The 257,080-nt window shown below is 44.1% G+C and overlaps 4 protein-coding genes and 3 long non-coding RNA genes across 24 annotated transcripts; 5 read left to right on the top strand and 2 right to left on the bottom strand.

The window, feature by feature from the left end:
• Positions 1-14,836: 14,836 nt before the first annotated feature.
• LOC149523855 (serine palmitoyltransferase small subunit B-like) lies at positions 14,837-21,778 on the top strand. The gene is made up of 2 exons (XM_089780788.1): positions 14,837-15,130; positions 21,462-21,778. Exon 2 carries the CDS (start codon positions 21,487-21,489, stop codon positions 21,733-21,735), a length of 249 nt encoding a protein of 82 aa, XP_089636914.1. The 5' UTR covers positions 14,837-15,130; positions 21,462-21,486; the 3' UTR covers positions 21,736-21,778.
• Positions 21,779-35,369: 13,591 nt separating this feature from the next.
• On the bottom strand, positions 35,370-58,736 carry NMD3 (NMD3 ribosome export adaptor). Its single transcript, XM_006123433.5, has 16 exons — positions 58,551-58,736; positions 58,252-58,313; positions 57,443-57,577; positions 55,836-55,932; positions 54,195-54,275; positions 53,453-53,581; positions 49,313-49,403; positions 49,013-49,091; positions 48,560-48,656; positions 46,497-46,614; positions 44,736-44,881; positions 43,808-43,920; positions 42,644-42,716; positions 41,130-41,236; positions 37,615-37,685; positions 35,370-36,161 (listed from the first exon to the last, which is right to left on the bottom strand). The coding sequence occupies exons 2-16, from the start codon at positions 58,293-58,295 to the stop codon at positions 36,028-36,030; spliced, it is 1,515 nt and encodes a 504-aa protein (XP_006123495.1). The 5' UTR covers positions 58,296-58,313; positions 58,551-58,736; the 3' UTR covers positions 35,370-36,027.
• A 150-nt stretch (positions 58,737-58,886) lies between these two features.
• LOC149523854 (uncharacterized) lies at positions 58,887-73,315 on the top strand. The gene is made up of 3 exons (XR_016350350.1): positions 58,887-60,595; positions 61,175-65,451; positions 71,726-73,315. It is a non-coding gene; the product is annotated as an uncharacterized LOC149523854 (long non-coding RNA).
• A 738-nt stretch (positions 73,316-74,053) lies between these two features.
• Positions 74,054-87,686, top strand: LOC149523853 (uncharacterized). 3 transcript variants are annotated; one of them, XR_016350353.1, is made up of 4 exons: positions 74,054-76,580; positions 77,436-77,495; positions 86,217-86,318; positions 87,540-87,686. It is a non-coding gene; the product is annotated as an uncharacterized LOC149523853 (long non-coding RNA). The 3 variants fall into 3 exon arrangements; XR_016350352.1 differs by lacking the exon at positions 87,540-87,686 and having other exon boundaries at positions 74,054-75,473; positions 76,356-76,580; positions 86,217-87,291; XR_016350351.1 differs by lacking the exon at positions 87,540-87,686 and having other exon boundaries at positions 86,217-87,291.
• A 228-nt stretch (positions 87,687-87,914) lies between these two features.
• On the bottom strand, positions 87,915-113,022 carry SPTSSB (serine palmitoyltransferase small subunit B). Of its 12 annotated transcripts, XR_016350349.1 has the most exons (5): positions 112,554-113,022; positions 111,778-112,227; positions 111,599-111,669; positions 109,219-109,340; positions 89,417-89,442 (listed from the first exon to the last, which is right to left on the bottom strand). XR_016350349.1 is itself a non-coding variant. In XM_075937861.2 (4 exons), exon 4 carries the CDS (start codon positions 89,408-89,410, stop codon positions 89,168-89,170), a length of 243 nt encoding a protein of 80 aa, XP_075793976.1. In that variant the 5' UTR covers positions 89,411-89,442; positions 109,219-109,340; positions 111,599-111,669; positions 112,554-112,804; the 3' UTR covers positions 87,915-89,167. The 12 variants fall into 12 exon arrangements, 10 of the variants coding, with proteins under 10 accessions (XP_075793976.1, XP_075793981.1, XP_075793979.1 ...); XM_075937861.2 differs by lacking the exon at positions 111,778-112,227 and having other exon boundaries at positions 87,915-89,442; positions 112,554-112,804; XM_075937866.2 differs by lacking the exons at positions 109,219-109,340; positions 111,778-112,227 and adding an exon at positions 101,875-101,940 and having other exon boundaries at positions 87,915-89,442; positions 112,554-112,804.
• Positions 113,023-120,898: 7,876 nt separating this feature from the next.
• On the top strand, positions 120,899-184,650 carry OTOL1 (otolin 1). 5 transcript variants are annotated; one of them, XM_089780782.1, is made up of 9 exons: positions 120,899-121,206; positions 132,201-132,306; positions 132,536-132,811; positions 152,954-153,192; positions 153,484-153,565; positions 158,516-158,650; positions 180,061-180,150; positions 182,373-182,444; positions 183,215-184,650. In XM_089780782.1, exons 4-9 carry the CDS (start codon positions 152,977-152,979, stop codon positions 184,111-184,113), a joined length of 1,494 nt encoding a protein of 497 aa, XP_089636908.1. In that variant the 5' UTR covers positions 120,899-121,206; positions 132,201-132,306; positions 132,536-132,811; positions 152,954-152,976; the 3' UTR covers positions 184,114-184,650. The 5 variants fall into 5 exon arrangements, with proteins under 5 accessions (XP_089636908.1, XP_089636907.1, XP_089636909.1 ...); XM_089780781.1 differs by lacking the exon at positions 120,899-121,206 and adding an exon at positions 131,824-132,060; XM_089780783.1 differs by lacking the exons at positions 120,899-121,206; positions 132,201-132,306; positions 132,536-132,811; ... (1 more) ...; positions 153,484-153,565; positions 158,516-158,650 and adding exons at positions 169,975-170,108; positions 175,592-175,963.
• Positions 184,651-191,481: 6,831 nt separating this feature from the next.
• On the top strand, positions 191,482-195,662 carry LOC142830864 (uncharacterized). Its single transcript, XR_012906395.2, has 4 exons — positions 191,482-191,832; positions 192,233-192,273; positions 194,056-194,105; positions 195,265-195,662. It is a non-coding gene; the product is annotated as an uncharacterized LOC142830864 (long non-coding RNA).
• The last annotated feature ends 61,418 nt before the right edge of the window (positions 195,663-257,080 follow it).

Raw genomic sequence — 257,080 nt, 5'->3', positions numbered from 1 at the left:
CAGGTGCTGTCAGACAAGCACAGACTGGTGGGACTGCATTGTGATGCAGATATAGGATGACCATCAGTGACTGCAAAACTTTCGTATGTTCAAGGTCACTTTCATGGAAGTTTGCAAATTACTTTCCCCTCCATTGAATGCAAAAATACCAGAATGAGACCTGCTCTTAATGGAGATGAGTGTGGCAAATGCCTTGTTGAAGCTTGCAACACCAGACAGCTACCAGTCAGTTGGGAAACAATTTGGAGTGGGGAATCTACAGTGGGGGTTGTTGTGATACAAGTAGCCAAGGCAATCAGTAGCCCTTTGCTACAGAGGGTAGTGACTGTGGGAAACAGGTAGAGAGAGGGCTTTGCCGTAATGGAGTTCCCTAACCGTAGTGGGGTGATAGATGGAATGCGCATCCCCATGTTGGCACCTGGCCACCTTGCCAAAGAATACACAAACTGCAAGGGGTTTAGGGAACACCGCAGGGACAAAAAAGGAGTGCAGGGTGGAAGCCTTGGGCATGCGTGCATGTGATCCCAATTGCAAGGACAGTCTTTTGCTTCGTGATGCATCCCTGGGGGTTGAGTGTGAGCCTGCCTTTGATTTTTCCTCTTCCCCAAGAGCTCTAGGGCCCCTCGGAAAGGAGGCTATGGAACTTGGTGAGGAGAGAATTTTGGTCCACAAAGGCTGGAGGGGGTGCCTGTGCATGTAGGCATCCTGGAAAGCCACCAAGCGATCCATCACATCTGCTGTGGATGACAAAACTCTCTCCTGGTTTCCCATTTCCAGATCCCTGCATGCTCTCCAGCAAGTTGCCTCCAAAATGGGAATTTTTCATTCACTGAGGTCTAACCTCATGCTCCATGCACATCTCCTCTGGCAGTGTATTCCTCCACTTGCTTAAGTGCTCTTTGTCAAAGTGCTCCTTGTATTTTCTCCTTGAACAGGTCATCCCTAGTCCTTTTTTGCCTGTGGATTTGTGCCACCTAGACAGCTGGCCAAGTCAGAGGAGTGCGCAGCAGGCTCACTGCTATTCCCGCAGTAATGAAAAGTGAAGGGCAGACTTTACAGCAGATATATGTTAGAGTGTAAAACCTAATCTGTTAGGATAAAAGGAAGGTTTGTCTAAAGTCAATAGGGATGTGTTATGTACAAGGCCACAGTTATGCTTTTAAATGGCCACTGTGCCGCAGGTACACCTCAGAGTTCTTAGGGGAGCAGCTGGACTTGGTTTAGTGGCAGACAGGCATGATAAGGGACAGGCTTTGCTTTTGCATTGTTTTGCTGGTTTTCTCTACACAGCCATAAGATCCAGGATCTTCTGCATGCTCCATGCTGGTGCTTGTCTATGACCCTTGGAATTCATGGATCTCATGGTCACATGTGCTGCTCCAGTGTGCTGCCTGCTCTCAGGTCTGCTATCCATGTAAGCCACACAGGAAATGAAATTCAGATTTTCCCAAGGCTTTTCCTGTTCACCTGGAGAGCAGTAGAGTTGAAATTCCTGTTTGAAGCAGTCACTGCGGGCAGTGTGGGACACCTCCTCAAGGACAAGAATGTGGATTTTTACACACTGCTTCTGCACTACTGTAAAGTCAATCACATAGGGTCGAATTTAGTGTTATTCCTTGTGAAAGCAGGAGTACAGAAATTGACTGTAACAGTCCTTAAAATCAACAGAACGGGGTTGATGGTATGAACTTATTTAGAAATTGGCCTAATGCAGCTACGTTTGACCTAAACTCCCAGTGTAGACCAGGCATGACTCAGTGGTGCAGCTGGCTTCAAAGGTACAAAGGGTTTGAACCAGACAGAAGCTTTAAGACCAGTTAAAACCTCTAAGCCATGTCTACACTAGGAAACTATTTCAAAATTACTAAATTTGACTTAAGAACTCCTGATTAACAAATTTGAACTAGTGTGCCCTCCCTCCGGCAAGCACTAAAATTAATCCGAGGCAGGCTCTGTTAATGTGGGCGAGATACCTCGGACTTAGAGCTCCAGGAAGCACTCTGAGGAGCTGTGGAAGGCCTCCCAGGATATGTCTACATATCAAAGCTATTTCAGGATGCAAGAGGCCTAGAGACCATTTCAAATAGGACAAAGCACAAGCACCTAAATCTGAGAAGAATATTTAGTCATAAGTTGCATTTCATATTGGTTTTGGAATTGCTATTTTGTTAATCTATCAGGCTGCAGGAGGGAGGAAATTTAGTTTGCAGTGACGCCGAGATTCCATCCATTACATATAAAAAAGATGTAATGAGGTCTGCATATGGATAGTGGAAATATTATACTCTGCAAAAGAGCATGCTATAACCAGATTTCATCTCTAATTTAGGAAACTAGTGAGGGTGTGTCTACACAGCAGGGCTTAACTCAAAATAAGCTATGCAAATTGAGCTACATCAATTGTGTAGCTTTTCAAAATTGGGAGTGTCTACAAAGCACTTATTTTGAAATAGAGCACTCTTCCTCTGACTTCCCTTACTCCTCGTACAATGAGGGTTACAGGAGTCAGAGTAAAAAATCCTCAAGCTTGACAGTATTTTGACCTTTATTTTTAGAGCAAATGTTTAAACAATCAAAGAACTTTTTTTTTTTCAAGTATCATGACATTATTGCTCTAATAAGCAGGGAGCATAAAGAAACATGATGGAAGACAGCATAAAGAAGAGCAACTATATGCAGTCCTCTTGTGAACAGTTTCAGAGATTTGTGTGCTTACTCTTCCCACTAGTTGTGGGAATGGTTCATACCAAAGACTGATTACAGAAAAAAAAATTACTGATTGAAGAGTTCTTTATGTTTGCTGCTATATTATGATTGAGGGCTTTGGATTTCCTTTATCAGCGGTGACAGGTCAAACAGCAGAGGAATCTTTTTGGAAAAATTCTGACGGTGATCAGGCACTAATGATACACAGAAGAACTGCAGCCACTGTCTCTTTGAACCTATACATATAGGCTGTGTCTACATTGGCATCACTTCCGGAAAAGGGATGCTAATGTAGGGTACGTCTAGACTACATGCCTCTGTCGCCAGAGGCATGTAGATTAGGCTACCAGACATAGTAAAATGAAGCGGCGATTTAAATAGTCGCCGCTTCATTTAAATTTACATGGCTGCCGCGCTGAGCTGACAAACAGTTTCATTTTACTATGTCTTCATTTTACTATGTCTGGTAGCCTAATCTACATGCCTCTGCCGACAGAGGCATGTAGTCTAGACGTACCCGTAGACTTTGGAAGAGGCAAATCCGCGGGGGATTTAAATATCCCCTGTGGCATTTGCATTAACATGGCTGCCGCTTTTTTCCGGCTTGGAGATAAGCCGGAGAAAAGCGCCAGTCTGGACGCGATCCTCCGGAAAATAAGCTCTTTTCCGGAGGATCTCTTTTTCCTACTTTCAAGGAGGAATAAGAGATCCTCTGGAAAAGAGCTTATTTTCCGGAGGATCGAGTCCAGACTGGCGCTTTTCTCCGGCTTATCTCCAAGCCGGAAAAAAGCGGCAGCCATGTTAGTGCAAATGCCGCGGGGGATATTTAAATCCCCCGCGGATTTGCGTCTTCCAAAGTGCTACATTAGCATCCCTTTTCCGGAAGTGGTGCCAGTGTAGACACAGCCATATTGTCTCAACTACACACATTACGTATAAGAGAGAAAACTGCCTGAAGTCTGCATTAGTTATCTTGCCTTGTTTATAAAACTATGAGAGTGAGGAAGAGTGAGCTATGTCAGAAAATCTTGAATTTACTCTATTTTATTTCACTGATACATAGTTATAGAGTAGATTCAGTTCAGTGTTTTATTCACTGAAAGTTTTATGTTAAAGCACCCCTTATTTGCAGATTCTGCAAAGCCCTTAAGGGTGACTCATTGAAATCGGTTGCAAGAGTCTGTCTAGCAATGTTTACTCAAGTTATCCACTGTAGTGCAGGTTTTTTTAGGGTATTGCATTTGTGTAGCTAATAAGAATCCACCATCACTATCAAAACATGTTAATGACACTATAATGAAGATTTAAGCATAATTGAACATTAAAAGTAATCTTTTGTCTCACAATTGCACGTATTATTTCTCTTAACTTGCTTTAAAAGGTCTGCACTAATAAATAATTCCATAGCAGAAGATAGAACCATGAGACTCATTGTGTGCATAATGTACAAATTGGATGTGTGTGTTTAAGGAAGAAAATCTAGGATAAAGTGAAAACAGAGGGAAAAATATTCCTGTCCTCAGCTAATCCATTGGCAGCTCCTCCTCCTGTTCCAGTATGCTTTTTGCAAGTGATGTGGTACTGTGCCAGATAACTTCATAACAAGTTACCATGGTTCAAAAAGGAAACTAGAGAAATTCGGATTGAAAATAAGGTGCATATTAATAACAGAGAGACAAACTACATCTCGGAATAATGTAACAATGGCTATGGTAGTTTTTCTCTCACTGCCAATTTTCTAAGTCAGCATTGGATGTTTGTCTAAAAGACAGTCTAGTTTAAACAGTAATTAATTTATGGAAGTCCTCTGGCCTATGTTATACAGAAGGTCAGATTAGCCTGTCACTGTGGGCCCTTTTGTCTTTGTAATCATTGCAAACTGAATGGTAGCAAATATGGTAGTTATTTTAAAACAAGCTGAAGGGGTTTTTGGGGGGGCGGGGAGGGGAATTACAGATGCGTGTGCCAGGACAGTTGGTTGAAATAATAATTAAAGATAAAATTGTGAAACATTAAGACTAATTGAAAAGTACTGATGAGGGCTAGCAAAGAGACAAAGAACAATAAATAGGGATAAATGGTTAATATTCAGGTTGGCAAAACGGAAACAGTGGACTGCTCCAAAGTTCTGTACCACACACAGAATAATAGCTAATCATATGCAATTTGAGTTCTAATTTGTTCTTATCTTCCACAATACTACACTGCTGAGATGCTGGTTTGTAATCTAAGGCAGCTTCTTCTTGCACGCAGTATTGCTCTGTGGCATTCAGTGTAAGTACTTGAGACAGAGCCTCTCTATTTAAAAAGAGTGGCAACAATAAGTAGGATAAATGGTTTTTCTGTGAGGGGTTCTTTGTTTTAGAATTCACTTTATATCTGTACTCTGCCAGAGCCCGAGTTATTTAACCATCTGGGCAGAGTAAAAAGCTTGCCTCTTATTTCCCCATATGAGGAACCGATGTGTTCAGGCATCATCATTGTAAAGAAGACTTGACTAGTGACAATATGGCAGAAGCTTGGGCAAACCATAGAGAAGATTACATGCTGACAGTGAAAGTTTAAAAATAAAATGAGAAGATCTGTATATCAGTAATCATATGGCATGAATACAGGACATTCAGACTATGTCTAGACTCCAAGCCTCTTTCAAAAGAGGCTTTTTTGAAAGATACTTTAAAAAAAGCCTCTTTCGAAAAAGAGCATCTAGACTACAACCAGTATTTTTGAAAAAGCAAGCCGCCTTTTTGAAAGAGCATCCAGACTTCCTTCGAAAAAGCACAGTTGCATTACATAGCGCCTTTTTTTGAAAGAGCACTTTCGAAAAAAGGTGTTATTCCTCGTAAAATGAGGTTTTCCATGGTTGAAAAAACTGCCGCTTCTTTTGATTTACTGTCGAGAGAATGCAGCAGCAATCTAGACGCAGGGGAAGTTTTTTCAAAAAAAGGCCACTTTTTAAAAAAAAATCTGGAGTTTAGGCACACCCTCAAAGGTTCATGCTGAAAGGGTGTTAATCTTGGTAAGCTACTTGTTCCTTTCTGACTTGCAGTAGGTTCTATCTTTGAACATACACTAAAACAAGTGACAAATTAAGCCCTTTTATTTGAAAGACAAAACGTTGACAGTGTTAATGCTGTGCTTACAGCACTCTGATGATCTAATACAGATCTCTTTTTCATATAGGTATCTGTGCCTGAAGTGAATCAGGAAGATCTATAGTTCCTGACCTTCAGAATCAGATAAGTCTTTCAATATGTAACTTGTTCTCTTCTGTTCTCTAGGGGTGTTCTTTCTGCACCCTATTTTTGAGTCTTTAAAGGCCATGCTCTTTTTGCGATTTCCAGGCTGCAGCTGACGACTCACAGGATAAATGCTCAGACGAATACTGTAGCCATAGGTAAAACTCATGAGCCACTGAACATGTTTCTGTGCCTCTTTCCTCATGGTTTGATACTCTATGTTTGCTTCCCATCAGTCATGAACTTCAGAAGTCACTGGAGAATTTTGGGGTCAGCCATCAGGTCTTGATTTCTATGGTTAGAAATTCAGCTGAATGAAGTAAGGCTAAGGCCTAGAATCTTGTGCTTCTTTGGCAACCACCGTATCCTTCACCCAATGCTTTCCCAGAACTAAGTACTTCTGCTTAATCTGCTATCACTAATTGCCTCAGGCATTCCATTCTCTTATATGATCATTATTCATGGTGTCTTATCTGTCTGTTTTCCCTTGTAAGCGCCCCAGGGCAGGGCCTTTCTCTTCTTTACTTTCGTGCTCAACTTCCTCATAACTTTTTGTCTGTTTCTTTCTTTTTAGGGTCCATAAAAAGTTAATTCTCAGTGCTCACTACCTGTAATTCCACCCTTAGAATCCTAAGGCTAAATAAACATTCTTAGCATTTGATTTATCCATTAGTTTTCTGAGAAATTTGGTTCCAGTTTCTCTTTTCTTTATTCTCTTTCTGCATTCACCATACCCCTTACAGTCCAGTCCTAAAGAATCAAAATTCTATACCCCATCCCCCTAGTGAGGAGGGAAATTCATGCTCCTTTTTTGCCTTACTTCCTTGCCAAGATACCTATATCATGGAGCTGCTTCTGAGCTCTGTGCCTGTTCTATTGGCTGCTAATACTACTTTTAGCAACCTCCCTTTAGTTGTGAGTATCATGAGATAAATATGTGGGATCAGGTAGGAGGATGGAACTGAAGCAGTTCTCACAGTCAATTCAAAGCGAGGAGGGGGATCTCTGACATTGGGAAGTGTCTCAAACTGGCTTTTCTTGTCCACCCATGTCTTCCCCCAATTATGGGCTGCATCTACACAGCACCCTAAACTCGAAATAAAATACTCAATTTGCATAACGCAAATTGTGTATTTTATTTCAATTGTATTTCGAAATACTTATTTGAAATAACATGCACGGCACCAGATTTTGAAATAAACACACTATTTTGACACATCCCTGTAACCCTCTTGGAATGAGGGTTGCAAGGATGCCAAAATAGTGTGCCCGTTATTTCGAAAAATATTTCAAAATAATGGGCATGTTTAAAAAAAAAGGAGTAGCAGCTATTTCGGGATACGTCTGGTATTTCAAAATAGCCCTGCTATCTAGACGTACCCTTAATGTCCTTAACATCGGGGTTCTCAACCTTTTTCTTTTTGAGACCCTCCAGTATAGCCATGTAGCATAACTGTTATACTCCAGTGTTTGTATAAGAATATAATAAACCTTATACAATGCAATGTGCTTCAGTGAACCCTGCCAACCACCCTTTCTGACTAGCAGAAAGGATCAGCTTAGTTCATAAGACAGGCTGCCTTTGTCTGTTACTGATGTCAAGACAGGAAAAGACCAAAAAATCCTACTGACTGATTATAGTCACCATAGATTACAGGTTTAGTTGATGTAAGTCAGGGCTACTCAACACGTGGCCCATAGCCCTTTTGTTTGCAGCCCATATATGGGAGCTAAGACAAAAAAGTAGTCAATATAATGGTCTTCTGTTGATATGTGTTTTAGTAGTTAAATTCCTAGGCTGTCATTGCTCATTAAAAGTGCTGTCCTATGGGTGGAAACTGGGTAAATATTGCATTTTATTAATATAATCAGAACTGACTTAAATGGGGCCTGTGTGCTGTGCAGTCCTACTTTAATATTTGTATTCATGCCTATCAGTGTGAAAGAAGCTTTTTGCATATATCTGTAACCACACTTAAGTTGTGGCCCTTGGCATGTGCTGTGAGTATCATTGTGTTCTCTGGGCTTCCAAAGAGAAGTAGCCCTGCAGTAAGTGATAGATGTTTAGAATTTTGTGATTTGTGGTTACAAATAGTTCTGTGTTTTATAGTGATGGTGGTTTGGTATGAATGGAGAATATTTGTGTTAATTAGATAAGTTTGAGGGGGTTTTTTTTGTTTTTTTTTTTTAAGAAGCAGATGTACCAAAGGGGGGAGCCAAGATCACAGAAGCACTGGAAGGTCACGTGAACATTCCCATCATGATTACAGCAGATTGATGACCCTGAAGCTAAAGCAATCACCCCCAGAGGAAAAGATAATAAGATCCAACCAAAAATGTAATGGGACAACACCCAGAAAGTGCCATCAAGATGCCAATGCAGAATGACAATGAAAGCAATCTTGAGATAAAACATGATGCAACAAAACTCCAAGTTGTATGAGAAGGAACTCCTCTAAAAGCTAGGGTTTCTTGCCATGAGACTTTGGGTTTATCCTGCCAAGTAGCAACTTCGGAGCTCTGCAACTGCAACTGACAGAACAGAGTTCCCCTACTCAGACCTAATCTAACTGGCCATTAGATTGATCCAAACCACAGACTGGCAATTATAATAATGTTGGCAGGACTCAGCATATTGCCTTTTATGCTGAAAAAAATCCCATGTGCTTCTTATAATCATGCTATAAGAAACAACAACATGCTATAAAACAGCATGCTATAAAAACTCCACAAACGACCAGTGGCACAGCTACTGTTTTCTTACATATTAAAAGCCAGGGCCAGGGGATAGCAATCAGGCCAGATGCTCAGGACCCCATGCCACAGGGGGTCTTGCAAAGCTAAGTTGTTAGGCTTTGGCAGAGTTTGGAGCCCCAGGCTTCCTTTCCCTCCCCTGCCCCACTCAGTGAGGCTTCAGCTTTCTGCCTTGGGCCCCATTAAATCTAAAGTCAGTCCTGCTTGTGCCCCCTTAGGGGCTCCCAAATCTTGGTTGAGAACCACTGCTCTACAGGATCCTAGAAGCACCAGGAAATGGACTAGCTCAGATGAGTAAAAGTAGACATCTCAGAATGCTAGGAACCATTAGGAATTACTTGTAGGGAGGGGAAAGACCTAAATAATTTAATTGCATAGATGCCTCTTAGGAAGCATTATGTTATTTTTGTGAAACATAAGTGAGTAATCATCAGTGTGTTAGCATGTAGGTCAGATGTATTGGAGATTCATGTACTTATATAATAGAACTGTTGGTGTGGAGACGAAACTTCAGGTAATCATGACAAGATATGATTCCCCTCATCAGTGGGCCTCAAAAGTTTGGGGATCACTGGCCTGGATATAACCAACACAAAATTCATCTGCTAATAACTGCAATTGTCATTCTTGTCATGATTACCTGAAATTTCATCTACAAACCAACAGTTCTATTATATAAGTATAATAAAGGGTCTGTGTCTGTAAGAGGTCAAAGGCTGAGGATGAAGGGATGAGACCGGGGCTCCCAAAAGGTCCAATGGTGCACCCTCACTTTGGGAACCTCAGATTAAGGCCATGGCCCATTTTTTAGTTGTGTAGGATGTTCCATCTGCAAAAAATAAAATTATGTGATTGCTTAAGACACATTTTATAGGTAAGTCACTAACCACATACAAAATAAATAAGCAGGATATAAAAATCCACAACATCTAAAGCAGTTTGAGCAGACTAAAGTGTAAAACTCCTCTCAGAAGGGTGATTTGTACTAATCTTTGGTGTTTGTGCTGCTCTGTTGTTTAATAAACTGATTAAGTCTAGGTATCTAATGTCTGGTTAATAATCAAACCCTTTTATAAATGCTACATTTATGATCTTTGATGATTTAAATTTCCCAAGAAGCTGTAAAGTAAAATGAGACATTTTCTTGTAACAAGGAATAATATAATACAGGAGTGGGGAACCTTTTTGGATCGGGGGACTGCTGACCCACAGAAAAATCCATTGGGGAACAAGTGAGAATCCATCAGCGTGTGGATTTTTTCCATCCACATGTGGAATAATTTTTTTCATGTGATTGAGGCATATGTGAATGTGCACCCCCACTGGAAACAAACAAAAACAAAATCTAGCTGTGGGCACTCTGCTAATCAGCTGGAAGGCATCTGAATCTCTCCTGAGTGGCTGCACAAGCACACAGCTTACAGGGAACACTTGTCACAAGTGATGAGCTATATTAAGCTGTACTGTGGCACTTGTTGGGTTGAGGCTCAAGTTAGATCTAACAAATATTTTTAAGGCAAGACCTTGAGTAATGATTAATTACTTAAAAGTGGGAAGCTTATTAGGACAATTTCACCACAGTCACCTCCAGGACCTGACATTGCAATATCAACATCCCTTTGTTACACAAACTTATAACTTTTTGTTATCTTTCATTATCTTATGTGTTAGTATCTCATTTTTATGTAATTCTCACCACCCTCGTCAGCACAGGGTTGGTATTGGTTCAGATTGGTCTTTTCTAGCTTTTTAGTTACTGACTTTTCTTGTTCTCACAGACATTATTCATGTGCAATTTCTTACACATACACAGTTCTACTTATACTTACAGGCTTTGGTGTTATCAGAACATACTTAAAAATCCACAGAAGGCTTCTGAACAGGCCTAACTATGCCTTCACAGCTGCATAGTTGGTTTGATGTATTTTAGTTATGTGAATGGCACTTAAATAAATATGTTTTAAGGTGGGCAGGAAAGTGGCCTGGACTAAAGAGATAGATGGGAGTTGTTTCTATAGAGGATCCAGAACAATTTTTAAATCTTTTTATAACTTAAGGAAACTCCCACACTGAAGAGTTCTTGCTGTATTGATCTTTCTTTCCTGGTCTTAGCAGGCATCCTCTGTTACTATTGCATACTTACTTACTCATGAATGACATCAGACTCCACCCTTCTTACTCACTTGATTACCTTTCGTTATGTAATATAGAAATGGGATTCTTTTTCTTGCAAGTATTTAGTCAGAGATGAATAAACATGCTGTGTAGTCAAGTGTCTTGTGTAGGTGATGACAAAATATGATAATGAAATGCCTTGGCTTGCCACACAGACCACATTATCAAATTCTAGGGAGCATTTCCCTGCTCCCTAGAATGATTTCCCTGCTTCTGATAGTGTCATCCTCTCTATTTCATGTCAGAGATTTAAAAAACAAACAAAAAAAACCCTGGCTCATAAATGTGTCAAAATTGCCTTTGATGTGCACTTGGGGTAGGGTTTTTCTAACAGATGTCAGTTCTCAACAAGTTGGGAACTACTTTTTATTGTGGAAGAAGAAAACATGAGAAGTCTGTGAATCTGAAGGAGGAAGGCAATTTTGAATAATTGATTTCATGAATCCGAGGAAAGGAAGGAATCCAAACAACAGAATAAAGTCAATGGATGTCTAAAAAGCAGAGTTTAGCAAACTCGGAGAACTGATAAGTAAGGTAAGAAAATATAAGGGATGAAGGCATTAAGGAGAGCAGGTAGTTTGTCAAAGTGACAATATTCAAAGTACAGTTATAGACTATCCTGATGCTAAGGAAAGATAGAAAGAACAGAACACTACACTACAGAGAAGATTAAAGCTGTTGCTGTCGATCTTCCAGCGTTCAAATTAGTGAGACTAGTGAAGTCATGCTAATTCAAACAGAGGGGCACTCCGGTCGATGCTGGTAGTCCTGCTTTCATGAGGCATAAGGGAAGTCAAAGGGAGAGTGTTCTCCCTTTTGACTTCCTGCAGTGTGGACAGTGCCAAAAGTCGTGATAAGGTACTTCGACTTCCTCTATGCACTTAATGTAGCTGAAGTTGTGTATCTAAATTTGACTTCATCCCATAGAATAGACGTACCAAAGGGTCCAATATGGCTCTTTAATGACCTGATTCAAAAAGGAATCCTACAAAAAGTGGCAACAGGGACAAATTGCTAAGGAGGAGTTCAAAAGACTAGCACAAGCATGTAGGGACAAATTCAGACAGGCTAAGCTGAACTAGCCAAGTGAATTTGGAACCATTAATAATTACATTCAAGAACTCATGAAGGAGTGGTGAGATTCTAGAGGCCTGGAGAAGGGTGAAAATCATACCTATTCTCAATAAAGGGAACAAGGAGGACCTGAGAAATTATTAACTAGTCAAACTAACTTTGAAACGTGGAAAGATTCTGGAACAAATTATTAAACAGTCAGTTTGTAAGCACCTAGAGGATAATAGGTTTATAAGGAGTAGTACATTTTATATGGTGCCCCACACTAGATAACCAAAATCATCCTCTTCTAGCCAAATGGAATTTTGATTAGCAACTAGCATTCTACATACTGAAGTGAGGAATTGATACGTACAGAAAGTGAAAAGCCACACAATGAGAGCTTAGGTATACCACAATGGCTTGTCTGAACTACAGGTGCTACAGTGGCACACTATGGCACCATAGCTGTCACTGTAGTGCCATAATTCCTATAGCAATGGAAGGAATTTTTCATAGTTAAATGCCTTAACTATGTATTTCCATACCTTTTAATTTTAGGTACAAACTAGCAGTAAACTTCAAAATTTATCACAGTGTGGATTTTTAAATATGCATTGTAATGCTTTTTTGCAGGCATCATTTTTTCAGGGACTGTTCCTGAATCCCATATGTGTAGGAAACTTCCTGTTCCTCCATTTGACTTAAGTAGGAGGTGGGGGCCAGTCAGGAACATTGGTATTCCACCCATCAGGGCTAAGAATGAAGCTTTCTATCTGAGCAGGACTTTAAGGAGTCCCAGTTCTAGCTGATGTCAGTAGTCTTGGATGAATTGTGATGACCCTTACTTACCTACCCCAAGAAAGTTTGAGGTCCACGCAAGGGTCTTGACAAGGACATAACAGCCTGTGCATAGGAATCCTGTGTTCCTCTCACAGGGATGTTGGACTGATGGAACAATAATGGTTGATCATGCGACTTCTGGGCACTTTGGGGAAAGTTTCTCCTTGGAAACTGCAATGCATCCAATAAGAATATCATGCCATTGGCATTGTTTTGACTAAGTTCTATGTAACTTCAGGGATGCACGATTCAAGGTTGTTACTTTCACACTTCCTTGTGTGTCTCTTCATCTCATCATGCTTTTTATTTCCTATCCTTCATTGTCAAATTTTGTTAAACTTGGAATTAGACTCCATGGCTACGTCTATACTGGCATGATTTTGCGCAAGAACTCTTTTGTGGAAGAGTTCTTGTGCAAAAGCTCTTCCAGAAGAGAGCATCTACACTGGCATGTGCCTTTGCGCAAGAGATGTGCTTTTGCGCAAGAGCATCCTTGCCAGTGTAGACGCTCTCTTGTGCAAGAAAGCTCTGATGGGCATTTTAACCATAGGGCTTTCTTGCACAAGTAATTCATGTTAGTAGATGTGCAGCAGTGCAGGGAGGGGCAGCTGAAGTGCGGGCACTTGATAGCCTCCCTGCCAAACCAGTCAGGATCACCTGTCAGTGGTTCCAAGATCTACCAGTAGATCCCCATCTACTGGTTGGTAACCACTGTTTTAGACCATAGTGGGGCAAACAGCAGCCCTTCCCTTCTTGCGCCATCTTCCCCAGGTGTTATCCTGGAACTGTCCAATGTTATCCTCGCTGCTCAGCTGTTCCCCTGGAACTGTCTTTACAGAGCCCTCCTCTCCCTATCACAACACAGGCATCTCTCTCACCACACCTTGGTTACATCTGTTATAGAGCCTCCCCCATGCTATACCCTTTAGGCTGTGTCTACACTGTCACGTGCTTACATGAAAACAGCCACTCTTGCACAAAAACAGGCCGCCTGTCTACACTGGCTGCGCATTCTTGCACAAGTAAACTGACGTTGTACTGTAGAAAATCAGGGCTTCTTGCGCAAGAACTCTGACGCTCCCTCTCAGGAAGAAGCCCTCCTGTGCAAGAGCTCTTCCAGAAGAGGCTAGTGTAGACAGGCAACATGAATTTCTTGCGCAAGAAGCCCCTATGGTTAAAATGGCCATCAGAGCTTTCTTGTGGAAGAGTGCGTCTACACTGCCATGGATGCTCTTGTACAAAAGCACCTCTCTTGTGCTAAAGCACATGCCAGTGTAGACGCTCTCTTGTGGAAGAGTTTTTGCACAAGAAGCTGCCAGTGTAGACATAGCCTTAGAGTCCTCTCCTCACCTCACTAACATCCACATTCATAGGTCTCCATACCATTTATCTAGCCACTGTTTTAGGTGAGCGAGGACCTCAGATGTTCAGGTGAACTTTTTAATGTAACCAATCTGTGTGGAATTTGTCCCTTATACACAGTTCTACCATCTGCCAAATCTTAATCTTGTCAATATTTTATTTCAAGTACTTGTTCCCAACTTAGAATCTCTGCATCAGGGTGGATACGGTAGACAAGAGGACAGAGTGACAGAAGGGCTTGAAATACTGCCTGAAAAAGTGGCATGGGCTTCCACCTGGGGCTTTGTAGCAGTGCAGCAATTTTAGTCTTGATTAACTGGTTGAAAATAAAAAATCATGGACTTGAAAATGCTGCTCTAGTGTCAATGGCTCTTCAGGTGCTGTACAGTTCCTAAACTCTGCATTGCGAATGCATTATTTGAGTTGAACAGCATGGGAGCACACTTGGCAAATATAACTCTGAAGTCTTTACAGGAGCAGAGCTTGGAACATTAAGTCTCAAAGTTGGGAAGAAGCATGGCTTGCGGCAAACCTCCACTTCTTTGTTTTTCAGTTGCAGTGATTTTCAACCCTTGGCCTGTGGATCCTCTGGGGGCTGCAGACGATTTCTATGCTTTCCAATGTGGTCCATGCCTCCATTTGAAATGTAATAAACTGCAAATGAAAATAAGGTTGAAAGCCACTGCTCTAAGGCAAAATATCAATTTGTTTTATCTCAGCTTGGCTGTGGTTCCCTAATTTTGGAAACTCATCACAAACCCGGGGATTAAAATTGTTGCAGAACTTGTCATGCAAATTAGGTTTTTTGGTTGCATAAGTTATATTGAAATTAATGTTGCCTAATATATGGCATCTTGGTCAGAGGTGAGCCTTTAGCCATAATGAGGAGTGGAGCAGTTGAAACACCTCTTGTAATTCAGTAACCAACTTTCGTATTCACAGGAGCATTAAGGAATACAACTTGTTCAGATTTAGTATCTTACACCATAACAAGAGGGGTGAGTTTTCTTGGCTTTGTATGGAATGTGCTCTAATTTTTTTGTGATGTAGAAGAAAAATTGAGAACTTCCGTTCTTAAAAGTAGTTTATGGCAACTAAGTTGCTTTGATATGGGATATTAGTATAAACTGTATGTAAGGTACAGCAAAATGAATATTACATTAATGCTAGTACTGAGTAATTGTATATCTTTGTACATGGTGAATGCACTCTACATACACTAATAAAACCTGAATGAGAGGTAGGCAAGTGGTCTATACCTTCTTCATTTCATAAAATAGAAAACTGAGGCAAAAGTTTTAAGTGGATGAGCTGGTGTTCCCGTCTAGCCTTTAACTTTATGACTACGAGTGATTGTCCAAATCCACAAAGGGTATTAGGCTTAATTACACTGTTCAATTTCTGTTTTAATAACTCATAAGTTCCTGGAGGGGGGAGAAATGTTTTAATATTTTTAAAATAGTGTGGGGGAGAGAGGGTTCAAAATCCTGGCCCATTAATATCAGTGGGGCCAGGATTCTCCCCCACATATTTATATTTCAGAACATTATCAAAGTTCCAACTGAAAACAAAATAAATTAATATACTTTATCATCTTCTGTCTTCCTTCTAAGGGTATGTCTACACTACAGAGTTAGTTCGAACTAACGGACGTTAGTTCGAACTAACTTTCATAGGCGCTACACTAGCGCTCCGTTAGTTCGAACTTAATTCGAACTAGTGGAGCGCTTAGTTCGAACTAGGTAAACCTCATTTTACGAGGATTAAGCCTAGTTCGAACTAGCTAGTTCGAATTAAGGGGTGTGTAGTCCCTTAACTCGAACTAGTGGGAGGCTAAGGCTTCCCAGGTTTCCCTGGTGGCCACTCTGGCCAACACCAGGGAAACTCTACTGCCCCCCTTCCGGCCCCAGACCTCTTAAAGGGGCACGGGCTGGCTACAGTGCCCGTGTCAGGTGCAAGCCTGCCAGCACCCAGCCAGCAGACTCTGCACCTGGCACGGCTCGAGCCAGCCACCCGATGCCCCCCAGCCCTCCCTCTCTTCCCAGGACCAGGCTGGCGGCTCCTGGGAGCTTGCCCGGGACCGCAAGAGGCGGGCACCCGCCTGGGCTAGAGCGGCCATCGTGGACCTCGTCCATGATCTCCGCACTAGGCACAGGAAAGTGGCCGGCTAGGGCAGGAGAGCTGCCAGCCTGGCCACCCAGGAGCAGGTGTGCATGAAAATCAAGGGGGTCCACTGAGACCCCCGACCCTGAGCCCTGAGCTTACAATGGCCGTCCTGGGTCAGACCAAAGGTCCATCTAGCCCAGTAGCCTGTCTGCCGACAGCGGCCAACCCTAGGGACCCTGGAGGGGATGGACCGAAGACAGTGACCAAGCCATTTGTCTCGTGCCATCCCTCTCCAGCCTTCCACAAACCTTGGGCAGGGACACCACTCCTACCCCCTGGCTAATACCACTCCATGGACCCAACCTCCATGACTTGAGCTCATGTCCCTTTAAACTCTGTTCTAGTTCTAGCCTTCACAGCCTCCTGCAGCAAGGAGTTCCACAGGTTGACTCTTTGCTTTGTGAAGAAGAACTTTCTGTTACTAGTTTGAAGCCTGCTACCCTTTCCTTTCCTTTGGTGTCCTCTAGTCCTTCTTTATGGGAACTAATGAAGAACTTTTCTGTATGCACCCTCTCCACCCAACTCCTGCTTTTAGAGACCTCTATCCTGTCCCCCCTCCATCTCCTCTTTTCTAAGCTGAGAAGTCCCAGTCTCTTTAGCCTCTCTTCATATGGGACCTGTTCCCAACCCCTGATCATTGTAGTTGCCCTCCCCTCTCCCACCCTCTCTCTTCCCCTCTCCCACCTCCTTTTCCCAGTCTCCCCCAGTTTTGTTCAATAAAGACAGATTCCATTTTTGGACACAATTGTCCTTTATTTTGTACATAAAGAAGAGGGGCTAGGGGAGGATAAGTGGAAGGAGGTGAGGGAGGAATGGGGTACGAGCCCCCTATGGGGAGGACTGGGCTGGCTCTGCGGGCTTCTGGGGATGGAAGCTCTCCTGCAGCCCCCCAATTGCCCCCTCTCCCCAGATGGCAGCCTGCGGCAAGTGCAGCCGGGCTGATGGCCGAGTGCTGTGATGTGCCCAGTGTGGGCACTCCGGGCACTCCAAGCCAGGACTGCATTGCAAGCAGGCAACCCCTGAGAACTGTCTGTCCGGGGTGGGGGTCGGGACCCTTTAAGCGCAGCCCTCGGCTAGCCTGAGACAGCATCTCCACGCTCTAAGTCCTCCTTTGATGCCCTGTTGGCACTGCTTCCGGCCATCCTTAAGCCCGGTTCAGGGTCCACTTAATGTGGACATGCTAGTTTGAATTAGTAAAACGCTAATTCGAACTAGTTTTTAGTTCTAGACGCGTTAGTTCGAACTAAGCTAATTCGAACTAAGTTAGTTCGAATTAACGTTGTAGTGTAGACGTACCCTAAGTTATTTTTGTGGGTAACATGATGTATCTATATGAATGGGGTTAGTGGTGTACTTATCTATAAGAGATGGCTGTGAGAACTGAATGGTTACACTTTTATTCAAACCCCTCTGGTGAGCCTCATATGAAGATAAATAATTCAGCATGCTGTGTCATGTGTTCCAGAAAGAGCACAGAATGGATGAAAACAAATGTACAATACTTCTCCAAAAAAAACCCCTACTTTTGCAGTGTTCATCGCATCTGAGGATATGTCTACACTACAGCACTAATTCGAACTAAGCTAATTCGAACTAGTGCATCTAGCCCTAAAAACTAGTTTGAATTAGCATTTTGCTACTTCAAACTAGCATGTCCACATCGAGTGGACCCTGAACCGAGGTTAAGGCTGGCCGGAAGCAGTGCCGGCAGGGCATCAGATTAGGACTTAGAGCATGGAGCTGCTGCCTCAGGCTAGCCGAGGGCTGTGCTTAAAGGGACCCAACCCCCACCCCGGACAGACAGTTCTCAGGGGTTCCCCGCTTGCTTGTCTAACTCGATGAGGGACAGCAAAGCAGTCCTGGCTTGGAGTGCCCTGAATGCCCCCACACGGCCCATCACAGCACTCGGCCATCAGCCCGGCTGCACTTGCCACAGGCTGCCATCCGGTGGGTGGGGGGGGGGGGTCAATCGGAGGGCTGCAGGAGGGCTTCCATCCCGAGGAGCCTGCAGAGCCACCCCAGTCCTCCCCATCGGGGGCTCATACCCCGTTCCTCCCTCACCTCCTTCCACTTATCCCTCCCTAACCCCCCTTCCTGATGTACAAAATAAAGGACACGTGTGTTCAAAAATAGAAACTCTTTATTGAACAAAACTCGGGGAGACTGGGAAAAGGAGGTGGGAGAGGGGAAGAGAGAGAGTGGGAGAGGGGAGGAGGAAACCTGGGAGGAAGGAGCTGGAAGGAGGAAGCCAGGGGAAGAAGGAGGAGGGGAAGTATCAAACAATGGTACACCATATCTTCAGTACTGTGTACAGATGTGATCTCCTCACCCCAGAAAAGATGTTTTGGCCTTGGAAAAGGTTCAGAAAAGGGCAACTAAAATGATCAGAGGTTTGGAACAGGTCCCATATGAAGAGAGGCTAAAGAGACTGGGACTTCTCAGCTCAGAAAAGAGGAGACTGAGGGGGGATATGATAGAGGTCTATAAAAGCATGAGTGGTGAGGAGAGGGTGCATAAAGAAAAGTTCTTCATTAGTTTCCATAATAGAAGGACACCAAATGAAATTAACGGGTATCAGGCTTCAAACTAATAACAGAAAGTTCTTCTTCACAAAGCAAATAGTCAACCTGTGGAACTCCTTGCTGCAGGAGGCTGTGAAGGCTAGAACTATAACAGTTTAAAGAGTAGTTAGATAAATTCATGGAGGTTGGGTCCATGGAGCGGTATTAACCAGGGGATAGAAATGGTGTCCCTGGCCTCTGCTTGTGGAAGGCTGGAGATGGATGGCACAAGACAAATGGCTTGGTCATTGTCTTCAGTCCATCCCCTCCAGGGTACCTAGTGATGGCCGCTGTTGGCAGACAGGCTACTGGGCTAGATGGACCTTTGGTCTGACCCAGTACGGCCATTCTTAAGTTTTTATGTTCTAAGCTCAGGGTCAGGGTCTCACTTGACCACCTTGATTTTCATGCAAACCTGCTCCTGGGTAGCCAGGCTGGCAGCTATCCTGCCCTAGACGGCCACTTTCCTGTGCCTAGTGCAGAGGTCGTGGACGTTGGAGGCTTCCCCCCAAACCTCGATTAGGTCCCCGATGTCTGCACTAGACCCAGCAGGCGCCCGCCTCTTGCAGCCCTGGGCAGGCTCCTGGGAGCTGCCAGCCTGGTTCCGGAAAGAGGCAGAGAACTGGGTGGCAGCACGTGGCTGGCTCATGCCGTGCCAGGTGCAGGGTCTGCTGGCTGGGTGCTGGCAGGTTTGCACCTGCCCCGGGCACCGTAGCCATACCGTGCCCCTTTAAGGGCTCCGGGGCCGGGAGGGGCAGACGAGTTTCCCTGGTGGTGCCCAGAGTGGCCACCAAGGCAAGCTGGGGAGGGCAAGCCTCCCACTAGTTCGAATTAAGGGGCTACACAGCCCTTAATTCAAGCTACTTAATTCGAACTAGGCGTTAGTCCTCGTAGAATGAGGTTTACCTAGTTCGAATTAAGCACTCCGCTAATTTGAATTAAGTTCAAACTAGCGGTTTGCCTGTGTAGGGCCTATGAAAGTTAATTCGAACTAACGGCTGTTAGTTAAAATTAACTTTGTAGTGTAGACATACCCTGACAGTGCCCACAGGTATTTGGGGTTAGTGTCTGATTTCCCTACTCAGAGTATTAGTGTTTCTTTCAACAGTGTTGTGTTTGTGTAAATTACTCTGGATTTTTTAATCACTTTAGTCTCATTGGTTTCTGTATAAACAATTATCCAGTCGTATGCCAGCAATGAAGTTACTCTGCTCTAATCTGCTTCCAAAATTCACATGCAAGAAGAGAGGTGAGGGAGGAAATTGTTCAGTGCAACAAAACTGAAGAAAAACCCACCCCATAGCTGTGAAATTCCCTTGGTTTCGATCTACTGTAGGATCAAACATAAACAACAAGTGACTGGGGCAGGCAGGCAAAGCTCCTAATTTGACTGGATTAGATTGAGAACTTGCTTTCCTTTAGGACCACGCAAAGGGACAAACATGAATGGAAACTTAATTCCTCCTGCACGCTTCTTAGATCTCCTTGGTGACTGTATGTAGCCCACTGGGGTACACCCGGGGGATGAGGGGTATCCCCCTTAGGGTCAGTGGGTGGCCACTCCAACCCACTACGCGTAGTCCAAGTCTTAGCCCCGGGTTAGAGTGGGGTTGCCGCACTAGAAGTCCACAGCCCAGCCCTAGCATATGGGAGGGCTGCTGTAATCAAGTAGTTATCAGTTTGTAGCCCAGGCCTTATGCAGGGGAAGGCCACAGGAATTAAGCAGCTTATAGCCCAGTCCTAGCACAGGGCAGCAGTTTATAAGTCCAGCCCAGGGGCAGGGCTGCAGCAAATAAACTAATTCACAGCATGTATGCATGGGTATAGTCTAGGTCCTTGTTTAGGAGGGGTTCAGGCAGCTTGCCTGCGGTAGCAGAGAGAGCGGGGCAGATTGTCACCTGCTTAGTCGATGGCAGAGGGGAATACAGGCCCTCTCTACACCACCGCGTCCCAGCCCAGGGCCCTAACAGCAGCCAAGCAGTGGGCTGCTGGGTCAGCAGGGGTCCCGGTCCAAAACACACTGACCTCTTGTTGCTGGGCCAGCAGGGGTCCATACTGCAGCCCACTGACCAAGGTCCATTTCTTCTCCCGCTGCCCCCCAAGATATACCTGGCTCCTGGGCAGGTCCTCAGTGTAGCGAGGGTTGAAGTCCTCCGGCCAGATACGCAAACCTTCTAGATAGTCCTCCAGCAGTGGGCCCCACGGCCCAGGCCAATCAGCTTCCACCGGGTCTGGTTCCTCGTGGGGTTCAGCTGAGCAGGCTTCTGACTAGCTGGGAGCTCACTGGTCTTTCAGGCAGACCTTTTATATCCCTGGCCCTGCCCCCTGGCTTCCTTCCAGGTGAATCATTAGCATCTGGTATCCACATTCATATCTGCAAAAATGAGCTGCAGCTGTGGATACCTGCAAATATCTGCAGATTTGAAGTGGTCTACTTAGCTCCCAGAATTCCTCTTTCAGTCTTTACAGTGGTATGAAACAATTACAACGCACAAATCTATGCATGGAATGGCTTTTCACTGAATCATACATCTTTTTTGCTTTATCCAAAACTTCTTACGTTGTTTCTTCCCCTGTTAAATGTCCTTTTTTGTTCTAATAGGTCAAACTTCCTGAAGCTGGAAAAAATGAAGACAGCTATTAAACGTGTGATGACCTATCTCTACTGGTTATACTATCAGTATAAACTGATCACCTGTAGCGACCTCATGGTACCCTGTGAAAAATTTGTCTTCTACACAGTTATGGTTCCTACGATGGCTGCAGTTATGTACATTATTTACATCTTTATCACTATGCAGATCAATCTGGCTTTTCAGGTTTTCTTATTTTTATTTGGAAGTCTGCTTGAAAGTGTTGTTTCTATTATGAAATAATCTAGCCACCAAAATAATAGCTTTTTGATCTTGCATGCTCTTCTCCTAAACCTATGTATTTGTTTGGAAACAATTTGAGTTTTATGAAACACTGTTTTTTTTAAGTCTGCTTAAACAGTAATTGTACAAAAATATAAAATCAGCCATTACTCTGTAATGGACTTCATCTAAGCTGTATTACTTGTCTACCTTAAGTATATTCAACTTGTCTACTTTAAGACTAGTGTTCATAATTTAGATATTTAATTTCCCCTATTTCAGTACCTCTAATCCTTATACATCAGAGCTGGTAAAAACATTCAAAATTTAGTGGAAAAATTGTGGGAAAAAGCCTTATATTTTCATGAATCCTTTTTGACCAGTTTTATTAAACATTCAGGCTACATCTACACTTCAGGCTTCTTGTGCAAGAAGCTTTTTGCAGAAGAGATCTTCCGTAAAAACTTCTTGCACAATAGCGCGTCCATACTGCAAAAGCGCATTGGAAAAGCGATGCACTTTTGTGCAAGAAAGCATCCAGACTGCATGGCTACGTCTAGACTACATCCCTTTTCGTAAAAGGGATGTAAATTAGACATATCGCAATTGCTAATGAAGCGGGGATTTAAATCTCCCCCGCTTCATTAGTATAAAAATGGCTGCCGCTTTTTTTCGGCACGGAGCTTTGCTGGAAAAAAGCGCCAGTCTAGACGCTGATCTTGCGGAAAATAAAGCCTTTTCCAGAAGATCCCTTATCCCTCTATGAAATAAGAAAGCGCTGATTGCCATTAACAGAATGGCCACCAGGGCACCTGTACTTCTTTCGATAAGGGTTTTTTGCACAAAAAATGCCTGTTTCCCATCCACACACAGCTCTTGCACAAAAAGAAGTTATTCCTCGTAGAAAGAGGAATACCTATGCCACAAAAACCCTTCTGTTCTGTCGATTCACTGTAAATTTTCTTGTGCAAAAATGCGCTTGAGGTGTGGATGCTATGCAAGTTTTTGAACAAAAACAGTTGTTTTTGTGAAAAAACTCTGTAGTGTAGATATAGCCACAGACAGCTTGTTCTTTATCATTGTGGATAATACCAAATGACTTATTCTTCCCTAGTTAAAACTTACTACTTTATACTTTTGTTATAAAAATGTTTGGAAAAAACGGCATAAAGATATTTATCAACAGTGTAAGATAAGAAGAAAATTGTAAGGTAATATTTCAAGGCAGGACATTAACTTGCTATATATTACTTCTGCTTCTGTAGAGAATATAACAGTTACTACCTGTTACTACTTCACAAGCCTTTCACAATACTTGTATGATTTATAATGTTTCTTCCGTAGTCCTGGCTAATAGTATATCAGAAGTGTGACTCCAATGAAACCTGACCTGAACACTGCCAGTAAAATCCTGACCTCACTGAAGCTGGGCAGCAGAGACCCAGCACCCTCAACAACTAGCTAAGGTGAAAGGGGGGAGGGGGGGAGGAAGCCACCTACAAAAGGCAGGTGGAAAAAGGGGGCTTGGCCCAGAATGTAGGGATAGCCAGGGTCAACCAATCACAAAAGCAGCAGCCTCCTCCACAGGCACCTCCTCCCAAAAAGGAAGAAGAAAGGGGTGCAGGAGAAAGTGCAGCATCCTGAGGACAGGGGGCTGCCAAAGCCCCATAGATGACAGAGCTATAGGGCACTGGATTTCTCTTTCCAGAGAAAACTACTAAAGCTTGCTGCAATAAAAAAAATGAAGGCAGGAAAACACCTGGGCCTAATTAACTAGCTTGCTCCCTCAGGCAAGTCACTCAAAATCTGCAGCCAATTACAGCCAGTGGAGGTACTTTAAAAGGCCTCCCTCAGGTAAGGAGATGGGGGAAAGATAGAATGATAGAGTAGCAGTTGTGGGAGACATTTTGGAGGGAGTGGTCCAGGGAAAAAGCTGCCAAGTTGGAAGGAAAAGCAATCTTGATTCTGCTGCTGTGAGGGGTCCTGGGCTGGAGCCTGGAGTAGAGGGTGGGTCCAGGTTCCCCCCAACCTTCCTCCACACTGTCCTGAGAATCACAGGTCCAATGATGCATACCCAAGAGGGGAAGGACAGAACCAGGTGGACAGTTTTAGCAAATAAAGGATATTTATTTATGACAGTGATGAATTTATAGTATTTATTCTAAGATTTTTAATAGACTGTGTTAATGAATTTACAGTTTATTATATTTATTCTATGATTTCTAGTTAAATGTGTCAGATATAACGATGGGAATGGCAAGGGGAATAGTCTCTAGTCTAAAAATATTCAGCTACACTAATTAAATAAGTGATAACTACAAACTCTATGTATTACTCAAAACAACTACAACACTAAGCTTATACAACAAAGAAAATCAAATCATACATACTAACTTACACAGCACACGGAACATTTCAAAGATATCGGTTCAGTTGCGAAGGCCTTGGTTAAGCCCGAGAGTCGGGGGAGGTGGAAGGTTGGTTGATCAGGCCGGCAGCGCTTTGAAGTATATGAGAAGGCACACGCATGATGGTACGTGTGTTGCGAAGACCTCCTAGAGTGAACTGTGTAATGGGTATTTATCCCCAAATCTGCACATCACTTTCCCGCGCTTACATATTACCATATATGGCCCAATGGTCACCAAGTGGGGGGGTCTGTGTCCCAGGGGTTGGGCCGAAACTGTGCAGGTTTCATGCGACCAGGTAAGCCCCACAGTTCTCACGCCAAGGTGACGGGTGGGAGAGTCTGAGGCTATTTTCCCCTTTTCACACCTTCCCTTTTTCTAAAGGCAATGGTATGCAGGAAGGGTGCGGCCGGTTTCTCCCAAGGAGTACTGCAGCCCACTATAGCAAGAGCAGCCTGGCCAAACTTTTCTACTGGGGGGGCAGTTTCTTTTCTCTAACACACACCAACACAGAGCCTGTTCCAAGAAGGGAGACCAGGACTCCCAGGAGGTTTTTACCCCAAAACCATGGACTAGCCTGTGATGATTATGGCTCACTAAGCTGTGGACCCTGCTTCCCGTAAAGAGAAAGGGGTTGTGTATAGAACCACAATGAGTCTCTGAGGCTAATATTATCTACAGTAGCATGAGACCCATGGGGCATAGCTAGAGCTCTGCCACAAGTGGTACAAATATAAAGAATAGGGCTCTGTCAGGCTCCTCAAATGGGCCTAATCCCTTTGAAGATCTTAAAAAAAAAAAAGTATGAGACTTGATTGCAGTGATCCTCGTGCGTGCAGCAACTGAGTAATATTCATTTTAAGTACAATTTCAAGTACCCTGCTTTCTTTGGATGCACAATTTACAAGCTTAGCAACAAAATGTATTAGATTGCCTGTGCTTGCAGTGTGTTGGGTGAAATCCACAAAAGTATCTGGGCATCAAATTGCCTCTCTAGGTTGGGGACCAGTGTATGGTTCGGTTCCAGGGCAGACTAAAGGTTTTGTCCAGTTTGTGGCTCTCAGTAAAAGGTTGGATTTAGGGCTGATTGGCAGTCCCAGGCTATGGATGGTGCCAGTTGGTGGCCCCAGCTAGGAGCAGGCTGTTGCTGATTAGGGGCTCCAGTCTAGGGCTAGGGATGGTAATAAGATTAGCTGTTTTAGTCCAAGCCTGTCTGACACACCACTTCCCCCACCCCATGCAGGTTGGGTGGCTAGCTCTAGCTGCCAATGAGCCTTTCCCAGATGGTAGGGAGGGGATGTGTCCCTACGGGCTGGGAGAGACTCGCTGTTCTGTCCTCAGCAGGGAGCTGCTGCTGTAGCTGAGGGAGAAGTGCCCCTCCTCCAGCCAGGCAGCTCAGTGTAGGGCAGCCCTGAGCCGGGCTCATTAAGCAGCTGCCACACAGCTTAGAGGGAACCTTGGTTAAGGTGTATGACTGGTTTTGGCCCTATGCTAAGGAAGGGTTAAGCCTGGGGTTTGTTGATGATCCTCAGGAAGGTTTAGAGTAGGGCTCAGTTGATGGTTCATGGTAAGCATTATGATAAGGGTGAATTGGTCACTCTGGGTTAAGATTAGGGTTGCAGACAACTGTTAGTCCAGGCCTAGTGTTTGTGCTGGGACCATTAAGTGGACTACTGCTTGAGTTGAGGTTTGTTGTTCCAGGCTAGAGCTAGTGTTGAGGCCCTGGGTTAAAGTTAGCATTTGGCCAGTCCAAGGCTAGCATTAGGATGGAGGCTGGGTGGTGGCCTCAAGTAGGGATGTTAAGGACTAGTCGACTATCTGATAAGTAAATGCTTATTGGATAGTTGACAGGATAATCGCTCCCCTGCCTTGCTGCCTCTAATAGAGGCAGCAAGTGGGGAAGGGGAAGAAGGAGGTACTTTAAAGCGGCAGCACCGCATGGAACCCGGGATCAGCTGGGGACTGGTGGACCCTGGGTTCCGTGCAGCACTGCCACTTTGAAATGCCGCAGTAGTGTTTCAAAGGGACAGTGCTGCCCTATCGACTATTTAATTAGTCGATGCAAAAATGCATTGACTATTGGATTATTCAGTTACACGATGCTTAACATCCTTAGCCTCAAGCTAGTGTTGGGGGTTTGCCCTGTCTGTGCATCTAGGCTATTTTATCTGTGTGAAAGTATCTTAGTACCAGTTTGAGTGTGAATGCATAGTATCAGAGACACAAACATCACAATTGTCCACAGCCCTTATAACATTCCTTAATCCTGTTACTTGTATCACCAATTGCCACTGAATGGAATGTGCAGCTCTTGGAGAAGAGGTACTATTGCTAGGAGATCCCCAGAGGCATATGTGAGCAGGAAATATTACTTTTGCACCAGCTCCACAAAATTGCTGTCTATTAGTTTTCTTTAACTTTAATTTTGATTTATTCAAGGAAAAAAATGGGGGAATACAAGGTCCTAGGTACCTGTAGCAAACGACATAAAGAAAATTAAACTGCCTACAGAACAGCAAATTTTCATCCTCTTACAAATCTGATGGTCTTTAAAAGCTCTCCACTGCTGCAACCCTTGTAAATAGACGTGCTTTGCACTGAGCCATAAAGGGCAATACACTTAGGCTATTCTGGACTGGATGTGGGGGAACCTGGGTTAGAGTTGAGAGGCAATCACAGAGAAAACCCTGCTGCCAGCCCTTTCTTATTTAAATAAAAAAGGATCTAGTTCACGTGCCCGATTGATGCCAAAAGATTTCTCAGCAACAGAAAATTTGTCTCTTTAGTTATAAGAAAATTAGATTCTATTGCATGCTAAAAGGTGTATGGCAAACAGCTATAGCCACCATTTCAAATAACTTTGATCAAGACTACATGCTTGTTTACCTGTGAGAACTCTGCAGTGAGCCTATATCAAATAGTGCCTGTATGTAAAAACACCAGTTTGTTTATTGGTGTTGCTCTGATTAAGTACCTACTTGGTGATAGGGATATATTCTGGAGCTGTGCAACTGCCAAGAAAACTCTGCAACTCAGGTTCATAATTTTACTCTCCTTGTTAATGATTCCAGTGCTCTGGTGGAACATTAGTGGCCTTTGCTGTGGGGAGAGAGAGAGAGGAGTTTTGAATCCCACACAAGGATAACTGCCTTCCTTTTGCCAGGGCTTAGGTGCCTATGTCCTGTTGCGGGGCAGTTTGAAAGACCCCTCTCATCAGTACTTCCTAGGTGCTTAACTCACAGCTGTGGATTATGTTGGGTTACAAGGTGCATAAAAGTTATACCAGAACACCCAGGTCTCTTGTGTTTTAAGGGCTGATCAGTTTTGATAGGGGACGTGGCCCTTATTCTCTTGTTGACTGATTTCTATTGATGCCATTTACACTGGGGAATACTGACATCAGGTGGTCTATTAAATTAATCACAGGGATGCTTCTCTTGTGAATTCCCCATTCTCCTCTTGTCTTGGTTTAAAAATGTCAATGAAATAAAGCTGTTGGCAACCAGCTGCCCTGGATAATGTATTTTTGACTGCTTGATTGTATCTTTCAAGTAAAGCACTCAGCCTTTCAAGCAAAACATACACAACTATGTACTGAAGTCCATTGTGTTTTCTATATGTGCTGTAATCTCAATATTCCACTCTATAGCATAACTTTCTTAGAAACAAAAGAAGAGCCTTGTATGAATTCAGGCTTGTGTCTCACCAACAGAAGTTGTTCCAATAAAAGATATGGTCTCACCCACCTTTTCTCTTTCAAAAGAAAAAAGTATTTAAGGAAACCAAAAATCGTACCTATTGATTACCCCTGCAGAAACAATCCTTGCCAAGAAGCATTCTCAAAATGAACCCGCTCTAATAGTCTTGCTAATTAGAGCCCTGGATGCTAGTCTTCACAGGGCCCAATCCTGTGCCTTTTATGGAAGTGGGGGAAGGAACAGATCCATAATTTCCATTGAACTTTCTTGGACACTGAGGGGCAATATTCTAAATTATGCACTGAGCTATCCTGTTCAGGTAGTTCAAAATTCTTCTCTGGGCTTTCATGTTCACCCTTTAACTGTATCAGTCTGTATGCACTGAATGTATGAACCTCACATCACAACATAAGCAATTTTTTAGTAGTCACATAAAAGACCAGTTTGCCCACTGTGGTAAAGAGATATATAAGGCTATGTCTATATTGTACTGTTTTGTGCAAGAAATATGCAAATGAGGTGAAGCATGGAATATTGCCATGCCTCTTTTGCATAATTAATGAGTGTCTGCTTTTTGTGCAATGTCTTCACTGAGACATTGACTTCTGCCTCTGATATGCTAATGTTGTCAGCTTCCTTCCCTGCTTTCTGCTATGCCACCCTTTAGGCTTCAGAGAAGCATCTTGTTAACCTCTGCAGTTTCCTCAAGTGGTTATTCTCCTTTGCTGTCCTGTCTACCAAATCTGGACAATGGGTAAGCTATTGGTGTGCGGAGTGCTTAGTCTAATACTTGTTTCCTTGTACTCCCCCATTCATCTTAGCCATTGGTTGTCTCTGGTGTTATACTTTGTGGCACAGACTTACTTTGTGTTGGTACATAACCTACCACAGCAGGGTCCAGGCCAATGAACAGGACTCCTACATGCCATGTTAATATAAATAGATAAGTTAAAAGTATATTTCAAAGGGTGGATATCATTTAGTCACTTTGGACAGACCTAGTTTATTGACACTAATATATTGGACATGTCATTATTTTGTGTTTGACCTATGTGTTCTACCATAGTATAGTGTTACAGGCATAAAGGCATATGAAGACACTATTAATGCCTCAAAAGCTTATGGGAAATTTTCCTTTAATTCCTCCAATTTAAGATTCATCCAAATCAGTACTGAGTCAAATCTTTCAGTGATTAACTTTAAATCGACTTCTGTAGAAGGAGAGGATGGCCATCTCAGTGAGCTGTATCTCTGCTCCTACAAATATGGTGTTTTTAAAAAGTAGCTCTAGAAACAATTAACATATAAACAGGTCTAGCAGGCTGTTGTGTGGGCAGTAAATGTCAGTCTCTTATCGGGTGCAAACTAAGTACTTATCAAATTACAAGCAGCTATTAGCGTAATCAAGAACGGTACATGTAATGTAACAGCCAGTGCAGTATCTGCTGAACCGCTTTTGGCTCTTGGCTTCTTTTGAACACTAAAGGAAAATTGTCAAGGCTGGAGGGTCTAAAATTAGACTAGCTTTGCTTGAATTCAAATAGGTACAGTACACTACCAATCTGCTCTGTCAGCTGGTCTTGTGAAGGTTACCACTGGCAGATAAATGCACAAACAGCCAGCAGTTCTTGTTTATTATATTTCTCTAGCATGTCTGGAATGAATGGCACCTTCTGGATAAGACCCTTGCTGTGAGTTGCTTACAATCTAATGTAGCCTGATGGTAATAAGAAATAGTAGTAAGCAAAAACAGAAAACTGCTCTTGGAAGAGCACTAGACACACAATTCAGGTTATTTCACTTTGTATTTTTTTGGAGGGTGGGCTTTCAAATGGGAAATTCTAGTATATTTCTGGTGATGGAGCAAATGAAAACAGATAGAGGTTGTTGAGGAAGAAAGTAAATGTCAGAGGGGAAGGAAAGGTGCAAGCATAGGAGTTGGTGTGTAGTTGAGGGGTATGTCTACACTACAGGACAAAGTTGAAATTAAAATACGCAACTTTAGTTACGTAAATTGCATTGCTGTAGTCGAAATAGCTTAATGTGGTTTTTGGTGCTGTCCACACTGCAGGAAGTTGAAGAGCATTCTTCCTTCGACTTCCCTTACTCCTCATGAAAGCAGTGTTACCAGCATTGAGCGGCGTGCCTCTCTCACTTTGAGTTAGCTGTCTTAACTAGACCACTAATTCAAACCCTGGAAGATGGACTGTAGCAGCTTTGATCTTCCTCTGAAGTGTCGACGTACCCTAGCTGAAAAGCTGGGACAATTTTTTAGCACCACTCTCTCCTATATTTCTCAACATCCGGAATCATGTGAGACAGATTGGGTCACAAAGGTCCCTTTGGGGCTGTCACCCAGTGTGCTGATCAAGCCACTGCGCCTGCTTACCTGCCTTCTAGGGTTCCCTATCACTCTCTCCTGCTAGGCCAGAATCTCTGGTCTCCCCTAGCCAAAGCACATCTAAGAAAGTTAGTTAATAACCTCCCCAGCAGAGCAATACCGTGCTGAACCATCTTAACTCGGGGGGCTCAGATACAGTGGTTGACAACACCCAGGAACACAACCCTCAAGAGACTAAAATCCAAATAAATTCATCTTACCCTGAAAAGGGTTTACACCAAGAACTCATAAATTCATCTTCTTTATCAATGAAAAAGAGAGATGCACAATGGTTGCTTTCTTCCACACCTCTTGGCCCTGTAATATTTATACTCAATTATTAATATTGGGCTTATAATAAAAGTGTTTTCATAAAATATAAACAGTAGGATTTAAGTGATTGCAAATGAAAACTCGTGGCTTCTTGCGCAAGTAATATGCAAATGAGGCTAAGCGTGGAATATCGCTGAGCCTCATTTACATACCGAATGAGCCACCATTTTTTCCAAAAGAGGCTCTTGTGCAAGGAGGAGCGTCTACACTGCCCCTTCTTGTGCAAGAAAAACCCTCTTGCGCAACGCCGTTCTATCCTGAAAAGTAATAGGTGTAACGGCATTGTGCAAGAGGGTTTTCTTGTGTAAGAAGGGGCAGTGTAGACACTCCTTCTTGCGCAAGAGCCTCTTCTGAAAAAATGGTAGCTCATTGGGTATGCAAATGAGGCTCGGCGATATTCCACGCTTAGCCTCATTTGCATATTACTTGCGCAAGAAGCCGCAAGTGTAGACATAGCCTTAGAGTTTGTCAGCATTGTTTTTAGGTTTCTTCTGTGAATCCTCTTCATGCAGAGAGGCAATTTCAAAAGACAATTGCTGATTGCTATCCATCTCTTAAATAGAATTGCCTCAAGGGAGGAATCCTTCATTTTATCTCTCCATCCTCATGGAAACATACCAGTTTCAAGGTCAATTCACCCACTAGGTGACATGGTGTGGCATAGTGGGGGTGCTATCTGCTCTGTAACCCGGGGTCCCCCTGCGCTGTGATGTGAGATTCTCACTGACTCTCCCAAATGTATATGAACCCAGACACCTAGGCTTAGTCTACCAGGGAGAGAGACAAAGGGAGGAAGGCGGAGACCAGCACCTGGCTGGGAGGAAGGGTCAGTTGCTGTCTGGGAAGCATGGAGAGAAGAGGCTAAGCTGGGGTTCTAGGGGCAATGGACCCCTAACTCTAGGGTCCTGAGGCATCCTGGCCCTGGGCCCTGTAGCCACATCACATATGTGCTGTATCCTGAAGGAACAATAAGCCCCTCTCTATTCTATGACTGGCGGAGTCTGTTCTTGCTGCTACGGGGGAACCCTGACTGCGTCGTCACACATGGTCACATGTCTTTGTAAAACCAACCACAGTTCGGGCTTACAGGAAAAACAAATCAATTTACAGATCATTGTCTTCAGCACTGGGCCATTAAGTTTCCTTAAAGTACTACTAAGGGCTTTCACTTGAAGACTTTGATTAATAAAACAGGTTTACATTTCATATTTCTAACTTCACATACAAGAATGATACATGCACAAAACTAGTATATACACATTAAGCAGATCGTAACTTTAAAAATATTTCATGATGCATTTTGCTTAAGGCACCTTCAAATTATGCATATTCATATTTATAAGGCTATTTTCATAAAGCATGGAGGGGGTGTTCAAAAGTTAACTTTTAAGGAAGGTTAGATTTTTGGGCATGTAAGGATTTTTAATATGAGAGCACAGCATATTGCAGGGCTAGATAATAGTCCCTATCCACAGATTTGATTTAGAGTTCTAAATTAAAGTTTTCTGTAGAAAATTTCCAAAGGAATGTTTATGGCCAAATTTATTCAAGCTACCCCATTCTTACTCTTTATGGCAAGTACAGCTACAATACAATATTTATTATAAAATCCATGTTTATTACAGTGAAGAGTCACTTTGGATACAGAGCTGAATTGTCATAAGAGGTTTTTAAAAGTCTTGATTTTATTTTCTACTAGCATGTGAGGACCATTGTTGACCAGGCAAAGTCATTTTGCATAGATTATACTTATAGGAAGGTTCGAGAAATTAAATATATGTAATAGAATTTTTTTATTAATGTGCTTGCAAAAGAGAAGTTAAAGAACAGTTTTAAATGTGTAGGATTTCAACTTCAAACATTATTCATTTTACTGAATAATTACCATACATAGTAAATTTGAATTAGAAAGTCATAGCCTGTGTCTAGACTGGCAAGTTTTTCCGAAAAACTTGCCAGCAGTCTACACTGGCCGCTTGAATTTCCGCAAGAACACTGACTTCCTACTATCTGAAATCAGTGCTTCTTGCGGAAATACTATGCTGCTCCCGTTCGGGCAAAAGTTCCTTTTGTGCAAAGCTTTTGTGCAAAAGGGCCAGTGTAGACAGCTCAGATTTGTTTTGCGCAAAAAAGCCCTGATCGCAAAAATGATGATCGGGGCTTTTTTGTGCAAAAGCGCGTCTAGATTGGCACGGACGCTCTTCCGCAAAAAGTGCTTTTGCGGAAAAGCGTCCGTGCCAATCTAGACGCTCTTTTCCACAAATGCTTTTAAGGGAAAAGTTTTCCGTTAAAAGCATTTGCGGAAAATCATACCAGTCTAGACGTAGCCCCTCGGCTTCCATCACCCTTTCCATAACTAATTTGAATTATTTTGTGAATTGTGACAGTAAAAATTTTCTTTGTACTAAAATGACAATTGAATAGGTGACTCAATTTTAATTTCGTTAACAATTTTTATGAACTCTAATCATAAGTCATGACTCTTTTCTGATGAAAAACAAAAATAATTATTGAAGCCTTTCACCCATCATATTCCAATGTAAATAGTAGTGCATTCAGTTGAGTGGCAGAATTATTTATGCAAAATTTGGTATTTGTAGCTAATCATGAAGTATGACTTTATTGTGCACAAACAAACTCACTCTTCAAAATATTTAGTAGATACTAGAAGTGAACTACTGAGCTGGAATAAAGTATATAAAACTTAAATGCTCAACATTTCAGAGGGGTTTTTTACTGCTACTTGATATAGTGAAAACTTTTACAAGTTCCTGGGACTGGATGCAGAACAGCTCAATGTAACACAAATACTCAATGATAAGCAACCATATCTAAGAACAGCAGTTATACACAATGCCAAATCTGCTACGTAAAAAGACCTGCCAAATCTGCAGGTTTTCTGTACAAATGAGAATACTGAGCCACAGGGTCTTTTTTAAAAATAAAGTTACAAAATTATGAAGAATCATCCAGGCCAACTGAGCCTAATTCCATTTGAATCAAAACATGACTCCCATTGACCTCAAGAAAATTGATTTGAGCCCTTATGGTATGTCTACACTGTACAGTAAGTAGCCTGTGGGACTTGTGTTTGTAGACCTGGTGTTTTGCAAGCCTACACTTGTGCATCCATGTTGCATTAGAAACCCATACCTTTGAACTGTGTTGATGTGCCCGTACTATGTGACAGATGTGAGACAGGCTGTTGGTGGAGGCATATCTGCCAGAGTACCTAGTACCTATGTTTGATACAACCACTCTTGTACTTGGTTCAAGGGGATTTTTTAATTTGGCCATGCTATATGAATTATGTGGAAGTGGAGCCAGCTGCTATATCCAACTAAGCCATTTTTGAATTTGTACAATTCCAGCAGCCAAAGTTGTTAAAATGGAGCCTAGCCTGGTGGAAGAACTTCTCCAGCTCACTTGGTGAGTCCTGCCTCAGAGCATCTGAGACACACTGGTGGATGCTTTTGTGGCAATATTTGAACTGTTGAAAGCACCTTTCAAAGGGGGCCACAGCATGACAGCTATGACTCCCCAGGATGCTGCTCATGTCTCTTGCCATAGCTGTGTATTCCCTTTATGTAGATCAACACTACTGGAGCAGGGCTACAAGCAGAGACTGGGCTCACAAGGACCTGGATCTCTAGCAGTGCTCTATAACCTTGTTACATAAAGAAGCAGCTCTAAAAGCATGCATGAGGGAGACTGTGTTGAGTCAGATGGTCACAGTAGTCATCTGATATGGGTCTGTTGCCAACCAATTTGGAGTTGGCAAGACAAGGCTGGAGATCATTGTGGGAGGTTTGTAGTGTACCGAAAGTGGTTGGTATTGCAACAATTCCTGAAATAAGTGCTGGCTTTCAGAGAAAACTGAGCCAGGGCTCATGTGCCCAATAGTCTGCCCTCTATAAGGAGCACTAGTACATAATTGGCTGGGGTACTACATCATTATGCAACCCTGGCCAACCATAAAAGCAGATTCGTGGACAAGAACATGGGATGCAGTGGCGGAATGCATGCCAGGGTTTCACAGAGATCAGAACTTTACCTTTATTGACAAGCTCAGACATTATTCTTCCCTGAGTGACACTGTATAAATGGAGTTATTGTTCTCATGTTATTCTAGTGGATCAATGCTCACCCTGTATTGCCATGGCTAGCACTATACATTTATTCTGGTGGGCACAAAAGGTCACATGTCAATTTTTCTATTATTTTCCCCAGAGATTTTTCTAAAGAGTGAGTCATAGTCTCAGTGTAGAGGGGAGGCCTGAGAGCTGGGGGTCTGAAGAACTAGGCAGTGCAGGGTAGATTTTGTTGCAGCACCACTTGCGTTCGCCCTGACCACTTCCCTCTTGTGGCAAGGGTGAGAAGGTCTTAACACCAAATAGGGGGCTGAGCCCAGCCCTGGGGGAAGTGCTACTGGAGCAGTCTTATGCTCCACTATGCATCCCCAGCCTCCCCTTTGCTTGAGGTGTGGTTAGTTATAGGACTGTGGATGGTTGGTGTCCCCTCTCTGAGAAAAGAGGGAATTAAAAAAAAAAAAAAGTAAGACTAATTTGCTGCATTGTTTGTGTTTATCCTTTCTAGTCAATAAAATTATACATCTGTTAAACATGAAAGCTCTCATGCAATTCAGTAAAACTTCTTTTCCACCAACCCTTCTGCAATAAAACAAAAACTGAAGAATGTCAATATTTAAGTCTGCTAACCCAAAATTACATATCTTGACAGTGCTCCCTTTGGAGTGAAAACTTAAGCTATTATTGTTCAGCTGTTATTTAATTGTTTTAACATATTGAGTTACTAAGAGGTTCAGAATTCTAATGATTTCAAATGTATATTGGACATTTATTCATGTTAAATGTACGCACTGATATTGGCAATTAGAATAGTGCAGTATATCCTGCAATGAGTAAGGGTGGCAAGCATTGCGAGTGAGAGGGCTCTACAGGCATACACTTGTATATTAGAGGAACAACCTGTGTACTTGTATTTATCAGAAATATTGTTTGTAATACAAATTTATTCAACATCTTTTACTCAAGAACCTCAATGTACTTTTCAAGCATATCTAGCCTAATAACTCCTGTGAAGAAGATAAATGACTTTTACAGGAGAGAAAACTACAGAACATCTGACAGTCAAGAACAGAACCCTTTGCTCTTGACTCATCTTGCATCTTAACTTCAAAACAATCCTGTGGATTCACCTGATGCTTGCATTCACATTGCAGAAGTTAGAGAGAAAGCAGCATGAGAATATCAAGAATATGCAGGTCTTACATTGTGACATTCATCGTGAGTTTTAATTTTACCGATTCTGATCCCCATCAGCAGTTTGTGTAACACAATCTTATTTATGGGTAAAATAGGTTTTTATGCATAGCCTTCCATATTCATGAGACTACATGAATAGCTACAATTAGTTTAACAGTTCACATGAGTTATACTCTCGAGAAACTGAGTGCATTAACTAATGCATATCCTTATTCTGTCATCATATCAGAACCTTCCCCCCCAGTTGCATCCTGGGATATATGGAGATCCTCTAACATGTCAGTCAGACTGATTCGTGGAGCATCTTCATCATCTGTGTCACTCTCCACTGGAATTTTTGAATCTATGGAATTAAAGAAAAACCTAATAAGGAAACATCTCCAAGAAATGTCATTCCTTAAAGCTATTACATCACTACGTGTGTCACTTTCATGCAGGCTTCTGCATTACAGAATACTAGAACTCGAAGGGACCTTGAAAAATCATCAAGTCCAGTCCCCTGCCCTCATAGCAGGAACAAGCATCATCCTCCCTAGGTAATTGATTCCAGTGTTTAACCACCCTGAATTTTTTCCTAATGTCCAACCTAAACCTCCTTTGCTGCAATTTAAGCCCACTGCTTCTTGTCCCATTGTCAGAGGCCAAGGAGAACAATTTTTCTCCTTCCTCCGTGTAACACCCTTTTAGATCCTTGAAAACTGGTATCATGTCCCCTCTGTCTTCTCTTTTCTAAATTAAACAAGCCCAATTCTTTGTCTTCCTTCATAGCTCATGTTTCCTAGACTTTAAATCATTTTTATTGCTCTTCTCAGGACCTTCTCAAATTTCTCTACATTTCTTGAAATGTGGTACCCAGAACTGGACACACTACTCCAGCTGAGGCCTAATCAGTGCAGAGTAGATCAAAAGAATGATCTCTCATGTCTTGCTCACAACAGTGTCACACTGATAAATATTTAGCTTGTGATCCACTATGACCCCTAGATCCCTTTCTGTAGTACTCTTTCCTAGACAACTGCTTCCCATTCTGTGGAGTACTTTGCATTTGTTCTTATTAAACTTTATCCTATTTGCTTCAAACCATTTCTCTAGTTTGTCCGGATTTTGAATTATGACCCTATCCTCCAAAACAGTTGCAACTTCTCCCAGCTTGGTGGTATCTGCAAACTTAATAAGCATATCCTCTGCCAATATGTAAATTATTGTTGGGATTGGTTCTGTTCCAAATCTTCAACATACCTCTGTGGAATCCCACTTGTTATGCCCTTCCGCCCTGGAGAGCGCTCTCATTTGTCTCTGTATTCAGTCCACTAATGAACAGTTTCCCAGGATGATCCTCTTCAACCTTTTTGATTCTGTTAGGAGCCGATGAATCCACAGCCCGGGCTGTTTGGCACTACACCAAGGCTGTGGATTTGTGGGGTCCTACTAGAATCAAAATGGTTGAAGCAGATGATCCTGGGAAATGGTTCATTGGTGGACTAAATAGAGACCAATGAGAAAGCTCTCATGGCTGTATTTGGCAAATATGGGTGCATTATAGACCAAACCTTCTCACAATAGAGTTCCCCCTCCCAAATTAGACTTCCAATCCTACTTTCACTGCAGATACAAACATGAACACACAGTAATCAAAGACTGAAAAATATCTACTGATGTTATAACTAAGTAATATGCATTCTTTTAAGTGTGTATCACTTTACCCTGAGCATTCAAATCCTTCTCAATTACCAGAAGCTAAACTAAAATTCGAGTCACAAGTGTTGTGTGTGGTTACACTGTTGAGGAAGATTTACCTTTATAAATATTGACATTTTTTCTAATAGCCTCGTCTTCTTCAAGATCTTCAAGGAAGTCCTGGTACTGCCTAAAAAGCAACACACACAGCTGAATACATTACCCCATCTCTTTTCCTTTAAACTTATGCAAACGCTGGAGTCTGGCAGGCTAATAGCCCCATGGAATCTAAACTCAGTCATGCCAGGTAACTAGTTAGGACCATTCTGATAGGTCAAACACTACTACAGGCTAAACTCTCATAGGAATGGAGGAGAGAGACACTCTCAGATAATTCCTGACATTAATAAGTACTCTTTTTTCATTATACACTGAGAATACTTACACTTTATAAAAGCTGCAGCTATGTGCTTCAAACACATATTACATATTAAAAAATTTGCTTATATTTCTATAGGTTCTGTGATAATCAGTGCACAAATAGCAGAGTCCTAGCTTCATCCCTCATATCCCAAGATACCTGAATACGTTAAAGACAAACAACTTTAGGATTGGGGAAGAAGGGTAGGTGTAACTCTGGCTATGTCTAGACTACATTCCTCTTTCGAAAGAGGAATGTAAATGAGGCAAATCGAAAGGGCAAATGAAGTGCAGATTTAAATATCGCACATTTCATTTGCATATTTGTGGCCGAGCGCTTTTTCAAAAAAGGTTTTTTTTTTTTTTGAAAATGCAGCCTAGACAGTTATTTGACCCTCCCCCCCTTTTCGAAAGAACCCATACTCCTGAAAAAATGAGGTGTACTGGTTTTCGAAAAAGGGTCCCCCCCCGAAAGGGCCACGTCTATACTATGCTTTCACTTTCGAAAAAGTGCTCAGACACAAATATGCAAATGAAGCATGGAGTATTTAAATCTGCGCTTCATTTGCACTTTCAATTTGCCTCATCTACATTCCTCTTTCAACAAAGGAATGTAGTTTAGCCATGCCCTCACTGACCACAACCCTGCTACTTGCATGGATTTAAGGCACTTATTTATTTCTTGGGCATGCGGTCAGCAATTCAGTAACTGCTCTACATCTCACTTCTTTGCTCCCCTCAAGGCCCAGAAAGCATCGTGCATGAAGAAATGATTACAGAATTTGCTTCCTTAGACACAAGCTCTTGTAACATCCCCTTTTTGTGTAGCCTATAGGGCTAACCTGCTTGCTTATATATACAATTTATTATTTCCTGTGGTTTTAATGATGTTTATTATAATAAAGTTATAGTAGATTTATATTGGCAATGTGGATGTAAAACAATGGACTTATAGGCCATACCCTGTGACCTTTCATCCAGATAGCAAAATCAATGCACATATATTCAAGGCCTTTCACCTAGATCAGGGGTGTCCAAACTTTTTTCAAAGAGGGCCAGATTTGATGAAGTGAACATGCCTGAGGGCCGACCATTTTGCCTGACATTCTTTGAACCATTAAAATTAAATGCAAATTAACTATTTCATGCAAAGTTTATTGCAAACGGCATACTTTTCATTTCGTCACATGGATGACAAATCTAAACAGGTGTTAAATCACTCTGCCTTTCATATCTGAAGGCCAGATGAAAAAAAAATCCAGGAAGCTGAAATATATGTTAGGAACATTGTAAAGTACATTACATATTATTGGTAATAAAGGTTGTTTGTCAACTTTTAAGTTAAAAAAATATGAACAGGAACATAACACCAAGTATACATGTTGTGTCCAAATATATTTATAACTGATTTAGACCAACTGACATTAACTGAGATTTTACAATGTATTCATCTCAATACATATGGATTCGTTGGGGGCCAAAAAAGATAGATATTGCCAAATTACCTGTGGGGCCGTATTAAACCAGAACACGGGCCGCAATTGGCCCGCGGGCCGGACTTTGGACATGCCTGACCTAGATAAAGCAACCTTCAATTGCATCGGGGCTTCCATGAATACCCTCAAATGTAGCAGGTACATCATTGCTTGGAAAAACCTGAAATAACTGGTTAAGATCGGACTGAATAATGGGTAGGACAGAAACAACAAATATGATAACTACAAAAGGACCACTGGTAATGAATTGACATATATGAGAAGTTGAGATCAATGACATCCTAACTTATAGGAAAAAGACACTTTACCATTAATAAGGGGAAGAAACATAAGCAAGGAGAAAAGGAAATGTCCCCTACTCAATATGTATCAAATGTAACATACTATAAAAGTGCATCTCCCAGCCTAGAGGCAGTACAGACTGGATCTCCCTGGTCTGGCATCCTCGGGACCTGACTGGTCCCAGATCAGAGATTTTATCTATACCCCTGCCCTGCTGGCTCCAACTGCTGCCCTGCCCCCCAAGCAGGCTTCCCTGCCTCCTCCCCCCTGCCCGTAGCCCAACTGAGCTGCACACCCAGCTTCCTGGCTCCACCACTCCCACAGCACTGGGACGCTCTCATCCTAGAACATCTGTGGTCCTGCCACACCACGGAGGTTGCCAGACCAGAGAGCTCTGGTTTATAGAGGTGGAACCGTAGAAGACGTCCTTGCGAGGTTGTCAGAATGATGGCCACTAGTGATTATGGGGAATGCAAAGGTGATGAGGAAGACGACGACTAATGCCTCAGGTTGCTCTAGAAGGAATGGCGTGAGTATTATGGAACGGAAACATAGATGTGCAGTCTCTATCTTGTGAAGCTGTGGTGTTTGTGACTGTGCTAAGTGTAATATTAAACTATATTTGTAAATATATAAGAGTTCCTAGAGTGTAAGTGTTGTAACTGTGTACATCAGGATTCCCAATCATAGAATAATTAAAATACTGAGCCTGATTCTGGGACAAAGGACCTGTCAACCGTAAAGGCAGTAACAGGAAATTCCTAAGTAATCTAAGATTGAGCAGCATTTATAAGTCACTCTTTGTGTAATGTATAGTTATAGTACGTCACTATTATTCAGTAGCTTTTACATCCAATTTAACTCTAATATTTTGCTTCCATTTTCCAGTCATTTATGTTAGTCAGCTGTCATAATTTACAGTTGAACATACCAATGACAAATACTTTTTCTGCCTTGCAGATATCTCTTCAGACAACTTAATGTATAATTGGTTGCCCCACAGACAGGTGGTCAGTGACCCTACTCAAATCATTCCAGCTTTTATTTTTAAGTCTTTGAAGTCACTGTTTATACTGTGTAACTCTGTCCTTTAGTAATGGCTGTCAAAGAGGGATGAGATTTCACTCTAAGCATTCAGAGCTAAATTGTGCCTTTGCAGTAGGGAGCAGGGAAGAACGCCGGGAGACCAGACCTGATCAACTATCCTAATACAGTGAGCATGCACTCTCCTAATGCAGTGCCACTTGTACCTGCCTGTGTTGAAAAAGGAGAGGAGTGGTGGGTGACTCCACTTTCTCTGGATACCCTGGAGCTCTGCTAATTGGTACTGAATCTAGTTCATGCTCAGAAGAGATTAAGAAATGCTACCATTACTAGACCCTACACAAAGGGTTCAAGGGGAGGAGTGAGGAAAACGTTATTGAGCAGAAACCAACCTTTCATCATCTGTATCCATGCCTTCTCTGTCCCTTTCCAGTGCTTTCAGTTTCCAGTTCCTGCGACGCTGTCGTTTAGTACGGTCATAACTCTTCTTTATTAACACCTACACAAAAGATACCATGTTAGACAAGCTTTCTGTAAAACAGGGACATTCTTTAAAAATATTTGGAGTCTGAATTTATGTCTATGATATGAACTGAAGTAATATGTGATTCACTAGATCAGCGATAGACAAACTAGGCTAGTGAGTGGGCTTCATGAGGGGCCCGGCCCTTCTTCATCTCAGTGGGCCACAAGATGATTTCCCAGGATAGAGTAGTTTTGCTAACAGTGTTTGCGTACTTAGACTGTGTGGATTTGCCCACTGAACCATAGCAGGCCTTTGAGTGGATGAAGAGGGAGTGCACAGCTCTCACAGTCAATGCTGAGTGCAATCAACATCATCTCACTTCGTACCCTTGATTTACATGTGTGTCACTTTAGTAATACCAATATGAAAAAACCAACATGGACAGAAACCAGCAGAATCTGGCCACACTTATGCATAAGAAATGGTAAACAAAATGTCTTACGGGCTGCTGCCCACCATTGCATTAGATGAACATGATGATCCTGTGTGACCTTAAAGCCTGCGGATCTTTGAACCATGGAATTATATTGTTATGAATTCTACAAGATAATAATTGGTCACAAGAAAGCAGTACCTCATCTGTGAATATAGGACTGAGTCAGTTCTCACAATATAAAAATAGCGCTTGTCATACTAACGACTCTGAGTCCATTCCTAGCTTCATGTGTACGGGAAGAACAGTACAGTGTTTTCATAGCACAGATAGGTCACAAATTTCAGGGAAGGAAATGGATCTTACAGACTCAAAACAAGAAGGGACAATTGTGATCATCTAATTTGACCTCCTGCATAACAGGCCACAGAACCTTCCTGAACTAATTCCTGTTTGTTCTAGGGCATGTGTTTTAAGGATTTAAGCGACTAATCAGCTACCCAGTAAGCTTAGGGCTTATCGGATAGTTAAGTCACTACTCAACTTAGTTGTTTCCCCCCCTGCTTGCTGCCTCTGTATCAGCAAGCTGGAACTCAACTGTCCGGGCGTGTACCTGGTCCCAGACTACTGCACCTCTGCTTTTTAAATGTAGTAAGAGCCTAGTGGTTCCTACTACATTTAAAAAGTGGAGCATAGTGAACTCCTCTTATTGACAAATCGAGCAGTCAATGGAAGTTCCAACGACTACTTGATTAGCCACCTAACTGCTATTTAACATTCTTAATGTGTTGACTTGATTTCATTCTGATACACATCAGGGAAAATGTAAACAGCTAGAATATAATTTCTGAAACTGGAATTTGACTAGGATGCTTGTGCTAATACTTCCATTTCCCCATATTTTTAGGTGAGGCCTACAACATACATTTCATAGATCATACCATCTCATCTTTAATAAAGCACAGGAAACAAACTTCCCTACAAGAATGGAGACTCCAGGATCTTACCACATCAGGAACATTTTGTGGGTTCATCTTATTTGCAAATTCGTCATTGAGGTTACAATTGGCCAAGTCAAATCTGAAAGGAATATTTTAAAACACACACTTAATAACACGAGTACTTAACCTTTCATGTTTTATACTTCCAAGACGACACACAGTGTAATTACAATTTTATAGTTCATACAAAGATACAATACTTTCAGAAAGACATGATACACAACAGGGAAGAAAATCCATGCTACTAGGCATCCTCATTAAACAAGTTAAACTCGTCACATTCTAAGATACATCATTTATATACTCTCCCAGTATCCATTAACTGATCAAGTACATTACATGCTATCAAGCTACAGAGCAAAGCCTTCAACCTGTTCTGCTGTTTCCATCTCTTCCTGACTTCTCACACACTCCAATATGACTTGTTCAAAGACCAAGTCACTACCTTGACATTTTAAATCCCTGCCAAGCCTCTCCACATCCAAGCAGTCCATGTATGTCAGATGTGCACTCTACACACTCACTGGAATGACTGACCGCTAGCTGAATGACCCCATTCCAATCTGACTTTTGTCCCTCTATATCATTGAATATACACTTCAGTTAGTCTATAAGGTGCCACAGGACTCCTCGCCGCTTTTGCAGATTCAGACTAACACGGCTACCCCTCTGATACTTTATACCATTGAGATGTTTCTCATTGAGGTAACCAAAGACACCTTCCTGACCATAGCCAAAGGCCTTTTCTCCACCCTTATTTTTAATACCACAATTTAAGTTCACCATTCTGTAGGTAAAACATGAACCTGAGTCAAATCCAGAGCAACTTCCAACAGATGTGCTAGCTCTTCAGTGCAAACCGTGTGTGAGTGTGAGTGAGAGAGAGAAAACGAATTAGATTAATTTCCAAACATGCACAGGCAGCAGGAGCGAGTCCAAAGGTGCAATTTTTCAAATGTTTGGTTAAGATGGACATGTCAAAAATAGAAAAACCTCTCTTCCTAATAACCCTAAACCTTTTCCTACAATGACAAAATTACAAGATCTGTTCTGTCCCGCATACTCTGCAACTATGGGGTCACTGTTTCAGGAAGTTGAGATTTTACTAACCTGTAGAATCTGTTTCCGGCCATCAAACACTGATTGAAAATATCAAATAGCAATACAAACCCCAAGACGAGGTCTCCAGGATTTAGAAGGTGCCCCAAATGAGTGCGACAGAAATACTGATGATCTGTATTCATCTCAGAGGTTTTCTGTACCCAGGCTTCAGCAAGAGTGTGCTTGAGAAATGGAAAAACATTTTTGTAATGAAATACAGATGGCTTTATTTGCTTATGCTACATTGCACAGAAGTGTTTTAATTGTGCATTTCACATTGCATCACAAATACTGGATTTTTCTGTATCCAGTTTCTATATCCATTTTCTCCTCCTTAATGATTGCTTTTTTTTTAAAACTGAGGATAAACCCACCCACCCGATTTTTTTTCACAGCCCCCATATAGCTTTCCTCCTATAAATACGATTACAAGGGTTGTTTTCACTAATGTATGTACCAAAGAGGGTTTCTGGACTAAGCTAATATTGTTTGGTAAGGAAATACAACTACTTTGACCAGCAAAGCAAGTTAGACATTATTACATAGAAGTCTCTAAATAGCACAGACGAGTCAAGCCACATTCTTGTGTTACTAAGAAAGAACTGCTACAAGATCTGTAAAAACTAGTAAGAGGGGTGAGTGGACTTCTGACTTGTCCCTAGTACTAATTTGACCCAGGAATTCAGGTGGTATATTTGTGAAGATTGTTCAAATTCAGTTAATTTAGTTTTAAATGCTGGACTGAAAAAAATTGTGCCTAAGAGTAAAAAGTTTATAACAAAATCAAATTTTAACTTCACCTGAAACAGAATTATTTTTGAAAAGGGAAGTGTATGCAATTCCAATAGAAATGATAGATTGCACCTTCCTGTTCACCAGCTAACAGCCAGAAATATTTGGAAAAATGCAACTTGCTTTGTAAAATGGAGTGAGACAAAACAGAATTCCAGACAAGGAACCAGGTTTCAAAAATTTTAAATAAGGCAAATAAACTTACTTTTTTTGATTTCATTCCTGCACCTGCACCTAGTTTTCCTGCTTGGACTCTGGTGATATCTATTACAATGAACTCCTCCAACTGCTTTGGATGGAACAAACTATTGAAAGGGTGACGCCAGTAAGTGTTTCCATCAATGTCAGCAACTGAAAGAGCAAATACAGACATTCATGCGCAAAGGAAAACTGCTTTCAGACTCAACATACAAAATATGTATTACTAAGTCACACAACAAGACAACTGCCAAATGATCAGTGATTTTACATTTCAGCAGAGTAGATGCATTGAGGCCAGGTGTACATTATAAACTTCTGCTGGTGTAGGATTATCAAAATCAGGGTGCAACCTGATTGACAAGAGTCCTTAGTATAAATTAAATTACTCCGGCAATACTGTGCTTTTGCCACTATCATTTATTGTTAGGAGAGGAAGCGAAAATTGAAATATGAAAAGGAAAGACTCTGAATTTTGTTGGTATAAGCTGCATTCACATGAGAAATGCTTTGCTGGTAAAATATTCTGATGTTGCTATTTCCACAAAGTGCTCCTAGTGCGGACCTGAGTCACAAGTTACACAGCACTCTATAGCTCCTTAATTTTAAAGGAATATCCCTATGATTTAAAAAAACAACAAAAAAAACCCCCACCTAAGGCCTTAAATCTAAGTTTTTCCAGCATATCACTTTTAACTGACACACCTGTAATGGCAATAACCCTAATGTAGACAGTTTGTTCTGATATAAGCTAAACCCACAAAAAGCACTTTTTTGTCAATATAAGCTTCAATTTAATTATCAAGTGTAGTAAGATAAAGGCTTAAAATAAAAGCCTATGTAGCACAGGCCTGGTTTGAGGCCTAGCTAACAATGGACAAAACATGGCTAACAAAGCAAAGTTAAGCTGTGAGCACGAGGCGGGCCCCTGCTCACAGAACTTGGCATGAACAGGGCTGAGAGTGCAAAATGCTAATTGGTAATAGGCCAAGGTGTAGAACAGTAATTGGTACTGATCATAAATGGAAAGCACATGGTACTACCAGCTCATTTAAAAAAGACCTCGGTACATACTCCTGATACAGACCCACGTTCAGGAAAGGGTCTAAAATGACAGCATGACAGACAGATGATCTAATCATTCCTCGAGGTACAGGGCAATAGGTGGTATCTAAGTAGCATCAAAGGGTGGCAACCTGACAACATCAACAGTGATGTATAAGTTGTTAGTACCTGTATTTAAAGTGGCCTTTATATAATCTAAGGGGCAGTGGAAATTTCCCACTGAGTCATTAGGGGGTACATCTGCATAGTGGTTCAGTAGAATCCACTGATAACTATTGCTATACTTTGCTTAATAATATATCTGACCGGCCACCTTAGATCCTTATCTGGTTTGTGGTCTTCAGGGGCTCTCTGGGGTCTGCTGTGGAGACTAAGTGCACAAGTCGACACAGCACACGTCACTGAGCACACATTCACAAGCAGCCTTCTGGTTATCATCATCAGTGGAGTCAGAGACCTGTGAGGACATCTCAGCAGTAAATCCTGACTGCCTCCTAACTAACTGCATCAGGGATGGCTCGGAGATCTAAAACAGTAAACAAGCCTTATATGACACTGCAAAATAACAAAAGTAGAGAATTCAGGGGCCAAGAGATTAATTACTTAGTTTGCCGATAACGTGTTTGGCAGCGAGAAGACTGATTTAGTCTTTAAAAGTTAATGTCTGAAGCATAAGATATTGTGTATCAGGAAAACAACTTACTCTGCAGAGTATTGGGATCAAGGAGGTGAATGGTACTTGTTACTCTGATGCATACACAAATCTGGTGCATGTTCCCAAGGCTCTGTGCCAGTTTTGGAGACAGACATACAACATTGTCCTGTGTACCAAGAGACAAAATTGCATACATTTTCTTGTTTTTAATATTCAGATTTTTAACAGAGTACTAAAACTTTTTTAAAACAAGTCCTTAAATTAAGTTTGAGAATAAAACCACTATCACCATTCAATATAGATGCTACAAAAAAAAACCAACTTGGGGGATGAAAACGTCTACAATAGGGTGTGGTAGATAATGGAGTTTCTTATGTTCCCATGGAGGGCACTTGGTAAGAGCTTTTTTAGTTACAGTGCAGAACCACTTTCTCAACCTTCAGTTGAATGTCTATCAGCATAGTGTACCTTGCATGATTCCCCTACTTAGAAAGTTTTGAATAATTCTGTACACTTGAGGAAAGATGAGGTTATACCATATTCTGTTTTTGAAGTTTCTCGAAAGATCATTCTTTACTTTTTCAGAGATTAACATTAATTATTCTCAGGGTGTAAAGTACAGATAAGAAGTCAGTAGTCTAGATCTGTGTCTCTTAAATTAGCAAAAATGCTCAAAAGATAAAGATGTTTTACACTATTTAACTATAGTATATATTGAGCAGGGCTCAAACTTGTGAGAAGCAATATTTTTTCTTCACTATTTAAATGACTAGGCTATAAACAGTGAAAATATTTTCAGGTAAGCTGTCTAAAATACAGGTTCTCTCTCCCTCTTTTAACATAAATATTGTAGTAGTGCCCAAAGGCCCTAATCAAAATCTCATTTAAGCCCCACTGTGCTAGGCTCAGTATAAAACACATAAAGACAGTATTTCAGCCCTGAAAAACTTTTCATACTTGGATGCAGTTATATTTTTTAATTGCCCAGAATTTTGTGTTTTGTATATATTTTGCTTCTCCTGCTACTGTAAAACTGGGACTGAGAGAAACCCACATGACATCCTAATACCCACTATCATAGCTAACAATTATCTTCATTTGGGTCAAGCAAACTTTCAATATGGAAGAAGTGCAAATGAATACATAGTGCACGGGTATATGTGGAGTGTAGTGGAATATGCATTTATGACAAAACACTTATGAGTGCAAGTGAGAGCTAACTATACCAGAATGGTCTCTATAGCCAGCAAAACACATTTCACATGTTAAACAATACAAAACATAGGTGGTATTCTGATGGTAAATATGTTTCAGTGATATGAGCCAAAAACTCATTTTGGAAGATCTTTGGATGTAATTCTTAAGCCATCATCTCTCTCAAACACTTCACAGAATTGTGCACCAAACTTTTTAGTCAAGTTTCATGGGATGAACTCTGGCATATAAACTTTGAGGTCAATTGGTTTTGCTTTTTATGTAACTTTATGGTTGCACTGCACATTGGGCTAACAATTAGTATGGATTTCAGGCAGAGTATGGGAAACAAGCAGTCTCTCCTTTCCAAAATGATTGTGAGCACACTTTTTAAAATACTCTCCAGTTAATTAAGTGCTTGTTGAGTACTTTGTTCCATAGGAAAGTGTTTATCTTAAAAGAGCCCATTTAAAAAAAATCCTGCCTCATCAAAATTAGGAATGTTAACTATTAGGTATTTGTGTAAATGCGTAACTGCTAAAATTTCAAGCGGTTAGAGTGTACACGTGGGGGGGGGGGGGCAGGCTGGAGCTGGTTTTTGTCTGCCATCTCCCGCTGCCTCTGATAAAGAGGCTGTGCAGGAGGCTCCACAGGAGTAGATATGCGCAGGGAGCTGGTTTGAAAGTCGCTTCCCAAGTGTACCAGCTCCCATTTACCCCCCTCTATCAGAGGCAGCAGTGGGGAGGTGGGGGGGAGGGGCAAAATCAGTGGGATTAACCCAGGCTTATTGGTTAATCATGAAGTAGACTGCACACTGACATCTCTAATCACAATCTTCATAAAAAAATTACTAGTGAACTACAGCCATAGTAATTTGGTAATATTGTATCCCTTATTTTTTAAAAGAGGAAAGCTACCTTGCATATTGGAACAATCTCCACTGAAAAAGTGCTTTTGTAATTGTAGGCATTGCTATGAATATCATGAGAAATCAAACGCTGGGATGATTTTGATCTGAAAAACATAAATAAAACTTTAAAGGAGCAAAATGAAGCATAAGAAATAAACAGATTTAATTATCTTCTGTATCTGAATAAAATATCGTTAAGTAGAAAAAGATCTGCAAAGATATGGTTTTATATCATAAGAACAATAGAAGTAATATGGGATACAGGACAATAGACAAAAGAGTTCATTCCATGATGTCTCAGCTGAGGAAAAAACTGGGAACTTATGTGGGATGAGTCTTTTGTAATTACTACAGAGAACTGCTGGTTCTGCACTTTGCATATGGATAAAGGATCATTACAGTAATTTTCAAACAGCTCCTGAGAATATGAATTAGAATATGATAAATTATGGCAAAATACCTGGAAGGAACTGTACACTGGAGAAAGTCTACCATCTTCTGGGCGTGTTGCTTTGACCCATAATAGAAATCCAGGCCATCTTAAAGAAAATACAGCTACATGAAGATACCTATTTAAAGTACAATATATTGGTTTTCACTGAAAAACAAAGGGCTATATTATTCAAAATTAGGTATCCAAGTAAGCATTGAGCACAAAAACAGAATGCTAGTACTATTTTTTTCAGGCTTGACAAAGCCTTCCAATTCCGATTCCTTCAGTCATTTTCTATAAAGATTATTGGTAAGATGCTTCACTTACCATGAATCTCTTTGATCCGAAGAGTATTTTGATGAAGCTTGTGCTTTAAAATCAATTGTTCCAAGTAGTAGAAAGTCTTTTTGTGCAGAGTCTAAAATTAAAAAGTCAAATACAGATTAGATTATGAAAATTTAACAATCTTCAAGTCATCTGCAAAAGAAAATCAGTATTATTATCCCAAAATTACAGGCAGGGAAACTGATTAAGCTTAAGCAAAATGCAGGACAATGTAGCACTTTAAAGACTAACAAGATGGTTTATTAGATGATGAGCTTTTGTGGGCCAGACCCACTTCCTCAGATCAAATAGTGGAAGAAAGTAGTCACAACCATATATACCAAAGGATACAATTAAAAAAATGAACAAATATGAAAAGGACAAATCACATTGCAGAACAGAAGGGGGATGCGGGGGGGGGGGGGGAGGAAGGAAGGTAAGTGTCTGTGAATTGATGATATTAAAGGTAGGGAGAGTGGGATGTTTGTGAGTTAATGGTATTACAGGTGATAATTGGGGAAACTGTCTTGGTAATGGGTGAGATAGTTCAAATTCTTGTTAAGTCCTTGTTGGCAAGTGTCGAATTTTAACATGAATGACAGTTCAGAGGATTCCCTTTCAAGTGCAGATGTAAAAGGTCTTTGTAGCAGAATGCAGGTGGCTAAGTCATTTAGAGAGTGTCCTTTCTGGTTAAAGTGGCAAGAAACTGTTTTCTCTTTGTGATCTTGTCTGATATCTGTTTTGTGGGCATTAATCCTTTGGCGAAGTGTCTGAGATGTTTGTCCAATGTACATAGCAGACGGACACTTTCGGCACATGATAGCATAGATTATATTTCTGGATGCGCAGGAATATGTGTTCTTGATCTTATAACTCACTTGGTTAGGTCCAATAATGGTATCAGCAGAATGAATATGTGGACAAAGCTGGCAACGGGGTTTGTTGCAAGGGAAGGTACCAGGGTTGGTATTAGTGTGGTATGTCCTGATTAAGCTTAGACACTGAACAAAGTATTTATCATTACTACAAGAGAACTACTGAAAATACACCATACATATATGTAAGAGTGCAGGCAACTGTTCTATTTATGTTTCCTCTGTTTCTTTTAAACTGCTCTCTTATTTACTCTTATTTCTTGCTTCTGTAATATTCATAAAAAAACAAAACAGATCCTAAATAAGAAGAAATAATTATCCTGATTCAAATTATGGGTGTGAATGGTTAACCAGTTATCCTTGCCCTTAACAGGGGAGGCTTACTGGTTCTGGTTAATGGTAGGGACTGGAGCAGCTGCTCGTCTGCCGTGGGCAGGGAACTGCTCCAGCCCTGCAGTGCCCTCCACAAGAAGGGCCTGCTTTGATCATTTGGCAGAGGCAGCCCCTGTCCGTGGTGGGCTCAGCACGCCCCTTCGCGCCCTCCCCCCCCGACTCCTTGTCAAACACTGCATAGCTTGTATGTCTACTACACTGTAGCTGGGAGGGTGCCTGTCAGACGGATAGACATAAATGCTACCATGTGAATAGGTATTGGCTACCTGGCTGAATACAAGACAGGCATTTCCTACCCTCTTCTCTCCAGATACGTACTCGAGTGACAGGATTATACTCATGACAAAATATTTACACTGCTATTAATTAGCATGCTAGCCTGAGTGGAGCTAGTGCGTGTGTCTACCTAGGTTAGAAAGTTGAGTTCCAACCTCAGCGTAGACATACCCATTAGTGTCCAAGTGGCAGAGTGACTGAAGCTGGCTGTTGGTAAAAGCAAAATATTGGGGGTAAAAAACAAAAAAAGTGAAATAATCACAAATGTAGTTAATAAGTCTTAGCAATTTTTCTAGTATGTACGTGTCCTATACATTATTTTCAAGAAGGAAAAAAAAATCTGAAAACGTTTATTAAAAATTATATCAGGTCCCAATTTAATGAAACATTTTCTATTCTTACAAGATTTTAAACTGTTTACATAAAGCAAAGAAAAATCCTCTACAGAAGCATTATATATTGGTAGGACTTGGCAAGACAGCATCAATTATATATTTGTATGTTTAGAAGATCACCTTTGTAACCAAGATAGCTAGAAATAAATGTTTTTTAATTAAGAATTAATGGCTCTCCACAAGACAACTGAGTTGCAGTGAAGTTTAAGAAAAGCAAAAAAGAAGAATGCATGACAACCTGTAACAGAAAAAAACCCCTGCCTTTACAATGAAATCAGCTAATTTTAGCAGGAGGCAGGAGAATAAGAAAAATATTTCAATATTACTATATTATAGATGGCGCTAGAAGCACCTATTATTAAGGCTGCCCATCGCTTCCCATTGTAAGATCTTGTTTTTAGCTGCTTGCTGATCTTTACTGCTTAGTCTGAACCCTCCTTGCCAAGAACCTGTCTTTGGCTGGTTTTTTGTTTTTTTTTTTAATGTTTTTAATTTTAGCGAAAAAGGTTAAGTCATTTCAAAAACTGACAAGGAAAAAAAAAAACCATAGTTCTGTAACAGTAAAGAAACTCTGGTGATCTTTTCTTTGAAAAGATGTGGTGGCACCTCACTTTAGAGCATATGGTATTTTTTAGACAGAATTTAGGAAATTCTGGTATTTCCTAAATGATGTCTTGAAGTTGCAATTTTCAGAATGATCCTTAAACATATTGTGTGTGCAATAAGCTATATATGCATGGAATTAATGGCTCATGTTCACTTAAAGTTCTGATGCTCACCCTTTTAGGCCAGCAAACATCCCTTCTCAAGGCCAGGTGAGCTGGAAATTAGGGATGTCAATGTGTGGACAACTACATAATTAACCAATAAGCCTGGGCTCATCTACACACATTCCCTCCCTCCCCACCCCCTTGCTGCCTTTGTATCAGAGGCAACAGCGGGAAACAGGAACGGGAGCAAGCTTTTAAACTGGCTCCCCACAAGCACCACATCCACCTTCCCACCCCACTGGCGCTGCTGCCTCCAATAGCCGGCTTTTAAGCCATCTCTCAACGCATGCCAGCTCTACAGTGCTGTCCTCCCCACTCCCCGTACTGCTGCTTCTATCAGAGGCAGCAGCACATGGGGAAGAGGGGAGGCTGCCATAGAGCAGTCTCTGTCCATGGTTGGCCTGAGCTCCCCGTGAACAGAGTCTACTCCGACATCCCACAGAGCAGCCTCTATCCACAGCGAGCTTTCTCCCACAGCAGACAAAGACTGCTCCGTAGCAGCAGTCCCTATCCGTGGGCAGATCTGACCTCCCCACTAACAGGGGCTGCTGCCTCTGTGTCAAAGGCAGCAGTGCAGGGCAGGGCAGCTGCCGGTCTGCACGGGAAGCCAGTTTTTAAACCGGCTCCCATTGCCATCTCATGATGCTGCCTGTGATAGAAAGGCAGTAGCATGGAATGGCAGGGGGCTCCTAGGAGTGGAGCTAGGAGCACACTGGCTGCCGGCCCCACCCCCAGGGACTATTGAATAGTCATGTAACTGCTAAAATTTGATGCGTTTACAAAACTATTCTATTACATAGTACCTAATATCACTACTGGAAACAGAGGAGCAGTTTTCTGCCTCCTTTCCTTATGGGAGTGTCATTTCTGTGTGCTTCTATATGCTTCTTCTATAGTCCCCAGCCCTCCATCCAAACACGTCAACACTGCATATTGCCTGGCATGTGACTATTTAAGTCAATGATATAGATCAAGAAATGTGTTTAGCTATATATGATACCCCTTTCCCAGCTATTGATATTGGCTTGTGGTTCACTGGAAAGCAAAGGCTTAAGTATTTTGTAGAAGAGGAGATTAAGAGTTCCTAACACCGACTGCTTTGTTTAAAAAAACCAAAAAAAAAAAAAAAAAAAAAAAAAAAAAAAACAGACCACCACCAAGAGGGGGTACAAACCAGCATAAAGAGGCCAGTGAAGCATCTGCAGTTACTTTAATGTGACTAGAACATCTATGGGCTATTAATGTTCATGACTCAGAGAACACACTGGCTGGGGCAAGGGAAAGATTTCTAGCTTATTTTTGTAGACTGTAATATTCCTGAATTGGCAAGCTGCATTGTGAGAAGTTTAGTCTCCAAAAGAAGGCATTCAATATTGATCATCTGACAAGCTACTGAACTAAACAGACACTGAAAAACATTAGTCTTGTTTTTACCTTTTGTCTGACTTGAACCACTGCTTTCCAGAAATCTTTAGCTTCAACTCTATGACAGTCATCACACATTTGTGGCTGAACAACATACTCCACCACAAACACTTGTTGAAGGATTGCTCCATTCATCACCTGAAAAATCAAATGTAAATTTAAGATCAAATCAAATTTCTTTCTTCTGGCTGAAGATGTTGCCATTTTATCGTTTATACCACTGATGCAAAAATTCAACCAAAATTAGCTATATTATACTCCAAAGTAACTAGTATAGCAAGATCAACCATAATAGTCATTGTTATGCTATACATGGAGGTTGGCAGTACTATCCATGGAAAATAAATGTCATAGTTTTACATAGAGTTCAATTTTCTAAATAATTACTCAGAAAATGAAGAGACATACATATTTTAATGTGTTTAAAATAAATCAACTTCTGAACAAGTAGGCAGTTTTTTTTACAGTTGACTCTGTCATGAACTTCTCTGACTGCATGTGATTATTTTTCCTCCCTGAAGTCAAGAAAGTAAAATGCCTTCCTCAGGCCATTATTAATATCGTTCCATTTGTGGAACAGTGTAGGTAGAGTGAAATCAGCGTCTTCTTCCAAGATAAGCCAATACCTCTGGAGAGAGCTTCGCATACACCAGCTAAGAGAGAATTTCCTTTCTGTACAAAGCTACTCTATGTGTCTCCTAAAACTAAGTTTAGAAAAGAACCTACAGGAAGCGCAATGGATCTCAATTACCTCTTTTTGTACAGTGAGCTTTATTTTAAGTCTCCTGGAATGGGGTTCAGTCCAAACAAAGCCTGCTTCAATCAGTCGCACCTGTCAATAGAGACAAACATAGAAGTTGCATCATTATTCTGGAGTTGATAACTTTCCACACTCTAACATGCATGTTTAAAAGTTTCAGAAAGGTAGCCAAGTTTGCTGTTTTTTCTGTTACAGACTAATAGTCTGGTAGCACTTTGAAGACTAACAAAACATGTAGATGGTAGCATGCAGTTTTGTGGGCTGTGCCCACGAAAGCTCATGATACCATCTACATGTTTTATTAGTCTTCAAAGTGCTACCAGACTATTTGTTGTTTTTTAAGTTTATGCATGTTTAAAGCATACAAGCTTAACCATTAAGAACACAACCATCAGGTAATGAGTTACACAGTATATCATCAGCCTTTGAGAACTGGAAGACTCCTAAGATACATGTTTAACTATGTAACAAACAATCAATATTATACATCTTCACATAACTACACTGAAAAGATTCCATCTGCCTAAAACCATGGAAACAAAAGTTCTATTACAGCCATTTGTGCTTTAACTGCAAGTTTTCACAAACTGCCAATTACTTAAAAAACAATGAAAAAAGTCTTACTGAAATTATTTAACTAAAGTAAATAAAATGGAGTTTAAAAAACAAGTGGTATATTTCCTAATTCATATTGTGATGTGATGGCACAAGACATGGGGAGAACAATAATTTTTGCAGGAGGTCTACTCCACAAATGTTGGTAAATCATCATGGGTTGCACATTTTTACTATATTAATGGAGGGGATGCAGGGTCTAGGATGGAGTTTGGATGCAGGAGGAGCTCCAGGCTCCTGCAGTGTTAGGGTGCAGGAGAGAGTGAGGGGTGTGGACTTTGGGAGAAAGTTTAGATGCAGAAAAGGTGTGGGAGGGGGCAGGAGGTGCAGAATCTGGCTGGGAGGCACTTAACACAAGTTGCTCCTGGGCCATAGTGTAGCACGGTGCTCAGGCAGATAACTTGCCTGCCATGGTTCCAGATGTTTAGGGGAAGGGTACAGAGGGTCTCCGTGTACAGCACTGCACCTGCAAGCACTACCTTCCCCCACCCCCCAGTTTCCAGCCACTGGGAGTGTGAAGATGAGGGGAAGAGGGGGAAGCTCACAGAGCTACTTTGAAAGCCTGTCAGGGCAGTGCACAGACATGCCAGGAGCAGTCAGTTGCTTCTGTAAGTGGTGTGGAGCCACGGCAGGCAGACAACCTGAGCGCTTGCTGCCCTGTGGTCTGAACAGAAATGTTTGACAAGCTAGATCTAACACTAACATGGCTGTCAAATATATCTGTTTGGTTCAATAACAGAATTTCATTTTGCTAACTAAATGCTTTCTTTTAGGGACGTGTTGTTTGCCAGTTCTAGCTAGTCAAAGTCAGTCTCCAAACTCTGGGTAAAATCCTCACCTCACTGAAGTCGATGGAAGACACTGACTTCGACGAGGTCAAGATTTCACACTCCATTTTTAACATAAATGAAATGATAGAGGGCAGAGGTAAATGTGATTATCTAGAATAATCTGAAGTCTGTAGAGTTGGTCAATGAGATCTTACTTTAAACAGTGCAAATGCAATCTGTGACTTACCTTACTAAGTGATGCTTTGATTTTTTTAAGACACAAGGTAAGAAGTTCTCTCGATTCTAAGGCACACTGCACCCAAGTTGCTGGAGGCTGAAGATATCTGAGATGACAGAAAACTTTCAACTATTTAAATTATTCAAATATCGGTGTTTATTTCAAACATTATTAGGTCTTGTAAAACAAAATGTTTACCATAAACCCAAAACTGGTGCTTCCATAATGAAACATTAAGATCCATATACTTCAGAGGTACAGTTTTGAAATTTTCCCTTTAGAAACTACTTAAGCAACCTACTTTTTTTCTACATATGGTTCCACATCACCCCATCAGTAATATTTTAATTGAGCAAAATAAAAATAAAATAAAATATTATTTTAAAGAAAAGAAATGGCAAAGAAGGCCATTTCAGACATTTGCAGTCTATGAGTATAAATTTTGGCATTTCCAACCATTGCTAATGTAGTCCCCTTACTAAAGGTGCCTGACTTTTTTCCTGGGAGGCTGCTGTGTGCCACAATCTAGCTTTAGGGACTACAATTCCCAGGAGCCCTTGAGGAAACCAGTAAGGAAGTTTTGTCTGAGGCTCTCCATGTAGAAAGAGGGTCGCAGCAGTCTGGTGGCTCTCCATTTTGGGACAAAAGGAGCCAGGCTTCTGTGGAGGAACTGTCATGTTGCAGCCACAGACTGGAACTGAGAGCCTTTGGGACTTGGATCTAGCAGGCTGCTTCTGGGGCAGATGATTGCCCTAGAGGGGAGAGACTCTGGCTGTGCCTGTGGCTCAGAAGGACTACACTACAACCAGCACACAGAAGGATGCTGTAAGTAAATGGGCTCTTTGGGAAAGTGCTGCCTGGGGCAGACCTCAGAGATATAGACTAACTCTGGGTCCAAAGAGAGACAGAGTGGCCAGCCCAGTGAACCAGAGCTGCTGGCATTTGGTGGAACCTGCTCCAGTGGAAGAGGAAGTTTGCAGCTGGCTGCATAGCTTGGACTAACACACTCACACACACAACCTACAGAGAACCTCCACTACAGCTGCAGATCTTCAAGTGTGCCCATGCAAGCAAGTGTCTGACTCGGAGTCCAGAGGAGTGTACACTCTGGGGTGGGGTAAATGGTGGCAGTGCAAATGCCAGCTAGATAAGTTCCTATTACTTCTGTGTACTTTAACTGATATTATTCACTGTTAATCTGTTAAACCCTGTTTCTTTAAGTTGTTGAGTAAAGGTGTGTTCATTTTAATTAGATGTATATTATTTATAATTGTCCTGGAGTCAGATCCAGATTATTGCTGGAATAATTTTATTCCTGGAGGCTCCCAACGCACACCATTAAGTGTGTACAGAGCCAGCCAGGTGAAAGCACTGCCATTGTATATGCAGCAAGGGGGTGGATAGGGTTTCCCCAACTAAACAACATCACCACTGGGGTAATAAGGATCTTCTTTTATGTTAAAGCCATCAGGCACCCAAGCACACCTGTGAGTGTGACCTTTTCCCGAGTAATCTGGAGAGGAAAAAGGGGGTTACACTTTTATTAATGAAAATATCATGAATTCAACATTCTAGTAACATATTGGCTTAAAACTTATAGTAAAATTGTACTATACCTCTCACACTGTTTGCAGAAGTGAACAGTGACTTGTTTGGGGATTCCTTCTGTGATATCCACCTGCTTTCGTAAACATGCCACGCACATGTTCGCAGGATTTGGTAGGATTGGAATACCACACTGACAGCACAGGCTTGAGTAAATAAAGCAGAATTAATAAATAAAAATGGGCAATGAACTTGGAGGACTGAGAGATATAAAGGCAAAGAAAAATATTGGGATAGGAGAGAGGCCTACTGCCAGCCTGAACATTGCAAAGCATTCTGTCACTGTGCACTTAGTGTGGAAATGAAGACCCACATCCCTCCAGGGTGTGAAGTGACCAAAGGCCAAGCCATCTTCAGCCCATCAGAAGGTGAGGGCTGTAATGGCTGTGCTGGGAAAGGATTCCCGACTCAGTGGCCCTTCTCCACAGAGTATCTCAGCAGGGATTTTCAGAGAGGTTCGAGTTTAAATTTACTGCTCTCCCCACCCAGCTATGGATTCCAAGGATCTGCCCAGGGCCTCACCGGAGATCTGCAACACAACTAAGAGTCACGTGGCACCTGAAAGACAAAGATTTATTTGGGCATGAAGTGGGTTTCGTGTACCTAGGCGGGTTTGTGCAGGTGAAAGCTGATGCCCAAATAAAACTGTTAATCTTTAAGGTGCCACTGGACCCTCCTTTTGGCGGATACGCACTGACAGCGCTGCAATTCTGAGACTTGTCAAGGGCCTTGTGGGCGGTTCGGTCCAGTCCTACTCGAGCCCTTCATTCCTCTCGGCCCCACCCATCCCCCGGCTCAGCGCCAGGCCCGTGTCACTTACATGTTCCCCTGACTGGGGGCCACCGGCTCCTTCATGTACTCCATGTCCGGCCCACGCGGCTCCTAGGAAGGCGGAGAGGAGGGTGAGCTCGAGGCGCCCTGGCGCAGGGCAGCGAGGGCCGCGCGCACGGGCAGGACCCCTGAGCAGGCCTGAAAGGACTCTGGGCCCGGGCACCCACGCGGAGACACGTGTCGGGCCGAGTCACTTCCGATCCATCCCCGCGCGGCCCCACCCCGCGTCGGGCCGATCCCTTCCCCGCGTCCTGTCCCACGCGCGCCGCCGCGGGCCCCGTCACTGACCTGCGCTCACGAGATCGCGCACGCTTCGCTAGCCACCCTGGCTTCCAGTCCCGGCTACCTCAGCTTCAACTTCCGGAAGGAACCCCAGTCCCGCGAGAACTGGATGGAAGCGAGATCGCGCTGACCTTGCCTCGCGGTTTCTCAGCCAATCTGCGGCCGCGGAATCTGTCGTTACGACTCAGCGCGAGATTCCCTCGCAGGCTCCGCCCCGGCTCTGTGGGATGTGGCTAATACCGCCCTTCTAGCCCCGCCTTCGCCCACAAGCCACTGGGCTGCAAAGGTTTGTTAAGAACAGCACCTGATTGGCCAAGCCACCCCACACACTTTTTTAAAGAGACCGTGAGGGGGCTGCGTTCCGTGCTATGCTGCTGCAGTGGGGCCGAGTGGGCCCCGGGCTAGACGCTCGGCCCCGCCGCACAGACCTGGAGAGCCGGTCCGGCCGCCTCGCGGGGGAGAGAGTGCTGAGGGCTTGACACTGGGGGAGGGGCCTCTGGTGCTACCGCCGCAACAGCCCTCCCTGAGCGGGAGGCGGAGGCAGGGGCTGAATGAGATTCTTACGCTGCTCAGAGGCGCGGGCGTTGGGACGGTTTGTATGGAGGGCGGGTGCTGCAACTGCACTGTGAACCCTGTATGGTGGGAACCACTTCAGGCCAGAGTGTGTGGCAGCGCCCCCCCCCCGCCCGCCCCCACTCGTTCCCGCCCTTTGCACGTAGGCAGAACTTAGGGATGTTACAACTGTCACAATATGTAACCGCTGAAATTTTTAGTGCTTACGTGTTTACATGCGGGGGCAGGTGAGAGCTGATGCTTGTGGGAAGCTGGCTTTTAAGCTCCTGCGTGCCTCCCCCCTCCCCCCCCCGCCACTGTCTGTGCTGCTGCTTCTGTATTAAAGACAGTGTGTGGGGAGCCAGCGAGGAGACCAGCTTGAAAGCTGGCTCCTGCGTATGCTGTCCCTATGCTGTTGCTTTTGTGAGAGGCAGCTCCAGCCACATGCCTGTATCAGAGGCAGCAGAATGGGTGGAATTCAGGAGGCCCCTGCCTTCCCCTTTGCTGTCTCTGGTATAAAGGTGGGTTGGAGGTTCCATGCAACTGTGTGGGTTAACTGATAAGTAGGCTCAATCAGTTAACTGAGTACATGTTAACATCCCTATTCTGTGTGGGTACAAAATGTGTATCTGTAATTATAAAAATGAGCCATGGATAGCTATGGATTTACAGGACTGTACAGATAGTTTCCCTTTTGTTTAGGAGTCCATGTTGGTACGCTGAGCAAACTTTAATCCTGCTTGGAACAGTTGCTCTAGGACTGTGCTTTGTAACATTTGTTGACATTTGCATTTGTCATAGCAAAAAATAGTACAGAAATTGACTAATGCAGCAGTGTATATGCTGTCCTGTAGGGCTGTGCAAGAAAGCTCTATGGTTAAAATGGCCATCAGAGCTTTCTTGTGCAAGTGAGCGTCTCCACTGGCATGGATTTTCTTGTGCAAACGCATATGCCAGTGTAGACGCTCACTTGCACAGCTACTTTAACACAAGAACTCTTGCGCTAAAGAGTTTTTTGCATAAGATCATGCCAGTGTAGACTTAGTCCTGGAGTGTAAGTATTGAAACATTTGTCTCAAATATGTTTGGTTTTAATTACCTTGGGGATGGGGGAAGACAGCCAAAGCCATTTTTTAAGCCTTGTTTTGGTTTAGTGAAGCCTTAGGCACAAGCTATTGAAAGCCCTGCCCCTTCCCACTGATCCCATCTTGGAGTTGAATCTGCTCAGTACCATTTAGGATTCAGCCCTGAAGTAGTAATGGATATCTAGGTAACCTAGCATTCTCAAGCACAATAGGACATAAATATCTCATGGTTGCTCTGGTGTACAGCATTGTTTTAGGAAGTTCCTTCTCAGGAAGTTTTGGTTCATGCTGTATAATTTCAGATGAACTGAGCAAGAGCTAGGGCGTGTGAAGCATTCTTTTCCTTATCTTCAAAGTGATCAATACAGGAGGTGAGCAGGGATTGGTTGGTACTCTGTAATGGCAGTTAGACAGGTCAAGAATTGAAGCAAAATGCAGGACAATGTAGCACTTTAAAGACTAACAAGATGGTTTATTAGATGATGAGCTTTCGTGGGCCAGACCCACTTCCTCAGATCAAATAGTGGAAGAAAGTAGTCACAACCATATATACCAAAGGATACAATTAAAAAAATGAACAAATATGAAAAGGACAAATCACATTGCAGAACAGAAGGGGGATGCGGGGGGGGGGGGGGGGAGGGGGAGGAAGGAAGGTAAGTGTCTGTGAATTGATGATATTAAAGGTAGGGAGAGTGGGATGTTTGTGAGTTAATGGTATTACAGGTGATAATTGGGGTAACTGTCTTGGTAATGGGTGAGATAGTTCAAATTCTTGTTAAGTCCTTGTTGGCAAGTGTCGAATTTTAACATGAATGACAGTTCAGAGGATTCCCTTTCAAGTGCAGATGTAAAAGGTCTTTGTAGCAGAATGCAGGTGGCTAAGTCATTTAGAGAGTGTCCTTTCTGGTTAAAGTGGCAAGAAGATCACAAAGAGAAAACAGTTTCTTGCTTCAACTACCCCAGACTAACACGGCTACATTTCTATCACAGGTCAAGAATTGTCTGTCTGAAGAACTAGAACTAAAACTTACTGCACTATTTGTTGTGCATGCCTGACACTTTTCTGCTTCCCAGTTAATAATCTTGAAGGATTTATAAGCTGTATTGGCTCCAAGTGTTCCTTCTTAGTTAATGAGCTTTTCCACATTCCCCTGTTTTGTGGGTGGCTATTGGGCTTTTGGAGTCTTGCTGCAGTTAAGTAGTTGAGTAAAATTCTTGCTATGATAATCTGACTGAGAAATTCTTCTGAGCTGAGTTCTCTTGAGGCCTTCTGTATTTAAAACTCATGCTAAGGCTAGAGGAAGAGGCATCAGTGGAATGAATTAATAGGGGATGCCTTCTGTGTGTTGTAGGAAGAGCTGCTGCATAGATCTCTAGTGTGCATGGGGAGGCACATAGGAAAATGAATATGTTGGCCGACCGTTTTATCACATGGATCTATGACCCTAATATCCTGCAGAAGCCGTGAGTAATGTAAAAGAGCCTTTGCTGCAGGTGCTATCCCAAACCACATGATGGAGTACAAGTTGTGGAAGGGGAAGGCTTGCATTAGCTGTTATGGATGTGTTACCAGCTCATGATTTTACTGCAAGTTTTGCAATATTTGGGGTTTACTTTGAAGTGCCTGCTCCTGGTAACAGTGACTAGAAGAGAACCTCAGCTTTCATTTAAAAAGAGAAGGACACTTCTAACTTTCAGATGGTCTAAAAATGTGACCAAAGTGAACCCTAGGTACTCAAGCCATGTCTATGCCAGAAAAATATAGCTGTACCACAAACTTGTACAGTATATACACCGCTGATATTGATGAGTACTTTTTGTCAGCATAGCTTTTGCTTGTTTTTAGTGAAAAATGTTATACCACCAAAAGCAGTCTTCAACCTATATAATTGCATATATATTAGAGCATTGCTATTCTAGAAATGTTGCAAACCCCCCTACCCCAAAGTCCTATCTTTTAGTGGATATCGTTGTATTGGCAAAAGTTTCTAGTTTAGATGTCTTCAAATAGTTGGAGCTGGCTGTATTGCTACCATAATTTTACCTGCATATAGCTTGCTTCCTTGGCCTTTCTGTGGTTAATGTGACTTACACTCCTAAAATATTTTACTGAATATACTCAGTGTTGCATTTGCAAATATTCATGACAGGTATTTTTCCCACAGTTTCATAAAGCATGTACAGCTCTTCTCGTGAAGAATGATTGTGGGGAAAAATTGAATTTTTGAAGTCAGACTTTTTTAGCTATTTCGAATAGGAGTATTTTTGTTTTCTGTAATTATTATAAATAAGGAAAAACTTTCACTTCAGAAGAGCCGGAAAATTTTAGCAAAATCCTTTCAGAAGTTTCACTTTCACCAGAGACCAAATGCAGAAAAATTCCAGCTCAAATGATGCAAGATGTGGAAAGTTCAGATCACATGGAATTTGTTTTTCAGTCTTTGTGTAATCCATAATTATATATGTCAAATTAATCTTTGTCTTCAGAAGAATGAGTTGGCACAAACTGATTAGAAATTAGATTAGTCATCTCTCAAAACTATAGCAGTCAGCCATTCCTTTTGGAAGATAAGCCCCATCCTGAATTGTCATAATGTGAAACTTGTGCAGGGCAGCAACTAATTTTCATAGAGATATTGTCACAAAGGTGGAAGAGCGAAGTAGAATAATCGTGCTATATCAACTTGTTGCATGTCATACACTCAGTTTTTGCAGCTTTGGAGCGGCCTTAGGGATTCTGGTAATTATAAACTATACTGTGGCACTTTTTTGGCCTTGTTGTTAGTCTGCTATAGGGATGTAAAAGGTTAACCAGATACCTGGTAAGCATCACCCTTACCAGGTAAGTGGTGGCCCAGCCAGGCTCGAGCAGCCCCCTTCCCATGGCACAGTGTAGTAAGCTTGGCCTGAGCAGTCCCCGGGTGTGTTGGGCTCAGCACACTCTGGCTGGAGCAGCTGGCATAGCTGAGCTGGAGCAGCCCCACTGGGGTGTGTCATGGATGAGGGTCTGCTTCAGCCCACTGGTGCCTGCCACATCAGGGCCCCTACCCACAGGATCCCAGTTAATCCGTTAAACATAACATCTCTCATCTGCTGCCTATTTTTCACTGTGCTCATTTGAAATTTAAGTTCCTTTGCAAACCTCTCCAGGGTTTGACTAAGTGCCTCTTTTTGTTTTTTATTTTTGTTTTTCCCATGCTTGAGTGGTTTCTAAACCCCTGCCTTAAAGGGAGTGTTGTACACCTCTCACTTGCATCCCTGTACAAAATCATGAGTTTTTTATTTCTTTGTATAAAATATGCATTGTGAAAGCCTGTAATCTATTCATCTAGTTTCACATCTCATGAGTGATGGGGGGGGGAAAAAGCCTGTTACGAAAGCCAATGTGGGGAGGATTTTATTCTCAGTATTCTAAATGTGTCCATTCCATATTTATTTTCAACTTCGGTTTCAGTGAACTTTACTTCACTGCTAAAACACTGAACCCCACCTTGATTTAGCACAGGGCTACTCGCGGCCCTCGGCATGTGCTGTAACTTAAGAATGGCTGCATATCCAGGCAGATATATGCAATTCGCTTATTTCATACTGACAGGTATCAATACTAAGATTAAGGCAAGGCTACATAATGCACAGGCCCCATTTAAGTCAGGTCTGCTAATATTAATAAAATGCAATATTTATCCAATTTCTACCCATATGACAGCACTTTTAATTAGCAATGACAGTCCAGGAATTTAACTACTAAAACTCATATCAAGACCAGGCCATTATATTGACTACTTTTTTGTTTTGGCTCCCACCCCTGGGCCGCATGTTGAGACCTGCATAAACCCAAACTGCACCGTGGGCTGCAAACAGGCCTGCCCACAGGCCACATGTCTAGTAGCCCTGAATTAGCATATGAATACTGTGAATTGTTATTGTGGTCATTAGGTAATTTTATAGTATTTCTAAAGGGTTTCTCTTCTCCCCCTGCCCCCCCTTCATGTTCCATAGTGCTACCAGCTTTTCCACTTGCGTAACTAAAATGTTAACATAGAACTACTGATGTTCAAAGAACTTGTATACCTGCTAGCATACTGCATACAGGATAAGAAACTGATCTTGAAATGTCTGTATCAAAAACTTGCAATCCAAGGTCTCAGTTCTTCATTCTGTTCTGTAGGGTTAGACCCTTATGCCCATGCAGAATCCCACTAAAGTCAGTGGAGCTCTACATGGATGTCAAAGTGAAATTGCATTCTTCACTTTGCAGAATGAGGGGTCTTAATGGTGCAATGGATTTAGTGCACATATTTATAGGACTGGAAGGGACCTTGAAAGATGTTAATGAAGAGTGGTGTGTCACTGTTACTCATAGGCAGCATGGACCAGGCTTGGTCAGTTTCACAGTCATGATTTTTAAATTGGTAAATTTAATTATTTCAGATATTTAATCTGAAGTTTCAGAGTGGTGCAGCTGTAGGGGTCCTGACCCAAAAGGGAGTTGTGTGAGGATCACAAGATTATTGTATGGGGGTTTTGTTTGGTACTATTGCCCTTTCTTCTGTGTAGCTGCTGGCAGCAGCATTGTCTTCAGAGCTGAGCAGCTGGAGAGTGGTGGCTCTTGGCCAGGAGCCCAGCTCCTAAGGCAGAGCCAGTTACAGCCAATAGCTGTGCAGAAGGAAAGGACTGCCACTCTTACTTCTGTGCTGCTGCAGTGCCTTCAAAGCTGGGCCCTTAGCAGTTGCCACTGTTGGGGCACCCAGCTTTGAAAGCAGCAGTACAGAAATAAGAATGACATAAGAATCTCTTTACCTGTGACAGGGGCCCCACCCCCCGCACTAGCGTAGGTGGTGGCACGGGGCTCGTGGCCAAGAGACACACAGCCTGACAGGTCTGCTACGCCTGCGCAGAAGCGGCACGTGGCAAGGAGCCTGCTTGACACAGGCGCATATAGAGCCGAGCCCGACGGACAGGAGGATCCAGGGGTGGCTGAGGCCGGGGAGGCATGCTGACGCGGCGCCGGCATTTAAGAAGGGAAAGCCGGCAGTGAAGGGGGGAGACCGAGTGGGGCATGGGGTCTTTGGCTGTGGACTCAGTCCCCAGAGGGTGACTCTTCTCTCCATTCCTTCCCCCCCTCCAACGCCCCCCATGCAGGGTAGTGATGGAGCGGAGCCAGGTGATTGCTGTGGACCAGAGGGGCGACGAGCCCACAATGTGGGATGAGAGGACCAGCCCTGCTGCAGGCTGCTAGAATGAGATGCAGTGTCTCGCACCAGGAGGTGAGCCTCAGGGACGGGCACCTAGCAGCAGCCCCCACGGAAAGGACTTAAAGGGGGAAAACATGAAGAGGGCATAGCGGTGGACATAAGGGGGAGTTGCTGCCCCCATAACCTGCGACCCTCCCCCTTTACATACACCTGCTTCTGCACTATGGGTGCGATGCTACCTTCAGAGCTGACTCCCAGCCAACACTATAACCACCATTCTCCAGTTGGCCAGCTCTGAAGGCAGCATAGAAGTAGGGGACAATAGTGTGAACTTTCTAAAATAACCTTGTGATCCTCCTGCACCTTGCTTTTGGGTCAGGACCTCCAATTTGAGAAATGCTGGTTTCCCCTGTGAAATCTGTATAGTATAAGGTAAAAGCACACACAAGGCCAGATTTCACAAGAGGATGCCAGATTTCACGGTCTGACTCGTGTCTCATGGTTATGAATTTGGTAGGGCCTTATTTATCATTGGTCAGCAGTTGGTTACTGGAGATGGTTAAGGATGGGAAATGTGGCTTTTATTCACAAAAGGTGCCATTAGGAGTAGGGATGTTAAATATGGGTTAATTGAGTAGTCGAACCTCATGAAATTTTATCGGTTAGTTGACTATTCTGTAGTCCCATGGGGAAGGGCTGGCAGCTACTGTATCAGAGGCAGCAGCATGGGGGTGGTTTAAAAAAAGCTCCCCTCGCAGACTGGCTGCCTGTTGTCCTGCGCTGCTGCTTCTGAGAGAGGCAGCAACAGGGGGTGGCAGCAGCCCCTGTCCTGGATGGGAGGAGGTGGGTCTGAGCTCCTGGACCTGGTACAAACCAGAGCTGGGCTGCCTGCCTGCCTCTTAATACACTTTATATGCAGAGCCGCAGGTCCAGGTCTCAGGCTGCCAGACAATTTACTGGCAGGCTAAATAATTTACTGGCAGGGAAAGGGAAATGCATGTAGTCTATAACATTAACCTATATGCTTTTGCTTATAAATAAATGAACTGACCCCAACCTGCACCAGCTGTTCTGCTGGCCCAACTCCATGGTTCTGGACCTTGATTTTCTTCTGAGATGTCACCATGTCATAGGGTTGCACATCATAGAAACCTGGAAGGGGGGGAGAGAGGGCTGAAATTTTCTAACTTCTCTACCAGTAAGGCAGCATCACTGGCATAGTCTTAGTCCACAAATGCTTCTTGACCCACCTTGATTCCAACCTGTGGAGCAGCAAGCCTTAGCGTCCAGGTTCCGAGCTGACAGATTACCACCAGAACAAGAGTGCATGTCTGCCACATACCTGAGATTGCAAAGAAATGCAGCTAAAGCCATAGAGCAACACACACTCTAACTGGTATGAGTATGAAGATCATGTATCAGATTTAACAGAACATGTGGGAAGCCAACTCTAAGTTGGAGACAAAGTACTGACCTGTCAAATAAATCCAAAGCCACTTTGATGTCAAAAAACCAGATGGCGCTAACCAAGGAAGAATTTAAATAAGGTGGTAAGTGCACGAGTAGGATAACATGGCCACGTATGGAAGAAAAGCTGTGGTGTTTGTTAAATCCTATGTATAATGGTGTGAGTTCATTTATTTAGGATGCAAATAGAGTTCACATGGGTGCAGCAAACAAGATGTCCTTTAGTGAACAGATCTTACTACTTACATCTGTCACTCAAGGACACACAACTTCTCTGCTCTCAGGCAAAATTCAGACTCTATTCAGGTTCTGGATCAGATGTAGGTACTGTCTGTATAGCTGAGTGAGAAATTTGAACTGTCTTACAGGCACTCTTGGAGTGGCTAGAGACATTCCATATGTTCTACACTGAATCTTGTGCATGTAGTGGCATTATGGTATTTTGCACACAATCTTGCAGCATCTGGCCTTCCTCCTGTTAGGGATGTGAATGGTTAATCTGTAGTATCAGGGAACTGCTTCAACTCTGTGGTGCCCACTGCAGGCAGCAACTGCTCTAGCTGGCTGGAGCTGCCTTTGTTCTTGGTGGGCCTATTCCATCCCATCCCCCAAGTGATATGGGGGGAGCAGAGTGGCTTGGGGCTAGGTGGTTCAGTTTCCTCCACCCTCCAGTGAGTGCAGCAGTGAACCAGGCCTTCTACTAGTCCCTTGGGCAGTTGTTCCAAATTATTCTATGGATGGGAAGGTCCTGCAATTTGAAACCTGTGGCTGCTTTATGCCAGCTGACTTAGGTTCACAGGGCTCGGGCTAAGGGGTTGTTTAACTGCTGTGTGCAAGGCATACCCTCCCACTTCACATGTTCCTTTAACCTAGGATTCAGCCTAAACCTGGATGTCTACCCCACAATTAAACAGCCCCTTAATCTGAGTCCACTGGTCCTAATTGCAGTGTAGATGTACGTTTCACAACATAATATAAGCACGAGTGGCCCACAAGAAGCAGTTCATATTTTTGGGGTAAGTTAGGATGATTACCCTATAAACGTACATCACAAGGCAAATTACACTCAGCAGTTATTTAAATGCCTCACAGGCAAATAGGAAGTGAACTGAATGGCTTCTTGTTTTCCTGTCTGTAGGTATTACTGCCCTTTTTTTTTCATTAGAATGCCTTCATTAAGGGGTCCACTTCCTTGATGATGACCTTTTAATCTTAAAATAGAGACAATGAGTTGCCATGTTGGTGAAATACATTAATCAAGAAAGCCATGGAGCAATCAGTCAAACATTTACTTTGGTTAATTGCCCTTTGAGAATATTTCTAATCTCCAGGATTAGAAATGAGAGGTCTACAATTTTCTCCCCAGGGCCATAGCCTACAGAGGGTGGTAACCTGACATGCCAGGAGTGATGTGTAACTTGTTTTACCTGTACATCAAGTGGTGTCTTGGGGGACAGTGGGAGTTTCCCGCTGGTTGTGCTGAGGCCATTGTTACAAGTACATGTGTGTAGTGATTCAGTAGTGTCTACTGAATATTAGTATACTTCACTTAACAATAAACTGGCCAGGCACCCAATCTTTATCTGATTTGTGGTCTTTGCGGGGAGGGACTCTCTCGGGGTCTGCTGAATAAGCCAGCTTGGCACACATCATTGAACACACAGGCAAGCAGTGATGTAATCATTGATGGAGCAGAAACCCATCAAGATGACCCTACCATCCTGGCAACACTGGTAATTAATTAGCCAGCATCCCAGGCCTGTGAGTGAGGAGCCACCTTAATCAATTAACCTGTTAAATATGATATTTAACCAATTTAATGGGATTTCACATCCCTAGTTTTGAAAAGGGAATTTTCTTGTGTTGGCAGGAATTATTGTCCATGTGTACAATTGCCAGCCACTCCCACCTTCTCATTCACTATAATTATGGTGCTTGCCGTGATGCATTCCTTGCAAGTGTCAGCAGGAAAGTGAATGGAAATGTTGGAAAAGGGAGTTGTATTGTTTGAAATGTTACAATGTAGGAAGCGATGTTGACACTCCTTTTTTGTGCATTGTGCAAGCAGAGACCTTGGTATGTGTCAGGGCCATCATGTTGGATAGGTTGCAACAGATAAGGAAGCAGCCTAGAAAAAACACCAAGGATTTGGTTTGTGAAGTGCTAAATCAATCAGTGACTCAGTGCAGATGTCGGGAAACAATGCTTGGAAAGGGAGTTGAGAATTATTTTCTATTGGAGAAGTACCCTCTAATTTATTTAGTCATATTAGCCTTCTCTGGATTGCCAGCTGTTTGACCCAGATTCACAATTTGGAATTTTTACTACGCAGTGCCATCCCTAAGTGGTGTTGCCAGGGCAGAAAACGTTTTTTGTGTCCCTCTCAATCCTACTCACTCAGGGTGCAAGGGAAAGTGTGTGTATGTGGCAGCCAATGTTCATAATTCCCAGAGACAGTGTATTATGCTTGTGATCCATGATCTGCATTGATTGATTTCTAAGTGCAGGTTAAGATGGTGATTTTAAACTACAGGCAGTCCCCGACTCACGCAGATCCGACTTATGTCGGATCCGCACTTATGAACGGGGCTTTTCTCGCCCCGGAGCTCACGGGCGGCACGTTGCCGCCCGTGTCCTCCGGGGCGAGAAAAGCTTCTCCCGGTCTCCCTGGTCTGCTGGGGGGGTCCAGCAAAGCCGCTGGACCTCCCCAGCAGACCAGGGACACCCGAGCAAAGCTGCCGCCTGGGCGGCTTGGCTCGTTTGCCCGGGAGCAAAGCCGCCCAGGCAGCGGGACTCCTGCCACCTGGGCGGCTTTGCTCCTGTCCCCCTGGTCTGCTGGGGGGCTCCAGCGGCTTTGCTGGACCCCCCCCCCCAGCAGACCAGGGAGACAGGAGCCAAAGCCGCACAGGCGGCATCCCGCCGCCTGTGCGGCTTTGCTCGGGGGCAAAGGAGCAAAGCCACACGGGCGGCGGGGTCCCTCTGCCTGTGCGGCTTTGCTCTGGTCTCCCTGGTCTGCTGGGGGGGAGGGGGCGCAGCTAGTGCGCTCCCCCCCCCCCCCCAGCAGACCAGGCTTTTGTTGCGGGACGCCTTGGGTAGAGCAGCTGGGGTGCTGCCGGGTTGGTCCTGTGGGAACCTACCGGGCAGCGCCCCAGCTGTTCTATCCCAGGCTCCAGATTCAGCAGCTGTTGAAACTGATCAGGCTGATTCCAGGAAGCTGGGGGCAGAGCAACTCTGCCTCCGGCTTCCTGTAGTCAGCCCCTGGTCAGTTTCAGTGGCAGCAGCTGAATCTGGAGCCAGTTCCGACTTGCATACAAATTCAACTTAAGAACAAACCTATAGTCCCTATCTTGTACGTAACCCAGGGACTGCCTGTATCAAGTCAGAATTGATCTGGGACCTGCCTACCTGAAAGACTACCTCCATTCCTATCTGATACATTGGTGATTGAGATCATATGAGGACGTTGCAGAGAAGGCTCTTTCAGTGGATATCTCCGACACCCATTAATTTTACTGGGGCCAGAATTTCACCTTAGAACTTGATTCCAACCCTTTGTCTGACAGAAGCTCATTCTAATTTTCTGAGAGTACTGCAAGGTCCATTTAATTTTGGACTTTTGGAGGGATAAGTGCAGGGATTTATCAGTGGTCTCAATTTCTCCCGACTGATCCATTAAGAGGAGACTCCGTAATTTTTCTACTTTATTGGTAAGTTCTGTTTTCAGTATCTGTGCGCACGTGGGTTTATAATCCAAATAAGTAAATTGCAATCCTATTCTGGTGAGGGGACAATTTGGAATTCCCCAGGGAGGACCAGTCCTTTGCATAGGAATTTTTGAAGTGTGGAAAGAGCATTCTGACTTCCTGATCACTATGGTGGTCTCCGAGGAATAAAGGCTTAAATTTCTCTCAGAGGCACATTTACTCATTTACATAATTTAAGATCATATAAGTGCTCATTGGATTGATCTGATATGGATCACATTGTATAATTGTGACAGTCCACAGAAATTCAGTGATGTTCATTTTAGTTACTAGCTTTTCCTGTTTTAATGTTCAAATGCCCCTCCTGTAGAATCATTAATTGAGTGCAATCTGTTTGAGGGAGTATATTGTGTTGGTTAACAATAGCTTTTATGATTTTGTTGACTTATGTCATATTGTACTTTTTTGTTTAACGTAGCTTTGAAGGCAGCTTAAATGTTATTTTTCTAGGCTTTTTGAACAATTGGGAAAGATGTAGCATGAGTGTAATTCCCTCATAAGAGAACTAAGTTGGCACAAAAGTATGTTGTACTTGTTGTCCAACTTATTAAGAATGATATATGGTCTTGGGCAGTGTTTCTTAAACTGTTCTGTGGCACACTGATGTGCTGCGAGGCAGCTGGAGGTGTGACACAGAGAACAGAATTCAAAATGGTCACACTTAAAGGGGCAGGTGACTTTTTTTGGCTCAGTAACTTCCCCGACCCTTCTCTTCTCTCCCCTCCCCTCAAACTTTTTTCCTTCCCTCTCCTCAACAAAAAATCCTTGGTGTTCCTTAGTCTTAAACTTTAAGAAACACTGGTCTTGGGCATGGTATTACTGGAGAGACTGAAAACAAAGCACAGCAGAACTCCCCAACCAGACTTGAGACTGTCTGTCTGTAGAAAAGAAACTAGCTTCTGCAGTGTGATGTAGGTAGCAGCCAGACTACAATCCCACCCCACATATGGCAGCCTGTCCATATAGTTGGCCAGCTCCCAGTACCAAAAAAGGAAGGGTCCATGAGAAATCAGACCCCAGAGCGAATAGTAACAGAGATGTAGCCATATTAGTCTGATCTTGCTGAAACAAAAGAAAGGACTATGCAGCACTTTATAGTCTGTCTTTTGTTTCAGACCCCAGGGACAATGAGAAGAGGCCAACATTCCAGCTCAGCCTGATTGACAGGTTGGACAGATCAATGAGAGAATTAGAAGGCCAGGTCCGGTCCTCCATGTGAGCTGGGATTTTCTGGGTCTCTGGGAGAAAAGGAGAGAGAGCTGAGAAGAGCAGTAGGAAAAGCATGCTAAGTGGAGAGACAGACCTGCAGTGTCAGAGCCAGACTCTCACAGCCCAAGGAGTGCAAGCTGCGCTGAGGGGCAGTGACCGAGCCCCCCCATGTGGCCCAAGGAGCACAGACCCTGATCTGAGCTGCAGACCTGCAGTGACCAGAGAGCTAAAGGGGTCAGAGAAGCAACACAAAGATCTGGAAGTCTGGCAAAGCAGCACAGTCTGTAGCTGGGTATGGTGAGCAGCTGGAACCAGCAAAGCGGGGAGAAAAGCCACCAGCCAAGAGGGACACGCCACCAGCCAAGAGGCACTGCAGGCCAGACTTTGAGAGGAATTGTAACTCAACTGGGAGAGGGGTCCTACCACCTAGAGCCTGAGGCCATGTAGTCACTGCCAAAGCAACCATGTCCAACCTGCAGCCCCCCTGCAGCACAGCCAGGGCCTGAGAAAGAGCCCTGGGACCTGTAAGGAACAGATTGTGAATTGTCCTTACACTTTGCAAACTGCTGTTTGTGATGTTCCCATACTACAGAGCAGGACTATGTGTTCTCATTTAACCTGTCTTGTTTTTCCTTATTCTTTTCTTTTTAATCAGTTGTTTAATAAATTCTATTCGCTTTGAACTGTATGTAGTGATCACTGGGTCAAGAAAGCATGCAGTGTGTAGAGAGCACCCCAGAGTGGGGACACCCTAGCTCCTGCCCCAAGTGACTACAAGGTCCGGGATTAAGCCCCAGAAAACCTGGGCCCAACCTTGTTGGGATTTCGAGGACTTTGCTACTCAGAGTAGAAGGGGAACCCTCAGGGTCAGGGAGGACTTTGGGTAAAAAGTGGGAGCGGGGACACAGATCCTTTCGCTTGTCCATTTCACCAGTGTAGTATAGAAGCCAGGAAAGTTCCCCACAATAGTGGGACCATTCCCCTGCTTACATGTGGGCCAATTTTCCAAAAGGCTTCAAGATGGACGACTCCTTTGTGCATGTGCATGGGTTATGTTTCTGTACATTATATATTAGATCTGGTTGAAATTTTTTGAACAAAATTCGTTAATTCTACAATTGATCTCTTCATATATGTGTGGGGAATACTCTACCCCAGATATTTTGCCAATTCCACCCCCCCCCGCCATTTCTGCGGAAAAACAGTCTTTTAATTATATTATAGACATTTTAATAATATTTAAAATGTTGGAAAAAATATTTTTAGAAGTTGTGAAAAAGCAAAACATTGAGCCCATTTCAAATACAGGCAGTCCCCGACTTACGCGGATCCGACTTATGTCGGATCCGCACTTACGAACGGGGCTTTCTCGCCCCGGAGGTCGAGGTAGCGGATTGCTACCTGCGAGCTCCGGGGCGAGAGAGCCCCGTTCGTAAGCTGCTCTGGTGCCCCTGGTCTGCTGGAGACCGTCTCCAGCAGACCAGGGGCACCGGGCGGGTTCCTGCGCTTCTGAGGCTTTGCCAGAGCAAAGCCTCAGAAGCGCGGGAACTGGCTGCTGCTGCCGCTTCAGTCCCTGTGCCTGTGGTCTGCTGAGGACCGTCCCCAGCAGACCACAGGCACAGGGACTGAAGCCGCAGCCGCGGGGGGTCCCGCGCCTCTGAGACTTTGCCAGAGCAAAGCCTCAGAGGCGCGGCACCCCGCTGCCGCTGGGGCTCTGCTCCCGGTGTCCCTGGTCTGCTGCGGGGGGGGGGGGGGGGGCGGCTAGTGTGCTCCCCCCCAGCAGACCAGGCTTTTGTTTTGGACCCTGGAGCAGAGCAGCTGGGGCGCTGCCGATTGGTCCTGCAGCGCCGCTCTGGGCACTACTGGACCAACCCGGCAGCACCCCAGCTTCTCTGCCCCAGGTCCTGATTCAGCCGCTGCTGGTCAGTTTCAGCAGTGGCTGAATCAGGACACCTGGGGCAGAGCAGCTGGGGTGCTGCTGGGTTGGTCCAGTAGCGCCGAGGAGCGGTGCTACTGGAGCAACCCATCAGCACCCCAGCTGCTCTGCCCCAGGCGTCCCCAAGTCAGCCGCTGCTGAAACTGACCAGCGCTGACTACAGGAAGCCTGAGGCAGAGTTGCTCTGCCCCAGGCTTCCTGGAATCAGCGCTGATCAGTTTCAGCAGCAGCTGACTTGGGGAAGCTTGGGGTTCTTAAGTTGAATCTGTATGTAAGTCAGAACTGGCGGTCAGTTTCAGCAGCGGCTGAATCTGGACACCAGTTCCGACTTAAATACAGATTCAACTTAAGAACAAACCTACAGTCCCTATCTTGTACGTAACCCGGGGACTGCCTGTACTTCAGCATGACGACTTAGCACTTGTAAAACTTTTCATGAATACAAATTTTCATTTTTTTCCCACATAGCTCTGTTATTGATCACATGGGTGCACAGCTGATGGGACTATCTCCAGAGACTAACTGCTCTGGATGCAAGAGCTCTTCATTTATCCATAGAAGTGGTATAGTACGGCCAATGGCAATGCAAGCTCTATCACTGTGCCCTGTAACCGGACTTCTGGGTTTTTGTGGAGAGATGGCCATAGGGAAAGGAGAAGGCAGTGCAGTTACTTTCCATGGCCATTCAGTTGATTTAAAAAAAAAAAAGTCTGTTCTTTTTTGAGTAGCATCCCTATGGGCCATGGAGGATTTGCAGGCTTGGGTAGGCTGGCTCGCAGCTGGCCTGGCCTACCCCACCCACTCACCTGTTGGAGCTTAGAGGGTGCCCCACCAGCTCCAGAGTTTATGGTAGATCTGCAGGAAGTCAGCTGAGCATAGTCCATCCCTATCCCGGAGTGTTGGGTGGTTTGAGAGCATGGCCCCTAGTGCCCCAAGTACTGGGTGGGTGGGTGATGTGAGCATTGGCTCCAGCCGCCACTTGGAGTCCCTGACTGCAAGCCAGCCCTTGCTAGCTTCAGCCCAGGACACAGGTACCAGAACGCTCCCAAAAGGTGAAGAGAGGAAGCCCCCTGCTTGTGTCCCAGCCCCAGGGCAGATGGAGGGACCTAGGCTCCCCACAGTTGCCCAGGCAGCTCTTCCTGACCTGGCTCTGGCCTGGAGAAGAGGGTCTCTGAGCTGCAGCCTGGCTATAACAGCTATGCAGGAAGTTGTTGGGTGCTATGGTGGATTTCCCACCTGCCTGGACTGCAGAGATGCTTCACTTTAGGTGTGCTTTCAACTTTCTAGTTCCAGAAAACCAAAACCCTTGGTACTCCCCTGCCCTGAGGCCTTGCCTCTGCCCCCTTGCTGTGGTCTTATTTTCCTCCCTCCACCCCCTCATTCCATCCCCTCTCCCTGTAGCGGCAGACTGGGTCACTGATCCTTAGGGGATGCCCTTCACTTTCATTGGCCATTGGATCTATTGTATGCATTCCCACAACTTCTCTAATAGTTCTCAAATTTCTGCTCAAAATAAAAAAGGACAAAGCCAGAGTCGTCCTTATATTCTGATATGGCCTAGTCAAACATGATTTCCTTACCTGCTACAGCTGCCCAATTGTTCATGAATTGCTCTATTGTGCCTCATCTTCTGTCTTAGGAAAGTGGGAAGATCCTTCACGTTTGTCTCAAAGCATGGTTTACTAGTGGTTCACAGGAAGAGAACCTGCTCAGAGGAGGTAAAGAATATTACAACACCGTCTGTGCTACACATATTTTCAAAAAAAAAAAGAAAATATTTGTCTGATGTGACTTTAGACATAGTCTACTAATGACCTCATTGTGGCTAGATATACTGGACTGTATCTTAATACTAAAGTCCAGGACTGTTTCTGAGTTCCATTAGAGATCACTTGGCAGCTATCAGTTTCCCACTTCAGTAGAGGGTTATTTTTTTCCCGCTCACCCTAGAGCACAGATGGATCGCCTTTTCACAGTATTTTTAAAGACAAGGTTATGTTGTGACCTTCCCACCCCAAATGTTTAGGTAAAGTTTCCCCTGAGTTCCATATTAACCAATCCATTCATCTGCCTGTCTTCCACCCTGAACATAAATAAGGGATACTGTTGCAGATGCTTATGTCAGGAAGCCCTATCCCTCTATCTGGGTAGGATTAAGCCTTCTGAAGGACCCCCACATTTTTCTTATTCGCAGGAAGGTCAAAAGGGTCTGAAATATCTAATTAGATTTCTCAAGTGGATGTTTGATTACATTTATTCTTGCTATGAATCTTGTAATAGTCAGCACCTTTGGACATATGAACTCATTCTATGAGGTCCATGTCCATCTCTATTGCATTTCTCGAAAGTGTGCCAATTATTGAAATATGAGAGTATGGTGTTTGAGCTTCTATACATAAAATAGTTGAATGCTATGCAATAACTCCTGACTCTTCTGACACTGTGTTCAGCTTGGCTGTACTTTCTTCAGTACTCGAGTCTACTCCTAAGCCCCTTCTGCCTTAAAGGGAACTGCTGAGTAGTCACCAGGGTGTGGTGCACCCTAGGGACACTACTTGAAGAAAAATGGTTTCTCTGCATAACTTTTTTTTTTTAAATAGGTGTACGTATGGGTGATCCATTACCTGACTTCCTCTGGTATAGGGTTCTTTGTGTTAAAGAAGAAACAGAGTGGCCTGCCTGTGCAGTTCTATATAACAATGGCGTGAAACATGAGGTTGACTAACCTGAACATATGGGCCAAATAGACACTCCTGTGAGATCTCCAAAAGGGCACAAGCATCCCTAGGGATCACATACTGCACAGGATGAATACCATTTCTTTCGTAAGTAACACTTTTTATTAGTAGATTGCAAAGCACTTCACAATCCCTGAGGGGGATTTAGCCTCATAAAACCCCTGTGGGATAGGGTAGTAGTATTCTCTCCTTTGTGCTGAGGATCCCCATCTGAAAAGAGAGACTACATTATTTTCCAGTCACACTGAAAGTTTTGCAGCAGTGCAGTGAATTGATCCTGAATGTCCTGAGTCAATGCTGTTACTACACCAAACTCCTTCTCTAGTCTTCTGAAACTAGAAACAATGATGCCAGTTAGTGTCAGTTCTGAAGATCCTTATATCTCTGGGGAAGTGGACTGAGATCATCTAATTTCAAAACTAGCTACTGATCAGCCATCAGCTAGTGTTAAATTTCAGCAGCAGCCCTCAGTGCCACTGGGAGGATCTCCCTCCTCTTTCAAGTCAGCTGTGAGATCTGCCTGGAATATACCACATGGCATTCTGGTGACTATTTAAAGGGCTAGGGTGGCAGTGGTGGCCAGGAGCCTTGGACCCTTTTGAATCACTGGACCCCGAGATAACTGCCCTCTTTGCCTCCTCTTGCCTCCCCCCCCCCCCTTCCAGCCAGCAGGGCTGAGGTTCAGTCACTACTTGCTTCAGCCAGCTTTCAACTTGCAGCCTAGAATTAAAAAGTTTACTATTCCCTTACTCAGTCCCTTGAGTGGCCTTTTTCAAGCTTTATATTTTAATTACCGTGGCAAAATCTGACATGGACAATCCAGAATTATTTTAAAATAACTCCTTGATGTACAGAGTTATTGTTAATTACACAGTTTCTATTCAGGAAATTTAATTATGGTGGAGGGAAAACATCCCTCTGGCATTTTATTTCATCTTTCAGAAAAGGCAGCCTGAAAATGCTTCAGCAAGAACATTCTGGAAGCTTGTTGTCTAGACTGATGTAAGTATAATAGCCATCCATAATGGATTTGTGAGATGATCCATGAAATTGACCAAAAAGTCTTTACTGCAGGATAAAGGCTTTTGACTAATCTTGTTTAAAATTCATTTTCTTAATTTAGAAGGGAGGTATGGGCCTGGTCATTGGAACCTAAACACCTCTCAGCATTTCATTAAATGATGTCCTTGCAATTTTATGGTAAATGCAAATAGGATTGGTTCACTCTCCTTTCTGTTTCATTTGGTTTGTTGGATTATTTTTTTTCTTTCCTTTACATATGTCTGTATAATTTGCTTTGTGTTAATCAAGATAACCTCTCAGGTGCAGCTGTTAATACAGCACCCTGAACTACTCTTAACATCAGGTAAAAGATAATTGTGTGCGCACATCCCAGGTATTTTATACAAAGAGATTAACACAGGGATTTGTACAACAAAATACCAGTTGGGATGTGTTGGTGCTATGGAAATACCATACAAAGCTGTTCAGGGCTTGTACACAGCTCAGCAGCTTTGAGATGTGTACACCCTAGCATGTCTTTTTCTTGCTAGAGCAAAACTCATCTCTATTAAGATTTTACTTATCCAGAGAAACATCACAAATTAAATTTTGTGATTTGGTGGGTTGTTGGTTGTTCATTTATTTTGATTTATACATCATTTATAACTGTCTAGCCATACATCATAGGCTCCTTGACAACACAGCCAAAGTACAGTACAATTTAATGTAACTTATATCACCAGTGAACAAGGCCCCAAGTACTTGAATTCTCCTTCCTCCCTTGTAAATTTTTTTTTAAACTCCTCCACTTTGAAATGCTAAGAGCAAGGAGCGGAGTGAATTCCAAAGCTGTGACATCTTTGCAGAGCATGCCCAGCCAAAAGCCCCTCTCATTTTTATCCATGAGCAGCCATCTTAAGTACCTATGCTGATATCAACTGTGGCAGAATAGCATGATAGAGAAATGGCCTATAGCTATTTAAGGCTTGAGAGGTCAAAACCAAGGCCTTAAGTTCATCCTAAGAGAGTAGTGGTTTAATATGTTCATGGTGAGATTTTCTGTTTACCAAGCAAGTCATTTTTTTTCCACACTAGCTTCACTGTCCAGATGGTTTTAAATGAAGACCTATGTAGCTCTTGCAGTATCCCTGGAGCAGGGTTACTCAACTTTGGAAGCCCCAGGAGCCCCAATGATACTCACAGCACATGCCAATTGCCACAACTTAAATGTGGTTGTATATTGTGTGTGTGTGTGTGTGTATATGTGTGTATATGTATATATATATATATATATATATATATATATATATATATATATATATATATGCAAATAGCTTCTTTCACACTAACGCGCATGAATACAAAGATTGGCCATGTCTGGGTTTTACTGATGTTTGTATCAAATAACTTTGTGTATTATAGACCAATATTAGGCTACGGTCTTACTGTTTTCCAGTTAACAGGAAGCACCCAGAAGTTAAATTTTATTTTTCCATTTCAGATTTGAATATTCAATTGGACTCTTAGGCTACGTCTACACTGCAGGCCTTTTGTACAAGAACAGTTGTTCTTGCGCAAAAACTTGCAGAGCGTCTACACTGCACATTCTTGCGCAAATAAATTTACAGTACACCGTCGGAAAACAGGTCGTCTTCTGGAAGAGTTATTCCTCTCCCCATGAGAAATAAGCCCTCTTGCACAAGAGCTCTTCTACAAGGAGGCAGTATAGATAGGCAACATGAATTTCTTGTGCAAGAAAGCTCTATGGCTAAAATGGGCATCTGAGCTTTCTTGCACAAGTGTCCACACAGCCACGGATGCTCTTGTGCAAAAGCACATGGCAGTGCGGATGCGCTCTTGTGGAAGGCCTTTTGCACCAGGACTCTTGCTCAAAACAGTTCTTGCGCAAGAAGCCTGCAGTGTAGATATAGCCTTAGATTTTAAGACCAGAGGGGCCTAGAAGAAGGCTGGGCAAAATGTGGCCTCGGGGCCACATCCAGCCTGCAAAGCTGGATCTGGCCCACAGGTCACCCTTCCAGGACCCTCAGGCACACAACTGCCGTGGGATTAAAGTGCAGTCTGGTTGCTCTGTGCTCTGGAGAGAGAGAGGCTTTGTGTGATCTCCCTGTCCCCAGCCAATTTCTCAGCTCCTATTGGCTGGAAACAACCAGCCAATAGGAGCTGAGAGATTGGGATGAGAGCTGTGCAAGCCTCCTCTCCCTCCCAGAGTTGAGTCACATGGAGGGAATAGCCTGTAGCTCTAAGTGATCTGGGGCTGCAGCATGCAGGGAGCCCAACCTGCCTTGCAGGTGCTGGCTAGGAGATACTTAGGTAAGTGCCTCCCAGCCAGAGCCTGCCTCTGGTACCCCTACCCCTCTCACACTCCAACTCCCTCCCCTAGGTCATCATCCAAACCCTTTGCACTCCTCTGTCCTAGGTCAAGACTCCCTCCCAGACCCTGTACCGCCTCCTACACTCTTCTGCTAGGCCAGAAATCCTCTTCTGCACCCAAACACCCTCCCAAGCCCTGTACCCCAATCCCTGGACCCAGGACACAACCCCCTCCTTTATCCAAACTCCCTCAGACCTCTCACAGTCTCCTGCACCTCAGTCCTTTACCCTGTGCACCCTTCTGTACTCAGCCTCCAGCCGAGACCCCCCACATCTCCTTCAAAGAAAAGTGCGGCTCTTGACCACTTTCCAAAAATCTTGGAGTGGCCCCCCATGAAAAATTATTTCCCACCTCTGTTCTAGGGCTTGTACTATGCAGAAGGTCAGACTTGATGACTATAATGGTTCTTTCTAGCCTTTATGACTCTCTATAACACACACATGCATACAAAAACAAACCCCTATGGAACAAACGGAGGGGAGGTTATTTTTATTTCAGGCAGTTAGCAAGTGGTTTATTCCCCGTAGCATGAGGATTTATATGCCTCATCTTTGCTCTCTCTTACACCTATGGCTGTTTTTAAAGCCATTGAAATGGCTCATGGGGCAGCAGACTGGTGTAACAGAAACCTTTTTAACAATTAAACTCTCTTCTGCCTTGCATTTTTCCTTGGTCACATTGGCTTGGTTGTTGCGGAGTTAGTTTTTGTGGGAGTTAAAACATGTATGTAAGGAGGGGGTTGTGTTGTACAATGTACCCTCTGCACTCCTAGCAGGGTCTCAGCACTGACTGAGCTGGAAGCATGCAGGCTGCAAGCAGAGAGAAGGCTGCTGAAGTATAATCCTGTTCTGTGTTCTTTACAGAATAAAACCTGTTGCTGGTAGTTTGCCTGAGTGGATCAAGTCTGAAGTTTATAAGGGATTAATAAGGAAATAAGTGAAATAAACATTGACACACAATGTAGATCACAAACATGAGCCTCAGCCCCAGAGTTGTACAAAGTCACAACTCTTTCCATATGTTGAATAACCTCTTGCTGGGCTAGTGAACAGAATGAGCCACCTTTTAATCCTTTGTCTTCTTTCCGCATCCACCACTTTCATCCCTTCACCTCAATCTTGGCCCCAGGGTTGCCAGGTGTCCAGTTTTGGACCGGACAGTCCAGTATTTGAGCTTTCTGTTCAGGAAACAAATTGAGAATATAAATGAGAAATATAAATGTCCAGTATATTCTAAATCAGATGTAATGTAAATTGTGATGTAATGTTAAGTGTGTACAGTATTTTTGTTGAAACCATCTGGCAACCCTACTTGGCCCTAGAATATAGATTTGCTTATTTGGTGTTTTTAAATGGATAGCATAGGGTTCCTTTCCAATCATATAACAAATATCCTGCAGTTAAAAGACAGGAGCCTTACACAACTGTAGAAGAAGGGAATGTAGGCTAATGCTCCCTTATTATTAGGCATCTTCCCCTTGGAACAGTATCCGGTTCTTCTTCTTTGAGGAGTGTCCCTGTTGGAGCTTCACCTTAGGTGTCTGGGGCACTGCTCTAGTCAGGGAATTTTAGCACTGCCCTCAGTAGGCTGTGCATACATGGTAGCCAGCATGCATGGGCAGCGAGTTATATGGACTCTTGGTGCCTATGCTCCAGCAATATTCAGAGCTTGGGGCCCTGCTCCATCAGTAGTTGGAGCTGGGTCTCTCCCCTGACCCTGCCTGGAGTGGGCCCTGGCCCTTCTCCACCTGCTGGCCCTCCCCCACCTGCCGGCCCCCCCGCACATCCTCCCACCCCAGTCCCAGAGCATCTTTCCCCATCCCGTCCCGTCCCATCCCTGCTGTGCGCAGCTTTCATTCTGGCTCCCCCTTGCCGGTGTGCATTGCCAGCTGCTGTTGCCATGCGAGGCATTTACAGGTGAGCGGGGAGATGCCTGGGTGTGACATGATGTCACAGCACGGGACTTTAAAACCGCTCGGTGCGGCATTGCACTGCACAGCCTAGCTCTGGGTTCAGAGTCTGGGGACTTCTGGGGCCCGAGTGCAGACTCTGGCCCCGCAAAGTGGAAGGCAGAAGGTAAGGTGAGTGAGGGGGAGAGGGAAAATAGGGGAATGGGTGGGAGAGGCAGGGGCCTTTGCAGAGGGGGAGGGGAAGAAAGGGGAAGGCACCAAGGGACAGGGTGGAGGAGAAACAAATGATGGGGGTCTAAGTGCAGACAATGAGGAAAAGGGCGGGAGGGGAGGTGGCAGTGGGAAGGATGACAGGGTGATGCTGGGAGAGGAGAGAGTAAGGGCATTGGGAGCCTGGGGGGGAAGGGGAGGTGCTGGGAGAAGGCTTGAATGAAGCGGTGGGCATGAGAAAGGTGGAGATGGAGCAAGTCATGTGAGGGCACAGAGGGGCATGAGAGGAATGGGGGCAGAGAGTGGTAAGGGGGTGGGCATCAGGGAAAAAGAGGGCAAAGGGCACAGAGGCAATAAGGGAAGGGGGAGGAACCAGGAGGGTGCAGGGCTAAGGGAAGGTGACACCTTTTAGTTCTGGTCATGTGTCCATCTTGCCCTGAGCGTGTTACCTCCAGAGGTGTGGCTAATAGGGGGCAGAGGATGTGGCTAATGGGGGACAAGGGCATGGTTAACGGGGATCAGGGAGTGTGGCTAATGGAGCACCACCAAAAATTATACAATCCTGCCACCTCTGTCAACATGTGCTGGTGCAGCCACTCATCATGTGCAGCCGCCCATTCCTTTAGTTCCTTCTCTGCTGCCGCTGGCTTCAGTCAGAACCGAAGTGCCCTCCAAATAGTTTGTAAATCTCATTAGAGTTAGTTTAATGTTGTAGTTATTTTTGTAGTTATTACTGTTAAGGTGCATCCACATTGCACCATTATTCCGGAATAACAGCTATTACTCTGGAATAACAATACAAGCATCTACACAGCAATTCTGTTACTTTGAAATAAGCTTGAAAATAACAGTTTATTCTGACTCTTGTAAACCTCATTGCATGAGGAATAATGCCTCTTCCAAAATAGCTATTTTGGAAGAGGGTGTGTATGGACGCAGCACAGGGTGTTATTTTGAAATAAGGGGCCTCCAGGAAATCCCACAGCTGCCCTGCTGGCCACTGTGTCCAAACTCCTCAGAACTCTATGGTTCCTCTTCCTCTGCAGCCCTTAAAGCTGCAGACACAGGGGAAAGGGCTTGGGGCAGGAAGCTGGCCCTGACAGCCTCCAGCCACCCCGCTCCTGCCACAGCACAACATCTGGCCAGCATGGATGACCATTGAGCCACTCAAGAGCTCTCCACTGCTCCCAGGGAGTACTCTGATGGCTCCTAGATGCCTGCCAGGTGCTGAAAGACGCGCTGTCCTGGTCTGGGGCAGAGATCTTAGCCCTCATTGAGGTGTGGGGCAAAGAGGAAAACCTCCAGGATGTCTGCTTCAGATGGTACAACATCAATGGTTGACTTCCCCACGCTGAACTGGTTGCCCATGGATCAGTAACTGTTGGGCGGGGTGAGCTTCCACATTGTGATAGCAACCTATTTCTTCAGGGGTACGGTGGGTTGCATCTGGATGTCCCATCATGTGAGAGCAGCTGCAAGCCAGGCTCAGAGCTCCAGAAATGTCTCCTTCCTCATGCAGAAATTCTGGAGCCAATGCTGGTCATCTGACTGCTTCATAATCAGCCGGTCCTACCAGTTTGAACAGGTGTCCAGCCACCAGAAGCAGCACGCCACAGTGGGGTGTGGTTGAAAGAGCTGCACTCCCACACATATGTTGATGGTCTCCTCAAACAGCTCTGGGTCAATGTGTGCCAGAGGCAGCTCTAGCTTCATAGTTGGGAGCGCTATTGTGCCCAAAAACAGGGTAACCAAAGCATGCAGTGGAAATGCTTTGCTGTCTCTCAGAGAGGTAGGCAAGAAGAAGAACCTGAGAAATGTCTGTACAGGGAGGTCCCTTTAAGCATATATCTTCTGGAATAGCTTTCTCCGAAATAAGCATGCAGTGTAGATGTACTCTTAGTTGTTAAATAGTTGTAGTTAGTTAAATATTTTTTATTTTTCTCCTGTTGAGGCCTTTCCCAGTTCGCCATCTTTCCTTCTGGGATGCTGTAGCCAGACAGAACCCCCCGCCCCTCTCTCTCCCCTCGTCCCTCCGAAATTCTTGGGAGGGAGAATCCGCGGGAACGAAATTCTGTCTTCAAGGCTCCAGGGCCTCCAAAGGTGCTGGAATAACTATGGCCCTGGATGCTAGACAGAAACCAGATAACAGTGGCAGTTGGGCCAGCAGACAATCGGGGCCTTGGGCTTCTCTTGGCTGGTACCAGTAATTGATACGCCTACACAACGTCCCAGAAGAGGAATCTGCTGCCCCATCAGGAAAAGAATGTCCAGCCCTAATGATTTAGTTACCTCCACCTGACAGGTGCAAATTAAGCTTTGGCAATTCCCTGTGGGAGCAGGTGTCACAAAGAAGTTCCAACTTAATTGGCATTTTATGACAAGAGAAGCGTCTACGTGACCACAGGGGTATAAAGTGGGGTCCTATGCCCCACTGTAATTGGAGATCCAACCATATACCTGCTGGTCAGGCAGTCCTGGACCCCCCGGGATTTTAGGGACGCCTTCATCTCATACCAACTGCTTCCCATTGGGATTGAGAGAAACTCTGGCTTCGCCGGAGTAAGGATCGCAGAGGTGAGAATATGCCTGCTAGGTGTTTGTTTTGCACGCATTCAATAAGAGCTCAGAGAACCAAATGGTGTTAGGGTACCTTTTTAGTGACTTTTATTGTATTTCTGTCTTCTCTTTGTAGTATCTTTGTTATCTGTAACACAGCAGTAACATTTAACAGCTAAGCTTGCCTTGTAACAATAAAGCAGTAACTGTTTAAGTTTTAACCTGACTCCTGTTGCTGTAACAGAACTGAACACAAAAGAACCATAGCTGGTTTGGCTAACTTGCCGCAGTCAGGGATAAAAGCAGTAAGAGCTGAGTGCTGAGTCGGGCCGCCTCCATGGGGCAGACTCTTGGGGCATCCATCGGCCATTCGGGTCGCCCGTTGCGAAGGGACTCTGTCCTAGCAGTTAGACTTGGATGTGATAGGGCTCTGTGATGGGGTGGCGTAACCTCGCACTAACTGGGCCCCCCCGGGGGGCAGAGAGATGCGGAGCGGCTTTCCCCGCCACAGGGGAAGTGGTGGCTGCGGCAGGAGAGTGCCGTCCAGTGGGTGGCTTGGCTGGCACTCCCATGGACATGCTGGGGGAGGCTTCCCCCACCCCGGGAGGGACCGCGGTGACGGCGGGCATATGCCACACGGACAGTGGCAGGGCTGGTGCCTCCACTGATGCCCCAGGGGAGGCCCTGATGCACGCTGACGTCGGTGTGGGGAAAGACGCTGGGGGCGGGGTCAGCAGGAAGTGGGGAGGAGCTGACCTGGTAGACGCTGGCACAGGTGTCCCAGGAGGAAGGGGTGGCGTCCCCCACAATATAAAGGCAGCAGGGGCACTTGGACGAGGGAGGCCAGCCAGAGCACCGGAGTAACGGTAACGGAGTAACGAGGAGTAACGGTAGTTCGAACTAGGAAGTCTAGTTCGAACTACCTAGTTTGTGCCCCGTGTAGCCGCGCGGCACAGGGTTCGAATGAGCGGGGATTTAAAAATGGCGGAGCCCCGCTTATGCAAATGAAGCCCGGGAAATTCAAATCCCGGGCTTCATTTGCAATTGCGGTATGCCTACATTACCCTCCTATTTCGAATTAGGAGGGTAGTGTAGACATACCCCCCGGTACTGATGGGTTCCAAGGGTCTAAGGACCTCGCTAAGGCCAGCTCCAAAGGCACCAAGCAAGTCTAAATCTAAGTCAGCACTTCTGGTGCCATTGAACTTGACACTGGTGCCAAAGCCACAACCCTCTTCGGTACCAAACATGCCCATGACACCCCCAGCACCAAAGAAACAAACACATGGCACTGATGACACCCACCACGGTACTGCCTTTGGCACTGACAGCAATGGCATCTCAGCCTTTTATGACTTCTGAGGAGCTGCGAGTCACCTTGGTACTGACAACCCTACTTGACCTCGGCCAGATTTAGTTTCTTCATGGCAGGAGAGTCAGCACCGCCATTCTCCAGTGACGAGGATGAAGAGCCTGTAGTGGGTACTCACACTCCCAGATACTCTTCCCCCAAGCAATCCCAACCACCAATGCTCACCAACTGGCCCTATTGGGATTCCTGGGAATGATATAGAGTGCAATAGCAACAACAGCTGTAGCCTCAACCACCTCCTTCCTGCACAATTCAGGCTCCATCTCTGTGCTCTCTCGACAGATCTGTACTCCAAGAAGAGGAAGTCAGCTTCAAGTGAGGAGATCTCTGCTTCCTCGCTACCTCCCACCCATATTTCATCGTCACCAGATGACACTATAAAAGGTATTTTACAAGCTGCCCTGATCTGCAATGTACCCTTCTCAGCTACATAACTTAGGATCTGAGTCGTAACAGAAGAAATGGCGTAAAGAATTTTCACAGCAAGCCCCTTATTTATTTAAATAATCTTCAAATAGTATTAGAAGAATCCTTTACATGGTTTATAAGCATCAAATATGTAAAGTTATTTGAAGTGGGTGTGTTTAAGTTTGGTGATTTAGTTATCAGCATAAATAAAACACAATTTAGTGCAAATTGCTTTAACAACATGGTGTCAACTCACAGGGCCAGGGCCCAACAGGGTGGTAGATTCAGTTCGACAGAGTCTATTAGGGATAGTTGCTTTTATCAATCTTACTATGTCACTACTATTACAGGCTTAGTACTGCCAGATGGTTACATAGCTACGGCAAAGTAATACGCCAGTAAGCATAGGCAGAGCAATGCATAAAAGAGTAATAGGCACTTGGAAATGCTTACTCACCTTCAGTTCTGTGTGGAGTCCTGTTCCATTCACCTCGCACCAGGTTGCAGTGGACATGGCTCCAGCTGGGGGACCCAGGGCACCCTTTGAGGTTTAGGTCCCTGTTGAGACTCCAGAGGGGTGGGACTCCCAGTGATCTTATACTACAGTTGTTTACTGTAGGTGTGTATGTACCTGGCTAAACACCATTCTTGTCACTTTCATGAGCTGAGACCAAGGTCAGACTTGTTTACTGCTCAATAGTTTCCCAGCTCAAGGCATGGCTTAAAGCTGATAAAGCCCAGCTGTTTTTTGGGCTTGCAGAGTTCCAGGCTATGCTAAGCTGGGTACAGAAGGGATGGAAACTTCCATCCCAGACCTGCTAAGATGCAGGACACACATATGACTGTCATGTGACACATGGTATCACCTTGATACATTTTCATCTAAACTCCTAACACTTTGCTGGGCCCTTGGACAAGGTGGATGGGGGGACAGCTCCATGCTCTGGGAAGGGGCAGGGCCTCAGGTAGAGGCGATAGGGCTGAGGCAGCCAGCCCTCAGTGCTATCAGCACCACCACAGTTGCAGCAGGGTTGCTTCCTTTCCTTCTCCCTCTGTGGACCTGTTCTGTTTAATTTACAAGTGTTTAAAAGGCTCTTCCCAACAGGGTGCTCCTCATTTTATTTTTGATAAATCATCCTCTCCTGTCTTAATGTGAATGATTAAAACAGGTGAGGATTATTTTTTCTTTTCATACAGGTAACTGAGTTGCTGACACAGCTGAATTTGGGACCCAATCAGAGTAGAAAGAAATGCTAGGTTAGTGGCGGAATGGAGGAATAACAACTACATCGTGCATATATATAGATCCTTGCACTGTGGCTAGTTTAATTACTTTCAGTAGCACAGTCTCTCTCTTTCTCTCATATGTTCTATGTTACAATTGGTATTGGGCCTGAAAAAGTTATGCTTGAGCCCTGGATAGAGGAGAGTCAGATTAATATTATACATGGAGATAAAGGCAAAACTGAGAATTATGCATTTAAAACATTTTTAAAGGATTTCACTTTATTTTTTACATTTGAAAAACTACATATAAACATGTTCTCCATTTGACATCAGAATTTGCCATTCTTTTTATCATGCAGGACCCCAGTGCCCCCAATGAAGTTAGAGAAATTCTTCATGCTATAACTGTGCAAACATACTTAAAACATTATTTACATTTTATGCTTCCCCCTTTCAGTAGTACTTGTTGCAAAAGTTATATATTCTGCATACATAGCTTGCTCTTTGGCATTCATGTTTGATTCAGATGTAAAAAAGCTTGTGTGGTTTAAGAAACTCCCCAAAGGCAGTTTTAATAAATCTCCTCTCTGCTTTGTAAAGGAGGCCTTTGTATCAAAGCTTCCATCTAAATGCTTCCACGTTCTGCAGTTAGAAAATTCCACAAAATTCTTTGCTTACTAGATCATCTTCCTTTAGCACAAACACATGCTTTGCTTTCCCCCAATGAATTGTAGAAAGGGGAAAATTGCTTTTTGTAACAAGCAAAGATGAGTGTACCAAAAAAATCATAGGCTCACTAAATAGCTGGTACAGCATTCTCAGTACAATGCAAGATTACATATATTATATACATTATCTTAATGTTGCAGTTAAGCCACCATAAATCCAATATCAGAAGTTTTGGTCCTAAAAATTGGATTCATGCTCGTCTTGATTTCTTATTTTTTTTAAAGGAAAAGCTGTAGACAACTATCTCTTTATATCATGACTCCATTTTAAAAATTAGCAGACTACTAAAACAGACTTCAGCTATTTGGGTTATGCTATATTTGAGCCATAGAGCAAACTGGGAAAACAATATAAAATAATTTCTTATATTGTATAATTGCCATATAACTGGGAATAGAAGCTTTCTTGTATACAGAAAGTATCTTGCCTACTATCTTCCTAAATATATTTTGCTGTTTGCCATACATTTTCATATATGCTATTAAAATTAAATTGATAGTGTAAAAAATAGTACATGTAAAAGTCATGAGTCTAGACAAAGTGCGATTAAAAAAGTAAAATCTCTGAGTATTAAAAAGCATGTTTCCTGCAGTTTAAGGCTCATATGAACACTATTTTCAGTAGACAAATTATATACAGTAGTGTGTTCCAAATTTACAGAATAAAAGCTGTGCTTGCATTTTATTTAAATATGATCTATACATACAGGAGCTGGTGCATTATTCTGGTTTTCAGCTATAGTAGTTATGCAGGCTGGCTTTTGTATGAGGAAGCAATGTTTTCAGAAACCCCAAACCTTTTTCTAAACAAACCAAACATGGAAGAAGACATATCACATGATGCGACAGCTGCTCTTAGCCATGTCAAATTCAGTTCATAATAGCAACAGTACTTTCACACTGGTCTCCAAATAACTGGGAGAAGAACTCAAAAGCCAAATGGATGTGGATAGGGATAAAGACATAAGCTGTGTACACCACCATAGCAAAAACAGTAATAAAAATAGTGTGGAACATAGATTGCTCCCAGGGCTCCAACACATAGCAACAGGTGATCAATAGGTATTGATAGTATAACCAGTAGATATATTCCTTCGCATGCTTAATATCCATCTTTGGCTTTTAGCGGTTTTAGGCAATTTAACCTGTAACAACAAAGAACAATGCATTATTTGTTGAGAATTACTGTAACATACACAGTGATGGGGGATGTAATTGTTATACAAAATAGTTAAGTTAATCTAATAGAAGTAAAGTATAGATAATATTACTATCACAAGTCTCATTTTCCTTGTGCTGTACTCTTATTAGTTGGTTTTGTAGGACAAGAATTTCACTTGGAAAAAATAAAGTGTCATCTGGGCACTCAAAATCCTTAAATCCCCGATTTATGAATATTCTTCATATTCCATCCTGTAAATGGAGTAAAAGCCACTGTCTGCTGTTGAATGCAAAAGCTCACATAAGTCAGAGAGAAGGCTTTGGACCAGTTCTGCACATGGGGAGGCCAGGCTCGTATGTTTATGGAATAAAGATGTGATTTAAAAGAAAAGAGCTGCTCATTCCAAACATCTGTGCATTTTTCTTTAGTCCATTTCTTTAAAAAAATGCCTCCCTCCCTCACCCCAGAAAATCAAAACAGATCTTGAAAACTGTTGAGTCTTCCCAGCAAACTGCTAATTGGTACCCAGATCTTACAACAGTAGTCTCCAACCTTTTTAGAGCACAAGATCACTTTTTGAATTTAAATGCAATCCAGAATCTACCTCAAAACCAAACACCCTTGCCCCCTCCTTCTCCAAGGCCCTGCTCCTCTTACTGCATCCTTCCTCCCTCCCCCATTCTCATTTGCTTTTATTGGGCAGAGGGCTGCAGTGAGGGGAGGGGGATGCAGGCTTTGATCTTGGGCTAAAGGATTTGGAATGTGGGAGGGAGTTGAGGTGCAGGAAGGGGGTTCAGGGTGCAGGCTCTGGGAGAGTTTGGGTGTAGGGGGACTTAGAGCTAGGACAGGGGTTTGTGGTGCAAGAGGGTTCAGGACTGGTGCCAGGGTTCAGAATGAGGGCTCCAGCTGGGCACCGCTTACCACAGGTGGCTTCTGTATGGTGGTGCAGTGATGCTAAGGCAGGCTTACTCTAGCCCTGCACCATTCCCAAAAGCAATCAGCAAACTCTCTTCATCCCTGTTCCCATTCTGCTCTGTGGAGATGTGGTACAGGGGTGGGGTAGAGAACGGCACCCAGATATCAGCACCCTTCCTCTTCCCCATGCCCTGCACAGCAAGCAGGAGGTTCCCAGGTAGTGGGGACATAGCAGCTGGGGGTACAGGAGAGCGATTTAAATAGAAACAGCTGAGGGTGCTTGCAGCTCCCTGTGCCTCTAGCATGTTGCTAGGGAGCCAGAGATGCCAGCCCATTCAGCTGTTTCTATTTAAAGGGTTTGTGCCTTCGCCATGCTAGGCAAGATGCGGGAAAGAAGCGAGCTCTTTAAATAGAAGCAATTTGAAGGGCTTGTGCCCCTCTCCTGCTCTGAGGCAATGAGCTAGGGGACGGGGCCTGAAACTGCCTAGTGGGCCAGATCAAAGCCCTAGGAAGAGGAGCTGGATCCAGCCCACTGAGAGGCTTTTGCCCACCCCTGACCCCTGGCAGATGGTTTAACAAAAAATACCAAACCCACGTTCCCCCCCCCCCAAATAAAAACCCCCAAACCACACTGGGGAAAAAAACCAAAACGCCACAGCAGCAAAATCTGTTGAGCCAAAAAATCCCAAAAAACACTTCAGTTTCCCAATGTGCCCTTTTAAGAGCTGAGCATGCATTGCCCTTTTAAGGTGGCCATTTTGAAGTCTGCCTGGGACGCTCTATCCTTCCCCTGCCCCAGCCAGGAAAAACAGAAAATACCGGACATTTCACCTGTCTGGCTCAATACCGGACACCTGGCAAACCTACTGACCTAGCTACTAGTACAAGGTACTGAGCCTCCTCCCAGGAGATGAAGACCATTGCGTGGAATGGACTCATGTCCAGCAGCATGTGAGTAGGGCTACCAGATCGTTAAAAAAAAAAATACTGGACACTCCTGATCTCAGATGGGGGAGGGCACCGGGGGGGAACTGGCCACTGGGAAGCAGGGCTGGTTGGGAGGAACCGGCCAGCAGGAAGCAGGGCTGGCCAGGAGGAGTGGGGCTGGCTGGAGGAGATTCGGAGGGGGGGAACTGACTGCTGGGAAGCAGGGCTGGCCAGGAGGGGGTTGGGGAGAGTGTAAGGGGGGAACCAGCCAGCAGGGAGCGGGGCTGGCCCAGGCGCATGCAGATCCCGGGGTGATGCCCATCCCATGCATGGTCCCAGTGGGGCGCATGGGTGAGTCTGGCCTCAGGGATTCCATCCCGTCCCCCTCCTCTGGACTGCATAGGTGCGTACTTATACTCATGATAATAATAAAAGCTTAATTAGAAAATACTGGACATTTATATGTCCGATATTTTCTCAATTTGTTTCCTGGTGAGAAAGCTGAAATACCGGACTGTCCAGTTTAAAACCGGACATCTGGCAACCCTACATGTGAGCCACTTGCATACACTTGCAAGCCTGGTGCCTGCCCCAGTGGGTGGGCCTGGCAGGGATGGTATAGCCGCATGAAGTGCTGGCTCCTGGGAATGATGGCCTGACAGATGCTGCTGCTTTTGCTGCTGTGCAGCTCAGCAGATACAGAGACCCAAATTCAGTTTTCAGCTTAGCCCCACACTTCGGCTGTGTCTACACTGGGCCACTTATTCCGGAAAAGCAGGCGCTTTTCCGGAATAAGCTGTGAGCTGTCTACACTGGCCCCTTGAATTTCCGGAAAAGCAGTGATGATTTACTGTAAGAAATCAGCTGCTTTTCTGGAAAAACTATGCTGCTCCCGCTCGGGCAAATGTCCTTTTTCCAGAAAACTATTCTGGAAAAGGGCCAGTGTAGACAGCACAGTAGTCTTTTCCGCAAAAAAGCCCCGATCGCAAAAATGACGATTGGGGCTTTTTTTCCAGAAAAGCGCGTCTACATTGGCCACGGAAGCTTTTCCGGAAAAAGGGCTTTTCCAGAAAAGCATCCTGCTAATGTAGACGCTCTTTTTCCGGAAATACTTATAACGGAAAACTGTTCCGTTTTAAGCATTTCCGGAAAAAGGTGCCAGTGTAGACACAGCCTTCCTGTGTAAAATCTACCAGATCCCTTACTACCTCACAGAGTTGTGAGAATAAATTAATTAGTGATCATGAGTTGCTGAGACACTACAGTAAAGAGCACCATATAAGTTCTTACGTAGACAGAACTCAGGTACTCTGACTCAGTACCATGCTCCCAATACTGCACTACACTGTCTTTAAATAAAATACAAAGGTTCATCTAAATAAAGACAATCATTTTTATAGTCTCTGTCCCTACCACTGACAGACTTCCACTACATTTAATATACTGAGACTTACTCATTTTGAGTGGAGTTTTTGGAAACATGCCAAATGGAAGGAACATCTCAGAGTAATGGAATTCAATATAAATTATATATTAAAAACACATAAATGACAAAAACCAAAGCCATCTTAAATCAACTAATCCATGAACAAGATGTAAGAAAATCCAGTGTTATCCTGGCATGGAATCCTTTTACTAAGACTCATTTACATTGGCTTTAAGCACAGAATTGGCTTTAAGCACAAACACTACTTCCGGTCTGGAGGCTTCTGGAACCTCCAGACAGACCTACAACTCCTGAGCCAGCCAGATTATTTTGTAACAGCTGGACTAGATAGAGAAAGAAAAACATTGGTCTGACTGTTTGGAGCCCTGCACATTTAAAACAAATATTTTAGGTTTGTTTTATATAAAATATAAGCACATAATGAAACACAACTCAGAAAATCATGCACAAGATGGAAATAGCAGATAAAAAAATTCAATGTGTATTGCATAACCTAGAAAAAACCCAAAACCAAAGCAAAGAACCAAAGCAAAGAACTTTAGAGGTTTTCAGGGCATCAGTTATTAAAGTGACTAAGTAGATAAGTAAATGACAACAGAACCTGTGAGTACTGGAGACTAACTGCATGGCTGCATCTAGACTGACATGATTTTCTGCAAATGCTTTTAATGGAAAAGTTTTTACATATCTTTTGCACAAAAGCACTTTTTGCGGAAAAGCGTCAGTGCTAATCTAGACGCAGTTTTGCGCAAGAAAGCCCCGATCGCTATTTTCGCCATTGGGGCTTGTTTGCACAAAACAATTTTTAGCAGTCTACACTGGCCCTCTTGCGCAAATACATTCACACAAGAGGGCTTTTTCCCGAATGGGAGCAGCATAGTATTTGTGCAAGAACACTGACAATCTTACATTAGATCGTCAGTGTTCTTGCGCAAATTCAAGCAGCCAGTGTAGACAGCTGGCAAGTTTTTCCACAAAAGCAGCTGCTTTTGCAGAAAAACTTGCCAGTCTAGATGCAGCCCATATGTATACAATAATTTCATGTTTGACCAGTCATCCTCATATTTTTTCCAAGTATTTCTGTTAGATAGACTTCCCCCCCCCCCATGTACATAGTAGTAGAGAGCTCACTAATCCAGTCTGTGTACAAGGGAGAAACTGCAACTTCCATTTTCTCAAAATAAGTCTTTTAACCACTATTAGTTATTGTAATCAACTTCTTAATGTTAACTGGTAATGCCAATTCAGCACCCCTAAAATACACAAGCTTGAGAATGAAAGATAGCAACACTAAATTTTTGAGAGTGTGTTAAGTATGGTGTTTCATAACAAATGCATTTTTATAGGATAGAGGATGTGTGAAAGGTTAGCAGTTTCTGTTTGCATTGTCAACAATTGCTGGGTATTGCCAATTTAGCCTTAAAAAACACTTTGGAGTCCAGTGCTACCTGTTTAATATCTTATTCTAGAAGAATCACAAGGATACAGAATTAGAAGTATCTTTCATATTAAGCCACATATCCTCTAATGTTTTTGTTGTGCAAATAAGGTTACATTCTTTTTCCCATATTTATCTTTGAAACTAATAACTGGTGTTTGTTACACATGTAATTGAAGGAGGACCATCTATAAGCTTGTATTTTATCTTTAACCTTTCACATGGGTTTCACGAGGCTTACAAGATCTGATGACAAAGGGTTCTGGGATCGGCAGGTCCCCGTATAGACTACCGCGCTGTGCTGACAATCAGCTGATCAGCACAGCACGGCGGCCATTTTAATGTAAATGAAGCAGTGATTATTTAAATTGCCGCTTCATTTCCCTTTGCCAAGTAAACTCATCTACATGGCTCCCTCAATGGAGCCATGTAGTCTAGACACACCCTCAGTGACTTAATGCTGAGATATGTACATTGCCTATGGTTTGAGAGATTAAAAGAGAATCAAGAAGGGATAGCCCTGTCATGTCCCTCATCCTAGTTGAAATGTGGTAGAAATATTTACTTTAACTAATAATGAAGCAAGGGGACAATTGTAGAATACACTGACCCAATTCAGAAATATTGGTTCAAGTCCATTTTTAAGGATAGCCATGTGATAAGGCCATTCAACCTTATCAAAGGCCTTCTCATCTGAAATTGCTGGATAAAGTGAATGCTTTTTTGTTATCAGCACCCAATCTTCCATTAACAAAATTAACGTGATCTACATGTATACATTGATGGGATAATGGCATTTACTTGTGCCTCTAAAATGTTTAAAATTATTTTGCAGTCTGTTGAAACAAAGATGTAGGTGGAAAGCAACAGTTGCAACTATCCTTGTTCTTCTTTAATTTTAAAGTAATTAAAACAGTTCTCATATCAGGAGACATGGTTCCTTTTTGGAACGTTGTGGTGAAGACCACTGAAAACACAGAAGATGGATAATTACAAAATGTTTTATAGCAATCTGCTAGAAAACCAACTATCCCAAAGGTCTTTCCTGAATTCACATTTTATAGCCTATTTGTTCTCTTCTTCAGGGGCGGCAGGTTTGTATAATTTTTGGTGGTGCCCCATTAGCCACATCCCCTAACCCCAGTTAACCATGCCCCAACCCCCATTAGCCATACCCCCTGACCTCCATTAACCACTCCCCAACCCCTGTTAACCATGACCCCGACCCCCGTTAACCAGGCCTCTGGAGGTAACACTCGGGGCAAGATGGACACATGATCAGAAGTAAAAGGTGTCATGTCACCCTTTCTTGTTCTTGCGCAAGAAAATGCCAGTGTAGACATAGCCTAAGAGTTTCCTCCCATGGGCAGAATGAATTTTGTGTAGTGCACCAGTACTGAGTTCATGTGGCACCCAAGTTATTAACAAATATTTTATAAACCTTTACCTTTTCTCTCTGCTGCCATGTCTCCTCCCCTTCCTCCATCAGCTCCCCTGGTGCCTGCTGCTCCCCAATTCCTCACCCTCCTCTGCTGTCCTGACTCCTTCCCTTCTTACTGCCCTCAGCCCTTCTGCGACCTGCCCCCCTCCACCAGCCCTTGTCTTTCTCCTGTGCCTACTCCTCCAGTAGCCCCCCTCTGATCATGTGAGCTACCCCTCCTCATCCCCTCTTCTAACACCTCCCTCTACAAACCTGCCCTGCCTCTCTCCTCTGGTGCTGGTCTCTCCCCTGCAGGTGTCTGCCCTTCTGCTTCACCCCCAGAATCCTTTGGCACCTTCACCTTCCCTTAGCCCTGCACCCTTCTGGTGCCTCCCCCTCCCCTTACTGCCCCTGCACCCTTTGCCCTCTTTTTCCCTGATGCCCACCCCCTTACCACTCTCTACCCCCATTCCTCTCATGCCCCTCTGTGCCCTCACACATGACTTGCTCCATCCCCACCTTTCTTATGCTCACCCCTTCTTTCAAGCCTTCTCCCAGCACCACCCCCTCCAGCCCCCAATGCCCTTACTCTCTCCTCTCCCAGCATCACCCTGTCTCCCCCTCCTACTGACAACTCCCCTCTTGCCATTTTCCTCATTGTCTGCATTTACCCCCCTGGCATTTATCTCTCCTCCACGCTGTCCCTTGGTGCCTTCCCCTTTGTTCCCCCTCCACCTCTGCACAAACCCCTTCCTCTCCCCCCCCCCCTCCCCCTAGTTTTCCACCTTCCCTTCCCTTCCACTTTGCGGGGCTGGAATTTGCATTCGGGCCCGAGAAGTCCCTGGACTCCGAACCCAGAGCTAGGCCACGCGGCGCAATGCTGCACCAAGCAGTTTTAAAGTCCCGGGCCGTGAAGTCACGTCATGCCCGGGTGTCTCCCCACACACTTAAATGCCGTGTGTGGCAGCAGCAGCTGGCAGCGCGTGCCGGCAAGGAGGAGCCGGACTGAAAGCTGTGCATGGCAGGGATGGGTCCGGGTCCAGGGGGGACGCTCTGAGGCCAGGGTGGGAGGACGCATGGGGGGGCTGGCAGGTGGGGGCCGGGGCCCACTCCATGCATGGCTGGGGAAGCGACCCAGTTCTGAATATTGCTGGAGCATGGGCACCATGAGCCCATATAACTTGCCACCCATGTTCTCGTGTACTGTGAATTCCATAAACATTAGTCCTGAAAGTAGGGCATTAAAAGGTAGGCCTTCAATGAAATGTATTAGTCAAATTGGTTTTTTCAAAAGCTTGATAGGATCACTTAAATTGATTATTTATATCTATTGGTTCAAGGATGGAACACCTGTCTTCTTATAACAAGGAAAAATATTATTGTTGGCTACTTCCATATTAAGTCTTTGGCAAGCAATCTGCCTTATATCCCCCCTCATAATTTCTTTGTTCAATCCTCTTGAGTGTAAATTCGACTTGGCTGGATAAGCATTCATTAGATTTATATGTGGCACTTATTAGAGAACATTGAAAGTTTGAATTATTTGGATCAGTCTTGTGTGTTCTCTGCAATACATCTATTTCCTTGTCCAGAAAATCTAGTAGCATGGGTCTCTCTCTCTCTCTCTCTTCTTATGGGAAGCATACATTATACATTCATCACTTATAGTCACCTTCAGAGCTTTCCAAAAGATAACTGGGTGCTTATTTTTTTATAAGAAGTCAGAGATGATTGAATCAACTGTGGAACCAAATGTTACCTTTTTTTTAGTAGCACAGTGTTCAGCTTCCACCCAGAAGATTTTAATGATGTGTAACTAATGTAATTGGTAGGGCCTTACCAAATTTGTGATTCATTGTGGTCAATTTCGTGGTCTTAGGGTTTTAAAAATTATATATTTCTTGAGTTCAGCTATTTAAATCTGAAATGTCATGGTGTTATAATGGCAGGAATCATGACCCAAAAAGAAGTTGTGGGAGGTTATGATACTGCTGTCCTTCTATGCTGCAGCTAGCGGTGATGCTGCCTTCAGAGCTTTGGGCAGCTAAAGAGCAGTGATTGCTGGTGGGGAGCCCAGCTGTGAAGCCAGCAGCACAGAAATAAGGGCAGTAATAACATACCATGTCATCCTTACTTCTGCACGGCTTCCTTCAGAGCTTGGCGCTGTGTCAGCAGTTGTCACTCTCTGGCCGCCCAGCTGTGAAGATAGTTGCACAGAAGTAGGGGTTGCACGGTATGGTACTGCCATCCTTCTGCACCTGTGCTGGTAGGATGCTGCATTCAGAGCTGGGTATCTGGCCGACAGTTGCTGTTGTCCCGTCACCTAGCTCTGAATTCAGCGCAGAAGTAACAGTAGCAACAGTGTGAATCCCCTCGCCCCCCCTTGAAAGTCCCTTTTGGTCAGTCCCCTAATTTGAGAAATTCTGGTCTCCTCTGTGAAATCTGTATAGTATAAGATAAAAGCACACTAAAGATCAGATTTCGTGGGATGGAAGCAAGGAGACCCAAATTTCATGGTCCATGATGCATTTTTCATTGCTGTGAATATGGTAGGGACCTAGTCATTGGTAAGTATAATTGGAGCATGATATCAAGTGAATACATTATCAATAGTTACTTCCAGTCAACTGGAACCAGAATCATTTATGAAGATACAAGAGAAAAGTCAGTTGTGGAGTAAGATGAATATACTGTAAATAAATATGTACAATCTTTTTGGGGTGGCTCAGTCCCAATGTATGTTTCAAATCAAGTTAATTCATTAACAGTTATGGTTGGCCTGCTGTGCTTTGAAAGCTGGGTTTTATTCAACTGGATATGTCCAGAAGACTAGCATAGCATTACAATCTCCTCCCAGTATTATAGGAATGTCTTTTATTAGAAATGGACCTTGTGGAGCCTGCTAAATCCATAGTGAAGGTGGACTGATGCTTGATGTTGTATCAGGCATTGGTCCCTTCAGGAATTGCTTTATGCCACTGAAGGCAGCCCTCTGTTTCTTAAGCTCAGCTGAGGCACTAGGAAAAAAAAAAAAAAAGAAAATTTATGGCCTTTCTGCAGAAGGGTTTTGGCTTTTGCAAGCATATGGTTATTGTATTATTGAATTTCCGCAGCTTGAAAATGATGGGTCTGGGCTTATCAGGCTCTTGCTTTGTAGTACCAGTCATTCAATATCTAATGGGGACAGCTGGAGATCCAATTCAAGTATGTCCCGGAGCAACTTCTGAAGAAAGTAAGATCCTTTTTCTCTACACCTTCAAGAGGTTGTTTCTTTAAGATCTGTTTTCTAAAACATTTTATTTTTAATTAAGAGTGATTGCCTATCTCCTAGAACTGGAAGGAACCTTGAAAGGTCATCGAGTCCAGTCCCCTGCCTCCACAGCAGGACCAAGTACCATCCCCGATGAATTTTTGCCCCAAATCCCTAAATGGCCTCCACAAGGATTGAACTCACAACCCTAGGTTTAACAGGCCAATGCTCAAACCACTGAGCTATCCCTCCCCCATATTTTCTACTCTAAGCTTTAATTTCACTGGTTTAATGAGTCTTTTGTAGCGCAGATTCCAAATAAAGCATTTCAGCATATGGACATCACATAACTCTTTAGAAATTGAATCCACTCTTTCTGTGAGGATTCTTTCAGTGCTGTGATATCCTGGCCTAAGTTATGCTGTGGCCTTGTGATCTCCCTCTTCAGCTGCTTGGGGATTCAGTCTTAGGTCTCTTGTTGCCTCTCATTTTTATATTGGAATCCATATTCAGCAATTTGAAGTTTGTCCAGGGAGTTAATTTAAACTTTAATGACAAGAACCTATTGCCATTTTCCTAGGAAAGTAATAATTAGAGATGAGGTGATATGTGGAGAGTAAGGAAATCTGGGACTAAGCGGAGATCTTCCTCACAGGTACCAGGTGACCCCACCTTGCACATATTAAGGATCCTGCATTAGCTTGCATGGTCTCAGAAACCCAATCTCAATGGGTCATTATACAAATATCACACTACAGGCAGTCCCCGGGTTACGTACAAGATAGGGACTGTAGGTTTGTTCTTAAGTTGAATCTGTATGTAAGTCAGAACTGGCGTCCAGATTCAGCCGCTGCTGAAACTGACTGCCAGTTCCGACTTACATACAGAATCAACTTAAGAACCCCAAGCGTCCCCAAGTCAGCTACTGCTGAAACTGATCAGTGGCTGATTCCAGGAAGCCCGGGGCAGAGCAACTCTGCCTCGGGCTTCCTGTAGTCAGCGCTGGTTAGTTTCAGCAACAGCTGACTTGGGGACGCCTCGGGCAGAGCAGCTGGGGTGCTGCTGGGTTGCTCCAGTAGCGCCACTCCTCGGCGCTACTGTACCAACCCAGCAGCACCCCAGCTGCTCTGCCCCAGGCGTCCTGATTCAGCCGCTGCTGAAACTGACCAGCAGCGGCTGAATCAGGACGCCTGGGGCAGAGCAGCTGGGGTGCTGCCGGGTTGGTCCAGTAGCGCCCAGAGCGGCGCTGCGGGACCAACCGGCAGCGCCCCAGCTGCTCTGCCACAGGTGTCCGGAGAAAAGCCTAGTCTGCTGGGGGGGGGGGCGTACTAGCTGCGCCCCCCCCCCCCAGCAGACCAGGAAGACGCGGGGGGCGGACCGAGACGCACTGCGGTCCTGCCGCCCGGGTCCTCCGTGGCTTTGCTCCCCGTCTCCCTGGTCTGCTGGAGACCAGCAGACCAGGGAGATGGGGAGCAAAGCCTCTGAGGATGCCGGCAGCGGGACAGCCACGGCGCATCTGGCCTGTCCCGCTGCCGGCTTCCCCGAGGCTTTGCAAAGCTGCGGAGGGGCTTGGGCTGCCCCGCTGCCGGCTTCCCCGAGGCTTTGCTCCGCGTCTTCCTGGTCTGCTGACCAGGGAGACGCGGAGCAGCTTTTCTCGCCCCAGAGTACACGGGTGGCGGGACCGCGAGGTCCCGCAGTCCGTGTCCTCCGGGGCAAGAAAAGCCCCGTTCGTAACTGCGGATCCGACATAAGTCGGGGACTGCCTGTATAACAAAAACTGACTCGCAATTACATAAAAAATGAAAAAAAATTGCCTAGGAAGGAATACTGTGAAAAAGGATCTGGAGGTCATAGTGGACCACAAACTAAATGTGAGTCAACAGTGTGTCACTGTTGCAAAAAAAGTGAACATAATTCTCGGATATATTAGCAGGAGTGTTGAAAGCAATACTTGAAAAGTAATTTTTCTACTCTACTCTGTACTGATTAGGCCTTCACTGGAGAACTAGATTTAACCAGGGCCCCAACAGACAGTCCGGACCATCGTCACAAGGACAGAGGTGGCTCCATACTAACCCCTTTCCAGCAGGTGCACCCAACAGAGACTACCCTCCGGAGGACCGACAAAGGAGTAATCCGTTCTAACTATGCCAAGAGGTTACTGATAAAACATTGCAATGCTCTCTGTTACCTTCTGTCTCTCTTTCTGCTACACCTGATGCCTTAGTTTCATTTTCCGTTAATGGAAACAAACATGAATTTCTAATTGATACTAGTGCCTCTCTTTCCACAATAAGAGAGGATGAAGCTCCCAGTCTGGCCAGAACTGGAGAAATAGTAAATGCTGTGGGGGTGGTTGAAGCAAAATGCAGGACAATGTAGCACTTTAAAGACTAACAAGATGGTTTATTAGATGATGAGCTTTCGTGGGCCAGACCCACTTCCTCAGATCAAATAGTGGAAGAAAGTAGTCACAACCATATATACCAAAGGATACAATTAAAAAAAAATGAACAAATATGAAAAGGACAAATCACATTGCAGAACAGAAGGGGGATGCGGGGGGGGGGGGGGGGTGGGAAGGGGGAGGAAGGAAGGTAAGTGTCTGTGAATTGCTGATATTAAAGGTAGGGAGAGTGGGGGTGGGAGGAGTAACTATACCCCCTGCAATGAGTGAACCGTGTTCCTTAACCATTGGGCCTTTGACAGAGGAACATGCCTTTCTATTATCTCCTAGTACACCTGTAAACTTGATGGGTAGAGATCTGCTGTGTAAATTGAATGCTACAATTTATTGTTCCCCTGAAGGGGTCTTTGTTGATATACCCCCATAATCAGGCACCAAATTTCCTCATGATGTTAACAACAGACGGACAAGGTATAGACCCAGACTCCAAACTGGAGAGTGTGGAACTGGACCAGGTATCAACGTCTTTGTGGGCTTCTCACTCCAATGAAGTTGGGAAACTGTTAACAGCAGAGCCTGTACGGATCAGGTATAAACACGGCCGGCCTTACCCTTGAGTGTCTCAGTACCCCTTGTCCCAGGAAGCGGAGGAGGGCATAGCGCCTGTAATCTCCTCCCTGTTGGAACAAGGAGTGCTCATAAGAACGCAGTCTGTATGTAATACCCCAATACTTCCGGTCAAAAAGGAGGGGAAATTTGATGATCAAGGGAGACAGATACAGGCAGTCCCCGGGTTACGTACAAGATAGGGACTGTAGGTTTGTTCTTAAGTTGAATTTGTATGTAAGTCGGAACTGGTACATATTGTAGGGGAAACTCTAGCCAAACATTTTTTTTAGTTTTGGATAGCATAGGGAAAGGTTAACTCCCCTCTAATGTTTGTTTTGCTGTCTGTTCCCCTGTTCAGAAGATTTCACATCTATTTCTGTCCCTGTGACAAACTCAGGACTAAAGGAGTAACTCATCAAATACCAAACAGCTCTGCACCATGCTTTGAGCTAATAGCTTTATTTCCACACACCACCCAGGGTTCTAGGAGGAGGGTCCTTTTTTTGCTAACACAATGAGGCCAGCACTTTGTTTGTTTTGGTGGAGTCTTTGTTTGCCCAGGGAGCCCAGCATGTATAGGGGGAGGAGGGGCGGAGAGGCTGCTTTTGTCTGCTGTTCAGCAGCCTGTTGCTCAGGGGAGGGGGCAGCCTGTTGCTGGCAGGGGGGGAGGGGGGAGGCGTGCAGGATGCGAGGCCGCGGGGGGGGGGGGCAGCGGGCGTGGGGAGGCACTTTTCCTCTGCCCGGCAGCTCTGCGGGATCCCTGTCCCTGTGGCCAGCTGCTGCAGGCAGAGGCCAGTTGGAGCCGACCGAAGAGGAGGAGAAGGTGGATTCTAGGACCCAGGTGAGCGAGCCCCGGGGACGCTGCTGCGCTCCGGGAGCCCGGCATGTATAGAGGGGAGGAGGGGCAGAGAGGCTGCTTTTGTCTGTTCGGCAGCCTGTTGCTCAGGGGAGGGGGCAGCCTGTTGCTGGCATGGGGGTGGGGGGGGCAGCGGGCGTGGGGAGGCACTTTTCCTCTGCCCCGCAGCTCTGCGGGACCCCAGTCGGAGCCGGCCCGAGGAGGAGGAGGATCCTAGGACCCAGGTGAGCGAGCCACCGGGAATGCTGCTGCGCATGTGCGGGAGTTGCCTCACCCTGTTCCTATCTAGGGATCCAACGTAAGTCGGATCCACGTAAGTCGGGGACTGCCTGTATATAGATTTGTGCAGGACCTAAGAGCTGTAAATCAGTTTGTTATCCCCAGATTTCCTGTGGTTCCTAATCCAGCAACAATGTTGTCCTCTATCCCTGAAGGTGCTAAATGTTTCTCTGTCATAGATTTATGTTTAGCCTTCTTCTCCATTCCCATTGATAAGAATTCACAGTTTTTGTTTGCTTTTTCCTATAAAGGGGAGCAGCTGACCTGGACCAGACTTCCTCAAGGATATACTGAAAGTCCCACCCTTTTCTTACAACTGTTAAAAAGGGACCTTGATTCAATCTCTTTGCCAAAAGAGTCTACCCTTGTTCAGTATGTTGATGATTTATTGATAGCCTCACCTAATCATGAAGCATGTAAAACAGATACTGTACATTTGCTGTGTGAATTAGCAAAGAGAGGTCACAAAGCCTCCAAGGCAAAGCTCCAGTTCTGTAAAGCAGAGGTTGAATATTTGGGTCACCTCATATCCCAAGAAGGGCGAAAGCTTACTGATAAACGCATAGCCTCTGTTCTTTCTCTCTCTCGCCCAGTAACTAAGAAACAGGTTCAGGGCAAGCGCGCGCGGGGTTTCCCTGCATCGGGGGGGTCAGCCCCCTGGGCAGGCGTGCGTGCGTGGGACTTCCTTGCGTGGGGGCGAGGGGCTGGGACAAGCACGCGCGGGGCTTCCCTGTGCCGGGGGTGGGAGGGTCGGCCCCCTGGGCAGGCATGTGCGGGCTTCCCTGCATGGGGGGGGTTGTCCCAGGGCAGGCGCGCACGCGTGGGGCTTCCCACCGGGGGGAGGGGGTTGGCCCCGGGGCAGGTGCGCACGGAGCTTCCCTGCGCCGTGTGGGGTCGGCCCTGGGGCAGGCACGCACTGGTTTCCCTGGGGGGAGGGGAGAATCCTGGGAGGAGGGAGATGCAGGGGACTCTCTGCCTCCACTGGCACCCCACTTCCCATCCCCACTCCCCACTCTCCTGTCCCCACTCTCCTGTCCCCAGGTACCGAACTCTGTCCCCATTCCCATCCCTACTCCCCGAACTCTGTCCCCACTGGCACTCTGTCCTGTGCTGCAGAACCCTGTCCTCTGCCCTCCCAGCACCCTGTTCCCTCTCCCCTGCCCCTAGCCACAGAACTCTGTCCCCACAAAATGTATAATTATAAATGCTTCACTTTAGATTTAAATAGCATGATTAAAAAACAGACCATTTATTTCATAACTATAAACACGTGATTTTAATTTTATGTATCGCATAATTTAAAAAAAAACTTTATCAGAGTGTGTAAGTAAGGGCTGGGGATAGCAAGTGATGGACAGGAGGTGAATAGAGAGGGCGGGACTTCAAGGAAGGGGCGGAGCAGTAGATCTTTGCCTGTTCTGAGATTTAAAAAGTGATCTTGGGTGTAAAAAGGTTGGAGACCACTACCCTAAACTCTTTAAACACATATCTTAAGACAGTGGTCTCCAACGGTTTTACACCCAAGATCACTTCTTAAATCTCAGAAGAAGTGAAGATCTACCGCCCCATCTTTCCCCCAAGGCCCTACCCCTTCCTTGAAGCCCCGCCCTCTCTATTCTCCTCCTCTCCATCATTTGCTATCCCCAGCCCTTATACACTCTACACAGCCACTCCCCCCCCCCCCAATTCTTATGTAGGAAGAAGATGTTTTTCTAACATTTGGCATGTCTAGACTGGTCTAAATGTTAGAAAAAACCCTTCTTTTGGAATCCCCCTTATTCCTCATGGAATAAGGAACATAGGAGTTACCGAAAGAGCATGTTTGCTCTTCCACTAAAAAAAGCGGAAGTACATACCTGGATGTGGAAGAATTTTTCCAGGATCTCTGGAATCCTGAAAAAACTCCTGTAGCCTACCCATACCCTCACTGGGTTGAGACAGAATGTGTGGACTCTGGGGTGGGAATGAGGGATTTGGGTGTGGGAAGAGGTGAGAAGTGCAAGCTCTGGGAGGAAATGTGGATGCAGGAGGAGGTGGAGAAGGGGACGTTGGCTTGGGGAGGGGGCTCCAGGCTGGGGAGTTTGGGGTCAGATGGAGGGTTGCAAAATATGGTCATCGTAGATATGATAATCATTTTCAAGTACAAGAAGGAAGGAGAGAAATTGCACTTCTTAATCTCTGATGATAGGACAAGAAGCAATGGGCTTAAATTGCAGCAAGGGAGGTTTAGGTTAGATATTAAACAAAACTTCCCATCAGGGTGGTTAAGCATTGGAATAAATTTGCAGAGGGAAGTTGTGGAATTTCCATTATTGGCAATTTTAACATAGCAGATTAGACAAATAACTCTCATTTGCATACTTAATGAGCTGCTGTTTTTGCACAAAGGGCTTTTGTGCAAGAAGGAGCAGTCTATGCTGCTCCTTGAGCAAAAACCGCCTCTTGTGCAAGAACTATTCTACTGCTTATTTTCAGTCAAAAGCCCCTGTGCAAAATGGCAGCTCATTAAGTATGCAAATGAAGCATGGCAATATTCATCTGTGCCTCATTTGCATACGTTTTTGCGCAGACATAGCCCCCGAGTTCCTTCCAGTTCTATGATTCTGTTTTCTTCTCTTAAAACTGCAGAAATGTTCCAATTAAAAGTTTCTTCCTTCTACAAGTGCATACACATCTCTACTTCTTGCTTACAGCCAAAACACCAAGATACTGTGAGAAATATTCAAGCTGCATTTCAACCCCTGAAATCCCTCTTTTTCAGTTTCATTTTCTCTGCAGTTTCTTTTGGTTGTGAGGAGAAGATGGGTTCTGAGCATTGTTTATGTTGCTGCTCAGCTACTTAAGATTTGTAAGTATTAGTCAGCTAACTAACATGGCTACATTTCTATCAGCTAACCATGGAAGAGTTAAAGCCAGCTATGGATAAAATGAATGGAATTCAGTCTGAAAACACTAGGAATCACTGGCAAATTCTTAACATCCTCACTTCAGGATAAAAGGAGAAACCTGAAAAGCAACTTTGTTCTAAATCACAACCTGATTTTCCTGCCTATTGACACATTTCTGATTAGATCATTCTACAAAGATAGATAGTTTTTTCCCCTTGTTTATTTTAAAACAAGAATTTCAGTACTTATTGACTGGGCTCAGTCCTCTTTAAATGTTCTCCTGTGTCACTGCCATGTAATCCTGCTCTGAACAGGGTTAGAAAAATATTTAAAGTACACACTTAGAACCTTGTTTGGGTTCTAGGATTGGTGGCTGCCTGTTGATAACACTCGTGGAAAATTGTTGTGCCCCCCCAACTCCTCTTATATTGTAGCCAGTCTACATTAGTATATTAGATTCTGAAATCTGTTTGAAAAGCATGCTTTAAAACACAATTCTAGCTAAACCATTACGGCGGAAGGGGATAGCATAGAGAAAACACATTTTTGAAGAGGAAAAACACTAATGTTGTATAGCACCACTGGATTTGTAATGCAATCTTGGTCTGAGTCTCCTCTGCTGGCTCACATTTTGTGTTCTTTTACATTTAAGCAAAGTATGCATAAAACATTGGATCAGAATGACAGCATCCTTACATAGACCTTGGTAAAACATGGTAATGGAGAATCGAGGATCCCATGTTTACACTCAGGGTATGTCTATACTGCAGAATGTTTTCAGAAAAACGGCTGTTTTTCTGAAAATACTTCACTTATGTCCACATTGCAATTGCGTTCTTTCAGAAAAAAAATCGAAAGAACAGAGGAGTTTTTCTGACATCAGTAAACCTCTTTCTATGAGGAAGAAGCCTTTTTCTGAAAGAGCTCTTTAGGAAAAAAGGCGTGTGTGGACGGGGAAGAGGGAGTTCTTTCAAAAGAAGAGGAAAAAGGAAAAAGCACAGGTACCCTGGTGGCCACTCCATCCATAGCAATCACAGCTTAAATGCGAGATAGCATCCATTCAGCATGGATGCTATCTTTCGAAAAAGCAGATCGCTTTTTTGATGCGCTTTTGCTGTGTTGACACTCTCTTTTGGAAGATCTCTTCTGGAAAAGCTTCTTCTGAAAGAAGCCTGCAGTCTAGACGTAGCCTCAGATACCTGCAATAGTGGACAAACATTGCTAGTGCCATAGCAGCAGGTAGATCCTGTTCCCAAAATTCAGTTGGTTTCTGTGAAAATAGGATCAGCTGCAACTGGTCCTCTTGGCAATTCTTAGCATCTGCATTGAGGGTATTTTTTGAAATCTTCCTGCTGTTGTAGTTCCCTCACTCATACTGTGATTTAATTTGTACTTAGGCCTTAAACTGGCTCTGAGAGGTTGTGTCTAGACTGCATCCCTTTTCCGTAAAGGGGATGCAAATTAGACACATCGCAATTGCAAATGAAGCAGGGATTTAAATCCCCCCCGCTTCTTTTGCATAAAAATGGCTGCCGCTTTTTTCTGGCTCGGAGCTTTGCTGGAAAAAAGCGCAAGTCTAGACGCGGATCTTTCGGAAAATAAAGCCTTTTCCGAAAGATCCCTTATCCCTCTTAAAAAAGCTCCGAGCTGGAAAAAAGCGGCAGCCATTTTTATGCAAATGAAGCAGGGGGGATTTAAATCCCCGCTTAATTTGCAATTGCGATGTGTCTAATTTGCATTCCTTTTACGGAAAAGGGATGCAGTCTAGACACAGCCAGTGTGTATAGGGGTGAATTTCACTACCTGTCACTCAAAAAATTAAAAAGCTATGCAAATTATTTATCTTTCACTTTTAACACATTAACTTAGCTATTTCTAATTTAGTTGCAGTATGTGGATTTGTTTCTCATTATTAAGTGATTCCATCCCAGTCTTATTCATTGCACTCCTTTTATCTCAAATACTGAGTGCCAAACTCTGCTTGTATTGACACTAGTGTATATCTGGAGCAAATTCACTGATTTCAGTGGATTTACACTTTTATAAATACAGCCAGAATGAGGCAGGGATAAACAGTACTGATGCGTCATTCATTTTATGCCAATGTGCTTTGTATACTGGGCATCTTTATAGATGTTTAAGCACACTGAGAGTTTGTTTATACAAGATAGTTATAGAGGTGTAGCCAAGTTAGTCTGTAACAGGAAAAACTTAAAAAACAACAAGTAGTCTAGTAACACCTCAAAGACTAACAAAACATGTAGATGGAATCATGAGCTTTCAAGGGTACAACCCATTTTTTCAGATGAAGAAGTGGGCTGTGCCCACGCAAGCTCACGATATCATCTACGTGTTTTGTTAATCTTTAAGGTTCTACTAGACTATTTGTTGTTTTTTAAGAAAGTTATAATTATAGTGAATAAGATAGGTGGGAGTTAAATGTGCAGAAGCTTCTCATATGGGCACACTTACTCTGGAATAAGAGTGCATTTTTCCAGTTTAGTTCAATCCACTTTGGAAGTGAATTAAGCAAAGGCAGATTAAAGTGTTCACATAGAAAACTTTCAGAATAGCTGTTGTGGAACAACTTATTCTAGAATTGCTATTTCAGTCAATTTCTCTATGTGGGCATGATCTTACTGCTTGTTTTGTGTATCATCTGTATAATATACCTGATCCTATATCACTGTATATTGATCTAGAGAAATTGTATGTATGTATTATTTGATAATTCTTGCCATAGGTTCATGTAACATAACTAGAAAGGAGGCTTAGTTGGAGTGCAATTATTCCTGTATAAGTTTCCGGATTTTTGTATATAGGTGCACAATTTTGTTTTTTCTTCCCTGATTTGTCTTCAGATAATTTATCAATATCCCTTCTTTCCCCACCCCACCATCATCATTACTTTTTCATTCACTTCCTCTCTTAGGTTGTGAGCTGGACAGTAGATCTTGATTAGATTCCAGATGTAGGTGATGAGTGTTTCAGAGATGAAACATCTGAAAGAATGCTACTCCATTTAAATGTAGGTGAGTTGGTACCCTCCAAAATGGTTGCATTTTAGTGGTGGCAAGGTGGAGTACTATGTGGGTCAAATCCAGAGAGTTCTGATTGTGAGTTTGATGGATTCATGATTTTACCCTTATTTTTCCTGTGTGTGCAACTCACAGTAAAGTGAGTAGACTTAAGTAGGGATAGGCTAAAACCAAACCCTGAACTTCAGAGGTGATGAGAATTCAGAACTGGGTTTAAGTTGGAAATAACACTAAAAAGTTCAAGGGTTCCTTAAGGATGAATACAATTAAAGGTCTTTAACTGACATTGTTCCAGATCTCTTTTGGTCTTTTTCACAAGAAATTTCAAGCTCATTCAGGAACCTTCCAGTAATCCCTGGTTCTAGAATCTAGGCTGGAAACACTGAGAGAGCTTCAAAACACAGCACCTGCAGAAGGTCACAAAAATAAGAGTGGGAGGGTGCATAAACAACGTTAATCAAGATTCTGTGAACCTTTAATGAGCTTTCAATTAGTTACTTTATTGAAACTGATTTGCTTAACTCTAAGCCACTTTGATATGGGCTGATAAAATTAGCTGGATTTTGCATATAGGTAGACTTGGCAAAACTTTTTTTAAAGTGTTAAGTTTTTTTTTTATCAATTACAATTTTTAAGAGGTATAAAATGGGCTATTTTTTATTATTGATTTAAATGTTCATAAGGTGGGATTATGCTATAGATACTAAGGATACTGTAGATTCCCAGGTTGGCATTTTAATTGCTTCACATAAGAAAACATGGCACTTCCTAAGCTGTTGGAAAGGACATAATTGTGGCGGGGTTACTTTTCTTTTGCCATGATGCAACCCATATCAGTGAGCCAACATATATCAGTCAGATGCTCAGCACAGTCTTTTACCCTTTCTCTCTCCCATGCCCAATGGGTAAGCTCTGCAGTGCTGCACCCCTGCAGGCACATCAAGTAGAATGAGGTAAAGATTCAGACCATACCACCACAGAATGGAGTATTTCTCATGCGATAACAAGAACATTTTAGTTTCTGGATGTCAAATCATCAGCTAGTAACAGAAGCAGTTATGTTCCTCACTGCCTGGCCATACTTCTGACCACAGCTGGCTGACCAAGTAAGTCCCTAGCCCTGAATTACTACCTCTCTAGGGATTCCCCTACCATTGCTCCTCTTCCAATTCCCAATCTACAGTAGCCATAGGAGTACTTTTGGCTTGGCTCACAAACACGTTTATTTACACTTGTATGCCTGATACTTGCATACAGAAGAGATTTGCATATATAAAATTAGTGAATGTTTACAAAAATCACAAATTTCAGCCAACTGGAGCAGTTGGATTTATTCAGAAGAATGTTTGAGAATATTTTTTCTGTTCTCGCTCATCTCAACCTTAATGCAAGTAAGTGTTATTTTACAGGTTGACAGAGCGCAGAATTAACATAACCAACAACATGAGTCAAAGTCTTGAAAGCTAAAAGGCAGGAGCTGAACCTCATTCACACTCCTCTTATTTCCTTTGCTTGTCTTTTACACCCATTTTAGTGTTAAGATGCAAATTTCTTTGGGTGGATCCTTTTAACTGGAGTAAATTGTCTCCACTCCACTGACTTCAGTGGAGCTACGATAATTTACACTAAGAGCTAAGATAATTTACACTAATTAAGATATGCCTCTGCGTTCTTTACCACAAGCCAGTATAGCCTCTAGAATAATTATGCTCTGGTTACAAATAAAAGTGGCTTGACCAAGATCTAAGAGCTCATAAATTCCTGGCTCCCAGTCTTGTGCTCTGGCTTAGTATGCTTAAACTAATTCATACCTTTTTTGGAAGCATAGACATCACCCGGACATGATAGAATGTTTTGAAATAGGTTCTGGTCTGATAATCTCACCCACTTTGTTTCTGAATTTTAGCATGTAATAGGCTGATGTTTCTTATTCCTAATGTGAGACTACCCTGGAGAATGAAATAAAAAATGTCCTTGGATGGCTAATTATCTCAATTTTGTGTAGGCTGCTAAAATGTACCATATGCATCCAATTATTGTAGGATAGGAAGGAGACAGGGAAGTGAAGGTATAAGGTGGGAGAGAAAACTGAGCACAAATAGTTTGTTTTTAGTTGAAATAATTTATAAGTACTTGTTTACCTTTCCTCTTTGCCACAGAACGTGATCTCCTTACCAACATTAATAAATGCCTTTATGAGAAACCACCTCTGAGAGAGGCATGCTATTATAATCCCCATTTTACAGAAAAGGAAAATGAGGCAAATAAATTTAATCCCTGATTTATAAAAAGAGTTTGGGACTGAGCTCTGTTGAAGATTTATCTGAGATCACACCACATTGAAACTTCCCAAATCTTAACCCCAAATCATCTTTCTTAATTCATAATCCTGGATGATGGTCTTTTGGAGTAAGGAGTATATAAAACAAAAACAATCACATGGTTGTAAAATCTTCAGACAATTGCACAGCCTCTGTAACATAAAGCACATTACTTACACTTCCTATAGTATGGTTCATGGAAATACCAAGGAATTATCCTGAACTACTGCTAGATAAGGAGATTCTTTTCCCCCCCTCCCAGCCCATTTAAGGAAAAATAAAGGGATACTGTAGCAAAACTAGTGTCCATGCCAATGCCATATTAAAAACAAGCAAACGCTCACCTGTCACCTTTGCTTCTAGGCGTGTTACGCTAGTTCTGGCTGAGTGATGCTCCAAACTGCTGGGCTCGCTACTGCAGGGAGAAGTGTGAACACTGAGCTGGGTTCTCTAGTCCGAGTTAGGTATTTTTCCTGCTCCGCCCTGCCCCACCCCGTCTCACTGTTCCTGAAACCTCACCTACCAGCCAACCTGATTCCGGTGATTAATGATTGACAAAGAGAAAACAGGAACCCAACGGGAAAATCTCACTGGCGCGCCCAAAGCAATAGCCTGGCCCGAGAGGGTTTTCGCTCCAGTCCGGCGGCGCGGGCTCTCTTCTGGGGCGCGGGCAGGGACGCTAGCTTCCCGAAGAATGCAGCCAAACTACTTGCGAGGCTCGGCCCCAGACCTTAGCAGAACCCGCTCTGCGACCGTGGGTGCGGCGCATGGCTGGGCAGCCCGCAGCGCTGCGGCAGCCCCAACCTAGCGGGCACAGGCAGGGGGAGCCTGGCGCGCCCCCACCCCGCCACGAGGAATGCACAGGAGCTCGGGAAGCTCCGGGCAGCAGCCATGCACAGCGCGCCGACGCGGGTCTAGTAGCAGGTCGCGGGGGTCCTCTGGAAGCTGCTGCCAAGCAGCCATCTGCAGGACCCTGCAACAGCAAAAAGAAAATCACCGCCAGCGGCCGAGGCACTGCAGGCAGCTCCCCGGCCGCCAGCCTGAGGGGGAGCCCAGGGCTGCCGTGCGGAGTTGCTGCCCGCGCACTTAGCCGCTGCATCCCTAGGCATGCGGGCAGAGCAGCAGCCACTAGAAACTAGCCGGATCCAGGCCGCTGTGCATTACGCCGGGCGGCTGCAGGAGGTGAGGGCTGCCAGCGCAGGCGGGGGCTGCCTAGGTAGCGAACGCCGCGGCTGGGGAAGCTGGACGCGGTCTCCCGGGGCTGGAAGCCAGAGCAAAGCGCTTTCCGCTGCCCCTTACCCGCCTGCGCATTGCTCTGCGCGCCGGCCGGCTGCGCCTTTTCGCTAGTGTCCCCGGGCTGCATCTGAGCCCCAGCGCCGCCTGGCTCCCTACCGCGCCGGAGTTGAGGGTCCCAGTGCGCCCCGGCAGCCGCCAGCCCTGGGCTGGGACACGCTACATCGCAGCGCTGCGGGTTTTCCTGCCTGGTGTTACAAGAACCCGGGAGGGGAGGACCTGAGCCCGGCCCGGCCCGGCCCAGCCCAGCTGCCCTGGGTGGAGGTGGGGGAGTAAAGCCGAAACCCAAGAGCTTCATCGCCAGGCGGGGGAGGAGCGGATTGAAGGGGGCAGTAACCTAAGCCTCCCACCCTGGGCTTTGGCCCCAGCCAGTTCCTATCTAGCATACGGGCAGCTCTGGCAACCCCATTCTACAGCTCTGCAGGCTTTGGGGTTCCCACCCATAGTGTGAGAACCGCTGTCCTAAAAGAACAGAGCTACATGGGGGGAGGGAGGGGAATGTGGGGAGCGTATTTTGTGTGGGCTTGCACCTTGAAAAAGCCACTGAAATTAATCTCAGACCAGCACGGATCTCTGCTACCTCAGCTTTGCCAAAACCCCTCCTCCCACCCCTTAGAAGATAATGCAGATGGCATGTGGGTAAAAGAATAGCCAGATAGCCTGCGGGACAGGCAAGAATGCTTGGTCAGATGGAACAAAATACAGGACTATGTAGCACTGTAAAGACTAACAAGATGGTTTATTAGATGATGAGCTTTCGTGGGCCAGACCCACTTCCTCAGATCAAATAGTGGAAGAAAAGTCAGAGGGGATTCCCAGACACAGACCTGTGGAATTTCCACGTGTTTCTTACTAGATCTCAACATAGTGTGGTTTTTGAGGTCACGTCTGCTCTCTCTGCCACCCCTATAGGGCCTAAGGGAACACAGGACAGATTCCCAGGGGTTTAATTTAGGAAAACCCCTTCTACACCTCTGAACACAGTAGGAGAACAAAATAAGCTCTGGGCATGGTCTGCCCTCAATTCTGTGTAAAAAGAGATAACATGATTTTTTTTTTGAGAAAAAAAAAAGCAATGCAGCTAATTAAGTTACTCAGCTAAATATCACCAGCAGGAAAGACAAAATTTGATTAAATGGCCAATGCCAACAAAAACTGAAGTACAGTCCTGAACAGGAAATATTCCCTATTACTTCATCTTTGTGCTCAGAGCTTTCCTTGACCTACTTCAATATTAAGTTTCCAAATGAAGTTAACAAGTAGAATAATAAGCAGTGTCAAATGCATATTATTTGCTGTGTGCCAACAGTAGGCTCATACTCAATTTTTTAAAACTCTATTATACCCCTCATCCTATCTGCATATTCGGTGGAGAACAATAATTACCATTCAGTTATCTAGGATGAGATTTGAGTGAACCTGAGTACGTTTGACTGAATGGAAAACCACTAAATTGGAAGTTTGGGCTGACTTTGATGTTTTAGATTGAAATTCTGGGCTGGGGATGTATGCAAATTAACTTTCAGGAACATGGGGATCTCTAGTTGTCATGTTAGAGGATGAGCAGGGTGGGGGTTTAATTCCTTTGGCAATGAATCATTGCAAACCAAGCTACGACTATATAATTATGAATATTAATAATAAATATAATTAGAGAGATTTGCAATGAAGTTTTTGTAAAGTGGGAAATCCATAAACATCAAAGCTCAATCTTATATTATAGTTCTGAGGTTTTTAAAGTGTACTGTTTTTATCAAGACTAAACTTTATTTTCCCAATGCCTTCAGCAGAAAATACTACTGAAGATCACCTGCCCTGCCCTCTGTATATTTGGTGGTTACACAAATGATGCAGAAACACTTTCCTGCATATAGTTAATACTGAAGCTTTGCATTATACACCCAGCTTAGCCCAAACCAAGCTGATTCATGTGAAACTTCAAACAGGTGATTTTACTAGGGCAGACATTTTCTAGAAAATTTTAAGGCAACCAAATGAGGCCTACTAACCATGGCTTCAGACCATACTTTCTGGTGGGGGAGAGGGGCTATGAATGAAATGTGGAACCTTTGGCAGGAATTACTTAGTTGCCACCCTCTGATGGTTTTTCATAGCTCCATGAAATGAGTTTCTGTGGTCTGATTCTTGTGTCCCACATTTCTAAAGCCTCTAAAGACTCCTTTAGGGGCACTGTCATATTCTGAATGGACATGGAGAATGAACCATCTTCCAACTGGCTGCACAGGAATGGAGCAGTTTGTTTTGTTCAGGATGTATCGAGCAGGGATGTAAAATCCAGTCTAAGGGCAACAACAATGATTAGATGTTTGGTACGGGTCCCATATGAAGAGAAATGAAAAAGACTTGGACTTTTCAGCTTAGAAAAGAGGAGACCAAGGGAGGATATGATAGAGGTCTATAAAATCATGACTGGTATGGAAAAAGTGAATAAGGAAAAGTTATTTGCTTATTCCTACAATATAAGAACTAGATGTCACCAAATGAAATTAATAGGCAGCAGGTTTAAAACAAACAAAAAAGTTTTTCTTTCATGCAGCGAATGTTTGGCCTGTGGAACTCCTTATAGAGCAGTGTTTCTTAAACTTTTTAAAACTGAGGAACACCAAACAATAATTTTTTTTTATGGGGAACACAAAAGATATTTTTTGTCAAGGAACCCCCCCCCCCCAAAAAAAAAAACACTTGACCTGGGAGGTGCCACCTGAAATGTGCCATGACCCCCCCAGGAAGACTGCCCTAATAACAGTCTGGTACATGGAGCTGACAATGTAGACCACAAAAAAGTAAGGATAATAATAAACAAGATAAACAAGCGCTAAATAAGGTCATGTGTCTGGCCAGGAGGCAGGGTAGAGGAGGGGTCTTGTGGCAGGGTGTCTGGCCAGGAGGGAGTGTGACGGACCGGGCCGTATCTGGGCACAGCTTAGGGCGTCCGCTCAGGGCGAATTGCTCAAATCCGGGGCTCTTTACAGTCCCCCCGACTGGCGACCTCTCCACACAGGCCACAAACCAGTCTCACAGAGCGCTTCAGCTGCCTGCCTGAAGCCTCCTGAGCAAAACCCCTCCGACACCCCAGCAATATCCGTGCCCCAGATGGCCCCGGGCCTATACACAGGTGGGGGGTCCTAGCACCCAATCCCACCTACCCCGAACAAGTCCTGTCCGGTTCCAAGAAACCAGCCACAGATCCCTGGTCAATTTACCCTCTGGATCTTACCCACAAATCACGCTGGGCCAATCCTTTAGAATCTAAAACTAAAGGTTTATTAACACAAGAAAGAAAAGCATGAGAGTAAGGTTATTAAAGTACAGTACGTTACATGCACCGAATCTCCCAGTTCTCGATGCAGGCTCTAGCAGAGGTGTTGCGGCTGCTGGTTTAAAAGTTCTTATTGCACATCCTACAATCAGGATGGGTTCACAGGTCTTCCGGGCTCTTCAATCCCTGCAGTGCTGCCTCTGGGATGAAGTGCTGAGCTGAGAACAAAATGGCATCGACCACATGGCCTCTTTATACTCCTTCCTGGCCTCTTCTTGTATGCAGCAGGTCACCTGGTCAGAGGCCAATCTCTATATTTCCTGCTGGCTGCCCTCAGGTGACAAATCCCATTCTTTGGGTGTGTCCATAGCCTATTGAGAGCCATTGTTCCACAGGGCTTTGCTACTCAGCCTGTCCATAGCCATGCTTAACCACATTCACAGAAATATTCAGCTTCCACACAGATTACAGTTTCCTACCTACACACATAGACATTATACTCACATAAATAGTGTACATAAGATTAACAAACAATAATCTCCCATTCAATACCCCACATGGCTCCCCCCACACCAATTTCTGGGGCCAACACCCCCACCTAGGGGTGCAGCAGCGATCTGGCTGCTTCCCTCCAATTCAGCAACGTGACAGGGAGGATGCAGGAAGGGACTTGGGGCAAGGTGTCAGAGCAAGCTCGGAATGCGAGGTCTTGGCAGGGGGAGGGGTGTGAGAGAGGTTTGGATGCAGGGTCTGGGCATGCAGGGGGACGCTTACCTGGCTTGGCACCCTGCTGTAGCAGGGAAAACCTACAGGGAGCATGCTCTTGTTCCTTGGGGAAGTGGGGGTGGAGAGCTCAGTTCCCGTCCCCCGGCCCATGCAGCGGGGAATCCAGCACAACTGCAGCACTAGGCCAGACTTCCTGCTGGCAGGGCGGGGGTGGGGCAGAGGGAGGAGAGTAGAAACCCCAACTGTCCCCACCATATTAAAGTCTTCCACTTCCCCAGCAGGCTGGGGAGAGGCGCAGGGGAGAGAGCAGCAGCAGTGCATGGGGTGTAGCAGAGTCCAAGCGTGCCGCGGGGAGGAGGGGTGGGGGACAGCAGAGCCTGATTGCACCCCAGGTGGGGTGGTGGGGTGGCATAGCCTGAGCTGGGTTCCCCGCAGACGGCAGTTTTAAAATGCTGAGGTCTGGGAGCAGCTCCTCAGCTCCAGTCACCCTTCCCCCTTCCAGCAGCAGCGGCTGCTGTAACAGTGGCCCCCTGTACGCATGGAGGAGGAGGAGGCTGCACCGCACAGGGGGCACTATGGGACAGGGGTCATCCTGCGGGCTGGTGGGAAGGGCGGGGCAGCTGCAGCGGGAGCTGTCTATGGGCTCTGCAGGGGGTGGGAGAGTAGAATTTTTTCTGTTCTCTCCGCGGCACACCAGTGTGCTGCAGAACACACTTTAAGAAACACTGTTATAGAGGATATTTTTGTGCAAAAGGACTTTTGCCTGAATGGGAGCAGCATAGTATTTCCGCAAAAACACTGACAATCTTACATGAGATCGTCAGTGCTTTTGTGGAAATTCAAGCGGCCAGTGTAGACAGCTGGCAAGTTTTTATGGAAAAGCGGCTGATTTTCCGGAAAAACTGGCCAGTCTAGACACAGCCACCCAGTATTGCTACTCATAAGTTCTTAATCAGCTAACCAATTACACATTAAGTTAACCTAATCTAGCCGGTTGGAGCAGTCCCCAGCCCACAGGGCTTCTGCTTCCAGCCCCACCCATTCACATCCCTAATATCAAATGACAATGGAAGGTTCTGTTGGCAGTGAGCCAGACTCTATAGTTTTCTTGGAAGTTTGCATTCATCATGAATCATAAACTTCACAGGTATCTGACTAGCCCTAACTCTGAGAGGCCCCCTTATTAATTTAGATGTCTTTGAGGTTGGGTTGGTGGGATATTTCCAATTTTGTACGGCCCTGGGAGTAAGTGGCCTTTCTGTCCCACCCTAGGGATTTTGGTGGGGATGTAAGTGAGTAGTCGAGTAGTCAACTACAGGCAGTCCCTGACTTACGTGGATCCGACTTACGTCGGCTCCGCACTTACGAACGGGGCTTTTCTCGCCCCGGAGCTCGCGGGCGGCAGGACCGCCCAGAGCGCAGTAGTCCCGCCACCGCGTCCTCCGGGGCGAGAAAAGCTGCTCCAGGTCTTCCTGGTGTGCTGGGGGGGACTCCCCAGCACAGCAGGGAGACCCGAGCAAAGCCGCACAGGCGGCGGGACCCCGCTGCCCGTGCGGCTTTGCTCCTTTGCCCCTGTGCAGGGAGACAGGAGCAAAGCTGCAGAGGCGGGGGACCCCGCCGCCTGTGTGGCTTTTCTCCGGGGCAAAGGAGCAAAGCTGCACGGGCAGCGGGGTCCCGCCGCCTGTGCGGCTTTGCTCGGGTCTCCCTGCTGTGCTGGGGGGGAACTCCCCCAGCACAGCAGGGAGACAGGAGCAAAGCCGCAGAGGCGCGGGACCCTGCTGCCTGTGCGGCTTTGCTCCAGGTCTCCTTGGTCTGCTGGGGGGGGGGAGGGGCGCAGCTAGTGTGCCCCCCCCCCCCAGCAGACCAGGCTTTTGTTGTGGACGCCTGGGTGTAGAGCAGCTGGGGTGCTGCCGGGTTGGTCCTGGGGAGACCTACTTGGCAGCGCCCCAGCTGTTCTGTCCTAGGCTCCAGATTCAGCCGCTGTTGAAACTGATCAGTGGCTGATTCCAGGAAGCTGGGGGCAGAGCAACTCTGCCTCGGGCTTCCTGTAGTCAGCCCCTGGTCAGTTTCAGCAGCAGCGGCTGAATCTGGAGCCAGCTCCAAGTTACGTACAAATTCAACTTAAGAACAAACCTATAGTCCATAACTTGTACGTAACCCGGGGACTGCCTGTACTCACATTTTCCGTCCCCCTGATGCCTCTGTATCAGAGGCAATTGTGGAGGGAAAGCTGCTGCTGGGGGAGCCAGCTTAAAAGTCAGTTCCCCACGGCAATGTCTCTGTGGTGCCACCAGCACCCTTGTCCCCCACGCTGCTGTCTTTAAACTGCAGAACAGCAGCGGGGTTACAGGATCTTTTGAAACGGGGCATTTCTGTCGAAAGATCCCTATCTTGTCCGCAGTTTTTTTTTTCAAAAAGCGACTTTTTGAACAAAGTCGCAGCCACCATGATGCAAATAAAACGTGAGAAATTCAAATCCCGGTTTCATTTACAATTTTGAATATGTCTAATTTACATCCCTTTATCTAAAAAGGGATGTAGTTTAGACATACCCTTACTGTGCTAATAATAATGCCTCATTGAGTGAGCCACTGAAGAGTTTCATTGCTCCATTGCCCTTCTATCTGTTTTTATAGGGCAGTCTTTGATGATTGAGGGAGAAAGCTAGGGCCATCACATAGAGATTCCTGGGGATCCTGCTGTGGGACCCTAAGACTTTGAGGATAAGCATAGAGGACACTGAGGATGTGTCTACATAGCACCCTTACCTCGAAAAAGGTTTGCAATTTGAGCTACACAAATTACGTAGCTTATTTTGATGTTATTTTGAAATAGCTTATTTCGAAGACAGCGCCAAATTTCAAAATAAGGCGCTATTCCAAACCATCCCTTCTCCCTCCTGCAATGCTGGAATAGCGAGCCTGTTATATTTCAATATAATGGGCTTGCTCTTAAGATGCGAAATAGCTCCTCTGTGTAGGTATCCTGGAATAGCTCCTCTGTGTAGACGTAGCCTGAGCTACAAGAATGCAGAGGAGGATTGGCTAGATCCCTAGGATACCAGGCCTAAGACTGGAGGGGAGAACTGAGGAATTAGTGAAGCAGAAGCATGCGAGGATGTGCAAACCCACATAACTGATCACAGTCACAAAGAACCCAGATCATCTGGTTTGAAGTGAGTTCTAAGGGCCCTAATCTGTTTACTGGTCCTCACCACTGCAGGAGTCTGTGCAGGTTTATGAATTGGTTTTGTTCTGTGAAGAGATAAAAGCCATTAAACTAATTTTTATTTGATACACACCACAGCTTGTATCTGGCTTCACAAGGCAGAAAACTGATGTGCTAACCAGCTATACCACATTGTACCTCCACAGGTATTGGGTGATGGCGGCTCTCATTGACCGGGGATTGCTGTTCATGGCCATTGGGAGTAGTGGGAAGTGACATGGACCAGGACACTGTTTCTCACCACTCCCATTGGTTGCAAACAATGATCCACAGTCAACAAGAGCCACTCAGGAGAGATTCATTAGTCACTGGTTCTGAGCCCCATCCTCAGTTCACAAGCTTCACTGATTACTAATATGATGCAACCCAAAATATAATGGATATTTTAAGGGTTAATACTAGTGAGCAAGTTGAATCCTGAAAATGCCCTGGAAGATATATAAGCTGAGAGAGGCTTCATATAATTCAAGCAAGAAAAATAGAGAAGGTTTGGTGCTGTAGAAGGAAAGATACTATCTAAGGATTCCCTCTCACAAGCACTTAGCCGCATTAGCTATTTGGGGTCCAAATATATTCATTTTTAATTGGCCAGGTCATCTTCACATGGGAAATTTGAGCATAACAGAATGAGACAAAACTGTGTGCAATGCAATGTTTAATAAAACCAGAGTTTCTGACTCAAGTCAAATAAGAGGCCACATGCTTCTAGTGAGAGAATGAGTCCTTCATCTTTGTAATCTTCATTTTGTAATTTTTAGAAGGTACATGCTGTTGGAAAGCAGGCTTCTTCTGACCACGGCCTTTGCGTATAGCCCATCCAGCCACACAAAGCAGCTCACAGAAAATGTAGGCCTCTGTTACACTTTGAGAAAGCATAACTTGTAAGCTCACAATGCAGGTTTTGTGAATGGAATTTGACCTTACAGGCATCCTGGGACTCACAGGCACCAGAAAACAGGAAGGTGAACATGACTAGATAGCTCCTAGCTACACTTACAGATAAGCCTCATTTGACCGTAGCTTGACCGGTTTTAGAGGCAAGAGAAAAAGAAAACATAGGGTAATAAAACACAACTGTCTCACACTAACTATGCCCCTTCTGGTCCTGTCCACGAGGGGATCATGTATACATCACAAAAATTCCTATAGGGCAGTATTGTCATACTACCTCATCACTAGCCTATCAGGCCCTGCCAAATGCAGACCCTAGCATGGCATTAGACATCGAATTTTTGTATAAAAGACCCTCTACCCCTTTGTTCGATGGAGGTTCCGTGTATTGAAGGCACGTGTCTTTTTTTGCCCGGCTAAAGGATTGATCACCCTGAGGCTGCCTCCCCACCATTCGAGTCAAATATAGGGGTGCACAAGTCCTGAGCATGCTCTGAGTTCTAGTGTCTTTGTGTTGTTATCGTTGCAGGATTTGTAAGTATTGCTTAAATTTATTAATTGGTGGTTTAGTTAATAGTTAAGCTGCATTAATTATATCCTATAATCCTGTGAAGTATAAGTAAGTCATATTAATTGTATTGTATAGATAGTGTGATTTTGTGCTATGTGAAAGGGTTAAGTTTTAGCCCAGGTATAAGTGTTAGAAGAAAAACCCAGGAGTTGTCAACTTGTAACAGTAAAAAATCAATGACTAACTCCACCAGCTGTCCTAAAGTGACATTGGAGGGATTTATTATCATTATTTTGGCTTTGTTTTTTGTATATTTCATTTGTATGCTGCCTTAGGCGAATTAGGGATAGTGATTTGATATAAGTGAATTGTAATCAAAGAATTGTAATCAGTTGGGTATAATTGTGCCCAAGCTTTTCTACGCTGTAAAAGTATTGAGCAATTGCTAGTTTAAACACCTACAGTACTTGTTAATTGCTGGTTTTGACCACTTAAAAAAAATAATTTGTTTCACCATCATCCAGTAGTTTTCATTGGGTGGTCGGCTTTAACCCTTGAGGCTCCCATCACATCACCGAACCAAAGTGTGACACATGCATCTGGCAGGAATTCTTCTTCTTCTGATTTTTCACTGCATCTTAATGAAGGTTTTAAAAAATATGTCCAGTCATTTAACACATTTACAAACCACTTTGCACAAACAAAGAAGCATAAACAACAAGGGAAGGATCCAGACTTATGTTTTATATATATCTATATCTATGGCTTTTAATGTAAATCATTACCTAGCTCTTTTACTCAGAGTTCTTACTTTTATTGACAAGGGAGGTTTAGGTTGGACGTTAGGAAAAAGTTCCTAACTGTCAGGGTGGTTAAACACTGGAATAAATTGCCCAGGGAGGTTGTGGAATCTCCATCTGTGGAGATATGTAAGAGTAAGTTAGATAAATGTCTACCAGGGATGGTCTAGACCAGTGGTTCCCAAACTTTCCGGCATCACGCCTCCTTTGATTTTTGAGAAACTCTCATGCCCCCCCACAATAGCAGCAAAACTTTTGAGAGAGAGAAAAAAAAAAGGAACTGTCCGGGGCCGAAAAACAAAAATAGCAGCAAAACTGGGGGAGGGGAAGCTGGGTTGCCTCACGACCCCCTGGAAGGCAGGATGCCCAGTTTAGGAACCCATGGTCTAGACAGTACTGGGTCCTACCATGAGGCCAGGGGACTGGACTCGATGACCTCTCAAGGTCCTTTCCAGTCCTAGTATTCTATGATTCTATGATTGTCCCTGGGACTTGGTAGCCACTTGTTACTTTTCTCTTTCATAGTCATCAACTGCAGGATTGATACTGACTTATCTCCTGAAAACACTTATATATATGTTCTGAATTTGAGCAGCCCTATTGATTTTTAACTGCTAGCATGTGAGTTTCAATGGGACTACTCAAGTGTTTACAGTTAAGCCCTGTGCATCAGCCCTGCACTGGAATCTAATCTAAGGTACACTAGAAAAGTTTGCTGGTATGGTTATCCTAGTTTAGCTGTACTAGCACACCCTCATAGTGTAGATGCAGCCTATACTGATAAAAAGCTTGTATCAGTTCCCTGTACAAAATAAGCTGCACTGACAAAAGCTCTTTTGTGTAGGTATAATTGCTTTTGGTGTTATTCAAATGTCATAAAAATTATACCCTGATCAACATTATTATACTGGCAGGTGTGGAGGGAGGCTGAGTGGTAAGAAAGGGGTGAAGGCTTTGGCTGGAGTTATGGGAGAGGGTGAGGGCTCCAGTTGAAGGTGTAGGCTCTGTGGCGGTATTAGGGATGAGGGGTTTGGGGTAGGGATATACCGTTTATACTCGAGTATAAGCCGAGTTTTTCAGCACATTTTTTGTGCTGAAAAATGCCCCCCTCGGCTTATACTCGAGTCAGCGTCTCGAGAACTGAGGAAAGTGAGTACGTTGGTCAGGTTCTAAGGCATCCAGGTTGTCGTTATGTTATGGACTGCGCGGCGGGGCCTTTCCAGAAACGGCTTTGTGCCTCCTGCTCGCGGGCGGGCTCAGCGCGTCTCTGCCGCCGGCCGGGTCTAGCTGCGTGAGCCCGGAGCTCTGGCCCCGGTAACCGAGGCACTCGGGGCGGGGGGCGCTGCCGGGAGCGGGCTGGGCTCTGTGTGTCAGGGGCCGTCGCTGCGCGGGGCGCTCGGAGCCTCTGCCGGCCGCTTGGGTTGTGGGTGCGCCCGCAGGTGCTGCTCGGAGCCAGCGGCCTCGCCCCGGGGCCACCGGCAGGGAGGCTCGGGGAGCAGCCGAGAGGGGCTCTGGCCTGGGAAAGGTCTGGGCGGGGGCGGCGGGGGCTGAGCTGGTTGGGCCGAGTGTCTGAGCGTCTGTTCCCGTGTGTGACTGGTGCTGGCGCTGGGCGCTTTCTTGCAGGCGGCCCTTCAGGGGCTCATTGGATTGGCGGGAGGACTTTGAGCGGGAGTTATGGTATTTTTGATACCATATTGTTTTTGTTGACCCCCTTTTCCACTTACAGAGCTAGATTATTGTTTTTCTTTGAAATAAATATTCATGTAATTTTATTGGTATCTATCTTCATTTTTTACATTTACCAGTAGCTGCCTTATTTCCTACCCTAGGCTTATACTCGAGTCAATATTTTTTCCCAGTTCTTTGTGGTAAAATTAGGTGCCTCGGCTTATATTCGGGTCGGCTTATACTCGAGTATATACGGTAATAGTGCAGTTGACTAAAAGCTATTGACTGCATGCAACACTATTCCCCCAGTCAAATTTTATCGGGCTGGCTGACAGGCATCAACCCCTGCACTGGCTCATAGTGCTTGTAGTGCAAAGCCACAGTGGGGATTGATGCCGGGTCCTGGCGCAAGCTGGGACAACCAACCTGCCCACACACTGGCTCTTCGTGCTGGGACCCGGCATCAACCCCCACTGCAGCTCCGCAGTACAAGCACTACGGGCAGGCTGGCTTAGTCCTGGCTTGTTCTGTGACCTGGCATCAACCCCCACTGCAGCTCTGCAGTACAAGCACTACGGGCGGGCTGGCTTAGTCCTGGCTTGTTCTGTGACCTGGCATCAACCCCCACTGCAGCTCTGCAGTACAAGCACTACGGGTAGGCTGGCTTAGTCCTGGCTTGTTCTGTGACCTGGCATCAACCCCCACTGCAGCTCTGCAGAACAAGTGCACAGCTGCAGCAGGAGTAGTTGCTGGACTTGGCAGGAGCTGGGATTGAGTGGTAGCAATGCTACCCCTTATTCATTAATCATCAACAAATTTTTTTTGTCAACTACATGATTAACAAATTACACACTTCTTAACATCCTTAGTTTGGGGTGCAGGAGAGGTTCTGGGCTGGGGCAAGGGATAGAGGTGTGGGGTGTGGGGGAGGGCTCCAGCTGGAGGTGCAGGCTCTAGGTGAGGCCAGAAATGAGGGGTTTAGGGTGCAGGAGAGGGCTCCAAGCTAGGACAAAGTGTTGGGGTATGTGTTGGGGGTGAAGGCTCTGTCTGGAGCTAGAAATGAGTGGTTTGGGGTGATGAGATGGCTCCAACCTGGGGCAGAGGATTAGAGTGTGGGAGGGTGCAGACTCTTGCTGGGATGTGGGCTCTGGTGTGGGACAGGGAATGAGGAGCTTGGGGTGCAGGAGAGGGCTCAGGGCTGGGGAATGGGGAGGTATGGGTTGTAGGCTCTGGAAGGGAATTTGGATGTGTGAGGGGATTCCAGACTAGGGCAGGAGGTGTGCGGTTCCAGTGGCACTTATAGCAGTTCCCAGAAAGCAGCCACCAGGTCCCTGTGGCCTCTAGGTGCATGAGTAGCCAGGAAGGTTCCATGTGCTGACCTTGTATCTGCAGGTGTTGCCCCCCAGATCCAACTGGTCTTGGTTCCCAGCCAATGGGAGCTGCAGAGCTGGCACTCAGGGCAAGGGCAGCATATGGACCTTCTTTGCATCTAACGGCATAGGGATCTGGCAGCCATTTCCAGGAACCATATGGAATCAGGACAGGTGGGGAGTCTGCCTTAGCTCCAGGATCCTGCTGTGCTGCTAACTGGACTTTTAATGTCCCAGAGCTGTTAGGGTCCCTTTTCAACTGGGCATCCATAGAGTGCTGGTGTCTGCAGGAATCTAGGGCGAGTATTGGATCTCTGATACTGAATCCACTAGCTGCTGCTGGCCCAGATCCATCAGTGGGAGCAGCAAAATGCGAGGTAGAAAAACTGTTCAGGTAGCACAACCAAGGCCCCCTGATTGGTGGGAGCATCAATTACTGGCCATTCCTGCTGCCTGGCATGATAGCTAAGTCACAGATTCCCCGACTTAATGTGACATCCATGACTTCTTCATTGGTCATTGTGTCTGATCCCAGGGCTACCTACACAGTTGACTCTGAGCCCAGCTGCTCAGGTGGCCCCCTGTACAGTTACATCAATCACTACTGGAGTGGCACCAGGGACAGACACACCAGTCTGCTGTTCCAGCAGCCTCCAGCAGCAGCCCTGGGGTGGCTGGAGTAGCAATGCACTGCAGGCCTGGGCAGAAGTCTCTGGCTGGGTGGAGGAGCTGTAATCTGTGACCTGGCAGTGGTCCCTGGCTGGCTGGCATAGCAGCCATGGTTTGTGGCTCTGGGGAGCAGTACCTGAACAGCTAGAGCAGATGCAGTCCAAGGCTCTAGCAGCTGGCCCAGGCACCCAATTGGAGCAGCCACAGTCTGAGGCTCCTGGCAGCTGGTACTGCTTGCCTCGGGCACGTGCCCCTCTGGCAGCAGCCCTTGGTCCCCCCTCACCAGTGGTCTCCCACACCATACAGTGTCCCTCTAAGATTTAATCAGAGGTATTTTCCATATAAGTCATGGACAAGTCAAAGGCATGAATTTTTGTTTATTGCCCATGCTGTAACCGTGACTATTACTAAAAATACCCATGACTAAATCATAGCCTTAACAATAGCTCTTTATTTTTTGAAACCTTCAATTTTCTGATAATTCTAAAAGATATTTTGCAAAACGTATTGTTTTCTTAGAGGGATCGTAAGCAAGCATGAATGGGTTTTGTCCTCTTTGTTCAGAGAGTGAGACGGGATTATTTCCCTAAACTAGGTGCATACAGTGAAAACTGGGAAGTGATGGAGTGCAGAATTGGTTAAATGTAGGGACACCATATTTCCTAAGCTGAATATGGGACACCTGGTACAGTTACTCATATTCATGCAAGTTCAATGGCAATCAATCAGAACCATGCAGTACAAATGTTCAAATTAACATCAAGTTGACTGAGCTGCTTTTAAAAAAGAAATATTCCATAGCTGGAGTCTTTATTTACCATTTTATCTTTAAGGTTTGCATGGGAAGAAGTGAACCTCCCCTCCATTCCCATATACCTCTCACATGGGGATTCAGGTGCGTGACTGACCTGACCCAACCCTCCCTGGACAGTGCTTTCCATCCTCCATGCCTGGTGCAAACAAGATGGCAATAGCTTCCTCTCCACTACTCCAGAGCTTAGCTGAGGTGTGGAGAAGCTTCCCTATGCCAGCACTGTGTGGTGCTTTTGCACATGTAGGACTTGGCTCCTTATGGTCAGTGCCCTGGGTCATAGGGCCTTGTGCTTTCCCGGGGTGCCAGTCCAGCCAGAGACAGAAGCAAAGGAGAAAGCCTGCCAGTCAGGCCATTGGTCAGCTGAAGGATCCAACCAGGGGTTGGTTCTCTGCATAGTGCCAGGAATGGGACACACCCTGCCAAGGGGATATGGAGGAGCAGTGGGACTTGGGTGTGTGTGAACTGGCACAGCAGGGAAGGGCAGTGAGAGGGAAAGCATGTAAGGGACTGATGGATGGGCAGCAGAGGTGACACATAAGCGGCCACAGCCAGCCCACGCTCACCAGCCACCACAGCAAGCAGCTGGTGCTGGCTGGAAACCAGTGGAGTGAGAGCCTGCTGGCCAAGGGTCAGCAGGCAGCAGGGACTGCACTCATGGATCAGCATGGGGAGTGCCCAGGCCCGTACACAGCAGCATTGCCTGATCACCAACCTCACAATCCCATCCCTCTCATCAGCCACTGGATCCCACTGGCAGATGGACACTGGTAAGCAAGGATCTAGCCAGCTGCAGGACCCACCAGTGTAGATGGAAGCAGAGACACAAAAGATATGGGACAATAGGTCCTTTTTAAAAAAAAAAGGGACGTCTGCAGGAAGGCTTAAATAAGGGATAGTGCCTTTTTAAAAATGAGACATTTGGGATATGTCTAGACTACATGGCTCCATCGATGAGTTTACTAGACATAGCAAAATGAAGCGGCAATTTAAATAATCGCCGCTTCATTTACATCAAAATTGCCGCCGTGCTGTGCTGACGATCAGCTGATTGGCACAGCAGGGAAGTCTGGACATGCCGTGGTTGACAAGGAAAACCTTTGTTGATCTCTTCGGTAAGGCATAGAGTTAGGGTTAGGGTTAGGCATACCGGAGCAGTCAACAAAGGCTTCCCTTGTCGACTGCGGCGCGTCCAGACTGCCCTGCTGTGCCAATCAGCTGATCGTCAGCACAGCACGGCGGCCATTTTGATATAAATGAAGCGGCGATTATTTAAATCGCCGCTTCATTTTGCTATGTCTAGTAAACTCATCTACATGGCTCCGTCGACGGAGCCATGTAGTCTAGACATACCCATGGTCACTCTAGCTAGATCTCATTGGTATATTGACTTGATAAATTGAGGCTTTGGGCCAACCTCAAATGGGCCTACATGAGACCACCTGATCTAGCTTCATCCAAAACTTTGGAAAAATTCAGTTTTAGATGGAGCTTTAATCTTTGAGTTCAGTGCCCTCTCTAAGCTATTCACTCTCTGGCGGCTGTTGCTTGCTATCTCATGTTGTGGATTTGTTGCTTACCTAGTTGGAGCTGTTTTCATTCTGTATGCTTTTTTTGATGATGAAACACCCTGTTTCATTTTTGACTTGCAATGCACTCTGCCCTGTGGCCACATTCAGACATGGTGAATGAGCTGATGTAAATTACATGGTAGTAAGTGAGAGTATGGAGTCTTAACATGATCTAATTTACATATTGGAGCCTGATTTTCCACTGCCTGTTATGTGTGTGCAGCAACCTAAACTGGGGTAAATTAGCTGTACAATGTTATCATTCTGATTAGGTAACATCGAATGCCCACTTTGCACTTAGTTGGTACAGAAAATAATTGAACACACAAACTACAAAGTGAGAAAGTCAGGCTCTGAGAACAGGGCCAGCTCTTGAATGGTGCCCCAGGCAAGGAATGTCCTTAATGCTGCCCTGCATTTGTTAAACTTTTGAATACTTTATTTTTTTATTGCATTAGTACTCCATTTCATTACTTTGATGCACAATTTGCATTCATTATTTATCCCAGTCATATAAGACAATACATTTGCAAGCTAGGATCAATAAAGCCAAATTTAGTCACGCCATGCAAGCAAATACAAAACATTTCCTGTAAGCTTATAGAAATTTTTACATTTTAAGAATAAATTGAGATGTACTAACATCAAGAAATTGAACTGTGCCTTAGAAAGTCATCAAACATTATATGTTAATCATGGCAAAAGACATAACAATGTTTCTTTTATGTTGTTGCATAGATAGGAGTTTGATAGATATCGCTGACATCTCGTTATGTATTTTCTTTATTAGTCACTATTTACACTTCAAGTCTTAAAATACAAGTACACTTTCACAATTACATAGTATAACAAAGTTCACAATATCGCATCTGGGCTCTCACTTCAGTTTGTTTACTGACTGGCAATGCCCTGCCTTTTACATACCTGGAAAGGTGTGGCTGACCGCATTCTAGAAAGCTTCAGAGTCTGGAAGGTTCCCTGAGATTCTACAAAGGTTCAGAACTTTCTGAGAGGTTAGTGAAAAACATATCCACATACAGAATACCTGAAACCTGTTATTTTCCCTTTTGTCACTAATAACAAAAACAGCAGCCCGATTCTGGCACTCCCCAAGCCTGGGTCCTCAGAGGGCCACCTGGGTTGCCTGCCCCTAAATCTGGCTCTGCATGAGAGGCTAGAAGCAGGTGTAGATTACAGTTTATATGGAAGGAAAGTTGAGAGGGTGCCCCACACTTAATTTACCTTGAGGTTTCTCATAATCTTCAGTGAGTTGGGTTTCATGTTGGCTACGTCTAGATTGGCATGATTTTCCACAAATGCTTTTAACGGAAAAGTTTTTCCGTTAAAAGCATTTGCGGAAAAGAGCGTCTAGACTGGCACTTTTTGCAGAAAAGCGTCCGTGCCAATCTAGATACGGATCGCCATTTTCGCAATCGGGGCTTTTTTGTGCAAAACAATACTGCGTTGTCTACACTGGCCCTCTTGAGCAAAAGCATTTGTGCAAGAGGGCTTTTGCCCGAATGGGAGCAGCATAGTATTTCCGCAAGAACACTGACAATCTTACATGAGATCGTCAGTGTTCTTGCGGAAATTCAAGCGGCCAGTGTAGACAGCTGGCAAGCTTTTCCACAAAAGCAGCTGCTTTTGCAGAAAAACTTGCCAGTCTAGACGCAGCCAAAGTTGATTCTATCAGTATATAGTTTACACCAACTTAGCTTAGGCTTCCTATTCAGAGAGACAGTTGTGGGGGGCAATGTATGAGTGACATTTTTTTTTGTATTTTCAACATGACTGAAGGTCTCATAGACACAGATTGCCATTCCAGATCAAATGTGTGTTTCTTCTGATATCATTTACCTGACACTGCCTGGTTTCAAGAAGTGCTATAAGGGACAATTACGGGAAAACTTGCCTTTTGGGGAAGTTTTTTAACTCCAGGCAATATGGGTTGATTGTCTCGTTCCTGAAAGCATGAGGGTTTGTAGTCCTTATACATGTCAATCTTATTTTATGAAACTATCAATGACCTTATTAATTATAGAACTGTCTAGATTTATTTTATTCTTTTAAGCTGTTAGCCTCAATGCTTTGTTAGTGGGTTCTATAGACTAAAGTACCACATAAAAACCCTGTGCATTTTCTTGCCTGCTTCCCCTCCCCCTCAACATTTTTATATGCCTCTCCTCTGAGTTTGACTTGTAATATTTAATCACGAAAAATGAAACTGCAAGGAATGTGTGATAGGCACATATCTTCCTCATATTGGAAGTTTACAAAGTATCAGTATTTGACTGTTTGTCTTTGTTATCTTTCATTTTCACACAACTCAGCACGATGTGGCTTCAGTTATGCCTGCAATCAGAAATATTGTGAAAAAGGTAGTTCTCATGGCATATCCAGCTCATGGACACAGCCTGCTACTGTGTTAAATATGTAAATATCTGCACATTCAAAGCTTGCAAATATCAAATGAACATATTGATTATGAAATATGTTTATTCAGCTAACAAACCATAGTCTTTATTCTTAGCACTGACATCTGTTTGGTGTTCTCAGTGAGCTGTTCACCTTAGCTTGTTTAACGGTAGTTCAGACTAGGAAGCCTAGTCCGAACTACCTAGTCCGTGTTGCGTATAGCCACGTGGCACGGAGTCCGCATTAGCGGACATTTAAAAATGGCGGCGCCCGGCTTTATGCAAATGAAGCCCGGGAAATTCAAATCCCGGGCTTCATTTGCAACTCCGGTTGCCTACATTACCACCCTAGTTCGAACTAGGGTTGTAGTGTAGACATACCCTCAGTTCTGTGCAGTGTATCTTCAGAACTCTAGCATGGCAGTGTGTAGTCTGGCTCTTCTCACACCTTCTGCCACCAGTTTGCAATGTTATGTTTCTTGTTTTCATGTAGTTGTTTCTCTATCACCTATACAAGTTCTGTGCTCCCTGGGATTTACAGCACCATGACTGTGCAGCAGGTTCTTTATCTTTCACCAAGGGGTGTATTTCTTTCCCTCTTACATCACAATCACATGCAATACAGGCTTATAGCAAGGGCAAGCTTCCCTGCAGTGCTCTTTCCTGGACCCAGGATCAACTCTCAGACCTGAGGGCTGCCAAATTTCTAATTTTTGAAAATCAGATCCCCCAACTCCACCTCTTTCCTCTAAGACCCTCCCTTGCCTCTTCCTGCAGGCGCCACTCTGTTCTTCCATTTTCTGGGGGAAGATCTGAGCCTTCAATTTAATGTCAAGTGTTTTCCCTCCCTTATCTGTTTCATTTTTATTGTGCTCTTTCACAATTGGATGTATACACCCATGTCTCTTTAGCCATAGGATAGACTAATTAATCCTACTCATTCTAATTTGGGTGTTTTCCTATGAGGTGTTTGTCCTTGTCATATCTAGTAATGTTCTATTCTTTCTTGGCTCTCCTCCTCCCTTCCCTGATTTCTTTCCTGCCTGTGACAGGAGAAGCCTGTAATTCTACTTTCAGTTGAATCCAGAGGGTTTGAAAGGCAAAGCCCTTTTTAATATAGTGAAATGTTCTTGAGAGAAACCTGATTTTTCAGAAGGTATTTGTTAATCCAGTGTTATTAAGACAAATAATTTTTAGTCTGTAAGTTATCTGCAAATTCTTCTTTCCTGTGGCTTGTGTAATTGGTGCTATATGATTGGTCATCTAAGTCACATGGTAGTGTTTGGGCTAAAATATTCAGCAATTATGTGGGTGACTAGAGGATGGTAGGGTAGAAAGTGGCTAGGCAGTTGTGTACTTAGATTTTTTTAAATGGATTTCACTGGCAGTATGCATCCCACGCATGGGGCCAACATTAAAAGATCTGTCATGTAAAGACTCTCGCAGGTTGGCTCTCTGCATTGTCTGATCTTGCAGCAGTTCCACGAGGTTTTTCCTCAGAGTGTGGAGTCCCTTTCATAGCTGCCTCTTCTCTGCTCCGTCAACAAACAGACAGACACTCATACACTCAGCAGGTTTGTCAGGAAGGAATGTTGCTGCTATTTTTTAATCCAAAAGTGGATTGCTGCTGCCATTCTTTTGGGGTCCACAATAATGGCTACGCTTCAAAAAACCTTATCACATGGGCCCACTTTCTCTATTTCTCTCCTTTCAGGAGCCACCTTCCAGGCAGAGGATGACAGTTATCATGAGCCCAGTCTGATCAAGGCCCTCAAAAGGGATGTGGTCAGATCACAACCAGCACGGTATTCTCATTGGAGGTACGTCAACTGCTCCCACCATTCTAGAAGACCATCTGCAGACTGGGAGCTGGAATATATAACTAGGGGAGTGGCTGCTCCTAGGAATCTACAGGGAGTAGGGGAGGAACCAGTGAAAAGATCAGTACTTACCTGTTCTGTACTTGGCCAAAGTCTGGGCTTCTCTCCACGTCCTCTCCTATTCCTTACATTGTCGGCACTGGACTTTTCCTTTCCATTCTCTCCTCAGATCCACAGTCCAGTCTCTTGTCCATGAGGTAAAAGGAAGAAGAAATAGTGGCTGATGGCTCCTTCTCCGGACTTTGTCTACTTGTGGAAAGAAAGGGATTCCACGTGCTGTTCTTACTCCCTCTGATGGGAGAAGGAAATAGTATGGGCCTCTGCTAATTTGCCATAGGGAGTGAAAATAAAGGGAGGAGAGAGAAGAAAAAAGAAGCGGAAGAAACTGGAGGAAAGTGATAGAAGGAAGAATAACAGCAGGTGTGAAGCAGTTACACATAAACATGTGAGTTTGATGTTGGTAGTATGTGAAAACCAAACCTGGCAGACAGACCAGTGAAAAACAAGTGGGTAAGGGGTGAAAAGAAAGCAACAGTGGGGTGGAGTGGAAGCTGGGGCTTGTGAAGAGCAGAGGTTGGAATCTTATGTCTAGATCCATAATCCTGGCTGTAATTTGGTTCCTTTCCATGCCCTGCTGAATTGTGCCAAATTCTTTGCCTCTCTATGATTTCTCTCCTTTTTTTTTTTTTTTTTTTTTTAAAGATTCCATATATCTTTGAGGTTCAGCTCATTTTTCCTATATGCAGCCTCTGATCCAGCAAGGCACATAAAGGACCTGCTTAACTTTAAACATATAAATAATCACATTGACTTCACCGAGACTATACACGTTTCAAGTTAAGCACCTGCTTAAATTCTTTAATAGAGGGGGGTATTAGTGATTAGACATCTTAGGGTTGCCAGGTGTCTGGTTTCCTAGTTTTTGGGCCCTCTGCCGGTAAAAAAAATCCAGAAAATACCGGACATGTGCAATGTCCAGTAGTTCCTGGTTTTCTGGCTGGGTGCCGGACGGAAGCCTGGCAAGGGTGGAGGAAGTGACTGGGAGGTGGGGCACAATCAGCGCTGGGAGCCCTGGTTGCGTGTAAGGAGGAGGAGAGTGATCCCGGTCCATGCTCCTGCACGCTGGTCAAGTGCATGGTGAAGCCGCAGCTGGACTGACTCATGTGGGACAGGAGCACTCTAAGATCTGCACAGCCCGGGTCAGTCCTGCTCCCCGTTGGCTGATTCGCTCCCTCGCCCCCTCCTAGCCAGCTGGTTGGTTGATTCTCCCCCACTTTTCCTCCCAGTTTTCCCCGGCCAGTCCCTCTGCCCCCCCCCCCTCCGGCTGCCAGCTCTGCCTCCCATTGGCCGGTTCCTGCTCCGGATCTTCCCTGGCCAGCCCTGCTGCACGCCCCCGCCAGCCCTGCTTCCAGCAGCCAGTTCTCCCCTCCTCCTCCTCCTGAGCTCCCCCGGCCACGCCCCCCCCAATATCTTGCGTCCAGCCTTGTTCCGCCTGACCCCCCCCCCACCGACCAACCCTACTTCCTGTCGGCCCCCCCCATCTTCTCTGGCCAGCTCCGTTGCCCCCCCCATTAGCTCTGTTTCCCACCCCCCCTCCTCCTGGCCAGCACCGCTCGCCTCCCGGCTGGTCCCTTCCCTTCCTCCCCTTATGAAGCATGTCCGGTATTTTTTTTTATGACTACTTGGTAACCCTATCCTTAATGTATGTATGTATTTTCTCAAATACTTTTCATGTTTTGGTCTTGCATATGAGCCATCATGCAGTAGCTGGATTGGAAATGGAGTTGTATGAATAATGAAAAAAAAAGAGATTTTCATTACCATTCAATTTCATTTTAAATTGAATTCCCAGGCCATGTTTGCTCTCCTGTTGAGTTCTCTTTCTGCTAACATTTGAGCCTTTGAGTTTTACTGCCCTCCCACCCACAATAAAGGTTAAATAAGAAATGAACTTCAAAGACATTTCCACAGGTATTTGTAGAACAGAATTTAAGATTTGCACGAATAGTATTCATGTCTGAAGTGTTTATCCAATTAAGGAAGATAAACAATACCATGTGACTTATCTGTTCAATCACAACCAAGCAACAAGTCTCAGAAGGGTAGCTGTGTTAGTCTGTATCTGCAAAAACAATGAGGAGTCCTGTGGCGCCTTAAAGACTAAGGGTACGTCTACACTAGCTCCCTAGATTGATCTAGGGAGGCTAATGAGGGTGACCAAAATTGCAAATCAAGCCTGGGATTTAAATATCCCATGCTTGATTTGCATGTTCCCGGCCGGTCGCCATTTTAGAAATTGACTAGCCCAAAGTAACTTCCCACGTCTACACGCGGCAGTGAAACGGGATTCCAATTTAAAGCCCCTAAATCCAATTAGCTGGTAAACCTCATTGCAGGAGGAATACCAGCTAATTCAAGTTAGGGCTTTAAATCGGAATCCCGTTTCACTGCTGCATGTAGATGCGGGCAGTTACTTTGGGCTAGTCAATTTCTAAAATGGCGACCAGCCAGGAACGTGCAAATCAAGCGCGGGATATTTAATTCCTGGGCTTGATTTGCAATTTTGGTCGCCCTTACTAGCCTCCCTAGATCGATCTAGGGGGCTAGTGTAGATATACACTATCAGATTTATTTGGGCATAAGCTTTTGAGGGTAAAAACCACTTCTTCCGATACTTTGGAGTGGAAATTACATATATAAGCTAGTATAACAAATGAAGAAAGTTACTTATCAAGTGTAGGACCAGTGTTAATGAGGGCAATTCAGTCAGGGTGGATGTGGCTCACTTTCAGCAGCTGATGGGGAAGTGTGAATACCAAGAGAAGGAAAATTGTCTTTGTAGTAAGATGTGGTGTATGAAGGCACGGACTCCGGCCGGTGCAATCACGAAATCATTTTATTGAAAGATTACAACTATCTTTATACCCTTAAAAGTTTACAAACTGCTTTTTCCCAAACTGCTTTTTCCCAGTCACAAAAACAGCATTCTCGAAGGTCATTGACTTAGGCAGATGTTGTTATTGTTGGCTCAGGACTCTTGCTTGGTTTCGTCCTTGGGACGCTCTGTCATGCGGCCAAAGCACTGTGCTTGCTGATTCTCTACAGTAAGAGAACCATTCTGCATTCTTATTCAGTCCTAATTTGATCCTTTTAAATTTGTGAATTAATTGCAGTCCTGCTATTTCTCTTTGTAATCTGGTTTCAAAGTTTTTGTTTCTGTTTTGTTTTGAGGTTTTTTTCTGTAGAAGGACAGTTACTTTTAAATGAGTTACTGAGAGTATGTCTACACTACAGAGTTAGTTCGAACTAACGGACGTTAGTTCGAACTAACTTTCCTAGGCGCTACACTAGCGCTCCGTTAGTTCGAACTTAATTCGAACTAACGGAGCGCTTAGTTCAAACTAGGTAAACCTCATTTTACGAGGATTAAGCCTAGTTCGAACTAGCTAGTTCGAATTAAGGGGTGTGTAGCCCCTTAATTCGAACTAGTGGTAGGCTAAGGCTTCCCAGGTTTCCCTGGTGGCCACTCTGGCCAACACCAGGGAAACTCTATTGCCCCCCTCCCGGCCCCGGAGCCCTTAAAGGGCCACGGGCTGGCTACACAGTTTGTGCCAGTTGCAAGGCTGCAAGCACCCGTGCCAGCAGACCCTGCACCTGCCACAGGATGAGCCAGCCACCCGAGGGCTCCCAGCCCTCCACTGCTCCCCAGGACCAGCCTGGCGGCTCCCAGGAGCCTGCCCGGGGGCACAAAAGGCGGGCGCCCGCTTGGTCAAGTGCGGAGATCGTGGACCTCATCGAGGTTTGGGGGGAAGCCTCCAATGTCCACGATCTCCGCACTAGCCACAGGAACGCGGCCGTCTACGGCCGCATGGCTGCCAGCCTGGCCGCCAGGGGCCACCAGCGCAGCCGGGAGCAGGTCCGCTGCAAGGTCAAAGACCTGCGACAGTCCTACTCCCGGGCCTGCCAGCCAGGGGCCGACCCAGAGGCCTGCCCCCACTTCCATGCCCTGGACCGCCTCCTGGGGGCTCATGCCATCCCTGCCCCCCAGGACGTGATTGACCCCGGGGCAGAGGGCTCACTCCTGGAGACGGAGGAGGAGGAGGAGGGCTCTGAGAGCCAGGAGCCTGCCGCCAGCCTGCCCGGGACCCGGGAACCCCGAGGCACCCCACAGAGCCGCTCGCCTGCGTCATCTGAGGCCGGGGAGGCGTCCACCTGTGAGTACCATCGTGTTCCCCTTATGTGTACGGAGGGCTGGGGCTAGAGGGAGCCCTGGGACCATGCGCCTGGGCCTTGCCCACCACGGAGCAGCAGCTGGGGATCCTGCAGGGGCCCTGGCCTTGCAGAGGGGAGCTGGGTTTCACACACCTGGGCCCCTGGGGTAATTGACCGCTGGTCTTGTTGCACCACAGCTGCAGCACCTGGGCCTGCAGGGCGCACCACACCGCCTGCAGCAGCTACCTGTGCCCGGGCAAGCAGGAGAACCAGGAACGAGGAGGAGTATCAGCGGTGGCACCTCCGGTTCATGGACCACCAGCTCCGCACCCAGGACCACTGGGTCCAGGAGGACCTGAGGCTGCGCCGGAGGAGTCTGGAGGCCCTGGAGGAGCAGGGCCGTGCCCTGCGAGGCCGCCTCCAGAGCCTGCTCGACTGCTTCCCATTTCCTCCTCCCCCTGCTCCTCCTGCTCCCCCCGCTCCTCCTGCTCCTGCTTCCGATCCTGCTTCCTCCACACCCCCTGTCCCTCCTGCCCCCCCCACAACCATTTCCCACCGACGCCCCCGGACCCGCAGTGTGGCAAGACAGGAGAGGCAGCCAGACTCCCACCCCTGAGCTTTCCTTTCCCTTCCTCCCTTCCCTCCCCTTCCAGCTCCCTCGTCCCAGGTTTCCCCCTCCCCTCTCCCACCCTCATTCCTCCCTTCCACCACCCAGTTCTGTGAAATAAACAGACATTTTTGTTTCAAAAACAGGTGTCTTTATTTGACAGTAGGTAGGGAGGGGAAAGGGGAAGGGGGGTAGGGTGGAAGAAGGCCCCAGTGGGGCATGCAGGGAGAGGTCAGTCCTCCTCCTCCACCAGGAAGCCCTTCCGCAGGGCTTCCCGGATCTGGACGGCCCCCCGCTGGGCTTCCCGGATGGCGGCGGTGCGGGGCTGACCGTAGTGTCCAGCCATGCGGTCAGCCTCAGCCATCCAGACTGGCAGGAAAGCCTCCCCCTTCCGCTCACACAAATTGTGGAGCACACAACATGCTGCCACCATGGGAGGCATGTTGTGCTCGGCCAGGTCCAGACGGGTGAGGAGGCATCGAAAGCGGGCTTTCAGTCGTCCGAAGGCCCCCTCCACCACGATGCGGGCCCTGGTCAGCCTGGCATTGAAGGCCTGGCGGGAGGGATTGAGGTGCCCCGTGTAGGGCTTCATGAGCCAGGGCTCCAGTGGGTAGGCGGCATCCCCCACCAGCCACACGGGCATGTCCACGTCCCCGACCCTGATGTGGCAGTCGGGGAAGAAGGTCCCGGCCTGCAGCTGCTGGCACACGGAGGAGTTGCGGTACACCCGGGCGTCGTGTGCTTTGCCGGACCAGCCCACATTAATGTCCGTGAACTGTCCCCGGTGGTCACACACGGCCTGCAGGATCACGGAGAAGTACCCCTTGCGGTTGACGTACCGGGACGCCTGGTGTTCCGGGGCATGGATGGGGATGTGCGTCCCGTCGACGGCCCCCCCTGCAGTTGGGGAAGCCGAGGGCTCTGAAGCCCCAGATGACGGCGTCCGGGTTGGCGAGGCGGACCACCCTGCGGAGCAGCACCCGGTTGATGGCCTTGACCACCTGCGGAGAGAGACACAGCAAAGCGCTAATCAGTGGGGCGCCCGGGTGGCTGGGAGCGTGCGTGCCCTGGCAGTGCCCCGCGCCCCACTCCCGGAAGCAACCCCCCTGGCAGCGTGTAGTACGGCCGGGACAGCCCGACCCCTCCGGGGCGGGTTGCTTTCGCCTCCTCCCGCCCCCCCTTTGTCCCTGGGGTGGCCCATCCCCTCCTCGCAGCCCCTCTCCCCCCCGGCTCGGTGGCCGACGAGTGCCATACCTGCATGAGCACCGCTCCGACCGTGGATCTCCCCACGCCGAACTGGTTCCCGACGGATCGGTAGCTGTCCGGCGTGGAGAGCTTCCAGAGGGCGATGGCCACCCACTTCTGGAGGGGGATGGCGAGTCTCATGCGAGTGTCCCTTCTGCGCAGGGCAGGGGCGAGCCACTCGCAGAGCTCCAGGAAGGTGTCCCTCCTCATCCTGAAGTTCTGGGTCCACTGTCGGTCCTCCCAGCGCTCCAGGACTATGCGGTCCCACCAGTCGGTGCTGGTGTCCAGACGCCAGATGCGGCGGGGCATGCTGGTGCTGGGGCGCTGCCGGGGCTCCTCCATGGCCCCCAGGGTGGCCAGGCAGAGAGGCAGGGGGCTGACGTTCACCAGGTGGTGCCAGGCAGCCTCGAGCCATTGCTGGCAGGCTTGCAGCAGCAAGTCCAGAACGTGCACCAGAAGGTGCAGGGCGAGCCGTGGCTCCATGTTGCCACCTGCGGCGGCCCCCCCGAAGGGAAGCACCGACACAGACGGGCACAGAGACCAACGCTTTGCTGTCCCTCGGCGAGGTTGGCAAGCAAGCAGGAAAAGCTGAGAACCAGCTGTCCAGGGGGGTCCCTTTAAGCTCGAGCCTCAGATAGCCTCAGACAGCAGCCACACAAAGCAACTACTGACCTGATGCCCTGCCAGAACCGGTTTCAGCTGCCCTTAAATGCCCCCCTGCGTCCAATCAGTGTGGACGCGCTAGTTCGAATTAGCAAAATGCTAATTCAAACTAGTTTTTAGTTCTAGATGCGCTAGTTCAAATTAGCTTCGTTTGAATTAACTAATTCGAACTAAGTTAGTTCGAATTAGCGCTGTAGTGTAGACGTACCCTGAATGTCCAGGGAGATGAAAATGTTCTCCTACTGGGTTTTTGTATGTTGCTTTAGTCTCTGCACCAAAGGATAAATGGTCACAGTCTGGTTTGGCCAATATAGTTTGGAAAAGAGAAGACTGAAAGGGGACATGATAGCGATTTTCAGGTGTCTAAAAGGGTATCACAAGGAGAAGGGAGAAAAATTGTTCTCCTTGGCCTCTGAGGATAGGACAAGAAGCAATGGGCTTAAATTGCAGCAAGGGAAGTTTAGATTGGACATTAGGAAAAACTTCCTGTCAGGGTGGCTAAGCACTGGAATAAATTGTGTAGGGAGGTTGTGACCATCTCTGGAGATATTTAAGATCTGGTTAGACAGACATCTATCAGGAATGATATAGATCATGCTTATTCCTGCCATGAGGGAAGGGGACTGGACTTGAAGATATTTTGAAGTCCCTTCCAGTTCTCGTGTTCTATGATTCCGTGGCAGAGAGGCATTGCTGGTACTTGATGGCATATATCACGTTAGTGGATGTGCAGGTGGATGAATCCCTGATGGTGTGGCTTATGTGGTTAAGTCTTGTGACGGTGTCACTTGTATAGATATGTGAACAGAGCTTGAAATGGGGTTTGTTGCAGGGATAGGTTCCTGGGTTAGTGTTTCTGTGGGCTGTTATGTGGCTGGTGATGAATATTTGCTTCAGGCTGGGGGCCAAGCAACACGTTTTCAGGTTCCTGATTAATGGCATGAAATCAGTAGGCAGGAACAATGGTCTGGATTTAGAGTCTGTATCCGGGTCAATAGTCAGGCTGAAGGGCAAAACTGGAGATAAGGCAGAGTTCAGGCTGAGGATCGGTACTGGGTTTCACAGTTCATCTTGGTGTTCCAGTTTGAATGGGAATAAAGGATGAAATCTGACCCGAGGTCACTGCTGGGAATTCAGGCATAGAGAGCACAAGACGATCATGGCTGCTAACTGGTGATCGGCCTTATTTCATAAACGCTTCCTGTAACTCCTGTTGGATTGCTGTCTGTTGATACCCCCATGTGGCAGGATTTCCTGTGATCTGTGTTTTCAGTGGATCTCGGGAAGGGAGGGCAAGCTGGTTACAGCTATTGTTGGGTTGTATTGTAGAGGACTTTTCTGTGTGGCAATTCTACAGAGCTGGGTTTCAGACCCTATAGGGCCTTATACACATCTTGAATTTCCAAGTCTTTATGATTAACCCATGTAATTAAAAAACAACAACAAAAAACCCTCCAACAACCTGAAAACAAAAACAAAAGCACTTAAGCAGGTTAGGCATTTAACACCTATCCCTTTGAAAATCTCACACTATGTTTAATGATTTTTTTCATTGCAAATTATCAACATGATTCTCTGTGAAACATAGCTCAGTCAGGGGCTACCTTTCAGGCTAGAGTTAGGTGGTTGTTCCCTTTGCACAATGGGTATTTTATAATTATCTTCCATCACAGAGCATCCCAAAATCTAGCGTCTCTGTTAGGGTAACAATTGCAACCCTCATTTTACTAAAGCAAAAACATTAAGGCACTTACATTATTTAGGGACCTAAAGAGGCAAGTGGGCACCGGGACCCTTTTGAAAATACCACTGAATGGCTATCTGCATCTGTAGGAACTTAATTGCCTTTAAAAATTGTATTCTTAGACCATGATCCAAAGCTGACTGAAGTCAATGGGAGTCTTTCTATTATCTTCAATGGGATATTGATCAGTCTCTCATTTACTTGAGGTCACACAGCAAATCAGTGGTGGAGCTAGAAAACAAGTCCAGGGATCCTCACTCTGTTCCACTCCAGTATTGACTGCCACTACATAAAATATCCTGCTTGTTTGGAAATTTTAGGAGGGGTCAAGGACAAAACAGACTGTTCATACTTTATACTTCCTTACCTCTGGAAGAGTTTGAAATATCACGTGAGCCTTGATACCACATCATTACTTCCCTAACTATCCCGTGTCTGTGGATAATCAGACAACTTGTCTTTCCAGTACTGTTGATTTTTTATAACTTGCACCATAATTAAGTAGTCTAGTAGCACCTTAAAGACTAACAAAACATGTAGATGGTATTATGAGCTTTTGTGGGCGCAACCCACTTCTACAGATGACTGGAGTATTAGACCATCATTAAGGAGCTGATCCAAAGACCATTGTAGTCAATGAGAGTTTTGGTAATGACTGAGCTGTAGCTCAGACCTAAATTAAAAATTGCATGTTTTGCAAGGTTTTATGATTGTAGCATAAAAAGTGTGCATACTAACCAATGATGTTAAAATAAATTGGGTTTAAGTTGATTAACGATCTTGCTTTACAACAAGTTATACTTTTGCTTTTCATCTGAAGTGGGTGTCTTAGGAGAAGGGAAGCATTACCATTTCCTTATTTCATTTGAAGGTCATCATATCTGTCATTACGTTGTAAAAAATGAACTAAAAGACAAACTGCATTTGTTCTGGGAAGGAGCAGGATAAGAATCCATGCTGAATGAAATTTGGTCTTGTATCGACTATATATTTTACAGAATTTGTGTGTGTGTGTCCACCTGTCTGTCTGTAAGTCTGTTAATTCAAGAACTTGTCTAAAACAGTAAGAGCTAGGACCACTAAATATCATAACTTAAAGCAAGGTCAGGGTTTGATTGTGCCAGGACAATGGGATGTACATGGAATGTGATTGCTTCACATCAAATGGAAAAGGAGGGATTTGATAGCAGGGACAGTTATACTCACGAATAACCACAGTAGGGAAGCAAGTATCCCAGCCCTGGGAGCAGCCACTGACCAGTAGTATGGCCCCTGCCACCCTGGGCTGGCCCTGGGGAGCAGCTGTTGGTGAGCAGGCTATGCCTGCCCTTGCCTCAGCTGGCCCTGGGGAGAAGCCAGCAGGCAGACTACATGTTCCCTACTGCCCCCGCTCCAAGCTGGCCCTGGACCCAGACCTGGACAGTGCCAGGTAAGTGTTCCAGCAGGTTTATAAATCCATTGTGACATAAAACACCTACTAGCCTGGATTTCACAGTATTAAAAAAGATGACAATTACAGCATTTTATTATGGAATAATAAGTGCAGCACAATAACTTTTGCTAATGAGAGCAAGGCAGACTTGAACTATGAGGGACTGTCTGATAGTCTAACATTGCCATCTATTGGACAGATAAAACCTAGGTAATTTTGTGTGGACAGAACAGACAGAACATCAAAAGTGATGTTAGGATAATGGCTTTTCATAGATTTTGTTTTTTAAATGTGGGAGAACACATTTCTAGTTACTATGCATTAATTCAGTATTTCAGTTTGTATTTACTATTTCATGTAACCACAAGTTTGTCTGTGTGAATGCATTGTGGCTTTTCCATTAGGTAGAGGAGAGCTATTTCTATATCTCAGTTTTCTGTGGAATATAGAAACCCATATGTTCATTAGCTGCATAGAGGAAAATAGCTTTGGCATATCCAACAGTCAAATATTTGTGACTGGTAATTCCTGTTTTCATTCTACTGGTAAGATTTCATCCTATAATTTCTCATGTATAAATCTCAAGAGACATCATTCAAGAGATTTCTAGGGTAGCATCTGGTCCACATCCATGTGTTGATCCAGCTTAAAAAACTGCTGGGGTAGGTCTGGATCCAGGGGTCTGAATTTGAACATCCCCAAAATCTGGTGGTGATTTAGATGTGAGGTTATAGTTTGGATTCCGTGCTTATTGGTAGATAGACATGATAGCCAGGAAAGAGTTAAGGGGCCCCTGCATCTTGGTATGGCTGGATGGAGTATTTTAAGGAGGAAGCTAAGTATGAGAAGGTCTCAGTCGAAGAGTTTTTCCTTCTTTATCCTGCCTAGCCACCTCCACCCATCTGGTTGAGGCAGGTAAAGCCTCTGCACCATATGACTAGAGCTTTCAGGTAAGTTGTCTATTTTGTGCTGTCCGTGACCTTTGTGATAGTCAGTAAAAAAAAAAAGGGCTTGATCATGTTGTAGTTTTCTCTTCCCTCGCTGGGGGTACACTTGGGATACAGCTTGCTGTAATAAAACCCATAACATGGCTTATTATTTCTTCACATCAGACTGCTGGATCAGTATTGCCAAATCTAGGTGTTCAAAGATTATGAAACATCCCTCCACCTCCATCATCAAATTAGCAAAAACATAATGACATTTAAAAGTAGTACATTTGGAGATATTTTATTTAACTTCTTGTGTCTGAGCATTTAGAACTCACTTTTTAAGCTTTTTCTATAATATGACGACTAGAAACTTACCTTTGCACTGAATGCTGAGAGTCACAGGACTTAGGAGGTGTGGCTTCCCAAAAAACACCAAATATCTCAAAACTCACAATAAAATCCCCAAAGTTGGCAGCATTGATTTCTGTACCAAATCCTTGACACTATATCTTCCTTAGTAAAGAAATACGTTCATAATTTTAATTAAGATCTGGCTTTCCTAATGGAAATTGGCAGGTATATGGAAAGAGAGAGAGAGAGAGAGATCTTTTTGGTATGTGTAATAATTAGGTGAAAACTGATCATATTTGGCTTACTCAATTAACCTAGAATAAGAGTCTTAAATAACATTATCTGCCCTTTACTGATTAATAGGACATTGCCATGTAAGTAATCGCAGTGTTTACTTTTTGTAAACATTGCCTAATTTAAATCCAAAGCCTCTTAAAACTTGGCAGCTATCCACCCGTGTGAGATTTTCTAGGGAACAAATGTATGAAAATTACTACATAACCCAAGTACAATAACAGTTGTATGTAGAGCCTTTCCTTAATGTATAAAATGTAGCAGAAATCTGGATTTAAACAAACCTATACTTAAAAATTTGGGGTGGATGGGGTTTGAGAGGGTAGAGGTTAGAAGGGCAAAACATGGGGAGAATTAATTCCTATTTTTTGTCTTCACTCTCCTACTAAAATGAATTTACTCCATCACTTGCAACTGGCTACACCATATGTAACCTATGTCTATTGATAAGCAGATGTATGCTAGCTCCTTATAGTTATAGTTTTACCCACTCCTCACTAAATTATGGCTTGTATTGGGTTGATTGAGACTATATGATATTAAACCACTTTTTCAAGATCTTTTGTTTTTGATCTTCCTTTTCAGGGCCATTCAATCCTGATTCTTAAGGAACATAATATTTTAGTTTCCTTCATAAATGACTTGTTTCTTTTTCTTTGTATTTCTTTTCTACAAATGCAATCTTGTAATGTAACAAATAGATACCAAATACTTGTGAATAAAAGTTGTCATTGAATTGTTGTTATTGATAGGAAAAAGCATCATGCTATTTTTATTCCCTGTACAATCAAGTAGTGAACAGGCTACTGTTTACCTTGGTTGCAAATATCTTCTGTGGTACAGTGTTGCTTAAAGCAAAAGAGTGCAACATAGTTGTTTGTGCTAAAGGACAGGTGCTTCCTTCAACAGTGTAAAACAAAGGAAAACTAGGTGGTCTAATGTTGCTCTCTAGTGGAATAAATAATGTCTGCAGTGGTCTAAAATGGTATTGTCATGGAAACTGACACTAAAGATGACTCATGCCTCCAGTGTCTGAAGGAAGCCCACCATGTTGAGAAGTGCAAGCTCTACAAGGCCTTTAAACCTTGTACCAGAAAGGAGGTGGGACTTTCACCTGAAGCAGCTCTTTATGGAATCTGCACTTTGGCTTCAGATGCAGGATCTGGCACCGAATGCTTTGGTGTGCAGCATGCCCCCTTCAGTCCTGGGACCGGCACCAAAGAAGGGACCCTCATGGCACTGACACTCCCTGAAGGCCTCTGCCCAGCGCCACTCTCACTCTCCGGTCTTCCAAAGCAGCAAAGCTTTTGGCATTGATGGGAATGGTACCTTTCACTTCCTCCATGCCTTCCACATTGGCAGGCCCTGGTGGACTTTGGCCCCAAGGCACTGAGGTGCCGAGCTCCTCCCACACATCAAGCCCTATCCTCTTGGATTCTCTGAGGAGTGAGCTATCTGTGATTGGTCTGTATGACACACTGGACACCTCTGAGGCTGCTCAGGGCCGCATCAAAGTGACACAGTTCCTGTCCTGGGACAGAGCCTCTGCCTCCTCCCAACTTTCAGAAGGGAAGCCAGCCATGATGGACCCGCTAGTTTCAGCTCCAGCATCTCCCAACTTGGAATCCCAGTGCGGTCATACAGGGCACTGCCAGTCTGACTCGCAGTGCTGGTCACATTCAAAGCAGTGCTCTTGCAGCTGGTCCCCTCAGAGCCACTCCTGCTTGAGGACATCTCTGGTGACTAGTCCTTGGTTGGGTTTAGGGTAGTCCACCCATCTTCATGATCAGCACCAGAGGACCTTGTGGCTACTTGCTACTGGGGGTCCTGGCACTGTTTGAGGTCTGTCTCATCCAGGCATTGTTGGCACAGCAGTTCCTGCTTCTCTCAGCTTCAGCGCTGCTCTTCGGAGTGTAAGGGCTCACCCTGGCACTGTCCCTCAGAGTGGCACTGTGCTTCAGAGTGTGGCCCTTCATCTCAATGCCATTCCTTGGAGTGCACAGTCTTGCTTTGGCACTGGTCTTTGATGCACTATTCTCTGTGCCAGTCCTGCTCGCCATGCCGGTCCCAATCCCGACCCTGTTATCAATCCTGTGTTAGTCCATGTACAATCTAGGACACAGCCTACAGTGATCGTGGTCATATCACCTAGCACCATTTGTGCAGCTTTCACAGAGGTCTTTACCTTCCCACACCAGATCCAACAACTCTGATCAGTGCCTGTGTTACTCTCACTGCAGACTGTCTCGGCCTCAGTCTGGCAGCCACCAGAGCCAGATAAAGCCTTCCTCAGTGCCCAAACAGCCCTTTTGAAGGTGTGCCCAAGGATGGAGTATTGATGCTGCTGGATCCTTCCCTGCCCTTCATCAATCATCTATCCCGTTTTCACCATGCCTGGGCAGCTATTACTTTGGACTGCTGGGTTATTCAGATGATGGAAATGGGCTACGCTGTCCCATTACACTCTGCCCACCCTCCTGCCCTCACTGCCCATCCCTCTTCAGGGATCCCTCGCACAAGCAGCTTCTGTGTCAGGAGGTTCGCACGCTTCTGGCACTAGTGTCGGTAGAGGAGGTTCCTCAGGATTTCAGAGGCAGGGGTTTCTACTCCTGATACTTGCTTTTCTCCAAGGTGAATGGAGGTCTCCCCCCTATCCTGGACCTCTGGGAGCTCCACAAGTTCATGATCAGCCACAAGTTTTGGATGGTCTCCCTGGGCTCCATCATTCCTTCCTTGGATTCAGGACATTGGTATTGCACCTTGACGTAAAGGATGCCTGCTTTGCTATGCATCTGACGAAGTGGGTCTTTGCCCACGAAAGCTTATGCTCCAACACTTCGGTTAGTCTATAAGGTGCCACAGGACTCCTCACCGCTTTTGCAGATTCAGACTAAACCGGCTACCCCTCTGATACTTTGATATTGCTATCAAACCTTCACACAGACAATACCTCCAGTTCCTGGTGGGGCAGTTGCACTTCCAGTTCATGGCCTTCCCTTTTTGGGCTTGCTGTGATGTCCTGGGTGTTTACCAAATGCATTGCGGGATCCAGGGCTATGCATACCTGGATGACTGGCATCTGCCAGGCCATTCTTACCAATAGGTGGAGGTGCATATCATCTTTACCAAGACGACTATTGACAGGTTGGGCCTGTTGCTCAACCCCAGAAAGTTGACTCTCGTTCTCCCACAAAGGATCAAATTCATTGAGGCAGTGCTTGATGCCACCAGGGCATTCCTACTAGAATACCACTTTGTGGCGTTGACTGAGATCTTGAAGTCTCTTTCCAACTTTCCAGTCATCATAGCCAGAACATGCAACAAGCTCCTGGGTAACACGGCAGTGTGAATATACATGGGCCCTTTCACGAGTCTCCGCCTGCGGCCCCTCCAGTCTTGGCTGGCATCAACATACTGCCCAAGATGGAACAGCATCAACATAGTAATCATAATGCTGCAACATATCATTCACACCCTCTAGTAGTGGCTAGACCCACGGTTGGTGATGGTTGGTGTTCCCTTTCATACCCCACAGTCCACATTGTCTCTGGTCACAGACATGTCTGCTTTGAGTTGGGGGTCTCACCTAGGGGATCTTGCCACCCAAGTGCTGTGGTTGGCAGAAGAGTTGTCCCTTTATATCAACATATGCAAGCTTTGAGCTTTCCATCATGCATGTCTTACCTTTCTCCCTTCCTTTGGGGTCAGTGTGTGACAGTCATGATGGACAATATGATCACTATTTACTATATCAACAAACAGGGCGGAGCTTGGTTGTCCCCTCCTTTGTGCTGAAGCCCTTCATGTGTGCATAGCCCACTCTATTCACCTGGAAATGTTGTATCTCCGAGGGGTCCGGAACTAGCTGGAGGATTGCCTCAGCTGCCATTTTCTTGCTCACGAGTGGTTGGTCCAGCTGGACATTCTCCACACTTTCCCTGTTTTGCAGATATAAGGATTTCCCCAGCTCGACCTCTTCATTACGTGGGACAATCAGAAATGCCCACAATTCTGCTCATTCCAAGGCCTCAGTCCTGGGTCTTTAGTGGATGCATTCTTGATTTTAGGGTGGACCAACCTGCTATACACCATTCCCCTATTTCTGCTGGTCCATAAAGTGCTACTCAAGCTCTGCAGAGACAGGGCAAACATTATCCTTATGGTCCTGGCCTGGGCCCATCAGCACTGGCACCCACCCTTCTTGGAATTGTTGGTACAACTGTCCATTCTACTTCCTCTGCTCCTGGACTTTACCACGGCCGCCTTCGCCACCCGGACCTACACTCTCTCCATCTCATGGCATGGTGGCTCCATAGCTGAATCTCGTGGAGCAGGTTTGCTCTGAGTAGGTCCATCAGTTCCTTCTCAGCAGTAGAAAGCCTTCTACAAGGTTCCCATATCTGGATAAGTGCACTTCTGTTGGTGTCTCCAGCATAACCTGAAACTCTTGTCAGTCTCTATCCCTCAGGTGCTGGAATAACTGGTATCTCTGAAGCACCAGGGCCTAGTTACTTTCTTGCCGAAAGTTCAGCTATTTTGGCTTTCCACCTAGGGGAGAACAGTTGTTCCATCTTCGTGAGCCCTCTGGTTGGGCATGGATAGGCTCCACTTGCTGGTCTAGCACCTGGTACCAGCTTGGAATCTCAACTTGGTCCTCTTGTTGCACATGGGTCCCTGCTTCAAGCCCTTAGCCATGTGTTTGCTGCTTTACCTTTCATGGAAGGTGGTTTTCCTGCTTGCCATCATCTCCACCGGAAGGATGTTGGAGGTCAGCGCTCTTATGTTGAAACCTTCATAGACTATTTTCCACAAGAACAAGATCTAACTTCACCTACACCCGGCTTTACTCCCAAAATTCATCTCCAGCTTCTACAAAGGCAAGGACATTTTCTTTCCCACCTTTTCCCCAGAGCTCAGAGGAACAAAGACTGCACTTGTTCAATATCAGGAAAGCTCTCATCTGCTACATTGACAGGATAAGACCCTTGCATAAATCCACTGTAAACTCATGGCAGTTGTGGAATGGATGAGGGGGCTGCCAGTCTCATAACAGCACATCTCCTCCTGAATTACAGCATGCATCTGCAGATGTTATCATCTTACTAAGGTTTCCCTGCTGCCTCTGATGGTGCATTCTATGTGGGTATAGGTTTCTTAGACCAATTTCCTGGCTCATGTTCCTCTTCAGGAAATCTGTAGAGCTGCAGCATGGTTCTTGATGCATACTTTCACGTCATACTACATCATTGTGCAACAGTCTAGACATGGTGTGGCCTTTGATGCTGCAGTACTTGAGTGAACAATGCATTGACTCTGACCCCTCTTCCTGGAGAAGGCTTGTGAATCATCTAACTTGGAATAGATATGAGCAAGCACTTGAAGAAGAAAACACAGTTACCTTTGTAACTGTTCTTTGAGATGTGTTACTCATATCTATTCCATACCTACCCTCTTTCCCCACTGTTGGAGTAGCCGGCAAGAAGGAACTGAGGGGCGATTGGGTTGGCAGGGTCATAAATGATGTGCTGAACCATCACCATTCCAGGGGGTGGAGCTAGGATAAAACTCCAATGGGTAGCAGCTTCTGGCAGCCGTGTGCACAGCACCGCACACACTAGACTTGGAACAGATATAGCAACAGATCTTGAAGGACAACAGTTACAAAGATGAGTCACCGTTTTATTTCTGCAGTCAGATGGGAAATGAAGTGCCCCGTCTATGACTCCCTCCTCTGCTTAACCAGTCTCATTTCCTTCCCTAGCATGCATCCTGAACTGTGTGGAGTCCTCCATAGCATCTGAAGAAGTGAGGTCTCTAATGCAGAGGTGATTTGAAGGGGGCATTTTTGTAATATTTTTATGACCCTATGCATACCTCAGTTTCCCCTACATTAATAATGTTACCCAGTGGATGAAAAGAACTGTTTGCTCTTGGGGCAGGCTAAGAGACATAGGGACGAATAATATTTTTTAAGCCACTGTCAGAGTCTTAGCTCACATAAATCAGCATATGTATAATGCCATGCTGGTTTAACAAGCTGAATATCAATCTGTCCCAGTGTCTGTCTCTATTGGATTTATACAACTGTAAGCTGATTAAAATATTTCCGTTAATATTTTTATAACAGATATATCTTGTCCAAATTTGACCTAATAGGTCCTTTAAGCTCTAAAGTTTTCTTTTAAGTAATTTTCTAACATTGGTCGATTTTATTGAAGTCTTTATTCAGGCAAAATTACTATTTTTTTGTGAGACCTATTCCTGATTCAGGATTTGGCCTTTTTTCCTTTAAACAGTTAAATGCATTTTCCATCTGCTTTTGTGTAGAGGATGGTTGTCTATTATTCCCCCTAAATAACAGGTATTGGATGTAATAATAGGTTTTGAGTTCTGAGGTATTATTTTATACATCAAAAGAGAAATTGTGAGGAAAAAATTTAATTTATGAGGACATGATGATGAACCATTGCCTTTTGTAACCTTTCCCGCAGATTGTTATTTATAATGGAGAAGTACTAATCTTCCTGCGTGTCTTTAATTATTTTACTGCATACATGGTCTTTGTTCTTCGTTTTGGTATTTAAGTCTGTTAATTCAATTTAGGTTTTCAGTTTTGTGGATGCTGAAAAAGCCTATGTATCTGTAGCTTTTCTCTCAGGTAAGAAGCTTGCAGTGAATTTGACTGGGTGGCTTTACTACTCTTTTTTTCTACAGTTCAACATTTTATGAGATCTCTATTTCTTCTTCATCCATGTGAAGAGCTCCCATTAATATCAATGGGGGGAACTATGTATTCTCTGTCTTAATCCTTTTAGCTTCAGTGGGAACTTTCATGGCATATGGACTGATCAGTGCATACACCTTATGATTAAAAGACCTTTATCACAGCCATAAAGGCTAGAAATATAATTTTTGAATGTGGGAGATTAGATGCTGCAGATTAGGTGCTGACATTCACCGAGGAGAGTTTTCTCATCTTCAGAGTCGAGTGGATTTTTCAAGCCATGGGATTGTTAGTCCCTAGGGGTGTGTCTGGGCTAGGCTGAAAGGTGTCTTTTAAAAACATATTTAACAGCATAGCGTGGACAGTGCAATTGCTAGGGTTCATCTTTACCAGTTAATACATATTAAATACAACTTGTCCTGTGACTACACCAAGATTTTAAAATGCATGAGCATGCTAATTAAAAAGGTTATATCCAGATAGATATATTTTTAAAACAAACTGCCATGTTTACTTTTTGTTGTGTGTGTGTGTGTCAACCCCTCAGCCTCCCCCGTGGCCATGTAGGATGGGATCTCCCCCGTACTAAAGACCAGGGCACCCTGTCCAGGGTTTAATCTAGGCCTCTGTTCGCTCGGGTGTGAGTCTACCTATGCAGTCAGGCAAAACCCTTGGCGCGGTAGCCCGTTATCACCTGAGGGCCACTCGTACCTTTCGCCTACCGGCGAATCAAGGATCACGTCTCTGCAGCCCCTTGGGGTGAAGTCCCGGTGACTCCAAGCCATGGCCCGCCTAGTCTCTTTCTTGAGTTGGGCTACACCAGAAAATAGTCTAGTTCAGTTTGTGGTGGGGTAGGAGAACTTGGGCTCTCCCTCTCAACTGAGCTCCAGCCCAGGATCCTGAAGGGTAGGACGCCTTCGCACTACCTGAGTGGTAGGATGTCGGTCGGTAACTCACTCACCACTGATAGCTTTCTCTTGCATTTAGCTTTGGGAAGAGAAGAGGATAGACATTTGGGGAGGCAAATTGGATTAATCATTGGAGGCAGTCAGGTCTAGCAGTTAGAGCATGGGACTGAGTCTAGCAGTTCTAATCATGAGTCTGACAATGGCTTGCTGTGTGACCTGGAATATGTTACTCTGCCTCTCTGTTCTTTATTTGTCTTAGTTTCCACATCTGTAAAATGGGGTTAATAAAACTTGTCACATTTACGTCACAGGAGAGTTGTGAAATTCAATTTGTTAACTTCTGTGAAGTACTTTGAGATCTTTGAATGGAAAATGCTTTATCATTACTAAGGCTATGTCTACCCTGGCAATTGTATGACAAAACTTTTGTTGTTTGGAGGTACTAAACCGTCCTCTTACCTGCAAAACAAATGTCTTACCACAAAAAGTGCTGGTGGGAGCGCTCTCCTGCTGACAAGGCAAACACTTGTCATTGGGAGAGAAAATATGTTGTCAGCAAAAGAACCAACAAACAGCAGCTACCCTGCCTGAATTTTAGCGACATGGCTGTCTCTACACAGCCTTGTCGCTAAAAGCTGCATAGTGTAGACCATGGTTTCCCAAACTGGGGTGTGTGAAGAAATTCCAGGGGGGGCATGAGGTGACCCAGCCTCCCCCCCCCATTAAGTTTTGCTGCCCTGTTCAGTTCCTTTTTTCCTCTTTCTTTTTTTGCTCAACAAGTTTTGCTGCTATTTGGGGCTGGAGGGGGGGCCGTGAGGGTTTTTCAAAAATCAAAAAGGGGGGCATGATGCCAAAAAGTTTGGGAATCACTAGTGTAGACAAAGTCTATGTATTTTTATTTTGAGCCTTGGTTACCTGTGGTTATCTATGCACCCCATTTTGGTTCTACCCACAAAAGCTCCCAGGAAGCTGAAGAGACCCAAACTTCCAAACTTGAAAGAAGCTCCAAGATATTTCTGTAACCTGGACACATTCATTGCTTCTGGATTGGGGAGTAGAGGAGAGCAGTGGTCTCAAACCAGTTCTAATGTTCTATGATTTTCTGTCTTTGTGTGCATTAACTAGGTAAAACAGTGCTGCGTGAAGACTGCTACATACAGTTCTTCACAACACTAGCACTTTTACCCCTCTCTCCCTTTCACCTGTGTGTGGTTTCCTTTCTTTTTGCCTCCTTATAATACACAAAAAACGTGTACATTTTGGCCTTTATGCTCCCATATTGAGTCCTACATAACTGGGGGCCATGGCAGGACTCAGTAGTGAAAGTTGCTTCACTGAAATACACTCAGACATTGTATAACAAACTGTCATTCTAATTACTTTATGTTTAGATTAATGCAAGCGTATGCGTGGTTATCCATTCAGACCTCTCTCTTGTAAGAGCATGGCTGTAGTTTGGTTATTTTATTTTACAGCTTGCTTTCTGACTGTTGCCGGAATGATTTCTACACTCCTGATGCAGACGCTGCTGTGCAGCGTCTGGTGTCCTGTGGTATCTACAACGATCTTCAGTCTAGCTCCCAACCAGTTAGTCACAATGGATGCCCTCAATGGTGCTGCTGAAACTGAAGATCCGAAACAAGCTTCTACTGTTCCCCGTGATCCAGACCTGGGGATAACTGAAACTGATCCAGTCACAGATGGTAGAACTCAAGTAAGTTCCCAGCGTGCTGTAACATCCCCAGCAACCTCTCTCTTTAACAATGAGGCAGGTGGAGTGGAAAATAACATTAACCTTCAAGAGCCGAAGCCCACTTCAATTGGCCCTAAACAACCAGTCATTTCAGAAGTATTTACCACCACAAACACTGAGAACACTTTTTCGGTAACAGATGATCCTAGAGGAAAGGAGGAAAATGATACCATTTTAATCCCCTTACTTAGTTCTAACGAAAGCTTTGTATTTGATGATCATTTTGCTTCTTTCTCCATCAATACACCAAAGGAAAACAGGAATGCAGCAGAAAAACACTGCTTCTGTGACAGCCCTGGACAAAAGGGAGAACAGGGTGAAAAAGGGTATCCAGGTAATTTTATCACTTAATCCCTTTGGTCAGCTACATCTTTCAAATGAGCTCAATTAATGTATTTCTTAGGTAAAAGCAGATGCATTGATATCATGCTGAGCAACCACAAATCTGGATTCTATGCGCAATTCTAAATTGGACAAATTGTTTATGAACTAACCATGAACGTGCATGAAACTATAGAATATAAACAAAACAAAACTCACCTTGTCCTATTGTGCTTAGTCACTATATCACATGTCACACGTGTTGTGTGCTAATTTGTTATTCTTTCTGTATCTGTACCACTTTGGGAAAAGCAGAAAACCATCCTGACTGAACTGGTCTTTTTATGCCACAACTCACCATGTTTCTGATCACACAGGGGTGTGTGTATGTTAGTTTACAGCACACCTAGAATTGTTAATGGTAGCTAAGGAAAGTGTAACCCTTCCTAGAAGTTTATGAGATACAGCATGATGAGTCATAAAGTCTCATTTGGAATTATTGCTGTCTGGTGCGTAAATAAACACACTTTACTGCTACTTTAAATATCTATTTAGGAACTCTCCAAGAAAAGAGCTCTTGATTCGATAGACTGAAATGTCTAGCATGAAGAGCTTTTAGTTTTTTGCAAACAAATATTTAGGAAGTTATTAAACTAGTTTTTGGACATGTCTGTCTACAGTAAAAGCTCTGTTATCCAGCACATTAGGCAAATATGGGGTTAACTGAAGATATTCTAGTTAGATGGAATACCATATTTGAAAGAATGAGACTACATAGGATGACCATATTTCCTATGCACGATACAGGACATCTGGTAAAATTACTCATTCAAGCATAATCAATGCAATCAATAAGAACTATGCAGTACCAATGTTCAAATTAACATCAATTCGACTGAGCCCTTGTGAAAAAAAAAGATACTGCATAACTGGAGATTTTTTTAAATATATCTTTTTATCTTTATGGTTTGAATGGGGAGAAATCACACACACACACAGACAGACAGACGGACAGATGAGGGTGACTAACCAACCTGAACCAAACCTCTCTGTCCAATGCTTTCTACCCTTCATGCCTGGCTGGGCCCGGGGATTGACCCACCTCTCCTGGTACCTGGTGCTATGTCTTCTCGAGGTAACACATGGAGGCATGCAGGGTCACAGGGCTCCCGATTTCCATAAGGGTTCACACCAGAGTGTGGCCAGCAGCAGCCTTTCAACACTGTGCAGAACGAAAAGAATGGGAGCTGCTTCCAACTGCAGGAGGGTGAGGGTGGTTGGAAGGGATGACTTGGACCATGTATTGGTGTGGTCATCTCTTCCCTCACCCTTCACTCCCCTGTGGCTGGAAGCAGCTTGTGCCTTGCTGCCTGCACAGTGTCAAAAGACAGCTAATACCTCCAAGATGTTGCTGGCCACTGACATAACCCAGCCACCTCCTGTTCCCTAGCCATTGTGTGGGCAGGAAGGACTTAAGCCCTAATTACACCAGGGTTCAGATAATCTGTCTTCAGGGGGTTCAGCAAACCCATCCAGAGACGTAGCTGAGCAGAGGAGGGTGCTAGGGCACAGAGCACCTCTGTACGCCCTCAGGGCAGGACCTAGGGTGAAGGCAGCATTTGAAAAAGGTTCTATGCCTTTGCCTGGGGGACTGCTGCAGAGCCTGCAAGGTTGGGGTGCAAACAGGATGGAAATAGCTTCCTTCCGACCAACCTAGAACTTAGCTTGAGGGGTGGAGAAGCTTCCCTATGCCAGCACTATGTGGGACTTTTGCGCATGCAGGACTTAGCTTCTCCACATCAGCAACCTGGGTTATAGGGTCTTGTGCTTTCCCAGTTGCCAGCCCTGCCAGAGGCAGTGGGGGAAGAAAGAAGTCTGCTATTGGTGAGCTGAATGAACCAACCAGTTCGTCCTCTGCATAGTTCCAGGAGTGAGACACACCCTGCTGGGGAGATATTGAGGAGCAGAGAGGCTGGAGAATTGAACGGGCACAGCAGGGGGAAGCTAGTGAGAGGGGAAGCACGTAAAGGATTGATGGGTGGGCAGCAGGCTGACACATAACCCATCAGGGCCAGCTCACATTCACCACCCACCATAGCAAGCAGCCAGTGCTGGCAGGAAACAGGGGGTGGGGTGAGAGCTTGATGGCCAAGAGCCCTCATGCAGTAGAGACTGCACTCATAGACCAGCAGTGGGAGTGGCCAGACCTGCACACTGCAGCTTAGCCTGACCACAAGCCTTGCATTCCCACACCCATCATCAGCTGCTGGAACCCCCACTCACTTCTGGTGGGTGGGCAGCTAGTAAGCAAAGATATAGTCAGCAATAGGGCCCACAAGTCCTCATGGAAGGGGAGAGATGAAAAATATGGGACAATTGGCCTACTTTTGAAAAAAAAGAAGGGACACCTGTGGGGAGGCTTACATATAAGACTGTCTCTTTAAAACTGAGATATCTGGTCATTCTAAGAATACCATAAAATGAGAAAAGTATAAAATAGTATGCAGGTACTCACCAATCCCATAGTAGTACTGTACTGCAGAGTGGTTTAGTTTCTTGAAGCACTGAGGTACATACAGATCATTTTCTGTACAGTAGGATGTTTTGTGCCATTACATATCACTATGGCCAGCAGATTGTATACACTAAAAATTACAAATCACTAAAAATACACTGTGATAGAAATGTAGCTGTGTTAGTCTGGGGTAGCTGAATCAAAATGCAGGACAATGTAGCACTTTAAAGACTAACAAGATGGTTTATTAGATGATGAGCTTTCGTGGGCCAGACCCACTTCCTCAGATCAAATAGTGGAAGAAAATAGTCACAACCATATATACCAAAGGATACAATTTAAAAAAAAATGAACATATTGTCTTTTTCATATGTGTTCATTTTTTTAAATTGTATCCTTTGGTATATATGGTTGTGACTATTTTCTTCCACTATTTGATCTGAGGAAGTGGGTCTGGCCCATGAAAGCTCATCATCTAATAAACCATCTTGTTAGTCTTTAAAGTGCTACATTGTCCTGCATTTTGCTAAAAATACACTAACACTAAAACCATACAGAACATAATTTAACCGTTCTATGATTCAGAAGGTACTTCAGGATCTTGCAGTGCCTCAGGGTCACCATTAACATCATCAATCATCACTGTAGATGTGGAAGTTGTAGGAGGTTAGGCTGAATCTGTGATGATCCTATGACACACCTTGGAAGCTGCTTTTTTTTAATAAATCACTGATTTCACCTTGCTTACTTGTTTGTCGTCTGCATATTTTGCATAAAAGTAGAGTGTAGAATATGCAGTTGCATAACATGCTGGGTTGTGTACTAGTCCCAGTTACTAAATTGAAGATTTGTATTGGGAGATATCAGAAATATTGGTTAATTGAGTTTTCTAGCTAATTAAGTGTGGGATAAAGGAGCTTTTACTGTATGAACATTTTCACTTGTAATGAATTCACAGGAGCAACTAAAGAGCTATTAAGCAAATTTGAAAAAAAATAGGCACAAAACAGGATAATATCTGGTTATATTCTTTTATATCAGTGCTGTTTCTATAGTGGTTCTATTCTCTCCTTGATATAGAAATTACAATAGCACAAAAATGAGGATTTATCCTTATTGCAACTAACAAGAAATGCTTTGGAATTATTTTTAAAGATTACTCCACACGAACAATACCAGCAATTGCAGCTCCTGGTGGCTGTGGATTACTGTTCCTGGACAATGGGAGCGGAGGGAAGTGGCATGGACTAGGACACTGCTTCCCACAGCTCCCATTGGCTGGAACAGTGAGCCATGGCCAATGGCAGCTGCATTTACCAGTAACCCCAGAGGCACATGTAAATATAGCAGAGGGGGCCTGCCAGTGGCTAACCCTGGCAGACCAGATCCAGACTATGGGCTGGTATTTGCCTACCCCTGGCCTAGAATGAAATCCTATATAGGTCATTAAAGCCTGAAAATGATTCTAGAATGGAATTGCTGACCATCTTTATTTGTCTAGCTCTTCAAGTATGTGTTCTTTTTAGGTGGCATGATGACCACTCCTAAATGCCAATATATAGTGGTACATTAATGTATCAGACTAGAGATGGCTCCAAACCACACTTCTGGATTCAGCACTCTTAAATTCTGGAGAAGTTTGGATCCAGATTTGAACTTTGATCCCTGTCTAAATTGCATAATTTAAAATTAGTCTTCAGAACCTTTAAAAACCACATATATGTGCTTTTAAAATTATGCCCTTCATTTAACAATTTTTTTTGTATTTTTTTAAAGGCGAGGTAATGTACAAATAAATAGCATGTGGTGATAAGACTTCATTTTTTTAAAATATTAGTCTATTGTAAAAAAAATCATATGGGAAATATTTTACATAGGAAACTTACAGTTTCGCTTTTTATAATCACACAGGCTACGTCTAGACTGGCATGATTTTCCGCAAATGCTTTTAATGGAAAAGTTTTCCGTTAAAAGCATTTGCGGAAAAGAGCGTCTAGATTGGCATGGACGCTTTTCTGCAAAAGCACTTTTTGTGGAAAAGCGTACGTGCCAATCTAGACGCGCTTTTCCGCAAAAAAGCCCGGATCGCGAAAATGGCTATCGGGGCTTTTTTGTGCAAAACAAATCTGAGCTGCCTACACTGGTCCTTTTGCGCAAAAGTTTTGTGCAAAAGGACTTTTGCCTGAATGGGAGCAGCATAGTATTTCCGCAAGAAGCACTGATTTCAGACAGTAGGAAGTCAGTGTTCTTGCAGAAATTCAAGCAGCCAGTGTAGACAGCTGGCAGTGTAGACAGCTGGCCAGTCTAGACACAGCCACCCAGTATAGAATGACCATTATGAAATACAAATGTCAAGTGAACATTCTGATATGTGTTATTTTATGTTTGTGTGAGATATTTCACACTTGACAGATGGTAATATCTGAAATACAGCTGTTTTCCTTGTAGGTAACCCAGGGAAGAAAGGAGTACAAGGGCCCTTGGGAAAAACTGGACAACAAAGACTAAAAGGAGAAAAGAGTAATCAAGGACCCAAAGGTCATCTAGGTAAACCAGAGCTGCCTGGTCAGAAAGGAGAACAAGGTGGGTTTGCTTCCTGTCCAAACATGAATAATGGTGATAAAGGTGATGCTGGAAGCACTGGTCGTAGAGGTCCTCGGGGTTTTAAGGGAGACAAAGGGGAGTGTGGAAAATTGGGTCTTAAAGATGAGGTTGGACTGAGTAGGAGTCCAGGGCTATGTCTAGACTGCAGGCTTCTTTCGAAAGAGGCTCTTTCGAAAGCATCTTTCGAAAGATCGCGTCTAGACTGCAGGCGGAACTTTCGAAAGAGAAATCCACTTTTTCGAAAGAGAGCACCCAGCGAGTCTGGATGCTCTCTTTCGAAGACGGCCTCTTTACATTGAAGAACGCCTTCTTTCGAAAGAGAAACTTTCGAAAGAAGGCGTTCTTCCTCGTAAATTGAGGTTTACCGCCATCGAAAGAAAAGCCGCGTTCTTTCGAAATAATTTCGAAAGAACGTGGCTTGAGTCTGGACGCAGGGGAAGTTTTTTCGGGAAAAGGCTACTTTTCCCGAAAAAACCCCTGAGTCTGGACACGGCCCAGGAGAAAAGGGGAATGGAGGGGAAAGAGGGCAAACAGGTAAGAGGGGACCAAAGGGGATATGCAGGGTCACCAGGAATCCAAGGGGTTCCAGGTCCTAAAAGAGATCCTGGAAAAATGGGTCATCCTGGAAAACATGGGCCATCTGGAGTTCCAGGACGAAAAGGAGAAAAAGGACAAAAGGGAGACTGCAAAGAAAGTGACATCACAGCTTTCTCCGTAGGTCCTCAGAAAAGAAACAGCTCTCCACTACCAGGGTCTCCAGTGAGATTTGATAAAACTTTCCTTAATGAAAATAAAGCATATAATGTTGAGTCAGGTATGTTTGTAGCCAGCACTGGAGGTATCTACTCTTTTAGTTAGCACATGAGTATTTCCAGCAAATCACTGAGGGGTGCACTTTTCCACAATGATAAAATAATTCCGCAAATGTCGAGTGTAAGACCCGTTAAACAAGCTGCATATAATGTCTGCCAGGTTTCTGGATCTATATTTATCCATCTTAATGAAGATGATAAAGTTTGGCTCCAGATTTTGAACACATCTCAAAATGGTCTGATAGCTGATGAAACCACTGATTCTGTTTTTTCAGGTTTTCTGTTATTCTCTGACTAGAACATTTCAAAATCATATAAAATACTGTAGATGTGGTTCCTGCAGAATTTACATGCAGGATTTGGGAACATTCAGTTCTCTGCACAACCAGGCACATATGACTGTCTGATTACTGACTGTGTCAACTCAGATCACAAAGATAAATTGCTCTTGTTTGTACTATGTTACATATTTATACATTTTACTCATCTTCATTTAACTTCTAATTCTGTTTATGGAATCTATGAATGGGTGTAATTTCTTCTGTGTACCTGAGCAAAGGCATTGTTATCACTATTGTGAGTTGTTTATGTAGCACCAAAATATGTCCTGTGTATTTTATAGACATTTAAAAGCACTGATCCCTGACCTAATACTTTTACCATCACAGAATCTAGGATCAAATTCTTAAAAGGTAATCAACTATAATACGGACAGGAGTGGGAGAAAAAATGTAATGAGAATTGGTCCAAATGAGCATTTTTTCTAATTATTTTTTTAGCAGAAATTTTTCATTTCTGTCAAAATGTTTTGTTTTTCAACGAGAGAAAATATTTTTGTAACATTGCCTCTGGAAAACGGTGTACAAAAGGGAAAAGAGTGGGCAGGAGGGCAGAAAAAAATAGAAAATGCTTCAGTTTGTAAAAAATAACATTGGATTTTTGTAAAAAAAAAATGAATACATCATTGTGGGAAATTTTGAAAAAAAATTCAAAATTTTCTGCAGAAAACATTTAACCACCCAGTTTTACCATTAACATCTTTTTGTGTTTTGTTTCTTATTTCATCACTTATTTTCTTTTCAATTTTTTATCCTGCTGGATGTAATTGTTTCTTAACATTTGTCCATTTAATATTCATTTTATTTAATTTGTTTTAACAAATATCTTGGCCAATTTTCTACAGTAAAAAAAATGGTCTGGTAGCACTTTATAGACTAACAAAACATGTAGATGGCATAGCCCACTTCTTCAGATGACCGGAGTTATGAGTTTGGGACGTGTACACCTGAAATAAATAGGAGAGAGGAAGGGGAGGGGGGAGGGAAGAAAAACAGAAGAGGGTGGGAGACAGAGCATCAGTAAGTATCTGAAGATTGGATAGTTAAACCGAAGCAGATAAAAATCAAAGTCAATAGATAGAGTCCCTTCCTGACAAACTGTTCAAATATGTTTTAAAAATGCCATCCAGAGGCCTAATCTTGCCAACAGCTGCACTTCTGCATAGTGGTTAGTGCTGCGAATAGCTGGGATATTTACATTCCCTGCCCCAGGAAGCAACTTTCATGATGTTTCCTCTGAGCAATTACCTCCATGAGTCTCCAAAAAGGAGTTAGGTGTGTGGTTGCCGTGAAGAAAGAACATCCAGAATCCTTGCACAAATTTGCCCATCTCCAAACATCCCTGAAAAAAATCTACCTGTGGAGGCAAAGGAGAATGCTAGGGGTTCCCCTCTTTATTTCTTTCTTCTTGTTTGCAAATTGAAGGGGTGGACAGCTTACATTTCAGGGCTCACAAAGAGCAGTTTTTGCCTTTAGGCTTGCGTTTCCTTGCTTTTATTAAAAAAAAAAAAAAAAAACTGATCCGGATTTCTTGATGCACTAAAAACTCTTCAGGGCTGGAAGGACTGGAGAGTGGCCTTAATGTTATTTACTTAGGCATAACCTTGTGTACATTATTTGATCTTTATTTGGCTGTGCAAATAAACAATAATTTGAATTATTTTGTTCTGCCTGGGATTCTTACTGAGCCACACAACTGTCTTAAAAAAAAAGAGAGAGATTTCTTTTCATACTAGGCAAAATAAGAAAGTTATTCATTTCTTGTTTTGCTGTAGTCTTAGTTTCCTTCACAAAGGGTCCTTTACTGGAATATTTGCAATTAAACAGAAGTGAGTTGAGATTTTTTTCAAAGATGAATAGGTGATTCAACCACAAAACTCCACTCATTTAAATAGGAATTGTGTGCCTACATCTCCTAGTCAGTTTTGAAAATCTCAACTTATCACTGTGGATATTTATGATACTAGTAATGTCTGTGGGTATGTACTTTAAGGCATTCGATGGCCTGCATGCTTCATTTATATCAATTAAATTTTCATTCTAAATTACATTAATAACCAAAGTGATGTAAGTGAAGTTAAAACATTAATTTACATGCTCAGCCTACAAGATCTCCAAATTATGCCTAAAATTCAGTAATTAGTGTTTAGTCAGAAAACAAAGACACATTATGAGTTTTGCATCTAATCAGTTGCTGTTGGTAATGTGCAGTTGACTGATTAAATCTCCCATTTACCTACCTACCTAAAATTGTCACAGAACCAAGTAATAATCTTTCAGCTCCTGCATTTCAAGTCATTTAGCAAATACCAACAAGAGATTTGAAGCTGTCTTTTCCCAAAGATAATGCTCTAACCTTAACATGGACAAACATGGCATTGAACTGGAAGCCAGGAAAGAGTGCCTTTGGTGAATACACATGCAGCATTGTAAGTGGCAATAATCTTATTGAAAAAGATGCACTGTTGAATGAGTTATTTTGCTTCTGAAGGGTTCTGATTTGAAACCAACATGAGGATTTTATTACTATTAGTTTGATAGCTGTTTCCTCATGTGTAACTCCCAGTGAACAGATGAGACAAGTTCTCCAGTTTAGGCGCAATGCTGCTGTTTTCTACTCATGTAAGCAGTCCCATTGGTACACATCCACAAAGGAATTTAGGTGCCTAAACCCCAAATTTAGGCATTGGTGAGATCTGCAAAACCTATGCTCTGCTGCTGCATAATCATGTTGGTGCCTTCACTCACTTGGTGCCTGTGTTTTTGTGATAAAAATTCCCTAGATGTCTACTTTCTGCCTCTGGGCATGCACACAGTGCCTCATTTAAACATCTGGATGCCTCTCTCACATCTAAGCCCCAGCATGATCATCAGAACAGGCGAAGATATCTTGCCTTGGGTCTGATCTGGTAAAGGATACTTTGACCACATCTAACGGATCAGGGCCCATCTAAAATCCAAGTGTTGGTGATTGATCTGAGCCATTGATATTACTGGGCCTACTTGTAAGAATAACAATTGGAAGATCTAGTCCATGATAATTCACAGAATAGAAATCAACTGGTGCAAATTTTTAAAAATGTAATCCGATGGCAGCTGAGGCTTCAATAGACCAAGTAATCTCTCATGACCCTTGTCACAAGCACAGCCTTACATAATAACATGTAAAAGGCTCTGAAAGATCTTATTGCTACACTATTATACATGTTACAATACTGAGTTGTTAAATAATGGAAACAATTATAACTCCTGCCTCCTTTAAACACTGACACCATAAGGATATTTGAACTAAGTGGTGAAAAAAGGAAGCAGAAAGAAATGAATCATCAGCTGAACCTAACCCTTTCCAAGATATTTAAAATACACGAGTAACTTTGGTAGCATTCAAGAAACAATTAAATTTTTTGACCCAAATACTCATTGTAATTGTAATGCAGTTGATAAAACAAATGCACACAATTTCATTTCAAATTACAAGTGCAAATTACCCTTTTTGTACCAACACTGCATTTTTGTATCTGTTATATTTTATTTGTCTCCCATTTGTAGAATGGGAGAATATTAATTTAAGTAATTTTCTTCCTTAATCCAGGAAATTTATCATTGTGGTTAATGAGAAGTACTTTGCAAAACTGCCTCATTTTCTTGGTTTTCATGTTATTTTTGGCCCTTCAATACAGAAGAATAAAATAGAGTGCAATTAAAAGAAGGTTAAAATGTAAAACACATTAAATAGAAATTACAAACCTTCCAGAGGTCATTGTATCTCATTCTGCCAAGGGCTGAGCCCTTACTGCCTGTTGGCTTTTATGAGCACTGAGAGTGCTCAGCAATTTTAAGGAGGTGTGTGGGAGTTAGCAGGATCAGGCACATAGTATGTTGTCAATCCTCTTCCTGTTCACTGCTGTCCAGAAGCAGAACAAGAGTCTAGAAACTTAATAGCAAAAAAGTTGTATGTAAAGATTGCAAATCTGCCAAATCCAGGCTAATTTTTGCTCTGTTATACAGGCGTAAGTCAGTTACTTTCAAAAGCATTTAAGCAGAATCACTCTGGATTTACATTGGTATGTCTACACTAGCCCCCTAGTTCGAACTAGGGAGGCTAATGTAGGCATTCGAAGTTGCAAATGAAGCCCGGGATTTAAATATCCCAGGCTTTATTTGTATGTTCCCGTCTGGTCGCCATTTTTAAATTCCACTACTCCGAAGTAACTGCCCGCGGCTACTCGCAGCAGTGAAACGGTAATTCGAACTAAGTCCTTAGTTCGAATTAACTGTTACATCTCATTCCATTTTCGAACTAGGGGGCTAGTGTAGACATACCCCATCAGTGTAACTGAGAACAGACTCTCTCTCTTTATGTAGGCCTAATCCACTGTGAAACATTGCTGCTTGTTTGCAGTTCATATGTATGATGCTTTTGTCTCTTCAGGATTTTAAATACTTTGAATTTCTATTTTAAATATGCAGATTTGGATCTGATTAATGGGCATACAAGCCAATATTATTAGAAATGAACTAACAGAGTGGGGTTGAAGATCTTAGCTTTATTTTCAGCTTAGTAAGCATTAAATTTTAGTATTGCTCTAAGTGGTTATGCTCTTAGTGTCAGGATATGTGGGCTAAGAGTGGCCTATAATAGATTTTACATCAAAACTCCTCTTTGACATCAATAGGGTTTTTTGAAAAACTGATGAACCAGTATGGGCTGGTATATTTAATAATGTGCTGAGCTTTTTTGTATTGCAGAAGGTCATTGAGTGTGAGTGTTGGGGAGAGACAATGTTTAAATTCTAAATAAAGGAAGATTTCAGTCCCAGCAGCTTTTATCAAAAAGAGTTTATTGTTAATTTTAAGAAATTCTGAAACAAATTAATTCTTTCTTGGCCAATGACCAGACTGAATTTTGAATGTACTGTAACACCATAAATGTTGAATTGTTAAATTAAATTAATTTCTGGTTTAATTTTCACTAGGATAAGGACCCTTTCACCCCCTTAGGCCAGATTGCAGGTCGTGTCTTTCTGCACTGTTGCTGACCTCAGACACTTTTATAGCACTACATCATCTATACCGGGATGGGGAACTTCAGGCCCGGGGGCCAAATGCAGGCCCCGGCTTGTCTGGGTCCATCTCCCAAGGCTCTTGGCTCCCATCAGCATTGGGGAGCCCACATTGGCACTCCAGTCTCCCCACTGCCATACTGCGTGGGGCTGGAATGTCTTTCTCCTTTTCAGTCAGGGGCCATCACAATGAGGGTTTTTTCCCCCCTTCTCACTTGTATGAACATCACAACTGATGTTTCTGTGGCTAATGGCCTTCGATCCAAAAAAGGTTCCCCATGCCACTAGACCTGCTACATACCTATCCATGTGGACTGTGAGAAGTAGGGTGCAGGCTATTCTTTTTACAACTCATGCACACACAGAGAAGTTAGGTAAAACATAAAGCACACTTTTTTGGAAATTTGCAACTTAGCATTAATTGATTTCTTAGAATCTAGAACTCCAGCACACACAAAACAGCAATAGCCCATTACTACCACTAACACAAAGAGATAAAACAGGCTACTCCCTAACTCAGTTTCCATAACAAAACTGGCCTTGCTCTAAGCTGGGTCTCTGCGGACTGACTGCACAAGACCCAGATCACACACTTTCCTACAGAGCTCTCTAGCCTGCAAGCAGGACCAGGAAACCTTTTCTACATGTTTATGCTAGCTTGTAATTTTAACACAGTTTTCAATGCACCACAAAGGCTTGGAGGGGATACAGAACATCTTTATTCCATCCATGCCAGTACTGCAGATCTTACCTGGTTATGTTAACATAGCTGAGGACTATGCCCCCACAGAGATCCTCTGGAGACACTGTGCCCTGGTAGAGTGTGTCCAATAGAGCCATGCATCCAGAAAGTTTGTGGAGTAGGCAGCTGGTGAATAAGCAGGGTTGAAGGCTCTTGCATGGATCCCATGGGATCTGTCTGATGGGACAATATGGGGATAATTGTCACTTGGGAATTCACATGAGAATTGTAAAAAAATGCTTTCCCACAGGCATTAACGTGGGAAGGGTCAATTTGCTGCATTGATTGGTATTGATTAGAATGAATAAGCATCCTAGGATTAGACCGACAGTTTGCACTGTAATTGTTAAAGAATATGGTGCTCTAGCTGCTTAATTTCATTTGCTAGACACAACGGTGAAGGGAATCTGCTGATAGAAAGGGTATAAACAGCATTTAAAAACACAAAGAATGGTCAGATCAATGGCCCATGTAGCCCAATATCCTATTTTCTGATTGTGGCCTACACCAGGTACTTGAGAGGGACTGAACAGAACAAGGCAATTATCAAGAGTTCCATGCCCTGTATGTGATATATGCTGGTGAGGTTTTCCTCATTGCCACTACAGGCAGTCCCCGAGTTACGCGGATCCGACTTATGTCGAATCCGCAGTAACGAACGGGGATTTTTCTCGCCCCGGAGGACTGGAGCGGCGGGACACCTGGTCCCGCCGCCCGCCTCCTCCGGGGCGAGAAAAGCTGCTCCCCATCTCCCTGGTCTGCTGGGGGAGCCAGCAGACCAGGGAGACGGGGAGCAAAGCGGCGGAGGGTCCGGCCGGGTCCTCCGCGGCTTTGCTCAGCATCTCCCTGGTCTGCAGACCAGGGAGACGTTGAGCAAAGCGGCGGAGGACCCGGGGCCGGACCCGCGGCGCTTCCAGCTGAGCTGGAAGCGGCCGCGGGTCTGGCCTCGGGTCCGCTGCCACTTTGCTCGGCGTCTCCCTGGTCTGCAGACCAGGGAGATGCTGAGCAAAGCCGCAGAGGACCCGGCCGGACCCGCGGCGCTTCCAGCTGATCTGGAAGCGCCGCGGGTCCGGCCCGGGTCCTTCGTGGCTTTGCTCAGCATCTCCCTGGTCTGCTGGGGGATGGAGGGGGGGGGGAACGCAGCTAGTGCCCCCCCCCCCAGCAGACCAGGGAGACGTGGAGCAAAGCCCGGGGCCTGTGGTAGAGCAGGTGGGGCGCTGCCGGTTGGTTCCGCATCACCGCTTCTTGGCGCTACTGGACCAACCCGGCAGCACCCCAGCTGCTCTGCCCCAGGAGTCCTGATTCAGCCGCTGCTGATCAGTTTTAGCAGCAGTTGAATCAGGACGCCTGGGGCAGAGCAGCTGGGGTACTGCTGGGTTGGTCCAGTAGCGCCGAGGAGTGGCCACGCTACTGGACCAACCCAGCTGCACCTGAGCTGCTCTGCCTCAGGCGTCCCCAAGTTAGCCGCTGCTGAAACTGACCAGCGCTGACTACAGGAAGCCCGAGGCAGAGTTGCTCTGCCCTGGGCTCCCTGGAATCAGCTGCTGATCAGTTTCAGCACCTGACTTGGGGACGCCTGGGGTTCTTAAGTTGAGTCTGTATGTAAGTCAGAACTGGTGTCCAGATTCAGCTGCTGTTGAAACTGATCAGTTTCAACAGCAGCTGAATCTGGATGCCAGTTCCGACTTACATATAGATTCAACTTAAGAACAAACCTACAGTCCCTATCTTGTACGTAACCCGGGGACTGCCTGTATTTTATTTTCAGAAGAGGTGCCTGATCAACAGCTGACTTTGATTTTGGCAATGAGGGTAAGTGAGACCATTCAAATAAAATACAAAAATCAGCTTGCAAAATTTAAATGAACTTTAGTTGTGTATTTATGAAAGACAGTGAATCACATGCAATCTCAACACCATGAGACAAGCAATAACCTTTGGGATCTCAGCTCTTAATTACATATCATATCACTTTGGCTTTTTCAGTTGAAAAGCATTGCTGAGAAACTAAACTTTCTTGTTGCTACTGTTTGCTTCCAGGATTTAGTCTCTTGTCCTGGTCACACTGAAGCCTTCATTGCTCTCAGCCCTGTCTGCACTTGAAGGCACAGGGCTGTATAATATCACTGAAACACCCTTCCCTTTTAATATCAACAAACATGATGGGTGAACTATGCAATTTTCAACATTTAAAACAATGAGAGCATTAAAGTGGGCCTTGTTTTAAGGAGACAGGTAACCACTCTTCTTAAAGATAGTTTTGGGTTTGGAGAAGGAAAAACGAAAAGGAATTTAATATCTTTAAACATATTCAAAACTAATTTTCTCTGCAAATATTGATGACCCAAACCTATTCTCTGTGAATGCCAAAATATTCAAGTACTGTAATGGAGCAGAACTGAACCCGAAAGTTGATGATAAAAGAGAAATGTGAGTTCGGACATGACCAAACCCACATATTTTTACTTTTTTATAATCAAATATTGTATACATAATTTATTCACTTTGACTTGACATTCATTCCTGCTCCTATTGTAATAGAGGAATTTGTTCCTAAATCAATTGCTATTTTTCCTATTTTTATTTCTATTCTTATTTGGCATCTTGCCAAGTGTTACTGGAGAAAAGCATGAAAGAGTTTTAAGCAATATTATTAGAATCATGGAGTTTACTAAAAATAGATGAAAATTGCTTATAGAGAGAAAGTGACAATTATGTTAATATAAGAATTGAAGAAACTAAGGAGGATACAAGAAGTAATCGTTATCTGTGCATTGTTAGACCAAAAGTATAATTTATCCCAATAGAGAAATACAACTTACATTTTCCTAATCTGCTCCAAAGGAAAATATTGATTCTTATGGAACATAACAAATACCAAGAAACAAATGAAATTTCTTCTATCAGCATGAAAGTCAGAAGGCTTAGGGTCTAAAGGCAAAAAAGAAACAAAACTAAAAGAAATAACAGCTCATAACTCCCCCTTCAACAAATCCTTTTGAGGATACTACTGTATGAGAAATCCAAACTAATTCCACTAAAAGATGGTTTCAGGAATTGGAGTCTACAGAAGAGCAAACATAAAAGTATTCTAGTAAATGCATTTATAGTAGCCACCATTTGCTAATGGGAGCTTACATGGGTAGCTGAGAGACCTAGTTTCATTATATACTTATAGGAGGATAGATCTGCACTTACTACAGAGAGGCAGTTGGCAAATATTAACATTTAAATGGCTTCTGCTATAAACAAAATTTTTCAAGGCTTACAATATAGTGAGATGCCTTGTTTATGACACTTATCTATGGATCTTCTATACAACTTGAATACTGGAAATATATTTCTGGCTTGGATATGTATATGAAAGAAACAAGTGTGAAAACTACACTACCATTTCATCCCAAGATGTGATCCCTCTTGCTATGGGTCAAAAGCACTTGATTTGGTTAGCATTCATAGCATGCTTCTCTTCTCTGCATCTCAGAGACCATTACAAAGCAGGTTAAGGTAATTATTGTCTGTGGACACTGAGGCACAAAAAGGTGCTCATGGTTTTCTACAAATCTGTGGGAATGCCAGGAATAGAACCCAGGTTTCATGATTTCAGTAGCTTCCTGGTTTAGTCCCTGGACACTAGGAGAGACCTGCCTATTTTGTGGTGCATACTTCATGTACTAGAGCTGTCAAACTGACATTTCATCAGCCCAGACTTTCCAACACGTTAAGCAATGTGAGTTGTTTTGCCTTATTTTTTCTGACTTTTTTACACCCGCACACACACACACTACAGTTTGTCTTCACTGTTCCTGTAGACACTGAAAGATGGTGGGGTTAAGCTATTCAGGATCATTCTGTTATTTTGCAATACCCTACAAATACCTAAATAGAAAATCTCAGTGGCTGTTAAATCCCGAGGGTGAATCCTGGCCCCACTGAAGTGAATGATGAATGATAAAATTTGCATTGATTCCAGTGCAGCCAGGTTTTCACCTAGGAGTTGAATGAGGAGCAGCATGCTTCTATCACACTGCTCACAGGAACAATCTCCAAGTGTCTCTTCCCTTCTGGCCTGCTCCTGTGACTCTAGGGTTCACTGAATAAAATGCCATAAATTCCTATCTGTCTGGAGTAGCACAAAGGGTTGTGTAGGCATCTTCTGAAAAGCTCTGCTATGCAAGGAGAATCCTTTATGGTTCTCAGGCTAGTAATAGGTACCTGGAGAGTAGCCAGGAAAGGGCCAGGTGAAGAGCAGCATCCCAGGCTGTAGGCAACATTTGCATTTCCTCAAATTTCAGTGTCTTTCAAGTGACTCTGAGGAAAATTCACCAATCCCCCTTTCTTTCTGCCACAGTGGCCTATCTCATTGGTTACAATAAAAGTAATTAAAGAAATAAAACAGATTACTGCCTGATTGAAAATAAGATTGGCTTTTCCAATGTGCCATCCTGGGTGGGTATTCCTGATAAAAGGAACATTCATAAGGTAAGAGATAACAAACATTGTTTCACTTTATCTTCAGTATGGCTTTTTGCAATGAAATTGTGGTGTTTAGAAGGTACTATCAGTAAACTTTGCCTCAAAAAAAAAATCCTAGTATATTTAACGAATGTGTAATTGTGAGAAGATTATTTTATTCTCCCATCTCCAGAATAAAAGCTCAAAATGTTTTTCAAACAACAAAGAAACACAGCAATCTGCCCATTGTTTAAAGTCCTTTTGGTTGTGGATAGACTTCTGTTGTGAACTATAATATCTAAATTCAGGGATAAAAACAAAAGCAAAGTTGCATTACGAATGTACAGCTGTGGGACATATGCTAACATTTCACGGACATTTAGACCCAATGAAGGAAAGATGTGCTAAACTTGACATCATTACAGAAGAATAATTGCTATCATTTTGGGTCTATTGTGAAACAAACTTCTTCGAGTGAGTATATTAGAATGAATTATTTTAAAGCAATTGGAAAGAAAGCTAATGTAATGAAAAATGAACCATTTCACCTTTATTACAATGTATTTACAAATTAGTAACAAATGCCCAGTGAAACTCAGGGTTCAATAGTTTAATTACCAGTCCTATTTTCAATGGTATAACGCTTAGATTTTAAAATTCACCACTAGTTGAAACATATATGATCTCAGAGCATGAAGGCAATTTATTTTATTTGTATTTATATTATGTTATGTTATCATGTAAACCTATTATTTTGAATTTGGCCACTCAAATATAAGATCTTTGTGGCTATCAAATTTTCAAATGATTTTGATTTGAAAAATTAATTTTTTTTTCCTAATGATAGTTAAGTTATTAGGCTAAAATCTGGAAACTTGGCATAATTAAGCTATTTTGGCAATGAATTAAATATATTTCATGCCATTCAGCTTTTTAAATAAGAAATAAAAAAACAAAACACCACTGATACTGACATTTTATAGGTAAGCAGAAATTGCCAGAGTGGATCAGCACGATTGTCCATCTAGCCCTGTATCCTGCCTCTGGCAGTGGACAGAATCAGTTGCTGCAGAGAAAGGTGCAGGTAACTGTTTTAGACAATTAGGGGAAACAATGTGTTACACTTTTTCCCCTAATGTCCAATAGCTCAGGGTTGGCTTTGCCCTGAAGCATGCAAATCATATCCCTTCTGATACTTTAGGGGCTGAAAATCTGCCCATCTGAAATCAGAGAGTTTTTCCATTGATTTCAGAGGGCCAGGATTTTATGGTAGGTGCTTTTAATCTTTATTATAATAGATCTTGGTTTTCTCATTATAATAACTACATTGAAAATTGTCCAATGTCTAACTTGAAAAAAGTCAGGGAATTAAAAATTTAATGAAGTGCTTTATGTTTTATGCACATTGTAGCCTTTGTGTTCCCAGACTCATGCCTAAGAGACAGACTGTCAGCAAGTGACATGATATTTCGTCACTTTTGTGGGATGAAGCTAGACCCTACAGATATTATTTTTCATGTTTTATTTATGATGTTCCTATGCTACACAGAAAATGACCTGACAATTCAGATACTATTGTTCTGTTCTTTTTGCTAGCCCGCAGGAGTAACCGGACGGTGTAAATGCTATTGTCCTGCTGTTCTGGTTGCAGGTTTGTAGCATTTGTAGGTCATGGGTTTTCCAAAGCATCTTGCCAAGTGTTTAAATTGATGTTCTGCTCTAATGAACCACAGAAGCCATTACTTTTCTAATTGCCTGAGTTACAGCGCTCTGTACAAAGCCATGGATTGTTCTTAGTCATTTGGAGTATAAAATAGCCAGGATATCCTGAAAAAGGAAGTGGCGGATGACCTTTTACATCTTGCATTAACCTGTTGCTAACATCTTAGAAACAGTTGCTCTCTGTTCTGTTCTTGGCTCGTGCTGAACCTGCTGCTTTGAGGTAAATGTATTATGATCAGTTTCTTGGCACACAGCCACTTACTGCATTGAGACTAGAAGGGCATTAAGAGGCACTTACGCTCTGCAATTCTGGGCTATTTCCACGGGGATGATCAGAGGAGGTTTTGCAACATTACCTGTGGGCCGAGATCTGCAATGCCTCTTCTGTGAGGTGAAGAACGGCTCCAAGTTGTGCTGAAGTTAGGTGAGTTGTGAGGTACCTTGTCAGAGAAGACATACTCACACAGTAGACAGCGATTGTCCCTTGAGGTATGCATGCTACCCTCAGCTACATGATTGGAATTTTACTCACTGCTCCAAATAAACATTCTGAGCATTTCATTATCTAGACAGTTTTATCTTTTTAGACAACACTCAGGGAAATAAGGGTAGATTAAGAATCCTTTCCTAATGAACCTCTGAGGGTACAGAGTACTGTGTGTCTATTAATTCTCCACCAGATTAGGTGGCCAGGCAGAGTGAGGAATGGGTAGAGTTTTAATGCTGATGCCCTCCTGCCCACATGCCAACAGCCGACCTAAAATAGCAACAGATTCCTGCTCTCCTGGAGCAAGTGGGAACCAACAAAGGAACAGAGTCTGATTCACAATTCCTTTTTTGGCTACTCTTGGGACAATATAGCTACACACTGCTCCTTAGAGTGAGACCCAAAGTCTTTCTTGCCCTTAATATAATATTAAAATGTAATTGCTTTAGGATTTACACATGAATTGCATCATGTAGGCCAGGAGTTCCTAAACTGTGGTTGGCAGATGCCTGGTCATCTGGGAGGTGCTAACTGTGTACATGATGCTGGCTCTCCTCCAGGTTTGCAGTTAGACTAACAGAACAAATGGAAGGGCGAGGCAGCCTGTCAACCTAGATAGTGAAACGGGTTGCAAATGTTCTAAACTATATTTCTAAATGTCTAAACTATATCTTGATGGAAAATTGGGTTTTTGATTAACTGAATTTTTTCATACAACGTGCCTGCTTTTAGTGGCCAGTTGATGGTCTTACGATGTACTGGGGATGGGCATTCCCATAATGCAGTGCATCCCTTCCCAAGAGGGGAACATTGGGGTGAATCCTGGGGATTGTAATTTGACTAGGAAGCCCAGCCTATAGAAGAGAAGGGGAGCATGAGGCACCTGAACTACAATTCCCATAAGGTACCACACAACACTTTCTTTTTGAAATGTTTTAGTTTTCAGCTAAAGTATTCAGTTTTAAAATGTCTGCTGAAAATTATAATTTTCCATAGAAAAATTAGATCAAATGAATTTTGTTTTCATCAGAATTTTCTGTAGCCAGAATCTCTTATTGAGGACCGTAAAAAAATATGCAACGGTGTTCCTACTGCTAGCTTTCAGTTTAAGTAACTTCTGTAGTTATCACTGCAATATTATACAATTATTTAGCGAGAGGGGAGGTAGTCTTCATATTAATCAATTGGATGTAAGGTGGTCAACACAACCACTGAAAAGAAAGAGGGAGCCCACAAGATATTTCTCTTTTGAAATGTGATCCACACTATGAAAATGTTTGCAACCCTTCTTTGCCTAAGCAATTAGCTGTATGAAAGATAAGGAAATGCTCTCTAATCTTTTCATTATACCACACACTTCAGAATCTGCCTTTTCCACGTTCTTGGAGCCACCCTTCATGTCTTAATCCTCCATCCCTCACACCAGATGTTTCCTAAACTTTATGAGAAATATAGTGGGGTTATTAGGTCTTGGAAAAGCTGCAGGGAGAATTGGGGTTCAAGTCCATTATTTGTCCCCACTTGGGTTTATGGGTTAGATCTTGAAAATCCCCAATAATAAGAGTAGTTCCACTGAAATCTCAGTGAATTCTACTGGAAGAGTCCCTGCTGAAATCAATGGTACTAATCAAGTGATTGTGTTTTGCCAAATCAGACAATGTTTGGAAGAAGGAAGCACTCGTGTAAATACATGGATTTATCTTCTGCACACAAGCCACAGGGCAATTTCTGTGCTCACATATACTCATCTAACCCACATTGCAGTCAGTGGGGCAGCCCTAGTGTAACTGAGAAGAGAATTGGTCCTAAGTGCTCAGCTAATACAAAAGTAGAGTTCTCCGGTATCTGCTTCCTTCTTCATTTGCCTTTCCCACCTTGGTTGTCTGAAGAAGGCTGATTTATTCAGCAACCTGACAGAGGTACCAAAGCTTCTATGAATGCAGTGGCTTTGGTAAGGCAGTGGCTTATTCAGGACAAACAACTTTTGCTATTGGAGTTAAAAGAGCAAAATTATTTATTTCTCTAGGAGATTCAGCATTTCAGGGGTAAGTCATGATTTCAGATCTATACAAGCTTCTGCCTATATTTCCTCCTCTTCTCTTGCAGCTTCCCTAGCTATAGCTTACTGGCATCTCTCTCTTTTCTTTTGCAGGGAACTGGGACCCACCTATATCCAGCTGTGGTTACATATCTGGCAGGCTTCAGCTTCTTGCCCTGCAACCGCTAGTGCCAACTCCTCCCTGCCTTCAGCAAATGCTGGGGTGGGATATTCAATTTTCAGACTTTTCACAAGGGCTAGAAAATATACTTAAAGCTCCTGAATTCTCATGCCATCTCTTGATATTAGGAACTGGGATTTGATGACAGAGCCCAAATGATGGCAACACCTTAGGCTTGGTCACATCAGAGGGCCAGTTTGCTAGCCCCAGACAATATTCCTTGTTTTAGATACAGAAAATTTCATTCTGGTCAAATCTTTTGAAACAGAATAAGCTTTGTTAGTGTCACCATTCTAGATTTCAAGCAGAAAGATGGGTTTTGATTGATTTCAGATTATTGATACTTCACTTTGTTCTGTTGGCTTCGGTTGGGTTGCTAAGCAGAAGAATAATGAGATATAAAAACCTTCAATAAACTTTATTTTCACATTAGAGATGGCATAGAAAGTGTCTAACAGGCCATCTAACAGGACTGTGTGGTGTTGAAGCTTTCTTTATGTATTACGAAGATAATTCTTGCAGTAAGACAAAACCTACATCCTCCTATTGTGTCCCACTTGAAACCTCAGAGATTTCTAGAGCTGTTGGCTGAGAGCTGGGCATCGAGCAGTGCTGTCATTTTGGGTTTCTTTACAACAGAAATGTATCTACTCATTATAATGCAGAGTTGTGAAGCAGGAACTCTTAATTTCTTTTACTTTCCACATGTCACCTATTGCTGATATGGTAAGTTGGGCTATGCAGAGAGACCTGGTAGCTGCATAGGACCCCCAATAAAATCAGTGGGGCTCTTTGCAGATAAAAGGGCCTCTCCTCATAGATCAACTGACAAGATTAGGGCTGTGAGCTGTTTTTAATTAAGAAGAAACCTGCCTAGTTGACAAACATTTTACGTTTTGCTCTTTTGCTTTTTGTTGTTTATGTGTCAAGCTGCTTCTCTTGGATTTTTTTTTTTAAAAGGCAAACAGTGAGAAGTGCAGGGAAAGCAACAACAAATGCAAAACAAATGAACCTTACAGGGAAATTGCTAATACCAGAAACCTGCTGCAGTGCTTTATTATTTCATTAATCTTTTCTTACAGCTACAAAAATGTGGCATTTACCTTGGCACAGCGCCACCTTCATTATACTTATTGCTGCAGTTGTACGCACAGAGGCGAAAGCTACCCTGCCTGTAAAGTTTACTAAGATAAAGTCTCCAGAGATGGAGGTCACTGATGGCTTTGACACATCCATTGTGCCACCCACTGAAGAAAGTCCTGTCACAGACATATCGGAAACAAGTGAAATGCCAGTGGAGTTATCCACGCTGAACTCGGCCTTCAGAACGGCCACCACTCTCTTTCCTTTTGAAAACTTTACTCTTGACACTGCTGATTTCTTTTTTAATTGCTGTGATTGCTGCACCCCTGTGTCAGGTCAGAAAGGGGAACCAGGAGAGCATGGACTACCAGGTAGGGGAAAGCAATTATTATCCTTATTCATGTCTCAAGAGGAAGTGGCAGCTGTAGCATGTGAACTGAGCAGAAAGTGGCAATGAATCTCCAGTTCTATGAAGTCTTGAATAAATGATCTTGCAGGCCAGAACCTCATGCTGTGGGTTTCACACCAGCTGAGGTTTGGGCATAATGGATTCATATTACATATAATATCAAATACAAAAAATCAAACTATTTTAAAATGCTTTATTAAAACCAGTGGAGCACGTGGGCCAGTCCAGTCTGGTATGCCCTACAGACAAGTTAGTTTTAGCCAGTGTGGCGTACTGGAAAGACTCCCCGCTGGCCATCCCCCATCCCTTTCGTTGGCCCACATCTCTGTGTGCAGGGCTGGGGACTTCAGGGTAGGACTGTGAATGTGATGACAGATGCAGGCCCACAGGAGCTGCCAACATTCTGCTTCTTTCCCTGTTGCCCTGCCTTGAAGGAAAAGGAGCAGCATTGCCAGCTCCCCTCCCACAGCCCTGTACACAGAGGAGTGGCACCTCTCTAGAGGGGCAGAGCTGGGAGTTCTGCTTCTTTCCCTGCTGAGAGGCAATGGGGAAAGGAGCAGAACCACGAGCAGCTCCTCCAGCTACCATACCACACACAGGCCCTTCTCCCCCCGGTAATGTGTGATGGCGAGGGGAGGGAAGGGGAAGAATGTAAGGATCCTGGGGGGGAGGCATGGAGTCAAGTGGGGGTCACGTGGGGAGGTCACATGCCCACTCTTTAGCTGGTCTGCCCTCCCCCTTCTTCACTGCCTATAAGAACTTGTGTTTACTTGCACCACGGATAAAACAATGCTAACTCAATGCTAACTCAGGGCAGGTTACACTACGGAAGAAATTCAATTTGAGATGCACAGTTGGAGTCAACGTGCCTTAAACCAAATTTCTGGGGAGATTGACTGTATGTGTGTGTGTGGGGGGGGGGGGGGGCGGGGGGAGGTGTCAACAGGAGAAACTCTCCCGTTGACTTTCCTTACTCCTCATGACTCCTGTGGAGTACAGGGGTTGATTTAGTGGATCCTTATGAGATCTTCTGAATCGAACCTTAGAAGATCGATCTCCAGAGTGTTGATCTTCATGTAAGTACAGACAAAACCTCAAGGTCCCAATCTGTAAGTTCCTCATATGTGGAACTTCAACTGAAATCAGTGTACTGCATGTGGAGGACTCAGGTTCACACTCAAAACTAAGGAGAATTAGAGTTACTGTAATACACAATCTCCTGCACAATACTTCATCTCCTTCTGCCTCTCTCTCCCCTTGTGTCATAGAAATCCCAGAAAACTGTCTATTACATTGCATACATGATGTTGTTACAGAGAGAAGGGCATGATTATTATGTTATTTTTTTCAACTGTTAGTAGAACAACTGGCACGAGGCAACCCACAGAAGAAAATAAGGCCCTTGCTCTGAGGGTAATTTACAACTGAAAACAGACAGATTATACAAAAAAGTGCACCGAGACAAAGGACTGTGTTATCTTACATAATTTTTATTGCTTTATAATGGAGTTACACCTGGGATTTGAAAAGAGAGTGAGTGGCCATTTGGAGAAGAACAGATTATCCCAAAAAGTTTTAATCCCGTTCCCTAATTTTAATCTTTCCTATTTTCCTTGTTTGTTGGACCCTTAGAGCACTGAAATTCAAAAGAGATAAAACCTGATAGGCTACCAAGTTCCTCCACTAACGAATGCACGTTTTCTCCCATGTGTGTACAGTCTGATTTTATGTCTTCCAAAACAGTGAGACTTTTACTACCTCTCTTAGGAGACTATTTTACTCTCAAACAGGATTTACTAGTTGGGAAAGTGTTCCTGATATTCAGTTTGAATTTTCCTTGGCTCACATTGATCTCTTTAGTCATTATCACATCCTCATGGAACTCCACAGATATTTATTCTCCCTGCACTTTTGTGTTTCCAGTCTTTTAATAGTTGTGGGTTTTTTCATATTCCTTTTAGCATGGTTTTGTGACTCTTTCATGCTGCCTGAAAGTAGGTCTGTGTTTTTCTGCAGGGTTATATAGTAATTAATAATAAAGTGCCTGACCCTTTCTTAGAAATATGGAAATTAAATGCAAAAGACAAACAGAGGCTCCAAATTTTAAAATATGATTCATTTGCTTTGCTCAATAAAGTCTTTATAAATCTCTATAAATATTTTATAAGAGCTATGTGTTTTGTAACGTAATATATTACATATTATGTAATCTTTCTTTTTATCATTAAAATACACACCCAGACAGGGTCTGATTCTGACTCTCTTACATTGAGCAGTACCTTAATCTGCAAGTATTCACATTTATTTAATGGCACTACTTTTGGAGAGAGAGATTTTTCATCTGAGTAAGGATGGTAGACTCACACCTAGAACTTTTAAAATATACTGTATTCAAGGGACTCTAGTCTCCCATTGTTAATAAGGGACTGACTTAGGGACAACTTTGTACAGGCAGTCCCCGAGTTACGCGGATCCGACTTATGTCGGATCCGCAGTTACGAACGGGGCTTTTCTCGGCCCGGAGGACTGGAGCGGCGGGATGCCCAGATGCGCTGCAGTCCCACCGCCCCCGTCCTCCGGGGTGAGAAAAGCTGCTCCCCGTCTCTCTGGTCTGCAGGGAGACCGGGAGCAAAGCCGCGGAGCACGCCCACAGCGGGACAGCCTGGGCACGCCTGGGCTGTCCCGCTGCGGGCGTGCTCCAAGGCTTTGCTCCCCGTCTCTCTGGTCTGCAGGGAGACAGGGAGCAAAGCCGGGCTGTCCCGCTGCGGGCGTGCTCCAAGGCTTTGCTCCCCATCTCCCTGGTCAGCAGACCAGGGAGACGAGCAAAGCCGTGGAGGACGCGGGCCGCCACTCGCGTCTCCCTGGTCTGCTGGGGGAGGGGGGGTGAAGCTAGTGCCTACGCCTGGGGTAGAGCAGCTGGGGCACTGCCAGGTTGGTCCCGCAGCGCCGCTCCTCGGCGCCATTGTACCAACCCGGCAGCACCCCAGCAGCTCTGCCCCAGGCGTCCTGATTCAGCCGCTGCTGGTCAGTTTCAGCAGTGGCTGAATCAGGACGCCTGGGGCAGAGCAGCTGGGGTGTTGCCGGGTTGGTACAGTAGCGCCGAGGAGTAGGAATAAGAGATCCTCCGGAAAAGGGCTTTATTCCGGAGGATCGCGCCAGTCTAGACGCTTTTTTCCGGCTTTTCCCCAAGCCGGAAAAAAGCGGCGGACATGTTTATTTAAATCCGCGGGGGATATTTAAATCCCCCGCGGATTTCCCTATTCTGACTTACCTGCTTTGCATGACTTTTCCGGAATTTGGGGCCAGTGTAGACGTAGCCTGGGTTTATAGCTGTATAGCAGTTAAAAGCTGTTTTTCAAGCTAAACCAGACCTCCAAACTCAAAAATCAAAGTCTTAAGGCTGGTATGAGGATTTGTACTCTTGGGGCAGGGCCAGATTCAGACATGCTGAGGTCCTAAGATGTGTCAAGTGTAAGAGACCCTATGACATTACCAAAAAATGAGTATTGCTCTAACAGGACAATGAAAATAGCAATAATAAAGATTTATATTTACATATATACCAGTACACAGGAAAATATGCAACTAAAAATTAGTAATTTTTTTGTATTTAGATGCTCCTCATAAACTGAGACCCTATATTGTAATTTATTTAGCTCGTGCATAAAGCTGGCACTGTCTAGGTGAAAGACAAATGTCCATGAACTAACCAATAGATATACTATATATAAATGAAATAAGGCTGTGATCTTCATATTTAATGAGAGCATTTAGCCACACAGTTCCCATTAATTTCAGTGACAGCTGCATGGCTAATTCCTCAAATTGGTTTTGAACAATTACAGTGTTTTATGAAGGAAGGCTCAGTAACTCCCATAACCCAAAAGAAAATAGCCAGTTCTTCTCTGTTTTCACAAAGCACACATCATTATGAGGCACTCCCATTATTTGTGTCTTATTACCTAACGTTCATAGGTCACTTTATAGAGTTCATGCTTGTCAGTCATTAAAAAGACAGAATTCCATTGCCTACTGAATTTTCAAATGTTCATTTTCCAGGTTCTAAAGGAGAGCCAGGAGATACTGGCCCTCCGGGCCTACCAGGAATTCCTGGACTTCAAGGTCCAAAGGGCTCCAAAGGAGACAAAGGTGAGCAAAAATAGGTCTTTCCAAAAGCACGTATGATTTATTTCTCATGTATTTTTTCAGTCTAATAAAGCAAAATTGTAGGAGAAGTCATTTCCAAAAGCAATCAAAATGTCTTGGTACAAATAAATACCTTGTAATTCCCAATAACTTATAGGAGTGTATTTAGAGAAAATAAAAATGGATATTCACGAAAGCCTGATCCAAAACTCATTGAAGTCAATGGGAGTCTTTTTATTTACTTCAGTGGGTTTTGGATCAGGCCCATGTGTAGTAAAGATCTTCATGAAAGTAACAGGCAGGCTTAGAAGCAGCTTTTAAACTTTAAATATCTCAGACCAAATTGATTTCACTACACAAAAGAGTAGAATTTAGTTCATTAGCCATAACTTCATAAAAAAAGCTCCCATTTATTTGAATATTCTTTGGACTACACCCATAGTGTGGTCACTCTACTATCATGTATCACTCTGAGTTTGGCTCAGAAGTTTCTTGCCCATAGAGAAAACAGGTTGAACCTCTCTAGTCTAGTTTTCTCTGGTCCGGCAATATCCATGGTTCAGCATGATTTTAGTTAGCCAGATGTCCACTTATCATGGATATGGCCAAGTTTCCTGCAGTCCCATTGGCTGTGTCTAGACTGGCAAATTTTTCTGCAAAATCAGATGATTTTGCAGAAAAACTTGTCAGCTGTCTACACTGGCCATTTGAATTTCCGCAAGAACACTGACGATCTCATGTAAGATCGTCAGTGTCCTTGTGGAAATACTGTGCTGCTCCCAGTCGGGCAAAAGCCCTCTTGCGCAAATCATTTGCGCAAGAGGGCCAGTGTAAACAGAACAATACTGTTTTCCGCAAAAAAGCCCCGATCGCAAAAATGGCGATCGGGGCTTTTTTGCGGAAAATCGTGTCTAGATTGGCCACGGACGCTTTTCCGCAAAAAGTGCTTTTGCGGAAAAGCATCCTGCCAATCTAGCCGTGTTTTTCCAAAAATGCTTTTAATGGAAAACTTTTCCATTAAAAGCATTTTCGGAAAATCATGCCAGTGTAGACATAGCCATGAAGTTTATTTACAGCCACAAGATGCTAAACAATATTGACCTCACATGGTTCGGCAAGTTCTCTGGTTTGGCACTAACTAGGTCCCCAGAGTGCTGAACTAGAGAGGTTCAACCCGTACTTAAAAATTGTTTAAAATGTTGGATCACGTAACTAACTGTTATTTAGGGCAATGCTTCTATGTTTGCAGTTGTGTGATTTTTCAGTAGCACTAAACACTAGGCACCTGCACTTGAACAATCACTTGTCCCAGAGATGGTTGCTGTGGATGAAAGAAACTTAGAGAGTTGGGTGCAATACAAAAGAGAGGAAAAAGTCAACCATATTGAAATATTTGCAACAATCATAGGTAGCTAGGCAGGTTGTGCATCTTCTAAGCCATCCTCTGATCAAGAGGTTTGTTTGTGTGGTTATTGGTTCTACTAATCATTTGCCCCAGAAACCTGTGTTCTGATTTCAAATGAAAATGTGCTTGATGGTCATCTCAGAGTTTTCATTTTGCATGTCATTAAACTACCACACACATGACACAATTCAGCTCAATTGCCTGTTTCTATTCAAAGGGTTTAGTGTATTGAAATAGTGCATGAGGACTGAATTGTATTGACACAGCTATAAGGGGCTGCGTGCACAGCATTTCCACACATTATAATTTGCTAAAGCCAATGCAGTGAATCTGGTTTCAATATGTACTGAATGCACTTGAATATTTTTTGAGGAAAAAAAAAGATGACATTAGAGTGTGATTCAAGCAATGACCTCTGTGATGATGTCCCCTTTTAACTAATACTTTCTAGGGGTATCAAATGAAAATGACAATACCAAGTCTAGTGGTTAGCAGCATCTCTACCAGGCCATTAAATGACAGTAAATCCTTTCCCTCTCAAACATTATTGATTGTATACCGTTATTTATTTTATAGGTAGTAAGATGAACAGTGCAAGTAAGGAAGTACAACATGTTGGGTAGTTTGATGTGTGTGAAGTTTTCAGTTCAGGGGTTTCAAGGAACTTTATTAGGGCTGACGTTTTAAAAGTTCATTTTTACTACAGGAGCAAGTGTGACACATGCAGACACATACACATGGCGTAAGCCCCATGCATCATAAAGAATGTTTTGCCAGAAAATATATCCATAGAAGCATATTAATGGTCCTAATGTCTTAGGAGATAAAGGAGAACATGGTGACCAAGGAACAAATGGAATTCCAGGGTATCCAGGCAAACCTGGAGAACAAGGTATGTACGGCTACACCAGAGTGTTCAGCTACATTGATCTATCTTCCCACAGATAGGTGCGAGTGTGTGTGTGTTTGTGTGTGAATGTATTCTGCAGATAAGAAAATTTATTCTTCCGCAAAAAGGAACTTTATGAGACAGAGATAAAATTCAGACCTGGCAGTGATACTTTTGGGCATATTTAGATAATGGGAAAAGCCCCATCAGAGATTGGTGAGCTCCTCTGATACAGCCAAATGTACAGGGATGTGTGTGAAAATGGGATATAAAACTCTGTTCTCCCAGTCTCCTGCTGCTGCTGCTCTGTGCAGACCTGTTGTCCCTGTGTTGCATTAGTGGAATCTGGGAGTATGTCTACACTGTAGAGTTTTTTTCCACACAGCAATCACATTCTTTTGGAAAAAAATCGAAAGAACAGAGGTTTTTTTCTGACATTGGTAAATCTCTTTCTATGAGGAAGAATCTATTTCACGAGGCATACCGGAGCGGTCGACAAAGGCTTCCCTTGTTGACTGCGGCGCGTCCAGACTGCCCCGCTATCGGTACAGCTGATCGGTACAGCGCGGCAGTCATTTTGATGTAAACGAAGTGGTGATTATTTAAGTCGCCGCTTCATTTTCCTATGTCTAGTAATCTTATCTACATGGCGCCATCGACAGAGCCACGTAGTCTAGACATACCCACAGTGACCAGCCCAAGGCTTGCAGTGTTGTGTGTTTTGGGGTATTTTTCTTTCTTGTGACTCTTTGTTTCTATCTTTTTTTTAATAGGTGAAGCTGGAGTTAAAGGAGACAAAGGAAACTCTGGCCTTCCTGGAATGAAAGGGCAGAAGGGATTGAAGGGGGACACTTGTGAGAATGGGACCAAAGGAGAAAAGGGAGACAAGGGAGATCTGGGTTTACAGGGGCAAGATGGAGAAAATGGAGACAAAGGGGAAAAGGGAGACCTGGGGGAAAAGGGGCTTTGTGGGGATCCAGGGGAGAGAGGTGAGAGGGGGGAAAAGGGAGAAGCTGGAATAAAAGGGGAAAAAGGCAGCAAAGGAGATGCTGGAGTTGAGGGTATTCCTGGGATGAATGGACAAGAGGGAGAAAAGGGTGAGCCAGGCAGTAAGGGTGAAAAGGGGGACTTGGGACCACCTGGTGTGATGGGACCTGTTGGGCCAAAGGGAAATCCTGGTAGTAAAGGGGCACGAGGAACTAGTGGAAAAAAAGGCTCCAGAGGTATCAAAGGCTCTAAGGGTGATAGCTCAAAAGCCCGAAGATCAGCTTTCAGTGCTGGCTTGTCAAAGTCTTTCCCTCCACCTAATGTCCCTATTAAATTTGACAAGATTTTGTACAATGACCAGGAAGATTATAATCCTTCGACAGGCAAGTTCAACTGCAGCATTCCTGGAGCGTATGTCTTTGCTTATCACATGACGGTCAGAGGGAGGCCTGCTCGCATCAGTATTGTGGCACAAAACAAGAAGATTGTCAAAACCCGTGAAACACTGTATGGTCAAGAAATAGATCAGGCATCTTTCCTGATTATTTTGAAATTAAATGTAGGGGATCAGGTTTGGTTGGAGGTTGCACGGGATTGGAATGGGGTCTATGTCAGTGCTGAAGATGACAGCATATTTACAGGATTTCTTTTGTATCCAGATGATATTTTTGAGACCTTAACATAAATATATGATGATAAATACGTTATTAAGAAGTGAAACATTTCTTTCATTCACATTATCAGTAGGAAGAAGAGGGAGAAGGGCGAAGGAGAAAGAAATGGTCACTTTAGTGAAATAGACGTCATAATCTGTCTATACAAATATTTATATTTCTAAGAAACTGATTAATTTCAACTAAAAAGCCCCCAAAGTGCAACCATCCTCTATAGTGATGCCTAATTTTTTGATTATATAAATAAATATACAAATGCATTCAGGAAAATATAGATCCCAAAGAGATTTCATTTACTCTTCAGACCCATATCAAATCATTAAAATCACAGAGAAAGTCAATATATTAGTTTAATTCAGATTAGGCCAAATCTTGTGGTAATTATGAATCAAAATATCCATGGGAGTCAGTATTGAAGTTAATTGGAATTTCAAGTTTTAGATAAAGATTGTAGGATTTGACTCAGAGATTAATTAAATACAACTTCAAGTAGTAGGTTTCTTCAAATCATGTTCATAGATTTAAATAAAGGTTTGTTGTCAAATGACTATTATGTGATGCTTTATACCTGGTAATGCATGGAATAAAAGGTTGACCTAGAGATTATAGTATAATCACTCAATCAGTGTGAATTACTCTGTTCATCAAATTATTGTTGTATATAGGAGAACTGAGTATCTTTGGAAGAGCAAAGAATAAAATAAGATGATTGCCTAATTTCATTTGTTTCCCTATACTACACAGACAAAAATACAATCATGTTCTGTTTAACAACACTGCATCTGATGAAACCAGTAGTTCAAAAGATTTAGAGAAAACGCACTTCTGTAGATGGTGTTTGGCTGCCACATATCATATGATCAGAAAGCCCTATAACTCAGTGAATGTTTGAGCACGTGGAAAATTAAAAACAAAAAATTCCTTTGCTAAAGCCATCCTGAATTTAGGAAAGGAAAAATAAAAAATGAAGTACTTCTAGGATTACTTATTAGCTCCTTATTAGCTCAAGGAAGTGCTGTCCCTGAGGTTGTTCAATGCCTTCTCTCATATTAATTAATTAACATCAGTATGATATATGGAATGGTTCTGATAACTTTCTTGCTACAGAGAAAATTCTTCTCTCCTGGTTGTTGGTGCTGGAACTATCACTTCTTAGGCAATCACAATGCAACAACTACCTGCACTCACAAACAAAATTACACTTCAGATAGAATGACCAAAAAGCATCCTTGTTCTTGGGTGATAGGATACTACAAAAGCATTCAGGGAGCCATAATCTCACCGTGAAAGAGTATACTACCCCTTTAAAGGACGGCTGGAAGCTCACAACCAAAACAGCCTGTGTGTAATTAAGGAGTCTCCCTAGTCTGGGGTTGGCCTGTATAAACAGAAAGAAAAATCTGAGGGGAGAAAGCAGATAAGAGAGGGAGGTGGTATTTATGAGTGAAGGGTTTCATATACAGATATACTAATTATATACATAGGAAAAAACCAGCAAATGGTTTGGTAGCACTTAATAGACTAACAAAACATGTAGATGGATGTTTTGTTAGTCTACAAAGTGCTACCAGACCATTTGCTCACTGTTTTTTTTCTGTAACAGACTAACTCAGCTACCCCCTGAAGCTTATATACATAGGAACCACTTTACCCATAATTAAAATATGACCACCTCTGAGGTGAAGCATGGCAACTTTTTAGCAATGTGCAGCAACCGTTTAGATCAGAAAATGCAGTGCTGTGTTGCTACTGAATAGGGAATGTAGCCAGGACAAGGGTTCAGCAGCTGTCTTCATGCACTTTTTGCTAGTACTGTAGTCAAAACGTTGGTGCACATATAATCTGGATGACACAAACCCCTCTACAGCTTATCTCAGACTCCTGGTGACTAGCTGGATGAAGGTCTAGACTTTGCTTTAATGACTGTATGTGGGATCTTAGAACTCTGGTGCTCAGATTAGGGCCTTATGAACTTTTCAGCAGCTGATATATGGACACAAAACAAAAATCTGGAACAGAAAGTAGCACAGGAACACTTTTAGTGGTGGGGATGCTGAAAGCCAGCCCCCTTACCCAGTCTGTTCCATCCCCCACCAAGTTCAGGGTGGGCATGAGACCAGGAACAGAGCCCTGGCACCAGCAGCCTACAACTGGAGTCATGGCCACTGGGATCCCATGCATAGGGCAGTGACCACTGGGGAATGGGCACAGGGCTGGCAACACAGACCTGCACCCCTTCTTCCCATGTCTATGGGAATAGGTATCGAATTAAAGATTTGGCAAAATGATTTGATCTTCTAATGCTGTTAAACATCCAAACCAACCCATGGAAAATATTTTCCAGGGCACAAAGCAATGGATATGAAGATGGGGGGGGGGGGGGTGATTTAAATGTTATGCGTGAAGGCTTAAACAAATCTCTAATTACTAGAATCTAGGTAGAGATCTATGTAAGGCAGTGTTTCTGAAAGTGCTTCACAAAACCACTTTGAGAAACATATTAACTGGCCACCCCAGTTTGTTTATTTACTGGCGCTGTGGCCACGGAGCCTCCGGGCTTCATTGGCTCCATTTCGTCCTTAGCAGCCAAGGGGAGCTGTGGGAAGCGGCATGGGCCAGGCCACCACTTCCCGGTGCTCTGCTTGGCTACAAAGGACAAAACAGAGCCAATGGGAGCCGCAAGGCTCTGTGGCTGCAGCGCAAGTAAATAAACAAACCGGGGCGGCCAGTTAATGTGTTTCTCAAAGTGGTTTTGCGGACTCTTTCAGAAACACTGACGTAAGGGACAGATTGTTCTGTCTGCTATAAGTTTCTTTCAACTTCCTCCGCCAGAAATAGGGCATGGAATTAGATGGAGCTTGACTCTGACTCAATATGACTATTTTAATGGTCAAACAGAAGAATTCCAGCATGGCTTCTTAGACAAAAGGGCTGCGTCTAGACTGGCAAGTTTTTCCGCAAAAGCTTGCCAGCTGTCTACACTGGCCTCTTGATTTTGCGCAAAAGCACTGATGTTCTACTGTCCGAAAACAGTGCTTCTTGCGCAAATGCTTTGATGTTCCCGTTTGGGCAAAAGCCCTTTTCCGGAAATGCTTTTGCGCAAAAGGGTCAGTGTAGACAGCTGAAAACTGTTTTGTGCAAAAAAGCCCCGATGGCAAAAATGGCGATCGGGGCTTTCTTGTGCAAAACCACGTCTAGATTGGCACGGATGCTTTTCCGCAAAAAGTGCTTTTGTGGAAAAGCGTCCATGCCAATCTAGACGCTCTTTTCTGCAAATGCTTTTAACGGAAAAACTTTTCTGTTAAAAGCATTTGCGGAAAATCATGCCAGTCTAGACATAGCCAAGCAGAAGTAAAAACTGTATTTGTATTCAACAACATAAAATCCCTAGAGGTCAACCATGACATAAGGCCCCATTCCAAAACCCATGGAATTCAATGGAAGACCTCTCACAAAGTTTATGGGCTTCAGAACAGATACTTTATGAATAATACAAACATTCACTAAAACTAACAACTTTAATTAAATTAAACAGTATTTCAAAACGTTAATTTAGCTGTACTATCTGCCCAAGGCAGGCATTTGCTGGAGCATGAAATCACATCCAACAGCATTAACACTGCCATGATGGCATTTCACCAAGAGAAAGCAACAGGCCTAATCAGTTTTCCAATAGAATTGTACACACAATGTTTCTGGCAGAGCTGTGCAACTCCACTAGTCACCTACATCCTCACAGTCCACAGTGTTCCATATACTGTACAAATATGCAAAAGAACCACTTCACCTGTAATTAAAATATGGCAACCTCTGGGGTGAAGCATGGCAATTTTTTAGCGGTGCATAGCAACACACCACCACCTTTTAGATCAGAAGATAGAGATATGCAGGGTGGTGTTGCTACTGAAGATGGAATGTAGCCAGGACAACACGGGCTCTGCAGCTGGCCTTGTAGTTTTTAACAGCAGTCAAGACCTTTGTGCACATATAGTCCGAATACCTCAAAGCCCTTAATATGGAGGATACTTTCAATAGTGACTGAGAAGGTAATCTGCTACATTCTGAACCAGCAACTCTCTTTCTTATCTATGGAACAGATGACTGTCTTTTAAAAAGATGGAATGTTGCATACAGTTTTTGTTGACTCAATTTACAGTCATTTCCAGATAGATCACTTTTTTTGGCTCAAACAGTTCAACTGTGATCCTCCAAAAAGGGATATATTTCATTATTCAGAGTAGATCACTAAGTTATCTACTAAGTACTAAGTTATTTTGAATTATAACTATATTTTATATATATTTTAAAGTTGTTATTTGTCCTACAGCAGCATTTAAAGGCCTCTACCATGATAGGGATCCCTTGTGTTAGGTATTGTACAAACATATAGCGAGACAGCCCCTGTCCCTCACAATCTAAATAGACAAGACAGACAAAGGAAATAGGTACAAAGAGTTTAAGTTAATTGCCCAAGCAGACCACTGGTTGCAAAGCAAGGATCAGAACCCATATCTTCTGGGTCAGGGACTCTTATCTGCTGGGTAGTGTTCCCTCACAGATAAGGACACCAGCTGTGGTAGGTTAAAATTTTCTTGTGATATTCTATCGCACAAGATCCTGATCTAATGTTAATTGAAGATCCTGGCAGTCTTTCCATTGATTTCAAGGACTGCTAGACCAGACTTTTAGAAAATACAGTGAATTGGAGAGAGGAAGTTTTTTTTTCACACTTGGTTCTATCATTTGTCATCATGCCTTCAATATCTTCTTTAAATACTACCATAAATCATGTACAGGCAGTCCCTGGGTTACATCAATCCGACTTACATCCGATCCCTAGTTACAAATGGGGGGGGGGGGGGCCACAGCTAGTGCAGGGCGCTTCCCCCCAGCAGACCAGGGAGACGCGGAGCGGCTTTTCTCACCATGGAGGACGCGGGTCTGCTGGGGGGAACAAGACACCAGCCGAAAGGGGGCACTCCAGAGCGGAAAAATTAATTTCCTAGGGAACAGCAGGAGTAGCAGGCAGTGAGACCCATTGTGTTACAGTCCCCACCTTGGGAGCAACAGCTCTTTCCCTCTTCAGCACTAGAGCTGCAAGTATCTTGTTAGCCTTACGTGAAATTAACAAGTCCCTTCCAGCCTGGCAGAGGTGAAGCTGAAAAATTACCCAGTGGTGTGGGTGGGCAAGAATGGGGAGGAGCAGGACAGAAGGGAAGAGGGGATAAGCCTCAACCCCACACCCTGGCTGGAGCAGAGCAGAGTAAGCCCTGAGGGGATGGGTCTCATTGCAAAGTGGGTGAGTGGACAATGAGGACCCAACTGTGGCTAAACTCCTGTTCCCAACACAGAATTTTTCTTTAAAATTAATCCTGTGGATAAATTCACACACACACTTCACAGGAAGGGATTTCCATTTTCTGCTCAGCAGAATACAACAACAGCTTTGATTGTATCAATATTTCACTGTGCTCTCCAATGACTATTGATTACACTTAATACCTATTTCACTGAACCATCTGTAGCAAATTCTATTTGGAACAGTAATATGCATTGAATAAACTTTTTTTAGTTATAAAAAACAAAGATTCTGACTATTAAATGAATAACTGGGATCTTTCAGGTACCCCAAAAGGAAGATTTGGATATAGCATGAAACACTGAAACTTATGATCAATTTTTAATTAAAATATCAACCGAAAAAACCTTCATATCAAAACAGTATGTGTTTTTCTTAGAATAAGGAAGTTGTATGAGAATCAGGGTCTTTTCCATCTAACTCCAGCTCCCCGTCCCCCCCCAAAATATGTACCTGTTCCGACTTACATACAAATTCAACTTAAGAACAAACCTACAGTTCCTATCTTGTATGTAACCCGGGGACTGCCTGTACTTCATTTCTGCTTTTTATATTGTATCAAGATTAACACATACTAAGGCTTCTTAAGTTTACTGAGAAAATTAACTTCAGAGAACTGTTAAATTCTAAGATAAAAGACAAGTCAATTTTAAAAGACTGACCCTATCTACCTGCAAAATTAAAAATGTCTGTCAACTCATCAGCCTCACAGCTTAATTTAAACACTGGTAATTCAAATATAATATGTACCAGCTTTATCAAGAAGTTGTGAACTAATCTGGTGCTTATTCTGTATATGTTAGTATGTGGTTTGAATTGGGAGTGCTACCCACCTAAAGGATCCAGGGACTGGTCTATAAATTCTTTGACAGCTGTTAAAGATTTGAGAAAAATATTATAAGTTTGGACTCCTGCTGTCATATTACCACTTAGTTTTGCATCCCCACTGCAACACACGTGGTCTGTGTAACAGATGGCTACATCCGGATACCTAACAATTTTCTGTTCTGCTTCTGTACTGTTATGAACCTTTCTGTATGAATAAACTATATGCCAATTCCTGGGGAAAACAGCTCATCAAGTTCTGGGGACTCTGAAGAAGCTTTCTACAAAATCCTTCCTAGAAACTGGTTGGCTGTCTGTGGCAGAGGGGCAACAGAAGTCCTTCAGTACATTTAAACTCTGCAGAAGGCATTATGTGGGGATACTACAAGCAGAGCATTTGTGAAGAGGTGTTCGTGCACTCATAAATGCTATTAAAAAGGTCTTGGAAAGTCCAGAAAGCCATATGTGGAAAGGCTGAGCCAGGCCAAGGGATGGGTAGCACGGTGCACATTAACATGAATCCAGTGGCCCCTACACCTTGTGGAAATGGGATGAAGGAGCTGTGATTAATTCAGCAGCTTGTAGGCACTGAGATATTAGTGGAAGGAACAATGTAGCAGGCTTGCTTGCTGACTTGGGGATGGGATAGTGGATTTCACCTCTCCACTCCCCTGCATTCCATTTGGTTAGAGTCTTTAGCCTCAGGTTTTATGTAGGTGGAATTAATTTGATAATGAACCACTTCCTAGAAAGGGAGAAGGGAATGGGTCATTGATAAAGCAAGCTGCTTCCCCAGAGGCTGGGTATCAGTGACAGCCAGGTGGTAGATACTATTTCATACTTGTACGTAACTTAGAACCTCTGGCCTGCTTGGTGATTTTTTAAAAAGTGAGTGTAAGGCATGTTTGTGTTCTTTTTTTTTCTTCAAATAAACCTGATTTAATTCAGATAAAACTAAACTGAATTCTTGCTATAGCCAGGGTTAATTATAGCTGGGCCCCATGAGAAAAATAAACCTATCTTCAGAGACAGAAGGAGTCCTCTTATCTAATATAAAATAACCTCAACAGCAATGTCCTGGAAAGTACTGTCCTTCTACATTTAGTGTCTTTCTTATTTCAGTATTTTAGCTATACCAAGTGTTTTGTTTATTAGTCCAAATGCTTTTAATCTACTCAACCTACAGCTGGGTTTATAAATTGCCCCAAACTAGCTTTAATTTTCTACCCAAACAAATACCTGCATTAATTCCTTCTCCCCTGCTGTAAAAGGGATTCACAGGGCTCTTGCCTTGTTAGTATTTTCCTATCTCTGAGAGGCCATGCAAAAGTTACCTGATCAAAAAAGCTTAATTTCTTTAAACCAAGCAAAGCAGGAGGATTGAAATTGAGGGGAAAAATACACAGATTTGCAGTCTTGCTGTGCATTGTGCACTGCAAATCAGTGATACTTGGCAGGTCTATTTTCACCTGCTGCAGAGTGGCTTTACCCTTTGTTGCCTGTTTTTTAAAGAAATCCCATTCACATCTGTTGCTTCTGTGATAAGGTAAGCTAGGAGTTCTACGAAGAGCTGAATTTTGGATGGATGTATAATAATTAGAACTGGTTACAAAACTTTTTTTGCTGAGAATTTTCCATTAGAAAATGCTACTTCAGATTTCTCCCTCCCCCCTCTTGCCCCCCCACCCCGTAGATGGACAAGAATTCCCCTATGGGGCAAAAATTTAAAAATGATTTTTTCTTAATTTTGAAATTATTTTTAGGAAAAAATATTTCAGTTCAAAATTTTAATTTTTTCCCTTTGTATCATGTCATGATGTCAGTAGTGTTGCATCATGACTGATCAAGTCCTGTCATAGGAAAAGGTAATAGTGAAATATTCTATATATTTTTAAATAGTAAGGGTAGCTGCTATTTAGACTGAAACATCTTATCTTATTTTCTAGGTCAAAATGTTCCTGTTTGACTCTTTGACTTACAAAATAAGGTAAGTACTCAGTATACTAAGGTAGGAGTAAATTGTTTTCAGTAGCCTAGAAAAATGATTCTGGGCTATCGCCATTTCTAGTAAATAATTGTTTGTATTTCCTTGTAGTGACTTCCATCTGAGAAAATCAATGTTCTCTGCAGGAGTGTTTCTTAAAGTGGGCCACAGGCCGCTTGGGAAAGCTGTTAATGGGTCACTCCACTTTGTTTATATAAAGGCTCTGCAGCTACAGAGGCTCATGTCTCCCATTGGCTCTAGTTCACCATTTCCAGCCAAGACTGCAGAACCTTTAGATAAACAAAGTGGCGTGGTCCGTTAGTAACTTTCCCACAGCAGGCCCACCGTGCATTTTGTGAAACTGCTGTAGAGACACTAGTGAAAGTGTCCTCAAGCCACTTCTGTGAAATGGGTATTATCATTCAATCTATTTACTGGAGGTAAAATGACTTACCTCAGGTCATGTAGGCAAAGAGAGAATACAACCAGAGATACTTCCCCCCCCACCTCCTGTCTCTTCACCGTGAAGACTACCTATCATTCCTCAGTATAAAATGGGCTCCCCTGCGAGAAAACCATCCTTAATTCCTTAGTCTGACGGTGCCTTTTAAACCAAGCTGTGCTAAGGAGCAGGGGGGGAACGACAGTGGGCTTGATTCTCCTCATGCAGTCATTTATGCTAGTGCCAAGTGCTAGTAAATCCACATGGGAGTGTTCTGCACTTGCTATGTGCTAATATGAATAAATACAGAAGCTATAAGGAAATGGAGACTTAGGCATAACATGCTTTCCCAGGACCTACCAGATATAATTCATACCCACTAAGCTAACTGAATGTGCCCCCACTGCAGAGGTGGGTTTTCAGTAGTCTCCACCTCTGCAGTGGGGGCACATTCAGATCACGAAGAAAGAGAAACTTAATAAAAATAAATTGAAATCAAATTGTATTGTCTGTGCTCTTCTATTAATAATGCCCTAACTCTTGGAAATGAATGTATGCCCCAGGAATTTTGTTAGTATTTCATGTCACTGTCCAGTTTTCCGTTTACTGCTTATATTCATATCTCGGTAGGGTCAGGCCTAGCTTCATTTTATACAGTGTCTTTCATACTAGCTCAAACTGAACTAACTACAATGATGTACTACTGGGTAGGCCCTGATTATGCTTGGTGCTGATGGGTCCCATGCAATCCACTGTAACGAAACTTCCAAATGTTTAATTGAGACTATTATAGTTCTAACTTGTTAATGCTTTTCAATCCCCGTTTTCCCTAATGACTTAATATGATGATCTGAATAGTATAATGCATGTTACAATACTAATGTCACCATGCAAAGAGCAACAATTAGCCCTAGTTGAACCCCTTTAGCTTCAGCGGGGTTATACGCGGGACCTCAGATCCCTATGCAGCTTCCTCCTAAAGTTTATACTACATCCTGCCTGCAATATTGTAATTTCTGTTCTACATGGTGGGGGCAGCTTCAATGTGACACTGAATAATTTGGTTCTGCTGGTGTTCCCTGCTACTCATATATCCTCTGTTCAAGGGGATTGTATTTGTGGGTTAATATGGCTTGTGTTCAAGCATGTCATCCCACTAGCTTTATCAGTGGGACCAAGGCTACATGCAAAATTGCACCCTGACTAATGCTGTTGCCTTTATATACTGGCTGCTGTAATCTGTCACCAGCTGCACACTCCTTTAGGAAATACTGTTTGTCATTAAGCTGCAAATCAGGAAGACATTCATGCTCAGTGAGGTCTTTTTTCATCCTTTCTTCCAGGTATATGAGGGAGGTCCTGACTCAACAGCAAGTTCATAAGAAGCTGCCGGGTAAGCAAGCAGCTCAAGTGCTGCAGATCAGTTTGAACAAAAATGTGTGTGTTTCAGTGACAGCATTGTGATTTCATGAGAAAAAATTAATAATGGTTTGGAAGACCCCCACAAAATGATCTCCGTTTAAGGGTTTCAGCTGACACATGTCATAAAAATTTGTAGCTTTGTCATCACATCAGTTGTGTGGGGAAAAACGATTGGGGGAGAGGGGAGAATCTTTCAGCGTGTGAATTAAAATGGGTTCAAGTGCTGACATTTTCAGTTAATAGGATGTATGTGAAATGAAGAAAATTCTTAATAGGGAATAGTTATAATGGTGGGGAGGTTAGTATTGTTGTTTTGCTATCTTCGCTATTATTTGTTCATGGTCAGAGCACTGCCATAATCTTATGTACCTTTTCCAGAGCAGTGTACCTCTGAGAATGAGACCAGAGCACCAGAAATACCACTTAAAGAAATCTTTTTGAACAGTGTACCATGCCACAGTGCAATTATTTCATGTCAGAATTCTCATGTACATACTATTGTATAATGTAGCTGGGTTCAGTTTAACTGTTGTGTCCTTTATCCAAAGGTGTTTGCATTGCATATTTGTACTAGATCTGGCAGTGGCCATTTTGAGTAATGTAGAAAACTGTTTCTATTCAAAAAATTTTTTTCAGTTGCTCTGAACTCCATTCAAGTACCTCTTGGGGCTGAATTTTCCATATTTGGTTTCAGCCCATAGGTTAAAACGGGGGGAAATTCATCCCTGGGTGATAGCTCTCTCATCCTTTACTCCTAGAAGAAAGAGAATCAGTTTATATTATAAATTGGGATTAGGAAATCTGGGGACACATGGCTTGTGTGTGAGCTACAAATACATCTTTGTTTTGTGGGTCTCACTGAGACCTGTTGCTTCCTTTGACAAAATGCCAAAGTTTATAATGCTCAATAAAAATGGAACCTCAGTGGAGCTGTTCATAAGCTTGAATGTTGGCATAAACATAAATGTTTATGGAATAGAGATCTTTCACAGTAAATATTTTTATTCACCAACAGCATATTTTAATAAAATATATATATTTTAATGAGTTTAGGAGTTTTCCAGATAATGATGCTGGGAGGGGGATGGCTCAGATGGTTCGTAATAAGGCATACATTTTTTTCCTTCTAGATCACCTGGTTCAAACACTGTGCAATGAAGACAGGTTGTTACTACACCACAGCTTTCTGGTCATGAATATACATGTGTATATATATCTATCACACTTATCTATCACATTTCCACTAGAGAACATCCAAAATTTTTACAATTTGTCAACAACTCTACTTTGTACAATAGAAATGTTAATAGACTTGAGAAATCAAGCAGTCTGAAAAAATGGAATGCATATAAGTAGGGAAAGTGAAGTCAGCTTGTTTTTTTTTTTTTTATATATATATTTTTTTAAAGTGCGAGTAGACAATTTGGCTCAATATACTGTGGCAAACAGTCTTGCTGCAGGAGTTCTTAAAGCTCCACTCACTTTATTCAGCAATTTATATTGCCAATTCTTTTCACGTACAAATTAATTAAACATAAAATTGGAGATGAGCAGACACTGAATTTTTCTCTTAGCTAATCCTTGTCATTTGGCTGAGTTTTGAAAAACCAAAATCATGGTCAGTTTAAATCTGTTCCTGCCTCGCACAACTTCCAGTATTTGAGGATACAGAGAAAATGGCTTACTAGACTTAATGCTGAAACTTCTAGGATTTTCTCTCTTCAAGTGAGTGTGTTTGTACATGAGAAAGTGAGACCGAAGTTTCTGTCAGGTTTAAAAACAAAACAAAACAAAACACCCCACATGAAACTGTGTGTGTGCCATAGTAGTCATGAGGAAAGGCATGATTGATATGCCTAGCTTTGGCACACACACTTAGGTATGAAAATCATGGTCTTATAGCCTGTCAAACAGCTAAACTAACTCAGTTTCTTACTGTGAGTAATGCAGCCAATCAATATTTCCATACAAATGTAGGTGTTATCTCAGAGATACAAATTGTTTTTTTCCCCCTACTAGGAGCACAGAAACAGGGAAAAACACTTTAAAAAATGCCCTAATTTAATCTTATGTGTCTGTTGACCTTTCTGGGTTCTAACAAAATTGTAGTCCAGATTGTCCCCTGGTGTAAACTGTCAGAGCTTCATTGGAGCCTGTGGAAATCCCATGATTTACATCAGATGAAGGTTTGTCCCTAAGATTTTAGGAAACGTGCAGCTGAGAGCTATTGAAATTAAAGGAGCATTTTCAGTTTTTCAAAGGAACCCCTGGTTCACTTCTTGGAATCAATGAGCTGAGTCTAATGAATACAATTGTAAGCTATAGTACATTGAATTTAAGATAGCATTGCTGACTGATCTAGTTTCTTCATACCTTTAGATTGGGGTCATGTCCTAGTAAAAGCAATACTAGGAAATTTTTACAAAAGGGTTGATGAGATGAGCTATTGTTGAAAAGAAAATTTATCTTGTCCTTTGAATTAGCAAATGGATGGAAATTCACAGTTAAGGATCCTAACGCTCCCTAACAGGTAGTCACAACATAGTGCTGAGTCGTGTCTCTATCCACGTAGTTTCTAAATAAAGTAAATAGCACTTGATAGGGGGTAGATAATTTAATGAGAAATACAAGAAGAAATGGGACCCACATAGGCACTAGTGTTGCAATGCTGCGGATCACTAAAAGTTCAGGAACAACGCTGTGATCTACACAGCTGAATTATAAGTGTAGACTTCCTAAGCAATGTATGGAGAGAACCCAAACCCTACCTCCAGGTACCATAGGAACAGTAATCATAACGTGAGGAGCCCTACCCATAGGAACTGTAATCATTAGATGGGGGGCCCTACCCATAGGAACCTTAACCCCAAGTACAACTACTCTACCCTTTTGAACACCAAACCTAGCTGCAATTACCCTATCACAGGTATCCCAGCACTAGGGTGGATAGTCCTACTCATAGGAAACCAAATCCTAGCTCCAGGTAATCAATCCTTTGGAACCCTAACCCTTCCTGTAAGTTACTCTATGTGTACATATATGAACCCTAACTCTAGGGCCAGGATTGCAACCCAAAGGAACCATAATTGGAGCTCCAGGTACCCTGCCCATAGGAAGCTTAACCCTAATTCCAAGTCTGGAAAAGTGAAGACTGAGAAGGGACATAACAGCTTTCAAGTACATAAAAGGTTGTTACAAGGAGAGGTGAAAAATTATTCTTCTTCACCTATGATGATAGGACAAGAAGCAATGGACATAAATTGCAGCAAGGGAGGTTTAGGTTGGACATTAGGAAAATCTTTCAAATTGTTAGGGTGGTTAAGCACTGGAATAAATTGCCTAGAAAGGTTGTGAAATCTCCATCATTGGAGACTTTTAGGAACTCTAATCCTGGAGAGGGGAGCCCCAACCATAGGGGCCCTAGCTTTAGCTCCAAGTACCATAGCCACCTTATAACTTTTAGCTGTGCAGTTAAAGCAGTCACCTGGGATGTGAGAGACTCAGGTTCTATTTTCTTCTCTGAGCCAGAATAGGACAGAGGGGTCTCCCGATTCTGAGTACTCTAACCATTGAATGATAGGATAATTCCTATATAGGATTCCTCAGTCTCTCCTGTTGAAGTTGTTCCACTGTGGGTAAATAAAGAGTGGTAGGAGCCAGAGGGCTAGATCCCTTAACTTCTAGATAGTCATTCTCTCTCTGATAGCCATAACTATCTTCACCGCCTGCCCAGCACTGCTCTATCCAGTTTTCTCTCCGGGAACTAGTCCTGCACCCTTCCTTTTCAGGAGCCAACCATTCTCTCTGCTCTGCCATGCAGCTCCTTGCAACAGGGATGCTCCAGCACGACATCTTTTCATTGGCTCCCTACAAGCCTCTCTCTGCTTAGCTGGGACTCTGCATGGGCTCCATCCAGTAAACCTTTCTGGCCAGAGTGGGGCAGCTGCTTATAAATATAATGTAAACTTTTACAATATTATTTGTATTGTGGCAGAATCTAAAGGTTCCAACCAGGAACCAAACAGCTTTAAAAGAGCTCTGAGTGGAAGGAAAGGAAGGAAAGAAGGAAGGAAAAAAAATAAATAGGATTGTACAAAACATGTGCCTAAGGCCTGTTCCCTGTTACTCACTCTGCTTCCTCAAAGAGAATGTAGGAGAAGAGAGAACTTCAGGGAACTATTTTACTTTCCATGTATTTTGTGGTCATAGAAAAAGGCAAGGTCTAAGTGTCTTTCATGCAATGGAAAATGGGGGCAGGATACCACTCTGGTCATCTTTCCTTAAAGGCAGTGAAGAGAGAGAGAGGGGATTTAAACATTGCAACTTTTCTCTCTGAGAGAAGGTTTGTTTGCTTAATTTTTATTGTCATGTACTTTCTCTGTTCTTGCATCCCAACCACCCTCTCCTTCTTTCTGTTCTTACTTTTACTGCAGCCAATCCTCCTCCTCCCCCCCCCACCAATGAGAAGACTTTTCATTAAGTGAAATTTAAATCTCTTGAGTTTATTGTTCTCCAGACTAGGGCTCTAGTCTGTTCACCAAGTTGTAGATACTCTATGCAGAAAAATTGGATTTTGCTAAGACGAGGACAAACTAATAAAACAACTACTGGTTTTATTTTAGTTGTCTCATGAATTAAACAAGTAATGCTCCATTTTATGGTGCCTTTTGGAGTACTATTCTGACATTTCTAGTGATCTGCATAAACTTTCATGGCTCCATAACAGTTTATTAAACTACAGGGTCTTCATAAATCTGCAAACTAGCTTAATAAGATTGTCTGCTATGATTGCTCATCAATTTGGTATTGAAAGGACACCAAACTAGTCAATAAAAATGTTTCTCTATGGTCCTCTAACTCTGAGTTTATTTCATTATAAAGAGTCAATAAAATGTTAGAATAATATAATCACATTACGTATATAAGTGAAATTGTTGTTTTATCTATTCTGACTCTTGGCCTTTTTCTGTTGGTATTAGCTATCTATCACAAATGTGTAAATTGGTTTTATAGGTGTGAATTTGGGATTATGTAGAATTAGTTTGATAAATCCAGACATGAAAGATTTTTCACAGAGAGCAACTTCTGGTGAACAAAATGTTCAGAATCAAGGTTTCTTTTTTACTGTTCTTAAAATGTTTTGTTAATAAGTGAGAAATGGGACAAGACAAAGAAGTACATATCTACTATTTAGAGATACAATATGATTCCAGAAAAAACAATACTTGAGTCCACACTGCAATTGCATTCTTTCAATAAAAAGTTGAAAGAATGGAGGGCTTTTTCCAACAGCGGTAAACCTCTTTCTAAGAGGAATAATGCCTTTTCCAAAAAAGCTTTTTCGGAAAAATGTGTGTGTGGACACAGAAGAGGGAGTTCTGTTGAAAAAAGAGGCCTCTAAGAAATAACACAAGTACCCTGCAGGCCACTCCATCCACACTCATCACAACTCTATAGTTCCTGTCTCTTGGCAGCTCTTAAAACCACAGGCACCAGGACAAAGCTTGTGGCAGGAAACCGGCCCTGGGAGCTGCACCTCACCATGTGCTCCCACTGCCACACTCCTCAGCACCCATGACCCGCCTCAAGCCCCTCAAGAGTCCACTGCCCATCCCAAGGAATGTGCAAAGGACTCCCAGGAGCCTGCCGGGGCACCAAAAGACGAGCGCCGTCCTGGTCTGGGGCGGAGATCCTGGCCCTTCTGGAGCAGAGGACATTGGCATTCCAGATGGCGCAATGCCAATATCTACGGCCGGATGGCTGAGGCCCTGGCTGCAAGGAGCCACTATTCCAGGAGTCTGGAGTAGGTAAGGAGCTCTGGCAGGGCTACGCCAGGGCCAGGGAATGCAGCTCTTGCTTTTGGGCAGAACACCACTCCTGTTCCTACTTTAATGAGCTCCACAGCATCCTGGGAGTGGGGGAAGGAGCAGCCCCTTCCCCACCCTGGTCATGCACTTGGGGCTGGAGACACCTGTTGTCACCTGGCCAGGGACTGCAGATGAGGAGGAGGAAGAAGAAGAGATGGCTAGTACCCCAGGGCCTGGATGTCTCCCAGGCATCCTCTGAGGCTGGGAAGGGATCATCAGGTGAGTGATCTTACTTTTTCACACACATAGGGCAGGGAAAGTGGGCACTGAGGGGCTGGGGTGCAATCGTTGCTTGGCCTTCTTGGCCTGGCCCTCGTGCTGCAGTCTGTGCATGTGGATGCCACACAGCCCCAGGAGGCAGCCCCAGAGTACCGCTGGCCTCCTGCTTACAGGTTCTGGTGAGGCCACTGCTGGAAGGAAACTGGCGCTCACACACAGACTGAGGAGTGCTGCACATGGGCATGTCTGCCCGCTCGAGGCACCCCCTCTCAGGGACAGTGCTGCCAGGTGCAGGTGTGTGTGCGGCCCTGATGGAAGGCCAGGCTGCTCCAGACCCCTCTCCCATCCGTGGGATCCCATTGTGGCCGAACACTTCCTTTGCCTGCTTGTCTGTGGGACAGGAGGGGGGCCGGAAAGCATGGACCTTTGGGCCCCTGTGTTGCAGGATCCACTGTCCAGGCCACACATGGCCTTGATCCCGGGACACTACCATCCTGTGCCCTGAGAACTGTTGCTCACAGAGGAGGGCAAGGCCTCCAGGACAGTGTCTGCATGGATGACTGACCACCTCTCCCTCTTTATTCTCCACAGCTGGACCAGCTGTAACTGAGGGGTGATCACCAGCAGGTGAGCCAGCTGCCCAACCCCGGGGGAGCCACAGGTGCTGGAGGGTTCAGGAGGATCTTTTGAGGGAGCACATGGCCATTCTCCAGGACATGCAGCAGACCATGGCCCAGAAGGTCCAGGGTGACATCCTATAGCAGACCCAAATGTAGACCGCGCTGGTGCAACAGGGCCGCAACATGTGTGCTACCATCTGGGAGATGATGGTATACCTGGCTCCTGTCCCTATACCTGCCCCTCATCCCCCTGCCATGCCCGCTCCAGCCCCATCTCCTGCCTATCCCCCTGTTGTCCCTGGCTCCCTCCAACCCTGAGGTTGTCGAGGTCCCTGGACCCGACATGGAACTTCCAGCCGCACCATGTGCCACTCTCAACCCGAGCTCTGAGCCCTGCTCCTCCCTCTCCAGATCCAGGTTCTCAGCCCCGCTCCTCCCCAGTTACTTTTATTATAAAAAATACAAAGACTTTTTGATTGAAACACAAAACTGTTGTTTTTATTGAGTGTACAGGGAAGGAGGAAAGGGAGGGGTTGTTGTGGGAAAGGCAGAGAGGGGAAAGGCACAGGCCCCTAGTGGGGAGGCCCTGGGGAGAGTTACTGGGGTCCTTCAGAGAAACTCTACCTCAAGGCCTGCCAGATATGCCCCCCACCTGATGGGCCCTTCCCTCCTGGCCAGCTTTCCCCCATCCTCTCCACAATGTTGTGGAGAACACAACAGGCCAAGACCACCTGAGGGGTGTTGTGCTTCCCCATATCCAGGCAGGTCAGGAGGCACTTGAACCTCGCCTTCAAGAAGCAAAAGGCACTTTCGGTTTGGATGTGGGCCCTGCCCAGGAGGGCATTGAAACGGTCCCTGCTCGGGTCTACATGGCCAATGTAGGGCTTCATCAGCCACGGCATGAGGGGATAGGACACACCCCTCACAATGCACAGTGGCATCTGTATGTGCCCGACCATGAAGTCATGCTGGGGGAAGAATGTGCCAGCTTCTGGAAGAGGTTGGAGTTTCTACACATGCGGGCATCGTGTACCCTCCCCGACCACTGGACAAAAATGTCTGTAAACTGTCTGTGGTGGGTGACCAGAGCCTGTAGGGCCATTGAGAAGTAGTGCTTGTGGTTAATGTGCTGGGTGGCTCGATGTTCTGGAGCCCAAATGGGGATGTGGGTTCCATCTATGGCTCCCTTGCAGTTGGGAAAGCCCAGGGAAACAAATCTGGCCACGATGGGGTCCAGGTCTCCCAGGCAGATGACCGTGTGCAGCAGGATGGAGTTAATGGCCCTCACCACCTGCAGAAGGAGACAAACAGAGAATCAAATAGGATGCCTGAGTCCTTGGGAGGTCCCTGTCCTCTCCTCTTCCCCCTCCCACCCAAACACCCCAGGAGCCACCCCCTCTGAAGTTGCCCCCCCACAGGGCTGTGTGAGGGTGGGACTGCAGAACCCCTTGGGAATGGGGCTCCCCCCAGCCTGCACCCCCTCTTTTTCCAAGGGTCCCTCTTTCCATTACTTCCCCATCCCCCCTTCTGGGATTGCAGCCTGAGAGTTCCTTTCCTCCGTGAGGAGGGCCCTGACATTGGTCTTTCCTACACTGAACTGTTTGCCCACAGACTGGTAGCTGCCTGGGTGGCGAACTTCCAGATGGTGATGGTGAGTCACTTCTCCAGGGGGATGGCAGGTTGCATCTGGGTGCCCTGTCGACAGAGGGCAGGGGTGAGCCAGGCACACAGCTCCATGAAGGTGGCCTTCCACATGCAGAAGTTCTGGAGCCACTGCCGGTCATCCCACCATTCCATCACCAGCTGGTCCCACCAATTGGAACTGGTGTCCAGCCTCCAGACCATCTCTTCACCATAGGGTGTGGTTGCAAGGGCCTTGTTACCCCACGCAGGCAGAAGGTCTTGATGATGAGCTCGGAGTTGAGCTCCTGCAGGAACATGAAGGCAGCCTGCACAAAGTGCTGCAGAAACTGCAGCATGGCAGTGTGGGGGCATCGCATGCCAAGAGGCAGATCCAACTCCAGTGCAAGGAGTGCTATGGTGTCCAAAAGCTGGGCAACCAGAGCACACACTTCAAATGCTTTGCTGTCCCTTGGAGAGGAAGGCAATCTTGTTAGTCTTTAAAGTGCTACATTGTCCTGCATTTTGCTTCAGAAGAAGCTGAGAAATGGCTGTTCACAGGGGTCCCTTTAAGCATGCATCTCAGCCTCAGGTAGCAGCACCTGGAAGTACTTGCTGACCTACTACCATGCCTGATCTGGTTCCAGGTGGCCTTAAATGCAAGATAGCATCCAATCAGTGTGGATGCTCTCTTTCGAAATAGCACATTGCTATTTCATTGCACTTTTTGTGTGTGGACGCTCTCTTTTGAAATAAGCTTTTCCAGAAGATTTCTTCTGGAAAAGCTTATTCTGAAAGAAGCTTGCAGTGTGCACGTAGCTTTAGTCTTACAGTGGCTAATATTATCAACAACAGAAGTACAGATCCTGCTCTCATTAAAGTCAATGGGAAGTTTGTTATTTGGTCAAGTGGTATCATCTCTGTAATGACACACTATTAGTTTGATCCAGCTGATATTTACACAAGCTGGCATCCGCCTCGTTTCCATTTTAGTATCACTGGGGCTAAAGTTTGGAAGAACCGAAGTGCCCTTGTAAACCTGTGCTTGCACTTGAGCAAAAAATAAAATGCAAACTCCTCCCAGATCCATTGACTTCACAGAGGTTGGGATTGCATTCCAAATGCTCAGGCAACATGGGAACGGTAACTATAGAACAGTCAAAGCTTTCAAGCATATGCTTCTTTCCCTACAGCCTCATTGTGCAACTTGATTCATAATGAGAAGTATGTAGAAAATAAGTCCCTTTAAAACATTCTTACAAGCCCTTACCAAACATGAATAAAGATTGCAAATTTGAGCTAAAGAAGCTTTATCTAGCATTTGCAGAAACCACATGGAGAATGAACTTTTAAAAAAAGTAAGTCTCTGTAGTAAGAATCATTCAAGCACTATTTATAAGCACATCTAAGACCAAGATCTTGTTGGCAATGGATAAGTCACATCCTCAGATCAGTTTGTGCTTTTTGAATATGATCCCTCTGTTCTCCCCACACAGCATCATAGATGCTGCTTGCTGCTCTCCTTTCTAGGCATCTGGATCCCTGCCACAGCCAGCTGAGATAAAATGTCTGAATTGGAAGACTTCACCGCTGGTCCTGAAACAAACACATATTCCATAAGTTCAGGGCAATGCATTGTATGTTCAGGGCAGAATTCTTTTCTAACTTATCTCTTACCATTCAGATATGGTATATAGGATTAATTAAAGTAATTACAGACTAACACATATGTAACATATTTTTAAAATGGGAAATTTTAAGACAATAGGAAAGGCTAGAGAAAAGTTGTAAAAGTCATTCTTAAAAATGTAAAGATCTATAAAAATATTTATTGGTGGTTTCTTATGGTTTCCCCCCAAAAGAAAACAATTACTAACATTTGGTTTTTGATAGATTGAAATTTGACTGTTGTAATTCTAGTCAGATTGCTGTGCAGGAGAATAATGAGCTATGTCGCTAGAAGGGAGCCTTCAGAAAGTTCTCTACTTTATAATTTTACTTTTCGAGAGTGCCTGCAGCTACTTTACAGGTGTGCACTTATTCAAATGGAATAGACAAAAAGCAAATGAAGGATGCAAACAAACTCGGGATAAATCAATTAGACAGGCACCTGTGGTGGCAATTCCTGCATGCTTTGTGAGTTTTTCCTTTTGTTGTTGTTGTTTGTTGTTTGTGTCTGTTAGAATTCTTTCCCCTCACTTTGGCTAAATTGTGGCTCTAGTTGATCTATGTGGTGTGCTGAGGTTAAGACCTACACCATAGAGATTCTACATATCCTGATTACACTGAGAGTCTTTCATGAAAGCTCTCTGTGTGCTCTACTACTACCCACCCTTCCCTCCTTGCTCATGATTTACTCTTTTGCTCTGATCTGTCAGGTTCTGCAAAATGATGGAGAGGAGGTATGTCTTTGAGGTCAAGTCAGGGCATACTCTACTCTAATGCTAGGACAATTTGTGCTGCCTTGCTGCTGTTGCAATATGAAGGAACACTCATTTTGAGACTAGAGCTGCTTAGGAGACCCACTGTTTTCACATTTTTAAAAATAAGCATGGAAAAACATGTCCACACACCACTCTTCATGGCTTAAACGCTATTCATTCACCCAACGTTGCTTCATTACTGACCAATGACAGCTGTCAACCTCTTGAGTTTACTTTGCTGGACACCACTTCTTCCTTGTGAATGGCCAGGCCTTTTGCAACTACCTTTGGCACTTACTTCCTTGGGGATAAAGTGATGACTTATCCAGGAAGTATTTCTCTCTCTTAAACAATGCTGTTTTCCTTATTCAGTGCTTCATGGTAGATACATTTGTTAGTCACCTTTCTTTTCAACTTTGTATTCCATAGACGATAAGTAAGAGAATATGGCTACATGTTTGCCAACCAAAGTCGAGCTACTAGTTCTCTCGTTTAAGAGAGCCCCACAGCAGGCCTATGTGTTTCAATTACCTTTCTGTTCTGCTATTGAGAGCAGTAAAGGTGCTGAATTGGGGTTCAGGAGATGTGGATTCAACTACTGGTTCTGGCACAGATTTCTTGTGTGACCGCTGCCAGATGTTTTCTGTGCCTCCCTCTGCAAATGGTAATAACATCTCCCTATCTCCTAGGAGTATTGTGAGGATAAATCCATGCCATCTTTGGAGGTGCTTCACAGATGCTTCAGTGATGGGGGCCATCTATCTATCTAGACAGATCAGGCAAGATGTTGGCTGTTTCTCAAGAAAGTGTTTGAAGCTACCATACTGGAAGGGAGACCATAAATTCAGGCCTAGTCTGTTATGTGCAATTCCTATGAAGGTAATAGGAATAGATTATGTATGGCACTTCTTGATTGTTCTGTTCAGACATATTTGAAGAGCTTTACTAGGGTCAACCTCTTATGCATGCATTGTAAGTGTAACCAAGGACAAACTTGACTCCTCTTTAATCTACTTTTATGATCTGTAATAAAACCCAAACATAAGACACTACAACTTACCCGCAGTTACATACTAAGTAGGCAGAACAATGGAACTAAGGATCAATGTCTCCTCCAGAACTCTGCTCTTGCAAGTGACTCAAAGTGCTCTCATGTCTGCGATTCATGTTGCAATTTCTCAGATTGTTTTGCCACACTGTTGTGTTAGAAAATTGGATATGAGAAACAGCTGAATGAAAGAGCAGGACTTTTTCACGTTTGCTGTGTTCTCTAGCTGTGATAAGAAAACATGAAACCCTAACCCAGAGCTCTAATTAAAGCCTGTTCTAAATAAGAGAAAGCAAATACCACAACCAAAACCCTTTTACTAAGTCTTCTGTTTTTCAGTGACAAATGATTTGGGGAACTCTAATTACCCAGGAAAGCGTTACCTAGAGCCAGCATTTGTCTTTCAACGAAGTGTGCTGTTTATACATACAACAGACCTACTACCTACATACAACAGTGAAGTATGTTGTTTTATAGCATTTACAAATGAGTTTAGTAAGGTACAAGAAAGTCAAGAGCCTTGACGATGATGATCACACAATCAGTTAGGCCCACTTACCTTGGTGGGGAGGGCGAAAGAAGAAGTTGCCCCGGTGCTTGGTGATTCAAAAGGGACTGGGGCTCCCAGCTGCCATTGCCACTACTGAAATAGCACAATGTGAAATAACAACTCCTGAAATAATAATTTTGAGATAGCGTGTCTACACTATGGGGGAGCATTGAAATAAGTCAAATGATTTTGAAATACCACATTCACACTGATTGGAACCTACATCGGATTTAAAGCCACAGGAGCACTCCGGAGAAGGTACCAGGAGGGCTGACGCTTCCTTTGGCTGCTTGGTCAGGCAAGCTGAGACTTGTGCTTTCAGGGGCTCCTCTCTATGCCTGTGTCTGACATTCCACTCCTTCACTGCCTCACCCTTTGTGGGACACCACACAGACTCAGTGTGCTCTGGTTGCCCTTGCGGAGGTCACAGCACTGACACCATGAAGCCAGAGCTGCTGCAAAGCACTGCCAGGCTTGCGGGCCTTGTGCTATCCCTCATGGCACAGTTTGTCCAAACTGCCCACATGCTACTCCAGAATGACGACCAGCCCGAACTGGAGGACCTCTTCATCCAGGTCCTGGCACTCTTGTTGCCGCAAATGCCTCTCAATCCCCAGGGCACCATTGAACACTGCTTCTGGCAGAAGAAGACCTGTTTGGACTGGTGAGACTGCGTTGTCATGAGGCAATGAGACGACCAGCAGTGCTCCAGAACTTCCGCATGAGGATGGCTGCCTTCCTGGAGCTCTGTAAATGGCTTGCCCTTGCCCACAGGCATCAGCACACCTGACTGTGACCCTCCATCTCTGTACAGAAGTGCTTCGCCATTTCTCCGTGGAAGCTCACCACACTGGACAGCTACTGCTCTATCAGGAATGAGTTGGGCATGGGGAAATCCACAGTTGGGGCCATGCTTATATAGGTAGCCAAAGTCATTAACAACGTCCTGCTATGAAGGGTCGTCACTCTGGGCAATGTCAACATCATGGTGGATGGCTTTGCCACCATGGGCTTCCCCAACTGCGGGGGGCCATAGATGACACTCACATACCTATCCCGGACCCTGACCACTATGCCTCGGACTAAATAAACAGGAAGGGGTACTTCTCAATGGTGCTGCAGGCCCTCGAGGTCCAAAGGGACACTTCACAGACATCAACGGCAGCTGATCAGGGAAGGCACATGATGTTTGCATCTTCTGGAAGTCCTGCCTCTTCCAGTAGATGTCCACTGGCACTTTTTCCCCAAACTGCGTGATGAGAGTCAGGGACATGGACATGCCTATCTGCACCCTGGGTGATGCAGCCTACTTCTTGCTCCCCTGGCTTATGAAGCCCTATATAGGCAGCCTGGATCCCACCAAGGAGAACTTCAATGCTAGGCTGAGAAGGTGCCACATGGTTATGGAGTGTGTGTTCAGGTGTTTAAAGGGGAAGTTCCGGAGTCCCCTCACCCTTCTGGACCTGAGTGACTGCACCATTCCTTTCATGGTGGCAGCTTGCTGTGTGCTCCACAACCTTTGTGAAAGCAAGGGGGGAAACTTTCCTGCCAAGGAAGGGGACAGAGGCTGAACGGCTGGCCAGCAGCAAGACACCAGTCCCATTTGATGGGCGTATCAAGGGGCTGTGCTCATTAGGGAGACCTTATGGGAGTGTTTCAGCCAAGGCCAGTTGTGAGATTCTCTCCCCTGTGCCTCTCTACAAGGGGCCCCTGTGTGCCTTACCTCCCCAACCCTGCCCATCCCTTGCACTCCCTTTGCACCTTCCCCCCTTCCCTACAGAGCAAATAAAAAATATTTTTAAAACAAACACGTATGTTTATTTGGAAGATATAAAACAGGGGAGGGATTGGGGAAAGAGGGCTCAGGGATGGGGCTGGGACCAGCGCCTGCTTCTGGGTAGTCAGAAGGCTTTGGATGCCCTGGAGGTCCTACTGCCACATGTTGTGGGGCCCTGGTGGTTGCTGAGGGTGGGGGGAGGGATAGGAGGGAAAGCCATGGGCGGGGGATTGGGGAGATGGCTGTTGGCCTGCTCCATGCATGAGTCCATGTGCTCTATCACTGAAGTGAGGGAGAAGCACATGGTCTCATGCTGGCAAATCAGCTGGTCCCAGGTGGCCCTTTCTGCCTTCGGTCAGAGGCCCACTCCTGGCATTCCTCATCAAGCATCTGGATGAGGGACTGCAGGCAGCCCATCTGCTCCCATATCAGGTCTTCCCAGCTTCTCTTCCTTTAGCAGATCCCACTCAGTCAGATGGATGGTATGGGCGGTAGTGGATGAACCATATTCATAGCTGGCCCAGCTGTGGAGAAAAGTGACAAGGGCAGTCATCACAGACGACACTGTGCATGAAGCATAGCCCTAATCTCTGAGCCAACACCGATCTCAGTTCAGACGATGGTGATGTGCTTTGAGCAAGGCCATATGTTGCCTAGACAGTGAGTACTTTCCAGCAGGGGCATGGATGTCCCATGGGAGCATCGCGACACCTGTGGCCTAGGGACAACCAGGCATGGGAAGGTGGCGGCCAGGCTGGGAGCCTGTGGGGGGGAGGGATGGGATGGCTCAGCTTTCTTGTGCGTCCTGCACATGTTGGATCTGGCACAGCCAACACCCTGCACAGAGAGAACTTCTGTCCCTGCCCGCTGGAGTAGGGGAAGGGGTATTGGTGGAGGTGTGTGTGAGCAGCAGGGGCCACTTGCCAGAGACTGCTACTCGAGTCCCCTCCTGTTCCTTCCTCCAGTAGGTTCCCATGCATGGGATCAATGTCCTCTGCATCACCACACTTGACCAGGAGCCGATACTATCTGAGTGCAGGCATGAGCCTGTGCTGTGTGTGGTACTGCTGTGTGTTTCCATGACCCTAGATTCTTTAACGGTGGCTTGTTGTGGGAAGGTATCCCACCATGGGACAGGCAGGCCTCTCCAGGAACCTTGTGAGAAGGACTGAGGAGTTCCGGTGTGAGAGTGTCATGGGGCTGAGTGCTCCAGACTGGCACTCCATGTGCACCCACATGCACAGGCTGTTGTGTGACCCCCATGCTGAGTAGGCCAAGCAAGGAGCATGCAGCCCCTTCTAGCCCACTGTCTGCCCCCGTGTGTGTATAGGAAAAGTTATAGAACTCACCTAAAGTGCCTTCCCCGGGATTGTCTGACACCTGGGAGACATCTTGGTAGGAGGGGACTGGCTCGAGAAGTAGCTCTTGGCTTGTGGACATGGTCTCCTGGCTGGCCTGCTCCTCCTCCCCCTCCTCATCATTGTCGTCCTCCACAACCCTGCCCTTGTGAAGGCTAATGCTGGGCATGTCCTGCCCAGACTAGACGATGACGGTGGGGGGGGGAAGAGAGAGTTACTGATCCCTCATCCAGGATTGCATCAAACTGGTTGTAGTAGTGACACATGTGTGGAGCTGTCCACTCAGCTCCCTGGCCTTATTGTAAGCTTGCTAGAGCTCCTTTGTTTTCATCTGGACCTGGTCAAGGGTCTGGGTGTGTTCTTTTTCGGCCATGCTGGTTGCCATCTGGCCATAGACATTGGTGTTCCTCCTCCTGGTGTGGAGACACTGGAGGATGGTCACCTTGCCACAGACCTTGATGAGATCCAGGATCTCTGCACCAGTCCAGGCCAGTGCTCTCCTGTGTCCCTGTCCAGTGGCAGCTGTGGGTGCTGCAGGGGTGCTGGCAGCTGTGAGGGGCTCACAGGGAGCTATTACTTGGGAGACTGAGGTAAACAATTGCTGTGGGCAATTAATTAAAGCCTAATGCTGCCTCCCCCACAGAAGCCAGATTCGACCTGGTACACGTATCTATCACCGTTGGAAAGGTAGTCACAAATCAGGTCAGACACGAATTTAGGGCCAAACCATCTATTTTGGAAAATAACAACACACATCAACAACCAGAACAACAGTAACTGTCCCACCCTAACCCGGAAGTAAAGGAGGATAGAAAGATATACAAAAGGAATGTACTTTACAACAAGAAATTGAAGATGGCGATGGACGCCTGCGACTTGCGACCTCATGGCTAATTTAAAGCCGTGAGGGAGGACAGTAGGGAGATCCCTTGAGGTAGATCCTCACCTCCACGTGGCTGACACACTCCGGATTCTTTGGCACCAGACCTTCGGCTTGGTGAGGTTTCACAGGTGAACAAATAATAGATAAAGTCCCAAAGTCCAATAACACCGGTCCCAAAATCCTTAGAGGGAAGACTTCTCTCACACCTCAGGAGGGCACAGCTAGTGCTGAACTTGGCCAGCCTTGGTCAGACCTCGTAAGGATGGAACTCCTCAGGGGTGATGGACGAAAAAGACACGACAACACGCAGCTACAGACAGACTGAGGAGAACCAACCCGAGCTGTTCTCAGGAAAAGGTTTATAAAGGCATTGAGGCGGGAAACTGGGTTAGTGAGTGGAGTGCAGTAGAATAGGGCGGTGTGCATGGGAAAAGGGTGTTGCGTGCATAGCCTAGCTGCGCATGCATCGCATTAGTGAGGGGTACACAGGTTTAGAACCGTGTGCAGAAGCCAGAGGGTGGAGTACAAAGTATCCCGCCATGTGGTTTTTGGCGGGAAGAAACTGCTGAGATGATAATGGCCAGCAAACTCCATTTTGAATCACTAGCCTGGGTAACAGAGCACTGGGATCTGCCATGGCTCTTGGGATGGTGCTGTGTGACACAAGGCTGGCAAAGGTCTGCATGTGCCACAAGCCCTTTTCCTGCAGCCTGCTGCTTTAAAGCTTCGCAGGAGAAGGGGAGCAGTGGAGTCGGCAGGTGTAGCCAGAGCAACCACAAGTGCAGCTGCGAGAAGCCTCTTGAGGCCAATTATTTTGCATTAGCAGCAGTGGAGTGTCCACTCTAATGCTATTTCAAATAAGCCTTATTCCCCAAGGAAATCAGTAGTTATTTCGAAATAACGGGGTTGGTAGTGTGTACGTGCCGCTTATTTTGAAATAAGGAGGGTTATTTTGAAACAACTCCCAAGTGTAGACCAGGACTAACTCGCCCCCATAACTCCACACAATGTGGTCTGAGAGGTGCTAATGATTGATGGGGAGGGGTGCAGTGCTGTCCAGGTGGCACTGAGGACTGGCTGCTCCCAGCCCTGTCCCTTCTCCCTGGGTCTAGGATAGAGCTGGGCCCTTTCCCGCCTTGCCCAGTGGTACAGCAATTTTCATTGGACCTTTGGATCTTTCTGGCATCCAATTATCTGTTCTAAGTGAGAATCTGAACTGTCTCACAAATGCAGCCTGCGAGTTAGCTCTTGGTGGTATATTTTGCTATTTTCACATAGTGTCGTTAATGCAGCTGCAGATGAGTCTTTTGGAGGTTTCCCCTGTTGTCCTATCAAATGTAAAAATGTGGGTCAGTGCATTTATTAGTCTGATCCTCAGAGTCTACACAACTTCCAGCACTTTGCAATAAGTTCTCTGTTCTATCATTAATATGTAAATTGGAGGAGAAAATGTCTGCAGGCTGGTGGTTTCTCACGTAGCTTTTCTGGTACTTCATGGAAAGTTAATGGGAGGCTGTGATTCTCTCAATATCGCTCATGCTGAAAGAATAGATTGTTGGAGGCTGACTACTTAATTAGTTTGGTTTCTCTTGGGTAATGGGAAAAGGTGGCTGGGTGCACATGTTAACTTCTGCCTATAACAATGATTGGAAGGAAAAAGTTAGTGGTTGTTGGTTCCCAGTTTTGTCTCTGCTTATCCATAGGAGGTTATCTAGTACATGTTGAACCTCTGTAATCAGGCACTCTTTGGTCTGGCAACATTCATTATCCAGCATGATTTTAATTAGCTGGATATCCACTTATCATGGGTGTGGCCAAGTTTCCCGTGGTCCCATAAAGTTTGTTTACAGCCACTGGTCCTGGCTGTTGTTTAGCTCTAATTTTACCAATGAAAGCCTTCTAACATGCCAGTAAGCAGTGAAAGTATTGGTAATGCTCCTAGACAATATTGACCTCCTGTGGCTCGGCACTGGTCAGATTCTGAGAGTGCCAGACTAGAGAGGTTCAACCTGTAATATCTGGGAGCCTTTATTTCTTTGCTTTCTGCAGCATGCAAATGCATTCCAAAGGTTGGTTCCTCTGAGCTGGGCTGGGGTATCCTCTGACGTTCATCAGAAGATGACCATAAATAGAACTGAACATACTGACAGTTCTTGTTCAGCTCTGCTGCTCTAGGCTGCTCTTGTATAATGAACTAAAAATGTTTTTAGCAGCTGGAGATTTTTAATCAGTGTACCTATTCTTATAAAAGTGTATGGAAGAATGGAGGACCAAGCATAACTTTGTTTTCAGACAGCTCAGTTACACTTCTGTGTGACAGCAAACATACCTCACTCCTTGAATAACTGTTCTTTCAATGGCCTGCTGGTCTGATGAAAAGATAGCTTAACACAAACAGTGATGTATTTTTCACAATCCCAAAACCAGGACAACATACAAAAGCCACCCCCCCATAAATTCCATCGATATAGCTTTCCTAGATCTTTATACAGTTCAGCTGGATTCTTAGCTAAAGAATGAGAACAAGAGCTCTCGGCAGTCCCGCAGCAGGCTTCTAACTGAACTCTAGTACTCTGATTCTCTTGTGCACTCGTAGCTACCTCCTCCTTATAAAAAATTGCCCGGTTAAATGGCCTAGCACAGAGTGTGTCTGGTCACCCATTGACAGACAAAACAATTGGGAACCTAAAGCAAAGGAGTGTGCTGTATGTAATAGCAAGGCATAACTAAATATAGTCCAGTATTCTGGACTACCTTGCTGATCTCGCTGTCCTACTTTAACTCTATTGGGAAAACGACAAGTCTATTTCCTAGATTGCTCAGGCACAGCTAATTTCATTATCGATCCCTTGTGATATAGACCCTGTGGTAATTTGACCTTAAATACGTTGACTTCAGCTATATTGTTCTCATAGCTAGAGCTGCGTACCTTAGGCTGAGTTTTTTGTGGTAGTGTAAATATAGCCTCAGATCCAAACTTTTCCTGTGTTTGGAGATGTTTGGACACGGGTTTCAGTTTGGGCCTAGCTTGAATTTTAATTCACCAATTCACTTGTTCATGGAAATGTATCACAAAGACCAAACCCAGGAATAATAATAGGAGGTTAATGAGTAACTTGCTCATGGTTATTCAACATACAAGGGTTCAAATTAGAACCAGAAATCCTGCCTCTTAGTTCTATATGCAGTTCTTGAATTGAGTGTCTCTTAGGCAAATCATCTCATGCCTTTCTGTCTAATTCTGTACAATGTGGATGATAATATAATAGGTTATCCCCCTCAGCGCCCTTTCACTGAATGCAGTGATGGTGTTTGCCTCTCTGCTGTTTTGCATTTGTTGATGTATGAATCGGGTCATGGCCCCCTCTGTGCTCTATGAAAATTGGCTTATGGATATAAATATGCATAACTCAAAGATGCTTTATACAAAACCATTAATGGAACACATTAATTTTAAAGTTACAGTCTGCTGAATCTATATATCCTATTTTTGTGCACATACCATTCTTCTATGTGAAGTTAGACAGATGAAGTGTGAATCTCTTTATAGTTTTAAATGTGCTTATGAGGGCCATTAGTGATACTTCAGGTGCTTAATGACTGGGTTAGGCAGTTTCAAAGGCCAGCTGAAGACAAAGGACTAATGGCTTAAATGGACCCTCTCCCCCCAAGGTGGGAATGATTTGTTTGGCACCGTCCCATCCCCATGGGTGAATGGATTACAGCACCACGTGGCATGGTCACATATTTTCTAGGACCAACCATTGTTTGAGTGCTGCATTTTAAAGCTGTTGTATGTTTGCATTTACTGAAATGTTTTGTGATCTCTTGGGATGAAATAAGCTACATGTATAGTAAAAGTAAAAAAGTCTAAAGGTTTGCATGTTAGGCATCACTGATGTATAAGCTTCTAGTAGGTGCCGGTAGTAACTATGCACAGTTTCATTTATGTTATAGTGTGGATTAAAAGGCTTTCCTTTGGCAGTTGAAGCTTATAGGTTCAAGCTGCTGCAGAAAAGGAGGGTTAATGCCAGGTCTACTTTTCTGAGACAAGTGGTCTCAGTGAGCAGCCTTGACTAGGAGTTACTAAGCCAGGTTTAAAAGTAAGGAGCTGATACTACTAACTGTTAGAGAGAGAGAGAGTGTTATAAAACTCTCACTTCTGGAGACAGGGCAGAGATGCATAATTAGAGGTATCCACAGAAGGCAGTTGTGTCTGTGTGAATTACCTCCCTGTTGAAGGGAACAGAAATTTTGTACATTTTGCAAATGAACATATTACACAAAAGAAGTACCTAATTTCACACCACTATTATAGGTCCCAAATGGGAAATTGACCCAGGCCCAGACTATCTGATGCTGCTTGTTAAAGGGGCCACAATACAACCATAATAGGCAACCTAACAACCCTGTAGGGATGCTGTCTGTGTGCCCCTATCCGCAATTTGCTGGTGCCTGAATTTGGAGGTTTTGTTTGGCCTAATGGAAAGAGACAGGCCACTCATGAAGTTTGGATCTGGCTTTGAATTTGTACTCTGAACTGTCTTAAACCTCAGTGGTGTTTGGCTACAGGTTCCCCTGGCTCATGTTATTCTGATGTGGTTTGGGTTTGGAGTTTAAGCCCTGCCACTCCACATTTCTGGGTATAGGGAACTGCTGCTCCAGTTTGACTCTGAGGTGATTTAGGGTCTTTTATCACACAATGAGATAGAAGAATACTTAAACTCCAAAATCTGGTGGTTGAACTCTTGGTTCTTGTGTAGGTCCCTAGAGAGAGGGAAGCCAATTGGCCTTTGGGTCTAGAGTTCAAAAATTCCTCTTCAACCAAGTGTGGGTGTGAACAGATTTTGGCAGTTGGTTTAGTTATGCCTATTACAGTGCTAGAGTCTAGGCATGAATTCAGACCTATATCCAAAGTTTGGAGTAAGGACTTCATCCAGCATTTTAGTTTCGTCTACTCTTTCAGACCATCTTTTTCCACTAGATAAAAGACGAAACAGCCCTCTCCCTAGTTTTGATCCCTGTACATGTATCTCTGTTTGTTTGGCTGCAGTCAGTTATGTAAGTGGACAGAAGGAGGAGAGTTCTCGTTGTACCAACAGAGGAGGAGGTCAGGGAGTTGTGGAGGAATATTCTCTCTCTCCTTCCACCCTCATTCAAACTGAGAAAAAGGAGCTCCCCTCTGCTTTTAGCAGTGAAAGGGAACATTCCTGGTTGCGGTGGCACCCAAGGAGCCATTTCAGCAGCCAAGCATAGGTAGATGTGTTTTCTTGCTATTTCCCCTCTTCTCAACCTTTCCCCTTCTAACAGAGAGGCTGCAAAGGGATATAGTGCTTGTTCTAAGTCACTTGGGGTATGTCTACACTAGAAAGTTAGTTCGAACTAACGGACGTTAGTTCGAACTAACTTTCCTAGGCGCTACACTAGCGCTCCGTTAGTTCGAACTTAATTCGAACTAACGGAGCGCTTAGTTCGAACTAGGTAAACCTCATTTTACGAGGACTAACGCCTAGTTTGAACTAGCTAGTTCGAACTAAGGGCTGTGTAGCCCTTTAGTTCGAACTAGTGGGAGGCTAAGGCTTCCCAGGTTTCCCTGGTGGCCACTCTGGCCAACACCAGGGAAACTCTATTGCCCCCCTCCCGGTCCCGGAGCCCTTAAAGGGCCACGGGCTGGCTACTCACTTTGTGCCAGTTGCAAGGCTGCAAGCACCCGTGCCTGCACAGCCTGCACCTGCCACACAATGAGCCAGCCATCCGAGGGTTCCCAGCCCTCCACTGCTCCCCACGACCAGCCTGGCGGCTCCCGGGAGCCTGCCCGGGGGCGCAAAAGGCGGGCGCCCGCCTGGTCAAGTGCGGAGATCGTGGACCTCATCGAGGTTTGGGGGGAAGCCTCCAATGTCCACGATCTCCGCACTAGCCACCGGAACGCGGCCGTCTATGGACGCATGGCTGCCAGTATGGCCGCCAGGGGCCACCAGCGCAGCCGGGAGCAGGTGCGCTGCAAAATTAAGGACTTGCGGCAGTCCTACTCCCGGGCCTGCCTGCCAGGGGCTGACCCGGAGGCCTGCCCCCACTTCCATGCCCTGGACCGCATCCTGGGGCCTCATGCCGTCCCTGCCCCCCGGGACGTGATTGACCCCGGGGCAGAGGGACCGCTCCTGGAGACGGAGGAGGAGGAGGAGGGCTCTGAGAGCCAGGAGCCTGCCGCCAGCCTTCCCAGGACCCGGGACCCCCGAGGCACCCCACAGAGCCGCTCGCCTGCATCATCAGAGGCCGGGGAGGCGTCCACCTGTGAGTACCCTCGTGTTCCCCTTATGTGTACGGGGGGCTGGGGCGAGAGGGAGCCCCGGGACCGTGCGCCTGGGCCTTGCCCACCACGGAGCAGCAGCTGGGGATCCTGCAGGGGCCCTGGCCTTGCAGAGGGGAGCTGGGTTTCACACACCTGGGCCCCTGGGGTAATTGACCGCTGGTCTTCTTGCACCACAGCTGCAGCACTGGGGCCTGCAGGGCGCACCACACCGCCTGCAGCAGCCGCCCGCGCCCGGGCAAGCAGGACAGCCAGGAACCAGGAGGACTACCAGAGGCGGCATCTCCGGTTCCTGGACCGACAGCTCCGTCTCCAGGACCACTGGGTCCAGGAGGACCTCAGGCTGCGCCAGAGGAGTCTGGAGGCCCTGGAGGAGCAGGGCCGTGCCCTGCGAGGCCACCTCCAGAGCCTGCTGGACCGCTTTCCATTTCCTCCTCCCCCTGCTCCCCCTCTTGCTCCCCCTCTTGCTCCCCCTGCTCCCCCTCTTTCTCCCCCTCTTGCTCCCCCTGCTCCCCCTCTTTCTCCCCCTCTTGCTCCCCCTGCTCCCCCTGCTCCTCCTGCTTCCGCTCCTGCTTCCTCCACACCCCCTGTCCTCTCTGCCCCCCCCTCCACAACCATTCCCCACCGACGCCCCCGGACCCGCAGTGTGGCGAGACGGGAGAGGCACCCAGACTCCCACCCCTGAGCTTTCCTTTCCCTTCCTCCCTTCCCTCCCCTCCCCTTCCAGCTCCCTTGTCCCAGGTTTCCCCCTCCCTTCTCCCACCTTCATTCCTCCCTCCCCCACCCCAGTTCTCTGAAATAAACAGACGTTTTTGTTTGAAAAACAGGTGTCTTTATTGTACAGTAGATAGGGAGGGGAAAGGGGAAGGGGGGGGTAGGGTGGAAGAAGGCCCCGGTGGGGCATGCAGGGAGAGGTCAGTCCTCCTCCTCCTCCACCTGGAAGCTCTCCCGCAGGGCTTCCCGGATCCGGATGGCCCCCCGCTGGGCTTCCCGGACGGCGGCGGTGCGGGGCTGACCGTAGTGTCCAGCCATGCGGTCAGCCTCAGCCATCCAGGCTGGCAAGAAAGCCTCCCCCTTCCGCTCACACAAATTGTGGAGCACACAACATGCCGCCACCACGGGAGGGATGTTGTGCTCGGCCAGGTCCAGACGGGTGAGGAGGCATCGAAAGCGGGCTTTCAGTCGCCCGAAGGCCCCCTCCACCACGATGCGGGCCCTGCTCAGCCTGTTATTGAAGGCCTGGCGGGAGGGATTGAGGTGCCCCGTGTAGGGCTTCATGAGCCACGGCTGCAGTGGGTAGGCGGCATCCCCCACCAGGCAGACGGGCATGTCCACGTCCCCGACCCTGATGTGGCGGTCGGGGAAGAAGGTCCCGTCCTGCAGCCGCTGGCACACGGAGGAGTTCCGGTACACCCGTGCGTCGTGTGCTTTGCCGGACCAGCCCACATTGATGTCCGTGAACTGTCCCCGGTGGTCACACACGGCCTGCAGGATGACGGAGAAGTACCCCTTTCTGTTGACGTACCGGGACGCCTGGTGTTCCGGGGCACGGATGGGGATGTGCGTCCCGTCGATGGCCCCCTCGCAGTTGGGGAAGCCGAGGGCGCCGAATCCCCGGATGACGGCGTCCGGGTCGGCGAGGCGGACCACCCTGCGGAGCAGCACCCGGTTGATGGCCTTGACCACCTGCGGAGAGAGACACAGCAAAGCGTCAATCAGTGGGGCGCACGGGTGGCTGGGAGCGTGCGTGCCCTGGCAGTGCCCCGCGCCCCACTCCCGGAAGCAACCCCCCTGGCGGCGTGTAGTACGGCCGGGACAGCCCGACCCCTCCGGTGCGGGGCGCCTTCGCCTCCTCCCGCCCCCCCCTTTGTCCCTGGGGCGGCCCATCCCCTCCTCGCAGCCCCCCTCCCCCCCGGCTCGGTGGCCGACGAGCGCCGTACCTGCATGAGCACTGCTCCGACAGTGGATCTCCCCACGCCGAACTGGTTCCCGACGGATCGGTAGCTGTCCGGCGTGGAGAGCTTCCAGAGGGCGATGGCCACCCGCTTCTGGAGGGGGATGGCGGGCCTCATGCGAGTGTCCCTTCTTTGCAGGGCAGGGGCGAGCCACTCGCAGAGCTCCAGGAAGGTGTCCCTCCTCATCCTAAAGTTCTGGGTCCACTGTCGGTCGTCCCAGTGCTCCAGGACGATGCGGTCCCACCAGTCGCTGCTGGTGTCCAGACACCAGATGCGGCGGGGCACGCCGGTGCCGGGGCGCCGCCGCGGCTCCTCCACGGCCCCCAGGGCGGCCAGGCGGAGAGGCAGGGGGCTGACGTTCCCCAGGTGGTGCCAGGCAGCCTCGAGCCATTGGTGGCAGGCTTGCAGCAGCAAGTCCAGAACGTGCACCAGAAGGTGCAGGGCGAGCCGTGGCTCCATGTTGCCACCTGCGGCGGTCCCCCCCGAAGGGAAGCACCGACACAGACGGGCACAGAGACCGACGCTTTGCTGTCCCTCGGCGAGGTTGGCAAGCAAGCAGGGAAAGCTGAGAACCGGCTGTCCAGGGGGGTCCCTTTAAGCACGAGCCTCAGATAGCCTCAGACAGCAGCCACACAAAGCAACTGCTGACCTGATGCCCTGCCAGAACCGGTTTCAGCTGCCCTTAAATGCCCCCCTGCGTCCAATCAGTGTGGACGCGCTAGTTCGAACTAGCAAAACGCTAGTTCTAACTAGTTTTTAGTTCTAGATGCGCTAGTTCGAACTAGCTTAGTTCGAATTAACTAATTCGAACTAAGTTAGTTCGAACTAGCGCTGTAGTGTAGACGTACCCTTGGGGATTCCAATGGGCTGGGGATATTACCTGGGGTTCAGTTTCACCAAGTTTTTGCCCCTTTGTGCCAGTTCTGTTGGCATCCAAGAAACACAGTAGAGGTCAGGTCCAAATCCTCTAGTTTCTAACTGGTTCAGAAAGTCTCTGGTGACTTTTCCCAGCAACACTAGGCTATTTTCTCAAGCCACAGGATCTTGTAACTATGGTAACTGCAGCACAAGCCAGAATTCCATTCAGAAGGTTGTTGTTGTGGAGCCACTGTTGCAAAATGGTCTTTATTTACCCGACTCCCCTCCTGGAGTCACCACAAAGAACAGTGAGCAGAGATCACAACCCCCCAGGGTTTATGTCTGAGATGAGGCACGCAGCAGTCAGGTGATTAAAGCCACTGCTAAGGGAGCATGGTACATCCTTTCCCCAATGGATAAAAGCTGGCACTATATATTTATATCATCCAAACACATGCTAACTGTAGCTTGAAGGATGTTTGATTTCTCCATCTTGTTTGTCTTTAATGTGCTACATGACTGCTTTTTTTTGTTTTACCAAGATCAGACGGACACGGCTACTTCTCTGTTACTTTTGAATTATAGAGGATTGAGAAACTTCTTGGGGTTATGTAGTTGTGCAAACATCTCAGTGTACCAGGATTTAATGCTTTCACTGGAATTAAATACTCTACCTACTGTTAAAAATCTTTCCTCCAAATGCTTTGCTGAAATACCACACCTTGTATTTTTTAAATATAAAAATTCATTTAAAATGATTAATTACAACCTTATTTGCATTTTGAACAGTGTTGTTTGGAACAAGCTAGCTGCAACGCTGTATTTCATCCTGTTATTAGCCAGCGTGCTGCTGAAGGAATTGACAGAAGATGGCAATGTTGCACTATAAAAGGGTACAGGAAACACTGAGTGTATAACACCACATTCATGGACATTCCAATACAGGCTTATAAACTCTGATGAAAACCAAAAGAAATCCTAACATATAAGACATTGTGTTCTCTGTTATTAACTGGGTGCTAGTAGGTGCTTTGAGCCAACTTTGTGGTCCCCTAGATTTTGGGAGGTGGCTATAGACTGTTCTGGTCTCACACAGAAAACTGTCTATTTATAGCTGTCAATCACAGCCCCCAATGGGCTGTAACAGCATCTCAGAATACCCATAACATAGTGTGTTTTGGACAAATCTTTCCTATCCATGAAGTGCCTCATCTGTCTGTGCCTACAATTTTGGCATGCCTCGACTTTGCAGGCTGTGAAAGTAGACTGTTTCAATTTTTGTTTATCACCAGGGGAAGTGAAATAGATTGTATCTGACCTGGGAGTTGGGGAACAATGATTATCAAGGCCCTAAAATAAAACCACTTCTCAAAATTCAGTGAGCAGAATTAGTGACAAGACCTTTCAGTAACCTACAGACACAATGATGAACTTTGAGTAGAAAGTCTTTGGAAAAGTCATGTTTGAAGAAGATAAAAATGTTGACATTTAAAAGTCACAGTACTTCCATAACTTCCTCGCTGAAATAAAATCTAGTTATGATTACACATATATACTAAGTAAACCTGTGGAAATCATTGCCAGGTGATGTTGTGATTGTCAAAAATATAACTGCATTAAAAAAAGAATTCTATAAATTCCATCAACAGCTGTTAGCCAAGTCCATCAACTATTAGCTAAGATAATCAGAGATGCAACCCCCTGATTTTTGTGTCCCTAAATCTTTGAATGCTAGATGCTGGGGTTGCACAACAGAGGATGGATCACTTAATACATTTCCCTTTTCTGTTTTCCCTTTGAAGCAACTAGCACTGGCAATTGTCAGAAGACAGGATACTGGGCTTGATAGCCCATTGGTCTGACTCACCTGTCTTATGTTCTTATGATTTAGGATATTGAATATAAATATGAAGATTGATAAATGGTAAATGAAAGGGTTTGCTATTTGTGCAGTCTATAATTCTGGATAGGGAATGAGTTTGGATAAGAAAACTTGTGCAAAGCCTTTACCTAACTTTGCCTGGCATGAATGTTTTGCCAGTTTTTCTTACATACATATTTGCTAAAGCATGTCTCTCTGTGACAGGACAAAGGTGATGTGTGATGTGTTTTTCATGGCATGTGTGGTGTTTGAAAATGTTAGATAAAAGGAAAGTTAATTAGTATTATAGATACACAAACCTACAAAGCTAAAAGTCCCTGTGATGGGGGGCACCTGCTGCACACTGGGCTCTGAGGGGTTAGTAAAACCCTAGGAAGGCTGCTCAGGAGGTAGCCAATCAGAGAAGGTCTGAGAAGAGCAGCCAATCAGGGACCAATAAGCCCTATAAGAAAAGATGCAGGGCAGGGCAGCTCCAGTCACTCCTTGGGGCTCAAGGAGGAAGAAGAATTGGCAGCCTTCCAGAATGCAGGCCACTAGTACCATGGACAGACCAGTGCTGCAGGCAGAAATCTAAAGGAAGCTCCTGGCAGGCTGCAGGGATCTCCATACTGAGGCCCTGAGGCAAGGGAAAAGAAGGTGCTGGGGCTTTGGGGAAGTGGCCCAGAGAAATTTACTGAGGAGTTGTTGTGCAGAGTGCAGCAAATAGTGGCTTTCTCCAGGGTCCCCTCTGTCCACTCACCACTGGGCAAGTGGCTAGACAATACACTGAAGGAAGTGGCTGCACATGGATTGCAGAGCAGTCCCATGGAAGGTTGGAGGGCTGTGTCATTGAAGAGAACACCAAGGTCCGTGGAGGGATGCGGATCCCAGAGCAGAGTAGTGATGGGCAGAGCACCAGCAAATCACTGGCTGCCCAAGCTAATTCCTGTTGCAGACAGGAGAAGGCATTGGAGTGGTGAGTGGTATTGTTACAATCCCATTTACTGGGGAAAAACAAGGAGCAAAATGTCAAGGAAATAATGTAAATAGTGAAAGTTGTGTAAGTTGAAGGTTGAGCTTGTATATCATATGGGATATTTAGGGCAATGCTTAACACTGACTGGAGAAAAGGTAATATGTAGTATGGCACATATGCCTGAGGCACATAATAGTCTAGTAGTCTTCTGTGGGGTGTAACACTCTGGTCTCATTGCAGCTGTTGGTCTTAGTGAGTAGATTCTGACTGGTGTTGGTGGCCTGTCATATAGGAGGCCAGACTGGATGATCTGGTGGTCCTGTCTGGCCTTGAACTGTGTGACCTGACACTTAGTATTATAAAGGTTTGTTTAATGGAATTTTTGACTTTTGGGCTACACTCAAAGTATAGTGTTGGGATATAAATCTCCACAGATTTGATACTGCCCTTATCCATTATAATATCAAAACGTTTTGAGAAATGTATATGCTTATGCAAGATTAATGAGTCTTACTTTTAAATGTGAGACCTATATAGAAAAAGTATGGCCCACATTTTTAAGGTGCTTCCAACTGTGCAAAATCAAAGTAAATTGTAGAACTCAAATTATGGCATTTGGATAACTAGTTTATTTGAGGGACTGAGCAGTTAAATAGACATTGAAATGCTGTTATCTCCACCTGCAATTGATTTCTTTACATGGCAAATTGCTGGCACATACTTGGAGGTGGTCTCAGAAAAATTAGTTCATTAGCCTTTCTGGCAATAAATTGTTACAGTGGGTTTTCAATTTGAAGGATGTTTCAATTTCTGTTTATTAGCAGGAGAAGAAGTGAAATAGGCTTTTGCCAGATGTTGCTGTTTCTATTACTCTTCATAGAGCTGAGCTGGTTCCAAAATGAAAATGAGTAGTGTGGGGCTTGTGTTGAAGTATGTCTCTGGGTTATGCCCTAGGATAACAACCAGAAGCTGTGGTGGTTATATGATTTAAGGTTGTTGGAGCTCAGCATGAAGATTTGCTTTTCTATGCCTCTCCTGCAAAGAGTGGTGATGATCAGAGCCAGAATATAAATATGTTTGGGTGTTCTTTTGACTGTTGTTTCCATTGACTTAGTCAGTGACTGTATGTCTACACTAGAAGCACTAATTCGAACTAATTTAGTTCGAATTAGTTAATTCGAACTAAGCTAATTCGAATTAGCGCATCTAGACTTAAAAACTAGTTCGAATTAGCGTTTTGCTAATTTGAACTAGCATGTCCACACTGAGTGGACCCTGAACCGGGGTTAAGGATGGCTGGAAGCAGTGCCAGCAGGGCATCAGATTAGGACTTAGAGCGTGGAGCTGCTGTCTCAGGCTAGCCGAGGGCTGTGCTTAAAGGGACCCGACCCCCATCAGGGACAGACAGTTCTCAGGGGTTCCCCGCTTGCAAAGCAGTCCTGGCTTGGAATGCCCTGAGTGCCCACACTCGGCACATCACAGCACTTGGCCATCAGCCCGGCTGCACTTGCCGCAGGCTTCCATCTGGCGGGGAGGGTCAATCAAGGGGCTTCAGGAGAGCTTCCACCCCAAGGAGCCCGCAAAGCCACCCCAGTCCTCCCCATCGGGGGCTCGTACCCCATTCCTCCCTCACCTCCTTCCACTTACCCCTCTCTAGCCCCCCTTCCTGATGTACAAAATAAAGGACACGTGTGTTCAAAAATAGAAACTCTTTATTGAACAAAACTCGGGGAGACTGGGAAAAGGAGGTGGGAGAGGGGAAGAGAGAGGGTGGGAGAGGGGAGGGCAACTAAAATGATCAGGGGTTTGGAACAGGTCCCATATGAAGAGAGGCTAACGAGACTGGGACTTCTCAGCTTAGAAAAGAGGAGACTGAGGGGGGATATGATAGAGGTCTATAAAATCATGAGTGGTGTGGAGAGGGTGCATAAAGAAAAGTTTTTCATTACTTCCCATAATAGAAGTACTAGAGGACACCAAATGAAATGAATGGATAGCAGGCTTCAAACTAACAACAGAAAGTTCTTCTTCACAAAGCAAATAGTCAACCTGTGGAACTCCTTGCTGCAGGAGGCTGTGAAGGCTAGAACTAGAACAGAGTTTAAAGATAAGTGAGATAAAGTCATGGAGGTTGGATCCATGGAGTGCTATTAGCCAGGGGGTAGAAATGGTGTCCCTGGCCTCTGTTTGTGGAAGGCTGGAGATGGATGGCACGAGACAAATGGCTTGGTCATTGTCTTCGGTCCATCCCCTCCATGGTCCCTAGTGTTGGCCGCTGTTGGCAGACAGGCTACTGGGCTAGATGGACCTTTGGTCTGATCCAGTACGGCCATTCTAAGCTCAGGGCTCAGGGTCGGGGGTCTCAGTGGACTACCTTGATTTTCATGCCAACCTGCTCCTGGGTGGCCAGGCTGGCAGCTATCCTGCCCTAGACGGCCACTTTCCTGTGCCTAGTGCGGAGGTCGTGGATGAGGTCCACGATGTCTGCACTAGACCAGGCGGGCGCCCGCCTCTTGCGGACCCGGGCATGTTCCTGGGACCTGCCAGCCTGGTCCCGGGAAGAGGCGGAGGGCTGGGTGGCAGCGGGTGGCTGGCTCGAGCCGTGCCAGGTGCAGGGTCTGCTGGCTGGGTGCTTGCAGGCTTGCATCTGGCACGGGCACTGTAGCCAGCCCATGCCCCTTTAAGGGCTCCGGGGCCGGGAGGGGGACAGAAGAGTTTCCCTGGTGGTGCCCAGAGTGGCCACCAGGGAAAGCTGGGGAGGGCTAGCCTCCCACTAGTTCGAATTAAGTGGCTACACAGCCCTTAATTCGAACTAGTTAATTTGAACTAGGCGTTAGTCCTCGTGGAATGAGGTTTACCTAGTTCGAATTAAGCACTCCGCTAGTTCAAATCAAGTTCGAACTAGCGGTTTGTATGTGTAGCGCCTATCAAAGTTAATTTGAACTAACGTCTGTTAGTTCGAATTAACTTTGTAGTGTAGACATACCCTGAAGTAGGATTATTATATTGTGCTTTTAGTTTTTGGTGCGGTTTTATTAGACTGTCCTTAACAATGATTTCATTGTGCAGGAATGCTTCTTTGTGAAGGGAGATCTGAAAGATTGGTGAGTTACTGTATTCCTGTTCCTCTTTGTGTACTTTACTGCTTTTGGAGTTTGAAACCAGATCTATTTGATCCTATATTTTCTTAAAAAACACAATTATTTTAGGGGAAACTGCCTAATTGAATGCTAATCACTGGTCTATATGGGTACAACTCAAATCCCAAACTGGTCTGAAAACTGAAGAAGTCATTGTAAAAGTCATGATTTGACAATGAATAGCCTGTTTATCTGGTTTAGCTCTGAATCCATGTAATAAAGGAGAGGGATTTTTTTCAGTCTCTTAAGGTTCATCTCCATAGCAGCATTATTTCACAATAATTGACGCTATTCCCAAATAACATGGTGCACATCTACACTACAAGCTGTTATTTTAAAACAATGTCGAGCTGGAGAATTTCTTACTCTGACTCATGGTAATCCTCATTTCACGAGGCGTAAGAGAAGTCAAAGAAAGAGTGTTCTTCCTTCAACTTCCTGCTGTGTAGACAGTGCCAAAAGCCAAATTCAGCTACACAATTGACATAGCTAAAGTTGCATAGCTTAATTCAACTTTAGCCCTGCTGTATAGACATACTCTTTGTTACCTGTCTGTGTCTTTGATACTTGGTAACTTTATAAGTAGTTGGGAGGCTACTCCAATACACAAAGCATCTGATATTCCAGAATGGACTTTGATTTACTTACTACCTGGGCTTTCTGACCAATGGATTAGTGCAGGATTAGAAAGTTTATCTTATTCACACACACACCATGCTCTGAAGGGGTGCGTCTATACTGCAGGTCTTAACTTGAAATAAGCTATGCAAATTGAGCTACGTCAATTGTGTATCTTATTTCAAAATAGCATTTCAAAATAGAGAGCGTCTACACAGCACTTATTTGAAAATAGAGCACTCTTCCTCCAATTTCCCTTATTCCTCATAAAATGAGGGTTACAGGAGTTGGAGTAAGAAGTTCTCCAGCTTGATAATACTTTGACACTATTTTGAAATAACTGCCTGCTGTGTAGACACGGACTAAGTTATTTTGGAATAGTGCCAGTTATTTTGAAATAGTGTTGCAGTGTAGATGTACCCAAGGAATCCCACCATTTTCTACAGGGACCCGCATTTTATGATACCATATCATCCCTTGTACTTACCTGGGGAGCTTTACATCCCCTTCCCTCCCCTCATTAATCCATTCACCAATGAAATATATGGGTACATGAGCACATTTAAGTTGTCAGATTTGTAAATCATGCAGATTGTAAACTGTGTGACTAGTGGAGGTAAGTTAGGTGACCAATCACATAGATTGAAAGTCAGCTTGGCTCTGAATAGTCTGGAATAGTATTCACAATGTATAGTCCCAGAATATATCACATGACTGATTTTGGATAAATTTGAAACAGAATAAAGGTCCCAAACTAATAACTACATTATTTAAAACAAAAGGTTTGGCCAGATGTATTTGTCATATAGATGCACTTGAAAATAATTGCCCAAACTTTAAAAGATTGTTGGAATGAGTAGATATTCTGCAGACAAAATCAAACATTTAGTTTGCTGAGGATAGCATTGGTGCGTTGATTTTCAACCCCCTTCCTTTACTGGAAGATCTTTTTACATGATAGACCCAAATCTTTGTTTGTTATGCCTACATTTGAGAAGCAACAGCCTTGAACTATAAGCCAACTTTTGACTGAGTCACAATTAAATATTGTCAGTCTTCATCCCATAAACCTAACTAGTGTCTCCATCATTAGCATTGGCCCAGGTTTAGATTGAAAGCTTTACTTCTTAGCTCCCTTATTTGCTGAAAAATCTTTTTTTCACATAATATTTCTGCTAGGTGGCATATTTCAATGAAGAAAAGAGTTCTTTCTAGATAGTGTGAGGCTAATCAAAAAAGCCATTTTCACATTCTGAGATTTTGTAAAATATATATTTTACTTTTTGAAATTTTTATAGCTTTGTTTACTCATAGTTCAGAGTTTACAGTAAAAATGTTAAGCTTGTTTTATACTATAATACCCTATATGAAAGGACTCAGGACTATTTTCATCAAATTAGAGAGCAATGGTTTTGAGCAATCATAAAATGAGCTCTTTTGGCCTCCATGTTTATAAACTTCATGGGAGTTGTGGTGAATGATAAATGATCTTTTTAATCTACTAACATAAGTATAAGCTGAATGCAGGACCAAAGGAGGAGAGGAAAGATGGTTCTAATTCTGTTGGAAGTGCACTCAGGGCTTGTCTTCACTACATAGTTGATCAGTGCTGCAGTGATTGATCCATTGCAGTTGATTTATCGCATCTGCTTTGACGTGATATATTAATCTCCAAGTGCTCTCCCATTGACTCCAGTACTCCATCAGGATGAGAAGAGTAGCTGAACTCAGTGGGAGAGCACTCGCGCCTTCACCTTATTATGCAGAAGACACTGTGGTAAGTACGTTGATTCACTTACACTATAGGCTTATTTGTATAGCTGAAGTTGTGTAGGTTAGATCAACAGTGGGAGGAGGGGAGTGTTAGTATAGATAAGGCCTGAGATGAGCCTCAGAATCTGGCTATGATACCTTTTACGTGTGTGTCCTTCCAGTTGTAAACCTGGGCTTATAAATTTTGCTCTGATGATTTTTCTAAAAAACACAGGTTATTGATGTTTACTCATGGGAAAAGACGGACATTTAAAAATCCATCACCACTCCCTGAAACACATTTCCAGTATTGGCCACAAATGTATATTATTCCTACAAAACGACATATGGGAGGAATATCCAGCTATATACTACAAATGGACTATACTGTTTTACCTTTTATTTTTAATAAAGGGCCAACACTTGCCGGTATACAGAGTCCAGTTTACCTTGTCCAATCTGTCATATAACCTAGGAACTTTCTTATACTTTTCCTATTTCTGCCTTCTTGATATGAATAAGGACCTTCCAGTTAGAATCCAGAGCCTGAGAGCATGTAGCCATTGCTTGAAAGCCTTCTTGTAACTAAGGCAGCAAGCAACTATCTGTGGCTATCTGCCTTACACCTTCCCTTTACTAAGCCACCTAATAACATGACTGTGCAAGAAGACCAAGGTGAACCCACCACATCATCGTTTTTGCCTGCTCATTCTGACTAATGCATTTTGAAAAGGCAATCATCTCTGCATTGGCAAATTTGGGGCAAGGAGATCAGGATACAAGGATTTGCTTTTCTTCACTGTAACACCCCAGAACCTGGTGGAAACCATTTGTCCCGAATAAAGGTGGGAAGGGTGGGTCTTAATTCAATCCTCCTGCCACAAAGACAGTATTGGTGGGCTTCATCTGCACAAGAGAAAATGATTAAGTCTTCACTGTGGGCCTTTAGCTATGGGGATGTGGGAACAGAATTGAAGTTAGTGCTCATGTATACAGAAAAAATGCAAACCACCTTCCTTTTCTCTCCCATTAAAACATACAAACCTCAGTCCCTGCTCACTAGAGATGAGAAAAAGGCAGAGGATGTATTTTATAGTTAGGGAGACTCTTGGATTCACTAGAGTCCTGTAAGAACATAGACCATCTGCAAACTTGGTAGAGCTTATGTTCAACATTATTGTTGTTGTTTTAAAGGACAATGTAGTCTCCACCTTTTGTTCTTAACAAAATTTGTCCTCTGGCAACAAAATCCATTCTATTAGCTCGAGTAGTAAGTCAAGTGCAGAGTCTAATTGGTTCTTTCCCCACAAATACTGAAACATCAAACGATCTGGAAGCCATTTTGAAAAACTAATTTTCTCTTCTCCTAGAAGACTTAATGATCTCTCAATTTATTTGCCAACCTCACCAAATGGCCTTTCAGCAACTTTGTTGCTTTATGCTTTCCCAAAAAGGTATCCAGGTAAATTATTACAATCTTTTCCATTTGACTTGTCTGTGATTTCAATGTCTAATTAGTCTGAATGGATTGTTGCCTGTGGCTGTCAATTTTGCCTCAGAAATGCATATGCTAAAGGCAGATAAATTGTCCACATCACCTATGTATATCAGGATAGTATACCAATGTACAGGAGTGATATCTGTGAAAACTCTTTAAGCTTGGTCCAAATGCTAGGCGATGCGGAGTCATTGTGATTTGGGTTAGTGAAAATGTTAACTGAATCTCTTGTTTCTTGTACAAAAGTTGACCAATTGTTGGCTGGAATTGAGGAACTAATGGGGCTGAATGCCACCTATGACATCTCTCTATGTATGCATAAAAACTCTTTGTTGCCAGTGTTTCAAGGAGCACAATGACATAAGCACAGGGGATAATTCAGGGAATAGAAAGGCCTGCCAAATTCTTGTTCTTTACTGCAGCAGCAACCTGTAGTTTGGGGAGGAAGGACTGATGGAGCGCAGCATCTAAGAGAGAGAGCCTCCTTCTAATGAAAACAGATTTCCTCCTCCAAAACACAGGAGCAGCAACAGGGGCTCATAGTTGCAGAAGCTGAGGCAGAAAAGCCAGTGAGCCCATGACTTCAGGGAGGGACCAATGACGGAGGAGGAAGGAAGTACTGCGGGACAGTAACCTAGCAAAGGGGGTGAAAGAGGAATTTGGAATGTGTGTGTCTAAAGCAGTGGGGATCATTTTCAGGAGGAGCAGGGGAGCAGTGGTATAACGGTCGTAGAAAAGAGACTATGGGGTGGGTGGGGAAGAAATGATTTGTTGTGGTGGATGAAGAGCTCGAAATGGTTTAGTTTGTTGGTTATATTGGGGAAATCAGAAAGGGGCTGTGATGTGTGGGGGATGTATTAATTTGCCAGCCCCAAATTCCACTCTCATTCATCTAGAATGATGTGGCGATAGTGTCCTTTCATTTTTCTGACTTAGCCTTGTTTTAAAAAATGAATGAAGGCTCAATCAGGAATAAAGTGCTGAGCTCTCTGGCCATGATCCAGCTGCACATGTGAGTACACAATTAAAGCTAAGCCTGGTTGGACTAGCTTGACTAGAGTTCAGGAACTCTTCCATGTTTAAAGTTAAGCACACATTTTAAACTTTCCTGAATTAAGACCAGAGTGCGCAAACCTTTTCACAGGATTTGGCTCTCAGAGAGAATTTTCTCTGCCATGTGAAGGAGAAACAGAATGAGCTGGGAAAGAGGATTTGAAATAAGTCAGTCCGTCAGAAAGATAGTCTATTGGCCTGTAGAGGCTATAAAACATCTGGTTTTGTGGATATAGAAAATCCATCGAATTCAGGAAATAGAAGATTGTAGACCTAGGCGGTGGGCCTCTGTGACGGGGTGGACAGGCCCCGCACTGACGGACAGGGGGTAGCCCAGGCCCAGCTGGCTGAGAAGGCCCCGCCCCTCCGACCCTGCTGGGCATGCTCCCAGCAGAGGAAGCCCTGCAGTCAGGGAGATCGAAGGGTGAGGGGGTAGACCAGGCCGGGCCAGTGTTTCTGCAGCCGCTGAGACCGGAGTCACCGCCCGTGCCTGACCCGGATACAGAGAAAGCAGACGCCGACCCAGGGCGGCAGGAGCGCGCCCACAACCCCGGCAGGAACTGCCTCGGAGGTGAATGGGCCCCAGGGGAACCGGGGCGTGGTAGGAAGCAGCCCAGGGCAAAGGATACAAAGTTTGGCTCGGCGTGTATCGGCCGGATTCCCCGCTGAGCCGGCAGGAGCCATAGGCCCTGCCTAAAGGGCCCTGGGCTGGGACCCGGTGGAGAGGGAGGGCCCGGGTCCCCCTACCACCCATTCCCCCTGTCGGGGATAATCAAACCCCGGGCCAAGAGAGGCATCTCTGAGTGGCTAGACCTCTAGTACCGTATATGTCCTGAGAGAGGGGCCGGGACTTTTGAGACTGTGGGTACCGTATATGCCCTGAGAGAGGGGCTGCGACTTTTGAGACTGTGGGTACCGTAAATGCCCTGAGAGAGGGGCTGGGACTTTTTGGAGATTGTGGGTACCGTATATGTCCTGAGAGAGGGGCTGGGACTTTTGAGACTTTGGGTACCGTATATGCCCTGAGAGAGGGGCTGGGACTTTTGAGACTTTGGTACTGTATATGCCCTGAGAGAAGGGCCTGGACCAAGGCACGGGCCAGTAGAAAGAAGGAGGCCGTGACTCCTGTCAGGGGCGCACCCCCTGACAGCCTCATTCACCTCTTATAGCACTTTTACGTGGATGGGTTTGACTCCATTGCCTGCAGTAGAATGATTCATACTATACATGAGTGTATAATTGAGAAGAATAAAGTCTAGGAATGCACAAGGGACTGAAAAACTGGGATGTGAAATCAAATGGACAATGCTGCCCTGATTGCTCTTCTGGGAGAACTACGAATTGATCTTTTCTGATACCCAAGGTGTTGCTGTTAGTACTGTACATATGTTAGCCAGAGAGTTTAAAGCAGTGTTTCTCAATTAGTGGTACAAGTACTCGTAGTGGTACTCAAGAAAAATCTGGGAGGTACGTCAATACAACTGAAATTTGGAGAAAACTGAATTTTTGTTTTAAGTTTTACAGCGCTTTATTATTTTTGTACTTTTTACACCCAAAAATTTCATTGCCTGCCCGGCTATGATTAAGTTGTTTAAACAAATGTGTTGCAATGGTAGAAAAAAATGTGTTTGTCTGAAAACAGTTGGTATTGGGGGTACTTATAACTTTTTTTAAAGGGGTATTTTATAAAAAATGGTTGAGAAACACTGGTTTAGAGCACACAAAGTCATCTTTGAAAGCCCAGTATCTTTTTCTGGAAGTCTGCATTTTCAGTTGATTATGTTTGCTTTCATCTCTTCCCAATGATCAGGGCTGTATTTCTTTTGGACATTGGCTTTAATTAGGAAGAGATTAGAGTATAATACAAAAACAGTTAGAACACACACACACACACACACACACATATATCCAAACAACATAAAAATAGTACCTAGCTCCATAAGAAATCGGTGGGATTCTTCACAGAATAAGGTATTACTGGTATTACTCAGTAAGAAAAATGGTAAAAGCATAGCAGTGATGAATCTATCTAGTTCAGCCAGTAGACTTGTGTGTTAACTATTTGCATACTATTAATAGATGGGAGTTGGGTGCCAAATGATCTTTATAAAATCTGTCCCTTAGCTCCTAATACACAGAACCAAGTTATTTTCATATTAGTGTTATACTGTCCTGCTAATGTACCTCTAACTTAGGGTATATCTTCACTAAGGGCTGGATTGATGGGTAGCAATCAATCTGCCCGGGGTCGATTTATCATGTCTAACGACTGCAAGTGTTCTCCTGTGAACTCTAGTACTTCAACAAAATGAGAAGAATAATTTGAGTCAACTAGATAGTGTCAGCCATTGACTTATTGTGGTGAAGACACTGTGGCAAGCAGACCTAAGTACATTGACTTTAGCTACATTAACTATGTAGCTGAAGTTGCATAACTTAGGTTGACAGCCCACAGTACTGTAGACAAGATCCTACACTTACAGAACACTTCTCATTATGTTTCAACATGTAAGTGTAATGAATTCATAAACACTATAAAAATGCAGTTGTTAGCTCATTATTCTACAATATTGATATTATTCCTGCATTAGAAATCTCTAATATAAATGTTTCTAAAATATACTGAAAAGTGAAGTATATTCTGAAGAGATGAGCATCTTGTTTTCTACTTCAAATACAATTTCTTGTAAAATCAAACATACATTTTTCTTTATTTTTTCATAACAGATTACAGTACATAAATAAGAGCAATATAATGTGCTGTTATGAGAAATTAAGAAGTAAAGACTCTGAGCACATATGGAAAAATAAGAGTATTAACATCAGTGAGCATTGAAAGTGAATCTGGTAAAGTAGAATGGAAACAGATCTAAAGACTGCTTCTAATAAATATCAGTTTAAAATATCTTCAGTACAATTTAATTTGACCTTTAGCTAAAGACCACTTCTACTACCATGACTGAGTTTTGTTCATCCCTTCTATAGTGGCTTTACAGTACTTAATCACTGACTTTCAAATGTCAAACAATTTAGATAAGGAGAGCTGGTATGTATCATATATAAAAATTTAGACAACTGAAACTTATGCTTTCCATATGGCGTAAGGGTGAAATTCAAAGTAAAGGTGTAAAGCAGTGGTCTCCAACCTTTTTACACCCAAGATTACTTTTTCAATCTCAGAACAGGCAAAGATCTACCGCCCCGTCCCTGAAGCCCCGCCCTCTCTATTCTCCTCCTGTCCATCATTTGCTATCCCCAGCCCTTACTTACACACTCTGATAAACAGTTTATTTTTAAATTATGCCATATATAAAATTAAAATCACGTGTTTATAGTTATGAAATAAATGGTCTGTTTTTATTCATGCTATTTAAATCTAAAATGAAGCATTCATAATTAGACATTTTGTGGGGACAGAGTTCTGTGGCTGGGGGCAGGGGAGAGGGAACAGGGTGCTGGGAGGGCAGAGGACAGGGTTCTGCAGCAGGGGACAGAGTGCCAGTGGGGACAGGTTTCTGCAGCTGGGGACAGGGTGCCAGTGAGGACAGAGTTCAGGGAGTGGGGACGGGAATAGGGACAGAGTTCTGTAGCTGGGAACAGGGGAGTGGAGACAGCGTTCTGTGGCTGGGGACGTGAGTGGGGACAGCATTCTGTGGCTGGGGACAGGGGAGTGGGGATAGAAGTGGGGACAGCATTCTGTAGCTGGGGAGTGGGGGCTGAGGAGTGGGTGCCAGTGGAGGCAGAGAGTCCCCTGCATCTGCCTCCTCCCAGGATTCCCCCCCCCCGAGGAAAACCAGCACGCGCCTGCCCCGGGGCCGACCCCCCCCGTGCAGGGAAACCCTGCACGCGCGCCTGCCCATGGGGCTGACCTCCCCCAGTGCAGGGAAGACCCGTGTGTGCTTGCCCCGGCACCAACCCCCCCAAACAGGGAAGCCCCATGCATGCACCTGCCCCAGGGTCGACCCCCCCGCGCATGCCGGGAAACCCCCTGAGCACCTCCCCGGAATCCCCGGAAGTGGCGCTAAGCTGTGGGACTTCTGTCCATCCCCGGGAAGCCGACACGACCTCCATTTTCACTTGAGGTAAGTAGTGGGGCTTCTTGGGGGTGGGAGGGAAATGGGGGCGGGGTGGACAGGAGGCCTCGTGATCGACCTGTTGGTGACCACGGGTGTAAAGGGTGTAGGTCAGTGGCAAGCAAGCTGCAGCCTGAGGGCCTCATGCAGCCCATCAGGTTTTGTTTACCACTGTTCATGCACAGGACCGACAGAGTCCGCTGATTTCTGTCTGTCGTTTTTTCCTACTGGTATTACTAAAGTGACATGCACATAAAGCAAGGGCACGTGAAGTGAGGTGGGTGCTGACTGCACATAACACTGACTGTGTAAGAGCTGTGCGCGTACTCTACATCTAATCAAAGTGCTGCTATTGTTCAATCAGCAAACCCGGCATCCTATCCTGGGAGACCATTTTTATTATGACAATCTTGCTTCACTGAGATGAAGAAGAGAAACTCGTGCAGCCCATTCACTAGCCTCGCTTCCCCATGACTGGTGTAACTCCATTACTCCAGTAGACTGGAGCTGAACAAAACTTTTTTTCCCATAATTTTGGTAATCAAAATACTCCTGAATTTACTAAGTAATTTTGTTTGGTGGAAAATTAAGTTCAAAATAGCTGAACAATTTTTGACATTTTCAAAACAAAACAAAAAGTATTGATTTGACTAGAAGTTTGTTTTTAATTTTACTTCAATTACATTTTTTCTAAATAAAGCTTCACAGGAATTGAAAGATGAGTTGAGTTATAAACATTTCTTTTGACCTGAAATAAAAGAAAATCAGGCTTTCAATTTGCTAAAAATTTCATTTTGAGTTGACCTGAGATGGAATGCACACCATATGCATATTTTATTTTTTGGTTCTGTCAATGAACCAAAAGTTCAATTACTTGAAATCTCTGCACAGTTCATTCTGGGCTGAGTTCAATTCTAACTTGTTAAATACCAAACAAAAAACCTTTCATAACACTTGCACACCATTCTTTCAGCCTATGTTAAGCGAGCAATCTGTGCTCTGTAACCATTAGTTACAATTCAATTGTTACTTCAATTTTACTCCTAGATGTAAAACCGAGGCATCTAGGTTTTGGATAATAAATCTATCAGATAGGTGCAATAGCACACATGTTTTTACATTTAATAGGATTGATTCACGTGGGTTTTTTTTTGTGCTTTGTGTGAAAAGTAGTCAAATGTTCTGTCAGTTGTAGCTTCACTTACTGAATACAAAAAAGGGCAACAAGTACTATTTGAAAAACAAAGGATGCATTTCTAAATCCATGCACAAGAGTCCCCCATGTCTCATCAATATAAAATGGAATGTGTCATGTAGCAGATTGAATATATTCCGTATTGAAGACTTTTTTTCTTAAGAGATTAACCATTATAAGAATGCACTAAAGAATATAATGAAGAGTCTTTATGGTATACAGATTGGGATATGGGAAGTGATCTGTGTTAAATTCAATTTCCAGTGTAATATGTTTAAGAAGTACAGATTATACAGTTTGGGAATATTCATCTGAATTAGTAAAATGATTTTAAATAAGTTGCATGATTGGTGGTCTCTTCTATTCTAAGCATTCCAATGGGGCACTAAGACAAATGCAGTATTTTCAAAAATGCTGTCTTCACTGTTTACTGACTGTGGCTCTCAATTCAACACGGTGAACAATTCAAACTAGCTGGCTGGATGTCATTCACTATACAACAAGCATAAGAAATAGAAGAATGCAAGGGTACTGCCATTGTACTATATCTTTAAGCATCTTTAACTTTCTGGAAAAACTGCACTGTGTGCTTTGATCAGTGATTTGCTGCCAGCTGTTTCTACAAGGGGCTTTCATAAAACTTTCCTTCTTAGTCTGTGATAAATACTATACATACAGGATTCACTTGGTTCCAGAGAGCAGTGGCAGGCTCTGAGATACTGGCAAGATAACATATTAAATGTCAAAAACAGATATACTTTATTCCAGCAAAAATCTGCGATGTATGTTGATAATGCAGCACAATGAGAGTATGTAAGACTGCAGGGATGGGAAATGACACGTTCTGACCTGAAATTTAAAAAAACAAAAACAAAAAAACCCATTGTGATGGGTACATTATGAGCCCTGGAATAAGAGAGCATTGGCAGGGATGATTAAGTAATATCTGGGTAGGAAATGGAATTATTTCAAAGACAGGACATTTTTAAACTCCATTTTAGATTTCAGCAGAAGCTGAATTGGACCACACGCCAGTACTACAATATTGTACCCCAGGCCTGCACCTGTCTCTATATGGATCGACTAGTGCACCCTTATCGAGTCTTATTGATTTCACCGGGGCTCGGTGCGTGCCCAGCAGTTGACCTGTGTGGACTTATAGCTTTTTTTGTCATGAGTTTAGTATCATTCATGTTTCAGTAATGTAATTTCTGCATTTAATTTAGAATATTAATGACCAAAGACAATATTCTTTAATCAAGTCATTTCAATAAGATTGTTAGATAGTAGTACAGTCTACAGTTCTATTAATTTCTTGTGTTACATGAATGGCCCCAGAGATAGGAATGGAAACCTTATAGGCTGCTTTCCATTGACATGGAATAATGTAAAAATTGATTTATTGCATTCTGTCTGTTCAAGAAAATGGACTTCCTATGAATAGAAGCTTGGTTCTTGATTCAATCAGCTCTTTTAAAATATAGCTTTTATACTTTTGCTTTGTCCACATTTAATTCTACATCTGCTGTGCTCCCATAGAATCATAGAAATCTAGTCCATCTCTCAGAGCTGAGGCAGGGCCAAGTAGAATCATAGATTGTGACATGCTGCTCACAAACAGGGAGGAATTAGTAGGGGAAATAGAAGTGGGTGGCCACTTGGGAACCTAGGATCATGAGATGGTCGATTACAGAATCCTGCTGAAAGGAAGAAAATACACACTCTGGACTTCAGAAAAGCAGACATTGACTACCTCAGGGAACTGATAGGCAGGATCTCCTGAGAGGCTAACATGAAGGGGAAAGGAATCCAGGAGAGCTGACTGTATTTTAAAGAAGCCTTATTGAAGCACAGGAACAAACCATCCTTATACTCAGTGGCTACATCTAGACTGACATGATTTTCCGCAAATGCTTTTAACAGAAAAGTTTTTCTTTTAAAAGCATTTGCGGAAAAGAGCGTCTAGATTGGCACGGACGCTTTTCCGCAAAAGCACTTTTTGTGGAAAAGCGTCCGTGCCAATCTAAACGCAGTTTTGTGCAAGAAAGCCTCGATCGCCATTTTTGCCATCAGGGCTTTTTTGCGCAAAACAGTTTTCAGCTGTCTACACTGGCCCTTCTGTGCAAAAGCATTTCTGGACAAAGGCTTTTACCCGAACGGGAGCAGCATAGTATTTGCAGAAGAACACTGACAATCTTACATTAGATCGTCAGTGTTCTTGCGCAAATTCAAGCGGCCAGTGTAGACAACTGGCAAGTTTTTCCGCAAAAGAGCTGCTTTTGCGGAAAAACTTGCCAGTCTTGACGCAACCACTAATAAAAGAAAAGGAGGTAGATGACCAGTTTGGCTTAGCAATGAAATCTTTGGTGAGCTTAAACACAAAAAGGCTGCTGACAAGAAGTGGAAACTTGGACAGATGACTAGGGAAGAGGATAAATATATTGCTTGAGTATGCAGAGTGTAAACAGGAAGGCCAAAGCACAAGGGATGTGAGGGGAAACAAGAAAGGTTTCTACAAGCATGTTAGCAATAAGAGGGTTGTCAGGGAAGGTGTGGGACCCTTACTGGATGATTGAGGTAAGCTAGTGACAGATGATGTAGAAAAAGTTGAGGTACTCAATGCTTTTTTTGCTTCTATCTTCACAGCTCCCAGACTACTGCACTAGGCAACACAGTATGGTAAAGAGGAGGGCAGCCCTTGGTGGAGAAAGAACAAGTTAAGAACTATTTAGAAAAGTTGGACATACACAAATCCATGGTGCCAGATCTAATGCACCCGAGAGTGTTGAGGGAGTTAGCTGATGTGATTGCAGAGCCATTGGCCATTATCTTTGAAAACTCATGGAGATCAGGGGAGGTCCTGGATGATTGGAAAAAGGCAAATGTCATGCCCATCTTTAAAAAAGGAAAGAAGGACAATCCAGGAAACTACAGACCGGTCAGTTTCACCTCAGTCCCCAGAAAAATCGTGGAGGGGATCCTCAAGAAATCCATTTTGAAGCACTTGGAAGAGAGCAAAGTGATCAGGAATAGTTAACATGGATTCACCAAGGGCAAGTCATGCCTGACTAATCTGATTGCCTTCTGTGATGAGGTAAATGGCTCTGTGGACATGGGAAGGCAGTGGACATGATATACCTTGACTTTAGCAAAGCTTTTGATATGATCTCCCACAATATTATTGCCAGCAAGTTAAGGAAGTATGGATTGGATAAATGGACTGTAAAGTGGATAGAAACTGGCTAGATTGTCAGGCTCAACAGGTAGTGATCAATGGTTCAACTTCTAGTTGGTGGTTGGTATCAAGCTGAGTGCCCTAAGGGTCAGTTCTAGGGCTGGTTGTATTCAACATCTTTATTAATGACCTGGATGAGGGGATGGATTGAACTCTCAGCATGTTTGCAGATGACACTAAGCTGTGGGAGAGGTAGATACATTGGAGGGTAGGGATAGGGTCCCGAGTGATCTGGACAAATTGGAGATTGGGCTGAAAGAAATCTGCTGAGGTTCAACAAGGACAAGAGGAGAGTCCTGCACTGGAATGGACGAATCCCAAGCGCTGCTATAGGCTGGGGACTGACTGGCTAAGCAGCAGTTGGGCAGAAAAAAAGCCCCGGAGATTATGGTGGATGAGAAACTGGATATGAGTCAACAATGTGCTCTTGTAGCCAAGAAGGCCAATGCCATATTAGGGCGCATTAGGAAGAGTATTGCCAGCAGATCTAGATAAGTGATTATTTCCCTTTATTCAGCACTGGTGACACCACATCTGGAGTATTGTGTCCAATTCTGCCCCCCTCCCCCCATTACAAAAAGGATGTGGATGCATTGGAGAGGGTCCAGTGGAGGGCAACAAAAATGATTAAGGGGCCGGAGCACATGACCAGGATTGGCTGAGGGATTTGGGCTTGATTAATCTGAAGAGAAGAGTGAGGGGGGTGGGATTTGATAACAACCTTTAATTACCTGAAGGGGAGTTTCCATAGGGGATAGAGAGAGGCTGTTCTCAGTAGTGACAGATGACAGAATGAGGAGCAACTGTCTCAAGTTACAGTGGGGGAGGTCTAGGTTGGATATTAGGAAAACTATTTGACTAGGAGGGTGGTGAAGCACTGGAATTGGGTTACCGGGGGGGGGGGGGGAAGAGGTGTAATTTCTATCCCTCTAGGGGTTTTAAGTTCCAGCTTGACAAAGCCCTGGCTTGGCTGATTTAGTTAGGGTTGGTCTTGCTTTGGGCAGGCAGTTGGACTCAGTGACCTCCTGAGGTCTCTTTTTCGATTCTCTGATTCAAATTAATCCCATTCCTTCTGGTTCCTCCAAACTTCTAGTGGACACAGAACATTTGATCATTGTCATTAATGTATTTGAAGACTGCTATCTGTTGTCCCCCTCATTCTTCTTTATTCAGGACTAACCATGTCCAGTGTTTTAACCTTTCCTTTATAGGTTAATTTTTTAAAACCTTTCAGCATTTTTGTTGCTTTCCTCTGATCTCTCTCTCTAAAGTAGCCACATCTTTCTTGAAGTGTGACACCAGAACTTCATACAGTATGCTGAGGCCTCACCAGTGCCAACTAGAGTAGGACAGTTACTTCCCTTGTCTTACATAAGGCAGTTTTGTAAATACACCTCAGAATTACATTAGTCTTTTTTTTACATCTATATCACAGTTAGTTCATATTCAGTTTGTGATCCATGATAACCTGCAGATCTTTTTGTGAAGTGCTGCTGCTCACCCCGTTATTCTCCTTCTTGTATTTGTGTACATTTGTTCCCCTTCCCCCCACCAGGAGTGCTATGTTCTTGTTTATATTTAATTTCAGGCCAGTTCTGCAGTTTGTCAAGGTAATTTTGATTTGTAATCCTGTCCTTCAAAATTCTTGCAGTGTCTCGCAGTTTGGTATTATCTGTACATTTTATAAGCATACTCTTCACTCCATTATCCAAGTCATTGATGACATTATTCAATAGCACTGGATGCAGGACAGGTCCCCCTGGAGCTGTAATGGATGTGTTCTCTCAACTATGTGTGCTACTGACAGAGTACATCAATTCTTATAGCAGTTGATCCAAAGCCCTTTGAAGTGAATGGACACTCTCCCAGTGTCTTCAATGGCCTTTGGAGCCAGTATTATAAGGGCGAGATTGCAATTTTATGATCCAATCTGAGCAAGGATCAGAGCTTTGCCCTTACCCAATGAAGAAAGCAAGCTGCTCCAGCTCTTTTACTGCTACAGGTTACTTCTGCCTCCAGGGCAGATCAGTTGTGATGCTGATGAATGGGGAGCAAGGCCTTTACTCCATGTACTCCTTATCCTCTTGCAGCTGAACAGCATCTGCTCTCCTAGGCTATGTCTACACAGCAGCGTTATTTTGGAATAACTAACATTATTCCAAAATAACATAGTCTGCATCTACACAGCAAGCCATTATTCCGACATAATGTCAAAATAATGTTGAGCTGGAGGACTTCTTACTCCGACTCCTGTAACCCTCATTTTAAGTAAGGGAATTAGGAGGAAGAGTGCTCTTTCTAAGACTTCCTGCTGTGTAGACAGTGCCAAAAGCTGAAATAAGCTATTTCGACTTAAGCTACATAATTGATGTAGTCCAAATTGTGTAGCTTATTTCAGGTTTACACCTACTTCACAGGGTCTTATGTGGTGTATAGTCTTTATAATGAAGGAAGGTTTTTTTTATTCCCCTTATTCCACTGCAAAGGCTCAGAGTAATGCTCCTGACTTCTCCCTACCTATGTGCAGTGGTTGCCACAGAACAAATCAACATTTAATTTACTACATGGAGGTAGCTGAGATACCAGTTATTTCCCTCTTCCTTTAAAAGGGAATAACTGTGATATCTCAAGTATTGTGGGGTGGCAGTAATTAGTAAATGTTGACTTTCAATGGTGACCATTTCACACACATTTATTTTAAAATGTGTAATGGCAGACATGAATAATCTTCATGAGTGCTTTTCTCTAGCAAATTTAAAGAAAAACCAAGTAGTAATTTTCTGCTGGTGAGTGTGTTCTTGAGAATTTCAAATTTTCCCTGGAAAAACTATGGCTAGTTCAAGGAGCTGAGATTGGCTGACAAAAGTATAATAAAACAACATTTCATTAATGAAGCGATATGTCTGGGACAGCAGAGGAAGAACAGCGGGGAAAAAAACCTTTGACAGAGGTAGATAAAAGATAGTTTGAAGTGCCCTTGCCGATATTGATTGTTAAAATTTGGCATGGCTATTATAAAACAAAGGAGATAGAACAATAGCTGCCTTATCTAATGGAGCATGAGAAACTAGGCAAAGAGCTAGGCACAGATGCAGGAGAGAGAAATATAATTATTAATATAATATATTAATGAGGTTAAATTTAGGATTAAACATACTGAAAATCTCCAAAACCTCCATTAACTTTGTTCTTTTATCAAATAAATTGATTCAACATGTTTTTATTTAAAAAAAAACCACTTATTGCTGAATCAAATTGCTTATACTACTTCATATACCAATAATACTAAAGCAGCAAAGAGTCCTGTGGCACCTTATAGACTAACTGAAGTGTAGGAGCGTAAGCTTTCGTGGGCAAAGACCCACTTTCATCTTCAAGTTTGACACAATCAACTCTGGATTAAACAAAGACTGTGAATGGCTTGCTAACTACAAAAGCAGCTTCTGCTCTCTTGGAATTCACACCTCCAGATCAGCTGCTAGAAGTGGCCCTCATCCTCCTTGACTGGATCCACCTCGTCATCTCCAGCCTGATCCTGGCCTGCATATTTATACCTGCCTCTGGAAATTTCCACTACATGCATCTGATGAAGTGGGTCTTTGCCCACAAAAGCTTATGCTCCTACACTTCAGTTAGTCTATAAGGTGCCACAGGACTCTTTGCCGCTTTTGCAGATTCAGACTAACACGGCTACCCCTCTGATACTCAATAATACTAAGAAACTTGTAAGGATTTTGCCAGTGGTTCTCAAACTGTTCTGTGGGCCAGCTTTGGGAAAGCTGCTAGCAGGCCCGAACCACTTTGTTTACCTAAAAGCTCCATAGCCATGGAGCCTCACATCTCCCGTTGGTTCCAGTTCACTGTTTCCAGCCAAGAGGAGCTGCTAGAAGTGAGGCTACGAAGCCTTTAGGTCAGTATTTCTCAAAATGGTCCGTGAAACTACTCTGAGAAATATGCTAGCTGGCCGGTCCATTGTGTTTGTTTACTGGTTCCGCAGTCACAGATCCTCATGAATCCCATTGGCTCCGGTTCACCGTTTGCAGCCAAGGGGAGCCATGGGAAGCAGCATGGGTTGGGCCGCAGCTTCCTGTGTGTTCCCCTTGGCTGCAAATAGCAAACTGGAGCCAATGGGAGCTGCGGGGGTCTGTGGCTGTGGAGCTGATAAACAAACAAACTGGAATGGTCAGTTAGCAGGTTTCTTAGTGCAGTTTCATGGGCCACTTTGAGAAACGCTGCTTTAGGTAAACAAAGCAGCATGGGGCCACTAGCAGTGGAACAGTTGGAAAACCACTGTGTTATGCTATTGTAAGACTCAGTAGGCCGTAGCTTATTGACCATCCCACATAAAGTTTGTTTAGACTGCATGTTTTTGTATTTGCAGCTCAGTTATATTGGTGTCACTCTTAATTATTAAAAGCAATTTCACATACGCTGTATGAATTAAGCTTGTCTCAAACCCTCTCAAGGATTAGGTCATGATTTACAGGATGACAAGAGGAAGATTTGAGTTACCCTGATGAGCACCTGCACACTTACATTAACTGATTTGTAGGCTATTGATAGTCATATCAGAAGTGCTGTCCAAAGTCTAACGTGGTTCATGAGAGCTGCCAGGTTACTGAAAGGAGACTATTAGACAATCTCATCTTGTGGTAAGTTAACTGTTGCTTTTCTGCCAGTAATAATGGATATGTCACATGTCATCCAGGATGATGGCACCTGTTATTGCTCAACAAGGCGTTATGTTCCAAATGGCGCAAGCTCTAGGATGTACGCATTCTGAAATGAGTATTCTGCATATAACAAGCAATCTTACAGAGCTCAGGGAAAAGGACTCTGACTACAGAATCAAGGAACCTGAATAAGCTTATGGTCATCTCACTTGTGCATATTCCTGGGCAGGAACCATAGGAACTTCTCTCTTTGCATAGGTTTATTCTTCTATAACTTTGCTTTTTTCATAAGCTTGTCATATCTCAGAAGACAGGATGTCTCACATAGTACTTAAGTGTGAAGATGAAGAAGTCTAAAAGGAATGATTCTATCTTTCCTCAGCAGTCTTTCCCCAGAATCATAACAAATTTACTCCTTAGGCAGCAGGTTATACTGGTTGAAGGAATGAATTAAAGTTCTACTGCCCCATTCTTCTACTTTTGTCCAAATAGAAAGCCAGACTGAGCCATAACCTTTAAAGCAGAAGTCCTCAATGAAATTCATTGGGACTTATCTATAAAGTAATGGCATGATATGGCCCATAATATTTTTTAGTTTGAAAGTTGTTTTACACTTATGATCCTTAATAGCATCCACTACTGGTATGGCTGTAGCTAGAGTTTTCTTAGATATTTCCATTCAGATACAATTCTAGCATGAAATAGTGGACACACTGATGCTAACAGCATCTTTGTCCTTGTCTGCAATAGGACCAGGATTTCACCACCCCCATGTTGTAACTTCAAGCTGAGAAATAGGCAAGTTACTTAGTTTCTGTACTCTGTGATCAAGAATATTTCATCATTCTTGAAGAATATGGTCAAATTCACTGGATCCTAACCAAATGCAGCCTGAGTATCAGGGGAGTTATCATTCCCTATTACACTGAAAACCTGTAAGCACTGTCATTGTAATGGAAAAAATCCTTCATAATGGACAGTTTAAAAGATGTAAAAGTTATTCTCTGTCACTGAGATTTTATGAGGAAAGATGCTTCTGAGCACTGCCTCCCTAAGCAATTCCAATAAATCAGCATTATTGAAAGCATTTAAAAGCTTAGTTGAACAGAAGAAATGATACCGCAGAAAATTATGATTTTTGCTTTTGTAATGCTTCAAGAACACTTTATAACATCACAGAAGCCAACCCCTTCTATGAAGTTGACAACAGATGTTGAGTGAAACTTTTATAGTGGAAAACATGGTAGCTGCCCATTCACGAGAAATTTTTAGCAGACCAAATATTCTTAATGCTTCCTAGGTGCGCTGGGATTTATGGTAAATCACATTATCCAAGATTTAAAGTGACTGAAAATCTCCAGGAGATTTTAAAGACTTAAAGGAGGGAGGCTTTGGAGATTTACAGTAGTGTCAGATTTACAAGTACTACAAATACCATTATCCAGGCAAGTCTTCATTAATCAAAACAAATAAAATCCTTTCTCTTTCTGTTAGGAAGGTATAGAAGCATATCTGTAACTTCTGGGGACTATATGGTAAAAAAATATAGTAGAAATGAAAACTGCAGTCTTTTACCTAGAAGTGACTTATTTCGAGTACAATGGAATTAATAGGCAGCAGGTTTAAAACAAACAAAAGGAAGTATTTCTTCACACAATGCACAGTCAATCTCTGGAACTCTTTGTAAGAGGATGTTGCGAGGGTCAAGACCTAAAACAGGGTTCAAAAAGTGTTAGATAAATTCATTGAAGTTAGGTCCATCAATGGCTATTAGCCAGGATGAGCAGGAATCTTGTCTCTAGTCTAGCCCCTGTTTGTCAGAAGTTGGAAATGGGTGACAGGTGATGGATCACTTGATGTTTATCTGTTCTGTTCACTCCTTCTGGGGCACTTGGCATTTGTCATCGTCAGAAGACAGGATATTGGGCTAAATGGGCCTTTGGTCTGACCTAGTAGGGCTGATCTTATGTTTAAATTTTGCTCTGTTACATTTACATCATTGTAAGGTCTTGATCCAAAGCCTGTTGGGGGTGAAACTTGAATGGGTTTTGTGTCAAAGCCTAACTGAGAGCAAAATTTTAATGCTGGAGGTAAAACCAGCTCTATTCCTCTAAGGATATTAAGGGCCTTTTCATAGCAGCACTGGCTCAGTTTCATTGTACTAAATGGGGGTGAGTGGGAGGAAAAGGAAGGACACCATTTGTTAGTTTTGTCAAGAGATGGCTCCATATGTTCACATAACTTAGTACAGTTCTGAAAATCTAGGATGTGAAATAAGGGACCTTTGAGACAGTTCGTTTAAAGCCTAACATGTCTCCTTTTCATGTTACCCAAACCATAACTGCCACAGGCTGTTTAGGGTTTTAACAGGTAAGAGCAATTTCTGTGTAATAGGAGAAGCAGCAGTCATTGCTATACTGGGTATCTCATTGGAAACAAGTGACTTATTACAGGGGACTGAGCCAGTAGTGGGTATCTGATAGTGATATCTAAATGATCAGGCTAAAAACAATAGCTGATGAGAATTTTGATCTGTTCTTGCAGATTTTATTCAAGGAGTAGATCCATTCTAGGACTAGGCCCTGTATCACATTTTCAATGGCCTTGATATAGGCACCACAGCAATCTGCTGAATTATGTACATGAAAGTTATGCTTTTAAGAGGCTTAGTTTTATTTTAGTTAACATTTTAAATAACCGAGTTCCAATAATCATTTTTGTATGAATTTGAATTTCATGATGTCAAAAAAACACTCTCCATTTAGATTTCACCATTGTATGCGAATGTTCCCATTCCTGCAAAAGTTACAAAATAATACAAGATACAAAATAATTTCTCTTTCACATAATACGTAATTTTTAAAGGAATGTACTAACCACAGGACTAATGGCATACATATATATAGGCTATTCTATAGGTTGACTAATACAGCTACTCTTCTGTTTCTTGCTATAATTTGTCTACTTAGGAATTCTCCAGTGATTAACTGTTATAGACACTATGCTGGGACACAGCCATTATGAACTTCCTCTTTCATAGGAACATGGTCATTGCCATAGTAGATCAACCCACGGTTCTAACAGTCCAATATCCTATCTGACAGTGGCTAGGACCTGATGTTTCAGAGGAAAGTGCAAGAAGCCCCACAATAGAAAGTGTAAATGTAATTTTTCCCCTCTGAACATCTCCTCCAAATGCCAAAGTTGGTTCAAACTTTGAAACATGATGACTTGTCTTCCTTCCAATTCCCTTTTGATAACATTAACTAGTAATATAAATATCCACTCTCTCTTTGAATTGTTAATCTAAGTTCTTGGCATCCATGACTTTAAATTCCTGTACTTATCATTTAATAGCTTAGCCAGTATGTCTTCTAAAATTTGCTCACTGGGTTTTCACTTTTACTAACCAGACACTACTGCTTGGTATTCATTTAAGGAAATCTTATACAAATGGATGTATCTACTGAGCACAGCTGCTGTAGCTGTGGGTTGGATTAGGTAGAACTATGGCTCTCTACATCAATAAAGTAGTTGCAGCATATGGAGAAAATCTGCTTGGAGAGAGCACATTCATAATTAACACTTTTCAGAAACTTCATATTTTTAAGCCCACAGATGAACTTAGTGCTGTGAAATGTATTTTTGATTTACAATAACTCCTAGATGAGTCACAGACTCTTGTATTTCTGAGGAATGAAGTAAAGCTTCATCAATATAACATTATCTCTTCTTTATAAGTGTAAGAGACCAGATTTTTTTTATTGTGGTGCATGAATGGAGCAAGTGTAAAAACTCTTCTCTTCACTGGTGCCAAGAAAAAGGGAGGCTGGCTAGTACACCTCAACACACCACTGATCATTGGTTGCACTTTGTGATCCCTTGGGATGTTGGCAGCTAGAGCAGCCTCCCAGGTACAGAGCATCACCAAGATCAGGGGAATTCAAAGGTGACATGTAAGCTCCATTGGGCATGCATGCATGCACACAAAACTACTTCCTCCTACACCATACTAGCAGTCTGCACAGATCAGCCAATTCCAAGTAATCCAAAGAGATTCAAACTAGGGATGTTAAATAATGGTTAATTGAATAGACTATTAATCTCATGAATTCTTATTAGTTAGTCCCCAGAGGTGAGGCTGGCAGCCAGTGCGTTCCAGCCCCACTCCCGGGGAGCCCCTGCTATCCTGTGCTGCTGCCTCTTGTGCTGTGAGAGCTGGTCCATGAGGGGAACCTGTTTAAAAACCAGTTCCCCTTGTGGATTGGCTGCTTGCCACCCAATGCTGCTGCTTCGGATACAGAGGCAGCAGCATGGGGTGACATCAGCCCTGTCCGGGGCTGGGAATCAGAGTTCCTGGACCCAGCGCAAGCTGGAATTGAGCTGGGCTATCTGCCCGCCTGGCTCCTAATATACTTTAAATGCAGAGCTGATGCGGGGGTAGGTCCTGCCTAGTTTAAGGATGATTCCCTTCAGGAGATAGTCCTGCAAAGTAGTTATCAGTGTGGTTATCAGTAGTTATCAGTTCACAAAATCTTTGTCTTCGAAAATATATATGATGAAATCTCCACCTAATTTCTTTTCCATGATGATGTATGAACCCCAAGATATCTATCACGGCCTCTTCTTTATATTCTGATTATTTGAATGTATTTCAGATGGAGTTTCTTGTCTAATTCACAGTCTATCCGTCACATGGGATATGGCAACTGTTAGTCACCAGATACTATCATCCATGAATTCTGAACTCTTGTAATAAATGCAAAATATAATTAAAACCAAGCTCTCTTTCTTATTTAGGGCATAGATATTATGTATTGTAACAGGTTTACCATCACAAATCTTTGTACCCAAACCTATCTTCTCTCCAGATCTGTTTTCACACTTTTACATTCTCGGGATAGAGATTTTAGCTGTGAGGCCACCTGCTGCCTCCATCTGTCTTGCCTGCTATATTCTGGCACAGCTGCTGTTCTCTGTGACCTCCAAAGGGGAAAGGACCTCCATGTCCCTCTGCTCCTCAGCTTTCTGGAAGGAGAAGAAAGAGTGTGTCCTGCTGCTGCGGCATCAGTGAGCTCAGGAGGAAGGGGAGGGGGAGGGAATAATGCTGAGCCTGATATTTACCGCTCCTTTCAGTCCTCTGAGAGTGAGCAGCATAGGCCCATCCATTGACTTGTCTTCTCAGCTTATCAGCAAATAAAGAAAATTGGTTTGTGTATATGAGAAGCCACGTCCTCTCACTATGGATAGGCCTCTTGCCATCTCCTGCAAACTCTGCCAATGTAGTGCCAAGGACTGTTAGGGGAAGGAAAGAGCTTTGGCAGTACATACAATTTACAGCAATGGAAGAGGATCTCCAGTGATCAATCAATCTTTAGATTTTTTTTTTATTCAGTTTCACCATAAAAATGTGACAGTACAAGAATGAAAACAACTAGATGATCAAATAATAAAACAACTTTTGATACAAGAAACAATTGCAACCAAAATATCTGGAATGGTTTTAAACGTTAGTCTGTGTTTGGCTGCCTGAGTTGTGTGGTTCTACTACTGCCATACTGTTCATTGTGCTACTATAATCTCTTCTACCCGGTCCACTCCATTCTTTCTATGTCCTATGTTTTCTTGGATTCATGAAGAATTCATAGGATCTAAATGATGGTTCTGTTGCAAACGTTGCCGCCGACTAGGGAAGGGGTGAGCTGGTTATTTGGATGTTTCCTCACTGTGTCACGACAGTCATGTAACTCCAACCTCTGGTTACAGTCCAATTCCTAATAGATGAGTGTCCATTTTGCAACCCCTCCATTCCTAGTCTAGTTCTCCATAGTTGGTAATTGTGGGGACCTTTTGCTGGCAGCCTGAGGGTGAGCAGGTATGAAAAAAATATGTTTTCACATTTATATTGTGCTAGTATCTAGAGAAAGAATAACTCTGTCCTTGACCCATTGTCTCTGTAGTGAGTAAGGTTTAAGGTCCATTTGTGGAGAAGGCTGCACTTTTGCTGTTTCATACTATACTTGTTCTATTAATAAACATCTAGCGCTGGAAAGTGATGCACTGTGTCTCTGCCAGCACTTACAAAAGAAGGGATTTTCAAAGATATCTCAAGGAATGAGGTACTTCCCATTGGAATTCCACGGGAGCTGGATTTCCTTAGGCACCTCTGGAAACCCTGTACTAAATTTATTTTACACAAATGGGCGGAGGGGACTCATTTTCCAATAGTTTCTATGTAACAATAGAAAAGTATAATAGAATGTTCTTTAGCCATTTAGGCTATGTCTACACAGCACACAAGCCTGGGCTCTGAGTCAGTTATGAGCTCAAGTTCCCCTTCCATCCATGGAAATCTCTCTGACTCAGATCTGCAAGCACTTAGGGCCCTGATGCTAAGAACTTGCTGTGACTTTGATCCAAGCCCTGTTTGCAGCGTGTATGCAGCTCAAGCTGCAGATCTATCTGTTGGAAGGTCTGCATAGTGCTGTATGGATGTGTTAGCACAACTGTGAGACCCAGGTCTAGAATTGTAAATGTAGGTTTATTGTGCAGTGTGTGCACTAGAAAACAGAGTCCATGAACGTCGGGCAGATAGATCTGGGCTTAATGCACTCTATAGACATGCCCTTACAGACCTGTAAGTAAATATCTGGTGAAACAGTACTCAACATGGTTTTACCAGTTCTTCTCTTGAAATGAATATATTCTTTTCTTTCCTGAGTTTCATTGAAAAAAAATTAATGAAACTGAAAAACAAAATGCAATGTTTATAGAAATTTGCTTTGCTTTTTTTTTGGAGCCTGTAGCTCCTCTACAAGGAATAAAGATTGTCCATAAGACACCAATCCAACTGCAATAGAAACCGACAGAAGACTTTACTAAATGATCTTATTTTAGCTCTGTTAGTGACCCAAACCTGTTCTGCTAATCAAAAACATCCAGAACATGAAAAAAATGGTACCAGATTTTCCGCTTCTCTGTCCTCCCTAACCCAAGGCTTGTGTTTTATCAAGGAGGATAATCTGAGGATGAAGGTGAGCCTCTGGTGATATCAGGTGGCATAGTGGTATCAAAAGTTCTCTCCTAATTGGTACTGGCACACAGATCATTGTTGGTACTTCTATTGTCTGTTGGTTTCAGGCTATTCTAATGGATACCAAAGAACTGAATCAAATGAGTCTCAGGTGAGCACAAAGAAGGCTCAGAGGTGTCTTTGCACTTCTTGGTCTTATTTGCAATTATAGCTGATGATATGACATCTATGAGCAAAGCAGAAAATATTCACAAGAGGCTTGATCATTACTGTCACTAGTTCCAGGGCATGTGCATAAATCACCCTCTGAGTACCCTCTGTCCCTGTGTGGCTGTGGAGTGTCTAGCTGCAGGGGGTCAGTTGTCTTATTGCAGTGTGGTTCTTTCATTCCCTGGATCCCGCAGAAGGATGATAAATCTGAGATTGACGTGTGGCGAGAGAGGGGATAGACATCAGCTTCCCATCATGTATGCTGGGCATCTGTTCAGAAATTAACACGGCTTCAGATGTATTCACTTCTGAGCAAAGGTCCCTGTTGTGCTAGAATAATCCTTTTTTAAAGGGAGGCTGAGGAGAAGGGGTTATTGGGGGAGCTAGTCAGAAGCTGCAAACAGCTACGATGTAGCTTGGAAGAAAAGGGTCTCTGCAATGATGCTTGTGGCTTCCAGTAGATCACTCACTGGCTGTGTCTAGACTGGGAAGTTTTTCCGCAAGGAAAAACTTGCCAGCTGTCTACACTGGCCGCTTGAATTTCCGCAAAAACACTGACTTCCTATTGTCTGAAATCAGTGCTTCTTGTGGAAAAACTATGCTGCTCCCATTCGGGCAAAAGTCCTTTTGCGCAAAACTTTTGCGCAAAAGGGCCAGTGTAGACAGCACAGATTTGTTTTGCGCAAAAAAGCCCCGATCGCAAAAATGGTGATCAGGGCTTTTTTGTGCAAAAGCACGTCTAGATTGGCCACGGAAGCTTTTGCACAAAAGTGCTTTTGCAGAAAAGTGTCTATGCCAATCTAGATGCTCTTTTCTGCAAATGCTTTTAACGGAAAAGTTTTCCGTTAAAAGCATTTGCGGAAAATCATGCCAGTCTAGATGTAGCCACTATGTATACAGCTCTTGTGATGCCTACTGGATTTGGGGAGGGAAGCTGACTTTTCAGCTTTTTTCACAAAGAGCTAGTATTACAATGGGAGAATATGCTAGAAGTCTGAATAAGGAAGCATCCACAGTTTGACTCCTTCCATACCTGAGAGAGGAAAGTTTTCCATGCGGAAAACTGTATAGAAATTAGATTAGATTAAAATCCACAAAAACGTTCAGTCGCTAGTTTGGTGTCCAAGATTTATATGTATAGCCCTGCTAGACAGAAGGTGTAACTGGAAGTTGGGACAAATATTTTCCTTTCTGTTCTTTACTCACTCTGCTAGTCACTCAGCTGAGAAATTAGATAGCATATGCATAAACAGTAGAAAGTGTCTTTAGAAGTTATGAGACTGAATTTATAGTCTCATGAAGGTGAAAATAGAAGAATGCCTATAACTCCCCCTAAGAAAAAATAACACAGTATTACACAGCTATCGTAATAACCACACAATAGTTGAGATTCTCACAGCAGAAAAAGGAAAGTTATATACAAATCTTGTTGACCCAGTAATGAGACTTTTTTGGCTATATATTATATATAACTCTGTTTATTGCTTTACTGTATTCTTCCAGCGCAATCCCTCACACCTCTACTAGCTTCAGAAATAGTAGAAACAGTAGCTATTGCTTGATTTGTCAGACTCTTCCATAAGAATAGAATTAAAGCAAACTATTCTTGTAGAAAGGCAAAAGTAAGAGAGACAATCAGTAGCTCGATGCACGGAGAGACAAAAAAGTATTTACATCACACTCATCAGTCTGTTTGAATACCAATCCACGTAGTCAGTTTTGTACCCATGAGTAGCAGTAATTTTGCCAGAAGCAAAGAATGACTTGTAAGATGGTGTGCGGAAGAAGGTAGGAAATACAGGCACTCCCTGTGGACTGGGAGAAATTAAAAGTATATTTGGAAACTCATAGCCATTTTGGAAAGACTTTTAATGTATTGTTAGCACTGTGACTGCTCCAAAAAAAGTGACAAATTAAGTGTTTCACTGAATAAAAAAGAACTCCACAGGGGCTGTTCTGCATTTGTTGTTTTATATGGGACGTGGGTAGGAGCCAAACCAGTGAGGATTATACAGTGGGAATGACTTTTTGGGTTTAATTATATCTGTCCCTGTTGCATGGTATACTCTCACAATAGTGAGGGAAAGACAGAATTGTTAAGAAAGACTAAACAACAGGGTTTCCTGGCCATAAATGAGACTTAAATTGGCTGCTTTTGGGGATCACAGACACAGAATTCATTACGCAGTCTGATATTGAGTAGCAAAGGCATGTTGACCAGCAAGGTCATGTGAAGGAATGGGCAGAGATTGATCAGGCTACAGAGGTCAATCCATCACCTCCAGCTGGTTGTACCAGGAACTTTAATAGGAAGAATCTGATGGATTGAAGTGGACCTTTGGCAGCTATGGATGTAAATGATGCTAGATTTAAGGAGAGTGTTTTTTTCTCTAGTGGAGGGCACACATTGTTCCCATTCTTTTCTAAATAATGGGTGGGGCTTAAGAGTAAAATGAAAGGCATGTCTCCAAATTATTGTTTGGGTTTTGGGGGTGAACTTAAATACCTTGATTTAATTTACCTATTGAATTAATAAGGATCCTATTGCTTAGCACTAAGTATTTAAGTATAAGAACAGCCTGTCCACTTGCCTTGGTGGGTGTTAATTTACTTGATTAGCTCATTGCTTGGCTTTTGATTGCACAGTAAGTGACTCCCAATTATTAAAAGTGTGTTGGCTTAGTATTTTGACCAGTAGGCTTGCATGGCTAATGCTCAGATACTAATAAAGGAGGGCAATAGTAGTATGTAATAGGTGGTATTTAATTTATTAAAGTACCACTAGCAAGACAGGTAGTAACAGAGCAGGTAAAGCTCCAAGAAAACTGCCAGCCTCCTGCTACATATGATTTGTGTGTGTGGTCAGTAGCATCATAACCTACTGCCTTTTCCCAAAAACAATTATTGGTATCTTCTCTGAAAGGTGATTTTCAAAATACAGTACTCTGCCAGTTCACAGCACTATCACGATAGTATCTGCTAGAGAAGCCCTTTTTTCTATTCATTCTCATTAACAGATTTCTGTTTTCCCCATCTCTTTACTGGGATTTCCTTCTCTTCTCCATCCTGTTGCTCACTTCCATCTACCCCCACGCCTACTCCTTCCACCTAAAATCTAATACAGTAACTCCTTGCTTAAAGTTCCTGAAAAATGTAACTTTAAGCAAAACGATGTTAAACGAATCCAATTTCTCCATAAGAATTAATGTAAATGGGGCTGGGGTTAGGTTCCAGGGAATGTTTTTTTCATGAGACAAAAGGCAGCATATGGTATACAACATATATAGTATGTGTTTTAAACCGTTTAATACTGTACACAGCAATGATGATTTTGAAACTTGGTTGAGGTGGTGGAGTCAAAGACTGGAATATTTCCCAGGGAATGTCTTGCTACTAAATGAACTAGCACTCAGCTGAGCCCTCAAAGATTAACATGTAGCATTATACTCTAGAGGCAGCATGGACTGAGGCAGGAGGGAGGAAGCATAATAGATGCATGACAGTGGCCATCATAACTTCCCTGCAGAAACTGAACCTGATGATGAACCCACGCTATCCCACTGGAGTGCACCACTCTCTCCTGTGGAAGGTGAATACATGGCTACACACTGAGCGTATGCCCATGTGTGAGAGAGAGACAGAGAGACACACACATACTCTCTCTGTGTGTGATATACACACACACACACACATGCATTATTGTGGAGATGGGTATGGAGTGGGGACCTTGATGGAGAGGGAGAGGGGACACCCTCACATCAGCACTCCCTTTCCCCCTGTCTCCTGCAGAGCAAGCAGGAGGCTACTTGGAGGAACAGGAGCAGCATGGCAGTGGGGAGAGGGGTAGCTGAACTGCAGCTGCCAGCCACATACCTTCTAGGGAACTTACTGGAACTGATCAGGGGCTGCTGGCCCACCCTGGTTCCAACCCCCCCACCAGGACAGGTGGCTTTTCCAAGAACTCCTGCAAGTAGTGGGCAAAGCAGGCAGCCAAATGACATTATAAGGGAGTACTGAACAACTTGAAAAGATAGTGCTCTAATATATAAGCAATGTAACAATGAAACAATGTTAACCAGGATATTAAATGAGGAGTTACTATGTCTGTTTCTGGCAGCACTCCTGTCTCTACTCTTTAATTGCTGGTGCAGCTTCAGTCCTCCAGATGCTGCTGTAGCCACTGCTACCTGCCTGCTAGATTGTGTTGGACTGAGGGTTCCCTTAGGCTTGGCTTCAAATATCAGATTACAGCACCGCACTGTTCCATTTAAAACGATGTAGATGTCTTTGTGGCATACTGGAATATACTGGTATTTTTTAGAAGCATAAGTGCAGTATGTTGTGGTAAGATGCTTTTGGCAGGAGATTATCAGAGGGCACATATTTCTCTGTTTATATACATTTATATATATATGTGTGTGTGTCTCTGTGTATGCAGACATATATTGACTTGTAGAACAAATAGATATTGAAATACCCGTGTCATTTGTTGCAGGAAACCTCTTTGTTTTGTGCTGTTCTAAAAAAATAAATAAGCATAATGTACAAGTGCTGTCGAATAGGCATATTTTCCCTGTGCTTGTTCTGGCTTCTGGTTATGTTGTCAATCTCCTTGAAAGTAAAATGGAGAGGGCTTTCTTTGCATTTGGTACCAAAAAAAAAAAAAAGTTTGTTGAATCCTTGTGCATGTTTGACATTTTTTGTTTCATGTGGAGAATGCCATAGTCATGAAGTAATTCACAGAACTTTTTCAGAAAGACTGTAAATTTCAGCCTTTGAATTGTCAGGTCACTGCCAAGCTAAGATCTGAAATGTATTGACCCTGAACATTCTGCAGCAGCAGAAGTAATTTGTTTACTTTTTAGAAAGGTTCACTTCTCTCCAGTTTTGCTAAAAAGTGTGTGTTCATACAGACACATACAACTACTGACTTTGTTTTTTTAAACTGGACTAGTAAATTCCTAGGGCTAAGGAGTGTCTTATTGAATGCTGTTACAGCTTCCTGTACAACAGGACCATAATCTTAGTGCTGCCTCTAGGCACTTCTGTAATGGGAACAGGAGGGGAGGTGGGACCAAACCTGCATCCTGAAATTTAGATGGTATTGAAAATTAGACACATCTGAATTGTTAAATGGCCCCTTTTGGCAGAATTTATACTGGGCTGAACTAAAATCCTTGAATACAATATTACTTTTCAAATCTGTGGTGCATTTGAAATCCTGACCTGGATTGAGGTCCTAACTTTGCAACTTGAACCTCTCTCAGCAGTTTCCTTTTATAGCACAAAAAGATAGATCTTTCTTGCTCAAATGTTAAGAGTGCCTGTAACAGTGTGGTGTCCATTTCTTGCCAGTGCACCTTGTGATCGGGTGTGTCTGAGATCTTTATATAGTCTTGGTCCTGGTATGAGACAGTAGACAGAGGGCTTCCTCTCTGGAGGCAATGGTTTTGCCCTTTTGGTCTACTCTGGATCCAGTTCTCTAGGTGGGCCATAGAGTAGTTCAGTTCTCCTCCTGGGGATTTAATCACTGTCTGAGTGTAGGCCAATTCCTCAATGGGCTATTGGGGGGACATGAGTCTGCCCATTATTCTGGATCCCAGTCCAGGACCTCTAAGGCTATGTCTACACTACAGAGTTTCTGCAAAAACTCGTGGAGTGTCCACACCTCAAGTGCGTTTTTGCGCAAGAGAATCGAAAGAACAGAGGGGTTTTTGTGCAATTGGTATTCCTCTTTTTATGAGGAAGAAGCCTTTTTGTGAAAGAATTCTTTTGCAAAAAGGCATGTGTGGACGAGGAAGAAGGGGGTTTTGCACAAAATGAGGAAAGAGGAAAAAGCACAGGTGCTCTGGTGGCCATTCTGTGCATACCAATCAGTGCTTATTTTTGAGAGAGCATCCATGCAGTCTGGACTTTCAATGTACTTTTGCAGTGTGGATGCACTCTTGTGCAAGGAGTTTTTGCAGTCTGGACATAGACTAGGAATAGCAGCCACATGCCAATGTCCCTTTAACGACATTACTTTCAAACCATGGGCCGCATCCCCACAGCGCCATTCTTTAGCAAAGCTTCACACAAGGGTGTAATTAAAATGCTGTCACATTTGGCAGACTTGTCACATCTGTCTGCATATCAGTTGGATTT

Source organism: Pelodiscus sinensis, chromosome 10 (assembly GCF_052426305.1).
Source record: "Pelodiscus sinensis isolate ZL-2025 chromosome 10, ASM5242630v1, whole genome shotgun sequence".
NCBI classification, from domain to species: Eukaryota; Metazoa; Chordata; order Testudines; family Trionychidae; genus Pelodiscus; species Pelodiscus sinensis.
The sequence above is the reverse complement of the archived record's forward strand: the minus strand, read 5'-3'. Positions and strand labels throughout refer to the sequence as shown.

Coding starts and splice junctions, on each gene's coding strand:
- LOC149523855 (XM_089780788.1), top strand. CDS start 21,487: ATGAAGACAGCTATTAAACGTGTGATGACCTATCTCTACTGGTTATAC.
- NMD3 (XM_006123433.5), bottom strand. CDS start 58,295: ATGGAGTACATGAAGGAGCCGGTGGCCCCCAGTCAGGGGAACAT. Junction 53,582..54,194: donor AGCTCACTGTACAAAAAGAG/GTAATTGAGATC, acceptor TTGATTTTTCAG/GTGATGAATGGAGCAATCCT. Junction 37,686..41,129: donor ATGGATACAGATGATGAAAG/GTTGGTTTCTGC, acceptor GTTGCTTTTTAG/GCAGTACCAGGACTTCCTTG.
- SPTSSB (XM_075937861.2), bottom strand. CDS start 89,410: ATGGATATTAAGCATGCGAAGGAATATATCTACTGGTTATACTATCAA.
- OTOL1 (XM_089780782.1), top strand. CDS start 152,977: ATGATTTCTACACTCCTGATGCAGACGCTGCTGTGCAGCGTCTGGTGT. Junction 153,193..153,483: donor TCACAGATGGTAGAACTCAA/GTAAGTTCCCAG, acceptor AATACACCAAAG/GAAAACAGGAATGCAGCAGA. Junction 158,651..180,060: donor TGGTCAGAAAGGAGAACAAG/GTGGGTTTGCTT, acceptor TTCATTTTCCAG/GTTCTAAAGGAGAGCCAGGA.